Source organism: Drosophila tropicalis, unplaced genomic scaffold (assembly GCF_018151085.1).
Source record: "Drosophila tropicalis isolate 14030-0801.00 unplaced genomic scaffold, ASM1815108v1 contig_443, whole genome shotgun sequence".
Taxonomy (NCBI): Eukaryota; Metazoa; Arthropoda; class Insecta; order Diptera; family Drosophilidae; genus Drosophila; species Drosophila tropicalis.
Window position 1 is genome coordinate 5,041,095 of NW_027172907.1, and position 256,142 is coordinate 5,297,236.

Here is a 256,142-nt window from a genome sequence, read left to right on the forward strand (position 1 = left end):
TAGCGCTTATAATTTCCAGTACACGATTTAAAAGGTGTTGCAGCAGCAGCAGCAGCAGCGGCAGCCATTTACGATTGCATCGACAAAAATGTCAAGAATTTTCCATTTTTTTTTCTCGTTTTGCTTATTCTACACCATTTTATCTATGTTCTAATATATGTGCATACATACATACATACATATCTACATACTCCTTGCCTAGTGCCTAGTCGAATGAATCCTAAGAAACAAGCTCGTCCTGTCAGTATGTTTGAACAAAGATTTCCTTTGAATCGTAATTTCTGGTTCAGAGAAAAGCCAAGTTAGAGAGATAGCATCGGGTGGAAATGCGCCCCTTGTAGAGTTTTTGAATTCCTGCTATTGCCAGAGATTTGGCCACAAAACTTTTTAATATGAAACAAAAGGTAACTCTCTAAGACGTGTCAAACATGTACAATGGAATTTCTAGTTATTAGTTAACTTTAGAATACTCTTACCTAAATCACAGCCGGGCTAAATGTAAATTTCGTATGTTAACTACATGACCAATTGGCTTCAGAGTGGCAACATGCCCGAAAGTATAAGGTAGAGCCTTGAAACTGAAAGCAAATGTTATGCGCACAAAATGCAAAGTCAGGCAAGCAAAATCCTATAATTAAACAATTATAGCAACTCCCACTTTTTGCTTGTGGTCATTGGTTGTTGGATGGACCCTGGCCTGGCCTGTGGACCCTTGCGCTATGTGTCTCTACTCCTCCTTTTTGCGATCAAGGCATAGCCGTAGCCAAGGCGTAGGACGCGACCCTGAGGGGCAAAAAGGGAGCGGTAGTAGCAGAGTAAGAAGCGGCGGCAGCAGCAGCAGCAAGTACTTCGGTCAGTAAAAGGAATTTGTGTAGCAACATTTTGGCAGCATCTCCATCAGCAGCTCCACCTCCGTCTGGAGGAGCGAGTGTGCCCCGCATAAAATTGGGATAACACAGTCGGAGTCACAGTCGTTTTTTGGTATGTGTCTGTCATTGACATTTGTATGCAGCATATACATACATACATACATATACATATACATATATGTATAAGTAAAGAATCATATTTCACCTACGCCGTGCAAGAAGAAGGACTCTCCTACATTTGTAATGTGCAATCCTTTACATTAGCGTTTCTCAAGCTCTGAAACATTTACTAATGAGAGAGTGCAATCAGTTCATACATACATACATACATATGTATATACGGGATTTATGGAAGAACAACATAAAACAAAAACAAAAAAAGTCGACGTGCACAATAAATTATTACGGACCAGGCGATCTCACCCCCGAATCTTAAAACTTCAGTGTACCATCTTATGAGGGACCTGCTCTTGCTCCTGTAGATCTGCATTGGAAAATATACAAATGTATGTATGTACATACATATATATGTGGCTTTACTCGTTTATCTTACCGACCGACCGACCGACCGCCAGCATGCCGCTACCCTTGCCACCTGCCCCTTGCCACAACTGCTCAGCCTGCCTCTGACTCTGCTTAGACACTCAACCAGGTTGATAATTAACACACAAGCGCGGGGCGTGATGAGGAACCAAACAAATTATTAAAAATGAATTAGTGGAAATATAAATATATGATTTCAAAATTTCATATACATAAATGCGCAACAGCAACATCACAACGCACGTGCTTCTAGGCAGTTACCTTTATAACCATAACCATACCTACATACATACAGAGAGAGAGAGAGAGAGACAGGGAGAGATAGAGACCCATAGCCATAACTGGCGGACTCTGATGATGCCCATGGCGCAACCTCTTTTTGGCCTTTGGGTCCCTATGCAAAGGGTCGCGGCAATGGGCAACTGCAATTGCAGCATACAACCAACAACGAAACGAAACAAAGCGAACCAAAGATTCGTATAAATATATAGAAAAGTCATTAAATACTAATCTTTTCTCAATTTCTCTCCTTCATCTGAGATGGCCCTTTTGCTAATGACGCTGCCCACTTGTTGTTGTTGTTGTTGTTTTTGTTGGACAAATTGGACCTTACATTTTGAACCCAAGTTAGATCATTTATAATCTCTTTGCATGTGCATACTTTCATAAATTGTTATTTAAGGTTGTTTCAGAAACCCCCACAAAAAAACCAAAAATCAAAAAGAAGATTTAAAACGCATTCACATATAGACAAAGTTTAGATGGTTCAACATTCTTGTATATTTAATTGCATTTAAAACATACAAACAAACTTTGTAGTTAAAGAGAAAGACATTAAGCTAGACTTTATGATGTTTATTTAAAATGTCTTCAATTGACAAAAAAATCGAATTCCTTTGAATGACATTTGCTTCTGTTGAATGATCTTGGTCTTAAAACTTTTCTTAGACAGTCCCCATTCCTTTCTAAAGTTTGTTTAAAATACTCAATGTTTAGTAATACGTCTTAAATATAAAGCTTACAAAGAGTATCTACTTTTTGTTAAACTTTATTTCAGGACCAAGCCTTTAATAATGAATCCTTAACCTTTATCTATTCTTTGTTGAATTGGGGAAAAAAACCTTTATCTAAATAGATTATTGAAAAACTCTGTCTTATATTTAAAAAAAACAATTGTTTTAGTAGAGATCAGACAACTTAGACCCAATTAAACAGACCCATTAAATATAATCTTGCAATAAAACATATAGGTACTTATGTTTATAGAGAAAAGCCTTTCCGATTGCATAAAAGACAAATATATATATATATTGACTGCCATTTGTTAAATAAAACAAGCTTACGCAAACGTATTAAACTGAAACTGTCAATCCTTTTGGCAAGCTTCTTTCCAGTCGAAATGTATTTTTTTTTCCAATCTTGAATTTGTTCAAAACAAATTAAAATTATTATTATTATACTACGATTGAATCGCAATTACAAATTACGCTCAGCTACAGGCCCTAAACTAAAAAATAAATTAAAATTTTAACGATTGTAAAGAAAACCCTGCAGTCCTACTATAAAATTGTGATATCACCTTTGAAATAACTTAATGACTGATTCTTTTGGTTGACTTTATAACTCTTTTTCCTTTCAATTAAAATTGGATATACAGTAGAATCCGGTTATAACGTCCATATGGTTATATCGACTAAAGTTCGATGAGTGATTGGTTGTTCCCAATACTAGCTTATATGAAAGGGCCTCCGGTTAGTACGTCTTCCGGATATCACGACAAAAATCGGCGGTCCCTTGTACTGTAATATCAAGAAACAAATCCTTAATGGACTTTGCATTTACAGCTTTTATAGAGGAACGAGCATGAGAAACTTATGATCAGATACTTTGCTTATTTTCCATTCGATTTACATTAGATTTAGTAATTGTTTCAATATTTAATGAGTTTCGATAGTAAAGTTCACTCCAAACAAAAGGAGAGTAAGATTTTCTTCCTCAAAGACCTTTAACTTTTAGGGATTTTACAAACTAAAGATATAATGTTATTTGACAATATATGATAATTTTCTTCTTTTGGGATTTGTATCAGTTTTCGTCCTTTTCCTTTTTTTTTTGTTTTTATCAATGTTTTCCGTTTGCCTCCCTATCGTACCTTCAAACCCTTTGGCTTATCTGTTCTGATTCTAAAAAGAACCAAGCAATTCTTTTGCAAATAAACATTAATTTTGATATATTTATTTTTAAGTTTTTAAGTTCAAAACTAAGAAAGAGTTCTTAAAAACTAAAACCAAGATGGAAAAAGATAAAGATGACTTAAAAATCTTCACGTTTTTTTTTTTTTTTATTTTTTGGCAAAATATTCTTTTGTTTGTTTTTCATGTGTTTATTTATTTTGTTTTGGTGATTTTCTCCAATTGTTTAGATAAATATTCAATACTTAAGATTGACTTTTCGTGAAAACAATTACATATTGTTATATTTTTGATTCGGGCAATAAATGGAAATTTTTGAACATGTTGGCAGCAGGTAAAATTCAAAAATTTTAGAGTTTCTTCACTTTTCAATGGTTTTTAACAAATTCGACACATACTTTCACATTAATTTGTTTATAGTTTGTTTTAGGATTTTGTAGATATTTTTAATTTTTTAAAAAATACATTTCAAAACTATTTTGAAGATCGTTTTACTCCTTTAAACGATTGAGTTTTGTTTTCGTTTGCTATTTAATTGCGTACTTGAATTCATTCCATAATCCTTGTCATCCTGCTGAGGAATGGAGTTGTGTGAATAAATGTATGTCTTGTTACACCTCACAATTTGTATTATATCGTAATGGCAGACACACTCACAGAGCGACAGAGAGAGAGACAGAGATGTCTTTAATCGGGAACAATGAATGAATTGCCTATTTGCGGGCCATATTACCGTGGACCATTTGCTGGAAACTTTGGAAGGGTAACAAAACTGTTTAACGTGTCATCTGTGAACAGAGTACACTTTGGCGGCAATCCACACAACAAAAACGAAAAAGGAACGGAAAAAGTAAAAATGAAAAAAGAAAATCCTCTATATACAAATGGTTAGAAAAGAGAAATCTTTCGTTTCGAAGAGAATCGAGTGAGTGAGATAGAGGTATGTAGAGGAGAGAGAGAGAGAAACAGACAGCGAGAGAGAAACTCTGGGATGAATTGAGGGTAAGAGCTCACCGATAGGGGTGAGTACAAATACATATGTATATCCATCATATATATCCTTGCACACATACATATCCTTGTATGTATATAGTATATATCCTGCTGCTGCTGCTGCTGCTTCTGTCGCTGCGTTGCTCGACAGAAAATCTGTCAGCATCCCCAAAAGCGATATGTATTCGGGCGGCGGCGTCGGCGAGCCTTGGCGACAAGTTACAGCATTTAAGTGGGAGGGCGGGGAAGGGAGCTCTCTCTCGCTGTGTGTGTGTCATTGCGTGAAATGCTAAAGCTGTGTTTTCTTTATCCGCAACTCCCCCAATTTGAGGCCTGCACATATGCAGTATCTATAATATATAAGCGCATAATGGCCCTAAGGCCATAAGTAACCGAATATGAGGAATGAGTGTTACAAATATTGAATCAAGGTGTACGTACATTCATTCGGTTCATGTGTGCGTATCTCTATACATATATGTACATACATACATATGTATGTATGTATGTATGTAGAGAGTTATGTATGTATGTATGTGTTTGCTTGCTTGTGTCCAGGCTGCAGCGTCGAGGCTTTGGCTGGGACAAGAGCAAAGTTTTATTTCCTCAGGAGATATTACCATATAGATTGTATCCTCTATATACGAAAGCGAAACGTACGCATGTACATGCGTTCAGCGATTGCCCCCAACCTCCTCCTCCCGCCCTTCTACATACACAGAGAGAGAGAGAGAGAGAAAGAGAGAAAGAGATAGAGACGTACATTGGCATATATACAAACATACATAAGTTCAAATACATGAAGAAGCATATGTATGTATGTATGTACGTATGTATAAATGTGTATATGAGCTGCATGTTTGAAAAGCTCCGCGCGCTATCTTGGGTGAAATTGGAGGTACCGGATGGAATATGACCAACAGAAGCTGCATACACCCCCGGGTAGTACATAGCCTTTGGCTGGGTCTTGGTAGTAGTAGTCGAATAGCATCAAGCTGGCAAAAATCCTTTGGCCGAAAACCACAAAGGAGATACGGAAGTTGTTTCAGACATTGAGGACGACGACGCTGCCATCGAACCGCTTAGGATCAACATCAACACACAGTCACAGTCACCAGCAGCAGTTGTAGTCATAGTCATAGTAGTCCAGTAGTTGGTCAAGTTATCCCTCTTGATAAAAGTGTAGGAAATCGGTACGGAAATTTACTTGAGCGCGTCGGAAGTCAAGTCCAAGTTCATAGTTCACTTTTCTTAATAAACTAAACGAAAACATACGGCCGGGCCACAACAACAAAATCAACCAACACCTTCGGGTTGTCAAAGAAGTAACGCAAAAAAGCAAAAGTTCCGCCGGCAAATACGTTTTATCATCATTATCAACCACCTCCACTTTTCTTTCTCTCTCTCCCTCTCTCTCTCGCTCTCTGTTTCCCTCTCGTTATCGCTATCTCTATCCATCTTACACGCTGTGTGTGTTTTTTGTGTGTGTGTGTGTGTGCCTGTGTGTGTGTATGTGTTTGTGTGTGTGTGTATTTGACTGGCTGGCTGGTTGACCAATTTACATAATTTTACATTTTGTGGCACAAATAAGAATAACTCGACATACTGGATTTCACAAGCAACTTCCGTCGGAAGGTGAACAAAAATAAACTCCCCTCTTCCCTCATATACAAAATACTGAAAATTTAGTCAAAAGTAGTAAATTATTTTATAACAATTCATTTTCCTTATTTATTTATTTCCGTAGGAGCTGGACATGTCATTTTTGGCCACCTTGGATGCTAATGCCTGGCAGGTAATTTGATTGTTAACACAATTCTTTATATTACATTTAGGTTATCAACCAATTATAGGAATCATTTTAGAGTGTGTTGAATATAATTACATAATACACGAAAGGAATTCAAACCTTGAATCAAAACTATATGTCAAATCCAGTGTTAAGCTATAAGAAAAGTGAACGAATTTCAAGCAATTGAATGTTGGAAGTAAATATTATAATTTTCTCACTAACAACAAGTCTATATTTGAAATTTAATTCCTATCTAACAATAAGTAATGCAAAGATGAATTAATTTTCGTCTAGAACGAGCCAATATTCTCCATATTATGTTCAATCAATACAACTCATTATATTCCATACATATTTATTGAAAACGAAACAGATCCTTGAAAGTTAATTATACCTTTTGTCAATTTCATCCCAATTAAACCAATTTCATATTTTGGAATTGTATTTAGGATCTTTCAGACAAGTTAAAAGGAGTTTAATTTGTTTACCCCCTGGAAAGATAACACTATAATGCGTTTCTAAACTGAATTATTTCATTTCATTTAATTATTAAAGTATACCACAATAAATTGCAATACTTCTGATGGTCGTATGCTATCTATTTTAAGGTAAAATCCAAATGTTCCAAAAGTAATCGACTACTGTCTTTACTAAGTACATTCTTGATCAACAGCATCCACAAGTTATGTTCTAATGTAATTGATGTCCCAATAGTAATTGAACTGACACTTGTCTTAACTGAGTACATTCTTGATCAACAGCATCCACAAATTCTGTCTATTTCTATATAAAATAATATATGTATAAGTTGTTAAACTGTTTTGCTTATTAATGTGGTTTCTCTTAATTGTAGTCTTCTCGTCTTTAGTTGCAAAATAAAGAGATCCCATTGGGAAGAGCTTTATGAGTGAAGATTAAGATACTTATCCTTGTATCCTAATTATTGGTACTTGGGATTAAAGTGTTCAATTTCAGTTCAAGTCAAAATGATACGTTAGATAAGAAAGTAGTTTCGATCCCAATTATAAAAACTATGAAATTCGCTTTTCCGTATGGAATGAAAGTCACATATATACGACCTAAATGGCACTCCTTTGATTTTGCGTTAAATAAACATCATTTTATTCAGAATCGGTGGTTATATTTAGGTCCACGTATTCACATTAGCTTAGATCTTTTACATTTATTCATTTGTGAGCTTTCTTTAGAGGAAAGACTTTCATATGAAACACTTTTAACTACCTATACTTTTATGGCTTACTAGAGTATTTAACTTTTGTTTAACTGAACATTTTCCATCGTTTAATTTTAAAAGTATTGAAAACCTTTACCTAAGCTTTAAAAAGTTCATTCTACAGTTAAAATTCCATCGATTGTGAGCAGGTTTCAGTTGATCTTATCGAATCTTGAAGAAGCATTCGATGTCATATTTTGCACTCCCTTTTTTGTCCAGGAATTCTCATTTCTAGACAACATTTGTACATTTTAGGCAAATATTTTTGGTTTGAGCTGCTGCAAACTCATTATTTTCGTCGACCTTTCCAGCACGTAAAAACGTTAAGTACATTGCGTATTTATGTGTGTTTGCTTTAAAAAAAAAACCTCTGGAAAAGGTGGTTCTTTTGCTTACTTTGAGGGATGAAATATATTCATTTTCCTAACTAGTAAACCGAAATGATATAATTATTTGAAAATTGAAGTTTATAATGTAGACAGCGAGACAATTGAATTTTGAATGGTTAATTAGAGTAGAAGATCATTCAAGTCCTAACTCAATATCATCTGTATCCCTTTCTCTTTCTCTCTCTCTCTGTGTGTTGCATTTTACGCATGACATTTCTTTCAAGTTCTTTCACATTTCACACATTTAGTCAATTGACAACTTTTTGTGGCTATTTGATAGGAAAAGAAAATGCGTTTTGGGGGTTATACGGGGTACACACACATACATATGTAGAGGTAAGTTTATATGGTTAACCGGACAACGGTCCTTTCTTTTAGCATTTTTTCCATGTTCTATGTTTATATTTACACTTCGACTTAGTCTCTTGTCACCGGCAGAGTTGTGCCAGTTGTTGTTGGTTGGTCGTTTGGTCGGTTGGTTGGTTGATATTCCTTCTGACGGCAGCGTCTGCGGTGGTTTGAACGGCGGCGCTTTGTTTGCACAGACCTGTCTACCAAATGAACCGAATAATACATCAAACGTTCTTTATTGGGGGTGACAAATCCTCGGCAGTTGGCGAAACTGATTACTTTGAGGACTAAGAACGACTACAACGGCAGACAAAAAAATTTGCCGTACGTTAAGATAACTTATTTCTTAATCAGTGCGTCGCTTTTGCGAAAAATTAATTAATACCGACCACAAAGAGCAATAAACAATGTTTTTGTTTTCTTTAAAGTTTAGTCAAAATATGAATACACTGAAACTTTTCAACTCATTTGCTATAGTCAAGTGATTTGCCAAATGGTGATAATAATGACCTCTACCTACCACTGAGGTGTATTTGTGTGCAATTATGCATAATTTGGCTCCTGCGCAATGCCATTCACATTTTTTTTTTAAATAATTAGTTGACGTATATTGAAACGTGACAATTCAGACCATGTATCCCGTGGTCACGCGTGCTCTGAGCAACATTTATGTAGATGTTGTGGTCGTAAACGTATCCAGGACTTCCATATACTACAGCACTCTCTAGTAGAGAGTCTTTATCTTGTGGAGTTTTCATATAAGTCATTGTCTTACAATTAGAGAGAGATTTTGCTGGGGGAGTTCAACTCGCTTTTTTATTCCACTGGCGCGTAATCGAGTATTTTGAGTTGAGTAAATTGATAACTTTAATGGTGATAAAAAGAATATATTTCAAATTACTTATAGCATAATGTCATTTTTATCAAATCTAAGAGAAATTTCATTTAGGCAAACCCAAAAATCTGACGACATATTTGAAAAAAATGCACATATCACAAGTGTTAATGAACAGACGCAAGTAATAGCAATCGATCCAGAACTTAGAAGACTATCCCTCTGCCTCTTACTGTTAGCTCTATGGTCATACAGACTTCACTCTTTATTTTGATCGAAATATATGTCTATATTCTTTTAACTGTTCGATCGTTTCGGTGTCTAAGTGCAGACCACCTCAGACCCCGAAGTAGCTGTCGTTTCCTCTCCAACGAAGGATATAAAAAGGCTAGAGTAAACTCCTGGACTTATCTACAGTAAAGTTCTTTGATCAGAAGCTTTTACACACAATTGCTTAACATTTTATTGAATTGTCCTTTAAACAACTAAATCGACTTTAAATGTATCCCTTTCTTAAATTTTGGTGTAGAATATGAAATATTTTTCTAGAAGATATTTAATATACCATTTAAGAAGTTTCTTTAGCTGCTTTGCTTAGAATTGTTTAACCAACATTTCTTGCCACATTGAAAATTGATTTTCTCAATGAAAATCAAAATAGGGACGATCTACCGCACTTTGTGTGATGTCTGTCGGCTCTTTTCTATGATCGGTCTTCTTATTTTTTGATGAAAATAAAACCACCTGATTCATAATTATATGATTGCAGTAAGCTTGAAAATGTTCGTTCACATCGAATAGATATAAAGAGAGTATTGGTATTAATTGTTATTAATGATCGAGAGATCTCTATAATACACAACCCATGTATGTGTGATTAGTGTGATCATTTTGAAAGCAGTTAATCTTCGATTAAGAGAATCAGAGCGCTGGGCATTCTGAGCTGATGTTGCAACATCCCTAAAATAAATAATGTATACCTATACATACATACATACATATGCATACGAGGCACACAATCTCATCTCATATTTGCTATTTTACATGAGAAAAGGAAGACGAGAGGCACACAAAAAATATGTATAATGTAGCGTAAGTAATTGCATTACCAGGCGAAAGGCAAAGGCGAAGGCGATGGTGAAGATATAATTACCCATAGTGACGCTCTTTTATATTTAAATGCCAATTACATACATAAAGGGATTTGAAAGATAATTATGAAATAGCATACTTCTGCGGCCACGACATCCTTATCCTCGCGTTATCCTCTGTTCTGGGTAGGCTAATAATTCGATATGTTAATATTGAACGCGCTAGTGGATAGAATCATTGGCATCATGTTGCATGTTGCCCGTTGCCCGTTGCCAGTTGCCCAGTGCAGGCGAAAAAAAAAAAAAAAACAGAAAGCAATAGGTAGTAGGGGGAGTGACAAGAGCAAGCTTATGCCCATGCTCAAGACCAAGTACAAACGCGTGGCACGTGGCCTTATTTATATCATTTAAGACAGGCGAAACGCCACAATAGCAACAACAACAACAACAACAAGAACAACAGCATAACCATTCGCATTGTGTGTTTTATCCAGTTTACTAACAATATTTTATTTCACCCACCCCAACCCCCATCCGTCCCGCCCCACCCACTTCCGGTTTTGGAAATTTTCACTGGTATTTTGGTTTTTGGTCTACTCTTCAACCCACCTAAGTGAGACATTGAGTAGAGTAAAATTGGTCTGAAGAGATTAGTGAGCACTTCATGCTAAAAAGTGAAAAGCCAAGTAGTGCGGATGGCAGCGGACGACGCTGCGGCGGCATGCATATGTTTTTTTTTCCAAGTCCGTGTGATCCTGTTCCTGTTCGGGCGGTATGTCGTTTGTTGCTTTTGCGGCTATTGAGAGCGTACACCTGAGTGGTTTTAATGAAAATCCATTCAGACCATAGTCACCCATTACCCAAGCCGTCATACAAGGATACTCAAGTACTCCATCGCTCTCGCTCTCTCTCCCTATCCCTCTCACTTAGTCTTACTTACATACAACGGATACATTACGAAAAGGCGGTCACGTGACTCGAATGCCTTCGTTTTAATTAAATTCATAAAAAAACAGTACTGCAAATATTTGCGGGGGCTTACTGTGAGTGTCTTTTGTCAGCAATTGCAAATTAGAACATATATCGAATTCACGTACCTATAAAATTGACAAATATATGCTTATTGTAGGTATTATTGACATTTGAAAGTCGGGCAAATCAAGAGACTGTGGCCCTTAAATTAAAGAATTCAAGTACTAGGTAAAAGAACAACGAAAAAGGGTGAAGCAGATCCAAGTACCTACCTATTACAGAATCGAACGAAATTTTGTTTTAAATTAATAAATTCAATTATAAATCAAAAAATACCTCTATTTAGAGTACTTTTAACGAATACATCTAAACGTTTTTGAATTCAAACGAATGAATATCAAAGAAATAAAGATTCCTTTGTGTCCATCAGTTGAAGGCCTCTTTATTCGAAAACAAAGTTTTTCCACAAAAATAAGGTCTAAATGAAGATAAATTAACAAATTAAGAATCTGATTTTGTTTTAATACAGGAATAGTGCAATATTCTAGGGGCAGTGTAAATGAATTTCACTGATTATTATTCAAAGGCTCTTTAAGAGGCCCAATGAGAGTTTAACAACAGCTACAAGAATTGTTGGCCAATTAAAGCTTAAATTGATTATCTAAATTGTTAAATTCAAGGATATACAGTCAGATAGTGTGATCTTTGTCTGAGGCAGTAGTGATGCCCAGTCCTGATGTACATACATCAAATGTTGTTAAGAATTTAAAATACTTTCATTGCAAGTTCAAACGTTTATCGTTTCACTCATGAATACACAGTATGAGTATCCATATGTATGTTTGTTTGTATGTATTTAGCTGCGTGAATATGCATTCATACATGACAGTGGCGGCGCCTTGCCGTGGTTTCGCTGCACTTATCATATGATTTATATTAATGGCGGCATATCATGTTTCACGCGTAGTCAATGCTGGCCTTTGACTGCAAAACAAATTTGTCAGTGGGGGTCGGCACGCGCTTCACTTTTAAATAAAGTCATCGTCAACGGTTGGTCAGCGGGCGCACAATGTCAGGAATCGTAAGCACGGGGACAGCCTTGGCACCTATTGAGAGTTGAGCCTTTAACCATATATTAAACCAAAACCAAAAGGGCCCATTCAATTTCGATTTTAACGAACTTGTTATACCCTTTAAACAGTCTTCTTACCACAAAGCCCAAATTCATTGTTACATCTATTTAATTCGATGTATTGCGATGGCAATAATTCATATGTAATATGATCAAAAAAGAAATACAGATTTGGGCCAAACTCATTCATTTCTGTCGACAATTGCGAAGCATACTCCGAAAAAATTTCAAGAGACTTTGCCGTGGGTTGATTCCGAACCAACAAAAAAAGGGACCAAAATGGACAAACGGACAGATGGAAATATGAACTCAGCTCATCGTGCTGAGAATTATCCATCGTTTTGGTGTCCAATGCAAAAGCAGTCGATACAGTATTTTGCATGAGTCTAAACAGCATGTCGAATGAGTGTATTTAGATCGCCGATCGTTGTCAAATACGATAAAAAAAAAAGGAAAGTTGCACGGTGCCAAATTAGGACAACTAATACGAAACCATGGTTGACCATTACAAAGCATCTTTCTTAAAATGCGATCACCAGTGTATAGATATAATATATACATATGTATCTATAGAGAACTCATTATCCTATACCTAAAACCACTTAATAGAATCATCCCGAAAATATATTTGGAACCCATCAAAGTTTTAAGTTAAAACAAATCAGCAATATATATGAATTGGCTAAAGAAAACACATGAAATTGGCAATTTAGTTTTTTTTTCTTCCTTCCTTACCTTCTTCATGCAGTAAATCAAATATAAACTTTTGACTGTCAGTTCTTCGTTTTTGATATACATTTACTGGATATTTTACTGATGTCAATAGATTTTTGCGTAATTACAGATATCTTCGGCCATTATAAATATTCCCATGGTCGTTGTTTACTCACTAATGAACTCAAAAGAGACAAATTCAATTAAAACCTCATGGAATATACAAAAATATGCTCTCAGTTTCCAGATCAAATCATAGAAAAGGAGCTTACGAGTTTTAGGAAAAGTTTATCCTTTGAAAACTTTAAAAACTATTGACTACCTATAAAATGGAACTGTTTAGACATATTTTTCAAAGGACCTTATCTTTGGCAATTTAATTTGGAATGGTTTTAAACCAAGAAACCAAAATACTGATATTAAGTTGTTTGTGTATCAGAGAGTTCAAAGAATCAACTAAATTCCTCAGCTAAGATTTCTTTCTTTCTATCTTGGCATTTATTTTGTCATTCAAGTGTTTTTGAATAAAAAAAGTGTCTATATGTATTTCTTTGAATGTATATATTGATGTATGAATGTTTGAAAGATTTATTCAAGTGTGATTTGATTTGCTGAGCGATCTTTGCTTATTGCCCTTTTTTTCTTTTGGTTTTCAGGTTTCTTTCTGCAAATAAAACAAGCCTTGGTCGAGCATTAACAAAATTATGTTAATTTGTGTAGAATTCCGCTACTGTTGCCGAAAAAGGCACACACACACACACACAGTAAAGCAAAGAAAAAACAACAAAAAAGAAACCACAATCCAATGGCCAAACCATTAGTTAACATGTTTAATTAATGGTTTGTATTGATTTTTAAATATTCTTTCATATCAACACCTGTTTATAACTTAAGCAATTTGCGGTTTATGTATATTTTGTGGAATGCGTTTTATGTTTTTTTTTTTTTTATTATCTTTTTTTTTTTTTTGCGTTGTTGGCAAATGCCATAATAATATGTAGTACCGTTGTAGACCGACCTATCTATATACAAATACATGTGCTAGATTTGTACAAATTATAATATTGCATTTTGTTTAAGTAAGAAACTTTCCTTGGCTGGATAAGATATGGACGAATATTTTTTTGCTTCACTCCGTCTTAACGTTTTTTCGCATGCGTTTTTTAAACGCTTGTTTTAGGCGTTGCAAATCATTAGCCACGCAATTTATTTTTCATATGCGGGGAAACAAAAAAGAAGTCATTTGGCGCCCAATTAGGACTTAAGAGCGACTAAAGACCCATCAAGACGATTTTTTTTGGTTTTGGATCTTTTGTTTTCGATGGGCCATGTTTAATGCTAGATTTGAATTGTATTTTATAAAATTTATTTACTTTAACATGAGGACCTGTGCTGTTTTACATTCCCTACATTGCTTTTAAGTATACTTAATACAGTGCGTTCCATTTAAATATGTGCATCCTTCTTTGTTTTGGCTTTCCTCTTTGATTTTAGCAAAGTGCATTTAATTTTTCGTACTTATGAGTGAAATTAAGAAATATTACAGAAATTACACAAGCCTAATTCAATTCATTTGTTCTATATACGATATTTTGAGTGAAAAGACTATAGAAAACACAATAATAGGTACACTTTAATCAATTAGTGAAGTGAGTGCCTTTTTTATTATTATTATTAAATTAAATTAACATTCCATGACTTTCCCCATAAGTTTTAAAGACTATTTTACTTCGTTTTGATTATAACATTAACAGATTTTCGTACAATTTTCTATAGTTTTGACTTAAATCGTTTATTACTTGAAATATCATTATCTTGGTTTGTTGGTTTAACTATTACTCGAAATATTCAAATATTTTGGATCAAATAATAGGAGTGCATCTATTTATATGGAAAAAACTGAACAATAATGTAATTTTTTGAGTAAGAAATCAGCTCCCAGATTAAAATTTGGTCATAACTAAAGCGATTTTACATTCAGCAGGATTCACATTGGACCTTAAAAATGTTAAGCTAACTAGCTTAGTTGTTGTTGATGGTTTTCTTTTTTGTTTAGATGAGATTGTACGTGTTTGGAGTACCACCTACATACAACGAAACGAAATTAGATTACACCTGTTGACAAAAGCCAGAAATATAAGTGGCAGCCCTCGTAGTTAGGTCCGAACGTTCTTTAGTTAACATTGTGTGACATTCAGCCCTAGGGGAGTCTCTCTCTCACACTCTCTTTCTCTCTCTCTCTGTGTGTGTCTGTCTGTCTCTATTTCGCTTATTTCGCGCGGTCCCTAACAAACAGCCGCTTTACACTCCACGAAACATTTACACACATTTCGCTATGGGCGGATCTGCCGTGAAATAAGTGCAAAATGCGAATTTCTAATTATAGCTTTGAGGCGAATGGCAAACGGCAAACTAGACTATTCTCACACACGCACATCGCACGAATACATATGTACATACATATATACCGTGTCAGCCTTCAAACAAATGTTAAGTAATTGTTGGCGTTCCGCGCCATTTCAGCCTCTACGCACTTTTTGCGTTTTTTTTTTTTTTGTGTCTTTTGAGTCCATCTTGATGCAGAAACGCTACCTCGAGCAATCCTCCACAACGAACACTTCCCTTGTTGCTGTTGCATACTGCGCAATGGAAGACGAACTTGCAAAAAACAAAAACTAAATTTTCAAACTTTCGAAAAAATTCCAACAAAGATTTCTACATACTATAGGTTGGTGTGGGTGATCTCTAGGCAAACAAAAGCAATAAGGAGAACAACATACATACATATGTATATAGAATAATCACACTCCAAAAGAAAAACCAAAGAGCATGAGATGAATTTAAGTATCTTATCGAGAGAGAATGCAAAAGAAAAATATGAAAAATATATGAACAAAATATCTTGTGGTCCGATATCAGCGCAATCAGGGCAAAACCTGTTATTATATGCTGTAAAACTTCACCATAAATTTCTAATGACGATATTGATCCGAGCATAAATCATTCACCAAAATGAAGCTAGGGTCGATTGAATGCATTTTAACCCAAAAACCAAAGACCAACCAAATTTGAATTTGATCGACTTTGAGCGACTTGGACAGAACAGAACAGGCCACCGAATACCAGGTCATTTATATTCCGATTTCAAAAAACTCCAATTATAATAATGACGAAATTGTTATACACAATTCACTATACATATGTATGTATGTATGAACGAGCACCGTGTATGATTTATATGCATATATTTTTTGACGAGCTAATACAAAAAGCCAATATGCCAATACGAAATTGTATTGGACACTATATCGATTATTAGCTAGTTAAATATATCAAAAATACATATGCCTTATATGTATGCATATAAGAGTTTTGTATGTGTGTGTGTATAGGCCATAACTCTGATTTTCGTATTTAAGCGTCGTATATTGGGATGAGCAAATACAAGGCAAAGAATTAAAACACACTAACAGTTATTAAGCTTTTTAATGATTTTATTGTCCAATTTATATTCCTTAACAACCTCTCATGGCATCACAGCTTTAAAGCCTCGCTCGCGCACTTGCGTTACGAATTTGCCCATCATTTTCGGCATGTCAGCAGGCATCTGCAAAAAAAAAAACCGTCCAAAAGTCATTCATTGTGAGCGTGGGGTGGAGGAGGGGGCAACTTAAAACGAGTCCGAGGAAAAGAATCGTTCCCCTCCCCATCCCCATATCCATCCCGTGACCAGTATGTGTCTGTGTCTGCAACAACACCATCGTTGCAGCAGTTACGATTCGCTTGATTTAATAGTGGCAATTTCGGTCCAACTCCAACGCATTGATAATTTTCTCACATAGAAATTGTTTCTTCTTCTTAAAAGTTAAAAAGGGCGCCTCACGCAATACAGTATTCATGTTTTATAACCTAATGAACACAGACTTCTTCTTCTCCGACCCTCAAAGTCGTCGTCGGAGTCGTGCGCGGCTTTATTTTTTTTTTCTTTCGTTTATTTTTTCTCTCCTTATTTTTATACCATGCATTCATTTAATGAAATGGTATATAAAAATTGCCCAAATGTATAGAATAGGCAGTTGGAAACAATTCATATCTCATAAAGTATGGCATACTCTGGATTGGCATCAACAGGACGAGTCAATCTAGACATTTCCATCTTTATGAACACCTCGATTAGAAGAGAAACGTCAAAAGTTCAGTTTCTCTATGCTTTGGTACATTAATATTGGCTATTTATATCTATAGTCTAAGCCATTTTCTTAACAAATAGAAATAAAAACAGCCTAAATATGTGGTATTAACCATAAGGAGAAGTGTCAAAGTGCCTATCTGTATGATTTAAAAAAGAACGGAGATGGCATGCGTTTGCTATACCTAATAATTTGGTCTTCTATGTATTGAATAGTTAGCTTTTTTAGTGCTTGGTATATCAAAGTCGATGCCAGGAATCGATTTGTCAATAAAAGATACGATTCGAGACAGTTAGTAGTAGTCTCTAGTTCGTTTGGTGTAGTTTAATATCTAGATAAGTATATCTGATGATTAGCAAGATTTCTGCAAGATAATCTATATAACCATTCATAGAGTGACTGACTGTCAGGACTGTGACTGTTTCTGCAAATGGCTATTAATTAGAGGGTGGTGTTAATGCGCGTTACATGTTTTTGTTAAATGACCATTTATTATTTGAACTCTGCTCTGAACTGGTCTGGGTCTTGGTTTGGCTTAAAGCATTGTTTAGCAAGCAACTACCATTCGAATGGCGTACAACCCAAGGGCAAATAGACCAATTCTTTACAAGTAAGTGACATCCTTGTAAGTGCAAAAATAAAAAACTGTGTCATCGTAAAGAAAAACAAAAAATAAAAAGAAGAGCAATCAACTCGTGGGCCAAATCGCCAATGGAGACAACAGCAAGCAATACACACACACACACAGACACACATCGGGACATTAAGTGAGACAAAAGGTATGCGCGAATGCTGATGATGATGATGATGACGAAGAAATGGTATAGCGACGGCAAAAAGGTTTCACGATCCGATGCGATACCGAGATGCATCATTAGGTAAAACCAAAAAGGAATATTTCACTGGAAAGTTTAGTTGAATGTATGTATGTATATATGTATAGGCATACATGTGTACAAAACACAAACGATGACCTTTAATTACAACCTGCTTTAGTCACGAACTCCAACGCATCGCGAACACTGCAATTTCAATCATATTGGCTTATCATTCGCAAATGCTTTTGTGAGAAACTTAACAACATATACGCACTGCATGGTACAAACATCCTTCAGGGCACCAATGCATATGAACAATATGTGTGTGTGTGTGTGTGTGTGTGTGTTTGTATTGTGAAAGCGCTACCCGATCTTGGCTAATAAGCATATTGTATACATACCTTACATATACATACATATGTATGTATGCATGCATTCCTCTAGGCATTTTACGTATTGCTCTTGAAAATCGTTTGTGGCCGATGGCCAGTGGCTGCACTGGAGTGCAATCGTAATGGCGGCCTATGCGCCCGCAAGGTGCATCAACATCAATACAGACAAATTATTTACGAATATTTACCTGAGGCAACAACTGGATTACCATGCTTCTGAGATGATCACGACGACTGAAAAATTACGGCAACGAGCCAACTGCAGTCGAGTTCCAAGTAAATGCATAATGTGATTGGCCCATACCCTATTGCGCGAAAGAGATAAGTTTTGTACACGACGATGAGTATGTACATATCTCGGACATACGATGTACGTAAGTATATACATATGTATGTAAGTATGTATGTACATACATACATGCAATTGGCGCGCGGTTAAGTCTTACTCACTCACTCACTCCATGACGGTTTGGGGCACATACATTCGCCCATGTTTGAATGTATGGACTGTAGAGGTATAGCCTGTTTACAATTAACCGTGTTTGTGTATGCTTCTTCAAATACTTCAACAGAATCATCGTGTCCTTTTGGAAAAAAACTGTTCTTAAATATCCCTTTCAACACATGAGTCCTGACTTTATCAACTTTTTCAAAGTGTTTTTAACAACAATTTAAATATTTTGACAAATTAGCAGCAGGGGATTTCACATTGAGAGAGGGGTTTCGTTTATGTGTCATCATATTTGACTAATCTTATAGAAGTTTACTATTCAAGGCAGTTAGTAAATTCATTTCTCTTCTCTATTTTATAAAGAAAAGCAAAAACATTCGTTACTAAATGCATATCTGTTTTTTGTTCTTAATTTTTTTAATGTTCTTGGGAGTTGTGAGACACCATGTGAAAGCAATGAAAATATATAAATTTGTGAATAAATTTCGTTTTTTAGATGAAAATTCACAGAAGTGGAATAAATATTTATGAAATTTAAGTGCAATGAATCCAATTTAAAAGTTAAGTATAGAGCTTGTAAATTAATATACTTAACTGATGCAGATTAGTCAAAACTATAGCATAATTTGCGGGATGGTTTTAGTTGTAAGGACGTTTAAAAAACAAACAATGCTTTGTTCCGTTGTTCAAAATTTTAATTTATTTTATGGTCATATAATATAACATAAAAGTAAACAGAAAATCAAGACCTCATTTGGAATACATTATAATAAGACCTTTTAGCTGACTCTAATTACCTCATTCACTTTAAATACCTAATTCTAAGGCAACCTGAATGAAATTTTGTATTGTGTTCTTTACGCCCCTTAACCAACTAAATATTTGGTTTTTTAGTGTCTCTTTCACAGATTTTCGTGGGCTGAAGAAAAGCAATTATCATTATTGTCATATTATCATAAGTAGGTGGATTAGTTTACAGTTTTTAATTAGTATCAGTATCTCAACAATAATCTGGTCGAGAAAGATATTAGAGTTAGAGCAATATAATGTATAGGACATCATAACTTTTATGAAAAATCAAATTCATATTTAATTTTTCAAATATCCCAAGTGTTTGTTTGATTGTTAGAAGTCAGTTGGAAATTGGACGAGTTACAGGGTGAGACAAATAGGCAGATTAACCAAGAATATGTGTTTACAAGATTTAAAATAATAATAACATGGCTAGTTCACGAGTTTCCTAATACTTCAGCCAAAGGACCCACTGATAGAACTTTATTTGGGTAGTCTTACAATTAGTTTTCATCTATCAGTATACATATGTACATATATATCGACTATCGGCACTATTTGCTCTCTTTACTTACAGGTCCTTTTTTGTGTAGCTGTTTACAAAAAAGAAACTTAAAATACATTTAAAATGTCAACATTTTTTTTGTTTATTTTTCAAAATTTATTTATTGCTTGCATCATTTATAAATGCAAAAGTGCAAACTCACCATAAAATTCAAATATTTATGCCCACTTTATTCAAATCAGGATAAAAAGTAGACAGAAATTTCAAATTTCTGCATGGTTTTATTTTGAAGAATTGAATTACAAATTTTTTATCTAACTAACTCTTTGATATTAATAATAAAAATTAGTAAACAAAAACCACCTACAAGTCATAAATGTTTGAAGCAACCCTCGTATCTATTAAATCCATTTGATTACAATAGAATGCATTGACACTGCATTATTGACTAATGTGTGATGTTCATTTAGATATGAGCTTTTCATTCCATTGTTTGTGTGTTTGTCTGTGTGTGTGTGTGTGTGGGGGTGGGGGAGGAACAAGTGAACATGCAAAAGGGTTAATAGGCTACTCTTAGCCCATACGCATTTAATTTTGTTAAGCTAAATTCACTGCAGTTTATGCAAATGGAACCCCGTGTGATTGAGTGTTTGTATCTGTAACTACTTCACCATAATTTTCTGGATTCACCCGTTGCGTTCATATCATCGTACCTATACCCAAGGCAAGGAGAGATGCGGAGAGAGAAAGAGAGAGAGAGAGAGGGAGAGAGTGCTGGGTATGCAGCCATACTTGGATGTAGTAATATTTTGAAGCGGCCGCAGGCCATTTTGTTCATATTCGTTAAGTCTTCAGATGCAGACAGATTCAAATTTTTGGTAGAAGCAGCGCGCGGCGGCGGTCGCTTCTCAGTGGCAGCCGCCGCAGTTGCAGTCAAATGTTGCTGCCGCTGCTGCTGCTGCTACTCGACTCTGGTTTGAATCTTGCTGACGTCTCTACGGCGACGACTACGACGACGACTACCACGATGATGGTACACGAAAAACCAAAAACGAAAATCATCAGCGACATGGCCCAGCTTGGTATATGGTTTGGTTTGGTTTGGTTTGGCTGTGGTATGGAATGGCATGGCATGGCCTGGCCTGGCCATGGCTCATGCCCAGGCAGCAGGAAAAAGGCTGCTTTTGCTGCAATGTTGCACGACGTCAATAGCCGCGGGGAAGATGAGCGCGCTGGTTGCTGGTTGCTTGTTGTTGTTGTCGTTGCCGTGCCGTAGCCCCTTCTTGCGCAGGGAGTTTGCGCTGGAGTTTTGCCGATGCTCTGGTTGTCTATGTGTGTGTCTGTATTTTCAGTTGCAGTTGCAGCAGGCGGATGTTTGCAGCATATTTCCTACGGCAGTGCTCGTGTGCACCTTTAATCCGCTCTTTTTTTTTTACTTTATTTTTTTTTTTTTTGCAACTCAGTCCAGCGGTCCATTTAAATTCGAGGTCGAAAGAGACAGAGAGAGAGAGCGAAAAATAAGAAGAAAAAAACATCTGCAGCTGTATTTACCTACAGTAGATTGCTATTACAATTGCCTACGCGACTTTCATTGTCTTATACAATACAATCGAGTGTAGGCAATGGCTTTCCATTATCCCTATATATTTCCGATAGGTACATCATCTATTATTTGAAATTCTAACGAAATCGAATAGTTCCCAAACATCATCTAACATTTCTCTATACATGTACATATGTGTGTATATACTTCTATTACCACTAAAAATATCACGAGAATGTCAAAACAATTACATTTTAGTGGCGGATCTAGCTCATTTGTGGGAAATCGGGATCTTTGGGGGGAAAATATACCTATAAATTTGATCTGTTACTTCTTAGCCCAATCGCTCTTATTTCCCCTACCGAAGATCCGCCAATATCTGTATATTTAAAGAAACAGTTACAATGATATTCGGAATCTATTGCGTGATGCTAGATGAATCTATGAACGCCAAACTTTCCACTTATCACGTTCTTTTGGGGTCCCAAGTGGGAGTCCTATGTCCTATGTACTGACAAGTTCACAAGGTTGAGAACTCTCAATCGTGTAAATGATGGCACTTGTTCATGAGTATATATCTTTACATAATATTTATTGCTTCCCTTTGCTGAAAACTTAATAACTCAGTGTCCATATCTTATTAATGTTTCTACATTATTCCAATAAGTCGATTCATTTTCAAACAACAAAGTTAATATTAGTTATTAAAGACTAAAGATGAAGAGACATGAGCAAATTCAATCGAATCGAATTGTTAAATTGTTATATGTATGTAGGAAAACAACCTCCTCTCGATATATGTAGTTGTTCTTCTTGTTTTTTGAAAATCTGTACGAAATTTTGGAAAGTTCAATTAATACAAGTATAATGAAATCCGAGACTACTGTAATGACACCATTTTCATCTGAAATTTAGATGAAAAGACTAAAAGAACAAGATTATTAAATAAATTGTATTTTCCGAAATTTCTATTAAGTTCAAAGTCCTTTAATACCCTTTAAAAGCACATCTTAAAGTAAGTCTTTATTTTGGGGTAGTTAAATTTGCAATTTCGGGGAAAAAAATTAGTCTTGAATCTGAAAATGTCGAATTTCAACATTTCTATTTATGATTTTGTTCAACATTCTTTCTTCCTTTTTAACTTTTTCTTCTTTGTAGTTAAAAACAGCTATAATCAAAGACAATACTTTCTAGGATGATAATGAATAATCATATTTTAATATGATACTATATTTTTTTAACAACCCTAATGAAACTTGAATAGTTTTTCAACAACTTTAATACACAAGAGAACTATAAAATCATAGCTTAAAGTTCAAAATGTTGCTTCAATACCAAAATCCCAAAAATCTTTTACGTACTTTCTTAATAGCTTAAGATTTGTATGACAACTCAGAAGAAGTCAGAATTACTGTTATTTTTGGGCTTTATGTAGTGTTCATTAGTAAATAGATTAGATATTATGTCAGCGACTTGTACTTGATTAGATATCAATTGTTGTAAACTATTTCTGTAACCTAATCGTCAAACGAACTGGAAAAAAGAGATAAAATATTTATAATGAAATGGAAAATTTGACTATCTCTTTTGCGTGTTGTTTACTAACAATAAATGGTTAAGACTAAGGAGTTAACTATTTCGCAGATCAACGAACCATCAACAGCTAGCATTACAGTAATTTGCTCACAAATAAAGTTTCAACGAAACGTCGTGAACTCTTGACTAATGATGTGATTTCACTTTATGACAACACGCTTCACACTCCACACACTCCACACACACCACACACACACACACATACACATACATGAGAGTTAACTCAAGAAACACTTAAGAACTACACTGGGAGATCCTTTCACATTCTCCCTGCAGTCATAACATCCATTTCCATTATTTAGGTTATTTAAAAGGGCGCTACACCAGCAGCATCAGCAGCAGCAGGACACAAGTTAATGGAGCCGAGAAATATGTGCGAATGTGACTTTAATTTGGGCCTTTTAAGCAAATCATTATGACAAACGAAACAAGAGTGAATAACTATTATTTTAAGAGGAGTTGCTAACTCCACTTAAAATACTTGCTGTCTCTAACAGTTTACCTTCTTCTAGCTAATTCATATAACATTAGAGTTTTAAACATTAAGTTCAATTCAGAATTCTAAGGCTTAACTATATTTTTGATGCAGTACTTAATTTATGTATTTGATCCTTGTTTGATATGTATTCAAGTATACCTGACTTGATTTCTAAATAATTGAATATTTTCAATGTATTAAGTAATCCAATTAATCAATTAGACTAAAACAAAAAGGATTAGTGCTTAAATAATGCTAAACTAAGGACTGAAGTAGGATTTTTTTTTTTTTAATTTTGATCTAAAAGTGTTATGCTTAGTGATGATTTATTATTTGAATCACTTGACTCTAATGAGTCATTTGACTAGTGATTGTTTTGAGGATTTCCAGTAGAGTTTTAATAGCCAATGACTGTGAAAGAATAACGAATGCAAAGTGACGTTTTTGGGTGCATGAGTTTTTATGTCTTAAATGCTAACATATAAATAGTCATTTACAATCATTAGGTACCAACAGACACAACAGTCACAGCGCGCAGTAGTCATGCACATCCTGCGGCATTCACGAGTTTCACCTGCGGCTATTGCATTTTAGACGCATCTTAAATGAGGTGCTCAGGCTCCAACATCAGCTCCAACAGAGCCACAATGGCAGAGGCTCACTCACTCACTCACTTTACTTAACTTTACGTTACTTTACTTTACTTTACTTACTGGTGCTGGAGAATGGAGCAGCGGCTATTTGATCCAACTCTGCTGATGTCTGTCCCAGGGTCTCGGAAAGCGCTGCCATTTTCGATATTGCGGCTTTCCACACACACACACACACAAATACAAACACATTCAAACACACACACATGCACATGCATTTCTGAGATCTCTTCTGTCTGTGTATAAGTATTATCCATGTGTATAAGTATCACGATTGCATTACCTTGTGGGGAGGAGGAATTGAAATTAATATTGTTTGGTAATGCGAGCAGTGAATCTGTATCGCGTATCCGAATTGCAACTAAAAAATGGCGGCTCGATCATCGATCGATCGGCTAGCCTTCCGTCGTCGTCTTCGTCGTTGCCGTTGCCGTTGCCATTGCCATTGCCTTCGTTGTCCCTTTACTTTTGGCCCCGCCGTCCATCGATGCGGCCTACTAATAAAATAAGCAACTGCAGGCACAAATCGTGCTGCTGCAATGAAACTGCTGCAACGGAGGGGACGGTCAAACACGGCATAACAGCATCGCAATTGGATAATACACCTGAGCACCCGTTTAAAATTCTCGTAATTTTCTTTTGTTGCCATTCTTCTCTGTCCCTCTCTCGCTCTCTCACTCTGTCTTTTTCTTTTCATCGGTTCGTGTGGTGTATTGAAGAGCTCCCATGGCGATTAGTGGAAATCTTACTGGCATATTGTGCTACTCACGATAATTCGATACCTTTTATTAACTTATATCTCTCTTGCACTCCCGCTTTCTTCTCTCTCTCTCGCTCTGTCTCTTAACAGAAAGTTATCATCCGTGGATCCGTGTTGTTTTTTTTTCTGGCTCTCTTTCTCTAGTCCCTACCGTTATTAAACGAATTTATTCGCCCTTTTTTGCATAACAAATGTAACAAAATGTGTTGTGTAGGTAGAAAAACCGTCTAAAAGATAACTTGACTTTCCTCACCTTGTGTCTTGTCTTGTTTTTTGTGTTGTTTTTTGACAAACAAATGGCATAACTTAATTTCAAGGATAAAATAAACGCTCAAAGCAGCGACTTAGAGAAAAGCAACTGATTAGATTTGTGCTAGTTGTTGATAAGGTTACTGTTTTATCCTTCCGTCCAACCGTCCGTCCATCCATCCATTCGCCTTGTCAGCCAATTAAAATGGAAAGCAGAAAAAACAAATGCATAAGCCGAGCTAAGGAATAGCGAACAACAACTAAATATCCCTGGAGACCCTTAAGTCTTAGTAGGGCACAAACACAATTCTTCGCAATTGTGTCTGCAAATGAACCTTTTCCAAAAAGAGATTATCTTTTTAATGTAAAAATCCTTGCTTCTTAACTGTGCAAACACTTTCCTTTGCCATTGAAATTCTCAAAAGGCGATTCATATTTTAGTGTGTAAATTCGCTTTCAGCCGATTTATTCTCTCTGTGAATAACACAGATGAATTCAATAAGAAAACATGAGAATATTATTTGTAAGCATTTTATATTGACCCAAGATAATTATGTAAAGGTGTTTCGTTAGTTCACTTATTGTTTTTAAATTTGTATGATATTATATATGTATCTATATTTGGGTGAATAATCACTTTATGATCATATTTAATTTGGTATTTTTATTGACAATTCGAGAATTAGAATCCTTTAAAATTTAGAAATTTGAAAAGCCAACGGAATGACATTAACCAATAGTTGATGTACATAGATAATTATCTTAAAGTCTTTAAAATGACTGATTGGGATAAGCTCACAACCATTAAACATACCGTTGCCTACTTTCAGGGGTACAGTTCAACCACAAGAAATGTTAAATTCTAGATTAGGCAAAAGGAATTATCGACATTCTTTTTGGCAAAAATTAATCACATATATATTTGAAGTGAAGCAATTATATGGTGAGAATTCTTAGGACTCAAAAATATTAAAATTTTCATACGATTTCTAACCATTTCAAAGAGAATACTTAAAGGTTTGTTTTCCGATTAAGCTCAGTGCTTAAATGGTCTTAAATATTGGAAGGAAACCAACAAAAAGAGGAAAATCATTTAAGTTTAATAAATGTGGACTTCGCAATACATATATTGGTAATTAAGAATATTTTAATTTAGATGAAGGAAGTGTTTCATAATACGGATTTACGTAGTCTGGGAGGGTGAAAAGGGCCATCTCTTCTAGCCACGATTGGCGACATTAAAAAGTTTGTGACTTTAAAAAAAATGCAAATTATGGCAAATCGCTTTTGAATTGTATTTATCTCTTTTTATATCATCTCAATCTTTCACTCGTTGCAGAGGACGGACGTGTTTTTTTTGCGCTTATCAATTTTTATTTTTTACTCGCGATTAATTACTTTTACAAATTTAAATTAAATTAAATTCATTATCGGTTTAATTAATAAAAATTTCAACATCCGAATTTTATTTTCATTTCGCGAATTCTTGCTGTCGCTTTTGTTTAAATTTAAATAAAATCAAAACTTACAACAATACTTGCATTAGCGGTGTTGTTGTTTTGCTTATTTCTTTTGCCTTTTGTCTTTACCGTTTTAACTAACTCTCGCGCTCTTGCGTACAAATTGTTGTTGCATGTGTTCAATTTGACGCGCTCTCCCGCTCTTTCCTATTCTTGATTGATTTGCGCTCTCGTCTTTTGCCTACCCGCGACTCTGTGATACGTGTTTTTGTTTTTGTGCTTTCATCTCTTTTTATTCTTTAGTTGTGAAGGCTTACTCTGCACATTAACCCTTGTGTCAGAACTGGTCAGTATATTCTTTACACAGAATTTTTACCTTTAGAATTTTTATTTTTTGTATTTCCTTTTTTAATTAAATTAAACTTTTTGATAAAATGGTTGTCTGTTCAAAAAATAATTGCATAGTTGCCACTAATGCGGTTGACTCCCATGATTATATTCTGTGTTGGTTGTGTGACAATGCGGTTCACGTTAAGTGTGCAGGTTACACAGGCAGAATCAAGGAGTCTATTGCTAAAGGTGGTGGCTTAAAATATGGATGTGATGCTTGCCGAGAGGTCGAGAATGAGATGCGCTCTTTCATGAGGCGGACTAGAGATAGTTTTGACACTTTAAGGGCAGGTTTTAATAAACTCCAAGCGGAGTTTACTGCGGTGGAGACTCAGTTCAGAAGTTTATCGCTTATGAATGAGTCTCCGAAACGTAAAAAGGACCAGTCCTTGGGGTGTTTCTGCATCTGTAGACCCGCCAGCGTCTCTTATCGTCCCCGACCGGTCTCATGCACCGTCCACTCCTAATGTACAGCAATTGATTTCGTTTAAGAGCCCGGTTGTGAATGCTATTAGTAAGGAATTACCGGTATCACCTGGGAATGATCTCTTAAAAACGATGCCTATTGTAGTGTCCGATGTGTCCGGGCAATTACCCATTCCAATGGAAATTGCCGATAGTTCTAAAAGTATCGAGGGCCCCGTAAACAAGTCGACTGCTGCAGTGGGTAACTTGTCCAACGTTACTGCTGCGGCTGACGCTTCGGGACCGCGGCCTCTCGTTGGCATACCACCAAAGAAACATATATTTGTTTCTAGGCTAGACCCTGTTGTCACATCTGATGATGTAATAGCCTATATTCGGAAGAAAGTTAACGTCTCGAATATTGCGGTGGAGAAGTTTAAATTTTCTTATTCTCGGGACATTTCGTCTTTTAAAATTAGTGTTTCTGCCAATATCTTCGACACTATATGTCGAGAAGATTTTTGGCCAAAGCATATAATAGTTAAGGAATATACTGTGAAAAAGAAAAATCGGAAACCGATTCGCTTGCCAACAACAACAACTAATACTAATCCTGTCACATCAGCATCTGCTGGTGTGTCAAAAAACTAGCTTCGTCCCTTAACCTGGGTTACCAGAATGTTAGAGGGCTGAGATCTAAACTTTCTAATCTCTTTGTAGATAGTCTTTCTTTTGAACATAACATTCTAGCTTTTACAGAGACGTGGCTAAAACCTGATATTGCTGATGCATCGGTTTTTTCCACAAACTTTTCTATATTCAGACGTGACCGGATTTCTCGTATAGGTGGTGGCGTTCTGATAGCTGTTGATGCTGCTTTATCATCTGAAATGATTCAATTTTCTAGTACCCAGGAGATTGAGTTTGTCGGTGTTAAAGTAAATTTTAAATCTTTTAATGCTTTCATTACTTGTTCCTATATTCCACCATTGTCAGACATGGCGGTATATTTAAATCATTTAGAGGCAATTCAGTTTGTCTCCTCTTTAGTTTCCAGTCAAGACTTGCTCATAGTTGTAGGTGATTTTAATTTACCCGCTTTAGCATGGTCACTAACAGATGAATCTACCACGTTGCTGCCCTCTTTGTCACATGACTTTATTGATGGCCTTCTAGGCTTATCTTTATCCCAAGTCAATCCCGTCTTAAATTCTAATAGAAAATCGTTAGATCTTATTTTTGTATTGGATTCTTCTTATTGTGAGGTTTCTAGGATCGAACCTTTTGTTCTTCCAGAAGACAAATTTCATCCTACATTAAATTTAAAAATTGATTTGCCCTTGCTTTCACCATTACTTGGTTCAAATGAGTTACCTCTAACTAGGTGCTTTCGTAAGACTGACTTTGCCAGCCTTAATGAAAACATTGCTACTACTGATTGGTCTTATCTGTACAATTGTAGAGATATGAACTCAGCTGTTCGTTTTTTCTATGATACTCTGAATTCACTCTTTGATATTTGTGTGCCTCTTGGTAGGCTGGAGCGGCTTAACAAACCTCCCTGGTTCTCTCGTGAGTTATCCAATTTGAAAAATGTGAAGACACGATATTATAAGAAGTTTCAAAAAACACGTCGTTCATCAGATTATGCTCTGTATACAGTCGCTCGTTCAAAATTCATGATGCTTAATACACAATGCTATAAGAATTATCTTCAGCGGTGTAAGCTTCAGTTTTCTTCCGACCCTAAACAATTTTATAACTTTGTTAATTCTAAACGTAAGACCTCTGTGCACCCATCTTTTTTGTCTTTTCAAAATAAAAAAGCAAGCACTGATCAGGCAATTGCCGATATGTTTGCGAGTTTTTTTCAAAACAACTTATTCCTCAACGGAATATCGAGCAAGTCCGTATCCTTATCATTTAAAAAAGGCTAATTGCATTTTCAATCCAGTCATTGATGAAAGTTCTATTCTTAGCGAACTTAAATTAGTTAAACCTGTTTATTCTCCGGGGCCAGATGGTCTTCCTGGATGCGTACTCAGGTTCTGTGCAAACGCATTATGTAAACCCATTTTAAAATTGTTTCTATTGTCTGTCGAATCTTCCTCTTTTCCATCTATTTGGAAGGAGTCGTATATCATTCCTCTGCATAAAAATGGCAAAAAGTCCGAAGCCTCTAACTATAGGGGTATCTCAAAATTGTCCGCTATTCCGAAAGCTTTTGAGAAAATTATAACTTCTCAATTGCAACATTTTTGCAGTTCTATTATTTCACCATCCCAACATGGGTTTGTGAAACGTAGATCTACAACCACTAACCTTTTAGAATTTACATCAGTAATTATCAAGGGGTTTAAAAATGGTAAACAAACTGATGTAATATATACTGACTTTAGCAAAGCCTTTGATTCCGTTAATCATACCCTATTACTTTCTAAGCTGAGCGACATTGGGTTTCCACCCCTTTTCCTTTCTTGGGTTCGTGAATATTTAACAAATAGAAAACAGAAGGTACTTTTTAAGTCTTCTTTTTCCGCTTCCATTCCTGTGACTTCTGGTGTACCTCAAGGTAGTCATCTTGGCCCTCTGCTCTTCACACTATTCATTAACGATCTTCCATCAGTCATTGTTCATTCGCGTGTGCTTATGTATGCTGACGATGTCAAGCTTTGTCTTACTCATAAAGATACAGATTCATTTAGTCGGCTACAAGCTGATCTTAAAAACTTTCAATCCTGGTGCCAGTTTAATCTACTAAATCTTAACACTACCAAATGTAAGGTAATGACTTTTTTCCGTAACTCTCCTCAACTGGTCACTTATTTTCTAAACAATAGCCCTCTGGAACGTCTAAATAATATGAATGATTTGGGCGTACTTATGGACCATAAGTTAAATTTTAACACCCATATTTCCACCACGGTCGCAAAGGCCATGAGTGTCCTGGGTTTCATTAAAAGATGGTCAAAAGAATTTGATGACCCCTATACAACTAAAGTTCTTTTCACTTCGCTTGTCCGTCCTATTTTAGAGTATGGATCTTGCATTTGGTCACCTCAATATGAGTCGCACCAGATTAGACTTGAATCCGTTCAAAAGCAGTTCTTGTTATTTGCTCTTCGTGGCTTAAGCTGGGATCGCAATGTCAATTTGCCTTCGTATTCTAGTAGACTTCTCTTGATTAACCTTCCATCCCTAACTAACCGTAGAATTATGCTTGGTGTCATTTTTATGCACAAGCTCCTAATTGGTGATATCGACTCGCCTGAGTTATTAGCTCAGGTGAATCTGTCGGTACCATGTAGACGGAGTAGACATCCTTTGATACCTTTATCCCTTAGTCGTTGTTCTTCTAACTATGCTATGCATGAACCTTTTAGGGTCCTCTGCTCTGATTACAACCTTCTATTCCCTGTAATCGGCTCAGAGTTTTCTATTAATATGCTTAAAACATCTATCCTATCCCATTTAGTTAATAGATAGCTGTAGTATTATTTGTTTGTCTGTTTTTTCTATTGTGTACTTGTCCACGCGATTCGTGCCGTGCGTTATACGGCTGCACCCCTCGGTCGGTCGGGTGGGAGGTGGTGCTTGGGCTCGCGCGTAACAGGCTATGTCCTGGTGTCGTAGGGGCCACTTGAACGTACTGCGCATAGTATCGTCAACGTCCGCTATATATTAACAGTTGATAAATGAATATGAATAAACAGAGGCTAAGCAGGTTGTCTATTCAAAATCTATAAATTTCTCGAGTTACCTAGCCTATGATCAGCAGATTAGGACTCTAGGATTTAAAGGCTTTATTACTGCATTTAGGCTAAAACTGCTTCTAGATAAACACAACTTCAATTGGATTAAGAAATATATGATTTGTTTATATAGCTGCAGTATTTATTCATCATTCATTCATTTATTTCATTCATTCATTCATGTATTTACCATATTTTTTTACTTCCTTTTAAAATTGATAAATAAAATTGCTAATAAAAACGAATAACAAGATTCCTAATCATATAATAATATGAATTAAGCTATCCATTCGTTACACTATATACGTACATATATACATATTTGAAAATTGCCGACCCAAATTACAATTGGGGTGTCTATTGTTATGTTAAAATGATTAACTCTTAGGTTTGAGTTCAACATCTTTATGACCACCTGGCAAATGCTTAAACTACTTTGAAAATCTGGCACGCGATCGAATTACACGAAAACCAAAAGATTTTTGTGTTCTGATTTAAAAGTTTCGTGTTAAATTTAACAATCATAGATTGCTTCATTTATTTCTATGTACACTTATTTGAAAGAATAGTCAAAATCTGTGATATTTTTGTAAAAATTTTGCAATTAATGAAGCTAAAAAGAAACGCAAAAGTGATTGCCGATATTGACAACTTTAGAAACCTAAGACATCTTAAAATTTAGGTTGCCTATTTACCTTAGTTTTGGCTATAGTTCTTTTAATTAAAAACACAGATTCAATTCAATTATTAGGGGTAAGTTTTTAATCCAGTTTAGGCTTTATTTAGAAGGTCCTTTTAGGTTTATTTGTAGAGCTTAAACTTCTTACTGTTTATATTTCCAATATATCGATGGTGATGACAATGTGTCCTAGTGCTCGTTTCATTGGTCTCTAAGGGCTGTTTGAAATAATAGTTTCTGATAGCTCGGCAAACTTTTTTTTTTCTGGTTTTCTGTGCAATCAGAAAACTTTTAAATACAACTCGTCCTAAAGTGTCTTTGCTTTAAGAAAACATTTTGGCCTGCTTAGCTGTATTACATTTCTTTTTACCCCTTTATATGTACATATATGTATATATGTAGGTACATATAGCTAGTGGCTATGTGATTGAGTCTTGTGGGGGCAGCTGCCAATTTGGCTAAATGTATATATTCATTGAAACTGAAAATTTCTGCTTTAATGAAAGGTTAAATGATTTGAGGGCTTTTTTTCTATATGTATAACAAAAAAGTATATTATTATTATTATTAGTATTTACCATACACAGAAACTGTGTAAAAATTAGTTATTGTTATTGGCTCTTGAGTTGGCTTAAAGCGTCATTTGGATTACTTAAATTGTGGTAAATCATCAAAACTTTAGTTAAATTATGTATATTAACTAACTACTTACACTTATATGTACATATATGTTTATAATAAACCTTTATACATAAAGATACATTCATACATACATATAAGTATAAATGTACATAAAAAGCGTGTATGTACCTAGTAAATATGTATTGGGGTAAGATTATATTGTACTTATGTATGTGTATGTATGAGTGTGTGTGTGTGTGTGTATATACGAATATTTCGAATAGAACCCGAAGCGCAAGCGGTAGGCACGTACCACTGGCAATATTTTTGTGGCCAACCGTCCAATGCCTGAATTTTCCCAGTAGCACACGTAACAACCCCGAGGGCAGCAGCGAGTAGCAGCAGCATGAGGAGCAGAGCAGCAGCATGGTTACGACGCTGCCAACCCTCAGTTTTCCGAAATAATAATACCAACCCCTGTTTTTCGGTTGTATTCAGTCAGAGTCAGCCTCAGCTTCAGCTTCGTTTTTGGCTATCTATGTATTTGTGTCTATCTCCCTGTGTATGTACACACGCCTACATACATACACATCTACACATAGGTTCGCATGTGTGTGTTCGTGTGCGTGTGTGTGCCTTTACATCTATACACACGGAGGCTGTGCTGCCGACGCGATGCCGCAGCCTCTGGGTTCGGTTCGGCCCATTGTCTAGTAGCCAGCTTATGGGGCGTGGTTTCCGAAAATATAAATGGCTGTAGTTGTTGCTGCTCCATGCGCCTCGTTTCCAACTACCAACTCAGGTTCAGATACACACACACACAAACACACATACGCTGCAGTGGTATTGGTAGCTGCTGCTGCTAAAGATACAGATACAAAGCTACAGATATAACTGCTGCTGCTGCTGCTGTTACTCTCTTTTGGTCAACTCTGGTTCTCTTTGACTGTTTAACTGGGCTCTCTTTGGAATCTGCCAACTGTGCGGTAACTGTTTACCTGGTTCTCTCTCTCTTCAGCATCCATGAAACTTTGCTCTTCCTTTGGCTTTAAGAGATGGGGGGGCGCCCCAAAACATGCCTTTTGGGAGTGACGGTAAAGCAAGCCAAATCTCTTGTGGTGCTGCTTGCATGTAGTTGTAATCCCTCACACACACACACACACACACACACACATACATATGAATGCATATACATGGAAGGCACATACAAGCGCTATGTATGTATGTATGCTTGTATGAATGGTTATGGTTTGCATGTATAGAAACGGGGGGGCGTCTGTGTATGTTGGTCTGTGTGTGTGCCTATCTGTGTGTGTGTGTGTGTTTGTGTGAAAAACAGCAGCATCGACAGCAGCAGCAACAGCAGCAGGCAGCATCGCGTACATCCCCCGAAGGTTTTTACGTCCAACCAGAAAATTTCGTTTCAGTCGAGAACTACCGTCGTCTGTGGCTGCAAAGGCAGAATTTTGTTTGCGGGTCTTTCGTTTTAATTGACAGAATTCTTTGCTGTATTGTTCGATATTTAAAACGACCGATTACGATCGCGCGCAACTACAAATACGTTTGTATATTGCAACTACATATATTGGGTTTTTTTTTTTCGTTTGCTTTAAATAATTAAATCAAGAATTAATTACAACAACAACAGGAACAACAAAACCAACCAACCAACCAATCAACCAACAATAAAAACCAATCAACCAATCAAATCTATTACTACAACAACAACAACAACATCTATTACTACTATTAATACTTACTACTACTCGTACTACCTAATCACCCACCAGTTCTACTCTAAAACACTTGCTACACGCACTTGCTGAAGTTGCCTGTCAAAATATTTCGAATATATATACATTCAATACTCAATATATATTCAATATTCAATCAAATGTAAAACAACAACAAATACAACAAAACACAAATTTGAACATCAAGAAAACAACACTCAAAGTTGCCTTACCAAGTGCCAATCAAATCAAAACAAAAAAAAGGAAAACAAAAATTATACAAAACAAAAATAAAAGAAAGGAAAATCAATTCTAATTCAATATCTATTTAGTGTGTTTGTTGTGTACCTGTTTTTGCCTGTCTTACACTTATCCAGCCCGGTCAGAGTGTGTGTGCGTGTGTGTGTGTCTAGGTGTGTGTGTGTGTGCACGCATTTCACCTTTATATTAACTAACTAAATCTAAACCTAAACTAAATACGAAACGCAGCGCGCCCAATGACTAAGCCCCTATGAATTCTACATAATTCTAATTAACCTTTTGGACTAAGAACTAAAAACATACAGCAACAACATCAACAACAACAACAACAAAAGCAACAATGCATATTTTACATCGCACCAACGATCATCAGTTTGAGGATCAGAAATTTATGATGGTAAGATTAAGACCGCCAAAAAAAAAAAAATAAAAAGTCAACGCAAAATCTTAAAACAAATAATCAACTATGTATATACATATATTATCTCGGATATCGTTTGTTTTGCTGCTTATTTTATATCCTTTTTTTTACTTTTTTTTGAATTTAATTTTTTTCTGGTCTTTGTGTTAAACAATTGTGAACTGTGCGTGTGTGCGAAATGGCATATTCCATGCCAATTACCTGTCAGCCAAAAAAATTAACGTATCCAACGCTGCACAAAAAAAAAAAAAAAGGAGGAACTTCTAAAAAATCAGATATTGAACCATCCCGCACCATCGACCAAGTGATCGACCAACCGATCGACCGATCAAATGCAACTCTGTGATTTCTGATTGACACAAAAATATCTTGAAGCGGTCTTCTGGCACGCAAGCACTTAGGGAAATTGCCTGTCCTTAACTAAGTGAACATTACCTGCGTTCATCACAGATTGATTACCATACCCAATACCAATACCAATACCAATACGAGTCAGTCCATCCATCCATCCAACCAGCCATTCAGCCAGTCTCTTCTACTGCCCGAGTTAATGATCAATTTAAATAAAATACACATAAGACATAGCAACAAACACCAAAATGGGTTACTTAAAGACAAGACCTCCTTCAATCAGTTGAAATTTGGGCGTCTATCAAATTGTATATCAGTTTAAAGCCAGGCTTATAACTTTAGTTCCTTCTTCTTCTGTTGTTTTTTTTTGTGAAGGGACCAATTTCAAAAACAATCTTCTTTCTCCTAATGTCAATTTCAACTTGAGATGGAACATATTTTTAGTCAATAAGAGAAATCTAACGATCGGATTGTGAAATTTAGTTAGTTTTGCATTGGAATTCAAGGATATCTTTAAACCTCACTACTAGTAACATTCGATAAAGTCCTACATAAGGGGGCTTTACCTTTTTCTAATGGTTTTTGGTCTTAGCAAAACCTTTAAGGCTCCTCCCCTTCTATTATAGGCTTAAAACTTTGAAGAAAAGCTCGCTAGCTTAAGGATTAAACCAGACATAAAACTATTCATTAGACTAATTAAATGTATTAATGTTTTCTTACGGAATATAAGACTTAGTATTTGGTCCTGATCAAAAGATTGCTTGATATTAAGAGGATTACAATGATAACCAGGAGAGAACTCTGTTGATCACTTCCATCTGGAATAGATAGAATAGACCTGGTCAGGAGAATCAATATACTCATGATATAAACTAACGATCGACTCCATTACTTGTCTAGTAGCTCAAACAGGGATCTTCCTCAATTGTGAAATGCTTTTTGGGATTTATTTCGTATGTGACACATTTATTGGCCCAGTTAGTTAAAATCATGTCCGATTAACACTTGCCCATCAAAAACAAATGTATCTACGATAGTTATAGACGGCATTGAACTTTTTGATTTTCATGTGAACCCTTTAAAAACAAAAAAGGATCTTTATTGATCGTCCCTCTATCCTCTATCCCTAAATATTCCATTAGTAGTGGGGGGAATGCTGACAATGCGTGGGTATGCGAGCTCCCCCATTCAATTAGCAAAATTATATGGTGTTTCAAGTCTTCCAAGAACTTTGTTTGATCCCCGATCAAAAAATAGGGCAATTTACGGGGCAAGGGCCAAAGATCAAAACAAAAACACAACTAAGAGGCAGAGCAGAAGTCATCGCCCACAAAAATCATCATCATGCATGGTCGTTCACCATTGAAATGGGTATGTCCAGTTTTCACTGTCCAGTGTGTTGCTATTGTTGTTGTTATTTTGGTGGTGGCGGTGGTGCTGGTGGTGGCATTAGCTTTGGAACTTGAATACCTGGTCTAAATCAGGTAAAAGCCACTAAGACATTTGCGTGATGCGTTGCCAAAATAATTTATGAGATTGAAGCGCAACGCAGCGCCAATTTGCGTGCGAAGCTGGCATTTTCGACCAACAAAAAGAGAAAAAAAAAGCCGAGAAAAAAAAAGAATTCCATACTGTCTTGCCAGAAAAATTCCCACCGCACAGTTTGCATTGGCAGTTGGCAAAAACCACTAAACATACAATACATGTGTATATGCATTTCTAGAGACACAGAGAAAGAGACAGAGAGAGAGAGGGCGAACGCCTTATGAATTTGTCTTAATTATATAGTCTGGCTGCGGCTGCCCCGTAATGCCTGTGACGACAGAGAGACAACAGCAAGGATATATATAATACGATCTAGTTTCATGGTGTCTATCAATCAGATTGTTTGCATACATGTGAGATGCAATGTGCATAGTTGTCATCAATCATCCGAAAAAAAAACAGACAATGATCCTTTAGATGAATCATCGGTGAAATGCAAAACGGTTTTACCTCTTAGTGTGGGCACTAAACTTTGGTTTATAGCCTCTTGGAGAGTAAATTAAATTCTGTGTGTTACTTTCGAGTTAACTAAAGCAGAAAAAGATTCATCGGCCTTTTCTTTAATAATCGCGTCCTCTTTGATAGTTATTTAAATGTGGTATTCATATAAGGAAATGGAAATGAAATGATTTCGTGTTCTTCACTTATTACAACGTATGCAAAAATCTTAATAATATCCAAAGGATACGATGGATGCATTCATTTAGATTTGTGCCCGGTACACACAAACAAAAACAAAAAAAGGAGAAAAAGTGCAGCATGGCATTCAAATTGATTTCATTTGCAAAGAGGAAATTAAAAAGTCCAAACAAAAACTAAATTGAAATGCAAGATAAATGTAAATGCTCATAACACGGCCACAATCTGGCCAGGCGACGGCAAGTGTCGGCCGCTCGGTCGGTCGGTGTTGGAGCCCAAAAACTCCCCAGACGATCTTTTGAACGGCGTGTGTTAGGCTCGTGGCAAAGCGCAGCACAAGGTACAAGGCAATCGGAAGAACCAAGCACCCAAGCACCCAGCACCCAAGCACTGAGATGGCAACCGGACTTTCAGACTGCAATTCGTTCGTGGTTAAGTGTGGGGCACGGGCATGAATTTGGTGGATGGGGCATGGGCTTGGGCTTGGGCTTTAGCTTGGATGGCTGTGGAATGGGGCTGGTGCTCTTTTGGCTTGATATCGATGGTTGAGTTCCCTGCCGCCTCGACCGTACAGTTGACTGAGTCGTTTGGGATTCTTCTATTCGTCATAAGTACATACAACACATATGTATGTTGGCTAGTTCAACCTAAACTTGGGCGCATTCCCTTCTACAGACGAGAGACAGAAAGAGATACAGAGATCGAGACAGAGACAGAGAGAAAGAGAGCTGGGCATGGACAAACCAGGCTCATGTTGATTACATTTATGAATGAGTTTTACTACTTCATTAAAGGGCGGTTGTATGGCTGTGTGTGTGTTTGCTCCATCGTCATCGTAAGCTCCGTCATGATGATTGTGTGGGTTCAAGAGGCGAAAAAGGGAAGCCTTGCTTCTTTTTTTTTTTGTATGAAAAGAGAAGCGCGAGCGCGTGCGTAGCCATAGCCAGTATATCCAGTATCTCTTGAGTATAGCAGGATCGTAATAAACAAAAATCGATTATCGTTCTCCGAGCATTTCCATTGTTGTTATGTATATTATATTTGGAGTTTGGACGCTTCATCTTGAATTCGTTTAATTTATAGCCCATCCGGCATATCCAGCTGCAGCACCGGACGTCCAGCAAATAAGAAATGCAGATTCTGAATCAGATTCACACCGACACCGACCGGCAATGGCACCGGCTACGGCATCGGCTCTGGTTGATGAAGATGGTCATGATGTGATGCCTCCCAGCCGACCTCCTTGTCTTTCCTACTTCATCCTTTTAACTTTTTTTTTTGTTTTCACTTCCTCACCGGTGTTTCACTTTATTTATTTGAATTAAATTTTAATTTACATTTTTTTTTTAAGTTTAATTTCCCCTCAAACACACACACACACATACACACACACAGATACATATCTCAACACCATATTAATTTCGAATCCTCTTGCATAATCGGCCACAGTTGTCTTCATTTGTAATGCAATTAAAAGCATCCTGAGACGACGATCAAATAAAATATTATAAAATGCCTGACCGCCTGCCTGCCCCTGCCCTTCTGTGGCAGGGCTTGTTCTCTCCTCCCAAGTATTATATTTATTTATATGTATATTTGTGTGTGTGCGTATATGTTGGCTAATTGGAGACCCTCAGCCTTCAATTTTGGCGCTGCTCTCTCCCCTCCAAAATGTGCAGTGAGAGAGAAAGAAAGAAAAAAGGTAAAAACATTTTCAGTTAAGTGGAATGATTTGAAGCAGTAATTTTGAAAATAATGGCAGTAGCGACGATCGGTGGTGATTTTTGCCCAAACACACAGCTACTGTTTAACCATTCAAAATTTCTTACGTCATTGGCAAGGAATGTGGACGTGAGATGTTAGTAGCAAGCCCCCTCCCTCTACCTCTCCCTCTCCCTCTGCGCTCTTGCATTTAGTTAGTTAGTTACTTACTTACTCACTGACTTAGGTTCTTCACCCAATGAGGTCTCTGTAAAATTTATGAATATTTTAACACTTTTATTCTATTCGATTTGTAATGTAATTTACTTTCAAAAAATTCATTTATGCCAGAGAATCGAACTTTCCAATTTCTTAACTTAAGTAAAACTCAACTCATAACCAATAGCTCTGACCTAAATCAAATGGCAAATCCTTATACATATGTAGCCATTCTCTCATTCATCATTCCATCTCAACTTTGAAGACCAAAAAGTGCATTGCTAAATGGCAGCCAGGAAAAGGGTGTAGAGTGTTGATGACTTATGATTTATTTACGACTTATCACCAAGTTAAGAGAACAAATATATTTTTCTTTTATATATTCGCTGATGCCAAACGAAATTTATAGTTTAGTTAGTCTTCAGCATCCTTAAACCGATTAAAATGTTGTGATTTTTTAACAAAGCCATAATGCAATGATGAACTCCTCCTACTTAGCAAAAAGCCAGCTATATCGTCCTTTCCTTTCGTTTGCTCCTTAGTGTTAGTGTTGAAACTGCAGCTTAATGTTTTCGTGGGACCCATAGATATTTATAGTGTTGCCTAGTTCCTCACCTAAGTACGCGACGACTTAAATGTGAACATGAAGTAGTCCGTCGGTTCTGTGCACTTATTCTATAGTTTATTTATGTGAATCATAGAAAAGGAGTCATCGCTGACATTATGTATATATATTTGCCATATAGAAAAGTCTTTTCCAAACAAAATTTTAACAAATCTAATCGATTGAGAGTAGAGTTTTAGCTTTTATCAAGCGACTCTATTAGTTTTGCTTAAAATTCCGTTTACATTCTCATCTTGTACAGTCAAAATCAAAACTAAGATCAGAGTTCAATAATTCTTAAAGGTCCTACTCAAATTTTTGCAACAGATCTAATCAATTAAGTTTAGTTTGATTGCTTTAAGGGATTTCAACAATTTTGCTAACAATTTTGAACTTCAACTTATCCTCAAAATAAATATTAATAGTTTAACCATTGAGCCAAAAATTCTATAATGTGAACTATAAAATTTTATTCACAACTCTCAGCAAGATAAAACTGATTGGCACAGGTGCTTGGAACTTTCAAAGCAGTCAGCGACGAGGAAAACTGGGCCAGTTCAATTACCTCCTGCACTTACACCCTATAACCAAATGATAGAGGTCTAGTCAAGTTATTTTTATGTAGAGGGGGGAGGGATCGACAGACATACAATTTCTCCTTTTGACCAATCAGAAACCAAATACTCTGAAATCCAAAGCATACGCCCACTCTCAGTCTTAGTACTTTGACCACCAAGTTTTTGCTTTCACCAAATTAAAATTAATATTGATAAACAAAGTTCAATCAATGCAGATTGAAAAAAATGAAAATGTAAAAAAAGTGACAAGATTTAGAAAGATTATTCTGAGAAAACTGTCCTTTTTAGAAACTTTTTCATTTCATTTTTATAATGCTTGATCGGTAGATTTCAGGGGTTATAGCAAATATTAGGGAGTTAGGTCTTGAAACTTTGACTAAAGCTAAACATCCATCAACAATCATTTATTGCCCAAAAGAACCATTAAAACATTATCACAAAACTCCAATAACAATAATGTATTTTGCAATTTCCTTCAAAAATTCAAGTAATTAAAGAATTAGATAAGCTGCTTTTATTTGAATTTAGCGCCTTAAGACTTGCGCAGTTTAATAAGTGAAACCTTTTGAAAGTTCTCTAAAAAAATAAAAATCAAAGTAAAAACTTTTGTAAATTCTCCTCTCTTTATAAATACCTGAAAACAAACTTTAAAGTTAATTCCTTTGTGTAAAATGGAAATAGTAATTTTAAACTCATTTTGACCCTTGAGTGCGCTATTGTATTCAATGCTAAGTTAATAGACTGAATAAACAGCTTAAATTTCTGAAATTAAATGTTTTTTCCTTAAAATTTATACAACTACGCTTACAACATAATTTAGTTCCTTTTATTTTATTTTAATGAAATAAGTGTATTTGTTTGCTGATAGATGGCGCTTTCGCTTAATGGAAAACGCCATCTGCCTTTGTTCAACTTTACGGGCCCTGTTAATGTAACATCAATCATATTTGAACTCTGTTAATTTAACAGCATCGTTTGCGAGCAAGATTTAAAATACAAAAAAAAAAAAAAATTTTATTCTGAAGAAATTCTTGCCCGCTTAAGCGAAACAGACCTTGGTAGATCCTCACCAAATTTGTAGCCCAAGTAAATCGAAAAAATATATATGCTTCTATAGCTTGTTTCAAACTTATAACAGTTTAGATTGTGAATAATAATAATAATAATAATATTCTATTTCAAATCCACTATGTAAGAATTGGCGGGAACATTAGTTTTGTAATATATGTAGTATCGGAAGTATCCTGAATTCTCAGTTAAGACTTTCAAGCAATCAAGAGCAATACTCAAGATACTTATCTTTACGAAAAAGGTTTTTGGGACATTTCAAGCTTTCTCTTCAAAATTATCTTAAAGTAGTCTATCCGTAGTCTGAGTATTGCCAATGTAGTGTAATAAATATTATATTTTTACATCCGGTGTAAAAAACCTGGATATCTCTTTAGTTATGCTTTTATAATTAACAAAAAAAAACTTTATGGAATCATTATATGTATGTCTACGAATTTTTGTTAATATATTCAAGATATTCTTGACACCAATCAAGAATTTCTATAATATAGATAAATGGCTTATTTACATAGAGATGATGTGGGTTTTATGTGGTAGTCTTGAAGCCAATCTAGCCAATTCTATATATAGAATATGTAGTTAGTTGGCAATGAGTTTATTGAGAATTTGGGTATTTTGTTTGGTCGATTCATAAAAAGTGTCCAATATGGAAAACCCTCATAGTACATAAAGGCATTTCCGTCAATGTTTTTAATTGAAATGCGGATGCAATCTAAATCCAATGCCAGTAATCAGTGACTAATTGTTTAGTTTACACAGTAATATCTTCAATCTATTACCTCATTACATTTTTTTGTTGGACAAATAAAACTTGCTTGCGAAATTATTGTAAAAAATTATTCGTATTAGTTATTTATTTGTAAAATTCTGCCAATTTAACTTTTCATTTAAATTAGAAGCAATTTTAATAGACAACAAATATATGATTAAACATATATTTTTCTATTTGTTTAGCATAAATATGACGTGACGTTACTTACAAACTATCTTAAAGCTGCTTTACAAGTGGATTTACATACATACATACATATACACACACATAACTTTGTTGGCTTAAAGATAACTAAGATCGTTAGCCTACTAATAATAGCCAATAGAATTAGTCAATAAATGAGTCAATAAAGGTTTATGTATTTCACATTCTAAATTGTCTGCAAATTAATCTATTTGGGACAATTCATACTAAGTGTAATCTAAACTAATTTGAGAACACCTTAAGATCATAACAACGAACTAAGTAATAAAAAAGTAATATACATATATGTATATGTATAAAGAAAAGTTTATTCTTTATGATTTTATGAAGTTCCATGTAAGATTAATTTCAATTAAATCTTTTCTAGGCATTACGTATGTACATATGTGTAGTTATATAGGGCTAAATGAGTGGACGATTAGAGGGTCCCACTTGGCAATTGAAATTTTGTGGGGCAAATCATTATGCAAATCCAACAAGTTCGCACCGTGGTCTGGTGTCTAATTGTAAAAGGTTGGCTTGGAAATGAGAACCCTGATTTTGGAGTCAAAGATCTTTTAATGACAATTGATCATTCGCAAGTGGATAACATTTCATTAGAATACCGAGTGAAGTACGCATACAATGTACATATAAAACATATATACAAAAACCTATGTATATACATATGTATGTATGTAGTTTTATGTATGAGTGTCGTTGTGCACACACTTGAGGTGAAACTATTTCGACCTGCTCAACAGCTTCCAACTGTACTGTCTGTCTATCTACCTGTGCCTGTGTGCCTTCAAAACCAAGCCGAGAAGAAAAAAAAAAACCAGATAGTCAACCTAAGCTAAGAAACCATTCGAACCTTTATAATTTATTTATCTTTATTCTGAATTACGCCACGGGAGTATTGACCACCAGTGTAAATTCAACATTTCAGCATATTCACGACGGACAATAATAATAAACAAAAGCGTACAATTCAGAATCTCATGTGATTGAAAACTTGAAATACTAATAATAAAAAAAAAAAAAAATCGAAAAAAAAAAAAAAGGCGAAATAAATAAATAATAACAGCATAAAGCAAATGTAGAAACATGGCACCAATAAACGCACGCTGCCAAAGGGTCAAAAGCTTTGACCAACCAAGAACCAACTCGACTTCACTGAATGACTGACTGAGTGACTGAGGGATTGAATGTCTGATCTATGATCTATACAAGTACTAGATAGATAAATGGATGGCAAATGAATATCTTGTCGGATGTATTAGCAAATTTAATTCTTCCTATTGACTATAGCAAATCGATTGTTTAGTAGAAATGTTGTCATAATATTGAAATAACAAAATGTAATTTAACAACAAAAAAAAAAAAAAGAAAAGAAAAAGCACCAAACTTTATTATATTCTTCCTATAGTTTGATATGACTGTCTGTCTCGCTGCCTGTCTTATGCTGATGTGACATTTTATCGATTTGTCGTTGCCGATGGTAACGAGATGAGGCCAGTAAATCCGCTTCAAATCGACGAATCATATTTACATGTTCTGCTGCTTGCTATTGCCTGACTCTTTGCTTTGGCTAAAACAAAAAAAAAAAAATATGTCGAACAGTTAAAGTCCGTGTTAGTGTGTGAGGCGCGCTTTGGCGTTGATCAAAGTCAAAAACGCGAATTTTTCAGTGAGGTTGCACGAAATCTTCTGGGAAGAAAAAAGAAAACCACCAAATACCCAAAAAAAAAAAAAAAACTGAAGAAAAAACAGAAAAAAAAATAAAATAAAACACAACACAGAAGGCCAAAGCCGAAAAACTCAGACAAAACAACAAGAGAGTAGAACCGGTTTATCTGTATCGTTAAATATTCTATTTGATGCTGGCAAATGACAAGATAATCCAAAGTAATCAATCAAAATTATTTTAATTTATTAAGCCACAATAAAGTCGTGCCCAATTCGTAATTTCCACGTTCTGTGTTCGCGAGGGCCAACCAACTAACCATATGTATGTATGTATTCTATACAATGTTGACTCCAGATCTCTTAGAATTTTTAGACATTCAGGTTGATCCAACGATACCTTACCTTAGCTTACCTTACGGGAATATTTTGACACACGTACGGACGGACGGACGGACGGACGGACGGACAGACAGACAGACAGACAGACAGACAGACAAACAGAGTTAGTTGCTTAATTCTTGAAAAGCTTCTCCAACTTCTTCTTTTTCCACTAAGCACTTTTAGCAAAAACAAACTCAAATACAATTTTGAATAAAGACAATTGAAACTTATTGGAGTAATTGTTAGTGTGTGCAACATTCATAATGTGTGTGTGTGTGTGTGTGTGTCTACCCCCACAACGACGACCCTCTTTCTTTCTCTCTATCTCCGTTTCTCGTTCTATTAATGGGAATTCCTAATAACTCTAAATAAACTAAACTAAAAAACGCAGATAGTACCACAAGCCGTCATCCAGTGTCTCCCTTATTTGGATCACAATGCAATGCCATTGAAAAAAACAGCAAAACACAAACAACAACAACAAAAAATGGAAAGAGAGTGCAAAAAAAAACCATAAGGAATTTAAATAAACTTGTTGAAATTGTGAAACCTTCAACCTCAACGTTTTGTGTCAAATTACTGTCATTCCATTTTTCGCATTTCGCCAGGCCAAATGAAGGAGGAATTAAACCAGGTAAAAAGGAATGACCGACCGACCGCCTATCGTTATTGCCCAAATACATACATATGTATATGAGTATGACTTAATAGTCTTAATGCCTTTTATATATTGTAACTTACCTTCGCATTTGTAAGTAAATGTATATCATGTTGTATGTGATATGTGTGTGTGTGGAGAGAGAGAGCATTTGTCCTATTGTTAAATTTGGCAATCATGTATAATGGATATCCAAAAACCATACAATATCACATTATTATCATTTAAATCTTACATTGACTATACATCCTGGCTTTTCTAAGCACATGCCACTGAAAAAGGATGTTAGAATGGCTTAAGATATCGATACCTATTCACAGCCAGTGTCGCTTAACGGTTCTTGTTGCCCATGCCCATGCCCACACACACAGGCACACACACACACTCAACCATAACGTGTGTCGCGAACTGAATGCCATTTAGCGATCAACCCTTTCAGCCTTGCCCACTGACGGACGACTTACTGTAGCAATTTGTATATTTATTTGGCCACACACACACACAAAATTACGCATACAAGTTGGCAGAGTTTCTTTTTTGCCACTGTTAACAAAAACTCCCATTAAGAGCCCTTTGGCTTCTTACACACAGCATCAGCAGCAACCTATTGAGCTTTACCTTGTCGATATTTTGTATACCATGCACCTAAAGAGTGGAGTGTGATATTAAAATCGCCAAAATGTACATAAGTAACAAGCAGAGCGTTCTAGACTTTATTAAGGATATTCATGAACAACAGTCGAGTCAAAGTAGCCATGTCCTTCGGTTCTAGAAGGACATATGTACATACATATATGTATATCGTATTTTTTTGAAGCTATCAAGTTGTATATATTTTGTTGTTCATATTCGCCACGCCTGTATAATTTAAAAAGTGCTGATATCCTTCCGAAGTATTAAAAGTAACTTATTCAAATTTAAGACACTTAAATCTGTTATTAAATTGTAAAGACTTACAAAATTTCATAAGAAACGCATTAAAAATAGCCAAGTTATACTTAAAAACGTGACCGCTAGGTGCGTCAGAGTGCTGTGTGACCTAATTTGAAATACTTCGTTTCTCTTACCTTTCGCATGGTATAGCAAAGTCGGTGAAACGAACTACTTACTTTACTTTTTTCTCGTTGGCTTCCTGCCTAAATATGTCCTCACACACACACACGTATTCAAATATGCATATGTATTATTGATGACAGGCGAAACGGGGGTCCTGGTCCTAGGCCTGGTCCACTGATGGGCAGGTCAGTGTCTTTTTTTTTTAAATGCAACTAACTATAACAAATAACAATACAATATCAAAAATACTCACCCATACACAAGCATATCCTTGTCGGCGCGAAAAGAAGTTCAAAAAATATAAAAAAAAAAAAACCAACAAAGAACCCCCCAACGAATGTTTAACGGTGGCGAATTTCTCTGCCGACGACGATGCGAAGCCAGCTGCGCGCCACAGCTTCTTCTTTGGACCGTTGTACGTCGTCGTCGTCGTCGTTGTTGCCGGCGCTGCGGCAATGGCCATGGCCATGGTGCTGCTGCTGCTGCTGATGATGGCTGCTGCCTATTTGGCATACTGCTGGGACTAGTTTTCATTTCGTAGTCGTCTTTCACAGACTGATGTCGTTGCCGACGGGTCGGGCCAAAAGTTCTGTAATTTATTTTTGTGATTCTCTTTTCTTTTTTTTTTGTATTTTTGGCAATTTTTTGCGGTAGAAATGCTCGCTGATTGAGTTGAGCAAAGCCTCCCCCCTCCTACACAGTAACTAACTGCCAACTTGGATTTCGAAAATCAAATACCGCCACAAACTGTGTAACATTTACGAAAACAAAGTGTTTTTTAAAAGCAATTCCATTTCGGTTTGTGTTTGTGTGTGTGTGTGTGTTGAATTGAGATATATATAGACATATATAGCAGACCACACCCGCGTACTCCAATTAAAAAGTGCATTCAAGTATGATAACATGACTTTAGCTTATGTGGATATGCCAGCTGTAATCCAGGTTCAGGTAAAAACCAAATAAATCTAGACTAAATCCTTTTTACTATATCTCATATAATTCGAAAGTATTGAAACATTCTTTGGAACGACTGAGTTTGTGTGTGTTTTCGGAACAAGTTCAATTTCAAAAGCTTAAATACTATATCAGACAATTAAGCTTAGAATCCAATCATTTTAGATCAAAGTGCAGATCCGATATCAACGGATTGTCTACAACTAGAACTTAATATGAAAGAGAACACCGCGCAAAGCCGTCGCCAGTTATTTTGGCGCCCAAGGCGAACAATCAAAACGAACCCCTTCCCGCAAATTTTTATTTAAAGTTTTCTTTGCTTCTCGCTCAAAATGAAATTTTGATTTCAGATACTTTTTTTTTTTTGCTGTTTTTTGGCGCCCAAAGCTGCCTTAGTTCAAGTAAGCGAATTAGGCACAGAAACTATAAATAAGTCTCGGCTTAGTTATGGCAAACGACTTTGGAAACATCAACTTTCAATTTTCACAGAAATTATAACAAAAAGCAACGATAGAATTAAAAATTATTTAAGTTAAAAGATTACTTTATAGAAATATATTTACTTTCCTTTATTTTTTAGTTTGCGCATTTGTTCTTGATTAGTAAGTTAATCAGTTTTCACACAAATTCATTCGAGATATCAGTAAATAATTATTTTAGGGGAATGGATCAGTCCATTGACTAGAACAGATTTTTTGGCGGTAAGATCGCTTCAAATGCCATTTCATCTACTAAAAAAAATCATCACAGGTCGATAATGAACTATCGGTCATGACCTTTACACATACATCAATGCCTAAAATTTATTATTTATATAAAGATAATTTGAGAAAGTTAACCTCTTCCGGCACACACGACATAAGTACCACTCCAACAGAAAGCTAAAGATTGTTATGCGTCGTATTTTAGCCAGTTACACGAACAGTTATGGCCAATTCAATGCAGCGTATTAACTTTTCGTTAAAAGTAGCCGGCGGCAGCTTATCTCCCCAAGCTTATATTATTCTATTCTAAAAATGTGTGTAAATTTTATCCAAAATGTTTTGTTCTATTAATATAGACAGGTCGAATGTATAGTGAATGAATTTGGAATTTCGAGAGATACTTTTTTATGTCAGGGGTTAAGATGCTTTTTTTGAATGTTTTCAAATTATTATTTTCACGTTTTGGCCAAGGTACAGGACAAAAGCTGTGCTTAGCTGTTCCAAATCCGTCCCTGTCTGAAATGTTTGCAGGAATTAACGAATCGTTGCATTTTACTTGATTACAGGGCTAGCAATGGGCATAAATTGAGTCATACTAAATTATACGGTTAAACAGAGTGACTAGACTTGTTTGAACAAGACTCTTAAGAATGTATTACTTAATATAAAACTTCCGAAATGCCGTGATTTGTTTTGTTGTCTTGAAAAACAAGCCAAACTGAAACAAAATTTTTATGCAAATCAGTTAAATTAGATAAACGATATGTTAAATGTCTTATTACTGAATTAATTTAAATTAATATAAATACTTACAAATTTGCTTATCAATATCAATCGAAGCTTCTTGAACGCTCATAATTATATAAACTATATAGTTTCTATTGCAAATTGCCAAAATTAATATTACATTATGCTTATGTATTGATTTACAGGAACGCCTTAGTGGTCATGGGAGTCTAGGATTGTCTAGCAGTAGTCCGGCTTACACAACCCACTCCAGCGGGCACGTGGGTAGAGGCGGTCCGGCATCCGGCCATAGTAATACCCATGGATCGGCGGCAACGATGCATCATCAATCACTTCAGTCCGATTTTCAGCCTCCTTACTTTCCGCCACCCTTCCATCATTCAACTCAAAGTCCTCCTCAGCAACAGGTAAGTCAATTGAGGCGTGAAACACTTTATCTACATAGATATACCTTTTTTTTGTTTTGTTGGTTTTTCGCAATTTCCAATATTATTTAGATGTCTGGATATTTACAGAATCATGGTGCACTTGAATATCTGGGCACGGATCCCTATGGCCAGCCCTTGTCATCGTTGCATCATGCGCCACTGCATCATTACAATCAATTGGCTGGCCTAAGGTCGACACAAGATCAACTGGGAATCCACAGGACTCACAGAGAGGCTGAGCTACAAGGACATGTTGTGAGTAGAACTTCCACCCAATTGAAGACCATATTAGTCGTAGAGAGTCCAAGAAAATATTCTGCTTAACCCCTCACCCACTCCATTTTCTGGTTTACTCTGCTCTGCTCATCATCTTGCATCCCATCTTTCCATACTTTAAATTGAACAATTTTGTCTACCACATTACTCTTGCATATTTTGCAACATACTTCATTTCCGAAAGAAGCAACGAAACAAAACGGGGACAGCAACAGCAGAAGGAGCATCAGTAGTAGTAGACGTAGAAAACCTCCCTCCCCCACTCTTGAAAAGTTGTCGAAGTTATTTCTTAACAAATTCCATTCAAGTGAATTATAAAAAATGAAAACATCCTATGGAAAATGTTAAAAATGTTTTTGGGATTTCGGGAAAACGTCTTGCAAGCAGCAGAAGCAGCAGCAACGATGAAAATTCTTGGCTCTGCTTTAGCTAAGAGGTAAAGAGTTTCATTTGAAAAACAAAAAAAGAGGAAACCAACCAAAAAACAAAAAGGAACCCGAAAGAAAAAGAACAGATATGCCGTCCCTTGTTTATGAAAGAGCCAAGAAGCCGGCAAAGACCAACGATTGTGTGGCATTTGCAACGTTTTTCGGTTTGGAAAGGCGTATCCTTGTCTGTGGCAATGCCAGTGCCAAAGCCAACGCCAAAGCCAAAGCCAGTGGTTGTGCTGCGCATCTGTAAACTAAAGAGGGCTCACGCACACACAGACACACACACACACACAGGGAGTATGTGTGTGGGGTGGGGGAAGGGCAGCAGCATAGTCGGGGGGTAATGGTATGGATATGGCTACAAGTCGCTCGGTCGCTTGGTCCTCGGTCCTCGGCCTCTGTGCACACACATAATTGCCATAAAGCTCTCGGATTGGCTCAATACCACTCGACCCTGTTTCTTCTTCTCAATTGTGCTGCCCTTAACCAACCCCCTTTTGTTTATTAACGCAATAATGTAGCCATAATTTGACAGATTTGTCGACACACACACACACAGACTCACACATGGAAACATACAGAAATATGTTTAAAAATCGAGAGTTAAACTTCCCCTTTCCATTCATATTTTTCTTTTTTTTTGCAACAGATTTTTTAATTTCACATTAAATAAGTCAAGCGAATTCAACCCAAAAGTTCAAGGATATTTCTATGATTAAACATATGCAATCATTTGGCTTAAAATTTAGATATAATGATTAGAACTAAAAACTTTATTGAATAGACTACAAAGTAGATACAACTCTTAGGAGAATTGGGTATAAATTTGTTATATAAAAGTGTGAATATTCCTAAATTTGGTTAATTTTCTAACAATTTCTGTTAGTTCTGTGACTTTAAATAGAAGTAATTAGACAAATTTAGACATTGAACGTCCATTTGATGTAATTAGTTCAATTTAAATCGAAATTTTGATATGCAATGCTAGAAATAGGCATTTTTAAGGACTCCATAACGATAATACTAGGCAAGGACAGTTTTTTAAGCCATCGACTTGAGGTTTCCCTTCAATTACTCTAAGTAAACAATTGATAAATCCACTCATATGAGAAATATAATTAATATTGCGAAATATGTTTCTATTTTGTTTTGTTTACAGACTCAACTGTCTCATGGATTTCCATACACAGATAGAAGAAGCGATTATGGAACGGCTCTATCTGCTGGAGCTGCGCATGGGACCAGGCTAGGACATGAACATGAGTCGCTGGCGTTACACCAAGCCCTACAGAATGCCGTTGATGATGTTCAAGCACCCGCTCTTGATGATAACGTGGCGTTTATGTCAGATCTTCCCTTAATAAAGAGTAAGTTAAAAAGCAATTTAAAATCTAAAGTACAAGCAGCTCCATCATAATAACGTATCTATACATATGCGAATTAAAACTTACCTAATTCAATTGGGTTAAAGTAATTCATCAAAAGGTTTTGATATTGCCCAAAACTGGTTTTTGTTGTGCTTCAAATCTTTGAGCAAAAAAATGAGTGAAACAAGTTTAGTTACGATATTCAAACGATATCTCAGTATTAGGATCATTTTATTGTATCATCTCTTGTGTTTAAATTGAAATTTACACTTCATTATGAATCAAACATTTCTAAACTAGATAATATTGAAATACCCTTTCTACGTTAAAATTCAAAGTTATTGCTTAAGGATCAAGAATCTATACACCAGCGGAACATAAAGATTTTCAAGTTTGCTTCATACTTGAAGTAAGGCTACTAAGTTATTTAGAATCAAAATCATAATCGGAAAACCAGTTACAAATAAGATATTATTGGCGCCATTTGTTGGCCTCATTTAGAGAAGTGAGGCCTCGGGGCAACAATTGGCTGTTTTTCAAATTCGTTTTCCTTTTGAGAGACCCTTCTTATTGTTAGATCCGGACCTGCAATCACTTATGCCGCAAACATATAAATCCATTTACTATTGAAGTTATTGAGAGAGCTTGGGCAAAAGCGTTTGTTATGACCACATAGGGTCTGAGGAAGAAGGATACATACAAACTATATATATATTTATGGATGGATGTAGCAATAGCGAAAAGAATCTTATTAAAGGAGTAACTGTATATATGTATATGTATGTGTGTGTGAATAATTGTAAGTTGTATGTTACTGGGTCTTGATGAACTGCACAAACTGCGTTTGTATTTGAGGCGGAACCATAAAAACGCCCAAAGAGCAATGCATAATCAACCCCTCGGGAACAAATGAAGTGTATGTGTATGTGATTGTGTGTGTGTGTGTATTGTGACGTTGAAGCTGACACCTCTAATTGGCAGGATTAGGGTAAAATGATCCCGATGCAGTGTACTATGCTCACACTTTGTCGTTCCGCAACAATGAGGAGCCAAAAACAGAATAGAAAATGAAAATAAATATATAATAATAATAAATAATATATTTCCTTTACATTGAGCTGCTGCTGCTTCTGTGTATTTTGAGTTTTCTTATGGGCAAAAATTTAATGATTCACCTTCGTTTCGTTCACAGGCATGAAAAGTGGGAAGGATGCCGCCAACATTGGCTCGGGTTCGCCTAGCGAAGTATTCTGTGCAGTTCCTGGTCGCCTTAGTCTTTTATCCAGCACATCGAAATACAAAGTCACCATTGCGGAAGTACAGCGCCGATTGTCACCGCCCGAATGCTTGAATGCCTCCTTACTGGGAGGAGTCCTCAGGAGGTAAGTGTAGTGTTCTTGGCACTAAACCGAATTATTATCTTAAGACTCAAGCATTGCATTGCATTACATCGATTTATTGCCTGTTGTTCTATAGGGCAAAGAGCAAGAACGGTGGACGACTCTTGAGGGAAAAGTTGGAAAAAATTGGCCTAAATTTACCAGCTGGCAGACGAAAAGCAGCAAATGTAACTTTACTCACCTCTTTGGTGGAAGGAGAAGCAACCCATTTAGCCAAGGACTTTCATTTTGTATGCGAAACCGAATTCCCGGCGAGACAGCTGGCCGAGTACATTGTACGCCATCAAACTGAGCCCCAGGATTCCTACAGAAGGAAGGAACTCATTCTTCATTCGCAACAGGTAAGTGACTCGATACAAGGCATTTCATTCCATTTTTCTACTAATCGAAAATTTCTAATCCAAACTGATAGATAACAAAAGAGTTAATGCAGATCCTAAGCCAAGACAGAACCACACATTTCGGAACACGGTCACAGCATCTGTTAGAGCCATCAATGCAACGACACTTGACACATTTTTCCCTAATAACTCATGGCTTTGGTTCTCCAGCAATCATTGCAGTACTCCACGCTTTTCAGGTAAGACCTTGTCATTAGCTTTTAAAGGATAAATAAAGACCTCGTATTAAATAAACTAAACATCAAAATTATAAATTTCTCCTATCGATTGCAGGCATTTTTGAACGAATCGTTAAATTATTTGGAGAAACTGTATCCATCGAATGGAGGTGGAATGGTATCATCGTCCTTGGATAAAAGTAAAATTGACAACGATAAAAAATGATAGACTATTTATATATTGTATATTGCCCCAGAAAAGAAAACAAAAACAAATCGTATTTTAAGGAACACTTATCATACACTAGGTACAATATCTAAGAAATATTAAATTATTGTAAATTAATTTATTTAGTTAAGTGTAAATTATTGCATTTTTTTTTCTAAATAATAGTATCTGTAATTCGATTATACATTCAAATAACTACTACGTACATTTAACTTATTTAAATTAGACGAATTCAACGACTTTTTGGCATAAAGTCGATGCTATGACACACAAAATGCTCACAATTTTTTTTTTCGAAGTAACTTACACATTTAAGATTTTAAAATTACACAAAATGAATAAAAAATGTGTTTTTAAAATTAAGCCCGGCATTGTGGGGCAGTTGTTTTTTCAAAGTAAAGCTTCTCTAATTCTCTAGTTTCAAAAATAACGGTAAATTTCAATTAATTAGATTTGAGTGTGACCAGGTCTTAGCTCTAAAAATTGTCCCTGTTAAAATAGTGGGAAATATTTACACTCACAAATGAACTGGAAATACAAATACTGGTATTCATAATAACTTAGTGTTGCATAGTGCAAGTGCAGTGTTGAACATGGCGCGAACTGATATGTTTACAGAACCGAACTGACAAAGCTTTATATATGCCGGCTTGCGATCATTCCGTATATTTAAAGTGCTAAGCGAAGTGCTAAATAAAATTCAAGTGCCTTAGAAATTAAGTGAAACTCCGAGATTGAAGAACAAGGTAATACTAACTCCACCATCAATTATTTTAAAATATTTTTTTTTACAATGTGAAAAACTTTTGAGCCTTTTTGGGGAACTAAAAATAATTTTTATTAGAAAGTGAGAATTAACGGGGAATTAACAAACATTCAAAGCCGAAATTTAATTAAAGTAAAGTCAAAAGTGAATTTTTCGCTAGCAACAGGAAAAACAGGTGTTAAGCAAGGAAAATTTATCTAATCGACTTCTTCGATGGTCGGACCTCCTGCTGCTCCACCAGAGGAGGGTTCCTCGTTAGTTGATGACTGCTGCGGTGGCGCTCCAGAGTTTTGATAGAATCGCGTTATAATCGGATTACAGATGCGTTCCAGTTCCTGTTGCTTGTGTTCATACTCCTGTTTATCGGCCAATTGATTGGCATCTAGCCAGCTAATTGTCTCAGTGCAATTCTGTAAAATGGTCTGACGATCTGATTCATTAATCCGCGAGCTAAGCTGCTGATCATCCAATGTGGAACGAAGCTGAAAGCAATATGATTCTAGCTGGTTCTTGGCATTGATGCGATCACGCTGCTGCTCATCTGCCTGGCGATAGGACTCTGCATCATTGACCATTCTTTCGATATCCTCTTTGGAGAGACGTCCCTTGTCATTGGTTATGGTTATTTTGTTCTCCTTGCCTGTGGACTTATCTGCAGCTGTCACATTGAGAATACCGTTTGCGTCAATGTCAAAGGTCACCTCAATCTGTGGCACACCTCGAGGAGCCGGCGGTATAGCCGATAGCTCAAATTTGCCCAGAATGTTGTTATCCTTGGTCATGGCGCGTTCGCCTTCATATACCTGAATCAAAACTCCAGGCTGATTATCGGCATATGTGGTAAAGATTTGCGTCTGTTTGGTTGGAATTGTGGTATTCCGTTTGATTAGCGTCGTCATTACTCCACCAGCAGTTTCGATGCCCAGCGAAAGGGGTGTGACATCCAGCAGAAGCAGATCCTGCACTGCTTCCGACTTATCACCATGCAAAATGGCCGCTTGAACCGCCGCCCCATAGGCCACAGCCTCGTCTGGATTAATCGACTTGTTCAGCTCTTTGCCATTAAAGAAATCCTGTAAGAGTCGTTGCACTTTCGGTATCCTTGTCGAACCACCGACCAACACAATATCATGTATCTGTCCTTTGTCCATTTTGCCATCACGCAAAGCTTTGGCCACCGGTTCCATGGTACCACGAAATAGATCCCCGTTCAGTTCCTCGAATCGGGCTCGAGTCACCGATGTATAGAAATCGATTCCCTCGAATAGCGAATCGATCTCAATGCTGGCCTGAGTGGATGAGGAAAGTGTACGCTTGGCACGCTCGCAGGCGGTACGTAGACGCCGTAGAGCACGTTTATTTTGACCAAGATCACGTTTATGTTTGCGCTGAAATTCCTGGACAAAATGATTGACCAAACGATTGTCAAAGTCCTCACCACCCAAATGAGTGTCCCCAGCGGTGGCCTTCACCTCGAATATGCCATCCTCGATGGTGAGTACAGAAACATCAAACGTTCCACCACCCAAATCAAAGATGAGTACATTCCGTTCACTGGTGCCTTGTTTATCCAGGCCATAAGCAATTGCCGCTGCCGTCGGTTCATTAATGATACGCAAAACATTGAGACCAGCAATGGCACCAGCATCCTTGGTTGCCTGCCGCTGGGAGTCATTAAAATAGGCTGGCACTGTGACCACTGCATCGGTAACCGAACCACCCAGATAAGCTTCCGCAGTCTCTCTCATTTTGGTCAGGACCATAGATGACACCTCCTCCGGAAAGAAACTCTTCTTCTCGCCCTTGTACTCAACCCGTATACGTGGCTTGCCATTCTCAGAGATCACCTCGAAGGGCCAATGCTTCATGTCGCTTTGCACCGTGGCATCATCGAATCGGCGACCGATTAGACGTTTAGCATCTGCAAATCATAGAAATACTATACATACATATATACTTTAAACATTCAAAAACCCAAACCACATTGGGCTTGAATAAGGGATTCTCTTTATTAATCTAATTGGATAGTGTGGACAACGAGGGCATTACAGATAAATTATTATAGAGTACTGGTTGTGGTATTTGGTATGTGTATATATATATATATATATATATATATTTTAGGGGACATTTAATGGGTCAGATATATATACATATATATATATATTATATTTTGAGGCGCAGGTCTTGGGCAAGGCTAGGCGGACAGTTCTTAAGCAGACTCTGAGACTGAAATGAAAGTACAAGAAAAATAAAAAAGAAGTCTTGAATTAGACCTACAGCAACAATAATGCAATCCAAGAAGAGAAATAATGCCAAAAGTCATGAGTGAACAAAACATAGTGCATAATATTATATATATTTCTAAATTATTGTTTCATGCACCAGTGTTTAAAGGCCCTAGAAAAGTCGAAAGGAAGCCACCAAGCTATTTCTATCAATTAACGAAATATCGAGATTTTTGTATCCTTTGAAATAGGAGGATTTTGAAGCACATTAATCCCTAGAATAGTTGTAAATATTCAGTGAATATTCATAAAACTAATGTGCCAAAGGAGAAAACCTATTTTAAATATATATATATGTATAGGTATATATTTGCTTGATTTTTGTTCTTGTTTCTGACACAAATTATGCCAATAAACATGGCAAATTTTTGTTGGCAATGCTGCCAAAATCAACGACTGCGAATGCCATCGGCGGAGAGCTTGCCCCGGGCGGTGGCAGAAAAAGAAATTGAAAAAAAAAGCCAAAAGCCCCCAACACAACAAGTGGACGTGTTACTAAACCAATAGTATATGGTGATAGATATGGGAGAAGATTGGATTGGGTTTGAGGGGGCGGCAAGTAATGAGTTATGGTCGAGTGGGGTGTGCGAATGGATGGGCGCGATGGGGCACGGGGTATCCCGGGTAAGTGGCGGCAAGTGCATAAATACTTTCTATCTGTCAGGCTCACATAGAGACATATGTATATATATTGCAATATGGCGCCAGCGGGTGAAACCTTCTTAAAATAAATATTTAAATCGAATTATAAACAACAATATTATATGTCTTTTTTGGGGGAAATATTTGCATTATTATTTCATTCCGTTCATCAAAATATTTGTAAAGTAAACAGTAATGCACCTCAACAATAAATAAACAACAGAAAAAGAGACAGAGTAAAAGCGACAAAAGATAAAGAATCGTAGACGCAAAGAGTCTGTGTGTGTGTGTGAGAGAGAGAGAGAGAGAGGTGGTGGGGATATCAAATTTTGATTAGACTTACCAAAAATTGTATTATTCGGATTCATGGCCACTTGATTTTTAGCCGCATCTCCTATTAGACGCTCCGACTCCGTAAACGCCACATAACTGGGCGTGGTTCGATTGCCTTGATCATTGGCAATGATCTCAACTTTCCCATGCTGAAAGACACCCACACATGAGTATGTGGTACCAAGATCAATGCCAACTGCTGGTAACTTGGGCATTCTTGCTGTTGTGGGCTTTAATTAGAACAGATCCCGCACGACGATCATCAACGAGCGAGAGCATATGCACATATGTCGAGGTCGTTGCCGCATCCCATGTAAATGAACAAAAAATTTTAAATCCGAAAACGAGAATGAAATTTTCTTTTAAATGTGATTACACAATCAAAGTGAAAACAAAACAACAAAAAAAAAAACCTACCCGAATCCCCTTGCCGTATTCGACCTCACAATTAGAATGCAAAACGATAGAGATACAGGGATATGATCAAAAAGAGAAGCACAAATGTCAAAACTCTTAGGAATTCGAACGTTTTCTCTCTTTGCAGCTCCACAGCGTCAGCTGTTTGTGTGACCTATGATCACGAAAGAACGAAACTGATCGAAATCGCCACACAACTATCTCGAATACTCTCTCCAATCGAAGCTGATGGTCTCCAAGATCAATTTAAATCTCAAGCTGAACGCGCCACGACTGCCACAAGACAACTGGCAGCCAAAATTGTTGTCACACATATCTCAAATGCCACAAGAAAATCCACCAAATTAGACTGTACATTAACAGTGTTTGTTGCATTCATGTGTGCATCTCTATATGTACATATATATGTATATACATAGATACATTTTGGCAGCGTTCTAACAGACCCTGCAATTAGTTTGCCTCTCGAATCTCTCGCTCAACATAATTAGCCGATAGAAATTTTGACTCACAAACGGTCAAGAATTCTAGTACATTCTCGTTTTCTCGCCTTTTCATATAATACAAGCAAGAGAAAGAGAAAGAGAGAGAGAGACAGAGAGAGAGTATCTCAAAGAGAAACCACTATAAATGAAAAGAGTCCTAAGGCCTTGACCTCAAGAAATTAATATTAATTAGAGCTATCAAAATTAAATACTATTCCCCCTTATAAAGGACCTTTGAAAAGATGAGGGAAATAACACGTATACGCACAGGCTACCAGATAAATACTATAATGGATGCTACATATTTAAATGGTTATAATATTTCTGCCTACTATTATATTTTCCTACTTTATTACTTACATAAGATATATGTATAGACCCAGTGGAATGGAGAGGGATTCTTAACCCTAAACTACCATGCCACCAACCCATGATGACGAATTCCCAATTTTTCCCGCTCCCAAATGTTTGCATTTAATTTGCCATTTCAAAAACAGGTGTAAAGCTTTTTTTTGTTTTGTTTTGTTGTTCGGTTTTAGATATTCAACAATGGTTGTTTGTGTATCTTGTTTTGGATATGATTTCTACTTTTCATATGTCTGTATTGGATAGATACTTATAGAGTATATTTTACATAACATACATAGACAAGTATGTATGTATGTATGTATGCATACATATGTATATACATATATGTATATATTTATATTTGTAACGACTGTCATAAACAATAGACTTTTACGTTATAAATTTAAAATCAACTACTTAAAACAACCTTGGTATCAAATACTTAATATAGTAAATATATATGTATATTATATTATATTATTTTATATATATATATTTATTATTTTTATCATATTATTAATTCTTACATACAAACATACATATCTCAATTATTGTATTCGCTTGAAACTCCTCTGTAAGGGAAAATTGTAAACTAAAATTGACTGGGCAAACCAAATCGATTGGAGAGTATCATAGGTTCAACATATATGTACATACATCTATATCTATGTACATATGTATGTGTGCATATCTTAATACATATCGTAAGTACATATGTATGTATTTAGATCAGTTCTTAGTCACAGAACTTTTTTGTTTTCGGTTTCGCTATAGAATCACTGATGCAGCATATATTTACTTATATCTGTCATGTCGTCTCTCATAACTTATAAGTCGCATATTCCAACACATGCAAATGCAAAGCGGGTTGTTCGAAAATCCATAATTTTAAAATTAAAACTAACAAAAAAATTACAAAAATTCACATAAAAAGTGTCAAGTTGAAATCGGTTCCCTTTTTGCCTCTTCTATTTTTGAGTTTATGTAAACTAGTAAAATTTTTTAATAAAACTTTTCAATTAACAGGATTTTCTATATATATATATATAAGTACTGTACACTCGCCGGACTCAGATCAGACCACTATATCATATAGAGCTCTTAGGTATTGAACTTTAAGATAAGATCGCTAAATGGCATCTTTAATAATGATTAGATGTTTTTGAACCTTTTATCTCTTGACTTAAATAAATAATTTATTAGTATTAAGGTTTACCGATTTTTAAATGAAAATATTCAATTAATTGATTACTTAAACTGATAGCTGAATCGCTACAACTCTCTCTCTCTCTTTTGGTTCCGAAAAAATGTATCCCTAAATCGATTGAAAGAAACAAATTTCGACAAAGTTTAAAAATAATTCTAGCATTTAAGTTGATCCTCAATTGAACGAGTATTTCACAGAATATAAACTGATTGCATTTTGATTTCTAGATACTCTGACAAGGCAATTCTTTCATTATCCAATCCAAATGTGAATTATTTAAAATTTTTACACATACATATTTCTGGTAGTTTGATAAATTTAGAAAAGAAAATTACACCTTTTCATAATCAATAAAAGACTTACTATCCTTTCAGTTGTTTTGTCATAGATAAATTATTTCGAAAAAAATGGAAAGTTGAACAACCCTAACAATCATTTGTATGTATTATGTATTTATTATGTTTATACTTCTTTCTGTATGAAAAACATATTGAACTTTTTACATTTTGATTTTCTTAAACATTCTTTGATCAATATTCGTTTAATACCTATAAATTTTTGCTACATTTTCTGCTTGAACTTAAATATACATATGTATGTATATGTATATACCTATGACTAGACTATAGTATGTATATATACTATATATATTTTTGTATGTATGTATATACGTCTGTATGTTTTTGTAGGTTTAAACCGATTTTATAAATTCACTTTTTGCATTTATATTAATCAGTACTAACAATTTAGGGCAAATCAACCTAGCTAATCTCACATTAACAACATTTAAACTTATTTTGTGCTACATCTAAATTTAATGTTTTCTTTTTCTTTTCCTTTTTTTTACATTTTACTTTATTGTGATTTTTGTTTTAAACTTTTTAATTTCCACTAAATGGATCAATTCTTTGATACATACATATATTTACTTCAATTTTATGTGAATTCGATTCGGTTAGGTGAAAACGCATTGCAAAACAACTAAGTAGTTCAATTACCTGCTTAAGTGTTGTTTGTATACTTATGTATACCTCTTAATTATCTAAGGCATTCCATTGAGTTGTTTAATTCTACATATATTTATGTTGTAATGTACTAGCACTAGTCAAGTCCTCATAAATCAATCCACTCACTGAATATACATATAATCATTTGACAAAGTCTCACAGAAAAACAGAAGTTCAAGTGATAAGTTGAAAAATTAGGCTGAATTCGTCTAGTGCGTTCCTTTTTTTATTGTATTTCTTTCGAATTGTCATGAGTGAAAATTTAGCAGGAGCAACTAAACATTGTTCATCTACATATACATACATATATATAAATAACATCTACAAAACTGTATTCAATACACATATAAAATATTATAATTACTATATTAGATTCATCTGATTAGCCGCTGCTGAAAAGAGAACTTGAATGTACATAATTTAGCTAACGCTTTTCTCTTATTGTTAGCTTAGCTTAGCTCCTTCTCTGACTAGAGATCTTACTATGTTACACATAATCTAACTGACTAAAACCTAGACACGTTTGACGTTTAATTCAAATATAAATAGCAATAAGCTTTCAACTCAACTTCTATAATGACTGATTTTCTTTGTTTAGAGGGGGACTACACCTAAAATTACAACACTTAATTGGTAAGGATACAATATTAGATAGCCTCAGTCGATGAGCTGCATGGTCCATTAAAGCCATTAGCTTCCGGATACGAGGAGGAGGTGGCTGCTGAAATGGATCTTGCTCCTGCTCCTCCAGATCGTGTTGCGGCTGCTGCTCCGACGGATGCTGCTCCGGATGTCGATGTGGATGCCATGACGCTCTGCGGCTGAATAAGCTGCTTATATGTGGTCTCTAATCGTGGTGGATACTGGCCATACACTAAATTAGCATCATCATCATCCTTAATAATTGATTCAAACTTACCTCCTGATTCTCATCCAACGATGGCAGCAGCTCATCAAGCGAATTGGGCGTGAGGGGACTGGGCGTGGGCATGCTTACACGACTGAGGGCTCCATGCTGCAATAGCGCCTCGCCGATAACTATTTGTGGCTTATTCTGGGTTAGATGCTGCTGCTGTTGCAATCGCGCCAACCGCAACTTCATCTCCTGTCTAATCTCCTTCTGCTGGACTTCCTTTTCGAAACGCATCATGCTGTAGCTGCGTACCGAGGAGCTAGTACTATGCACCGATGCTAGACTTGGTCTTCGAGAACCTGTAAAACGGTTTTTGGTCAATTGCAATTTTAGTTAGCCTCGACTCAAAGAAAAGTTTACACTTAATCGACAAAACAGAGATTCAAGATATTAGTTGGTTTTTTTTTTTTGCTATTAGTAGGTTTTGTATGAATTATTGAAGCATTTGCTTTTTATCATAAAAGACTACAAGAAAGAGCCAGAGCATATTTCAGAGAGAAACATAGAGAGAGAGAGAGAGAGAGAAAGGGTGTGTCTGTGTGTGAGTGTGTGTGTAAGGGAGGCAGATAGAGAGAGTGAGAGAGAAAAATGTACATAAATTGCATTAACCAAGCAGCTATTAAGCAAGGCATTCGTGCAAGAATTCGTCTGGCAAAAAGTAAAACTGGCCAACAGAGCAAATGGGAATCCCATTAATCCACTGAGATAGTGCTCTCTCTGAAAAGGACAATTGTTTTATGGAGAGCCTTCAAATTGTTCCAAAACTGGCAAATAAAAACAAAATTTGTCTTCAGTCAAATTTTTCATCCTAAAAGTTTGTTGTTTAAACAGTCTAGGCCTGATTTCAGAAGAGTTCAAAGCACTTTAATTTTATCATTTATTTTGATATGGAAGATTTGCAGATCAAATCTCAATTGACTATAAACCGTCTATGGGAACCAATGTTTGCCTTCAATTTGTATCTTCTGTCCGATTCAAAAAGAATTAAGTCTATCTATATTGCCAGGAATTGCTTTTTTGCACAAATATTGTGTGTTTGTCTGTGTATTTGGTCAAAAGGAAGTGTGATTAAAAGGCGCAAGTTTCGCAAATAAACAATGAAGCCTTTGAAAGTTATTTGAATTAATTGAAAATAAAATAAAAAAAAAAAACATTCAATTGCATTCAACTGCATTCGATTGCAAGGCAATTACAGATTGAAGTAAGAAGACATATTTAGCTCATAGAAATAGATGCAGAGAGAGAGAGAGAAACAGAGAGAGAGAGAGACAGAGAAAAAGAGCGAGTTAGCGAGTGAAAAATTGAATTGAGTTCAAAAGATTGAACATAGAATAATTTGTGTGGCTTTTTTTTTTTTTTTTTTTTGTTCAAAAATAATAAGGACTCAATGACGCTTTTTGTTAGTGGGAAGAGTGTCCTGTGAGAAGTGAATTCCTCTTCTTACAGGATGCATGCAGGTTTTTTTTCTCTTTGGAATTATTCTTTGTGTTTGTATGTATTACTTTATGTGTGTGGTAATTGATTTGCAATTATTTCTTATTAGTGGTTAGTAATTAGTTTTGTATACATACATATGTATGTTGATTTCAGTGTTTTTGTATGTGTGTGTGTGTGTGTGTGTGTTAGTTAGTTAAGCTTAATTATTATGGGGGAAATTTCTATGAACATAGTCACCGCCATATTGCTTCAATATCATCTTGTCAGAACATTGTTTTACTTGTTTCATCAATTTGCTGCTGCGTTTACATCATACAGAAAAAATATTCATCCGACAAACAAAACTCTCATTAAATCAAATTATATGGGATTCGTTATATATATATATATTACACATCCTAAGGCGATGAAATCTCTCTTTATAGCTTATTGGATCTGTAAAATTGTTTGTGTATATCGCGTTTTATGCCCTACTGATTCTATAGTGCGTGTGTGTGTATGTGTAGTATCTCTGTGTGGGTGTTTGTGTATATGTGTGAATGTAAATATGTTCATCATTTTGTTAACGGAAGAAAAGGAATACATAGAACAGATTGTTGTTGTTTGAAACATAGGCTCGAAAGCACATTTAACATCGATCAGTAAGAACACAAAACTTTCAATTTTTGTTTTTTTGGTTTTTGGTTACTGGGGCAAACGATAGATGTTACTCTAGATATGCAAGCGATAAATGGAAGCTCCAATGGAATGATGATAACGATTGTGATGAAAGTGAATATGATTAAACAATGAACTGAGTTAGCATACTCTATTATTATCATTCAATACATTTGTCATGAAATCTAATTTAAACTCATTTCTGTTTACTAAAAATATTCGTAACTAATCGCCAAATCAATTCTTGTAATCCGTTGTCTTTGATTTCCGAAATTCGCTATAGGTAGCCGTAATATAGCCAAAACTACGATTCAAAACAAAAAACCATTCTTTCAAAGAACTTATTTTGGAATACTATGAATTTTATGTATCTAAAATTTTGTCTAAAAATAGAATTTTACAAGATTTGCAAATCTCTTTTTAGCTACTGAACATACCAAAGTTTAACTTTTATGCAAATTGCATACTTTAGGGGGCCATATTCAAACTTTCTCATTTCAAAAGGGTTTTTACTTTCCTTGATAGAAAATTACTTTTCAAAGTTTTAAAAAACGAACTGGCTTTATGTTAAAGATAGAAATCCTTAAGATGGTTTTCAACCCGACATCAGTCTTTAGCTTTACATCAGTTTACATTAAGTTTTTACATCAAATATTAATGATTTCTGCAACTAATTCTCTTTCTACTTTTTAGATTTCAAGATGATGTTTGATAATGATATTCCATTGATATTTGATAATGATATTCCATTGATGTGAGGTAAGTACCTTTCTTTTAAATGTCTGTACAATACACTGATGTACGAATATGAATGTATATATGTATATGTATGTATCTATGCGAGAATCTATGCTACAAAAGTTAAGTTAAGAAGCATCGAATTGAACTGAAACAATTCCGTATATAAGTAACAGATAAATGTAACGATGAGAATGTTTCATTCCGCGAAGAAACAAAAACAAACAAACATATACGGGGAGAGAGACAGACAGATAGAAAGACAGAGAGAGAGATAGAGACAGAGTTCAATTTAGATAGAGGTAAGGCAACGACATATCACAACAATGGAGAAAGTATCTGTCGAATGTCCTTTTTGTGTGTGTGAGTATTGTGTGAGTGTTGGTGTCGGCCTATGAGCATGAAAATGAGATCGAGTTCTGAGACTGAAATTGAGAATGGATGGATGCTGGATGATTGGTTTGATTTACCGCAAATCTGGGCGTTTCACTCGCCGGCGTGGGCAGCGCACCAATTTGTAACAAATGATGCAGCTCAGCTCCAGCGCCAGCGCCATCGCCATAACCACCTGCACCACCTGCATAACTTGCACCACAAGCACCACCACCACCACCACCGAGACCACCATCACCGTCACCATCACCATCACTGCCTTGCAGTGGGACAGTGGCGGGATCTATGCTATGGCACCCATAATCATCGTCATCATCATCATTGGATCTATAATTATCAATTCCATTCATGCCCAAGAGGGTCCTAAATCTATCCTGATTTTTTGTTTTTGCCGGCGATAGCTCGAAGCTGAGCAGATGCCGCTGATGATTCAATTGCTTCTGCAGATGGCGGGTCATGGAGAGGGAACTCTCACAGCTGCGACAACCGCTGCCGCTGCCACCACAGCCGCCAGAGCCGAGGCCGTTGCTCTCGTCGAGATCGTCGCGCGAATGCTGACTGCAGCCGGCTCCGGAGGTGTGACGCGATGAGGCGCGCGAATTTTGTTTCGATACGGCCGTAATGTGACACGATATGAGCAATATGGCAGCCGATCTAGCCGCACCTGTACGAGACGTCGACACTAAAATGCCTTTGGACGCGCCGCCGCCTCCGCCGCTGCCACTGCCACCACCGCTGGCAGAAGCTCCGGCGATTCCGCCAGCCGAGGCCCGACGATTGCCATAGGAACCAATCGATCCCGTCGATCGTATGCTGGACCGTGAAGATGGTCGCGCCGAATGCACGGTCAGCGGTATGCCTACAAAAACAAGTATTCATTGATCAGCAAATAAAATTCTTCACTCATTTCCCAACTCACCTGTATCGCTAGAATAAAGAATGGGCGGTGGAATATTGGCATCTCCATAGTTGCGATGCCTTGGATATTTGGTCTTGCTAAACAAATGCAAGACCATACAGATAAGACCAGCCAGCACAGCAATACCCGTGGACACCCCCCAACAGGGTAGGCAGATCTGAGCTCAACTCGCTGAGATCTAAAACCAAATGTATGTATGTACTTGTACACATGTAGTTCAACTCGAGGCAAAAGAAATTCTTACCTGGCGTGCAGAAAACGCGTCTCGTTGGCTTTGTATAACTCACCGAGTGAAAACCATTGGCACACTGACACATTGCATTATGTCGCACCTGAACACAGAGGGAGTTCTCGTCATTGTAAATACACGTCTCATCGTAGAAACATTGATCGCCTAATTTTTTAGCTGTGAATCAAGCAAATCGAGGAAATTAAGTCTAAATAGCCTAAATGTCAAAGAGGACCTAATCACTTTAAAGATTAATACGGAAACTTGTTGATAAGTTGACAAATTGTTTGAAAATCTATTCAACTGTCGGTTTAGGCAGGTTTTTGCTCTACAACAGAACAGAATTGGCCGCTAGGTGCGCTGCCAAACTGACGACAAATATTGAATTGTGATTTGAAACAAATTAAACTTACGTTTGGCGCAACCCTTTATCAGTCCCAACTGCACTGGATAGTTTCTTTCACAGCTGCAGATTTGCGTATCCTTGTCGCAGGAGACGTGCAGCAATTTAGCATCGCATTTAAGTTCGTTGCATGGAGCTCCAATGTACTTTCCTTTTGCTAAACAATAAAAAATAAAAGTATAGAAATTTGCTTGTTTTAGTATTTTCTGGCTATGGTCACGACATTTTCTCAAGACTACTTTTATGACAATGTTTTTAGGGCACTCATTTTGTGTGGAGTGCATAATCCTTATATATGTACACAGTAAAACAATAATAGCTTCTAAAATATACAAGAATCTTACACTTAGAACGTGGTTTTCAAAGCACACAAAAGGTATTATGTAAGGACATCAAAGGACACTTTGCAAGAGGAAAATGCAGCAAAGTCAAAGTGCTTTTAATTGCATCACATTTGTATAATAAACGTGACTGGAATGGAAATCCTGTTGCATATTTTGTAATGCATTTTGTTAGCATTCGCTGATTTGCTGACTCTGTTTGATCTCTTGGCTCTTGGCTCATCTCTCCATATGGCCTTTAAAAACGGCGACGTATACGTAATTCCCCATAGATCAAGTTGGTCATAAATAACGCAACTGACCAACAGCCTTGTAGGGATAGTTTTTTTTTTTGCTTTTTGTTTCTTCAAAAGTCCACCTGGCAATGCAGTTTGCCGCATCGCAGCAAATTTGAGAGGCTGGTGACGACGGATATGTATGTGTGTGTGTGTGTGTGTGTTTGTGTGTAATTTCATTATTTTGGCAATGTTACGAAATTGCAGTTATAGTTGGGCCCCACACATACATACACATGTATGTGTTCATACATATATGTATGCACCTATATATTATGCAATTTTACAAACAGGAAAAGCATCAATGACCTTGAGAGAGTCCGCATAATGCCAACTACCAGTACATATTAGGCCGATTGCAATGATGGTTTTTAATTTTAGCTATTTGCTTTTTTTTATGTAATGACAAGTAATGCAGGAATTGTACAATGGGAAAATATAACCTTTGTCCAAGACATTTATCCTTGATCTCGATGAAACCAAGAAGCCATTTCGCCTTTATCATATAATTCCGTCAGGTCTACCGAACTATGCTGCCTCTTCAACTAAATGGGTTAAATATTTAAGACATATATATCTAAGACATTGGAGGCTTAAATGCAAATGACAATTGCAATTAATTGCAGATTTGCAAAGTTAGAGGTTTTGAGATAAAGGATTTTAAATTGAGAGCTTCAAGATTGGCTGTCTATATAAATTTCGTTCATATGTGATATCTGGAAATGACCTTTTTAAAGGCAAAACTTCATCTCTCATTTACTTTTGTACTTAACTTGGAAATTAGTGGGTATTTTTTGTTGAACTCACCAGACTTATTATTAATCAAGGCCTCAAGATCGTCTATATCATCCGGATAACTGGCATCGTAGTCATCGTCAGGCACATGGGCAACATCGCGTTTTTGGGCGCGTTGTTGTTGTTGATCGCTAAAATCTAATGCTGATGTTGTGAAATTATCCATTATTATCATCGATGCTGGGGTGTGAAGGACTAGAGCCAAATCAGATGCTGATGCTAATGCTGTTGAACCTGACAGAGAGTCTGAGCTTGTTTTTGCAGCTGCTGTTGCTGCGGCTGGAACTGAGGCTGTAGCCGAAGCTGAAGTTGTTGTTGTTGGAGGAGCTGGTGCTGGACCTGAGGGGCTAGATGCTGTGGCAGCAGATGCAGAGGCATGTAGAAGCATCAGGCAGCCAAAGAGAAGAATACCCTGCCACAGAGCCATCGCCATGTGGCACTGATGCTGTTGCTGAAATTGTTGTTGCTGTTGCTTGCTAAACGTGGCCAGCTGCAGTGTCATCAGCTGCAGAAGACGGGACATCGTTAACTTAGCCATGTTGGCATTTTATGGCCGCGCTGGCTCTGAGTCGTTCACTCTTTCTCTCTTTGCGTGTGTGTGTGTGTGTTTCCCCTCAACACATTTGCAAGTGTTTGAAAACTTTTTCCATTTGAAAGAAAAGTTCAGTTGGCTTCTTGTTTCTAGCTGTTCCCGTTGCTCTTGTTTTTTGTTTTTTAAGTTCACTTTTCGTTTACTTTGTTCTTGTCGCTTGCCTATTACTCTTTGGCAAATTGGCCAAACCAGGCGTAAGTGAAAAATGCATACACATACACATACACACACACCCATATATGTGGGATACAACAAAGAAACAACAAGCAAAAAAACAAAGTACGAGCTCAAGTTTCGATTTGTCGCCCCCTGCCGCCGGGTAGTGGCAAACTATTCCATTGCTTGCTCTGCATGATAATTTCATATAATTTGTCCTCAGTGGAAAATTGTTCGTGTTGCGGTCATCATCAACGTCGTCATCGTCCACTAGGACCAGCACCGCAGCCACCACCACCACCACCACCGCAATTGACCCACAACTGCATGTGCATGTGCTGCTCCACCCGCCTTGTTGTGTTATATGGGCATTAATTCCATGCGAGATGAGAATTTATGGCACGAACTTCTTTTGAAACTAGGTTGGTCTTCGCTCGCTTCTCCTTATCCACTAGCTTCACTTTCCCTTGCTGTAAATGCGAAGAAATGAAAGAAAAATAGTTGCACTTTAAGTAGTTTGATTTACGTAGACGCAACCAAAAAGGCTTTCCCACTAAGCAAAAGCAAATTTAAATAAAAATGATTTAGTGAATTTATGCAAAACAGAATTCTATTAATAACGCAAATCAAAATTCACACAGAATTTGCTCATTTCAAATTATTTCAGTTTAAATTTTATTGTAAAAAACTGAGCTTTGACTTTAAAATGAATTTACCACTAAAATTAGTCTTCGCTTTGACTATTTTTGTTGACAGATTTCCAAAGGGATTTAGTATGAAACTGCCAAAGGAAACCTCAAGAACCTTTTCTCCTTAAAAAAGAACACGCCCATTAAAATATTTAATCAAGACTTCAAAAATCAAAAACTTTTCTCGGGAATTCCCAAGACAACTAAGAACTTTGAAAACTCCTCAAGGATGCGCATATTCATATTCAGAATCCCAAAAAGTATGCTACAAAAAACTAATTGCTTAGTCTTTGGTTGTAGAAGATTACATATTTTTCTCTCTACTTTATTATTTTTATCACATGTATCAAAATTTAAATTAAGAAACGCAATTAGTATATATTATTTATTTAAAACTTTAACACCTGGCACTCATGAAATTTACAATAAATGTAATTTTACCTATGCCAACAAATAAAAAAAAATGTTTAAAAATTTGAAAAATATTTAATTGTCAAATTATATGTACCATTAAAGGTAGACTCAGGTGTTTCATAACATATTAAGCAAACATTATTTGAAAGACCTTCCAAAAGCAAACAAACTTACTTTTTATTTGAGAGAACTGCGTAGTCATTTTTTTATTGTTTTTTTTGTTTTGTTATGTAAATAAACCAGCCAAATGCTATAAAAGCTAACATAGATCTAAAATTTTACCCATTTCAAAATGAGATACTTTTTGCTTCTGACACTGGCAATACTAATTGCTCAAGTAGCAGCCGCTGAAGATGTGGAAGATGTGGAAGATTATGAAAATGACGATGATGCTGACGCGGACGCTGACGCTGACTATGGCGTAAGCGACGAAGCGGCAAACTCCGATGCAGGCGACTCTGATGATCCAGATTATTCAGAAACCTCGGATGAGGACTCAACAACTTTAGCTCCGGCGTCTACTTCGAAACCAGCAACGTCCAAAAAAAATAAAAAAGCGGTAAAGAATAAAAATAATAAGAAAAGAGCCCAAAAACAAAAGGCAGCAAAAGCAGCTAGACAAAAAAAGAGGAAAGCAGCAGCGACCAAAAATCGTAAAACTGCTGCTGCAGCAAAACGTAGACGCGGTTGAAGAGGACAGTGTGGAATAAATAAAACGTGAAATAAGCAATAAATGAAAAAGTATCATATTAAATTCGAAAATGTTTATTTGGACAAGTTATGTTTATGTTTAAAACATAAAATCAAGTGAAAAGGGTGATTAAAGGTCACTCTATTGGGATTGTAGTTAGCATTCTATTTATGAAGTTGATTAGCTTATATTTCGTCAATTTAATCAATTGTCAAAAATCAATTGATTAAATTATGAAATTTATATGTGTTGCATACTTTGAGGCACTAGATTGATCCCATTTCGATTCTTTAGCACATGTATGGTAATAATGATTACGATTTGGTCGTAGACTGGCAAAACCATCTGCATCAGGCGACAATTGTTTAATAAGAACAATAACCACACACAGGGAGAGGGAGCTTCATCCGATGCCACAGCGGGGGTGTGTGGAAGGGTAGGGCTTTTGTTTTCAAATTGAAAACCAACACCCTGACAGTGGCATTACCAAGAGAAGATCTAGTGCAGTGCGGCAACATAAAAGCCACTTCGTATCCAAGTGTTTTCTATGCCCACACATGAACCTATGTACATACATACATACATATATCCGTCTTGGTGTCTGTGTGTGTGTGTGTGTGTGTATATGCGGTGTTGCAAGAGCAAACAAAAGGCTCCACTGACATACCTCCCGCTGACTCAGCTTAGCGCTCAAAGTGTGGCAACAATCTGAATCATCGTTTTAGTTTCCACGCCCCCTTCGTTTCCTCCCTATACAGCGAGAGACCCCCTCGGGGTAGGGGTCTAGGTCTGCCAATGTTAATATCTGTAGCTGATGCCTTAAGAGGAAAATGTGATAATGTACACTAAACAATGAAGAATGCACAAATGGCATAAAAATAGCCAGAAGTGGGATATGAAGTGGGCCTGATGTGGATGATGTGCGCCTGGGTATAGAAATTATAATGGAATATGTGTTAGATGACGACGATGATGACGATGATGATGACAATGTTGATGATGGTATCTCGGTGGCTCTTGTTGTATCTGTTCATGACTTTTATGATGATGAGTGCCTGATACATTGTCCAATATATGTACATACATAGATTTGAATTTCAAACACACAAGCTTACATGTGTTTGAGCAATATTTAAACACATAACGTTGCTTTAGATTTGATGCTTGTCACCATGATTACTATTTATATATTCATTGAATATCACCGTTCTTTTTTGGTTTTTTTTGCTTGGCTCAACTCAAAAGAAAAAGTCTACTCATTCTGTACACACTAAAACGTTTTAGCTAAACGTTCATGCAAACAATTGCCAATTTTTTTAAATAACCAAATCATATTTCCATTTCATAAGGATACACATTTACTCTAAGTACTCATATTCGAGTATTTTAATAATATTTGAATGAGTACTTATTCGAAATGAGTCTATGTAATCGAAAAATTGAGGATTCCCATAGTATTCTGAACATTCTCAATATGATCGAAAGAGTAAATCAATCAGCAATACTTCTGCAATCCATCAGTCTGTTTTACCAGTTAGAGAGGGAAACATAATTAAATTTCCATCAATATCTTTCCCAGAGATTCGAAATATAATAATTATATAACTAACTGCATATAAATAAAAATTACAAAGTATTTTCCATACACAAGGCACAAGATAGAATACTTCTCTCGTCAAGACAAGTAAGAATACTTCTCTCGTCATCTGTCTTAAATTATGAAAGAAAAACAGCAAAAAAAATAAACACACTTTTTAAAATGATTAATTTGATATCTTGTTATTTTATTTTACTCCTTCGATTCCGTACAATTTATATCCATTATGGGATTTAATTTGCTGTCTTGCGACGCACAACACGAATGCGATGACTGTCTGTGGAATTTTTAGCACTAGCGGTGGCAACGAGGACAGCCAACAGGACCATAGTGAACAATGTGAAATATTTCATCTTGAATGGGTGAAGAACACTTGGAATAACTTGAAATTGCTTGTCGAATATGTATTCGTTTCTGATTTCAACAACCCATTTACATGGTTCTTTTATACGGTTATGTTGTGACACTGAATCAATAACAATAATAATTGTTGTAACATATGTTTAACAATTTTCTTATGTTTGTTATTATATTGCTATCTGTTATTGATTAACCAGTTTCCAGTACTTCCTTTACCAAAGAATCTATAAAAACGAAAACTGTTCAATGTCGACTTGGATATTTACTTTACAGTTTGTCTCTCAATTGTAAATAGGTTAAGTACCAAATAGTTTGGTATTAAATTGTTATTTTTGGGTCTTTATTTTTCTTAATTTTTTGTTAGATTAAATGCGGATAATCTGAAAAATTTTGAGATGGTTCTGCATCGTTTTTTAAAACATTTGATACATTGCCCATATTACAGTGTGAAATTATATTCTTTACTTTGGTTACCCTTGGAGTGTAGAATTAAGAATACTACAATCATAAAAGCTACTGCTTTACTTTTGAACAAATTAAACTTCAGTTTCTGGCCTAAAAGTATGCAACGAATGTTTTATTATAATGGATATTTACATCTACATATAAAAATATGCCCATTTATAATTTTGTTTTTTTTTCGAATGTGAAAAAAAAAGATTCGATTTTAAATTTGAAGATAGCAAATGATTATCCAAATGATTATGTTAATTCATATGTAAAACTAAAGTAAGTTTAAAATTTTGTCAATCCATTCATCAACATTGTAAACTCTTATCAAAAAGATTAATGTAAATATTTCATACGCCACGTTGGCCGATAGGAAAACTCAACTTGTTGTTAAGGTCAACTGCAATTTGGAAAAGCAAAGGAAGAACACAAAAAAAAAAAACTAATGCAAACTTTTATAGTGTTACAGTTTACAAAAGTAATAGCTTAAATGAATACACAAGTATTTAGGAAATGTTTATGTAATTGCGAATTCATTTGATATGTATAAAACGCATTTCACAAAATGCGAAACAGTTATTTATGCTAATGCAGGATCTGGTTATATCTCAGTGAGCCATTAAAAAAGAGAAAAAAAAGAACGTAATATAATTTTTCACTTTGCATATACTTAAATACAAATTTGAAAGCAAAAACGGAAATGCAAGTCCAATAACACGCATAGGACTCAGGAGGGGGAGAGAGAGGGAGAGAGAGAGAGCGGGCGAGCGAGCGAGCGAGAGAACGAGAGGAGGAAGGAATGCGATGCGACCGCACAAACACAAGTATAAAGTGAATGAACGCACACAGACCACTGCAGTTGTATGCATGTTTGTGTTCGTGTTTCGTGTGGGTGAGAAGGACGAGTGGAAACAGTAACGGTAACGGAAGCAACGAACCAAAACACGAGCCGAACGACTGACTACTCGTGCTAGTTCATTTTAGGAGAGCGTCGCACAGTGGTGCATTTTAATGGGAACTTGTTGCAAAAACAATAACTTTTGATCTTATCAACAACATTCACTTAAAGCGGGCCACGCCCCTTGAAAGATAATGCAACAAACAGAAACTGTTCAGTTTATGGCCTTGATTTATTTTTTTCATTTTTAAAGATATATTTATGTAATGTTTTGTTTGTTTATTTGAACTCCTTTGCCTATTTATGAAATTCGTTGGCGGACTTTAAGCAGGAAATCTTTTGAAGGAATTCTATTCTAAAAGTAGTTTAACTTTGAATTTTTATTCAAATTTCGTTTAACACAATTTGGGGATAATGATTATTAAGACAAGGGCGACACTGTGCGACGCATGATAACCCCGAGAGAGCGGTGTCTTCTCTTGATTTCTACATACACACATATATATATAATATAAAAGATTTCTTTGTGTTGTGTGAGTATGTATTTTTAGGCACTGATAAAGGCGAAATTCACATGCATAAATAGGAACAGTGTTTGTATCTGTATGTGTGTGTTGTGTGTGTATAAGGTCCTTACCAAAAACTAACTAACAAGAGACATCCAACCTCTAAAACTACGACTTCGGCCACTGCTTTTGGCTTCTTACCTACCTACCTATATATACAAATATACACACATATGTAAAATGTGCCGCCACCGCCGCCGCTTAAAATGTAGGTTACACACAGTGAAAGCGAAGTGGCTTACTTTTGTACATTTGTATCTTATGTACATATGTATGTATGTATGTATGTATGTAGGTGTATATAAATGTTTTTATTTTACATATTTTCAAATGCAATGGAAAATCACAACACATCAATCTTCCAAGTAAATGACAGTGTTTAAGTGATATTCGAATAAATGACACTCTCCAACGCAATGGACCCCAAAAAGTATGCTATATTTATACAAAGTCACATCTGTACGTATGTATGTATGTATGTAGAGAGAGGCGAAGCACTTATGTGCAAAATGTGTTTAACTAATGCAGGTTTAGACATTGAAATTCCCATAAATCTAATAAGTTTAATGAGATGCCCACAAAGCATTGCCTTGGGCTTACACCTGAATTTTCTATTTAAGCCAAATTAGCTATGACAAATTTGTTTTTATAGGCCATCACTGTGTCCTTGTCCTTGTCTTGATTTCAGTATTATGCTGTTTGTCAGAACATTCTGTTTGATAAAGTTAGGAGAAGAAAAATAGTTAAAACTGTTCCAAACTTTCGAATATATCGAACTTTATTATAAATGATTATAAAATTGGTTCTATCTATGACATGCCACGATACCTTGCTTAGGTTGATCGATAAGCGATCAGATGTATAAAATATTGTCAATAAGAAGATTTTTTTTTTCATTTCTTAATAGTAAGCTATAAATTCTATTATTGTGACATTTGCCTAAATTGGCAATTAAAATGCTGTTGGTTTCTGTCCGTTTAAAGTTGCGTAACTTAATTACCTATTGAATGATATAAAAACCATATCAATTGTGTCCACGAAATGACCCCTTGCGGTCAAATGCCGCGGACCAAAAGGTTCCGTTGGCGTAACTTGTCTCTCTCTATAAATACACACACACAAACACACCGAAATGTACATAAAGATCTTTTGTATTTTTGAATTATTTCAAACTTCGGTTTTTGTTTAGCCAATTTTAGAAATTGTGTACTACATAACTGTATATACATATGTATACATAACTTTGTGTTGTGTTTGTTGACTCTAAAAAAACCAAAAGAAGCATCAACAATAGGCAAGGATACGCGACCTGCAAAAGAATGCGCAGGAAAAAGGGTAAAAAAAGAAAACTAGAGGATTTTTATTTACATATTATGTACAGATGTATGTATGTATGTATGTACGAGTATGTATCAATATAGAACAATGTTCGTATGTATGTAATATTCAACAACAACAACATCAACAAGAATGAAGAATATTTTTCTTCTCCCACTCACCGCCAATCGCTGGAAAATTCAAGTTTCGATTCGATTTTCAGCTACGTTTTTGGTTGTCCGTTATTTTGTCCCGTTTGCTCTCTTGATTAGATTGCAAACTTTTAAATTATTTTTGCAAACTTTTGTGCTGTAATCATTTCAACTTTTCCTATTTTCGCCAGAAAACTTTTACACACATCGGTGCACAAAATTTAATTAAACTTTAATGCAATTTTAATTGCAGTTATATGGGTACACATACATATACACACAAAGACACAGAAACACACAACACACATTTACATTAACAAAAAGAAAAAACACACACACAGATGGCATCATACATCGACATCGACATCGACATAAACATGGACATGGACATCTTACGCATTGAGTATTCACACTGAAGCATTTTTAGCACACACAATTTTCGACTATTCTTTTAGTTATCTATGTATGGGTATGTACATCCATACAGACACACGCACACATACACACACAGAAACATACATATTTATGTATGTATCGCGATGAATTAGCTTGGAAAACCGATGGAGGAGCTCGTTTAGCAGCGACTAACGATGGCGACTACTTCAACGATGCTGCTCCCTCGGTGGTTGCTTGGCGTCTGATTGCACGACGGCCAAATCCAACCCCAATGCAGAGACGCTTGCTCTAGGCTTGCTCTTGCTTTGACGAATCCACTGAAAATTTAGAGACAAAAACCCGAGAGTAAAAGCAGAGAGATACCGCTTTTTATTACTTTAAGTCAGCTGTTTTCTCGACCTGTTTTCAAATGCGTAGAACATACAAACACACCTACATAGATTTAATATAAAATAACAATAGCACACAGGACATGCTGCTCACTCTCTCTCTCATCAGTCGGTCTCTCTGGTTGTGCGAAAATCATTGGCAATCAAAACGACAACTGACCATAAGAGCCGGTGGCTGACTAACTTTGACTTTTGTTCTTTTAAAATATTAAAATATTCTTTTAAAATACGAAACGATCGTTTAAAAATACAGTTGCAAAACGGATGGTTGATTCATATAGTTTTGTAATAAAGGTAAAATTATTTTTTAAGACAAAATATTAGAAAAAATATTCAGTTCACATCCATTTTACCGACCTGAGAGAGTAAAGATTTTTAAAGTATTTTGATCAATTTAGAATTAAGTAATAAAAGCAAAAAAAAAAAAACAACAACAAGGCAATATTGAATCAAAAATAATCGAGGAAAATGCCTAAGCAGGTTTCCATGTGTTTAATCCTCAAAAAATACTTTTTAATTTTAGAAATAAACTTTGACAGAGGTTTTAAACAATCTTTACTGAAAACTCAAATTGTGTCATGCCATTTCATACTATTTTCGACGTAATAAAGACACATCTTAGCCTCATGCCAAGATTTAATGAGAATTTTAAAATAGAAATCCGAACACCTTTTCTGACTCGTTTTTGCTGTTGGATATCTGTGGCATTATTTAGATATCTTTATTTATAAATCGGGCTTATATCTATTTTGTTTATGCTTTGCTTGTATGTATACGTAATTTGTTTATAATTTCTTTTTCAAGCCGGTCATAATAACGGCTGTGATACTTAACAGGAACTTAAAGCTGAATTAACAGTGAAAGCTTTCTGCTTGCATAGATCTGTTAACAAGCTTTAAGTCCGATGCTAAAGATGGTAAGATCGACGATAACATAAAATACTGGGAGTCGTCTGTTTAGTGGCCAGAGCTGGCGATTCGGCGTTGGTGTCTCCAACACTGAATTTCCCAACACTGTACTCAGCTGTATTTATTTAAAGATAGAAAATTGTGTAGTTTTTTTTAGTTGCGGATTTGGTTTTGAAGAAAGAAAGTCATTTGAAGTGGAAAGAAAGTAAAAAATCAAATTGTTGCATTAACTGAAATATGCAAGTATTTTTAATTGCTGCGCTGATTGTGGGCCTGGCTGTAACAAGTGAGTTAAATTTTTTTTTTTAGAAATTAGAACAAAGAATAAATTTGCCGTTTGTTAGTCAGAATGAACGAGGCACCTGTCGTTATTCTGACAAACAACTGTATGCACTTGAGTAAGGTTATATATGTACATATGTATGTACATATGTATATAATATACAATCAGATTAATATGGCTCCACTTTACCGTTGCTTGATCTAATCCTACCTCCATTTTGTCTGATCTCATCTGCAACAACAACATAAATAACAATCAGGCCAGGCCACAAATCCGCCACGTTGGGATGCAAATTATATAGTGAAAGGAACTCTGTACATTCCATATGCCGAAATTGCCGAACCCTTCTATGCTTGGTATGATAAAAACACACGAAGATCCCGCATAGATTACTATGGCGGCATGGTCAAGACCTATCAACTAGCTGGCGAGGGGGACTTTGGAACCATGTTAAAGCTGGCCCCCATCACCACCACCGACGATTTAAACAAACTGACTTGCCTGCAAGTGAATGGCACCACCGATCAAAAGGTTGAAATTCAAAGCATATTGCCTGACGCGAAACCCTTTACATTGATCGGGACAGAAGCATTCTTGGGCTATACATGTGACAAGTTCCGCTTGGAGCAGTCGATTGGACAAAAGAAAAATGTGTACACCCTGTGGGTACGTTACAAGAAGTCACCACATTATCCATCCAGCCGCATGCCCATTCCGGTGCGTTACGAAATGCGTGGCTATAACACCCTACTAGGATCTCACTATGATCATTACTATCTGGACTATGACAGTTACGAGCACGATGATATACCCAACGAGGTTTTTGAAATTGATACCGATCTGACATGTGTGGGATTCCCGGGACCCGGCACTGGACACTATGCCACATTTAATCCCATGCAGGAATTCGTCTCGGGCGTTGATGCTCATGTGGACAAGGCATTCCATCACTTTAAGCGCAAGCACGGTGTAGCCTATCGAAGTGACAAGGAACACGAACACAGGAAAAATATCTTCCGCCAGAACTTGCGCTATATTCACTCTAAAAATCGTGCCAAATTGACCTACACCTTGGCTGTCAATCATCTAGCAGACAAGACTGAGGAAGAATTGAAAGCAAGACGCGGTTATAAATCGTCCGGAGTGTACAATACTGGCAAACCCTTTCCCTACGATGTGAACAAATATACTGATGATATTCCATCACAGTACGATTGGCGTTTGTATGGAGCTGTTACGCCAGTAAAAGGTAAGGACAACAACACACACACACTAACATTAGTCAACTGGATGTGACTATCATGGATTACCCTTATTTTAGATCAATCTGTGTGCGGTTCTTGCTGGTCCTTTGGAACCATTGGACATTTGGAGGGTGCTTTCTTCCTTAAAAACGGTGGCAATCTGGTGCGACTCTCTCAGCAAGCTTTGATTGACTGCTCCTGGGGCTTTGGTAACAATGGTTGTGATGGCGGTGAAGATTTCCGCGTATATCAATGGATGCTGAAATCTGGGGGTGTGCCCACCGAAGAAGAGTACGGCCCATATCTAGGACAAGATGGTTACTGTCACGTTAGCAATGCCACTCTGGTGGCACCCATTACGGGCTTTGTGAACGTTACTTCCAATGATCCGAACGCATTTAAGCTAGCCCTGCTTAAGCATGGGCCTCTATCGGTGGCCATTGATGCCTCACCAAAGACCTTTAGTTTCTACTCACATGGTGTTTACTATGAGCCCGAATGTAAGAATGATGTCGATGGTCTCGATCATGCTGTTCTAGCTGTCGGTTATGGTACCATAAATGGCGAGGACTATTGGCTGGTGAAGAACTCCTGGTCCACATACTGGGGCAACGATGGTTACATTCTTATGTCGGCTCGCAAGAATAACTGCGGTGTCATGACAATGCCCACATATGTGGAAATGTGAACAAATATTCCCTTCTCATTCCTTCATAATTACTACTGATATATCATTTATTTTTCATGTGAACGCCCCAAGGGCTTTAAAAAGCAATAAACTATATGCTGATATATACATTTTTAATTCCAATTAATATATGTGTATAAGAATTTCTCAATTGATGGATTCAAAGGTCTAGAACTCTTGCAATTTATTGTGAAAACTATTATTGCTTGTTGATGGAATGGGGATTACAAAATTATTATTGTTTTAACAACCTGAATAAAAAAGAAAAGCATATACATTGCAACAATAGGTAAATGTACTAAGATTTGATAGTAATATACATATGTATATGTATATGTAGATAAGTGTATATTTATATTGGAGTTACTGAACAAAGAGCTGTTTTTCTATAAGCGATAAGCTTAGATGACAATGGCCGAAAGTGACCTGCACTTTGTTCCTATTGCTGAACTTTTATCTCAATCATGTCCAGTTTTCTTATCTAGTGAAATGTTTTGAAGACTAAACTTTCTCACGTACATCGTACGAAATCAAAAGTCATGTTGAAAAAATAAATACACTTGCCATTGTCTTAATTTAAACCGTGATTTAAGAATTGTGGTAATTGGAAAACGTCGATCAAGGAGTACGGTTTAAGGGTTTTCCAACTGAATTATCTAAGTCTTAACTCGCGAAGTTCAGCCGGATAAGACCAGGTAATAGACGGCAACCTCGGCACTGTCAACAATAGATTACATACAGAATGGGAACATTCAGTTCTCTAGTCCTTTAAAAACAAGTTCTTATGTATGTATTGTATTTATGCCAATATGCCAAAAACTCTATTGAAAGCCCTAAACATAAGTAATTGATTACGTTTTTAGCTAACATGGCCAAAGATTTAATGGCTTATATAATATTCAAAGAACTGGAATTAACTACCAGTGTTTAAATTCGCAATAATCGATACTTTCCGCCAAATGTTGTAAACCATCGGTTAATCGACATTATCGGAGCAAGCCTATCGGTAATCGACACTATCGGAGCAAGCCTATCGGTAATCGACATTATCGGAGCAGAACCTATCGAATCCGATACTAATCGGAATTTTTGAGTAATGTAAGCGGAATGTATCGATATTGTTACTATCTGGCAGCACTGCTACAAACATAGTGTCCGTGTCCATAAAACGCGTGGAAGTTTTACTTAAATCAGCAAATAAATTGTTTAAAATTGCTTAACTGCATAGTGAGCAGATGCGGCCGTCGCATTGCTATAAAATTGAACTATAAAATGTGTTAGTAATGACAAAAAAGCGGTTTAAAATTTGGATTTCTTATTAGCGTGTTGAGGGAAAAGGAAAACATATAAAAAATACAATGCGAGAAGCAAGATATATACGTGTAGAGTAAGTGCGAGCGAGATGTCACTAACAGCGACAAACGTATATATAAATATATATGTATATTTATATATATAGAGATATGTATGTACATACATGTCTAATGTAAAAGAGTGTGCGAGAGGTAAAAAGAATTGTACCAAAATTATAGTTTTGCTTTATAGTCAAAAGATATAAGTACAACTTCAACGGCAAGCGGTGTTCTTCACAAGGTTTTGGTGTGTGGGTGTTTATGTGTATATTTTGGGGTAATCAATTTTTTTTTGCTGTGCATTTAAAAAAATGTAATATTTTTTGTCTTTTTTTGTGTTGTGTGCGTGTGTGTATAAAAATATATATATATATATATGTATATCTATGTGTGTATGCCTTAACATCCGTGGATGTGTATCGACGAACAGGGGGAAAGACGACAACGAAGAAAATACATACATACAAACATATATACAATTCATACGGAAAAGCGAATACAACAAAGAAGAGGAAGCAGAAAATAGTGTTGTGTCGGGCAGGAACTAGTTCCTAGAACTAAAACAAAATAGTAACTAAAGTAAACAAACAGTTGTTATGGCTATTTATAGGGTACTTCAGTTCTTAGGATAACTGGTCATTCTTTTAACAAACAAAAACCTCTTAAAATGTTGTCAAAACCAATAAGTAGGGGGGGGAAAAAGCGAAACGAACAAAATAAAATAACCGATAATATGATAGTTGGTCTGAAAACGGTCACACAGAAATACCAGAAAGACACAGAAATAGGCGGACGTGCTATCTGTACATCTCGCTCCCACACAAAAACCTCTATGTATGTGTTTTGCTGGTGCGCTTTGTGTTTCTATTTCGTTTTTCTTTTGCCATACGGTGTATTAATAATAATAAAATTGATTAATCGAAGAACAATTTTTTACGTTTCCTCCATATTTTTTTATGTGATCAGATAGTAGTAAACACTGTCTGATGGTTTGAATTTTAATACCGAATTAAAAAATGTGCAAAAAACAAAACAAACCTCAAGTGCGTGTGTGTGTATGCTAAACATATTTGTAATCATTCTAAGAGAAGCAAAGAAGTTAAAAAAGGAAATCAGAACTTCTTGTGCGCCAAATGCAAAACCCACAAAACCCCTCGAACCATAACCATGTTGTGCAAAATGAAGTGAAACACATATATAAAATAACTAAATAAGCGGTGAGTAAAATAAAAAAGATGTAAAAAAAAAAAATACACAATGTGCGCGCGCAAATCGAGGTAAAAAAATAGGAGTAAAATATATTTTGCCGACGTCAATAAAAAAGAAAACCAAAAGCTAAAATAAATCAAAATGTAAATCGCTAGTGTAATATATGCCTGTCATTGGACTGGCCAATTGTTCAATTAAATATTTTTCAAATAATTTCTGGGATTTTTTCCGTATTTTTTTTTTTTTTTTTTTTGTCGCCATATTTGATTTTAGGCGTATGCTATATCTTGCTCGCTTACTCTAACGCTTGGGAGGTATAGCTTGCGCGTTCATTTGTTTTGCTTTCGATTCTCTTTTGTGCAATGCCTCAGAGTTGCCAGATTTTTAATGAAACATTACATGTAAATGCGTTGTATGTGTGTGTGTGTGTGTGTGAATTTTAACCAATTGAATTAAGCTATATTGCCTGTGAACTAAAGTGAAAATAGGACTATTTGGCAAAAATTTCCAATTGACTTCAACTTGATTTGCCATCGCATTATCATGTTGTGTTTTCGTCAAACATTTATTGTCCATTCTGGATGTTTCCACGCTTGTACGCTCCGAAGTTGGCCTCAGCTGGATTGCATATGTATTTGTTGGAATATTTTGTGGCTCTCTGTGATGTTGATGTTAGTGTGTGCGTGTGTATGCCAGACTGTTTATCTCGCTTCTGCGTATTGGATTTACGCATACGTGATTTCTGCAATTATTATTTATACCATGCGCGCGATTTTCGCCACAAAATGAAAGCAAAAGTTGATAGACAAGCTTTTTTTCTGCTGCGCTCATTCTTCTCTGCGCAGACAAAGCTGACAGGAAAAAAAGGAGCCACCAACACCGAACACCAAATGCAATAGGGAAAAGGCAAAAACATTCAATAGTTCCAAGGGTTGTCGCACAAAAAAAAAAAAAACGAAACGAAAAAAACGACGTTCTCTCATGCTCCAAAACCTACGACCTAACTACCTATCCCATTCCATCACACGCCCGCCAAAAAAATACATACAGCTTTGGATGCAGTGCATTGATTTCTGTATCAGGGGGCGTGCGACTTACAAATGAACATATGCATATGTATGTAAATTTGTATAGGAGTAACTTGTATATGTATATTTTCTATGTGTACAACAACACGGAGAATTTAAACAGATTCTCTAAACCCCAGCGAACAGCGGTAGGCAGCAAGCAAACTACTACAATAAAATAAGACGCAATTAAGCGGCACTTGGCAACTCTATCTGGCGAGAACAACAATAAAGCGCGTTAGTCGCTAGTAGTGTGCGTGTTAGTGTGGGTGTGGGCTGGGCTGGGGTATGAGAGAGTGTACTATAAAGGTACAGCTAAAACACAAACCAATGCCAATATTTGCATTGCTTTGGACGTACTCTGTCAACCACACTGCATTCGCGTCACGTAGTCTAACAGTAAGCAGCAGACCCCCACGACATAGAGAGAGAGAGAGCATCATGAATTCATGCATTTTCTCCTTTCTTACCATTTGTTTTTCAAGAGAAAACACAGCAACTAACTATGTATGTGTATATTAGGTTAGCTTTTTCAATATATGGATGTAATTCCAATTAATGAAACCTCAAATAATTGTTCATTTAAAAAACACCATTTACTATAGTCGTTTATTCATTCATATATGTGTGTATGTACTTACATATATTGAAATGAATAATGAATTAAACGTCAACAATATATTCATTCATGTATGTACATATGTACGGATGTATGTATATTTTAAACTTAAATGAACAGCTAGGGATAAAAAAACCAAAATTGAAACAATTTTCTCAAAAATATATATATGTATGTAATTGTTTGCATTTGGGAATAAAATAGTGTTTTGTAACCACTGTTTAGTCTTATGTACTTATGTATTTACTTGACACGAACATTCGCACACATCCACACGCACGAAAAAATTTGTTTATGCCGCATACTTTGGGGTTTGAGGTAGGGCTGCGACTCGCCAAGATATTGTGGTATATGTATATTTATATAGATATGTATGTATGTTTGTATGTATGTACGTATATGTAGGTCCACATTAAATACATTTTGTCGTACATTTTATCAACTAGAAGTTGTTGTGTTTTCTAATTCTTTTATGTGTGCGTATTTTTAAATGACAACACAGTTTATTTTTTTGTAAAACACAGACATTCCATGAGAGATAAATTCAGTAGTATTTACCCAACAAATGTTTATTACGATATACATTGTTGGTATATTTTTAAAATTATATAATGTAAATTTTAAAGCTTATACATATGCTTTTGTCGATGGGAGTATTGAACCACTGACCCCCTATAGGATTTTACATAATCAGATGTACTTGCACATGCAAAAAGAAAACAAACAGAGAGAGAAAAAAAAGTGAAGTCACCTACAAAAAAGGGGTTACATAAGCACATTGACAGCAGAAGAACCTATCCGTGGCGTTTGCAATGCAAATTCATTACCGCCGCTGCAGTAAAAGCAGCAAAAGTCGATGTAATTGAGCAACAATGAATGTACACTGCCCTGCCGCGACGTTCCTCTATGTCAATTAGAAATTACATATGTACATATATATGTACCTATGTATATTGCTGGTGCTGCAACAATAACAGGCTCACTAAAATACATTTACACACACACATAGACATTCATTTGTATGCATGTATGTATGTAGGTAAAGCCAAGTGCATGGGATGTCTAGAGAAACAACACTATAACGATGAATGCGGCCGGATGCCAAGGCAAAATTAGTGCATTCACTTTTTTGCTTTGCCTGTGCCTTTGCGCGCCGCCGACCCAACCAATCACAACAACCTAACCTAACCAAGCTAAACGGCAAATATCAGGGCCGGACTATGTTAGGAACTAGGGCTATACAAAATTACATGGGTGTAGTTAGTTTCTTTCCCTTTTCTTTATCTTACCCCCTATCCTAACTACATACATATACACCTCCTAGAGTAAGTTCATAGGGTTTCATAGAAGATTTCTCAACTCAAATCGTAATAGCGCTAGAGGAGTCCCGCCTCGTCACGTGGTTGGTATGGACCTGGTAAATACGAATGACGAGTCGAAAACGAAATGTTGAAAAGCCAAAGCAAAGCAAACAAAAAACATGAAATTAGAAAAATATAACGAAAAACATGGCAAATTGTTGGGATGCTAGTAAAAAAGAAAAATGGGTGGTAAAGTTGCTTATTTTGTCGTCCGTCGTTTTTGATGACTACTCCGAAAGCTTTTTGTCGCGATATTACAACTATGGACATGCATGTACATATGCATTTTGGTTGCAAGTATTTCCCATTGGCGACGGGGCGACAGTCAATGAGGATTCGTGATGGCCATAGGCAAACAAGAAAACTGGTTTAAGCCAAATGCACAAGTGCTAGAAACAGCCTCTGACTCTGTCTCTGCCAGGGAAGAGCTTCATCGTCGAGATGGCACAGTGAGTGCGGTGATGCAGGGAGGAGAGTAGAGAAGTTTGAAATTCGCGGCAATGCTCAGCACTAATACAAATGTAAACAATGTCCCAGCCTTCTAGTTTAGCTAGCGTTATGACCGACTCTCACATCACCTACCACGCCCCTACCTCCTCTGCCTTCCACCGCCAGTATTATTTGCCAGTATTTCATTTTACGGCAAGTGCAGAGACCGGACCAAAATTCCAATTGCACACACACATTTGAACAAACAACGCACCGCACGCATATGTGTGTATGTGTTGTGACATGCGCATAGATATTTAACTATCGTATTTGACCAGCGATAGAAAAATTACAAACAATCGAATAGTGGCCGGCAAAATAATTTTTATTCAAAACATTTGGCGCAATGTTTTGTATACAAACCTTAGCCTTTCCCTTAACAAACTCAGTTCTTAAAAGCGGTCCAATCTGATCTGTATATAAGCAAAGTTTATGGAAACTTAAGAGTTTGGCTTAGAAGGCAGTGGTTGATCTATGTACATTTTGTATACAGAAAGTGTTATCCATATTTCCCTTTCGAGGATGCGCCACTGTTTGATGAAGATCATCAAACGTTGTGGCTTTAATTTAGTACATATATTTATTTTTATATTAAACGCAATAGACTATAATTTAATATCGTCCCCCCATCTCTTTTATTTTCATTACAGCAGCAATTGTGCCAACTCACAACGAAATATCGTTTGATAAATTAAACTTAACTTTGCGTTGTGAAGAATCTGAAGAAGAAGTAGAACACGTCGAAACGAGGGGGAAGAGATAGCTAGCTAAAAACAAACAACGACGCACAACGACGACGGACGAGAGATATTAACTAAAAGCAAGAAGGAAGGGGAGCATCATCATTGGAACGACGAAATACAGCATCCCCTCTGCCGCCCGATCGTGTTGATGAGAACGCAGTTGTATTAATCACACACACACAACAAAAAAAAAACTACAGAAAAAAAAAAAGAAAACAGAAGAAACAGGAATACTGAGAGAATACCCACAGTTATGTTTGTAATGGCCAATGACAATGTAATGTGGCAAAGTGTTGAATATTGTCTATGCAATTCAAGTGCGTACCGCCTACATTTACCAGGAGCAGCCATTGTCCGCAGTCCGCAGCAGCAGCAGGCAGGTGACAAAGCGAGCATCTCTGGTTATGCATTAGGCCCCCAATTGTTTGGGGGCACGAACCACGAGCAGCACCACCACAAGCAGCAACAGCGGCAGCACAATAATGATCATATTGCAATGGGTGTAGTAGTTATGTGAAATGTCAAATCTGTTGAATCCAAAATTGAGCAACGCACCAGCAGCAGCAGAGCAGCATCAGCAGCAGCACCACCTCCACCCAATAAACGCAGCAGAATTAACTTGAAAGCGAAATCAGTGCAGCAGCAGCGCATACCTCTCTCTTTAAGCTAATTACTTATTCAAAAATAAAACATTTTCCAAATATCTGGTTAAAAACATTTGCAAAAAACAAACAAAACAAAAAACAACAAAATACCGACAAGAAAAGCAATCACCACCACCATCCCCATGCCCATGTCCACGCACGACACTGTCTTCGTGGAGCCCCCCTCTGTCAGCAGCAGCAGCACGAGCGGCAGCAGCAACAGCAGCGGGGGCAACGGCAGGGCAGGCGGCGGCGGTGGCGTTGGCCCACAACCGCCGCCACCGCCTCCGCCACACATTGTCATCGATGGCAGCAGTCTGACCACGCAGGCGCAATTGCAACGGATTATGCAAAGGCGTATGTCCATTAGCACGCGACAAATACTTAGCGCCAGTCAGTCATCATCGGGTCAACAGTCGTCGCAGCCATCGTCGGCCAGCCAGAAATATGCCGTGCGTACAACAAGCACGGCTGGCGGAAATCATCATCAGCAGCAACAGGGACAGCAGCAGTTGTCGTCCTCGTCGACACAGGAGTTAATCAATCCGCAAATCTATAAGATTGTGACCACAGATGGCAGTACAAGTAATGTGATTATCGATGCGTCGGCAGCTGCTCCGCCCCAAAACTCTAAATTGCTGTTGAGTAATCTCACAGTACTGTCAAAGCAGTCACCGTCTTCATCAGCTGCCAGCACACAACAGCAACAGCAGCAGCAGCAACAAATGAACTATCTCAGCGCCAAAAATTTGCCCTATGTAACTGCAACGCCCTCAAAACAGCAGCAAAAATTTGGCAGTATTAGTGCATACAAAACACAACAGCAGCAACAACAACAGCAGCAGCAAGCCACCGTGCAAAAGGTTGCCCTAGGATCCCGAGTAGCAACAAGGCTTCAATCGTATGTGCCAGCCGTCACATCACAACCGCCGCCACCTCAAATAATTGTGCAGTCGGCTCAACCAAAATATGTCAATGCGCCAGTTTTGAAAAAGTCCAATCAGAAAATAACCGTCAAAAGTGTTGGTCTCCAACTCCAACAACAGCAGCAGCAGCACCATCAACAACAGCAGCAACAGTTACAGGCACAGCAGTTGAAGACTTTCATATCCCAACAACAGCAGCAGCAACAGCAACAGGCGTCGTATAAGCCGATAACGAAAACAAAGTTTATCAAGCAGACGACGACTCCAGCATTGTCCATTGCGGCGCTGCCACAGCAACAGCAGGGAAGTTTCGCCACAAAAGTTACCAAGCTGGGTAACAAATATGTGCAACAACAACAAATTAATTTGCCCCAAGGCACACAACTCCAGCACAAATCACAAATACAACAAAACACGGCGGCAGGAGGAGGAGTTACCACAAATAGTGTCGGCGGCGGTGGCTATGTGCTGCAGCAGTCGCAGACCCAATCGCCGGGGACGGCAACTCCAACGCCTGGAACGATTAAATTTGTCAATTCACATGGCACTGTTATCCAGCAGCATCCCCAAGCACAGCAACAGCAGGTATCTTCTCATCCTCCACCACCAGGGCTATCGAAACGCACCCATTACAACAGTAGCGGGAGCAGTGACAATGAGCAACAGCAACACTCCTCATCTTCGCTCATCACTGACGATGTCATGAATGTTCATGGCACCCAGATGACCGATGAAATCTCGGCCCGTATTCTACAAAGTATGGCCCAAAAATCGTTTAGCCAGCAGCAGCAACGATACCAACAGACGACGACAACCAACAATAGTAGCAGCATGCCGCCACCCACACAGATTATTTACAACAGCGGCGGTGGCGGCAATGGAGTAACATCGGGTCCCGGAGCAGCAGCAACGGGCTCAGCCGGAGGCAGCGGATCACCAGCTAATCTCTTGTTGACGCATTATCAATCTGCCGTTACCGGCAACTCAAAAGTGGTATCTCCATCATATTTAACAGCAGTAAGTGCTGCTCCATCGTCTCCACTTACCTCCAGCTCATCCTCGGTGACGGTGGCGAGTACACCCTCGGTGAGCATTTCGTCGCATGGCTTTGCCAGCGGCACTGCAGCTATGTCATCCTATATGTCCTCGGCGACGGCAGCGCGTCGTCTGTCGGTGAGCGCGCCAAGCAGTCGAGCTTCATCGTTGGAACGAAAACAGCAGCAACAGCATGATTTAATGGCTGCCGCTGCCGCGGCAGCTGCTGCAAATGCACGGAAACCATCGTCCACTGTTATCGAATATTACAGCAAGCACAGGTAAGCTATTTTAATTTTGTTTCATTCTGTCAAATGGGACACAAGTCAATAGATATGAAGATAATTTTGACGCCTCCGATACGAGGCGTTATTGAAAAATAGTTTTTATCGAAATATTGGGGCACGATACAGATTTTTAAAAAAGAGGTCTAGTCACTTGTGCTATTTGTTTGTTGTAGTTATTGTCGAGTTAAGTGTCAACCTTATTAGATGTAACCTGTAATAAGTTTATTCAAATATTTCTATTTCCAGTATGAACAACATAAGCAACAACTTGAATAGCGGTAGCAGTAATAACGTTTCAGCTTCAGCACTTGGTAATAATAATCTGAGCAATTTTAGTGGTCTACGCGGCAGCAATAGTCTGGCAAATTTGCAACATACATCATCATCGACGCCGCCACCACATTTGACGCCAATTAATATTCTGCCACATGTGGATGTGCAGCAACAGCAGCAGCAGCAAGGAATAATGAAGGCTAGCAAACAGCAACAACAACAACAGCCTCCGCCGCCGTTAGTACAGCAGCAGCAAACATTACCACAACACCAACAACAGCAGCAGCAGCAGCATCTAAATACCCACGATGAGGAGTTGTATATTGAGGAAGTGCGTCCAGTGCCTGTACATACACAGGATTTGCGTTTACAGCAATTGCATGCTGTTATGCAGGATCATACATATGCTTCTCAGCAACAACAACAACAACAGCAGCATCAACAACAGCAGCAGCAACAACAACAAACGACCTCAACTGTTGTGGCAACAACGATAACTGGAGCGGGACTCGCACAGCAGCAACAGCAATGGTCATTGGGCGGTATTGGAGTAACAGTGGCAGCAGGTGGTGCACCTTCATCAGCAGCAGTGGCAGCAACAGCAGGTTATAGTGGCTATTATGGCCAACAAGGTAAGTTTATTTTAAACGATTGGGATTTTAATCAATCTTTACCTAATTTACATACTTTCTGTTATTCAGTGTCTCGAGCTGCGGCCGATGATGATACTCATTCGGCAATTAGCAGCAGTTCGCGCTTAGGACTGATTAACAATGATATAGATCCTGGAGAGGAGACAGAAACGGCACCAGAGGCCGAAGCAGAAGATGATTCTGTGACGCGTTGTATTTGTGAATTGACCCACGATGATGGTTACATGATTTGCTGTGACAAGTGCTCGTAAGTATCAGCTTTTAACTCACTCCATCTTCCTTCCTCAAAATGTATGCATTACTCAAAATGTTTGTAATATCTTTGCAGAGCCTGGCAGCATGTAGATTGCATGTGTATCGACTGGCAAAATATTCCCGATGAATATCTTTGTGAAATATGCCAACCACGACCCGTTGACAAGGCCAGAGCCCGGACATTGCAGCGTCAGAAGCGTAAGGAGCACATGATGCTTGTGGCTACGCAGGCGGCAAACGGAGCAGCTGCCATTGCAACAGGCTCAGCCTTAGTTGGTGGTGATTCATTAAGCGGCGGAGCCATGGGTTTCGTCGGTGGAACACTATCGGAGGAAGCTCAACAACGCTTGGCCTCTGGTGTAAATGGTGGCTACAGTGCAAGCTCCAGCAGCAGTATGTCCAAAAAATCAAAGAAAACCAAAGATTCTACGGGAGCAGGGACGATGAAGAAGAGCAAAAAGAGCGGGGGTACCAGTGGAGGAGACAAGTCCGGCAATGCAACGCCCGGTAGCAGCAAATCTGGTAAGAAGAGCAGTAAACGGAAGAGTAAATCCAATGGTGATAATGGAGGCGGCAGTAGTCCAGCACTAACTGCAGCCGAGAAGCACGCTGCCAACTTGCGTCAATGGATCGAGCACTATGAATACGCAGTGACCAATCATTACTCGCCAGAGTTGCGGGCTCGCCTCCATGCGATACAGAAACAACCGAGCCTCTTGCAGAGCATTCAGAATACAGAGAATAAGGCTCTGCGGCAAATCCAGATAGCGAGTGCTGCCACCGAATTGGAGCAACGTGCTCAGCTTATACCGTATGCGGGGGCTAAGGTGTTAATTAGTAGCGTGGATCTCGCACCACATGCTCCGATCCATGAACTAAGGGGCAAGTATATGCTCACCACTCAGTTCAAAACACAGAATCCCACCGTGAACATGAATTCGCCACCGCCCAGCAATTACCTAAACAGTTTTAAGGCCCACAAAACTCCGGGACAATTTGTCTTTTTTTATCAGCTGCCGGGAGTGGAGGCCCCCATGCAAACATTACGTCCAGATGGCAGTGCACCGACAGTGACGCCCCAACCGCCAGCCTATCTCAAGGGTCCAGAGGTGTGTGTGGACACACGAACCTATGGCAACGATGCAAGATTTGTGCGAAGATCCTGCCGGCCCAATGCGGAACTGCAGCATTATTTCGAGAAGGGAACGTTGCATCTGTATATTGTGGCCCTGACCTACATAAGAGCGCAGACGGAGATAACAGTACGGCATGAACCTCATGACTTGGCCGCTGTGGAACAAAAAGAAGTCGCACGCAGCTGTCGTCCAGCCAACAAGCACAAGGTGCGCCTGCGATTTAGGCAGCGATTGTCTATTTGCCCTTCCCATTGCAGTGCAACAACAGCTGCAGGCTCCCTCCACTCAGCCGCGAAGTAGCCATCGAAATAAGGCGGCGGCATCGACGGCCTCGGCTGCAAATAGTGCAGCTGCCATACAGTTAACCATGGGACTGGGGGCAGTTGGCGGAATAACAGCGGCAGCCTCGTCGGGAGCAGCTGCTCCACCCAATGCCAGGAATCGTTCTACCTCCTCAAGCGGCGAAAGCACCCAAATGGGCCTTAATAGTCCGCAATTAAATCAGCTAAATATTGGATTCAAACCATCACCAGTTGCCTCATTATCGGCGCCAAGCGCCGCAGTGCTTTGCAGCAATAGTAGCAGCAATAATTCTTGTTCCGTATCAATGTCCAGTGTGCTGCATGATTCGGGTATATGTACATCCTCGTCATCGCCTTCGGTATCGATACCATCGCCAACGCCCACTCAATTGCAGTCGCCTACACAACAACAGGCGATATTACAGCCAACAATAGGCCAGCAACAGCAACAACAACAGTTATCACTGCTTCAACGGAGTCCTACACAACAACAACAACAGATATTGGCAGCTTTACCCACACCAATGCTTTTGTCACCCCAACTGCAGGCAGTGCCACCGACGCCAACGCCGCCACCCAAGAACGAGCAGCACCAACACCACCACCATCAGCAACCACTTTTATTGGCTTCACCTCAACTGCAAACGGCAGCAGCTGCATCATCATTGTTGCAGTCACAAATGCAGGAGCCATTGACAGTAATTCCGACGGCAGCGGCCACCACGACATCGTCACAAGGTAAGCAGCAGCAGCGTACTGCAGCGACTACATTCTATGTGCAACAGCAAACACAGCAGCAGTTGCAGCAGCATCAACAGCAACAACAACAGCAACAACAACATCAGTTGCAGCAACATGTTGCTAGTCATCAGCAAACTCATGCCACTCCACAACAACTGCAACAACAACAAAACCAAAAGCAGCAAGTGCTACATCAACAGCAGCATCTAGCCGATGAGGCGCGAATAGCAGTTAGTGCATTGCAAACATTGCATGCCACGCCGACAACGCATCTGACATCACCTGTTGCTGTCGCAGCAGCATCACCAAAACAGCAACAGCCACATCTGTCACAGCAGCAGCAGCCGCCACCACCGCAGTTGATATATTCAAATAGTGGGATTCCAGTTGCTCAAGTAGCAAACAGCAGCAGCAACAACAACAACAACATCCAATACACCTATTAAGAATGGTAGCAAAAATAGTGGACATCATCCTGCCACCACCATTAACAATAACAACAATAATAATAATACCAGCAATAATAATAACAACAACAATAATAATAACAATGCAACTTTGGCTAGCCAAAAGAAGACTCCAATTAAACAAACAGCAGGAACAACAACAACAATTACTCCATCAACAACAACAGCAGCGGGAACAGCAGCATCAGCGGCGGTCCCAGCAGCAACAGCAGCCACAACAACAACCGATATCAATAAAAATGAAGACGCCAGCGTCGGTGGTGCAGCAGCACCAGCAGCAACTACATCGACTCGCAGCTCCGCCAAGGATAAGCCAAAGCAATCGCGTGAGGATCGTAAATTAGAGGCCATCATACGTGCCTTTGAGAAAATGGAAAAGCAAGAGGCACGCGGAAAGAAAGATAATCGTCAAGGTGGCGGCGGGAGTAGTAAACGTCAGGCAAGCAATTCCCCAGCATCGCCCAACAAGCGTGGCAGTTCGAACTCTATCAGCGAGGATGCCGAAACTCCAACGAGCACCACAACATCTGCTGCCCAGCGACGCAACAAGAAGAAGCGAAAGGTGAGCCGCAGTTATAATAATACCAATAATTCAGTGGGCGGAATGAATAATAAGCGACGGAAGAGTATGTTTGTGGAATCCGATGGAGAATCTCATGCACTAACAAACTCGGAATCGGAGGATCAAATCAATCATCATTCTCATCATCAGACAGTGGATCAAGCTGCTGGTTTACTTATGGCCTTAGCTCACAATTCCTCTAATACATCTGGAAACAACGACTCCTTTAAATCCCCCACAACACCACAGACAACCGCATTGTCCGGAGCTCCGCAATCTTCAGTCAGCAGCGCATGTCGCCTAATTGAAGCTGCGATGGGTCCATTGGAACAGAAACAACAACCATCACATGTGATGCCGTCGTCCTCGCTGTCATCGTCCCCCGCAACACCGGGTAGTGAATTCAAGTATCCTCCTAGCGGCCAAGCCAAAACCAAAAAGACCCTAATGTCCAGTTGGTTTCAACAGGCAGAACAATCTGAAGGACAACCATCTGGTTTGGATAGCCTGGTGCAAGCTGCAATGAGCGAAATAAATGGAGAGCGTGAACAACTGCAGCAAAAGCAACAATTGCAGCAGCAACAACACCACGAACATCAGCAGCAGCCACCTCCGGCTTTGTTGAAGGTTGAACAGTTTATCCATCAAGAGGAAGCCACAACGGCAACGTCGACGCCGTCTTCAGCAGCAGCAACAGCAGCAATTCAGACTCCGCGAGAGCAATTGCATTTGCCATTGCAAAACAATTCGTCCGTAAAGAAACGTTGGTTACGGCAGGCCATTAGCGAAGAAACCACACCCGACGAAGGAGGCGCGAACCAGTTGCAACAGCAACACAACCAACAGCAACAACAACAACAGCAGCAGCAACAACTGTTATCCAGTTTGCCAACACCCACAGCAGTGCCCAGCATTTCACCGCTCTCGAATGGCTTTAGCACGCCATTGAAAAAGCGTCGTCTGGTGGTAATCACCAATGGTGGCAATCTGGAGGCTGCCGATGAACCGCAAATCGATGTTATTGGCGAGATTAAAGAGGAGGAGGGAACAGAACTGGGAGCTCTTAAGATTGAAACCGATATGGATGCTGTGCACCACCATCACAACCAGGAACAAGACGATGATGTGGATATATTGCGCTCACCCAGTCCTGGAGCTCAGCAAATTGTTGCCGAAGATAATCTAGTGAAAATTGAGCCAGAGGATACTAGTGCGGCAGCAGATGATGTCAAGATCGATGTGGAGCGTGAAGAGAGTCAGGCATGTGATAAGTTCGAAGAGATGCTGCAGGTTAAGAGAGAAGCCATTGAGATGAAGGACAAGCCCCCCAAGATAAAGGAAGAGCAGCAGCAGCAGCCTAAAGATGAGGAACAGCAGAAGCCAGTGCCTCCGGTGAAGCATCTAGCACCAAAAGTGGAAAATGTCCAATTGGTGGCGGAACTCAAACCATCTACTGCCGAGCCAAAGCCGGGTGAATCTTTGCTTCTACGCACCACAACAGCATCACACCAAATGGATTCTGTCAAAATGGCCGCCAAGAAAGCACGCACTCCGCCGCCACCGAAAGTTGAGGAGGAGCCCTTGAAAAAAGAAACCCAAAATAGAAGTGCCTTCAACAGTAGCTCCAACGACAACAGCAGCCACCATTGTCTCCTCAGTGGCGACAACAACAACGATAACAGCAGCTGCAACATCTACAATTGTTCCCTCAAAAGGAGCAGCAGCAGCTGGAACAGTAACAACGACCAGCAGCAAGAATCTTCTTACCGAGCATGATATTCAAGAGCGTTTGCTATCCTTCCATGCAGCGAACATTTCGTATTTGCAATCTCAGAATAAAAAGGCAAGTTCCTCCACAGCTACTTCTGGCAGCAAAAGCAGCGGCGGTGGAGAAACAACAACGACAACTGCAACTCCGACTCCAGCATCAGCACCAACGACAACAACAACCACAACAACAACAAAGAAATCCAAAGAAAAGAGTGAGAAACGTGAGAGAGAGAAGCAACTTAAGAAAGCCAAGAAAGAGAAAAAGAAGTCCAAAGATAAGGATAAACAAAAGGCAACTTCTGCTGCCACTTCTGCTGCAACTTCAGCTGCCCCTGCTGTTGCCGCCGTTGCCGAAGTTGTGGTTAGTAAGAAGGGCAAGTCGTCCAAAGAGGCCAAGTTATCAGCGGCAGTTCCAATTCTTGTTGCACCCCCGCCACCACCTCCGTCTCACGCCAGCACCGCCACCAATGGCAAAACCAAACACATTGCAACATCATCGTCCCATGCCCATTCCGTCGATCAGCAGCAGCAGCAACACCATACACCACAGCAGCAGCAGCAACCACACCAACAGATGCGAAGACGCACCATGTCCATGTGTGTTACTCCTGCCTCCATGGCCGTCCAAACGCCACAGCCACCAACAAAGAAACGGCAGACGAATTTCGAACAGGAGCTAACCAAACCCAATAGCCAGATCTTGAGCAGCAGCATCCTACTGAATAGCAGCAAGGCTCATCAGGGTGGCAGCTCATTGCTGTCGTCACAGCCGCCGCCAACCGGGTCAACTGCTGCTAATGTGCAGCAACAACAGCATCGCAAGGAGAACAATCATGTGACCGAACCGGCACCCAATCATCCGCCCGAGGGTGGCATGAGTTTGGCAGCTGCCATAGCCAGTGGAAAGTTAACGGCCATTAGCCGTCGCAGGGAATCCATGTGCGGATCTCGGCAACAGGCGGCATTGCTAGCTGCAGCCATTAAGAAGGAGAAAAAGGACAAGAAGGAGCGAAAGGAGAAAAAGAAGAGCAAAAAGAAGGATCGCGAGAAGCAAAAGTTGGAGAAACAAAAGGAAAAGGAGCGTGAACGCGAAAAGGAGAAGGAGAAAGAAAAGGAAAAGGACAGGGAGAAAGACAAAGGAGATGCAATTTCAAAACAAAAGAGCAACCATGTACAGAAAATATCATCGCAAACAGCAGCTGGCATATCCTCCAATCCAGTCCAATCCAATAATCCCCATTTACACGGGCATGGTGGGCATCAGCAGCATGGTCATTCACATGGAGGCGGACATGCACATGCTCACTCACATGGAGGACATCCAACACACTCTCATGCCCATGGACATTCTCATGTTCATGTCTCCCATCCCCATTCCACCACATCTACGCCGATGGCGGCTCCAAGTGCTACACCCAAAGCAACGCCCATTCCGGTATTGATTACGCAACCGGTAACTGTGGCAGCCAAACCACCAACAGCTTCCACCGCTCCGCCGACACCGTCTGCAGCGGCCGCAGCAGCCACAACCAAATCTGCGTTACCCTATTACAACACCATATACGGCAAGCTCCAAGAACCATCTGCCGTTAAGTTTAATGCCTCAAGCAGCAGCAGCAACAATATGCCCAGCCTGGCCGAATATCTGGAGGCAACCAAATCAAAGACGGCACTGACAGCCGCAGCAACACCCACAATGCCTCCAGCCATGTCTGGTGTGGCCAAACCGATGAGCGTGACACCCGGGACCGCTTCTCTGAACATGCCGCCGCCAGCTACGACGCCTTTGAAGCTATTCACCCGTACGGCCAGCCATGATCCACGTCTAAATCCCATGCTGACTGTGCCCGAACCGGCACCGATGCCAAAACGCAAGCTATCTATCAGCGAGTATCGTATGCGCCACCGACCATCGGTGGATGTGGCACCGCCAACAACTCCAACTACGCCGGTTACTCCGCCCAACACAATGGCCGCCGCCAGTCCAGATCGTTGCTTTGCCAAGCCGCAAACCATTAACAAGTGCTCTCTGCAATCGCCAGAACGATATCATGCCGCCATGCGGGAGCGACGCAATTCGATCAGTGTGCATCATCAAAATAATATCAACAACAACAACAATGGCAACAGCGCCAGCGGTGATGCAGTCGGCTCGTCCAATGTCCAACACAAGAGCTCGTCGCCCAGTTCCACACTGTCCAGTGTGAACAGCATTCTGAAGGCTGCCCATAAGATGCATATGTTTGATGACAAGCCCAAGGGTAAGTACTGCTAGACGAGGCAGCCAGCCATATTAATTCCAGATTCCTAATCCGTCCAATCCTTTCACAGGTGGACACTTTAATGCGGCACCGACCCTGCTGGAGCAACAGCAGGAGAAAATAAGCGAAAGATCGCGCTGCTTGCAACGAACAATCTCATGTGATTCACGCATGATCGACAGGTTGAGCGGCGGCGCAGGCGCAGGCGTTGGAGGTGGAGGTGGACCCGGAGGCAATATGCCTCCTGGTGGTGGTTCCATGGCCGAGAAGTCAAATATTAAAGGAATTAGGCGTGATGGCGCATAAAAATCTACGCCGCAATAATTGGTAAGTAAATCTAACAAAAGCTCACTCTACATTAAACGCACTAACAAACTACTAAGTGAAGTCCTCATTTGTGAATCAAACTACATACATATATACAATTTAATTTAATTTTTAATTTATTTTTTAGCAAATGTCTTAAAAAAAAAAAAAACATAAAGAAACAAAACAAATCAAATCAAAAACCAAACGTAGCCCAGTTATTCCCGTTCGCGCAGTGATGGGTCAGATTAATCTCGGATTTGTCTAATATTCCGACGATGTATAAGTATAGAATATCTACGGTCATCATCATCAACATCGCCGTCATTATCGTCGTCGGATGTATCGAGTGGACGGGGACAAATTGTACTCGCTTTCCTTATACCAAACAAACGAATAAACAACTCTGCAATTAATTATTTCCGTTTAAAAGCTATTTTATAGATAATGTAAACCCTTTTTTTTTTTATTATCCCCCCCACACACACACACACACAAACAAACTCATAGACACGTATATATACACGTATAGACACGTATAGATACATACATATACGTGAACTTGATTTGCCTAGCAACAACGCCACAAAACCAAAAGAAGAAAAAGAAAAAACCAAACAGCTCTGTTTTAAAACTGCTTAACTACTCAATAGTCCTTGTTATTGTCATATAAATGCCACAGCAGCAATCCGCTCTCAAAAGAAATCTTTTATATGTATATATATATATGTGTGTATATATAGAATACTACTATTACAACGTATATAATAGTATACACATAAATATTTACATAGAGAGATCTCTTAACTAGAAATTTATATAGTAGAAGATAGGCAATACCAACACCCCCTCCCACACACACACACACACACACACACACACACTTGAAGAAGAAGAATACAATGCCTTTCAGTTCACAACAAGTTAATATATATATACACACAACTAAATGTGTATATATGTATAAACTTATATATATATATAAACACAAAATGAAAATTTTTGGTATTTTTTCCTTGTTAAGTTAAAATGAATATAAAAAAAGAGAGAAAATGTAAAATGTACATAAGCATATTAGAGATGCATAGGATTTCTTTTACCTTTTTCGAATTACCTGTAATCGTAGAGATAAACAAGAGATACCTATATTTATAATATATATGTAACTATTAAAACTAAAGTAATTAAAAACCACAACTAACAACATAGTCAGGCTAAAAGTAATACCGTAAAAAAAAATTGGGAAAACGAATCTTAGAAAGCAATTAATACTTTTTTTTATACCTTTTTTTTTTTTTTTTTGTTTCGTTGAAGTAACTTCAAATAGAGCGAGATAAGATGAAAGAAAAATGATTAAAATAGAAAGAGACAACACAATTAAAATAACAAAAAAGTGAAACGAATACTGATGTAAATTACACCTAAAACAAAATACCTATGTATTTATGATTATAGTCTACACACACACACACCCACACACACACACACAAACACCGAAACCCATATGTGTATATGCGTAAATGATTCGTTTGGTAATTGCAAGCGAAAGGCAATTTAAAAATAGTACAAAACGGCAAATTAATTGATTAACGTAATTAAATCAAACAAAATAACAAAACAAGTAAAATAATACAAATTTGTACATAAATTTATAGCAACTTTCCGATATCCTTGCGTATATAGCCTTTAGATTGCGAAACAAAAAGAAACAAGATTCCCCTTATTAGCTTCGGCCACGCCAAAGTTCAAAATACACTTGCCACAGTTTTTAAATGGATTTGAAATTAATTTTGAATCCGATGTTCGCATTCTTTTCTAACTCCTTATAGACAAACCAAAATTCTAATAAAATATATATACATTTTCATTCAGAATGCTCTGGGCAAGGGTATACAACAAGATTCAATTCAGTTTCTCAAAAAAAAAAAAAAAAAAAAAACAAAAAAATCCTAAAAATTTAACCGCACCTAAAATATGAATAGAGTTTTATTAACCTAACCAATAGAATAGAATAGAATATAGAACAACAACAAACCCCTGTACAAATCAGAATCGGTCGATTATACTGAATTATTATATATTCCTTAGTGGTAGTTTGTCGAGCCTTTCGTTCATTTCAAATGTGTTCCATCCACACAGTGCTTACCAAAGGAATGAAACCCTCTATGGAAAATTGCAGTCTAATGCAAAAACTATCTGAATTTAATAATCTTTAGCTGTTTTTTTTTTTTTTTTTTTTTCTTCCTTAACCCTTTGCATTAATATCTAATTACTGAATAAATTTAAAAAACGTATTGCATAATTTCTCGACCCTGTGAATAAATTTATTTGTCATATGTGCTCTTTTTATTTTTACAAATTTTTTATATCCAAGCTAAAAAAGAAAGGAGTGAAAATAACATTTTATGGCGTTGTAGTAAGCGGTTTTAAATACTATATATTATTGTACATACACACACCCAAAACAAACACACACACACTCACATACAACGTTTCAATTCGATAACGATAAATTTAAATAACCATACAAAAATTTTCCCGGTTTTTATTTGATGTAAATACAAAAATTATAAAAATAGAAGTATTGAATGGCAAAAGAAAATTTATGCAGATTTTATAAGCGAATATTGTTAATTTTTCAAGCACACTGTACATTGCATATATTTCCCTATATATATGAATATATATATATATATATATATATATATATATATATATATATAAATATGAATACAAAATATTACCATGGTTATGTATGTAAATATATATATATATATATAGATATATATATAAATTATAGTTATAAGTGTACGTAATAAAATTTAATAGTTATCCTATGAACCATAAAAAAAATATTTATAACTTATTTCAGAAGCAAATGTAAACTTAATATATATAAAAATATATATATATATTTTTTTTTTTTACATTAAAATATATTAATTTAGATATATACATATATATATATATATACATACAAAATACATATTAGTATAAGTAATTTGTAATTGTGAATTTAAATTGTAGGTGTAGCATTAGCCTAAGTTAGGTCGTAAGTTTATTTTTTGGTTTTACTGGTGTAAATTGATTATGTTATTGTTTAACTAAGAGCAAACAAAAGAAGGCCACCAACCTCGTCTGTAAAATACATTAAAAAAAACTTGATTCGTAAGTTTCTTTAACAAATAAACAAAAACCGAAAAACACAAATAAAAACAAAATGAAATTAAATATTGTAGAGTTGTTTTTATTTACGCGGGGTCAGTGGGAAATGAATTTAGGTAATTATTTCTAGGATGGCCTTTATGATCTCCATAGATTGGCATCAACCACAGTGTTGGTCATTTAGATTGCAGGACATGCCGTTTTCCAAAAAGGTCCTTTATCTCATTCGAAGGACATTCCAGGACAATCGACACACATGGACAAGGACTTCAAGCTGGATAGAGGACACCCACATCATTCTTCAAATGACCAAGTTTTGAGAACATTTCTGTTTTTTGGACTTGTAATTTTTTCCAAGTCCCAAATTGAAGCAAAGGACAAAAAAATCTGAGGAAAACTACAAAATCCTTAATGTCTCCGCTCTCCGCAGGACTATAGCCATGTTCTTTGCACCAACTATTGTCCTTGACGATTCGAATCTTTTGACATCAGATTCGTCGTGATCCTTCAAAGGACTAGCGAGATATTTGCGTTTTTTCTTTTAGCAAAAAAGTCCTTTTATCTCAGCTCCCAAAAGGACATTCCAGGATCTGATAGTGTCACTCGATGAGGATCAACAAGGACTATCATCTGACCAAAAGACATCCTGATCGTCCTTGAAATGACCTAGTTATAAGGACTTTTTGGAAAAATTTTAAACTATCCACCTACTGAGTAATTCTGTTGGCCTGGTATTTCATATTTTCCCCAGTGCGATTTTCGTCGTTAAAACTTCTAATTTCGTCGCCCGCCAAATTCAAAAATCCCGCCTGGCGGTTAAATTTAAAAATTCAAATGCCTAAAAGTCCGTTACACATTTCATAAAAGTTTTAAAGCAGTTGCCTACTAAGTAATTCTGTTGGCCTGGTATTTCATATTTTCCCCAGTGCGAATTTCGTCGTTAAAACTTCTAATTTCGTCGCCCGCCAAATTCAAAAATCCCGCCTGGCGGTTAAATTTAAAAATTCAAATGCCTAAAAGTCCGTTACACATTTCATAAAAGTTTTAAAGCAGTTGCCTACTAAGTAATTCTGTTGGCCTGGTATTTCATATTTTCCCCAGTGCGAATTTCGTCGTTAAAACTTCTAATTTCGTCGCCCGCCAAATTCAAAAATCCCGCCTGGCGGTTAAATTTAAAAATTCAAATGCCTAAAAGTCCGTTACACATTTCATAAAAATTTTAAAGCAGTTGCCTACTAAGTAATTCTGTTGGCCTGGTATTTCATATTTTCCCCAGTGTAATTTTCGTCGTTAAAACTTCTAATTTCGTCGCCCGCCAAATTCAAAAATCCCTCCTGGCGGATAAATTTAAAAATTTAAATGCCGAAAACTCCGTTACACATTTCATAAAAATTTTAAAGCAGTCACCTACTAGGTAATTCTGTTGGCCTGGTATTTCATATTTTCCCCAGTGCGATTTTCGTCGTTAAAACTTCTAATTTCGTCGCCCGCCAAATTTAAAAATCCCGACTGGCGGATAAATTTAAAAATTCAAATGCCGAAAAGTCCGTTACATATTTCATAAAAATTTTAAAGCAGTCACCTACTAGGTAATTCTGTTGGCCTGGTATTTCATATTTTCCCCAGTGCAAATTTGATCGTTATAACTTCAAATTTCGCTGCCCGCCAAATTCAAAAATTCAATTGCCCAAAAGTCTGTTACACATTAAAAAAAATGTTAAACTAAAAAAACTGAACAAAAACCATAAAATACTTGATATCTCAGCTCTATGTGGTGTCCTTTGCACCGACTTTGGGCATTGATAATTGGAATTTTTTGACAACACTTTCATCCTGATCCTTTAAATGAATCGCTAGGTATTTGAATCTTTTTTTTAGACGAAAAAGTTTTTTCTCAGCTTCCTGAAGCACGTTCCAGGATCAGTTAATGTCAGTATAAGGGGATCATCAAGGACTACCACTTGACAAAAGGAAATCTGATCGTCTTTGAAATGGCCGAGTTATAAGGACATTTGTGGTATTTCTGCGACTTTTTGTCCATTTTTCTGACTCCTTGATCCTTTAAAGGACTCGCTAGATATTTGCCTTTTTTCTTTAAACAAAAAAGTCCTTTTATCCCATCTACGAAGTTATAAGCTCGAGTAAATAATCCTTTTTTCGTTTTTTAGCTCTGAAATCCACAAATCCTGCCGCAGGACGAAAGGACATGGCTCCTTAAGATGTCCTTGATGATCTTTACGTATTGGCATGAAAAAAACTGGGGGTCATCTAAGGATGAAGGACATGAAATATTCTGAAAAGGTCCTTGTTCTCAGCTATCCGTAGGACATCCCAGGACCTGAGGATGTAAATCGATGCACATGGTAAAGAAGCTTCCTCACGCCAAAAGACATTCCTCTCGTCCTTGAAATGACGGAGTTATGAGCAGTTTTCTGATTTTTGGACTTGTAATTTTTTCCAAGTCCCAAATTGAAGCAAAGGACAACAAAATCTGAGGAAAACTACAAAATCCTTAATATCTCCGCTCTCCGAAGGACTATAGCCATGTCCTTTGCACCAACTATTGTCCTTGACGATTCGAATCTTTTGACATCAGATTCGTCGTGATCCTTCAAAGGACTAGCGAGATATTTGCGTTTTTTCTTTTAGCAAAAAAGTCCTTTTATCTCAGCTCCCAAAAGGACATTCCAGGATCTGATAGTGTCACTCGATGAGGATCAACAAGGACTATCATCTGAAAAAAAGACATCCTGATCGTCCTTGAAATGGCTGAGTAATAAGGATATTTCTTGTATTTTTGCGATTTTTGGCCATTTTTCTGACTCTCCCCCTTACAACAATTCAAGCAATATTTTTGTAAGGATATTGAAAATCCTTGAATGCAGTTCGATAGTCCTGATCCTGGAGAACCAGAAAAGATATGTCCTGTCGAATTCGGTCAATGTCCTGCGAAGTTATAAGCTCTAGAAAATAATCCTTTTTTCGTTTTTTAGCTCTAAAATCCACAAATCCTGCCGCAGGACGAAAGGACATGGCTCCTTAAGATGTCCTTGATCATCTCCACATATTGGCATGAAAAAAACTGGGGGTCATCTAAGGATGAAGGACATGAAATATTCTGAAAAGGTCCTTGTTCTCAGCTATCCGAAGGACATCACAGGACCTGAGGATGTAAATCGATGCACATGGTAAAGGAGCTTCCTCACGCCAAAAGACATTCCTCTCGTCCTTGAAATGGCCGAGTTATGAGCAGTTTTCTGATTTTTGGACTTGTCATTTTTTCCAAGTCCCAAATTGAAGCGAAGGACAAAAAAATCTGAGGAAAACTACAAAATCCTTAATATCTCCGCTCTCCGAAGGACTATAGCCATGTTCTTTGCACCAACTATTGTCCTTGACGATTCGAATCTTTTGACATCAGATTCGTCGTGATCCTTCAAAGGACTAGCGAGATATTTGCGTTTTTTCTTTTAGCAAAAAAGTCCTTTTATCTCAGCTCCCAAAAGGACATTCCAGGATCTGATAGTGTCACTCGATGAGGATCAACAAGGACTATCATCTGACCAAAAGACATCCTGATCGTCCTTGAAATGACCTAGTTATAAGGACTTTTTGGAAAAATTTTAAACTATCCACCTACTGAGTAATTCTGTTGGCCTGGTATTTCATATTTTCCCCAGTGCGATTTTCGTCGTTAAAACTTCTAATTTCGTCGCCCGCCAAATTCAAAAATCCCTCCTGGCGGATAAATTTAAAAATTTAAATGCCGAAAAGTCCGTTACACATTTCATAAAAATTTTAAAGCAGTCACCTACTAGGTAATTCTGTTGGCCTGGTATTTCATATTTTCCCCAGTGCGAATTTCGTCGCTAAAGCTTCTAATTTCGTCGCCCGCCAAATTCAAAATTCCCGCCTGGCGGATAAATTTAAAAATTTAAATGCCGAAAAGTCCGTTACACATTTCATAAAAATTTTAAAGCAGTCACCTACTAGGTAATTATGTTGGCCTGGTATTTCATATTTTCCCCAGTGCGATTTTCGTCGTTAAAACTTATAATTTCGTCGCCCGCCAAATTTAAAAATCCCGACTGGCGGATAAATTTAAAAATTCAAATGCCGAAAAGTCCGTTACATATTTCATAAAAATTTTAAAGCAGTCACCTACTAGGTAATTCTGTTGGCCTGGTATTTCATATTTTCCCCAGTGCAAATTTGATCGTTATAACTTCAAATTTCGCTGCCCGCCAAATTCAAAAATTCAATTGCCCAAAAGTCTGTTACACATTAAAAAAAAATGTTAAACTAAAAAACTGAACAAAAACCATAAAATACTTGATATCTCAGCTCTATGTGGTGTCCTTTGCACCGACTTTGGGCATTGATAATTGGAATTTTTTGACAACACTTTCATCCTGATCCTTTAAATGAATCGCTAGGTATTTGAATCTTTTTTTTAGACGAAAAAGTTTTTTTCTCAGCTTCCTGAAGCACGTTCCAGGATCAGTTAATGTCAGTATAAGGGGATCATCAAGGACTACCACTTGACAAAAGGAAATCTGATCGTCTTTGAAATGGCCGAGTTATAAGGACATTTGTGGTATTTCTGCGACTTTTTGTCCATTTTTCTGACTCCTTGATCCTTTAAAGGACTCGCTAGATATTTGCCTTTTTTCTTTAAACAAAAAAGTCCTTTTATCCCATCTACGAAGTTATAAGCTCGAGTAAATAATCCTTTTTTCGTTTTTTAGCTCTGAAATCCACAAATCCTGCCGCAGGACGAAAGGACATGGCTCCTTAAGATGTCCTTGATGATCTTTACGTATTGGCATGAAAAAACTGGGGGTCATCTAAGGATGAAGGACATGAAATATTCTGAAAAGGTCCTTGTTCTCAGCTATCCGTAGGACATCCCAGGACCTGAGGATGTAAATCGATGCACATGGTAAAGAAGCTTCCTCACGCCAAAAGACATTCCTCTCGTCCTTGAAATGACGGAGTTATGAGCAGTTTTCTGATTTTTGGACTTGTAATTTTTTCCAAGTCCCAAATTGAAGCAAAGGACAACAAAATCTGAGGAAAACTACAAAATCCTTAATATCTCCGCTCTCCGAAGGACTATAGCCATGTCCTTTGCACCAACTATTGTCCTTGATGATTCGAATCTTTTGACATCAGATTCGTCCTGATCCTTCAAAGGACTCTCGAGATATTTGCCTTTTTTCTTTCAGCAAAAAAGTCCTTTTATCTCAGCTCCCAAAAGGACATTCCAGGATCTGATAGTGTCAGTCGATGCGGGTCACCAAGGACTACAATCTGACCAAAGAACATCCTGATCGTCCTTGAAATGGCTGAGTAATAAGGATATTTCTTGTATTTTTGCGATTTTTGGCCATTTTTCTGACTCTCCCCCTTACAACAATTCAAGCAATATTTTTGTAAGGATATTGAAAATCCTTGAATGCAGTTCGATAGTCCTGATCCTGGAGAACCAGAAAAGATATGTCCTGTCGAATTCGGTCAATGTCCTGCGAAGTTATAAGCTCTAGAAAATAGTCCTTTTTTCGTTTTTTAGCTCTAAAATCCACAAATCCTGCCGCAGGACGAAAAGACATGCCTTCCTATGATGTCCTTGATGATCTTTACGTATTGGCATGAAAAAAACTGGGGGTCATCTAAGGATGAAGGACATGAAATATTCTGAAAAGGTCCTTGTTCTCAGCTATCCGTAGGACATCCCAGGACCTGAGGATGTAAATCGATGCACATGGTAAAGAAGCTTCCTCACGCCAAAAGACATTCCTCTCGTCCTTGAAATGACGGAGTTATGAGCAGTTTTCTGATTTTTGGACTTGTCATTTTTTCCAAGTCCCAAATTGAAGCGAAGGACAAAAAAATCTGAGGAAAACTACAAAATCCTCAATATCTCCGCTCTCCGAAGGACTATAGCCATGTCCTTTGCACCAACTATTGTCCTTGACGATTCGAATCTTTTGACATCAGATTCGTCGTGATCCTTCAAAGGACTAGCGAGATATTTGCGTTTTTTCTTTTAGCAAAAAGTCCTTTTATCTCAGCTCCCAAAAGGACATTCCAGGATCTGATAGTGTCACTCGATGAGGATCAACAAGGACTATCATCTGAAAAAAAGACATCCTGATCGTCCTTGAAATGGCTGAGTAATAAGGATATTTCTTGTATTTTTGCGATTTTTGGCCATTTTTCTGACTCTCCCCCTTACAACAATTCAAGCAATATTTTTGTAAGGATATTGAAAATCCTTGAATGCAGTTCGATAGTCCTGATCCTGGAGAACCAGAAAAGATATGTCCTGTCGAATTCGGTCAATGTCCTGCGAAGTTATAAGCTCTAGAAAATAATCCTTTTTTCGTTTTTTAGCTCTAAAATCCACAAATCCTGCCGCAGGACGAAAGGACATGGCTCCTTAAGATGTCCTTGATCATCTCCACATATTGGCATGAAAAAAAACTGGGGGTCATCTAAGGATGAAGGACATGAAATATTCTGAAAAGGTCCTTGTTCTCAGCTATCCGAAGGACATCACAGGACCTGAGGATGTAAATCGATGCACATGGTAAAGGAGCTTCCTCACGCCAAAAGACATTCCTCTCGTCCTTGAAATGGCCGAGTTATGAGCAGTTTTCTGATTTTTGGACTTGTCATTTTTTCCAAGTCCCAAATTGAAGCGAAGGACAAAAAAATCTGAGGAAAACTACAAAATCCTTAATATCTCCGCTCTCCGAAGGACTATAGCCATGTTCTTTGCACCAACTATTGTCCTTGACGATTCGAATCTTTTGACATCAGATTCGTCGTGATCCTTCAAAGGACTAGCGAGATATTTGCGTTTTTTTCTTTTAGCAAAAAAGTCCTTTTATCTCAGCTCCCAAAAGGACATTCCAGGATCTGATAGTGTCACTCGATGAGGATCAACAAGGACTATCATCTGACCAAAAGACATCCTGATCGTCCTTGAAATGACCTAGTTATAAGGACTTTTTGGAAAAATTTTAAACTATCCACCTACTGAGTAATTCTGTTGGCCTGGTATTTCATATTTTCCCCAGTGCGATTTTCGTCGTTAAAACTTCTAATTTCGTCGCCCGCCAAATTCAAAAATCCCGCCTGGCGGTTAAATTTAAAAATTCAAATGCCCAAAAGTCCATTACACATTTCATAAAAATTTTAAAGCAGTTGCCTACTAAGTAATTCTGTTGGCCTGGTATTTCATATTTTCCCCAGTGCGATTTTCGTCGTTAAAACTTCTAATTTCGTCGCCCGCCAAATTCAAAAATCCCTCCTGGCGGATAAATTTAAAAATTTAAATGCCGAAAAGTCCGTTACACATTTCATAAAAATTTTAAAGCAGTCACCTACTAGGTAATTCTGTTGGCCTGGTATTTCATATTTTCCCCAGTGCGAATTTCGTCGCTAAAGCTTCTAATTTCGTCGCCCGCCAAATTCAAAATTCCCGCCTGGCGGATAAATTTAAAAATTTAAATGCCGAAAAGTCCGTTACACATTTCATAAAAATTTTAAAGCAGTCACCTACTAGGTAATTATGTTGGCCTGGTATTTCATATTTTCCCCAGTGCGATTTTCGTCGTTAAAACTTATAATTTCGTCGCCCGCCAAATTTAAAAATCCCGACTGGCGGATAAATTTAAAAATTCAAATGCCGAAAAGTCCGTTACATATTTCATAAAAATTTTAAAGCAGTCACCTACTAGGTAATTCTGTTGGCCTGGTATTTCATATTTTCCCCAGTGCAAATTTGATCGTTATAACTTCAAATTTCGCTGCCCGCCAAATTCAAAAATTCAATTGCCCAAAAGTCTGTTACACATTAAAAAAAAATGTTAAACTAAAAAACTGAACAAAAACCATAAAATACTTGATATCTCAGCTCTATGTGGTGTCCTTTGCACCGACTTTGGGCATTGATAATTGGAATTTTTTGACAACACTTTCATCCTGATCCTTTAAATGAATCGCTAGGTATTTGAATCTTTTTTTTAGACGAAAAAGTTTTTTCTCAGCTTCCTGAAGCACGTTCCAGGATCAGTTAATGTCAGTATAAGGGGATCATCAAGGACTACCACTTGACAAAAGGAAATCTGATCGTCTTTGAAATGGCCGAGTTATAAGGACATTTGTGGTATTTCTGCGACTTTTTGTCCATTTTTCTGACTCCTTGATCCTTTAAAGGACTCGCTAGATATTTGCCTTTTTTTCTTTAAACAAAAAAGTCCTTTTATCCCATCTACGAAGTTATAAGCTCGAGTAAATAATCCTTTTTTCGTTTTTTAGCTCTGAAATCCACAAATCCTGCCGCAGGACGAAAGGACATGGCTCCTTAAGATGTCCTTGATGATCTTTACGTATTGGCATGAAAAAAACTGGGGGTCATCTAAGGATGAAGGACATGAAATATTCTGAAAAGGTCCTTGTTCTCAGCTATCCGTAGGACATCCCAGGACCTGAGGATGTAAATCGATGCACATGGTAAAGAAGCTTCCTCACGCCAAAAGACATTCCTCTCGTCCTTGAAATGACGGAGTTATGAGCAGTTTTCTGATTTTTGGACTTGTAATTTTTTCCAAGTCCCAAATTGAAGCAAAGGACAACAAAATCTGAGGAAAACTACAAAATCCTTAATATCTCCGCTCTCCGAAGGACTATAGCCATGTCCTTTGCACCAACTATTGTCCTTGATGATTCGAATCTTTTGACATCAGATTCGTCCTGATCCTTCAAAGGACTCTCGAGATATTTGCCTTTTTTCTTTCAGCAAAAAAGTCCTTTTATCTCAGCTCCCAAAAGGACATTCCAGGATCTGATAGTGTCAGTCGATGCGGGTCACCAAGGACTACAATCTGACCAAAGAACATCCTGATCGTCCTTGAAATGGCTGAGTAATAAGGATATTTCTTGTATTTTTGCGATTTTTGGCCATTTTTCTGACTCTCCCCCTTACAACAATTCAAGCAATATTTTTGTAAGGATATTGAAAATCCTTGAATGCAGTTCGATAGTCCTGATCCTGGAGAACCAGAAAAGATATGTCCTGTCGAATTCGGTCAATGTCCTGCGAAGTTATAAGCTCTAGAAAATAGTCCTTTTTTTCGTTTTTTAGCTCTAAAATCCACAAATCCTGCCGCAGGACGAAAAGACATGCCTTCCTATGATGTCCTTGATGATCTTTACGTATTGGCATGAAAAAAACTGGGGGTCATCTAAGGATGAAGGACATGAAATATTCTGAAAAGGTCCTTGTTCTCAGCTATCCGTAGGACATCCCAGGACCTGAGGATGTAAATCGATGCACATGGTAAAGAAGCTTCCTCACGCCAAAAGACATTCCTCTCGTCCTTGAAATGACGGAGTTATGAGCAGTTTTCTGATTTTTGGACTTGTCATTTTTTCCAAGTCCCAAATTGAAGCGAAGGACAAAAAAATCTGAGGAAAACTACAAAATCCTCAATATCTCCGCTCTCCGAAGGACTATAGCCATGTCCTTTGCACCAACTATTGTCCTTGACGATTCGAATCTTTTGACATCAGATTCGTCGTGATCCTTCAAAGGACTAGCGAGATATTTGCGTTTTTTCTTTTAGCAAAAAAGTCCTTTTATCTCAGCTCCCAAAAGGACATTCCAGGATCTGATAGTGTCACTCGATGAGGATCAACAAGGACTACAATCTGACCAAAGGATATCCTGATCGTCCTTGAAATGACCTAGTTATAAGGACTTTTTGCAAAAATTTTAAACTATCCACCTACTAAGTAATTCTGTTGGCCTGGTATTTCATATTTTCCCCAGTGCGATTTTCGTCGTTAAAACTTCTAATTTCGTCGCCCGCCAAATTCAAAAATCCCGCCTGGCGGATAAATTTAAAAATTCAAATGCCCAAAAGTCCGTTACATATTTCATAAAAATTTTAAGGCAGTCACCTACTAGGTAATTCTGTTGGCCTGGTATTTCATATTTTCCCCAGTGCAAATTTGATCGTTATAACTTCAAATTTCGCTGCCCGCCAAATTCAAAAATTCAATTGCCCAAAAGTCTGTTACACATTAAAAAAAAATGTTAAACTAAAAAACTGAACAAAAACCATAAAATACTTGATATCTCAGCTCTATGTGGTGTCCTTTGCACCGACTTTGGGCATTGATAATTGGAATTTTTTGACAACACTTTCATCCTGATCCTTTAAATCAATCGATAGGTATTTGAAATTTTTTTTAGACGAACAAGTTTTATCTCAGCTTCCTAAAGCACGTTCCAGGATCAGTTAATGTCAGTATAAGAGGATCATCAAGGACTACCACTTGACAAGAGGACTTTTTGTCCATTTTTCTGACTCGCCCCCTTACAAAAATTCGAGCAGTATTTCTCGGAGGATATAGTGTTTCCTTGAATACAGACTGATCGACCTAAGACTCCAAAAAAGCTTGTCCCGTCGAAGTCAATGAACGTCCTGCGGAACTAAAGCCTGCGACAGGCTTCAGTTAGTAATATGTTAAGTTACAAACAACTAAAACAAAGTATGTACTATTTTATGTGTTTTATTTTTTACAGTTCGTATAAGCCCTAACTAAATCTTATTCTAAATTCAATTGTACAATTTTTATTGTTTTTTGTTAAATATATAAAATCGGGTTTACCTACTTATGTATTAAGGTTTTTAACTCTAGTAGCCAGCAATTGTAAATTTCTGTGAAACATTTCGTATACTCTAAAAAAAATTATGAATATATATAGCTACATATATAACTTTCCCAAACATGCATATATATATATTTATTTGTATATGATGGTTTTCGACCTACAAAAATATATAGAGAATGATTGTTTAATTTTGTTGAATTGTTGCACAAACCTTACAGCTACAACATTTCTTGATAGATCGATCCTTTTACACTCTATTCTTAGATATATATATATATATGTATATATATATATGCATATATTGTTAGTCGGTAATGCCTACATTAATATTTAACAAACGTAAATTATAAATTGTAATGAATTGCAAATTTTCTCAATGTACAAATAAATGTATAACTATATTTTAAATCTTGTTAAGCGCTTCTCATGGCAAATTAAAATGATCTTATGCCCGATATTGTGTGGACTAGCTAGTTGATGACTTGCTGATTATTTGATCTATATACTAGCTTACAGCAATAAATAAATATATATATATTATCGAATTTATTGCTGATCTAAGAGCAAAATTATAAATCTATATTATTGATTCGTTAATAAGAACTAATAAAGAAAACTAAATGATCTAGTGTGGAGTACAAATGTTGGAAAAAGTTAACTTATACATTCAAATTTTACACAAAGACATACACAAACTAACACACACACAGACACACACACCTTAATTAGCCACAAAACTGAGTTAAGTATAAATAAAGAACTGCAGTCGTGTCTATCCCATAGGAATGCCCTGAGAGTTTTGAATTTAGAATACGATATGTAAGGAGGATCTTCTAGATGTGTAAAAGTAATCATGCAAGGTATTGCAAAAATATCATAGAGATAGAGAGAGAGAGAGAGAAAGATAACTTGGAAACTTAATGATTGCACTATTAAGAATGGTGATGGGATAAGCACAAAGATTGCCCTTGGATCCACTACATGGTAATCAGTCTAAGTCAACAGTCCTTATGCAGGCAGTGAGTGGCATGTACTTATTTTTAACGGGCGCGCATAGAAATGGACAATTTGCTAAAGCCGAAAATATTACTACTTATCTATGTATATGTATGTATGTATGTGTGTGTAATGAATAAAGACAGGCCACGTCATATCGTGCATACAAGAAAACTGATGAATTCAGCAGACTAGATTCATGTTGAAGCAACTTATTACAAAAAAAAAAAAAAACTAATCCTTCTACAATCTAGAGGACCTTATCTGAGTGATAGTAGCTGGATTATAGGTTCAGAACAGACGACGAAGGTGTCGTCGCTAGGATTTGTTGTTGTTGCAGCTATTGGCAATATTATTGTTATACAAATAAGGTATTAAATTGGGTTCAATTTCTAGCTGCTGCCGTAGTATTGAGCTCATCACAAATTCGGTTGACACAATGTGACACTTCGGATTACCATGCCGCGTCAAATCGGCACAAAGATGCATATCCGTGGGGCATGTAACTATAATATATGAATCGGGGGCCTGCACATGTGCCTCTGCCACAGCTGCACCACTCCGTCTCTTGAGCTCCACTTTGCCACCAGAGGACTCTATCATTCGAATGATATCATCACGCGCCGGAAAGACATCGGGTGTCACATAGAAATGTTTGCCCGCAAACAATGTGGAACGTGTCGGAGAGCATAGCACCGTGTCCAAATCAAATTGTAGATTCTCATCGACTGGAATTTGTTGTATGCGATACGGTTCGGTTGGCACAAATTTGCCGGCCTTGGCGCTCTCCACCAGCCAGCTGGATTTTAGCACATAATCAACATGGCAGCAAGCCTGAATTAATTTACAGGTGCGACTCTCGCGTGTCATCACCAAATGGGTGGCCTCCTCCGGACTATCCACAACAATGCCGCCCAAGAGTCTGCAAAACGCAAAATGGAAAGAAGGTTAAATTCTGGTTTTCATCTTCTCTCTTCTCTTGCACACTTACAGCACAGCCTTCTTAAGAGCCTCAGCATCAGCCACTTGTGAGAAAATCACCTTGGGAGGTTTTGTCGTCTGTGGATATTCAATGCATACTATTTGCTCTGGCAGTTGTTCCTGTTGGAAAATGTTTAGTTTCTGTCGCTTCAATTTCTGCTCGTTATTAAATGGATCAGACAAATGACGTTTGACACGTTCGTGTGCCTCTTGTGTGAGATTGATGGGAGCTTTCCAGGCAGCTGCAGTGCGAAAATAAACAAAACAAATACATATTAAATTATAAGTTATCAAGTAAAAAGAATCTGGGGGAAAATTACCAAGTAAATGGGGCACCAAATTGCATTCAATGCGGAATGGAGCCACTAGATTGTATTGCTGGTATTTGGGCGTCTCGTATTGGGTAAGACCGCTGAGATTGCCAATGCATACATCGCTCAGCCAGAGGGCATTCACCATGGGTATATTCCATTCTTTGGCCGCATTAAATTTATTGCCTTCCAGCTGTTTGCAGACAACCAATGTATTCACTTTGGACAAATATGATGTGTATATGGCACCGCATTCCTCGGCCATTTGTTGTAGCCGTACAACTTCTTCGCCCTCGAAACCCTCCGATGTGATAATGTAACGTTCTAGGGGCTTACGATAACCGAATTGACTTGGAAACGGCAGATGCAATGGCTGCCATGGTGGCATCAGTTGCCGCTTTAGACAAATATCACTTAACCAATAGGCGGTCACACAACGTTTGGCATCGCGCAGAGCCTGCATCACAACTCCGTGTCTCTGGGTGCGACAGATGACATGGGTGACACGTGGACAATAGACCCGCTCGATATCACCGCCAAATTGTCGTATGGTATCCAACCAAATGGGCAACTCATCACTGTCGGTTTCATCATATTCCACAATGTAGAATGTGCAACCAACGAGGAATAGATCGGCGGGCAGCTTAAGATTCGGATTGTGACCATAGAATTGAGGACGCGGTGGCATCGGTATCGGCGGTTGTCCAGGACGCACCTGCATGTAACCATGTGGTGGTCCTTGCACTGGCACACCGACACCAACCTGAAGTTGTTGTTGCTGTGGCGATTGTGTGGGTGCAACTACGATTTGTTGCTGCACCAAATGTTGCTGGGGTTGCTGTTGCTGCTGCTGCTGCTGTTGTTGTTGTTGTTGTTGCTGCTGCTGCTGTGGCACGGCGACAACTCGTCGCATTTGTTGCTGTTGCAACATCTGCTGTTGTTGTTGCTGCTGTAGCATAAGCAACTCCTGTTGAGTTCTTGGTGGTCCAGTTATACCCACTGCTGCATTGTGTTGTTGTCCCATCATGCGTAGAGCACCAGCTGCCGATGCTGGTTCTACATGTTGTTGCTGTTGTTGCGGTCCACCAATCTGTTGCTGAACAACCATCTGTTGTTGTTGTTGTTGCTGCTGCTGTTGTTGTTGCTGTTGTTGGATTAACAATTGCTGCTGCTGCTGAGATCCTGTTACAACAACTTGTTGAACAATTTGTTGCGATTGCTGCGGCTGTTGTTGTTGCTGGGCATCGGCCATTGTTATAATTTGTTGCTGAGGCTGTTGTGTTCCATTATTGCCTAACCGATTGCTAAGCATATTGGCCAGAGCAGTTTTTGTCTTCAAATTCATCTGCTGCGGTGTTTGCTGTGAATGTCCATCAGGACCTGAAAAACAAAAGAGTCTATTGAGTATTTCGTTCTCGCTCTATTTCGCTTTCATCTATTCATATTCCAACTCGTTCGTTAAAGTTTGCAATTGATTAAACGTGGATGCCATATGATAACTAAGCTGATATATGATTTTGTTTCCTACCAGTTGAACTCATGACCAAAGTTTGTGTCATTATATTGCCAGTGCCTGGAGTTCCTGCCACTTGAATGGGGCCACCGCTTACGACGCCTGGTGTTGTCGGTGTACCTGGAGTCGATGAGGGCTGCTGTTGTTGCTGTACAATCGTTTGCTGTTCAATTAGTTGACCATTTGGACCAGTTATTAACTGAACTGTCTGCTTGCTTAACTGTGGTGGTGCTTGCTGTTGCATAGGAATCTGTTGTACACGCAATTGTTGCCGCTGTAAGAGGATCTGCTGATTGGGATCGTTGGGATTGAAGGGCTGACTTTGTTGTGGTTGTTGTGGCTGCTGCTGCTGTTGTGGGGGCACAGCTCCAGGCTGTTGTTGTTGTTGGATGGGACTTAAACCAGGTGCCCCGCCGGCACGTACAACAACTTGGCGTGTACCCTGATGTTGGAGCCACAGGACTTGCTGCTGGGCTGTTAGGCCAGCGGGCATCTGACTCTGAACAATAATGTGACCAGCAGGCACGGGGCCAGCGGGTCGTGTAGCTACCACATTACCTGGCGCTCCTGGGCGAGACTGATAAACTTGTTGGCGGAGCATAACCCTTGGCTTATTTTGATTTAATTTCGTGATGTATTCGGCTCGTTTGTGGGCATCTAGTGAGAGAAAATGGGCGTGCATTTTCTCATCTAAAACGATTCGTTGTTGTTGTTGGGGCTGTTGCAACACAATAGGTTGTTGTTGTTGTTGTTGAGGATGTGGCTGCTGCTGCTGTGGCTGCTGTTGTGGTTGTTGTTGTGCCGGCCACGGGGTTTGCGAACGCACACGAGGCGTGAATTGTTGTTGTGCCTGCTGCTGTTGTTGTTGTTGTTGCTGACTCTGTGGTGTGGTTGGACCGCCTGGTAAAGGAGACGGCGCACTGCTTGTAGGTGTGCCTGGTGTTGTTGGCGGCATTTGGCCCGAGGCCGGGCTACGTGGTGACCAATGCGGTTGTTGCATTTGTGGATGATGTTGAGGCGATTGTTGTTGTTTAATTAGAACTTGCTGCATGATTTGTTGCTGTTGTTGTTGCTGCTGCTGTTGTTGCACATCAATCGGCAGTTTTTGTTGTAGAATTTGTTGCTGCTGCTGTTGCGGTGTCAGCTGCTGTTGTTGTTGTATAAGTATTTGTTGCTGCTGTTGCTGCGGTGGCCCAACCAGTTGCTGCTGCTGAGTTTGTTGTTGTTGTTGTTGTTTTTGTTGCAACATTTGTTGTTGCTGTATATACTGTAAACGCTGCTGTTCATTTAAAATTTGTTGATTTACAACAATTTGTTGTTGCGGCTGTGGTTGTTGCATTTGCATGCGTTGTTGCTGCTGCTGCTGTGGCAATACAGGTTGCTGTTGTTGCAACATTTGTTGTTGTTGCTGCTGCTGTTGTGCAAGTTGTTGCTGCTGCTGCTGGGCAAGTTGCTGTTGCTGTTGTTGTTGCTGCTGCTGCTGCTGTTGTGATATGTTTGTTTGATTTACAATAAATACATTTTGATTTTGTTGATTCTGGGCCAAAATTTGTTGCTGCTGTTGCATACTGAGCTGATTAAATTGCTGTTGACTAATTAAAAATTTCTTGCCCTGCGGTTGTTGCATCACTTGTGTTTGTTGTGATTGTTGCTGTTGTTGTTGTGGCGTTTGTCCCAAAACTTGTTGCGTTTGTTGTTGTTGTATCTGCTGGGAAATTGTTTGCTGAAAACAAAAAAATTAAATTCAATTAAATTGAATTGTAATCGAGAGCAAAAGAGAGTAATTCTTGCGTACCTGTTGCGGCTGTTGCTGTTGGAATTGTCCCAACTGCAATTGTTGTTGCTGAGCTTGCTGTTGTTGTTGTTGCTGCGGCTGTTGTTGTGGCGGCGGTTGAATGGTCTGCTGAATGATGCGAACTTGTCCACTGGTTCCGAGTGCAATTTGTTGCTGTGATGTAAACTGCACTTGCTGTTGTAAGGGTTGTTGCTGCTGCTGTTGTTGTTGTTGTAACGGCTGCTGTTGTTGTAATTGGGGCTGCTGTTGCTGTGGAATCTGTTGCTGCTGCGGTTGTTGTTGCAAATGTAACACTTGTTGTTGCTGCTGCTGCTTTTGTTGAAGATTCATCATATGACTTTGTATGATTTGTTGTCCTTGTGCCGTGGATGTATTAATAACATGTCGCTGCGGCATAACCTGTTGTTGTTGTCCAGTTGCCAACTGTTGTTGTTGTTGTTGTGGTGTCAAAGCCTGTTGCTGCTGCTGTTGTTGTTGTGGATGTTGTTGTTGCAATTGTGGCTGAGGTTGCTGCTGTAACGATGTTGATTGAGGTTGCGATTGTGGTTGTTGTTGTGGCTGTTGGGGCTGCTGCTGTTGCATTGTTGGTGTTTGAGGTTGTTGCTGCTGCTGTGGAGCTATTTGTGATTGTTGCAATTGTTGTTGCTGCTGTTGCTTCAATTGTTGTTGTCGCATAATTAACGAATCCTGATTACTGCTAAGTGTTGAGCGACTAAGCACTTGGGCAACCTGTACAGGATCAGTCGGATCTATTGGTTTCTGTAACGTTTGTTGTCCCGCCACAGTCTGATGTTGATGTTTGCTTTGCATTGGCGGTGTTTGCGAAATTTGTGGTGATTGTGGCGCTGATATATGTTGCGGACTTTGTTGCTGTTGTTGGGCCATTTGTTGTTGCAATTGCATTCGTTGTTGTTGATGCACAGGCTGCTGGAAGGGTTGCATTTGTTGTTGTTGTTGCAAGGGCTGCGTTAAAAGAAGAAAAAATTAATGTAAATCGGTTGCCACATTGAAGAAATTATTACTTCTTCTTACCTGTATTTGTTGCTGTTGCTGTGGTGACATCATTGGCGGCTGCTGCGGTGAACCTATCATATGCTGTCGATTTTGTTGCAATTGCTGCTGCTGTTGTTGTTGTTGCTGCTGCTGTTGCCGCAAATGCTGTGCACTTTGTGGTGAAGGCGGTGGCGGCGGCGTCATTTGTGGAGCCGGTGATTGTAGCTGCCGCGGCGATTGTGGTGGCGGCAACATATTGCTGCTGGCATGATGTTGCTGCTGTTGCTGCAACGACGGCGAAGGCGTACTTGGTGGCATGCCAGGCGAATGATTTTGCACCATACGCGGAGATTGCTGTTGTTGCAAACCTTGCGATTGTTGCTGTTGCACTTGCATCTGTAGTTGTTGCTGCTGTTGCTGTTGTGCAATCTGACGCTGATGTTGTAATTGTTGTGGCGACAGCGTTTGGCCGCTTTGTATTAGTTGTTGATAATGCATCTGTTGTTGGTTCAATTGTTGTTGTTGTCTAATTAAATGTACCATTTGTGGAGATATCGATTGCTGTTGTTGTTGCTGGACCACTTGTTGTTGCTGGACTACTTGTTGTTGCTGGACCACTTGTTGTTGCTGCTGTATCACTTGCTGTTGCTGAACCACTTGTTGTTGCACTACTTGTTGCTGTTGCTGAACAACTTGTTGCTGCTGTTGTGGAGGTGTTACACCCGTTGTTGGCTGTGGTGTTCGAGGTGTTAAACGTCCAGTTGGTGTGGCAAGTAGTCTTGGTGATTGTTGTTGCGGCTGTTGTTGCTGAGGCTCGGGCTGCATTGAGATGTTTAAAAAAAACAGTCAGAATTTTTAAAAATAATTCATTAATAGACAAAACTTACATGTTGTTGCTGTTGTTGTTGTTGTTGTAACACTTGTATTTGGTGTTGAATCTGTTGTTGTTGTTGCTGCTGCTGCTGTTGTTGTTGTTGTTGTTGTTGCTGCTGTTGTTGTTGGTGGTGCATTTGCTGCTGATGCTGTTGCTGTTGTTGTTGCTGCTGCTGTTGAGAGTTTTTCATTTGCCTTTGTTGTTGCAAAATATTTTTAATTTGTTGTTGTTGATTTGGTTGCTGTTGTTGTTGCTGCTGCTGCAGATTTCCTGGCAAAATCTTTTGCTGCTGTATGATTATCTGTTGCTGTTGTGGATGACTTTGTGTCACCTGTTGAACTTGCTGAGCTTGTTGTTGTTGTTGCTGCTGTTGTTGTTGTTGTTGTTGTTGCTGCTGCTGCGGCTGTGCTTGGGGCCGCACAAAGACTACTTGTTGCTGTGTGGCAGGCATCTGTTGCTGCTGCATTTGTTCTGCAGATGCCTGAAGTTGTGATTTAATATTGGCAATACTTTTAGCAGCTGCGCTATCCTCGCCAAAACTTAATATTTCCGATAATGTTGAGGTCGCTGCTGCTGGTTGTGATTGCTGCTGCTGTTGCTGAACTTGTTGAAGCTGCTGCTGCTGCTTCTGTTGCTGCTGCTGCTGTTGTTGTTGTTGTTGCTGCTGCTGCTGTTGTTGTAACTGTTGCTGATGTTGTTGTTGTTGCTGCTGCTGGTGGTGTTGCTGCTGCTGGTGCTTCTGCGATCGTATTTTCTCCGTGGGTTTCAGCAGTCTCGGATGATAAGACTCGACAGGAAGACACATTTTGCATTTCAGACAATCCGTTACCCAATCGGGCGTAACAATGCTAATGGCATTTTTTGGCAACGCCAATCCCTTGTTGTAGATTCCACCATTGGCAGCTCCACACACTAGATGCGTATTCGTGGCCCCAAAACTATGCGTGACGACAGCGCCGTGGTAGGTGAGCATGGCATAAAGACGACGACGATCGCTAGCCACCACATTCGTGACCGCGGCGCGTATGCCCCGCATAAGACGCACCTGACTGGGATCGAAGGCTCGTGTGGATGCCATTCGACCCAATTTCGCACTGTGTAGAATCCATTGCTCTGTCACTGGAATGGCGCTGTAGAGATCCAAATTCATGGACAACTCCTCCTCGGAATAATTGGTGGCACATATTAAATGGGTTATCTTATCCGACAAATACAATTTATATTGGGCTCCACCGCTTTTTAAAAAACGCTCAATCTACAAGATAAATAACATTAAATTAGTTTAGTAACCACATACACACATTACACAAAAAATTTAGCCGGCAATATTATTGGCGCGCATTTTCACGAGTCACCCTACCCTGGCCCCCCGACCAACAGCCGTAAAACACTTTGGTTAAAACATTATGCACATTTGTTTCTCTCGATCACAATAAAAACATGCACAAAGTGCAGCCAGGGTGCATTACCTCTTCATCCAAATTGCCGAGTACAAAATATATCACATTTTCGAATAGCTTTTCACTGACTTTCAGGTTCTCCATTGTGTGTGGTGTTAGCCGTATGCGCCTTTTCTTTGTGTTTGTTGTTCTTCCCGTTTCTTCGTTTACATTTCACCTTTTTTTCACGCCACTGCGAGCTTTAGATAAGGGTTGGGAGTTGAATTATTGAATGTGGCCAGGCAACACACAGTGAACCGCGACCTTTTTTTAAGCTTTAACTTTATTAAATTGCACCAATTTTAATTTTTTTTTCTTTTTCTTTTCGGAGGCACTTTCAATACCAACCCCTGTATTTTTGATGCTTGTTGGGCTGCCAACTTGGTTCAATTAAAAGACGCATTGCATTGGACGCCATTAGAACTAGTTCCACGTTAGTTCCGCAACCACATTTTATAAATGATTTTCACCTATAAACACAAACAATTGCAGACGTACAAAGGTTTTTTAGATGGATAAAATTCCGGACCTCTTACTCTGTTATCCTTTTCCATGTCTATACCTTTTCTTTTAGTTAAATCCTACAACTGCTGTGCCTAATAAAATATCAATTGTCTAACAATAGTAGGACAAAATAAGAACTTGGCATGCATTTAAGAGTTCTATGATCTAAAGATTTCTAGTATCTAGAAAATGTATATAGCATGACATATAAATATAGTTAAATAAGTTTTTTTTTTGCCTTTTTAATATTTACCACTGTGATTTATAATTTTTTTAAAAGCAACACTGTGTCAAAACAAACTCGACAACTCTATCAGCTGTTTGTCTGTAGACACAAAAAAAAAATTTTTAACTAGACTTGAATTTAATGTTTTTAAGTTTGCTACTTAAAAAAACATGGCTAGAATAGTAAAAGCGGTGAGTCCAAAAACTACGAAACTTTAAAAAGAACTTTGGCCTGCGGCTTAAATGTGCCATGTCCATCCATTCGGTCGTACTAATCGTTTCTAATGATATTATGTCATCGCCTCCTGTCCCAATAGTCCACAGGTCTGACCGGCCTGGCTGTGTCCAGCAATCCCCATCACACATTGAGTGCCCTGTATGGCAAAATTTTGCGAGCCGTGGCCAAAATGCCTCAGGATGCCGCCTATCGCAAGAACACGGAAATTTTGGTAAAACAGCGTGCCGATGCAGTAGCCAAGGTAAGTTTCAACATGCAACATAAGTCCATCTAGCTTTCGAATTTCATGTGGATCTTTTTTTTTTTGTTTTGTTAGAACAAGGACATTGTTGCATTGGAGAAGGCTGTTGGTTGTGGCCAAGTGGAGGAGCTTATTGTTCAGGCTGAAAACGAATTGATTTTGGCACGCAAAATGCTCGGTTGGAAGCCTTGGGAGAAACTTGTCCAGCCAGCACCAGCCAAGCAATGGGACTGGCCACCAGCTCAAATTCTCGAGCCCAAAGTCTAGGCTTTTAGTTCATCATCCTTGATCCGATTAATAAATATATAAAACAAGATGCTAGTTTGTTGTTGAATATTCTAAAACAATTCGCAATAAAATTTAAAAGAATATAAAAAAAATATACAAAAATAATAAAAAGGAATAAAAATGAATGCCCTCAACTGATAACACCAAAATGGTGTAAATGAGACAAAGCTGGTACATAATCTCTCCGCTCAAAAAATTTAAATCGCCACACTCAATAATATGCATATGTACATATGTCTACGTAAAGTCATTTGGCTTATCTCAGCAGTTGATTCCCAACATGCGTAAGCTACAGTCAATAATGTCGGTGATGGCGATGGCGCTGATGCTGATCTTAGCTATAGGCTTTGTGTCATCCGCTCCTGTGGCTTCCAGTTCGCTAGAACACCAGCTTCAACGTGAACGACGTCAAATCGATTTAACTGTCTCCGCAGAACACGATGATAAGGATGATGAAACGGAATTGGCCTTGGAGGCCATAGCTGGACTGTGGAGTAGTGCTGACAGTCGTACCAAAATTGATGGATCCGCTCGTGTTGTTCATCGCACAAATGCCATGCAAACTGGTACGGGTAACACTAGCTATACGGCCCGGTTGCATTTGCATCATGATTATAAATCCAATGCGTAGGTTCTAACCAAGATTGGCGATTGGGAGTGCGTGTCACATTCGATTAACACAGACAGCACGAGACAGACACACAGGGAGAAAGGGAAAACAGAGGATATTTGTATAGGAATACCAGACGGACGTGGATGGGAATGGGTGCTCACAATCCTAATTTTGCGTGATGAAGTCGAGCAGTCGACCAACAACAAATGAACTGCTTCGTCCCGTAGCTGATAACATTTTTGACCTTCTTCGACCAACTGAAAAAAAAAAAAAACAAATATTTGTAAACCGAATGAAAATAAACCAACTGGCCGAACTTTCAATACTCTTTCCGATTCTGAACTTTGTATGCTTACAATAATGTATTCACAATATACATACATATATAATGTAAAAGAGATTTGACTATATTACAATTGATGAAAAGTTAAAAGCAACTTTAAAGTTTTTATTAGTTGCAACAGGTAGTTTGCTTTTGTTTCATAAATCCAAAATGGGTTTTCCCATAGTTCGTTAAGTTCTTGTTAAAGCGAAAAAAGCGCAGCATTTAGAGAAAGGGTATAAAGAACAACCCAAAAAGCTGTTTGTTTTATTGATTCCACATTTTCGGTTTTTGCAACAACATTAAGCTTAAAATTACAACAACAATAAATTTGCCTAACGAAAAGCTGTTGGGGTCGGGTGGTGTCGAAAATTGATTCGATTGAAGAGAGTAGATATAAATTATTGACGGACTAAGTATAAATGCCATTTAAATTATAAATTATATATAGTAGTGTAATATCATTGCAACCAAAACAATGTTAACCAATTTCGCTAATTGAGGCTAACACGCACACCCTCAGCCTCCTGTTGTTTTAGCTCTTGGACAACAAAATCGCGAAATTCCGTATAGGCCACATCAATATCCACATTGTTTATGATCTTGTGGAAGTTTCCTGGCGTTAGGCCATAGCTAATTTCCACTTGAGCCGCATCCAAGCGTTTGCGCAAAGTTTCCTCCGTCTCGGAGCCCCGTAGACGTAAGCGTCGTTCTAGCTCCTCGATGGTAGGTGGATTATTGAAGATCAATATGGGATTGAGATCGGTTTTGCGTATCTGTTCGACACCCTTTTGTTCAATGTCCAGTATGCAGACACGTCCCTGATTTTGAATTTCTCGCACAGCGGCCTTGCTGGTGCCGTACATATTACCCGAGAACTCGGCCGTTTCAATGAACTCATCATTGGCAATGGCCAATTCCATTTCTGGACGCTCCACGAAATAGTAGTGGACACCATGCTCCTCTCCTTCACGTGGCTTACGTGTCGTATGTGATATGCTGAAGCCAAATGTGGTCGGGAATTCGGCAAATAGACGTTTGAGCAGCGTGCTCTTACCGGAACCGGAGGGGCCGCATAAAACCAAAGGGCGGGGACCATGCGACATTATTCTACTGCTGGCGCTGCTACTGCTGGTGCTACTGCTGAATGCCCGATTTACAATGAACAGAAAGCTAATCATGTTGCCGCTTTTTATATTATTTATTGCAAATGCACCAATACCAATACACGACAACAACAATTGTTGGCCAAAAAACGTTAATTTATTTGGCTATAATTAAATAAACGAGCGTGAGTTGCGTGTGTATTTTTTTACGGTTGTGTGTGTGTTGCGTATGTGCGATGTTGTTATTGTTGTTGTTAGGGAGAGAGAAAGAGACAACCCAGCAGACATTTCTACTGCGTATAGCTTTCCGTTTCGCGTGTTGATATTATGACCCTAATAAGGTATTCTGAGTTTAAAATTTTGATAATTTGAAGAATGTTAATTTGGCACGGCATTCAAACTTCTGAGACTGGAGAAATTCTGCACAAGTTGAAAAATAAGACAATACGTAATTTCCCAGCATTATCACAAAATAAAAACGTTCAAAGTAAAATCCTCATCATGTAAACCCTGTAAAAGACTTACATATTTAAGTTAAGTTAAGTTACTCTTCCATCTTCAATCAAACTGTTCCTTAAATACCAGCAGTTAAACATTTTAAACCTGAAGTAATATGTATATTAATTCATACATTTCGAATAGTCTTGTTTAAGTTGTCAAAAAAATGTTTGTTGGTCCTTGTGTGCAAATTTTTGCGTCTGTGTGTGCATGTATAAATCGATTAATTATCGATTTCTGTAAGGCACCCAATTGCCAATCGAGCTCAAAATTTAAAAACGACAAGTTCATTGGTTTAAAAACTGTTTATAATATTCTTAGACTGTTTTACATTTAGCATAGAATTTAATTTCAAACACACATACACACTGAAACTGATGCTGCTCTTTTGTTATTACTGATGTTGTTATCGAATGAATTACAATTGTCTGCTTAAAATAATTTATGGATTTCTTTCATTTATGTTTATTTTTAGGTTTTTTGTTATTTTTTATTTTGATCACATTTTGATTTCGCATGCCCAAAGTGAATTTGGTTTGTTGTTTTCTTTCATCTTTTATTTATTAGTGCCAAATGGTTTGCCTGAATAATGGTTAGTTAATTTAACCCCTAACTATTGACCCAGTCCCAAAAAGTTGATGTCTTACATTTTCCTTTAAGTTCAAAATATAAATATATTGTATATATGGTTTGCGCCCATCTTCGTCAATTTCATATCGTCGTCGTAGTCATTTACATAACTGCACGATCTAGTTAATGTTTTTTTTTCCGTTTCCTACACATATATGTATATATAGATACTATTATTCAGTCAATATTATATATATATGTATTTCATTTCTACTCTTGGATCATCGGAAGAGCTGCTTTATTATGTAAAGAACTTTTGGGAACTTTTGGAGTCTTTTCTTGAGTTTAAATGGAAAATAGATAGGAAGTTAGGAGGAGGAGTATTGTTTTATGAATACGTTCAATATTTTTTTGTTTTTTTGTTGCTTTTAGTTTTTTTGGGTTAATCCTTTACATAATGTTATATTTGTACAGTACATAAACATTATCTAATTATGTTTTAGCTTTAAAGAGTGTTTTCGATGTATGTATGTATGACATGGGGATTTTGGATGATTTTCTTTGTATCTTTTTTTGTGATTTTATTTATTTATTTATTTTTTTTTGACATATTTTGGGAACTGAATTTTCTTTTGGATTACGTATGAACTATGTTTATAGGTATATTAATTGGTTTTAGATTTCAATTCCGATACCGGTTTCGTCTAATTTCGTTTCTGTTTCGGTGATTGCAAGAGGTTTCCATCAACTAAATAACAGTTAATTAACATGGTTGTCGATAAGGCAAATAATGATTATGTGTGGGTGAGTGTTGGGCAATGCAAAAAGTTGTGGTATTGTTTTTGTTTCTTTGTTTTGTTGTATCGTTTGTCTGCAATTTATTAAACCCTAAAAATTTGTTTACAACTAAAAAACTATGAAATAAGCTTAAAAATTGTTTAAAAATATGTTTAATATGTATATATATATAAATATATAAATATATATATATATACATGTATATAGTCATGATACTACAAATGAAATCAAGTTTGGGCAAAATTAATCAATCAATGGGCATCACTTTTGCAGTGTTATAAAATACTAAAAAGTTAACAATTACAAAAAACTGTTCTTTGTGAGGGAAAATTTGAGGGTGGAGGAAGGGAGAAATGGGTGCGCCCCTAAAAAAACGGGGCATTCCACTTATGGTCTAGAATGGTTATTACAATATATAGTTGTTTATATATATATATATATAAATCTTCAATTACTAGGAGCTTCAAAAATTCTTCTTCGCTTCATTGTATTATCATTTATTTATTCTTCATGTCCTTCTACCTTGTTTTCTTGATTTCGTGTGAAAAGTTTTAAAAGTTAAATAATTAATTAAGAAAAAAAACAAAAAAATTATGTGGGGAAAAACTACTAACAACTTTTGTTTGTTTTTAGTTTTGCAGGGAAGAGGGAGATTGATTCTTGTTCTGTTCATTTGTGGTTGTTGTTTGATTTTCTTCTTGTTTTTGTATAATTAGGTATAATTTATAATTAAATTGTATGTAATTATTGTTTACAATAAAGATAATTAATAATTACGTGTTTATTTAATGTTGGTTTTTTTTTTTTGCTGCTTGTTGTTGTTACTATTGTTTAAATTGTAAAATTACCTAATCAAGAAAAAAAAAGCCATAAAAATAAAGTTGCTGTTGTTGTTGCTGCTGCTTCTGTTGCTGCTGCTACTGCGGCTTTTGCTTTGTTTTTAGTTTGTCCGCCAGGATTTAATTAAACCTTAGGCCTTCCAATTGTTCTGGCGACTTCCACCCGATCCACTTGGCTGTTGTGGCGGTATCATTTCCAGCAGATATTGACGTTGCAGCTCAGCAGCCCGTTGTATATCTGCCAAATTGGTGGCATTAGTCGAGTTCTTCGATGATCCGGACGAAGAGCTGCTCTTTTTGTTGTTATTGTTGAATGCTGTAAACGAAATAAACAGGAAACCCCATTTAGAATTTTGAGATGATTTCTACAATGTAGTGTACTCACCTGCCACTTGTGCCGCCTGTGCCATGGCCACCTGATAGGAATACAATAGAGGTGCAAATTGCATCATATGCTGCGGACTGGCACCCAGACCCTGTCCAAGAACTAAACAGATGGAGAAGGAAGGTATAAGAATACATGTGATGGATTGTAGAAAAGGCGAGGGGATTATACCTCTAAAAAGCTGCTGTTGGAACGCTTGCATGGCAGCCGCTGTGGCTGCTGGTGACGTGTTGCCTAGAGCTGCTGCTGCTGAACTATTGGCTGTCGATGAAGAGGCACCAAAGTTACCCAATCCACCGAGTGCCGCCAAATTGCCCAGTTGACTGAGATTACCCAGACTGGCTAAACTGTTGATATTTAGGCCACCCATGCCACCCAATGCACTGAGATGAGCTGCCGCTGCCAGCGTGGCTGCTGAATAGTTTTGCGCCTGCTGTTGCTGTTGGTCACGTTGTTGTTGTTGCTGCTGCTGTTGTTGTTGCTGCTGTTGTTGCTGGTGCTGTTGGTGCTGGTCGTGACGGTCATTGCGCGATGAACGCGATGATGTGGGTGTCGCTGGCTCATGATGATGCGCTGCGGTTGGTCCTGGACTGAGTATACCAGCTTGTTGGGCAGCAATGGCTGCAGCGGCAGCTGTAGCAGCGGCTCGCGACGAACGCGACGACGCACTGGACGGCGGCGGTGTTGGCTGACTTTGTGGTGGCGGCGGTGTGGGACGTGGAGCTGGCGTTGGCGTCTGACATTTGGTTGGTATGACAGTGACTGAGGGCGGTAGATTGACCAAAGCAGCCGCTGCTGAAGCATGCGTCGCTTGCAATTGTTCACGTTCGCGCTGCAGAGCCTGCTGATGTTGTTGATGTTGCTGATGCTGCTGATGTTGCTGATGCTGCTGCTGATGTTGCTGTTGATGCTGCTGATGCTGTGAAGACGACGACGCAGAAGGGGCGGCATTCGAGATGCTCGTAGCAGACACCGTTACCGAATTATTGGACGAACTGTGCGTTTCCACTGGCGATGGTGTACTCTGGCTGGCCAAACGCTGCTCAATCTCCTGCTCTTGCTGCAGAGCCTTGACAAACGCCTGCTTCAGTCGATTAGTATGTTCCGCCTTCAAAGCCTTTTTCACATTCGAGGTGACACACTGCTCACAAATGACCTTGGGATCCTTGTTGGCTATAAGTACATACAAATAAGAAAAGGCCTCTTTTAGCTGATCATGTATCGAGGTACTTACTCTGCTTCTCCCATTTCCAGACGGGTGTAAAATCAATTTTGCACTGTGCACAACGGAATGGAGCGGCCACAGCATTCGCCTTCTTATTGACAGTCAGATAATCGACAACAGTCTCCAGACCCAATAGATACACAAAATCTGTATTACTGGGATTGGGTATAAAGTGCATCTCTGGTGGCGGTGGTTTTGGTGGAGGAATCTAAAGTAAAATATAAATCAAAAGAATGAAATTCTCTTTCTCTCTCTCTTTTTTTTCATTTTACTATCTGTCTCTGTCTTACCTGTAGCAAAGTCTTTTCCAGTTGCTTCCGCAAAGCCATTTTGGCAGCTGCCTGCCGTTGAGCTGGTGTCTGGGCATCATCGCGTGGTGTTGAACGATCATTCTATAGAAAAAAACAAAGATGCATGTGTAAATTAATGAATACAATCATCAAGAAGGAGTCGGTGGAGAGAAGCAGACATTTAGTTCTAATAAATAAGAATTTGGCTGTCATATATTTACCTTCAATTCGTTGAGCTGATGATTTTGATGCGTTTGATTCATGGGCGGAGCCGGTGTTATGGAAACAGAATTGCTTATGGTCCCAGGTACCTTCGAATTATCCGAAATATTAGGCTGCATGTTTTTTTTTTTTTTTTTGGTTTTTTTTTTTTTTTTTTGGTTTTAAAATGTTTTTTTTTTTTTAAATAGGATAGCGATAAATACAAGTGCAGCAAGGAGGTAGAATAATATACAAAAAAAAATGTTGCGTTTAGTAGTTTCAATTAGTTTTTGTTACATATGAATTACGACAGAAGACGGAAGAAAATTTATGAGACGACAACCTCGTGTGTGACACAATACAGAAAGAAAACTAACTTTTCCTGTGACTACTATTTTCTTATTTCAGACTGACATTCCAATACTGTGTTTCCTATGTTGTTAAAAGTGACAGGAAATTGTAGTAAGTAGGATTTATCGATATCAAAATCAGCTAAATTACAGAGGAGCTTTAGATTTTTTATTTGGCAAGTTAATTTCTATTGGAATTTAAACTATTTAAATAAAGGTATTTATATAAGAAAGTTTGAGGCTGAGATCATGATGGGTCTCTAAATCTAGCATAGTAAAAAGTGAATTTGTTAAGGATGGTCTTTCAGTTTAATTAAATAATTTAGAAATTCATCCTGTTGTTTAGTGTTGTAAGAGTGCAAAAAATATTTAGAAATTCATTTTGTTGTTTAGTGTTGTAAGACTGCAAAATATATTTTTTATCGATTTATAAAACTGTTTTTATTGAAATGCCTATTCATCTGTCACACAATGTCGTCGTCTAGCCTAGTAGCCAGGCTAGTAGTCAATTAGTTGATTAGTGTTTGGTGTTAGTGTTAAAAGTGTTTATTTTGTTGGTGGTAAGCGTGAGTTTTTTTTTGTGTGTTGTTGGTGCTTGGATCAGAAACCGTGAACGTGAATATATATATATACGTACATGTGTAAGTATATATAATAATAATAATAGATGTATGTATGTATATATAAAAGGGGGGAAAGGGAAAAAAACTCGGCGCTTACGGCAACGATTACATTACAATAACTCACATTGCGTGCTTTCAGACTGGAAGGCGGCGCCGATGTTGGTGTTATGGTCACCGACGGCGTTATGGTGAGATTCGGCAGATTGGTGCGTGGCGGCAACGCGCTCGATCGATGCGACGATGATGTGGCGGGCGTTATTGTGGTACCGGCAGCTAGTGTTGCCCCCGCTGGCAGCGAGGATCTTGGTGGCGGGAGTATCGAATTGCTATTAATGCTATTGCGCTGATTAGATCCAATGCCAATGCCAACGCCAACACCAGTGCCGCTTAGAGCAGCTGCTGCTGCAGCAATTGCCGAGGCAGTGGCCGCCGACGCTGAACTAGAACTGCCAGTCCGACTATTTGTGGCACTGAAACAAACAAAAGAATATTGGGGTAAGTCGAATAATTTGTTAAGGATAGAAGGACTTTACCTAATGCTAACGGCTGCTGCACTGCTACCCAAACTATTACGTCCTTTACCATGGGCTGGCAGCGGCAATGCCGATGTTGGGGTCACACTCAATGATCCCTTTGATGTGAGGGCAGCGGGTATGGCAGCCAATGGATTATTTGGTGACACACTGGTCGGTGTGACCACTAGATTCTCCTTCATTACCTGCTGTGACTGTTTAAGCTTTTTGAGTAGCATCAGTTTCGTTTCCTCGTTACGTAAATCCTGACGCAATTTCCGTAAACTTTTCTCACGCTCTTTGAGCTCTGCATGGGATAACTCTTTGATGGGTACATAGGGCGGCATCTCTTCATCATCTGTTTCTGAATCAATATTGCCATTTTGTTGACGTCCGTTTGTTCGAGCTGGTAATAGAACAATATCTGGAGCCTCTGCATAGGATTTGGGTTCAGTGCGTGGCCGTAAAACACGACGCTGAACTTTATTCTCATCGGGTGCGCTAACTGGCGCTGCTGCGGTGGCAGAAGCATTTGGGCCATCTGCCACTGACGCAGGGACAATATGAATATTGCTATTTGTGTTAGTGTTGTTGCTACTACTACTTGTAGTTGTGGTGGTGGTGGTGTTAGTGTTGGTAGTGGAGCTACCATTGCCCGTGGTGCTTGTTGTTGAAGAGCTGGAGGTGGAAGAGGACACTAAGCTGACTGCTGCTGGTGGTGCAGGCGTTATGGTCAATCCCGCATTGTTAGCTGTCAATGCACGTAAATCTCGATTACTTAACGTTGCACTTGTGGTTGAAGACGTTGTCGCCGCTGCCGCCGTCGTCACAGACGCTGCCGCTGCTGCAGTAGCTGATCCTCCTGTTGTTGCCCCCGCCGTCGACGTTGTTGTAGTTGACGGTGGTGGAGCCGGCGTTATGGTTAACGCCGGATCACGGCCAGAACCCAAACTCAAGTCGACCACATCGTCGACCTCCATTTTGGCCATTTTCGCTCGTCGCGTCGTCGTGATTTCGTATCTTGGGCAACTGCAAGAAACAGAGATGAAACAAATAAACGAAAAATTAGAAAAGGACCAAAAAACCAACACAACAAAAGCAGAAATGTGAATGGGTTTAATATGGGGGAGCACAGCAGTTCATAGTTCAGTTCAGTTGAGTTCAGTTAAGGGTTGAAGGGTCCTTTTTATTCCTTGCTGTTTTTCGTTTTGCAGAAACCGGAAGTCAGACAAGAACTGTCTGCTGACTGGTAACATGGTAACCCCCAACTAAACAGCAGTTTGCTTTTACACATTTTAAGCAAGTTTTTTTTTTCTTTTTATTTTCGCACTGGTCTGGTCTCTAGCTCCCTTTTTTTTATTTCCGTGTAAGCATATAATAAAGATATCCTGATTTCCAAATTTATTTAGACAACGACCTTGTCTGAGTAAAATGATAGCCTCAATCATTTTAAGTTGAATCTGGTGCAGGAACCCGACCCACGACCCAACAGATCAGAAAACGGTGGGAAAAATAGAGCTGTATGTACATACATACATATGTACATATTTATTGTCTATTTGTTATCTATTTAGTTCCTATTTCATTTCCATTTAAGGTGTTATCAATGGCTTAAAACATGAATATCTTCTTATTTGGTTCACACTGTAAATGTAAGTTATACTAAATCGAATATCATTGCTACTCTTTGATACCAGTTGTTCATATCTGTATCTATCCATCCATCTACATACATATGTACACATACATAAGTATGTACATATGTATGTGTGTATGTATATAGCATTTGCATGTTTGTATGTACATATGTATGTATGTATGTATATGTTTGTGTTGTCTAAGACTGTGACTTCTTTCCACATGCAAGTCACGTTTTTTCATTTTAGCAAATTTTCGAAAGAAGAAAAATTTACATGAAAACAACAAAGTGAACAACAACAGCAACGCAAAGAAAGGTTGTTTAGCGGGGGAGGTAACGAGAGAAAGAGCGAGAGAGATAGATACAAACATTTACATAGGAGAAAGAGTGAATGAAGTAAAGTAGGAGGAGGATTGGGAGGTGGACAGGGGTCATGCAAAACAGAAGTAAATGTTTTTAGTACAAGGAGCGCAGAACTAACACACAGCAGCCCACAGAACGCACACACACACACAGAGACAGCGAGAGAGAGCCAGTCAGCCAGCCAGCCACCACACAAGACACGTGAGAGTGAGAGGTGAATAAACTTTTCAGAGGCAACTTAACTGCAACAACAACAACAATAATGCACCTGTTCAGCCGCCTATCAAATAAGAGCCAAAGGGGAAGGGAACAACTGCGACAGGGAAATTGTAGTCAATAAAAAGCATTTAACAAGCCCAGAGCGCGGTAACAACAACAATAGCAACAAGAAGGCACAAACAATAACTGTCCAATTAAAATGATATAAATGTAAACGGGCGGCCATTTCCTTCAAACGGGTGGCAACGCTGCAAAACCCAGTGAAAAAAAACGAGTCAAAGAAAATGTACATAAATATATGTATGTATGTATATATGTACATATACGTATATGTGTGTGTGGCACATTTTGTGTGGACGACAAAAGAAAAGCGCATCAAATAGCATTTATAATTGTTAAGCAGCAACAATAACAACAACAGCAAAACGAAGAAAAATGCGAACAAGTTCATATTGTTATTGGTGTTGTTGCTGTGTCCCCAATGTGCTGTAAATTAACTCGCTTTGAAAGTTGGCACAAACACAGACACACATGGAGCAAAGCTTACTCGTTTGTTTTTTTTTTCTTCATTTATTTAGTTTTTTTCTTCATTCTCCCCTTTAAGAGGCTGTCGCCGAAGTCTCGTTACTTTCGACACTTGTGTCGTCATCAGATTGCGCGCTACTTTAACAGAACACAGCAAGCAAACTGCTGCCCCTGCCATCGCAGCCGCTGCCGTCGTCGCTGTCAATGCTTTGGCTCTTTTACTATCGCTTGCGCTTGCACAGTGGGAAGATAACCAGACTCAAATTGGTGAAAAATTTATATGTGTATGTGTATGTGTGTGTTTGTGTTTTCGTTTTTTCTTTCTGTGCTGTTGACTCAAAATATTAGAGCATTTATGCTAAACGTTCATTAACAGTTAAACAATTACAAAGATGGTTAAAAATAGCGTAGCAAATATTTGAAACGATAAAAATGAAACTGAAATATTTTATATTTGATATTTAATTGGAGTGTAATACACACCACACACGCACAAACACACAAACAAAGGTGATTGTGGTAAAAACAAATACATACATAGAATCTTGTATTAAAATTATTTGTATGTATTGATTATTGAGAAAAAGGAGATTTACATCAATTTTAGGTTTTATTGTTTTTATTACAATAAGCATTAATTTTGTTCCACTATGCTTAGATTTGCTGTTGTTTATTCGAGGGATATCTTTGATGGCGTATGTATGTACATATGTATGTATGTGTGTGTGCTTTCATGATTGTCAATTTTTTGTTCTGGTTAAAATGATACAAAACATTTAAAACATTTAATATACATAAATGCTTTTTAATGCATAAATATAGGGAATCATGAACCACACAATATAACGACAAAAAAGCCGGTCGTTAGGTCGGTTAGGTCTCCCTTTAGTCCCCCTTTTTTATGCCTTGAACCAAACACACTCACACACGCACACACGTTGTCATCGTCGTTGGCCGTGAAATAAAAGTTTTATCGATTAATTGTGCTGAATGACGACGACAACGACTGCAGCAGCAGAGGCAGCGACGTTGACGTTCGATGGCTTTTTATATGAGCTGGAGCTGGGACTAGGACTAGGGGCGGGAGCGAGGGGACTTAAAGGGAAGCAATAATTGTGTTTAATAGTGCGCTAAATGTATTTCAATTAGCATTCAAAGCTTTTAGGGTTTAGTGTTTGTTGTTGTTGTTGATATTGTGTGTCAAATGAGGTTACAAGTGATATCAGTGGCGTGTGATGAGCAGATTGCTAGTTGGGGTTGGGGCTGGGGGTAAGGGATGCAGCATAAAGTCAAAGGTCAGGCCTACTCCTTTTGCGCGCTTACTAGAAAAATACTAAAGAAGTCACATCTCTCAAGCGGAATATAACAGATGACGACAACGCAAAAAAAAAATGGGAAAAAAATGCAAAGAAATAAGGTTAAATCAAAAGTACAGTTGTGTACATAGCGCGGCGAGCAGCAGCAGCAGCAGGAACAACAACAACAACACAAACAAAAGCAAAGAGTCGCCGCAGCAGCAACAACAACAACAGCAAAGCAAAAATGTGTTTGAGTGCGGCGACGGCGACGACGACGTTGGTGAGAGCAAAAGAGAGCACAGAAAGACAGACCGACAGAGAGAGTAAGACAGATACAGGGAGAGAGCGAGCAAGAGAGAACACGTCGCACATACGCGACGACAACAAAAACTGAGACTATAGAGAGATGACTAAAAGGAGAGGACGGACAGAAGAGTGAAGAGTTGAGCGCACGGCAGCTGCGGCTGCGACAGTTAACAGACCCCAAAATGGGTTTGGGGGGTGGTGGGCGTTAATAGGGGTTAGCCGGGCCACCCATACAACCAACCACCCTTCCACCCACACACAACAACAACAATAACAGATCCTAACCTAATACTCCCCCTTCAACCATAACATCCTGTTTCTAACCTTTACCCCACCCCAACCATCTTTCATCATCGATTTGCATATTAGTTGGAGACCATCGAGATTCATCTCCCTCCCTTTCCCAGACAACGCAGATTCCTCCACCCACTCGCAATTGATTTTGTTTGTTTCTTTAATACCAACGAAAATAAAAGAAGAAGAAATTAATTTCAATAAAATGCAAGGCAGAAACAAAAACCACAAAAATAACAGAAAAAAAAATTTAAGAATTATCAAAACAAATCGCAGCTCAGCAAACAAACATACAACTTCGACATTATAAGAAATGCGCATATCTTATGGCTATGCCCATTGTACATAAGTCAGCCAGTCAGCCAGCCAGCCACCACGCGGGGAGAGAGAGAGAGAGTAGAGGTGGTCTGCCATCTCCTCCCCTGCCACAGACATGCGGCTGTCCATGCTGCCCGTGGCCTGGCAGCCCGACTGACTGGTGTGTGTGTGTGAGTGTGAGTAGAGAGACAGAGAAAGAGAGTAAGAATGTGTGACTGAGTAAGAGAGCGCACGACTTGTTATACATATGTATGTATGTATATAGGTAGCTTGTATATAGAAAAGTATATGCATATATATATATATATATGTATCACCCAAACCCCAAAAACCCATTTGAAATGCCATCTACCCCCCTACACACAAAAACACATAGGACCACCCCCCACCCCCTAACCAAACACTACTCCATTTGGGATTGTTGTGGGAGGTTCTGCGGTGCAGCCGCAGTGAGAGTTGAGGGCGGTCGGGTCTCTATGCAGGATGATACAGGCCAGGAGGTGCTGAGAGGGCAAGATGTGGGGTTACGTTGGAAATAGGGAAGAAGATGATGATGATGATAAGGGCGGGTAGTAGGTTGTGGCTTTTCGCAATGCATTTCTAAGCCTTGTGACAACACAAAACATACAAAGTTTTGCATCATTTGAAACTAAATATGAAAAATACGTTTCAATGACATCATATTTAATGCATAACTATTTGTATGTATGTACATACATATGTTCATATACATATGAATATGTAAATTTTTTCTATTGATAAGCAACACAGAACCGCGTGGCAGGAAAGGCACTGAATGTAGATTGCCGCCCCTTAGAGATCTTGCTTGCCCTTCTGCAGTCTCAAGAAACCATTTTTGATATCACTTTCATAGGATTCATAGTTCCTTTATCAAAGGTCAACATCTCTCTGATGCCCAAGTGTCTTAGAGACTGACTACAATATCAATAAGCCCTTACATACTATGTGTATGTGTGCCTGTATGTACATATACACAGTTGAAAATGTGATGTCATTTCGCATTTTTGTATTTTCCAAAACTTTTTCATTTTATGGCATTCCAATTTAAATGGGAATCCACCTAGTAAAATGCTTTCACTCAAGTCCTTGTCCTTGACAGAGTACTTTATAGACAGACATCTATTAATTTATTGCCACAAGAGAATATATAAATTCATGAGTATTCATTTAGTGAGTCTTGAGAAACGAATTTAAATCGATGTTGACATTTGTTGAAAATTTATTTGCGAGCTTCCTTGCCCCACACATTTTGTTTAGTTTGGATACATATGTAGATATATTTATTTATCTTTAATTGACAAAAAGAAAGGCAACTAAGTAAGTGTCATTCTACATTCTACAGCTGTTTTTTCGTTCGGTTTTGCAGTTTTGTTTCTGCTTCTTGGCTCGCGTTTTTCTTTTGTTTTTCATTTTGTGTTGACCAGCCAACAGTCAGCCAGTTAGCCAAGTCCAAGCAGTGTTGCCAACTAAATAAATACATAAGAGAGATGAGATGAGATGAGTATATATGTATATATATATATATATATATGTGTGTGTGTATGTTTATATGTATGTACTACCTCCTAACCTAAGCATAGCAACAACAAAACAATGCAAAGACCAGCTAAAAATTAATGACTTTCAAAAACAGGTTTCCCCCTGTTGTTGTTGTTGATGGCTGGTACTGCTGCTGCTGCTGCTTCTCTTACTCTCTACAGCAGAGTGAAAAGAAAAACAACAAATAAAATGAAATGATGTTTAACATAATATTAATGTATGCATAAAATGTAAATACATACATTTTCATATACACTGATAATGTCCTTAAAAATCTTAATTATGAGTCAAACCAAAACAAAACTGAAAGTTTAAATATTTTTAAAATTTTTTTTTATATTAAATAGCAAGTTCAAAAGTTCATAAAGAATAATTCGCAAAAGTCATAAATTTAAGATTTCATTCAAATTTCTTAATTTTCATAAATGTTTGCAAAACAATTGCGATGCATTTAGAGAGAGCATTTTCCCCATTTTTGGTATGTAAGTTGGATTCCTAATCTATACATACATACATACATACATACATAAATACTAAGCAGTTTAAAAGGTAAAATATAATTCTTGCCGGAGAAAACTAATCTCGAGTCCTTTACCCTGCACTTGACTAATTATTTTCTGTTTTATGTATGTACAAATATTTGTGGCTTGTATTCGTGGAGAAAGTTTCGTTTCAAACAAAATGATTTACTTAGAAAAGTTAAACTTGTATTATGTTTTCAAGTTTCAATAAAAAACAATTGAAATACATATTAGGTTTAATTAGGTTTATTGTTCATTCGTTCTAATTTATAACTTCGGTATTAACTTTTCACTGTGAAAAGTTTTATGACATGAATTTAAACTACCCAAACTGTAGAACGGTGACGAAGAGGAGGATGAAAGGTTTTATTCATTATTTTGAATCGAAACTGAAATATTTGTAAACTGCATTAACTTTTCCAGTAACTGTTGTATTGATTTTGGACAGGTTTAAAGGGAAAACATATTATACATACAAGAAGTTGAAGAAACTTTTATTTTCATTAATTAAAACGATTTCTGTATATGTATATTTATTTATCGAATAGTTGATGGACAGGGGGTAATCCTTTTGACCTTTTTTGTTATGGCCTTGGGTCGGGTATTTAGGCACATTATTCATGCAAATTTTCCAAGTTAGCTGAGAAAAGTATCTTTACATAGGAAACCCTGATTTGTTCTACATTTGTGAAGTGTGTGTATGTGTGTGTTGAGATTGATAATAGATTTTGCAATATTTACAAGAAAAATAATATGAATTACACACACATTCATAAATATACATATGCATGTATGTACATAAATGTATCTATGTATATACATACATAATTAATGGCATAGTTATTGCTGTTGTTGTTGTTGTTGTTATCGTTGTTCCAAATTGCAGTTCTCAGTTGGCTTGCAGAGCTGTCGCCGACTTTGCGCTTCTGCTCTTGCCCTCCCCCTTGGTGCAACTTACATACAAATGCACATACTCTCCCCTCTCCATCACCCTGTGTTGATCCAGCACCGGTATGGCCTGGTATGGCCCCTGCCCTCTTCCTCTTTTCTCCTGGCTCTTTTCTCTTCTCTTTTTGTTACTCATTCATTCAACATCGTCTTTTGCCATTTGTTGTTGTATATAACCATCCATGTCTATCTGTATATACGTACATACATACATATATATGGTACATACATATCTTTCTGTGTGTTTTCACTCGCACACCCAACAACAACAACAACAACAAACACACACATACATAGGCAGGCAATGGGTTCAACTTGTATATATGTATGTAAAAGCAAACCGACTCCGTGTTGCTGCGCGCCGCTTCGGACGCCTCTGCTTTTGTCTATCCAACCGTGGGTCTCCCTCACTCTCTCTCTTTTTCCGTACATATGTATGTACATATATGTATATGGTATATAAACATACATATGTATGTTTATTTGTGTGTGTGTATCAGAAAGGCCAGAAATCTATTTATTGCAATATCAGCAAATACATTCATATGTACATGTGTATGTACATATTTGGCATATTTAAAAACTTAAAAAAAGACGTAAAAAATTCTTAACTGTTTTATTATAGCCAACAAGAAGAAGAACAGCAACAACAACAACAGTAACAACAATCCTTTTGGCTGCATTTGTTCAATTTGCTTTTTGGAAAAATTCCACTTAATCAAGCAAATTACCAACGCGTCGCAGTCGCTGTCGACGTTGACGTCGGCAGCATGTTGCCATTTGTTGGTTTGGGGCTTTTTTCTTCTCATTTTCGGCTATTTTTAGTCGCTTTGCGCTTTACCTTTTTTCCTTTTATTGTGTGTTGTTGGCAAAACATCAAAAACAACAGCAAAAACAGAAAAAAAGGAAGACGAAGAAAAAAAAAAAACACAAAATTTAATGCTATATGAAAATGAGAAGCTCGCACGCGTTAAGAATAACCCTAAACAAAAAAAAAAAACACAAAAAATAACACGTAAAAAAGGTAAGGCATAAAAAATAAAACCAGTTAGTCGATACTCACTCACTCTCTCTCTTTCACACACACACACACGCTGAGCAACGCTAATACTCTGGCCACAAACGAAAAAAATTTCATTCAGTGGAAGAGAAGAAAGAAAGCACAAAATATCCTCTCACGCTCTCCCACCACAACCCCACCATCCGCTGCAGCACCACCGTTAATGTAATTGCAAACGCAACACCAAAAACACAAAAAAAAAACTATCGATCGCGTATATCGATATGCAGTACCGCTTATCAAAAGTACTTAGTCAATTGCCTCTCAAACATGGTCAACATGACAACTCATACACACATAAAATAAACTTCAGCCTTGAACTAAACACACACATAAAAGGTTACTCTTATATACAAATATACTAATTAAACATGAAAATATATTCGTGATATTTACATACATACATGGTGCTTCTATGTACACTAATTGCATCTTGGCACGCATACACATACATACTTCCATACACACACATATGTATGTACAAATGTATATGTACTAAGGAGAGAGGAAGGGAATGCGGGAGAGAGGTAGGAGCAAGCAAAGGGTCGCACGGGACGCTATATTATTATTTTATCCCCAAGAAGAAAGTTAAGAAGAAAATACATACAAACATATGTACATATGTAAAAATATTTATGCATACATATGTACATATTAGTATGTATATGGTGATTAGTTTAACAGGCAGACAACGGGGTGGTGCATTATTACCTAAACATAGTTGTACCTTTACTTTAAACTAAAGTAACTACTTTGTTAGTTTAATTTCAAATCGCCCTTTCGCTGGCTCAGGGGACTTTTCCTCGCATTATGTAAAACATTTAATTTCTTGCTTTTTTATGGGTTATTTATTTGATTTGTAATACTTAAAATTCCAATTGCATGAGACTCAGCGACTTGGAAATAGATATAGAAATAAACTCTACCTATTCTTGTTTATGGGATACACATAGGTTTATATATTATAAATTATAAATAAAATGAATTGTTCTTGCTTTAAATATGTAATTGTCATTTACGGAATATCCATCGAAACTAAATAATAATAGACCAAAAATGGGGGAAATCACCAATAATTATAATTATTCTTGCATCAAAATGAAAACCGGGGAAATTTGGCAAATTAACCAATAAATATTTTACCCCTAAAATCTTTTTATTGATTTATGTTTTTGGAACTCGTTTTTTGTGCATTAATACATGTGTGTGCAAATACATACATGCATATACATACATATAAATACAACATATGTACATACATACAAACATACAATAACAATTCAAATTTAATAAAATAACAGAATTTCAAATGAAATATTCATTTATACATATGTATATGCATACTCATATACATACATATATATATACATATACACATTTATATAAACAATGTCTAATCGCAGAAAAAAATTTCATAGACGAACATTTTAGTCAGAAGTTTGAGTATTTGTATTTTTGTTTTGCGATTATTCTTAATTAAGAAATTTAATTCTAAAGAAAACTATTGTTGCCGGTACAAAGATATTCTATTTATGTATATATGTATGTATGTATACACATACATATATGTATATTTTTTATTCACTTGCAGTTGTGAATTTAGATTACAAATGTTGCTTAGTCATTTGGGGCCGACTGCTGTGTTCATACATATAGATGGGGGGAGAGAGAGTATAAAAAAAGCTTGACATTTTTTTGATAAGGTTTTTTGGATAATACAAATTTCAAGAAGAATGTGGTGGGCAAAGAACGTAGAGAACCATAGAGATGAGAAAACAACACAGTTGTTGTGTTGCCTGTGTGTGAGTGTTGTGCCTTGGGGTGTTTAAATTGTCGAACCCTTGAATTTGGTCCATTCAATTTTTGATGTAAAGTATGTATGTACATATATACAAAGGTATAAGCACATACAAATATATGTATGTATACTAGTATGTTATACATACATATGTACACGTATGTAAATGTTCTGATGTGTGTGTGTGTGTAAAAAGTACGTATAAAAATAAATGCCAGCAAAAAAAAAAAACAAGCGGAAAAATATATAAAGTAAAAGAGAAAACATTCTGTTTTCTAGCTCACTAGCTGCTGATAACGAAAGCGACACTTACAAAACGCACCTACATACATACATACATACATCTCTATATACATACATACATGTATATGTATTTGTATATATGTACATATACACATACTTATGCATATACACTTGGAGAAAACTCTATTGTAAATATATGCACAAACACGACAAATCTCTCGCTCATTCACAAATTCACAACTTTTATCTTTAACTATAAACTTTTATCGATACTAAAACAATTTCTAATTGAGCAAGCAGCCTTATCAGAGCTTTTTTTTTTTTTTTATATTAAGTTACTTCCATGTAATTTATGGAAGGATTATTTGGCCTTCCCGTATCGAACGGGTTAACGCCACAGCGAAACTTATCAGAGCTTTAATTATTGATTAAATGTATATGTATATACATACATACAAACATATAGAATAGATTTTAAGCTTCCCATTGTTCACGATATTTTGAATGCCAAAATTGCATAGAAATTTGAAATTTGTCGTCGACAACATACAATCTTATTACATAGGGCAATGAGTCGAATGAATCCATTCGAATTGAATCCAAACGAAATAAATGACTGTGAATGTTTGTACTTGTCAAATCTCAAAAATAAAACAAATACCAACTATTATAATCAGAATTAGCATTCGAATTTCAACATAGCAACACTCATTGTCTTATATTATTATTCATTCAATTCATTCTTTTCGAACATTGTTAACTTAATTTTACATTGCTCGCTTGTAGAAACATTCAGAAATCGAGTTTTAAGTTGAAATAGTTTCGTCGTCCACTCTGACCAAAAAACGGAGGGTTGATACGAATTCCTCATTGTCTTTTTCCCACGGTGTATTTCGTTTTTTTCACGCTTGTTGTTGTCCGCATTGTTAGGGCTACACAAATCGGTATACCATATGAATCATAATAATAATAATAATTTTTAATGATGATTTACAACATTTGATTACTTTATTACGATATCTGGACAGGGGGCTGGAGGGGGGAATGGGAGAAAGTGGCGGTGACCGTATGGTAAAATAAATAAATAGAGAGAGAGGGAGCATTAGCAAGAATAACAGTTAAAACAAAGGGGCGATGCTGCTGCTGGTGCAACAACAGCAAAAAAAAAAACAATAAAAATACAAACTATTTCAATTTTTTCATTTTTTTATGCGCTTGTTCTTATTTTGCACTTAATGACGTGTAACGAACAAAAAAAAAAAAAACGGGCGCGTGTTTGCTGTTACCTCTCCTCTCTTTTCTCTTACTAGTTTGTTCTCTCTATTTGTCTCTCACTTGAGTTGTGTATGTGTGAGGAGGAACATTTATGCCCACATAAGTATGTACTTAAAGCATATGCGTGTGAGCGAGATGGCATAGTCTTTGAAAAGAAAAAAAAAACAGGTAAAAATAAAGGTAAACCAAAAAAAAAAGCAACAAAAAGCAGCTTTGCCACTTTTTTTCGTTATGGCTTTTGTTTTTGCGTGAAATGGCTTAAATTGGCTTTATTATAATGATTATTATAATATGCACACACACACACATACATATGTGCATACATACAAACACACTTGCTATACATGTGAATGTCTCTATACATAAGTAATTAGTCAGCAGCAAGAAAACAAAAAGAGTTTTGCATGAGGTTTTGACCATGAAAAATAAGCACAGAGAGAGTGAGAGAGAGATAGAAACAGAGCACCATCGAAAAGGGGGAAACGAGAGGAAAGAAATAAATGCACAAATTATTGCTTAGTCCAATATTTTTTCTCTTTTAAACTTTAAAGTAAATATATACATACATGTAAATACTTGGTGCTTATGTTGGGAGCATATAAAATTTTTTCCTCGCCTTCTTCTTCTTCTTCCTCTGACGCACATTGGTCACATTTGTTTGTATCAAACTAAATTTGACAGTCATTTCATGGTTAATACAAAATAAAAGGATCAAGATTTAACAGTTCAACTTTTCATTATTTCGAATAAGTCGGTAATAGAAATGTAGACAAACAATAGTTCTATTACTATTCCCTTTCAATAAACCGATCTTTATATACATACATATACTTTGACTAAATTTTTCCTGTTGTTTTAATGAAAATAAAAGTGTCGGAAAAGAGGAAGGGTGGAGTGGGGGAATATAAGGGCACAATCATAAGACATATCACACAACATAAGCATTAATCTGGTACTTATTAGAATACTTTTCAAATAAAGCTTAATGTGCATACATTACTTAGATCTGCATAGATCTTAGAAAAAAACTGTCAAAAATTATTTGGGAGCTATGTTTAATACATGTTAAAGTTAATTAGAATACTTATAAGGATAACTTTACCTCAAAAAAAGAGTTTTTGTTTTGGGTTGTCCTAGGTCGTGAACCAGTTTGAAACAGTTTTGGGCTATTTTCTGATAAACAGTGTCAATCTTGTCTAGTCTAAGAATGTTAACAATTTGAAGCACTGTGCAACGGCGACGACAACGAAAAATGACAATGCAGTCGACAACGTCAGACATTGCAGTCGGAGTCGCAGTCGCAGTAACAGAAACAGCCAGCGAATAAACTGCGACGCAAGGCAGTTAGATAAACGATGACACGAGAGACAGACAGACAGCTCTAGTAGCCAGCCAGTGGAGAAACAGTAAAAGCAACTGCAATAACAACAAGCTAGGGTAACAACAAGGAAGTGGCTGCAACACACACACACACAGAGAGAGAGAGAGACCATACATATGTATATAACAACTGTGTATCTGTATCTATGCCAGTTGAAACATCTTCCTGTCTTCAACTTGTGAAGCACATTATTTGTATGTTAATTCTAGGGTATATAATATTCGGTTATACCTCGCGCTTTCCTGACTGCATCTGGCCAAAGAAAAGTTTTTAAAAGCCAGCCGACTCATTTAAACGGTCAATTGCCTCGCGCTACCAAAGAGTGTATGAGAGGAGTAAAGAGAGAGAGAGAGAGAGAGAGTGAAGGCAAAAGAGATGAAACACAAAAAACAAAAACAATTCTCACCTAAACAAAACTTGGTATGCGAAATTAAGTTTTTTTCTTTTTGGGGCAACGTTTGTGTAATACCCTACTCACAAGATTATCAAGTTGTTCAGTTAACTTTTTATACGGAATACCATCTTTCCTTTTTCTGTGTATGATATTCACAAATTGCCCAATTTATGCATGTACTAAACAAAATGAACAAAACAAAAATAAGAATTAGAATTTAAGAGATCTATAGAAAACCAAAAAAACGAGACAGTGGAGCAGTGCCAGCGAAATAAACAAAACGAAAATAACCAAACAATTATCAATAAATCAATAAAGACAGCTATATATGTATACATATACATACATACATGTACATACGTATGTATATTAAAGTTTTCTAAGAGTGGGCGTGGCACGTTCTCAAAAGCAATGCTCCCCCAAAAGACCTGTTATCAAAAGGAAAGTTAGCGAGATAGTGAGTTTCAATATGTGACAAATTATTTTTATTTATCTGAAATGAACTTTAAAGATATTTTTTTCCATTTGGACATCCCCCCAGAATCAAACTTTATTTTGATTTGACTCATTGTTTGCCCGCTTTTCATATATAATATTAAATTTCAAATGTTTTTAATTAGGAATTTCGTGTGGGTGAGTGAATGTGAGTGAAATGTAATACGAAAATCATGTTCATTTGGCGGGAATATTCAAATTTTGTGTATAAACTCTTGTTCCATTCCATTGTAATGCAACCTCTTAAACCAACCTCTTGGATTCAAATTCACGAGTCTGAGTACATCTAGCTCTTATAGTCTTCGAGATCTAGGACATAGAGCTCGATCGACTTGGCTCGCCTAACATTTTGGCGACTGTAAAATACCTTTTAAAATCTAAACGCAGAGTGAAAATCTGAATTGGCCTGGACCTTTTGGAAATAAACAAATATTGCGACCCCCATCTCACCACTTGCTACTATCGCGATTGTTTAAAGTTAATCTTAAGTTCTAAATGGAATGGGCATAGAAATTATTTAGTCAATTGTGGATTATGCCCTAAAGGACCACAGATTTCCAATAAATTGGAATAATTGTCATTTGTCCGGGGTTTTTTATTTTTTATTAGCCTGTTAAAAAAACTGATAAAATATATGCAAAGTAGTAGATGGGCCAACTGTAGGGTACTACTGAGCCAGCAGCAGCAAGTTAGTTAGTTGGAGTAGAACGCAAACAAAAGTATAAAAGGTCAATGAACTTAGTTTTCAGTTTGTCTTATTTGTGTGTGTGTGTGTGTGTGTGTATCCAATTTGTTTGTATAATAGAAGAAAAAAGAAAATTTATTTTTCATTTAGTACAAGAAGATTTAACTAAAAATTTACCTGTACTAATATAATAGACTAGAGAAAGTGGCCAATTGATTTTTCTTTTCTTGCTGCTTGGGCTTGTTCTTATTCTTGACGTAACACGTCCTCGAATGAATAAAATGCTGAATGGACTGAGTGCCTGCAGGCACGCAATGCTTGAAGTAAATAAAATGAATCTATATAGAAAATAAAACAAATATAAAGATTGAACAAGTTATTTTACTTAATGCGTAAAAGCAGCGAGTTTTGTTTTCTGGGCGGGTCTCAAAAGAAAAACAAAAAAAAAAACCTTTAAACTTGTCTCAGACGTAAGAGAAACGGAAGGAAGTAAGGAATGAAGGGTGAAAGGTGGAGCAAAACCTTATTTTTCTTCTTCGCCGTCCGTGACAGCCTTTTTGGGGTTTCAACCAACTCCCACCCCCACCACCCCTCGCACTACACTCCACACCCTTAGGGTAACTGGTGCTTTTTTTCGAGTGTTTTGTGTGTGTATCTAGAAATATTTTATGCAGGCGGCAACAACTGGAGTTGGATCACCGCCGGGTCGGAATGTGGGAGGCATTTTAAGGTGGTGGGGAGGGGTACAGTTTACCTGCATATAAGACACATGCTTTCCATAATTGTCAAACGCGCAAAATCAAAGTGCACCACCAGCCGCACCCCACCTCCCGTCCATTGCCCACTCTGTCTCTCTTTCACTTCTCCTTCTTCATCATCACTCTCTCTCTCTCCCCTCCGACTCTCACGCATGCAAAATGTGGCAGGCAGCCGCCTCTAGGTACAGTTATGCTGGTAAATTGATAGTTTGGTTTGGGTACAGTTGAACCTAAGCTGGGCTAGGCTAGGCTACCCACCATTCATCTATCTATCCATCCATATGTATACATATGTTTGTCTCTTTGTGTGTGTGTGTGTGTGTGCGTAGAGCCGCTAATTGCTTTCGCCCCTGGTCAATGGGCAAATTTTGTGCATTAAAACATTTTGCGTAATATTTGTGTGTGTGTGTGTGTGTGTTGTCGCTAAAACTAATTTCCTACCTCTTTTTCACTCTCATAATATGCAATATGTTATACACATACATGTGGACATATACATACATATATTACGCAACTATTGATAGGTAAAATGGATTGTTTTTAGTGTGTAGGTGTGTATGTGTGGTGGCTGGTAGGATCCATCTGCTAACGTAACAACAGATTTGTGCCACTCCAAAAAGCAAAAGGTGGTGCTTGCTGCACACACCCACCAACCCAACCAAAATACAGTATGAAAATCCACTCAAGCATACTGAAAACGGACGACCACACTAACAGCAGCAACAACAACAACAACCCCTATAAACCCGCCACGTCCCCATCCTCTTCCACCCACCAATATAGAATGGAAGAGAAAGAGAGGGAGAGAAAGAGAGTCGTGTGAGATATTTACTAGAGAACTGCACGAATATATTCAAAATATCTATAACCAAATAAAATTAGATAGGGCAAACAAACGAAATTAAATGTATAAATGAACGAATCATTTGATAATTCATTCATTTTTGTAGAAGCTTGGTGAATAGAGATCCTAAGCCTTCTGAGCGCCAAAAGATGACGGTTCGGCGGAAACTTAGCTCGAAATTATGGTTAAACCCCAAACAGACCTGGAATGGTTGAAGAAGACTATTCATTGGTCTCTGTCATTTCAATCGGTTCATCATTTGTCCAATTCATCCGTTCGATACATTATGGGAGACTAATTATCTCAATGTACTCCGGCATACAAAAATATATATCGCGAAATATAATTGGCATTGGCACTTATGATTATTGAGAATTCCAGTACAGTATCACATTATACTTTCATTATTAATTACTTTGTTCTTTTTTTTGTTGCGACCTTTTGTTATCCCAGCGCTTTTTGATTTCCTTTTGTTTCCAGTTCTAAATATAAAACAAGGTGGATAAATCACAATATTTTACGCTCATCTCTAACCTCTATTATCTCGGTCTCTCTCTCTCTCTCTGTCTGTACTATCTCAAAAACAACTTGCAACCAAACGTAACCCATTCAACTGTTGTTGCTGCTATGGCGGCAGTTTTCGGCATCGACGAGAGCCTCCTGCCGCCCGGATATTATATGCATACTTGAACTATGCGGAGAAGGAAGGAAATACAAGCGATCGAAGCTGGTGGGTAGGGGTGAAGCATTGCAGGACCGTGGGCAGCGGGGGCCCTGGCTCCTGTGCTCTGCTCTGTTCTGTTCTTCTTCTTCGTTGTCGTCGTCGTAGTCCTGTCCTGTGCTGTGCCTGGCATTGCCTGTTTTGTATATGTATCTGTTTTTGCATGGCTCCTCTTCTCTTCTGGGGTTTTATGTATGTACATACAAACACATGCACACACACATTCTTCTATAAATATATATACATATACATATACACATACAGCTGCTGCTGCTACTGCTTCTGTGCCGTTCATCGTTTCGGGCATTTTACAGAGAGAGAGCCACAGAGTTGCGACCAGACCAGAAAACCTTAAACCTCCCACCTCCGACCATCCATTCATCCATTTTGTGCGCCACCCACAACAACAATGCAAAACGTCTGCATTTCAACTAACGCCACCCGAAAATACACACACACAAACAAACGTTGTCCCGGCACCAACGCAATGCCATTTTCCCTCTCTCTCCCCAAAAGCTACTTCTTTGCCATTCCATTCTTTAACCTCAACCCCGCCCGCTATTGCAGCAGCCGCCTTTCTCATATTGCCATAGTTGTTGTTGTTGTTCTTGTTGTTCGTTGCCGAAAAAGTTTTATACATAAGCGGAAGCCAACTTCTACTCCTCTAGCCAACCAACCAACCCACCCACCCACCAAACCACCCATCCAACCAGGCAAACGCAACCCACGCGCAACCCATCGCCATCCTTCCCCCACTTCTTCCACTTTCACGTCCACAATTTCAGTTTTCCATCTCCTCTTTTTGTGTTTTTGTGTCCTGTTTAATCGTGTTGTGTGTGTGTGTGTTCTGACACTGACAAGCCGCCGCCGCCTTACCCACGGCTCAAAAAGGAACTCTGAGAAGGAAGAGAGAGAGCGAGAGAAAGAGAAAGCAAGCTCATTACAAAATCAATAAGTCAATTTTCATTTTCTTTTTGTCCGACATCCCTCGACGTGCCTTCCCTTACCACCCCTACACCTTTTCTACTTCTGTCCCACCTTTACACCTCATTAGCATACATATGTATATAATCAATATTTTACAATAAAAAAAATGAGGTCTTCATTTTAACCAAAATGTTTTTATCGATCGAAAACAAATGAAATAAAAATGCTCCCAAAAAAATTAACTATAATTCCGGAAAGGACCAAAAGAGAGACCCAAACACAGGCGGCCGATGAGAAGAAAAAGAAGAAGGCGCAAGAGAAACAAACGAACAAAAAACAACAACAACTGCAACTGGGGAAATTGCATTTTAAGAAAATGGAAAATTACAAACTCAATTTCTAAAGTTACCTGTATTCCAACAACAGAAAAAAAGGTCACCCCGTGTCATTGTATAATACATTGATATATCGTACTTTAGATACCTACATTTTTATGTCTAGGAGACCTACTTGAATTTCAAAGGCTCTGGCTCTTCTATTTCCTATTACTTATCGTCAATGTATGTACCTATGTGTAACTATAAGGGAAATCGATATTAGCTTTAGGAGATTTCTCAATTTACATTAATTAAAAATTCAAGCAAAATTAGCAATAGAACTGCGATTGTATTAGATAAATAGTTAAATTTGTGGTAGTAGTTAGGTTTCCCTTTAAAAGAAAGTTAACTTAAGATTTAATAACTTTCTCTTACAGGTGTAGCGGCATGCATCATCGAGTGGAGCCACATAAGTGAGTGTAGATGAAATTCAAATGAATTTCCATTGTTGGTCAATGAATAGGTTAAAGGATAACCAACAAATTGTTCGTAATAACTTACATAAATGTGAAACCCAAAAATAAATGCAGATTTCATTTTGTATAAATAGGTTAGAGATAGTTTTATATAATAGTTATATGATATGAGAAGGATATACGGGCGAGGGTAAAGAAAGAAATTCGTTTTTAGGATAACATTTCAAAATGTAATTATTGCATGGGAGGGGGGGTAAAGGAGAATTTGATAAATCATTTAATAGATTGGCCATCAACTAATGGATAGTGTGTGTTTGTGATCATTGTTGTTGTCTTTTGTTTTGGCTTAGGCTTAGGCTTCACGTTGACAGTAGTTGCTCAATATAACTACCTTTCTCTCTCTCTCTCTGTCTGTCTCACTTAAAGTGTCTATCTCTCCTCTTTGGCCTTTCCTTCTCATACTCTTTCTCCGTCTCTTTGGTGCAGCAGACGGACGCCGCATGCAACTATTGAAGCATGAACATGCAATTTATGTACACACAAATATATATCCATTTATATATAAATATATATCTATGGAGGTGTGTGTGTATAGATGGATAGGTGTACCTTCTCCTCCTGCTCCCCACACTACTCCATCACCGAAAACTATGAAATACAACAAGCAACTGGAAGGCAGCAGGCAGCAGCAGACTGTACTTTTGATATAAAATCCACTCCAGCCGTATATAGAAATGCAAACACACACACACATATATGTATATACATAGAGAGCAATACTAACATATATAGAAATGGCCCCCTAAAACACCCCACACACCTACCACCCCTCATGCCCCCCTTCTTGCACCCACTAGGAGCCAATGTTTAGTTTTAGTTGCGCTTTAAACTGCATTTCGGCTTGGTTTTCTGTTGCTGTTTCTGTTATTGTTGTTGTTGTTGTAAAACTGTATATACCAGAGAATTGCATGAGAGACGACCAACTGCATGCGAGTATATGTATGTATGTATGCATGCGTGTTTGTGCACAGTGTGTGTGTGTGTGTGTGTGTTATTTCAACAATTCACATTCGAAATAGAAATCCACTAACTGCCAACCCAGACCCCACCATCCATCCCCTTCCACTGTCATCTCTTTATGCTACAAGAGGACTTAAATGGGGGGTAGGGGGCCTTCTCCTACCAAAAAAAAAAAAAAAAAAAAAAACACTATTCCTTTCTTCTTTTATATTTGTCGTTTTGACCCTGATGAAAGTTTTTTGCCTACATAATAAACTAATCCCACCTTAAAGTGGTCAAAATTAAGCAAACTTGTCCAAAATCTGAAAGAAATTCTCAACTCGTAAAAATCGAATATTCATAAGTGACATCGCTTTGTCCCCCCCCACCCCTTCCATGGTTTTCCAATTCATTGGAATTGGAATAGTATGTTTATAAAAGGATTTTCGAGCGTTTTCTATCTTACTTTGGATCTGTGGAGGATTAGCAAAGATTCGATAAGTCAGTTTCAATCAAACAAACGATTTTATAATATCTTCTTCAATTTTTCCAGTAATTTACCTTAAAATTGCCAACTTCAATGAAATTCAGAAATTTATACAGATTGGAGAGAGGGAGAACGAGAGGCGGAATGGAGGCACATCTGTTTTATCGAAAATGCGGGTCTGGGTCGTCCATTGAGATTTTGAGAATGCATAAAAAGGCAGCGCGGTGCGGCGCTGTGGGGCACATAAAGAATGCCAAAATAAGTTTAAAACTAACGACCGTTAAATGCGTGCGGGAGCGTGTGTGTGTGCTGGCATAACAAGTGCGAGAAAGAGCGCAAGAGAGCGTAGGTAAGTTGGGTTATGTATACATACATATGTACATATGTATGTATGTATTTTGGGAGCTTGCAACTTTTCATGCGTTCGTTAACCGGCCTCCAGTTTCAGGCTGCGTAAGTTCCGAAATCATAAGCTTTAGCAAAAGGGGTGTAAGAAAAAGAGAGACAGAGCGAGAGAGCTAAAAGGTAAATTAAAAGATACAGTACACATATGTACAAACATTTAAAAGATTTTTTGATTCAATTAATAAGCGAATGGTCCCAACACCTCCCTCATCATCATCTCTTGCTTCCATTTAATTTGCATAAGCATTATGTCCGAAGACTTGAACTCAAACTCATTCATACTAAATACACACACACACAACAAAAAAAGTGAATAAAAAACACATATGGCATAGATAGCGGGGCATTGGCCACCCCTTCTTCCCATACCCTACTCGAATTATGGGGAAGAAGAAGAAACGTAGCAACCAGCCAAGCAACAAACCGATAAAATGTAAAAAAAAAAGAAGTAGCAGCTGATAAAAAAAAAAAACTGCCTAAGCATGGCGTCACTGAGACAACGCTGCGGCAGCGGCAGCAGCACTAGTAAAAGCTGTAAAAAATTGTCAATATAGGTAAAAAAAGTCAACGTTAACAAACATGGCTTGCAAAAAAGAAGAAAAAAGAAAAGAAAAAAAATGCGCGAGTAATGAAGAAGAAGAAGCCGCCTACGTCAACGTCAGCGTCGACGGCGCTGGCGACCGCAGCAGAGACCAGACCGGTTGAGGTTAAATTGGAATAGTGACAGAGAAAGAGAGCAAGAGACAGCGCGAGCAAGTGAGATGGTAGAGTTAGAGAGGGTTTCAAGAGCATGGAAAAAGTTAGTGGTGTGGGGCAGGAGGAAGTTGGTACTCTCGCTTCAACGTAATGAAAATTTCAGCACAGTTTCGTGACGTGATGTGGGAAATGTGGAGATGATGATATTGATGAAAAGGGAGGGTGGCGCTGGCGCTGATGCTGGTAATGGTATTGGTAAGAGGTGAGTCGGAGGGAGTGAAACTTACCCGCGCGGAGAAAAAGAAAAAAAAAAAAAAGATAGAAAATCCGTTAATCGCCTAGTTGTTGTTGTTGTGGGTGCTGCTGCTGTTGCGGCTGGTTGTTCTGCCTTATTGTTGGAATTAATACTAATTTCTCACTCTCTTTTGCACAAACACACACATACGTACGCACACCACACACACACACACGCACACACTTTTCGCTCGGTCGCTCTCTCTCTTTATTTTGCTCTTTCTCTAATTCACATATGAAGTGCACACAAAAGTTTGTTTTGTTGATTAAGAAATTTCACTTTGCTATTTTTTTTTCCTTTTTTTATTTACTTAAGTATATGCTATGCATCACATGTACTTATTTATCTCCTATATATACATATATTATATATATATACCCGTCGTTAGTGTGTGTGTGCGCCTTCAACACCAATACACTTGCACACCAATGCTGGCGTCGCTGCTACTTCGGCTTCTTCTTCTAGTTGCCTTCTACGGCTTTCCAAAATTTTATATTTTTCACACGCACTTTCTTTTCAGATTCACTTTAAAAAAAAAAAAGAACAAACAATGCAATTAATGCATTTGGAATCGAATTCTAGAATTTTATGATTCTGTGTCGCGTCGAACCGATTGAAGCTTTTAAAAACAGTTTCAAAAATATTCGAGAGCGTTGTTAATTCTACCGCAGCAGCGAAAACAAATATGATGCCAGGCGCTAGAGCTGGGAAAAACATCGATCTGACAACGATACATCGATTTATTCATAGGCATCGAAAATATCGATGTTGCAAACTTCGATACTCGATATATCGCCATCACTAGAACGGAGCAAAACCTATCGGTTAATCGACATTCCGGAGCAAAACCTATCGATTAATCGACATTCCGGAGCAAAACCTATCGAAAATCGACATTTCATTTCATTTATCGTTGCAACTTGCGCGCTCATATGAAATTCGAATCCAACATCAAGCGAAATCGGCGAACATCGAACATTCGCTTGAAATCACACGATGAATTCGCCAGCCATCCAAATTGAATATTTTCGCTTCGTCAAATGGAATTTCGCCAATTCGTAGTCGTTACCATTCAAAACTAGTTTTCGGTATATTTAATTGCACTTGGATTTATCTTCCTTTTTTAAGAATTGTATAAAAACGTGTATTTGGATGTAGCATCAACGTTTAGGCCGTATTCAAATGCACAAAACTTTCGGACAAATGCTGCAAATAGGTTTTACGGCAATCCATATTATCTGCTGGTCGATTATGTGGGGCCCACACCGGTTCTCCAATGAAATAGCGCCGAGTTTGGATAAAGTTCTGCAAATGTCAAGTAAATTAAATATTTGATAAAATCAATGGCACACAAACTATTCTATTTACATTAATGTCCAGAGTGAATCGATGATATATCCCAGCCGGTATTATAATAAGATCTCCTTTAACCACCTTTATGCGCAGCCAGTTGTCTTCACCACTTGTAAATGAAAGAGTAAATGTAGTCAACGCTTTTCAGATTCCCGACCATGCTGAACACTTACTCGCGCACATCAAAGAACCCAGATCCATCCAGAATCAGACGAATTTCCTCATCCGTATGCAAATGTTCAGTGAAGAATGCTTTCAGTTTGTTGGCATAGTCCGGCAGGCACTCTTCCGAGCAGGTGATCTTGCAAAATAGTAAAAAGGAAAACGTATAAGAGAGCATAATTGAAGGATATCTATCATTTGGAATACACACCTGATCTTCATAGGTATAGCCACGCTTGGCACGCAGTTCATTAAGCAGAGGATCATTCTGGTAGTCATCGGCATTAATCTAGATGGAGATAAGCCAAGGTCAAAAAGTCAGAGTCAACATAAAACAAAACAACGCAATTCGAAATTTCACACTTGCCTTGTAGTATTCTACGCCAGTTTTCTTGTGCAGTTCGGATATTTCCAAGAAAGCAGGAGGGCTGCGATGATGGTCCAAGCGCTGATCCGTTTCAGAATCGTCCATAAACCACACCTGCACCATTGTTGTTGGTTAGTTAGTTACTTCGTTCGTTAACTTAGTTAGTTGCTGCAAAAAATACCAAAACGCCAAAGTGAAAGTGACTGATATCGGGTAATCGCACACTAGCGCCATCTTGATATCGATAGCTTGATATCGATACATTCGTGGCCGTCTCTAAAAACAACAAGTATAAAAACCAAAACAAACGTGCAACAGGAGTTAAAAAAAAGATAAACAAGAAACACTGGCAAATAAAACATTTGATGGCTAACGATTTAAATTTAATATTGGAGCTCAGGTATTTTAGAGTTAATCGATTCGAAAGGAGAGTAATTAACAAGTTTATTCAAATGTGCACAGCGCTGGCGCGGAACTTCTGTTTGGCAATATCAAACGCCGACAACTCTCATTGGATGGGGCACAGAAATGCAAGTGAAATCAATATCAATAGAGTTTAATTGACTAATTGTCCAGTTGCATTTTTTTAGGGACCATTGGTAGTTTACTGAAATGGATGCATGCCAATATATTGACCAGAAGCCCCGAACTTTTCATACAAGGCGACACAGTGTAAGTAAATGGTTTGTTTGCAAAAGAATTTTGTGAATTTTTTGTCATTTAACTCAGGCGACCCGGCATTTTGGTGCTAGTCAACGATACCGATTGGGAGCTTCTTGTAAGTCCATTTCATATTCCTTTTCCCAGTCAGACTTTCTCCCCTTAACCAAACTTATAATTTTAGGGCGGTCTAGACTATGAGTTGCAACAAAATGATAATATTTTATTTATATCCACGCTACATGGCGGCTAAAATCAATATTGTAATTAAGCTACAGAGTCGTTTATATTTTTATATAAAATAAAAAAAAAAATCTAAAATTGTTATATACTGAATCAGAATTACGTCCCTTCGCCAAAAATGACAAAGAGCCCACACGATTATTCGGGTCGTAAATTTGTCTTCATTTCAAGCCGCAAACTATGTTAATTTTTTCTTATTTGTAGTCCGTTTGCCATGAATAAGCAGTTGAGAATTACAGTGGCGGCAGGCAACAAACATGTATAATTCTGTTGCCTGACACAAGGGGTAATCGGTTTTACTTTTTTTATTTGATTTATAATATATGTACATACAATACATAGAATATAAATTTCAAAATGGAATTACATAAGTAGCAGCTGCTTAAATGATTCAATTATAGTTTGGTTCAACTGTTTGCTCTCGTCTCCACCCTCATGGGCCAACTCCTGAACTGAATTCAAAATATATTTTAAAAAACCGATTAAATTGTTTCTCGTATTCTAGATAATCAAAATCTTGACTTCCATAACGACCTTTTAAATACTCCAGACATGTCCTCGCCAGATTGAAGACATTTCGTACAAAATCATAACCAGATGGAATGCAAAGTTCCATGCATTGGTCCAAAGTGTCCTTGAATGCAGAGATCACTTGGTCAATGGTAACAGCTGCAAGCACTGAATCAATAAATTCCCTCCAACGTGACTCAATGGTCGTGGACATATTTTGCATTAGACCCTGAATGCCCTTCAGCATACGTTTAGAAATGGGATCGAGAGAGCTAAGTTTTTTCAACTGATATTGCACGTAACGTAAAAGGAGAAGAATTCGTTGCAATACTTGGATCTGCCCCAACCGATCAGAGTTCAAAACCAGACTTAGTGGCCATTTGACTTCATAATCCAAGCATATTATATCGTAGCCACAGAGTTGATCATAGTCAATGGGATCGGCTAGAAGATTGCAATCCTTTAACTGAATACGCATAAGATCTTTTAATGAATCACCACATTTGTGCATGACTTCAATCAGTTGACCTTGCAACTCCTCCAGTTTCAAATTCGACACTCTGCATTCCAAATGAACATTTAGTTTCTGCATTAGGTTTTTGGCAAACCATTTGTCCTGAAGCATACCATACAAACGGAGATTATTCAGATGGTAAAGCAAATCTTGATCGTTAATCAGAAAGTCCTTAAGACTCTTTGCTGATAGGTTATAGCTGCGTTCTATAATTTTAGTGTGGGACAAGTCGTTGCGTTGATAGGTGAGTGGAACATCCATTAACGTTATGGTCACATTGCACTGCTGTAATATATTCAGATACTTTCCAGATAGAAATATAATATTGGCCTCATTCTTTAGGAAATTTGGTAAACGATCTACATGAAGCCGATAACGGTGAGTCCAATATAAATCGGAACATTGCTCCGGATAGCTTTGCTCATCCAACTCCAGTTCCATATCCATAGCCATATCCTCAATGAAAAATTCATTCCCTCCATCAATAGCAATGCCCTTTTGGGTCCAGCTTTGGATCGAATCCATATAGAAGACGGAAACTTGCTTTATCATTTCACATATACGTTTTTTAAACTCCAAGTTCGAGCTGAAGTCATGCATGTCATAGATTTCGTCCAACCGGTTAATCATCTGAACACTATTCAAATTCAGGTATTGGGTATATCCAGCAATTCCACAATAGACATTCATGATGGGCAACCAGATATTCAACTGCTCAAGGAGTTTCTGTGAACTTAGTTTCCTCTCATGGGATTGCTTCTCGAGTTTCCTTAGCATTGCTAAGAAGCTATTTATCTCTTTATTCAGCAGATTGGCCAATGCCCGTTGAGAGCGTCCACTGCACTGTTTAAATCGGATCACATTTATATATCTATGGACAACGGCTTGATATACAATCATTGGCAATAAATCGTTAACGATAGCGCGTTGTTCCTGACTGAATTGCAAATTGTCAATTTCAAAATGCACTTGCCATAGCTCATCGGGATGCACGATCCGCTCAATATCGAAATTAGTCCTTATATACATTGGTACATCACCTGTCAAAGCAGTGATTAAATCCCGAATAAGCAATTTTCGTTGTGTTGCTTCAAAAAGCTTCTCAGAATTCGTCTTTATCTTTTTTATCGATTTCATATTGACGGTACGTTTTGCTCCTTGTTCTTAAACGCTTGTCTTTGCTTCTAAATTTGTTTTCTATCTTTTCTATATACTTGTTTAAGAACGTTTTTTATTATTCAAAAAAATATATAACAAAAACTAAATATACACACAGCATTCAGAGAAGACGCACGACTGAATAAAAGTTATATTCGAAATCCTTAAGTATGTAGGTACATATATCGTATGAATGAATTAGCTTGGGTAAATCGACTATAAAATATGCCTACCGATCCGATTTTGTCAAATATTTCGCCTACCTTAGAAAGAAAAATTTTCGAATCATTAACTGAGTTAAGCCGACTAGTTTATATAGAAAGAGTGGACTAACAAATTGATTAGAATTTCTATATTTTGGGGATTGTTAATGTATTGGAAACATAAGTACATAAAGCCAAATAGAAGGATTGGCAAATGCTACGGTCTCTATCAGAGCACTGTAAAAGATTTTGGATCATTGAAAAGTTATTTCAATGTTTCGAAAACAATAACTTGTTTTAAAGCTTGACAGACTCAATGGAATGCTATTATTTACTCTAAAGATGCAAATTTATTTGTTTCATTGATCGAAACTCTTCAAGAAATAAATTAAATAGAAGTGAATTCGATATTTTCAAGCAACATTTATTCGATTAATGTTTTTCTCGACTTATGCCTAAAATAATTCAATAATTCGACAATACATTTATATATATGTATATTGTATGTATGTATTTGTGGTATCTATGTATAATATATATGTATATATATAATTTTATTTTGCTTTTAAAGATATTTTGTAAATGTAGGCACTTAGTTTACATATGTATGTATTTATATATATTAATTAGCTTTAAGTGGTGAACTTTGATTTTACTATCTATACCTCGGCTCCACTATCTGCGTTTGTGTGTGTATGTATGTGTAAGTGTGTGTGTGTGTTTCTGTGTGTATTTCCTTTACGATTTTGTGAGTGATTTAAGGACTACGAAATATATTTCGACATTGACACATTGAATTCAATAATTGGAAGCAAAAAAAAAAAAAAAAAAACAAACATTTTTTGAATATTAGGAAATTGGGTAAATAATAATACACAAAAAATATAATTAGAATAATAATATTAATAATTATAATTAAAATAATAGTAATAATTAAAAAAAAAAAAAATCGAGAATTATGACAAATTAACACAACTTAATTCCAATAGATAATAAATAAAAAAAAAAAAAAAAATAATAATAATATGTATGTATATATAAAGAGGGATAGAGAGAGATATAGAAGATAAAGTATAATTTGAATAATGGATAATGAATCTGATGAAACCGTTTTCTTAATTTGCTAAAGCTATAAAATTTGTATTTAACCAGAAATTCAAATTCGATTTCGAATTATAATTCATTTACTGCTGCTGCTGCTGCTACTGCAATCCGTCGGATGGGCCGATTCAGCGGCATGGGCATATGATTTATAGCGTCGCAGGATAACCGTTGAGGCAGCGCTCAGTGTGGATGCCGATGTGGTGGATGTGGACCAGCTACCCTTGCTGCCCGTTAAGTGATCCGTGATGGCGGCATGCTCCTGGTCCGGTGTCACGGATATATCGGCAACAATGCCGCTCTCTGCATTTGTAAGACAGGGGAGACAGTAGGTGGATCATTGAGACATCATCATTCAGTCAGACAGAGAGAGAGATAGTGAGTGTGTGAGTGAGTGAGAAACAAAAAGAACATGCAGCAGGACTCAACAGACAATTACAAGTGGGAAGGGTGTGTGTGTGTGTGTGTGAAGAAGGTTTAAAATTATATACAATCCAACTACTAAACGCAATACTGTTTGTTCATTTTTGTTTTTTTTTTTTTTTGGGGGCGGGGTTTTTATATACAGAGTAAAGTGGTGGTGTATGTTGGTGGCTGGGTGGGTGGTTGGCATTCAATTCTACAACAACATAAGCAACAATTTGACCACACAACAAAAAACAATTATATTTGTGTGTATGTATCTAGAAAAAGTAGCACAATTCAAGCTCAATACCCATGGACAGTTGGCTGACAATTGTTGTCGATCGCTTGTGATGATGATGACGCTTGCTGCTCGAAGAACCCGACGTTGTGGAGGTGGAGTTGGTGGTGTTGGTGGTGGTGCTCTCCGCTGCAACTGCAGCGGCAGCAGCAGCAGCCGCAACTTCATGATTGCTCAACTTAAGGGCCTGCGTCTCATTGATCAGCTCCAAAGTGGTTGAAGCACTACTCAGTCCGGTCAGAGTGTTATGGCAATTGTGACTCGAACCGGGCAATTTGCCAAAGTGCAATGTATGACGGCTACTTGAGTTACTCTCATGGCCACCACCAAGACCGCCGCCGTGACCACCACCATGACCAGATGAGGAGCCACCGCTAATGGACGAGCTGCTGGTGGTGCTGGTGCCACTCGATAGTGAACTTTCCGATATTAATGAATTGGGTCGTCGCATGCTGCCTTTGCCCCCAGGCTCCGAATAGCGTAGTTTGGGAGCTGCGAAAAAGCCACATAAAAACATCATTCATCACAAAATGCCAAACGCCATAGAATGAAATGAAATGGACTTACTTTTATTAAGCTGGGCAAGTGGTATAGAACGATCACTGATCTGATTATGACTGGGTCGTATATCTAGGCAGGGTTTGCTGCCAATACCCATGGATGACATCTCCGCTAGGCGAACCTCTGTGAAATTGGGTATTGATTTTGTAAAAAAATAATATGAGTAAACGTTTTCTCTTTCTTTGAGTATCTAAGATTTGGTTCCTTTTAAAGAAACTTAATTTCTTCAGCTTCTTTAAGTGCAGCCCGATCGGACTACTAGAAGATTAAGAAATCGTCTGAGAGAGATGGCAACATAACAGATGTTGATTCAGTGGGTTTAAGTGGTTTGTGAACTAAGATATACCTCGATTTCGTTTCGCCTGCTTCCAGAGCAATTTGGAGATCTCCTCCGTCCAGGCATTTTTAATATCCTCCGACATGCATTGAAGCATCCATGTGTCATCCGGTTTACGTTTTCTGAACCAAATCTCAAATTTTGTTGCCGCATCTCCTGTATGCGCTGTCAAACCAATATCCGAGGTCTTGATGCTGTTCTTGTATATATAGATGTCCAGATTCTGCAAAGTTAGCTGTGATTAGTTGAAACTGAGGAGAATTTGTTTCATTACGGGCGTACCTTGTGATCGGGAAAGCGTCTTGCCTTGCTGAATAGGACCAACTCCTCGAAGAGGAACACCTGACGCAAAGTCTTTTTGCCACCGCGTCCCTGCCACACAAGGAACTCATTCTGCCTCAGCAGACGTCCCTGCTCCTTGACATTGACATCGCAATCGCGCAGCGAATCCATGGCCAAAAGATCATTGCCATGACGCAATTGGAATTTAACCATCTCCTCGGCCCGTTGCAGCTCCTCCACATCGGCGGCAATCTCCTGCAAGGCTGCCCCCTCCACACTGCGACAGGCTTTGACCAGTTGCTGGAGCAGCAGAGCATATTTACCCATACGCTGGACAGGCTTCAGCAGATACGAGGCCAAATCTAATTTATCCTGCAATTGCATTTGCTTCGGCTTAAAGAACGAACTGCCATATTCACTTAGCAGTGTATCGCTCTTCGGTTTATTCTTATTGTACAGGGCGTACAAATAGAATTTGGATTCCATTTCGAGGAAGGCGGCGCCCACCTTGAGCGGATTGTGCTCATAGCGTTCCAATTCGCCAAGAAAATGGGAGTTATGAAATTCGAATATTTTCTCAATATTACCGAAAATCACATTACGTTGTCCTCGCAATGGCTGCGGTATATCGTCACGTAGTAGCTCATCAATATAGTTCTCGATCACGTAGTACAAGGAGCGGACATAGTCGCGTTCGGTACCAATCATCTCGCGCATGATCAATAGAAGCGTTCTGGTGGACAAGAGAATGTGCATTATCACCAAATAGTTGGACACTCGCCTCATCAGATGGACTTACTTTTGTATTTTTGGTTCCAAACAGCTTAGTTCCTCCAACTTGGGTAACTCCAGACTGGAGCCATGGCACTGCAGATGGGCATTTGCCTCCATGGGTGAATGCATTTCCATATAACGTTTTGTCGGCCGATCATAGCACTCATCCTCAAGCAGCTCATCGTGACTATATAGTGAGATGGTTTCATTGAATAAACAACAATTGATTTATATATTCGCACTTACCTCTTCTCGTTGAGACTCTGACAGGAGCAGATGCGTGCCAACTTCGGATTCCTTTCACAATTATCGCACACACCGACACCAGAATCGGCAATTTTCGATTGTTGTTCCTCGCCATCGCCATCGGCATCACAATCCTCAACATCAACATCCTCGGGCTCCTCCTCCGGCTCATCCATGTCCTCCAGATTGCGACTCTCACGCCAGCAACTGCAATTGCTGCTGCCGCCTCCGTTGCTGCCATTGCCAGAGCTACAGCGATAGCTGCCCCTCTTATTAATCATGGGGTTTGGCGTGCTACTCGCCACAGGCAGGGTGCTAACCGATATATTTTTTCTCAACACAGTCGTCGGCTTCTCCAGATGCTTCTCAAGCAATGCTGTGGCCCCAACTTGTTCGGCCAGACGTTGCAACTCATCCTGGGCACCTGCCTCACGTTGATGTTGAATAAGCAAATGCAATAAACGAGCTGAGCCCCTCAATACGCTCACGTGTCTGTTCCAATTTTTGGGCAAATTGATCTAAAGCCAATTTCAAATTGTTTGAACTTTCGCTAAGTACGGAAATTTTAATTGCTGCCGCATGCAAATCTCGACCCTTGGCCAAATGTTTCTAAAGTGAGGGAGAGAGATTGAGAATTATGTTTTATTTTATTTCATTTTATCCACTCACCATAGCTATGAAATAGTATTTCTCAAACTCTTGCTCCTGTGCCTTAAATTGCTCTTCATTTTCCCATTGGATTTGGGTGAATTTCTGCAAACTTTCTGCACCATCATGTCCCAGCCAAGAGGTGACCTACAAAAAACAAATAAACAAACAAAACAGATACAAATCAGTGGGAAACCTTCAACAAAAACCAAGGAAAAGCAAAAACAACTAAAACGCGCCCACGCCAGGCCAAGGTAACCCACAGATCCCTCGGACTCGATCCCAGTTAGTCGCAATTTCAATTTCAAATTTGGTTCCAATCCCAACAAAAAAACAACAACAACAGAAAACCAATGTAGAAAAGTGAAACTCATAGAAATGATCGACGCTCTAATTAGCCTCCACTTTACAAATTAAAATCCAATCGAACACAGATCAAATGAAATGATTCAACTATGGCTTATCGACAGGTCCGGACTAAGACGTTGCAAGGGCCCATTGTCAACAAAATTTAGAAATTTAGATTTCTTATCAAACAGAATAGAAATGGAGATAATTCTTGACTTGATAAGTACATATTCTATTCTTGCCTGGAAAACTTTAGTTCTGACAAAAGTCTTAAAAAGATTATTGACTTAAAAAACTTTATAATTGTCTCTTAAACAATTGAGCTTCATTATATTCGGAATATAACTAAAAATAAATACATGTATTGTGGTCAAATATATTCTGCCTCAAAAGGTAAATAATTAGATACAGAAGTCCGGCCCTGAATGACATTAGTGGCTCCTCCTAGCTGATTCCCCAAAGGTATTGGAAAACTACAATAATAGTAGCAACACCAAAAACAACAATAACAACAACAAGAGCAACATCCACATCCACGAGCCAATCAAGCATCTCACATTGATAATTTTTGTTGCTCTAACCAATTTTTAATCACCTGCTGCGTCCAATTGAATTGATAAAATCATTGATGCGGCCGCATTATGGGCAAGTTGGTGTTTGGAGAGAGAGATACAGCGGGCCGTGAGGGAGAGACAGAGGAAGATAGTATGGGTCTGGGTCTGGGTCTGGGTTTTGGGGCAACTAACTAGCTTCCATCCATCTACCATCTCTGGGTCGTACTCAGGCACGCGTGCTTTGGTGCGCATTCACTTTCCGTTTTTGGTTTTTGGTTTTTTTTTTTTGTTTTTTGTCTTTGTCGTCGATCAACGGCAACGAGATAATGTGCCCCAAGCCAATTTTGGGGGCATGTCCACCAGCCAGTCAGCTAGTCAGCCTGCACATGCACCAGCACCAGCACCACCATCTGTATATGTATCTGTTGGCTATGTCTGTGTGTGTGTCTCTGTCTCCACTCCCAATGAATGAAAATATTGTCTGGGGGAATTGCTCCAGTTTCACAGTTTCGATGCAGCAGCACAATCAGCAGTTAGCTAGACTCAGCCGGCTAATAGTGAGACTCTTGGCTGCTCTGCTCTGAGCTCTTCATGCTCATCAGATATGGCACTAGATCGACATAGATGCGTATACAGGGTGATGCAAGCAGACGATCGATTTTCATTCAATTTGTTTTGGGATTTAATAGCCAACCACAAGCACTCATCTTCCCCCCCAACCTCCTTTTAATCACTCTCTCTCTCTCTTGCTGTCTGTTGCTCTCAAAATGACACTTAATTGATTCTGTTCGGTCAATTAATCTCATTGGGAAATTAAGACATTATTTTCCATTAACATTTGCACATCAAAATCGATAAGAGAACTACAAAAAAATGTTCAAAGTGGAAGAGAATTACGATTACAAGCCTAGTTTCACTAGGCGGGGAAGGTCATTCCAGTGTCTGTTCCATTAATGAAACTAAAATTTCATAACATTCAACGATTTCATAGATCTGCCTTTTGAGTTAGTTTGTACAACAAACAAAGTAACAGAAATCCATTTATAAAATTATTCAAAAGTAGTTTAAAGTGTTTAAATAATCAAACTTATTTATTTTGCAAAAATTGAAAAATATTCAAATTCAAAGATTTGCATTTAAAAACATGTCTTCAAAAATCTCATAATCACATAAAGTTCAATTATAGCCAATAAAAAATGTGATAAAATCATATTGTGATGTAATCACAAAAGATTTCCACCTACAAAAAAATTGTCGTTTGGATATGGCTATATAGCTATTATTAATTATATTTAGATTCGATTTTTTTACTACTTCATAAAAGTGTATGGAATGTAATGAAACTGAGCTAGAGATTAGGTTACAAGTCAATGTCTAGGCAATGAAAATGTGCCAAAAATGTTTAAAACTCACGGATTTCTTTAATGTTTTTATACCCTTGCAGAGGGTATTATAGAATTAGTCAGATGTTTGTTTTTGTTTGCAAATAATTTTGATTGACCATTAATTTTAACATTTGCTCTGGTTAGAGTCGAGGCGTTTGCATATAACTAGTTAGATGAGAATCTATGCGAAATTGTCAGCCATTTCGAGAAAGGATAATCAGAATTTCATTTCATTATCAGCTTTCTAGCTAAATGGCAAACGGGGGACACTTTTGATTGTAGATATTTTACATTTATTTAAACCTTGACTTCCTTTGGTAAGACCTAAGTTTTTGTTAGATCAGCAAGGACATTTTTTAAGTGCATCAAAGATTCGCGCTTAAGTAGGGATTAAAAAGTCAAAAAAGGTTTCGTATTCTTTAAAAGAATGTTTTTAAAAGTATTTCTAGTGGCTCAATGTATTGACTTAAGATATGTGCATAATTTGATAATAACATTATACAGTATGACTACATGGCGTATGCGTAATGCAAGAAAGTCATAGAACATTCGCTACTGAGCTAAGGCCGCTGTCTTTTGTCCAAAAGTGATAATTCCTGATAATAGTGTTTTCATGGAGCAGTTTAAGTTTAAAGAGCAAAATGGTATTGGTAGGAGAAAGAGAAAAGAACAGCATCAAAAGCCGTAATTCTAGCAAATTTTCAGCTCAGTTTTGGTATGGCTAGAAACGGAAATGACAACACTTCTGTTGGTTAATGCTAAACGCTTTTCACAATAGTCAAAACATTGAATACAAAAAAAAAAGAACAAAATGAAAATGTTTTCTATGACAAATTGTTAAACGATGATTTAATACGGAACAGTGTTGGTTAAATCTTTAACAACTCAATCGCTGTGTTGGATAACACATGTAAATTCATAGAGAACACACACACACACACACACACTATGATATGTGGCAAACTGATTTTGAAACACCCTGTATTTGTATGTAGATGTGAAGCCGGCTTACTCAAATTGTTTACGTTTAACATGATCTCGAGCTCGATTGCCTATTTAGTTTTAAAGGCGCTCTGGTTGCCATTTAAAAAGATTGTTTCTCGACGATTGCCACACACATGTGCACACACATACACACACACATACACACAGAGAGAGAAAGACTTCAAACAAAGTAAATAAATTAATTGATTTAGTTAACGTTTTTTGTTTTTGTTTCGTTTTAATGAAATTTTCAAAGCTGTTGTTGTGTCTGATAAGAAGGCACCAAAAGACCCGAAACACATCATCATCATCATCATCATCAACAACAACATTCATTCACCGATCGCGTTGTTCCCTTTTTATCATCATAATGACAATGACTCACTCACATAATTGGCAATATCGGTTGCCAAATTTCTGACATTGATGTCACAATCACTTGGCGCCGGCGATGCATGATCTGTTCTTGATTCAGATATTGTTGGATTTGGATGGCGATTTGGGTTTTCAGTGTCTGGGGCAGAGGCAGAGGCGGAGACAGAGATAAATGATGGTAACATTGCCCGAAACGGATAATATTTAATCGATTTTGCCAAGCTTAACAAGTTGGAAAACAACATGCCCGAGGCAGCACAGAATTGCGACTGGCGCTGAGCCGAGCCGATGCGAAATCACAGACACTCATTAGGCGGCTTTTAATGATACATAAGCGTACATACAAACTGTATATATATATGTACATACATATGTATTTTTTTTTTCATTTTCAATTTGTCGTCGTCCAAGTCAGCGGTAGGCGGCGGTACTCAATGAAATTCAATAAGAATCAAAACAATTGCCCAGTGTAAACAATAAAAGTCGAGAGAACCAGAGTGAAGAGAAATGTGTGTGTGAGAGAGAGACAGAGGGAACAATAGATAGAGCCGGCACACGGTTAAATGACAATAATGACAACGATATCGCCCACATCGTTCCATAACTTTTGTGAATTTGCTTAGCTAAGTAAATAGGCAAATGACAGCCAACTCCATTCACAGTGACGGATTTCTTGAGGGGTGCAAAAAATATCCCAACAAAAGATGGAGACAAATGTAACACTACACTCCGACTTCGACTCGGACTCGGACTCGGACTCGGAAAAAGCGAAACGTTCATATCCTAAAAGCAACAAAATGCGGAATCATCGAATAATCTTCTTGCTTATGGTGATCAAATTTATCTATACTTATTCATAATGCCTGGCCTTCATATTTATAAGATGTGCTTCTTATACACTACACTACACTATAAATAATGTAAAAGCTTCTAGCTAAAAGTCTAAGCATATGTTAATGACGAAGTTTTCCAGCCTGATATCATCAGATCATTTCGTTTATAGACCTTAACTTTGGAAAGCATTTGGAAACCCCTTTTTCCATTGATTGAATGGCTAAGGTCACTGCCACACAGGAATTCCAATCTCTAGTTCTACAGTCACTTCACTTATGTATGTACATATATAACTCCCAAGATCTGAGTTACATTTCCATCTATTTTGACTTTGTGTTCGGCTTGTCGGCTTCTTGTTCTTGCTCTGCTTCTGCTGTTTCGTTTTCCTTTTCGTTTTCTTTTCATTTTTGATAAGCTCCAGTTGGACTATTTCTAGTGCGGATGTTGTCTTTTGTCTTTGACACTGATAAGCCTGGGTTGATTGCACTCTGGCTCCTTGGTTCTGTAACTTGATGATGATGATGATGATCGGCACATCTTAGGCATTGCCTGAACTGGGGTTCAGTTGATGTTGACTTTGGGGGCCTGACATAAAACGCAAATTTAACGTGACAGTTTTACAAGTTGCATCGCATGTGCCATAAAACACATGCAACACCTACAACAACAACAACAACAAGCAATAGAGTGCTGCAAGCTAGCTTGTTGAGCATGCGTGGCTTCCAGTGGTGGCCAAAGCGGCATCCGTTACTCCTTATGCTGCTGCTGCTCCCGCTCCTGTTGCCGCTGCTGCTGCTGCTGTCGTGTAATTTACACAAATGTCGCGCATTTATCTCACGGCCATAAACATTTTTTAAGCCACAATATCGAATTTATTTTGACACTTTACAAAGTTGTCGCCGTTGTTGTAGCCGTTGTAAGTTTGCTATCATAGACCACAGCAGCAACAACAACAACAACAACAGCAAACCACAACAGCAACAACATTGCCATTGGTAATTTTTTCCCTCTTTATATACCCTTTATAGAAATTGGAATTTTCTGCTTTGTCATAGAACTCAAATCGATTGGATTTTGTGGAATAAAGAAATCAACCAAATTTAAAAGATAAACTTAGTAATTGATTGTCGATTATTTTAGATGAACATAAATTGATCAAATTGTTTAAACTCAGTATTAATTAGTTTTTTGATTTCCCTAAGTTTTGCATTATGATTTCCTATGCAAATGTTCTTTTTGTCTATATTTGAAGTGCTTCCATCCTGCATTTGAAATTGATCAGCCTTAGGCTAATAAAAGGGTTTAAGGATGTTAAAATGCTTATGAAAATGTATCTTTCGATAAAGCTTAAAACTTCAATTAGCCATCTATTTGTGGTCATTATAAAAGTGAGAGTATAATAACTTCGTGGTTGCATTTCATAGTTTGAGTTGCTTTGTTTTATCTGTTTGGCCAAAATGAATTTGTCTGTTGCTGCTGCTGCTGCTCTTGGTATTGAGGGGGAGGGGAAGCAGATATGGGATTCTGTTTGTATAATTTATTTGAATAATGTCTTAAATGATATGTTGTCTCATTTCTTGTTGGCTAATTTGTTCTCGATCTTGCTGTCCCATTCTGTCTTGTTTAATGTGTTGTGTTGTGAGTTGTGTGTTTGCCGCCGCATATCAAATGCTGCTTATCTCTTTGCTTTTAAGTAACTATTTCCCTGCTTAGCTTCACCTTTCCCCACCGACTGGTTGGATGGCTGGTAAGCCATATTAACTTCCACCTCCTTCTCTCACACTTCTTTTCAATTTTAACGGCCATGTCATGTATGTAGTTTGCATTTGAATTTATGGCAGCAACTAAGAAATTATAGCAATATCAACGAAAAGAACTGGATGAGAAAAGAAAAAGAGATATAGAGGCAGAGGGAAAATGAGACATTAAAAAACAGGAATGCTGGACTAAAGATCTGCTGGACCTGAATCTGTTTTGGACGAAAGCCATAAATTGGCAAATGGACTTAGTCATAGGCAATAAAACCCCAAATGATATGATTAGCTATATATACATAAATAGTTATATACTTTAGACTGATCCTCTAAAGAATACACATACATACATAAGTATCTTTAAGATATTTGTATTCTTAAGTCATATGTTAATCGAATATAACGATTTATTATGACTTTTATTACTCGAACATGGCCTATAAGTCGGACATTTTGCCATGATAAGGCATTTGATGTATTTCTTTCACACACAAAGAAAGAGAGGGACAGAGAGAGAGAGAGAGAGAGAGACAGAGAGGAGAAGCCAGCCACACAACACGCATGCGCGGTACAGTTGTAATAAAGCAATTTTCATTTAACTATTTTATGGCAAAAAGGCGATTACAATTTTACTTATTTTTCTTATTTTTGTTATTTTTGTTATTTTTTCACTTTCCAAAAGACAAGCTTAGCGGAGGGAGAGTGTGTGTGTGTGTATGTGTGTGCGAGCTCACACCCATTCCCAATCCCAATAACCAAAAACCCAAAGCCAATCTTGTATCCCAACCACATGAGCTACACGCACACACAGAGGAGTCATAAATTGTGGCCACAAAAGGCCAAGACGTTAATGTGGTGACAATATTGCATGCAACCGACTTTGAGTTGTTGTTGTAGTTGTTGGTTGTGGCCGAAAAGCCGATTTACCACTGGCTAGCAAGTGCATCATCATCAGCAGCAGCAGCAGCAGCAGGGACAGTGGCAGTGGCAATGGCACTGTATGATGATGATAATGATGATGATGATGGCTGGTGGTGAATGCAGCTTATCGCCGATCACTTGGCGACGACTGTCCAATTCCAATTCCAACTCCAACTCCAATTGAAACGGGGAACGGACGTGACGACGCTCGAAAAATGATGACAGCTGTTGATGAAGTTGACGATTTCTAAAAATGCGTGTAAAATTAGTGTTAAAAAACATGTCAAACCCAATGTGACAGTTACATTTTGACATGACAAGGCAAACGATGGCAATGGCGACAACAATTACGTTTACATTTATATTTATGTTCGGGACGCTGCCAATCCCATTCCAATCCCAATCCCAATCCAAGTCTACCCAAGCCAAGCCAAGACCAACATACTAAACCAGAGACTCAGTTGTTCGAATCGAGTTGCAAGTTGCCAGGACCCTGACCATGGGGCATGGGCCATGGCCTGTGTTAATTCAATAAATACTTGCCACATGGACATTCTAAGCGATGATTGCCATCGGCGATGGCTGCCATGCTAAGCGTATGATTAACGTCCGTTTTGATGACATACACAGACACACACACACACACACACCGACCAGGAGAAGACCTGTGGAGCTAAATATGAAGAGCTTGGAGGTTGGAGCTTGTATAGAAAAGAAGGTGTATTGTTTGTTTGCATGCCAGCTATCGCAACCGGTTGAGATTGTCGGCACTTGCGGCTCCTAGCAAATGAACATACATATGTATATACAATGTACAGACATATTCAAACTCGATATCTTCTAGTCAGTCCAGCCACCACACCACCACACACCAACACACACACACACACATAACCAGAAAGATGGCATAAGAAAAACACGCACGTGTTGATTTCAGATATGAAAAATATCAAGAGTTAGTCTTAATGGCTTTCGAAATGGAAAGATAAGTAGTCACAAAAGAAATTTCTTGAATTGGATTCAATATTCAAACAGTTCTTCCATAGATCCAAATTATTAAATTGGGGGGAAGTAAATTTATCTGTCCTGTGGCTTAGTTTTTAAAAGTCTATCTTAATTAATATTACTCATACCACTTGTTGACCCCTTGGTAATGATTCGCTGCGAATGCGTAATATTTTAAAATTTGGCAAATATATTTGTAGTCTCTAAGATTGTTAAACCAATAAAGTTAATATACAATAGGCAATATTATGACTTGACTTGATTCTCAAACTTTTATTAATGGTCTTTCTCTTCAAAAAATGTTAATAAAATTATTTTTACATCTCTAATGAGGAAAATACTATGCCTGCTAGTTGGAGGATGAGGATAAGCTCTCTCTCCCCCTCTCTTTTTCTAGCATCTCCTGCATACTTTATGTCTTTAGGCATGTCGCCACTAAATAAGCCTTCATATTTTGTGGCTTTTGGCTGACCGAATTCTATGCAGCCTGTTCTTCTAATGCAGCTGGCCAATTTGGCCAAAGCTAAAAACAGAAAAAAAAAATGTATGAAGTTGCCACCGCATTCCTGGCCAAAGTCGGGGAGAGGTTCAAATGTCAGAGGCCATAAATATAAGTCCGCCAACAGGCAGAGTTAGCTGCTGGGAGCATCAGCAGCTGCTGTGGTCAACTGGAACCATAGACCGAATTGATGATGTTGCTGTTGCTGCATCTTAAGCTAAAAGTTAAAGCTGAAGCTGGATCGCTCCTTATTGCAATTGCAATTCAAGGCGCGAAACAATTAAACATAGTTTTCATTGCACAAAGCGCGCCGACAGTGCGCAAATTAATTTGAAAAAAAAAAAATTACACCAGCAGAAAAGAAGATGGTGGAGGAGGAGGAGGAGGCGAAGTAGGAAAACTAAAGTCAAGACTCATGAGCTACAAAGAAAGCGCACTAAACAAATCCAATTTCACCGTCAGCAATGTTTATTTATATGTTTATTTAATAGGTGGGGGAAGCCACGCATTCAACATCAGCTCTTTCACCAGCAGCAACAGCAGCAGACACCCAAGGCTACCTATGGCTGATGGCCATATTTGTGGAGCAATCCCAACACCACCAACACGAACACCAAGAGCAATATGCCACCTCCAAACCACCGAGCACCACCAACTGCCTCTGCGCTGCTGGCGACCAAGTAATGCAAGCGATCAACAATTTAGATATAATATCGCATATCGCATCATAATGTCGTCGTCGCGTCGCAGCAGCAGCAGCAACAACATCACCAGCAGCTACAAAATGGCGATGGCGGCATCTTTTTCGCACCTTGTTTGAATGCGCGCGCCTAATGGATGACAGCGGCGACATTAGTTTGTTTTTTTTTTTTTCATTCGCTGCCAACGAAGTCATTGGAGTTGGTCTTTTGCGAAGCGGGAGCTGCGGTTCCAAGGGGGGTTTGGTCTAGTTTTTTGGTTTGTGTCTTGTTTGCTGTTGGTGGCAGCGATTAAATATTTAATTAAAAGTAACATGATGAAAATTTAGTTTTTTTTTCATTTTCAATTTTAACTCTCAAAAAGAATTACGAATTTTTGATACCCTATATTTCAGTTGAGGCAAATTTTATCTTCAAATCGTTTTCAAATGTAAATTGAAACATTTTCTAACGTTTCGTTCTTGCTTTGAAGTGAAATAGTTATAGTTTTAATATTCAAAGTTAAGTTTGAAAAATTTGTGTCAAGTAGTTAAATATTACCAATGTTGCAATGGGAATATAGCAATTAGGTATAAAGGAAAGAAAGCAGAGGCTTAAAGCATTTCTTCTTCTGTTTTCCATCATAGATCAAGATCATTCTCCCATTTGAATCATATTTTATTATTAGTACCGAGTAAAGTCATTGAAGGATCTGAAGCAATGCTAGAACCTAAATATAAGTTTTCGGGGTTACATTGCTAGAAAATGAAATGAAAATCTGACAAAAACGATTAGAAAAGATAATATTTTTATTTCGATTTTACTTCAGTCTGTATTTTTGCTTAGTTTTAGTCGAAATTTCAAAAAAGTTCATCTCAATTTTATTGCAATTTAACATAGATAAAAATGGCATTCAATATTTGGTTGAAACAAAACAAGTTCTCTCTTCTCTTCTCTTCACTTCTTCTCGACATTTTAATGCAGATAATGAAGGACATTCAAAAATTGTCTTTTAAAATTGAAACTTTATGAAACTTAGGCTTATTCGAATACTTTGCTTCTATTGTCTTTTGCTCGAAAGGATAACTTAATTATATTCAAAATTAAAGTTTAAAAGCATTCAAATGAGTTATCACTTTCAAAATTCTGTTAAAGTTTGTCAGTTTACTCTCTTTATAAAGAATCCCCTAAAAATTTTCTCAAAATTTATGCAATCTATTCAGATACCATTTAAGTGAAAAAGATGGTCGTTAGATGTAATCTATCCACCTGTTCCTAAAAATGAATTGTTATCCTTGGGAACTTGTTTGCTTACTATAAAAGTTTAAATTATTGAAGAACTTTCCCCGAAACCCTTACAAAAGAGGAAAGGTCTTTAGACCAGGAAATGAATGGCAAGGAAAACGCCTTCTTTGGTCCACAACTGATTGAAAGAGTATATAAAGTAAAACTAATCTGGGAAAAAATATTGTTAAGTAGCTGTCAACGCCTTGTTTTTAAAATTTTTTTTTATATTTATTTTTAATTGAAAACTTGTGGGCTAAACGCACGACGAGTGTATGAGAAACGAGTATCGCCTGATATGATGATTTGTTGCACCGATCAGACTCTCAGTGACCAGGCCAATTCGCCACTCGATGGTGATGACAGTCGTCATCAGTTGTGTCTGTGTGTGTGTATGTGTGTATGTGTGGTTTGTGGCTTATCGGTGAACTACATTTTAAAAATGGAAATGCAAATGAATGAATGCTGATTGCGTATACACATATCAATTGCAGATCGAACAACTGAATGGAGCCAATGGGCAGCAAATCGTAAATGCCGACAAATCGATTGAAAAATCGCACAAAAGAAAAAAAACATACATATGTATGTACATATACATATATGTATGTATGTACATTTATGTATACCAAAAAAATTAATTTCTTTAACCTTGCTTTCACTTTTCTCATTAACTTTTCGTTTGGCAATTAAAATTCAATTTTGCACCACTAAAAAAATAATAAATAAAATAAGAGAGAGAGAGAGAGAGGGAGAGAAAAAAAGAAGCCAAATACAAGCAGCAGTAGATAAATGGCCGAGCATTTCTCAGCCCCGGTTATGATGCCAATGTGCGCGGGAGCGTGTGAAAAAGGCCAAAAAGGCAGACACAGAGGCTGAGAGAGTCTCACAATCAGTCTGTAAAACGTTAACAAGGCACTGCAAAATTTTAAATGCCAATTTCCGCAAATTATTAAATGAAATTGAGGATTTTTTTTCTGCTTTTCTTGAGTAGACCCCGTCTATCTAACTGCAAACATCTGCCCAAATGGGTAGAGAGAGGGTGAGGTAGGTGATCCATACCCATATGTGGTAGCTGCCGCTTGTTGGTTGTAGTATCTATCTGCGTGTCGTGTATTTGCAATTTGACATACTTTTGTTGGCCACAGCAGAGATGAGAAGAAAACAACAACAATAAATAAAAATAGCAACAAATGCAGCGAATTCAAGAAAACAACAATCATAATAATAATGGCACAAACTTAATAGTAGCGCGAAAGTATGACGAATATGTAAACGCATTGCGCGAAGAGTTAACTTGACTTGGCTAACTAATCCCCCACAACAAATTATTGTGATTAATCAGCGAAATTGCATTAGCCAAAGAGTCGACAGGCAACTCGGAGGCAAGTTAGAGGTATGGGGCGTTGCAGCAACTGTCACTGGCAGCTGATTAAGCGACTTTGAGCGAGATTGGCCAAAGTAGATAATGTGGAAGCAGGCACACAAGATGACGACGACGACGACGATGATGATGTGGATGTGGATGTGAATGTGGATATGCTTGATGCGGTAAAAAGAGTCAGTCAGAAAAATAATAATAATAATAATAAGTTGTGGGTGCGTGCGTGCTCAATTATACACCCGGCAGCAGTTGCCTTGTTTAATGTTGTTAAGGTATGTTGGGATCATCTCCCATCTACCATCTCTCATCTCTGGTTGGCCCTCGACTGCAATCCATTAACAAATCAATTAAAATGTCAGGAAATGGCGACGAAACTCATTTGTGGCAGATGTTGCAAATGCTGTGGAATCCTTTTTTTTTCTCTTTCGTTTTGCTTTTGTGGCTTTTGGCTTATCTAACGGCCATATTTGCCATACGAACTAACTAATCCAACTCTACTTACCAACTAACGATCAACTACTACGCAAGGTAAAGCATTAAGCGGATGCGCGTAATAAATTAATAAAGCCAGCATTAAATGCAATGCATATTCAATTAACAATGTCAGCTAGAGTGGCTAGCGAGTGCTTTGCGTATCTGACAGATACATTTGGCATTGCATTCGTTGTGCAGATGGCGCATTTCCTGTCAGCAGCAGCCTCAACGCAGCAGACAAAGACCAAAATGAAAACGAAGTTGCAGATGAAGACGAAAATCATATGCTCATTAAGAAACAAGCCACATACAAGCATATGTACGTGTCTCTAAGATACATTGTTGCAGCTCCTGCGGCCATCTACACATTGTTAGACAACAAATTTTATGAATATGATTATTTATGGTTGAACGCAAGATCGTCCAAGTGAAACAAATTGAAGACACTCAAGGATTCTATATCGAATACAGAATACCTCATCTTTTCCTTTGATCTCTCTCTCTCTCTCTCTCTCTCTGAAGACATCCATTAGTACAAATGAAAATTATAATTCTCTCTTTCAGAAGATTTGAAGATCAATTAGCATTTCATTTCTCATAGCCTTATAACGCTTAATAAAAGAGGATGACTTTCGTCTTCCTGGTAAAATGTGACTTTAAAAAACTATTTGCGAGTTTGTTTTCAACTGTTTTTCTGCTACTCTCAGCTTTGTTACTATATATAGACATATGTTGGCATTAAAAAACTATTGATATCGATAAAGCATTTTGGAAATATTCAAAATATTTGAAAGCTTAGACCCAAAGGCTGCTTTTAGGTTTCTCTTTTGCTTTCTGATATCCATCCCTATAGTGTGGGTAATATGGTTAGTTCCGCCTTTTACTTTCTTTATTGATCTCGTAAATTTTTTGATGAATTTAATCGAATCTTCGGTCATAAAATGTGTCCTTGAAACTAAGCGATTAATGATTTATTTAGCAGTTATTTATAATTTTTAAAAGTTTTCGTCCTTTAGTTAACTTGCTCATTGAAATATTGAAGTTTTCAGAAACACAACTAGATAAATACCCAAATAGATTTGGAATTGGTTAACAAACTTTATGACAATCATTAAGAGACCTTTAAAAATTATAAATCGTTAAGTAAATGCAATTGCTTTTGGGTTATGGGTAAATAAAACACAGGAAAAAACATTACTCTAAGCCTGGCACTTACCTCAGTGATTTCATCCTCAAGGGCCCGCTGACGCGTCAATTGTCTAAGACGTTCGCGTCTTTGTTCGGTTAACTGTTCCAGACGCTGGGCAGCCCGATCGACTTCATTGAAGAGGAGGGTAACCTTACGCAATTTGCACGCCACATTCGAATCGCCCATCGATAGTGATGAGGATGAGGATGACGATGATGGTGACGTCATCTGCATCAATGGAACGGAATTGATGGCTCTGGCCAACTCCTGCAGTTGTTTGAGTTGTGCGGCGCCACGCTTGCGCAGATTATTGAGCTGTGAGTCCATAAGGGCGCGACTTAGGGCACGATGTTGGCCATAAAGTTGACGACGTGTTGGCAGACCCTGTAAATCGGCAGCGCGTATATCGCTCAATGCCCCAACCAGACGACCGCCGGCCTCAGAGCATTGACGTTGAAACGCCTCCAACTGGGCGAAGAATTCGCGCCACTTGCCCGCATCGTGATGATGCTGGCCGGGCATAGATGCTAGCAGACCGCTTGGTAGCTGTGATGGCGCAACACTTGTCGTGACTTGGTCGACGCTAATGAATTTAACCAAATGCGATGACTGCGAGGTCTGCAATGGATTGGACTGTTGCTCCTGTGGTGTGTGTGTGTGTGTGGTGGGGTCAGAAGGCAGATGGCAAATAGGCGGGAGAGAAAGAGATATTGTCATTAGTGGCCAAGTTCTTTTGGGGTTGGGTTTGGGTCTGGGCCCGGTTTGGGTTTTGCCTTGCTTTGGGGCCAGGTAAAGCGGGTTAATTGGGTGTTGCCGCAGCCCTGCAGACAGCAAACCAACAAAAACCAAACACAAACAAACAAAATAAACCCAAACTCTTAATGATTTCATTTTTGTGCAATCGCAAAGGTTAGGTCAAAGACTAAACTTACCGGTTGATCGTTGTTGTTGTTGATGTTATTGTTGCTATATTTGCTGTTGTTGGAGTTCTGCTGATCATTACACAATTGCAGCAAATTCAAATCAGGACAAACCACCAAAATTTCACAATTACCAATCTGTTTGGCCAACAATTTAAGACTTTGGCAAATTAAGTCGATTACGCATAAATGTTGAGATTTCTCGATGGCAATTAAAATGGTAAATGTTTGCTGGGCGGGTTGCTGCTGCAGTTGCTCTGTACTTTTATGGCCAGTAGTTGCTGATGTTGGTTGGATTGCTGCTGTTGGTGTTGGGCTGCTGCTGCAAATAAAAAGCAATGTGTATGAGTTGTAGTCTGGCAATACCCTAGAAGTGCACGGTCAGGCCAAATAAATAATATCAAATTGTATTTTGTTGCTGCTAGAGTTGGCTTTGTCGAGGAACTAGTTCATTAGATGCCCCAATGGGAGTCAGCCTTATGCCTAAACTAGTTCTCATAGAATTTTTCGCAAGTTCAGTGAACTAGTTTAATTGGCAAATCCATTTTGGCATCTCTACTTGCGAAAATATATATAACTCTGTCAGGTGTTTGGCTGCTTTCCAAGCAGAACGTAACCAGGCAACGCCCAAAACAAGTTCAACTTAATTGGCAATAAGCGGCCTCTGCACTTGGCTCACTACTCACACATAGTCAGAGTCACAGTCAGAGTCGGAGTCAGAGTCAAAGTCGAAGTCGAAGTCAGCCCACAACTAGAGATAGATGGCGGCTCTTTACCTTTTCGTATATGTTTGTTAGTTTGTATGTAACTATGACAAGTTGGTAGCCACTTTTAATCAGCGTAAATAAAAATTGAAAATTGCTGCTAATGGCAGCTGCTAAGCATTAATAAAAAAAAAACAACAACAACAACAGCAATAAAAAGATGAGAGTAGGGGTACAAAGAACAAGAAACAGAGCCCCCCACCAAGTCATGTCTTAACACTTTTAAGCCAAAGTTTGTCTATGGCAAAGTTCTTTTGCCTTCTAGACTTGAGAGACACCCAACTCCCCGATACTCTGTAGGCTAACTGTAAACACATGCCAGGCCAGACCAGACCAGGCCAGGCCAGGCCAGGCTAGGCCAAGCCAACGTTAGGCCAACTTTAGCTAGGCAGCCAGTTATGTTCTCACATATTTGCCAGTTTCTGGCCACCCCCGCCGCAAAATGCAGTTGCAGTTGCAAATTGCACGCAATGCTCATAAGGCTGTTGTGTGGTAGTTAGCTAAAGAAGATTCAACCAAAAACCAACATGGGGCCTGTTCTACAACCAACATCATCTACGTATGTATGTATGTATAGAATCAGTGGTATCATGTCTTGAGTTTAAATTTAATGATGCCGCACAGAGCGACTATAAAAAGCATTTGGCATTTCAATTAGAAACGTGTAGAGCAGATTATGATTCTGGTGTTAAAAAAACACACACATTGAAACGAATTGCCATTGCTCTCTAAAAGAAATAAAAAGAATATTTCATCTAACTATGTTGATTCAGTTTATTATTTTATTTATGCTCACACCGAAAGTTAAGTAAAAGTTTATATTCAAAAATCCGATTAAGTGCTGCATTTTCTGATGGGTCTCACAGTTATGTAGAAAGTTTGTGGAAAGAATTTACAAAAAAAAAAACACACAAATTACAAAAAGGTCAAGATCGTAAAACTAAAACATCTAATACTTAGATTAACTTGGTAACTTAATGGCTTCAAATCAAATTTAACAGTTACACAAAATACTTGGAATTCGATGGAAAAATGTATTTTTGGGTTGACATTAAATGTTGTCTTTGTGTTTACTTTTGCGTGGTTCCATTATGGGAATTATCATATTTTTGGTATCACCTTTAAACACCTTCTTTTTTGTTTAAATTAACAACTGAAATAATACTATATTTTGATAGTCAAGGCGTCTACATTATTATATTAAAACTTCTTTTTCGAGAATTTTGTCTTCAAATTTAACAACATTCGAACTGATACATGACATATTCCAAGTTCTCTTTGGAGCTAGACAAAGAGCACATCCTTTGGGTAGGAACTACTCACTTAATGATTTTAGTGCCAAGGCATCTTATATCCTATCAAAGGTCAAGAACTATTCTACTTTTAGGTATAGCAAGACAATTTCTTTTTAAGTTTTGAATCAGTAAAGTTAGAAATTCAAACTTGTAGACTGGAATTCAAAGAGTAAAGAGCAGGAATTTTGAACATAATGATTAAATTTAAATGACTAATGTTATTTAATTTATGTAAGACAAAAAAGGACTATAAGATTTAAAAATGTTTTCTTGTTTCTTTGCTTTTTATTTTCATTTATCCCTCTTAGTTATTAAATCTGACAGAAATTGAGAATACTTTGGCTATTCAAGTGGGGCAGTGTACACGGATGCGGGGGCGGTGAAGGAAAAAGATGAAGAGGGCATTCAAAATGAGCATTCGAGTGCATGTGCATGTGTGTGTGTGAGCTCGAACCTGGGCCAGGTCGGGGCGTGTGTAACCCGAGCTTTTCTTTTATATTCGCATTATGCGCGGGCATGCATATTTATATACCATTTCATATGCAAGTCTGTTGGTGTGTGTGTGTGTGTGTGTGTAGATTCCAAGAAGTGCATCGGCGGTGTACACTCTTCTTCTTCTTCGTTCATAAAAACAAATTTAATTGCAAGCTGTCACACTCACATACACACACACACGCCACATAGAGATAGATTGAGTGAGGTAGAGAGTCAGAGAGAGAGAGAGAGAGAAAATGATCGTGGGTTTACTTGGAGTTGGTCGGGGTCAGGCCCATGATGTAAGGTTTTGAGATAAGCTCAAGCCAAGTGGCCATCTTCTCCCCGTCTCTCTATCCCTCTCTGCCTCTCTGTCGCTCTTTGTGTGTTGACACACTGCGCCCAGCCTGCATGGTGTTTTTTTTTTTTTTGGTGAAAACTTTACAAAGCTCAAATATTTAATATTTGCGTGCGTCGTCGTCGTCGTCGCCGTCTCTATCCGTTTATCCGTCCTTCTGTCTGTCTGCCAAGTCTGTCCATTGGTTTCGTCTGTGTGTCAGACATTTGAATTTGGACAGGCAGGCAGCTAATGAATACCTTACACATGTCGGCAAACAAACGCAAATAATGTCAATGGTTGGGGCTACAACTGACTGGATGTCTGTCTGTCCGTCCGTCCGTCTCTCTCTCTGTCTGTCCGTCCCAGCTTCAGAGCTACGACTTCAGCTCGTCATGCGTCAGACTTGGATGATGCTGATGTGCCAGTTTTTCAATTTTTTTCTTAGTCTGTTGTTGCTTTTTGTATGTATGATGTGTTTTTTATATTTTTTTTTTTCTGTTTTCATCTCTTCAAATTGCTTGTGCAGTTGCGCCGGAGTAATACAAATCTCTGCAAATGTTTGTCAAAGAGTTTTCTACACGATTTGGCCGCGTTTTAACCAATTGGCATTGAAGCAATTAACATTTAACATGCAGCTGGAACCATAGAAACTGGAACGGGAATGGCAGGCAAGCAGACAGCCTGGCAACTCTACACTACTCAATGTACTCTAATGTAAGTAAAGTAACTGGCAAGTCGCCGCAATACGATGCCGGAGTGTGTTCACTTATGTCGATTTAGATTTCACAGATTTTAGTTTTTTTTTTTTTTGCTTTCCAGGAATCGTGTAGATTTGTAGATCTCTCTGGATCTGTGAATGTCTTCTGGGTTGTATACAAAAAAACACAAAAAAGTAAAAACAAAATAGAAAAAAGTTCACATCATAAATTTTAAAGTGTCACGAATCTGTCTGAACAAAAATATAAGAAAAAAAAAAAAAAAATCATTTATGTATGTTTGTGCCTGCAGCAGCAGCAGTCGCCATCGCTCCATCTCAATGCCGTTATCTCCCTCTCCCGCATTCTCTTTCTCTCTCTCTCTCTGTCTCTCTCTTTCTAAGTCTGTATCCATCTCTGTTTAACTGGTACACCCCCATTCTGTAAGTTCTTTACAAAGAGAAGCCGCATCAGAGTTCCTCCGCCTCCTCTATCCCCTTCTTAAATAGACTCCTGCCTAAAGACAACGTGTCAGATCGCGCAACTACATGTATTGCTTGAATAGAATTCTAATTCACACTAAACAGCTAAGGAAATATTACACTGAGGAAAAGAAACCAACTAACCCATAACTATCATTAGCATTAACAATGGAAATAAAATTAGAAATAAATTCAAGAACTTAAAAAAAAAACGCCTATCTCTCTCTAACTTATAGTTCTTTTGATATGCAAGACGCTAGTTGTCCCTTTCTCTCACATAAGTGTACCATTGAAGATCCTTTGCTAAATAATTTCTATACTTTATATTAAATACTGATCAATTTCATTATATCCTTTTGTTTAAGGTGTATATAAATGTTTACCTAGAAAATTGGCATACCAAAAAAAACATTAAATTCGTCAAAGAATTCATGAATTTGATTCTGTTTTGTCTAAGTGTATTTCTTTGAATTAGAATTGGCCGACATTCACTTGTTAGTGGAGATGTTTAAGCGATCTTTAGATGAAGAACAAAATAAAGTTAAGGCTTAACTTTGAGCTGAGTATAAAGTTGGCTAATTACAATGCAAAACATTTCTATATCAACCGACAATGATCCATAACATCTACATATGTATATGTACATATGTATGTATGTGTGTGTGTTTGTGTGTGTGTGTGTGTGTGTGAGAACGTGTTGAATAGTGTTATTGACTTTCAAGTCTTTGGCTTTTGTTCTATTTTCCATGCCTGGAATTGTTTTTGTTGGAGTTGCATGTTTCCTTTTAGCCAAAGTGGCAAATTGACTGACATGCATTCTGTTGGCCAGACAGCCAGACGACCATGGTGAAGGAAGAGTAGGAGGAGAAGGCATAAGATGGGAGAGACAGTCGACGTCTTAAAGGCTTAAGTGCAGCGACGTTTCTTTCCCAGCGCCTTGGTCGTGGCATTAACAACTCTCTGTACGTGTGTGTGTGTGTGTGTGTGCACATTTGCATATCGACTCGTAAATATGGATGGGTCTATATGGTGAGAGAGTCTATGAACCTTTCCTTCCAGAACCCATGGCCAGACAAATTGAAATGCTTGGAGATTCTGGTTATTCTAAACATTGCGCCATTTTTTTTTTTGTGCCATTTGCGATGCGCCTATTCCCATGATCGTTTGTACGTTCATTCGTTCGTCGTTAGTTACTGCATTTTGACATTAAACCGATGAAGCTGATTTCCCCCACACCAGCCCCACCAGCACCACCAACCCACCCGCAACTCACCTGCTTTCTGGAATTGTGCTGTAGTAGAGCAACAGTGTGGCCAGTTCGTAACAGTTGAGGCCAGCGGACGCCACACAGGCAGCGTTCACACTCACAAGTGGGTCGCCTCGTAGGGTGCGTGTGCCTGCAAAGAAAAAGAAAGAAAAAAAAAAACAAAATAAATTTATACACAGATTGTAAATTGAATATGCTTGGATCGAACTCAATCTCCAATCTCAATCAGTCTCAATTGGTTCGCTCTGGGTGGCCCAAAACCAGCAACCACTTTGATAATGTGTGAAAAAGTTTGTGTGAATTAATTGAAAAGATGAGGAAAAAAAACTGCACATTTCACCAAAATGGCAAATTGGCACAACGGCGGCGCCATCTAGGCAAATTGCCTAACGGGGCGTTAACCAAAAAAAGCGATTTCAATTTATATATATTCAATCGATATAGTATATGCATATATCTAAATTCGACCAGTGAAAGTCTAGAATTATGCAGGAAAATGGAAAGTTTGTCACCTAGCATGATGATGAGAAAGATGATGATGATGCTGTCCTACTACACTCACCTGGTAGATAAACGCCACTGGTCAGCAATTTCTCGGGCAGCTCAGCAATCGAACTGGGCGGTAGCAATTCCACAGCTACTTCACTGGTCTCTGCAAAAATAAAAAGAGAGAGAGAGGGAGAGAGAGAGGAAAAGGGGGAGAAAGAAAGAAAATTAAAAATCGAAATACACGCAAAATAGGTTAATTGCATTTTAAACGCTCTCGATGAGAGCAACAACAAAAAAGAGGAAAAAAAAACCTTGAAAACTGGTTCAGGATCTCGGCACCGTTTGCATAATAATATCATTTGATTAATTTGGCGACAGCAGCAGCAGCAGCAGCGACTCCTAGATGAAAACTAGGTGGATAAGTTAGGTAGATAGGTGGGCAGGTGGGCAGGTTGGTAGGTAGGGGCGTGATGGCTAGCTAGCTACTTGGCAACCGGTTGAATATATCTACATAAATTTCGGCTTGGAACTTTCGCATGTGACAATTTCTATGATAAATGCGACACATTGCAGCGTCTGCCAGAAATTCTGCAACTGTCACAAGACGAATATAACTACCACTACTACTACAAATCGGCCACCTGTTGCTATAAATATTTGAAACGAAAACGAATTGCATCGGTGTTTGGTGGTAGTGATGATGGTGGTGGTGGTGCTGCTGCTGCTAGGTGGAGTTAGTTACTCCACTAAGGCCATAGAGTGAAGCATGTAATTCAATATGCAGACCAGACCACAATTGCCCCCGCATTTGTCAGCTGATTTATGCTCGCTTGCAAATTTCTGCACCCACACCCGAACATTGCGGTTTGGGGTCGGGTCGATTGAACAAATGAATCGCATTCCATTCGACTGGACAGTGGGTTAAGATTTTGAAAAGATTACAGATCAGCAAAAAAAAAAAAACACACACACACAACAAAAGAAAAAACGTTAATAAAATCCACAAAAGTTAAGAAACCTTTCCAAAAATAAAAAAAAATTTAAATTTATACCTATTCACATACGTATACTTGATACGTATACTTAATATTTGCATTGGTACATATATAGGAAATCACATGCAGACAGCGACTTAATCTGCCGAAACATTACCTATATATCAGATTGTTTTACTGAGTTATCAATTTCTAAAATATGGCTTTACATTTTGTATAGTTTCATATTGATCCTATAGCTGAGAATTGATCTTCTAATCGATACAATTTTATAGGTCAACATTAGGAAATTTTGTTTTTGATGTGTTTGGAAACTTAAAACCAAACCATTTCCTTTTCACTTCATATAAATTATAACTAGCTAAGGACAAAAGTTTTTTAGAGTTCTTATAACTCGGAAAGAGTAAAAAACAAAAGTAATTCAACTATGTGTTCCACTATGCCATTGGCTTGCTTTTGGTTTCTCATTTAATTTTCATATTTTAGGCTTTGACAAATTAAAAGGCATTTGCACCGTTGTTGCCGCAATGGTGGAGACAACGACAACGGCAACGGCAACAATATTTTGTGGTTAACCATGTCTTGGCGGATGCAGTGGGTTGCTGCTGCTGCTGCTGTTGTTAATGGCTAATGGGTTTTTTGGTTTTTGTGGTCCACCTGTGGGCAGAGGCGGAGACAAGCGTCACACTCAATACCATAGCCATAGAGCTCAAATAGAACGCACAAGTTGCAGCAGATCTTTCACATGAAGCCAGAAAATTAGCTCTCTCAATCAATAACCATTATACAGGGTGTTCAAACAGATAAAAATATATATGTATCTAAAGGGTCTGTAGTCAAAACATGCATTGTCATTTACAGCTTTAACTAGCTGTTAAAAAATACATAAAAAAAATAGTTTAGAATGATGATCATTTTGTATATTGTATGGCCATTTCAATATGTGGAGTGGGCCAACTTTTATTAACTTTTTAATGACTAGTAAACAGTTTATAACTAATCATTAAAATAAACTTGCCAAATAGTTAATCTCATTAACGTAATGCAATAGACATGTGGGACAGACAATCAAAAGAGTTTGGATCAACATTTGCATTTATTTATTTTTGTTTTGGAGTGAAAGTGTTGTTAAATTCAAATAAACATAATTCTTAACAAAATATCAGTATGAATCTAACATAACTAAGTAAACTGTATATTGAAAGTGATTTCACTTTCAACTTATCTCCCTAGTATTTCTCACTTTCGCTAGAATTCAGGGCATCTCCTATCCAGTTTTAGTTCGCAGTTTGACCATTGGGTGACTGGCCACTACTATCATGGTCAATTATCTTTTGCCATTAATTGAATTAAATGTTGGCAAATTTATGAACGTAAAATATATCAAATTAGCGCTAAATTTGTACACTATCAAATACTGTAGACAACTTCAAAGTGAGCGCTCGCTTGTCCGCTCTATATATACGATTATATACATGTATATTTCTTTTAGCTGCGGGGCCTTTAATTGAATATTTTTTAGCTCAAACTGAGATTTGCATAAAGCGGAGAAAAAAGCAAATACTAAAAGCAAAATTCACGCCCAGAAAATTTTGCGATAAGCGAACAACAACAAAAAGGGGAAAAAAAAACCACCGCCCAATGCAATTTTGGGGATGGGAATTGAAAAAGCGCAGTTTGAAAATGGCAGGATATATTTTTTGGATATTTTTTCCGATGACAGGCGTATGCGTAATGGAATATTACGTATACGTATTATGTATGTATGTATGTATGTGTGTGTGTGTGCTTTAATGGAAAGAAAAATAGTATCTTACCCAGTGTTGTTTGATGTTTCTTATTGCCGTTGCCGTTGCTGTTGCCATTGCTGACACTGCCGTCACTTGGCTCCTCATCACTGTCGATGTGCGGAAATGAATTGCCCAGGCAGAAGAGAGGCAACGCTGGCGATATGGATGCCTCTATTGGTTTTGTGGTGGTATCGTTGCTGTTGTTGTTGTTGTTGCTTGTAGTAAGTAGCTCTTCACCAGCACTACTCGAGCTGGAGCTAGAGCTACTGCTGCTACTTCTATCGCTGATATTACTATTGCCAGATGAGGTGGAATTCATGCTATCCTGACGATTGGTCAAACGCCGGAGCATGTAACGGTTGTTAAACAGTTTGTTTTTGGTTATCAAATCGCTGCGTCTTAATGCACACTTGGGTGAACCAACTAAATTGCTGTTGCCATTATTGTTGTTGTTGTTGTTGTTGGTCTCATCGAGATGTTGTTGTTGTTGCTGGTGGTGCTGGTGCTGGTGCTGGTGCTGATGCTGCTCATCGGTCTTGGTAGTAATGGCAGCAGTTGCTGCTGGCATCTGTAGCTCATTTAGCGACACACGCTCAATGCTACGTTCCACACTGACCAATAGATTCTGCAATAGCTGCGGCAATTCACCGCCATCGGATATCATTGCTGCCGCCATGGACATCTCCAGATGCACTACGCTCAGCGGCAATTGTTGTGGATTTTTATAATCAATGCAATAGCTTTGAATATTATTGCTCTCTTTCAGACGGGACGAGCGCCAAACAGCATATAGCTGTGGTGTGGCCTCTGCGCCAAAGTCTGCAAAATCCAAAGCAAAAACAATGTTTATTAACTTATTACAAAAAAACTTCTCCTACCATAATATTGTCTTTGTAGACTTTTTTCTTTCTCTTTTACACTCAAGGATTTAGTAATTGTAAGAACCGCTACAAATTTCGCCAGGCATTAAATGGCAACACTGTCGCACTTACACACACATATTCGAAAAGTGTTTTTACTCTCCATTTTTTACTACTAACACTCTCCCACCCACTCACTCTCTCTTTCATTTAAAATTAACCGCTCGAAGTGTTTATTTGTTGCTGCCAAGTAAATTCTTATTTCTTTTTGTTTTCTTTTAGCTATAAAAGTTTCAATTAGGAATAAAAATTTGGATCTGCATAAATAAGTTTGGTTTATTCATTTGTGTTTCCTTTGTTAAAAAAATTTTAAAAATTGCTAAGAAAAAAGAATAAAAAACTTTGCACAAGCTGCATGGAGAGAAAGAGAGGGACAGAGAACATTTCACGTGTGCGTTTATGTTTGTGTGTGCGATAGAGTTGCGGTGTTGTTATTGTGTGTGTCAAACAACAGAACAAAATGGAAACAAAAGGAATTAAGAGAGCACAATTGAGAGTAATTAATAAGGTAAGTGCCTTTTTGTGTGTTATTAAATTCTTTCCAGCTAAAGAAAAAAATTAAGAAATATTAACAAAAAACTTAGTTCTCCTTTTTGTTGAAAGTTGATAATAACTTTCTAGCAATAATATTGAATATAAAAATACAGGTTTTTTCACACCGAATAATAGGGATTTTTCATTTATCGAAAGGATTTCGTATCGAAACGTTTTTCAATCAATTTAGAGTTATAAAGATATTTAATAATTTCTGATAGATTCAGGTTCTGTGTGAAAAAAGAGTTCAGCATATTTAGTAAATGAAACTAAGTTTGATAACACGAATCTTTTTTGTTTATAATTGTTCTACAACACTTTCAATTTATTGCGTTAGTTTCACACTTGTAATTTAGCTACCCACTAATATATTATTAAGAGTCCACATTGATAAATTAAATTAATTTTTTTTTTTTTTTACGTTTCGGGCATAATACTTATTGAAAGTGCCTAAACGACCCACTTACCCAATTTGATGCACAAAGACAATTCGTTTGGTTGCAGTGCGTGAGCAATTTCAGCGTCACTCAACTGCAGCACCAACTCTCCATTGGGTGTAGCCAGGGGCCAGCCGGCATGCCATAACCAGGACTGCAACGAAACGATAAATGGAAGATTTGCCCAGATTGAGTAACGAAATCATTTGCAAAATTTTTATTATTACAACGATTACATGTTTGTGGTCAGTCGTCGTCGGCTCTGCCGACACAAAAAAAAACAAAAAACAAAAACACAAAAATTATGTAGACAACAACACCCGCAAGTGCTAAGCTGCAAAAAAAAAAAGAGGAAAAATAATACAAAAATGCACTTGGAATGGGAAAGCGCACATGGAAATTATTTATATTGAAGTTTCTATGCTCTCTCTTATTTGTTATAGAGATTCTTTCATTTTAATCTTAAATATATCACGTCAGTCTCAGTTATCGGTTCTACATAACTTTTATAGAAAGTTCTTTAGGATAGAATTTCAAAAAATTAAATATTTATAAATTGTTTCTATTCATAAAATAAAAACCCAAATCTATTCCTGTTTCCATTCTGTACTGGGTAAGTAGGGAAAATAGTATCCTTTTTTAGTTTTCCATAATTCAACTAAGATTCAAATCTATCATTTTCGATAAACTTAATTCTTACCTTTTGTCTTTTCCACTATACCCTTTTGCTTTTTGGTAAGTGTATGAGAGGGAAGAAAAAACCATGGCCCAGACACTTTCCAGAGCATTAAGAGTTTAGAGTTGCAAATTTTTTGCAAGTTTGGAAGTTAGCTGGACCTCTGTCTCATGCCCTCCTACTGCACCACCTTAGCCACCTTCGTGCCCGCCTCCCCCTATGTTTGTCTGTTTTGGGCCTATCAGAGATGGGGGGCAAAAAAAAAAAAAAAAAAAAACCGAAAACAAAAACGGTTTTAAGCTGCTCAAGTAACCAACCAACAGGCCAACAGGCACCGCCTGGCGATGTAAAATTATAGATAAATCATGCAAGTCAAACTTTAGCAATTTTTGCTAATTTTTGGTTATTACCCACAGCGTTTGGACAGTCAAAAAAAAAAAAAAAAAAAAAAACGCGAAAACCCAACGCAAAAGATTTCACCCCTACGGGAATGTGAAATCGAATTTCCACTCTCAGTGTACATTTTGAAAGATTGTTCAACTTGGTGACGGGAGGGGAAGAGTTGCTGGTGTTGTTGTTGTCAGTTAGTTTTGGTGTAGTTTCAGTTCAATCCTTTTGGCTTACTACTATTAATTGTTATGACGCGAAAATGTGTTTTTTTTTTTTTTTTATTTTCCTTTAAAATTGTTGATAATTTGCTAGCAATATTTCGTGCATTTGCTGTAAAAAATTAATCAACTGACAACATGAATACCCTCTTTAAAGCAAGTGCAAGAAAAATATAAAATATGAGAATAATCTGGAATGGGATCTATGAAAAATATAGCTTTCATGATTTGAATAATTTTATCACCATCAAACATTGATGAGATTAACGAGAGAAATGGGTTTAAAGTCGCCTGATTTGTCGACGATTAGTGATGGATACTTGGGGGAAAGAAGTCTAGGAAAATAACCTCATCTAAGAACTCATCTTGAACTATTAAACTTGAAGAAATTGAAATTGGACTTTTATTCTTTGGAAGCTTGAAAATGCTCTTAAATGATTTTAAACTATATATTTCTGATCAAATTGCACCTACCTCGATTTTGCAGAGGTATATATACTTATATGAAGTAAAGACAAAAAAAAAAGGTGCGCACTGACTTGATTTATAGCGCCTTTTGAACCAAATAAAAAACAAAAAAAAAAATACTTGGATATTTTATTGGTACACACACACACACACACACACACACAGACCCCACACAGCAGAGACAACAACAACAACAACAGAAAACCAAAGACAAAAAAACAAACAGTTGAGCAGCATAAATCAATTGTTGTCGCTGGACGTTGACGCAGAGCAAGGGTTACGGATCGATGTGCGGGTGCGGATGAAGGTAAGAGGGTATGAGAGGTTCTCTCGTTCGAACGAAATCCATTCAAACAGAAAATGATCAATTTTGTCATTTGATCAAAGCCGCAGCAACGATCGCAACGCATCGTTTACAATCGATTGAACAAAATGATCATCGCCGAACCGAACCACACACAATGACAGCGACAACTTCCTTTGCTTTGCCCCGGTCTGCCCCTTTAAAGTCTCTCTCTCACTCTTTTAACCTCAACCCCTACATCCCATCTCCATTGCCATCCCCCCCCATTTAACAAACCCATTACCCCTTTCCCCCTCTCAACTATTCAGCTTACTTTGCTTGGGGTATCGTTGTATAAGCCGCAGAGTCGTCAGAGTCACCACATGCTAAAATAATGATTTTTCGTAACATTTTCTGCTTGATTGCCTCTGCCATTCGACTATGGCCGGTGCCGGTGCCATAGTCTCCCACCATCTGCTCCTCCTACTCCTCCTCCTGCACCTCATCGACCTTCTCAATCGATCCTCATCGCTCTTGGGGTTCTAAATCATTGGCATCGCTGGTTGCTTGTCGCTTCAGTTTCGTTCGAGTTTCGTTTCATTTCGTTTTTGGTTTCGTCGTCATTGACCCAAATGCGCGCGTCGTTCGGACGCCGCTTGTCATTGTCATCTGATGGCGTCGCCTATACCGCCATTTCAGCCCCCAGCTCCCAGACTCTGTCCCAGGTCTCAGATCCCAGATCGTAGAGGTCCCGCCCTTCCTCTCTTTATCCTGACTCTAACAGTTTCAACTTGAGTCTCGATGTTGTCTGAACTTTTTCAAAGTCAAGGGTTTTCCTTCAAATGGGTTTAGGGTATTCTAGACATTAAATATAGCGAATTTCTAAGGATTGTGCTTTCAATAAGTCCAACACTTTTTTCTCTTCCATATGTGGTCTTAAGTGTATTTTACTTTTCTTTACATGTCCATCTTTCATTTCTTTCTAAAAAAATTAGTTATTAACTAGGACACCCTCTTTATTTACATATGCAAAGTTCCTGGTTTTAATCTCATGTCGTTTGTGTTTTTGAGTCTGCCTTATTTCTTTGAATTCCATCTTCTTATTAGATTCTTCAATCTTTCCAAGAACTGCCCGTAAGAGTATCAAAATATCAACATGAAATTCTCATTTTTCGAATTTTGTTAAATTTTTTTGTGAAACATTCTCGTTTAGTTAAGTTTTTTGTATTTGTTCTTTTGTCCAATTTGTTTTGCAGCGACAAATTTCCGTTCCTATGGGATTCATACGTTTTTTTTTGTTTGTTTTTCGAGCTACCTTTGGCTGAGGCCATAAATCTTTTTGGGCCTTCAATTGAGGATTTGTCGGTTCGTCCTGGCTAACTGAGAAACATGTATCATCCAGTTTTTAAGTTTTTTGCCCCATTCCCACGCCTTTGATGTTGAAATCTAAATTACCGACTGACAAAAGGCTAAAAAATAAAAAACACAAAAACGAAAACGAAAATGAAAAATAAAGGAACCTAAAAACCAAAAATCATTCAGTTTTCGGCAAGCTCTGTGAGTAATCAAACCGACATGAAGTGGCATTAGCATATATGCAGATATTCGCACAGACCTATGTAAAACATATATGTATATATATATATATATAGGATTTGTACAAAAAATATCGCAGCGTGTGGCGCCCAGCCTATGGCAATTATTCAATGCGGGTGCAGTGCCAGGGTGCAGTGCCAGGGTGCAGGTCGTTAGGAAGGCAGGGAAAACGCATTGGCGAGGCAAAGTCGAAGGAGGACCGACTGACTGACTGACTGGGAGACCACCATCAGAGTCGGCCAACGAAAAAAAAAAAAAAAACAACAAAATTACGCATGCAAAGGCGCACAAAGGCGTTGCACAAAAAAGGAAAACAAAACGCAACGAAAAGACACTGACAGACGGACACGGAGAAACAGAGAGAGACACTCAGACTTAGGGACAGATAGACAGACAGACAGACAGTCAGACACACTCATCGACACATACATTTCTGCACTTGGCTTGTTTTCTTAATAATTTATTAAACAAAAAAATAAAAATAAAATACAAAACACAAAAAAAAAAAAAAAAACGAAGACAACTTGTTGGCCGTTGGCCGGCAACTTGTGTGGTGCTGCCGATGGTGGTGCGGTGCTTGTTGCCTGTTGGTTACACTTGGGGTACAAAGTTCGTCAACGCCCAACGCAAATTTTATGCTGTTGTTTTTCTATTTTCTGTACATTTTCTGCCCCCACCCAATTCCTCTTCTTCTCTTCTTTAAGGTCTAACAATAATTAATTTGTTAGCAGAAAGGGCCACACCTGGTCAAAAGTGCCGCTGGCTTTAAAAAAAATATTAATAATTTAACACAAAAATAAAAAAAGTCTTTACTTGGCATTTTATTTTTGCAATCCCCCTAATTTACCATGAGAAATGTTTGCTTCGTTAACTCCATTTCAATTTCGATTAATTAATAAAGCCAAAACCAAATGACTTAATTCAAAATTTATTGAATATTTGCACGATGTTTTCGTAAATTGGATAACGTTGAAAACTTTGTTTTAGTTGGAAATTTTGACCTTACAACTAGTTAAATCGTTTTTACCACAACTTACTAGTTACTCTTTACTTTTCATTAAGCTTTTACATATAGAATTATATATTATTTTGACTTATCTATTAAATATTTTTTGTTTTTTTACTGAAGTTAAATTAAGCTAGTTAAAAAAAAGAATATTAAAATTGGCTCACATAATATTGGCTATTGGAATGTTCCTTTTGTTGGTCAGGTTTGAATTGGAGTTTTGGGTTTCTTTTGAAATTTTAGTTAACAATTCCAAGGAAGTGTTGGGCAAAACTATTTCATAATGAAAATACCTAAAATTGTGATAAATATTTGTTCCCTATTTGTGCTGTGGAAAAAAAAAGACTTTGAACTTTTCGCATAAACAAAGCGGATTCACTTAATATTTATTGCAGTCAACGTCACATTTCCGCTTCATCTACCAGAACGGCCATCAAGAATAGAGGCAGAGGTAGAGGCAGAGGAAGAGATGGGAAGAAGAGAACCATCGGGCACCATCAGTGCCGCCGATTCAGATCAGTTCAGGCCAAAACCGCATGCCACACCTACAAATTGTTTGTTTTGACTTGTGGCGGGCGGCAGTTGGCTGATGGGGGATTGGCGGAGAGAGGGGCAAGTATGTGTGTGTGTACACTATGCTCCATATGTGTGTAGAATTGTGTACATATTTTGCATGTGGTTGCAACAACCAATGCTGCGAAAGTGAAGCCCATGGAGAGTGACAGAGTATGAGAGAAAAAGAGAGAGAGAGAGAGTGTGTGTGTGTTGATGGTGGCACATGAGAGATGGTGATCGGGGAAAGGTAGCGGGGTGAAGCATTGAGAGACCAAAATAGATCAGGTCTAGGCTGTCATGCTTGTTGCACGGTCGGAATGTGGCGGCTTGCGTTCTTGGAAGCTTCTCTTTGCTCCTCCCCGCCCTACGTCTCCCCCAACAAACACACACCACTTCCTCCACCTTCGATGCCTTCTTTTTGCCGGCCCTTGATTGCAGATGCTTGCAGATGACGATGCCAAATTGTTGTTCTGTGCTTTTGCTTCATTTGGTGTTTTGTTTTTCCCTCCTTTTTTTTGAATTTTGTTTTTCTTTATTTTTCTGCGCAAAGCATCTTCAAAGCGAATCGTTTGTCCGGGCGCAGGCAGCTAAAATGATTTCATTTTTGCAAAGCAGGAAGTTGCTGCTTACATTGGCCCCTCGATTGGGTGTTGAAATATTATAGGGCAAATGGAGCCAAACACTGAAAAAACCAACATCAACACCACAACCAGCAACAATAATAACAACAACAACAGCAACAACATGCAACAAAAATTCAAGCAGAGAGCTGTCACATTTGGCTTTGGCGGTGAAGCTTAAGATAACAAAGCTCATTCGATTTTGTGGCAACTTCAAAAAAAAATAAGAGAAAAAAGACGAAATGCTGAGGCAGGCACAAAAATTGTTGCAGAGAAAAATAAAGTTGCTGCTGGTTGGTTCGTTTTGCTGGTTGCTTGCCTGGTTACATCAGTTCACGTAATCTCGTAATGAAACTGTAGAAGCCGATCATGACCATCACATCATGGTGATAGAGTAGAAGACGACGAAGCAGAAGAAGATGTTGCAGGATGCTCAATTACGACAAGTAGTGCTGCAATTCGCTTGGCCACGAGTAACAGCAAAAACCGGTACAACCAAGGCTAACTCTCTTCGCTAACTCGCACACAGAGACTCTCAAAACTGTGAGACTCTCTAGAGGACCATTCGTTCGAGGTTCTGCCGCACTCCAATCAACCACTTTCAGTTCACAGCTGATCATGAACTTGGGGGGGACGGGGAGGACTAAAGAAAATATCAGCTGAAAACGAGTTTTTATGGCATAATAACAGAAATCTCTAAGAAGCGGACAAACCGACAAAGTGAGTGCGACAGAAAGAGAGAGAGCACAGAAGGCAAGAGAGAGAGAGAGAGAAAGCGAGACACTTATCCAATCGATCCTCAAACAATAATGATGATCAAAGTGTTTCTGTTTCTAATTCTACACCGCTTAACATCAGATCGGAGGAGAAAAAGGAAGAGCAGGGTAATTGAAAAACTTGTTACCTACATCAATTTCAAAAGCGGCCGTTAACTTGTTAATGTGCTGCAACTCTCTATAGGCCAAAAAACTTAACGAAAAAGCAAAAGAATCTTCAATAATCAGAAAAACGTCTATGATGAAAGGGTCGTCTTCCCTTTCTTTCTAATGGCCTCTCCTCTCTCGCTCTCAATCTCTCTTCAATTTTCAATAAGGAAGTGCAATATTTGTTCAGCAAAAACAAGTAGCAGAAAAAGGAAAAGAAAATCAACTATAGCCAAATGCATAAGGAAAATTCTAAGAAAATTTTTACTTCAAGTTGTAACCACGAAATAACATTTGGAAAAATGGGAATGGGCACTGGGCATTGCACATGAACATGGTTATAGGGTTGGAATGGAGGACACAATAACGACAACGAGGGCGAAAAAAGAAGAAAAAGGAGAAAAAAAAAACATCAGCGACAATGCCAGGTAAATCGAAATAAACTTTATGCACGTAAAATTTTAATGAGCACAGCACGAAGTCAATTTCAATGCTAATCCGGCGGCCAAAAAAGACCCAGGACCGAACACACAGAGCGTCCAAAGACCGACTCAGTCTTAGAGAGTTTTTGACCAGGAGTCGGCAGCGGGAGTTATTTGTGTTTTTTTTTTTTTTTTTTTTTTTTTTGGGGAGGGGACCACCGGGTTTGGGGCAGAAACTGGAATTGTCGGCGGGGTGGATGGAAGGGGAAGTGAGGAAGGGGGGTTAGTCAGGGAGAAGGGGGCGCGGGACTCAGTATCTGCGATTGTTGCACATGTGCCCTAAGGCCACAAATCACGAAGGTGGCGCGATCTGACATCCTACTCACAACAGTTATCCTAAGGCAAGGTGTCGGTTGGTCGGCCGGCGTCCAAAACACTGCCCAACAAACAAATTTATTTTATTAATTAACCTTGTACAGTGTTGTCAAATGCCTTTGCTATAAAAATCAGTGTTGCCCAAGCAACTAAAAGTGTAATTGAACTGTTTTAGTTACTTAAATTTCAAAAAAACATATTCTCAAGTGTTTTAAGATTTATATGATACAGAATAAACCTTGTCTTGGACAAACTATCGATTCACTTTGTCTTGGTTGTGTGGTGTAATCAAAAGAGTTACGCTTGAACTTGACAAATGCACAAATAACGTGATGCCGAAACAAATCCTAGCCCAGAGTTCGTCCATCCGTCTGTCTGTTTGTCCGTTAGCTGGTAGGTACACGTAATTTATTATTGAACCATTTATTAGAGCGTGTCGTGGTCTGGGGTTTCTTTTTTTCTCCCCTTCTTTTCTTTTTTTTTTGATGGTCGTCGTCGTGGTAAAGTCCACAATTCCACAAACAATTGTCGCAAGGGCTTGTCAGTCACTCAGTCATTCATGGGTCTGATGATGATAATGATCATCATAGTGATGATCATCATCATCATAGTGATGATCATCATCATCATGATGGGAATTGACGGCTTCGTTTGTGGGTAAACTATTTGGTTTGCTGGAAGCGTTTTGCAGGCATTTGAAGCAGCCGTTTCCCACACTAAGGAATAGCAGCAACAGTGTCCACGTCCACGTCTACATCCACATCCATATCCACGTCTGGGTTTGAGTCCGAACTTTGTCTTTGTCTACCTGTTGTGTTGGCATTGCAGGAAGCATTCACCTTCTCCACAAATACACAGAGAAGGAGAGTGAGAGAGAGAGAGAGAGTGAGTGATCCGGGGAGAGGTGGAATTGGGTGGGGGGTAAACCGAAAGCAAAGACAATGCTGATGATGACACAAAAAAAAAAAAAAAGAAAAAAAAAAACTAAACAAATAAAAACGCCAGACAACAACAGGCAGCCAGTCAGCCAGTCAGTCAGTCAGGAACATACAGAATGTATCTGCCAGGTTGCCATATGTTTATATGTGTTGTATCTGTCTGCCACTTGCCACTCCTCCCATTCCTTCGTACGGCCAGCCAAACTGCGACTCATCCCCAGCTAGCCTGCGGCTTTTGTCTTGGCTTAATTACTAAGCAAGTCACACGCGCTTGAATTATTCAAGGCTATCTTCTGGATACCAAATGACGCCGCGCTCCTACTTGTATCTATTGCGTTTGCCACCACCAAAGCTAAGCATCCCATAAGTTGCAGTATCGCATTGCACCACACACACACACATGACACACACACACACACACCTATACATAATCAGATAGTAAATCTAAACATCATCTATCTCAGACCTCTCTCTGATGCATGCGTCTAGCCAGTCAGCAACATGGAAACTTAATCTTAATAGAGTTGATATAGAGATAGTAATGATTAGTGGAGTGGGAGAGGGGATGAAGCAGAAGACAGGAGGTGGGGCATGCAATTTGAGGCGACAGCATTTACTTATGACTAAGTATTTTATAATGAAGTGGCAAATGTGTATCTATAATGCTGTTCCACAGTCGGATAATTGTTGGACATTATGTGGCAAATACTCTGAATACAATGAATGGCAGTTTTTTTTCTTCTTCTTTCGTTTTTTGCCTTCATCTTCGTTTCATACATTCCCAAGAAAATGACAACAACAACAAAATCAGCTAACACAATGGCCAACAGCAATTCCCAAAAGCAAAAGATTGTAATCAATATTATTGATAGTCGATTGATTACTGAAAAAAAGAAACGAACTAATGGTCAGTAAAATGAAATTCGCTGAATATAAATGGATTTAACAGAGCTTAATTGAAATACTCAAAAAACAATATATTTCTAGACAAATAGAAAACATTTGAATACTTATACAGATTTCATTCAGGAATTCTGGGAAATTGACTAAAATTACTACATCTTCTTGGGGATTGAAATGCATTATTAATATTTGTTAATATTTAGTACATTAATTTATAAAAGCAATTAAAATTTGCTACGAAATCGTAAAGACCATTATACTAAAGGAATTAAGTCAGTTAACAGATTATTTTGAAAAAGTGTACAAATTCTATTGTGTGGAAATATAAATGAATTTGGTGAAAACCTCGAAATTTCTCTTAACATTACACACGTTTCAGCCAAGTTAAGACAGTTCATATTCTTTGTTGGCATATTTGAAACCAGAATCCCCTTCAGATGGTATTGTTATTCTTTGAATTAGAGAATTGTGAAATTGAAGGTATTGAGAATGTAGAGAATTTGCCATGCAAAACGATATAAACGTTTGGTATCTCTATTATTTATTTAAAGTTGAAATCGAATTGGAAATGTTTATAGAAGTATTTAATCTTTTCATTATGCAAAAGATGTTTTCACTTGCATTGCCAAAACTAGTCACATATCATCGATATCCTTGACGATGACGACGACAACGACAACAACTTCCTCCAATTTGAAATACCAAACTGCAGAGCATAACTATGATCATGTAGATACCTATATACATAAGTATGTACGATTTGTGATTGCCATAACTTTATGCTTAATTCAAACAACACGTGTTCGCATGGCCAATGCATATAGACACACACACACATACACGTACATAGGATAGTCCAAGGAGTAGAGTGAGTGCATTTTACAAGTTATTTTATGCAAGCCATAAATATGCACTTTACACTTTGCACATTTCTTTCTTTCTTTCTATGTATGTCTGTACAGAAACTCAGAAACACACTAGACCAGATGCTCTTAGTTAGACCAATACAAATACAAATACAAAAAAAAAAGAGAGAGAAAAAAACAAATACAAATACAAATATATAGTCACAGTTGTAGTTGGGTTGAGCTTAGCCAGGAGAAGGCCTCTGGAGCCGGAGCTGGAGCTGGAGCTGGAGCCTGCATACAAATTATGTACAAACATGTTTTCAGAAATGTTCAATTCATTATCGCTAACAAATGCCGATCATGTTGTGTGTTCAACAGGCACACACCGCACACTCTAAACACACACACACACACAGATCAGTTCAAAGCACTTTTCTGCAAATTATTGCCAACTTCAATTGCAAACAACCTATACATACATATCTCCATCTCTCTCTATCTATATATATGTATATATATATATACATACCTCTATTCCCATTCCGATTGATGGGCGTCTGGTCAGTCTTAACTCAGAAGCTGTTTCTCTCGTCCATCGTCTGTCTGTCTGTCTGTCTGTCTTTTCTCCTCTCTCTAATTGTAATTGCTGTTGGGTTAAGTGATATGCCATGTCCATGTGCCTGAATCACTATTTAGTTCTAATAAGTTTAACCAGACTGTACATAACCCCTTCTACTCCCCCAACCATAGCCACCTTCATTCAAGCACTTAATACACAATTTCCGCTTACAATTTAAGGCACTCAACAAAAGCCCTAACACAAAATAATAATAATAAAACTAAAAAAGAAAAAAATTAACAGAGAGGGAAAAACCTGAGTACTTGTTACCCTTTTACCGGGGTTGCGTCTGCGCAGAAAGAATTAAATTACAAAACACAACAGAACCAGAACCAGACCGAACCCAAGCGAACAAAACATATACAGAACGTGCCCTCTTCTTTCTTTCTGTTCGAAATATACATATGTACATATATGTATATGTTTGTGTGTATATATAGAGGTACCTATGTATAAAGGAAAAAAAAAAACACAATTTAATGATAAACAGCATATAAAAAATGAAAGATTCTGTAAATTTGACATCGTAGAGAAAGACTGGACAGATACCCTGCCTCTTTGACAATCAGCAGAAACAAGGACAAAAATCATGAGAAATATTTTCAAGCTATTTTCGATTTTAAAATAAAGCGGAATTGATGCCTCCTTTGTCCTTTTTAAATGATAAACAGATCAAAATTTCATTTCAGATCTTCTTACTCTTAAGTTAGATGATACAACTTCAACTTCATTTAACTTTAACTTCATTTTAACATATAAAATATTTATTAAAACACCTTTTTTGACTATAAAAATAAACATTCGAAGGCAATTTCGATAGATCTCTTTATTTGTATTAAAATTAAGTAGATAGACTGTAAGTAGCCATAAATGTGTTTGTGGTCATAAGGCTTATGTACTCAATAAACAAATGATAAATACATTTGTTAAGGCTTTCAAATGTTTTTGTTAATACCACTAAGACACACTTTATACATATATGTGTTTAAGAATATATTTTCGGTACATCTGTTTGATGTAAAAATATTGAAAAAATATTAATATGCCCCTATCTAAAGGGTATGAACAAAAAGGAACGGGAACAATCTCAACAAACTTTCATTGAGTTTTTTTGATTAAGTGTAGACAGCAACAGCCAGAGCAGCAGCAGCAGCAGCAGCAGCAACAGAAATTAAAAGGCAATTAACATGCAGCTGGCAGTTGCAAACTTGGCGCCCTCTGCTGTTGCAGGTCAGAGAATGACTATATATTCTATATATGTACATATGTATGTAAGTATTGCCCACAGTTTACGACTTCAAATCAGCAGCAAATGTGTGTAGTAATTTTGCTGATTGATTCAAATAAGTTGCAGAGTTTGTATAGTTGCTGATGTACATAGTTGCTGTTGCTGCTGCTGGTGGTGCTGCTGATGGGTTGTAAGTAGGTCATCTAGTGTACACTTTACAGCCTCCCACAGTCTCAATGCTTACAAATGTGCGCCACATGCTAGCCAGCAGCAGTGCGTATGGTTGAAAATTATTATAAATTATATTTTAGACACGGCTCACATTCGTTCTGTCTGGTCCGTCTAGCTGTCCGTCTGTCCCTCCCTCCATCATGATAAGCTTAGAAAATATTGTCAAGAACATATGTCCGTATATAAACTAAGTACTGTCGATTTTTCCATGGTTAAATATTTGTTGTTTCTCTTTTTGTTTTTTATTTTTACATATTTTTTGTAGTTTTTCGTTTTTTTGAAAGGGCAGCCCACACTTGTCTTGTCTTTTGTCATTGATTTAAAAACAAACCAAACACAAAGCTCTCTATATTTTATCTCCTTCTGCATTTGCCTCGACTTTGGTTTAGTTGAGTGGAAATATTCTAACAAGTTGCGTGGGTTTTCCACGAAGGACGTCAGAGGCTTCCGTGGTCTGTCTGTCTTTCAAATGCAAATTTTATAAAAACAATTGATTTTTATTTATGTTTTGTTTCATTTTGCCTGCCTCTGAGGTCAGGGTTGTGCAATTCAATTGAATAGACAATTAATTATAATAATTATGTTTTGTTCATAATTGTTAATGAACTTTATCGACAATACCAAAAAGGAAAACAAAAAGCATATTTGAAAATCTTAATAAATAATTAAATTCAATACATTAATAAAAAGCACAGAAATTACCTCGATCACACACGGTGAGAGAGATGAAAGACAATTTATTTGACAAGAAAACTTCGATAGATTTTTTTCTTTTATGGCGGTAATTAAAGTGTTTAAGTTTAACAAGGCACTTTTTTTTATGATTATTACAATTCTCTTTTATTCCGATAGAAATATGTTAGCCACAAACAATACCAAAAAAAAAAAAAGACAGCACAATAAAAAAAAAAAATTATTTTCGCATGAAAAGATCACACAATATTAAGGCACTTTTTTATATTTCTGCTTTTTTTTTACTTTCGTGTTTTTTTTTTTTTTTTGTTTTTTTCTTTTTCTTTCTAACACTTTTGAATGAGACACATTCGTTTCTTGTTGTTGTTATTGTGATTGCAGTTGTTTAATATATATTTCTTTTGTACTTTTTATCAATTTATTAGCATGTTTTAGATCTGATTTCATTTGGGTAAAACTTTGCACATTTCTTTATCGGCTTAATGGTCACAAAACTACGAACGCGAATCCAAAAAAAATTAACAATATTAAAACGTTGCAAACGCTTTTCGCTGATGTTGCACGTTCTAGTTAAATATTTGATTCGATCTCGTCTTTGTTGCCAAGTGTCCTCGTCGTCGTCGTCGATTTTAGTTGCTTCCGCCTACAAGACTGCGCGCCGCGAGTTTAAATCTCTAACTGAACTGCCAGACAGACCTGTTTACATGCATGCAACACGCTTCATGCTATCGCTCTGTTAGTTTCGACCAATATTAACAGAGCCTGTTAACAGCAGAGGCTTGGGACAGCACACGCTAACATCAAATTGATTGCTCATAACAGTATAATTGGCATAATTTTACGTTTTTCAAATCGCATTAATAATCAAAGATTAATTGAAGAATATCCGGTCAACCTTTTTTTTGTTTTGTAATTCGCAACTTGTTTTAGCATTGGAAATATATTGTGTGGTCTTTGCAACTTTGGAGTTGTTTAGCAAAGCCTACTGAAGTTTTCCGGAAAATACCTAAACAGACAATCGGTTTACCTTTTTGTGCAGGCTATGAAATTTTCTTCTTCAAGGACTTTACCCATAACTGGAATGTTATTTTGTTTAGGTTTTAATACAGACAGATATCTTATTCAATTAGATATATGTATCTATTATGACTGGATAGTATCTACAGCATATGTATGTCCTGTCTGCTTCTGTTTCGTATTAACAAAGGGAACTTCAGGTATGCAAATCACCGATTTGGATAAATTTTATAAGTGAAAAGATTTCAAAGCATATTGGCCATAAAAAGACATCTCAAATATTAGGTATACACACATATGTATGTAATAACATTCTACCAGTATGATCAATTTAAAATTAACTACCATAAATGCCTCTTCTAGAATTTCAAATACTGTTTCAATATTTAAAAGTAAACGTCTTGGACTTTATAAGGATATTAAATCTGTTTAAATAATTCTAAATAATAAAGTATAAATCACATACCTTTTCATTCTAAATTTTAGTAGCTAAATGAAAAGCTTTGTATGCCTCTACATCTACTACTACATCTATTCTGATGCTTTTTTTTTTTTCTTTTGCATTTCATTGTCGTTGATGATTGTTATGGAGTTGGGAAGAATGTGGGGTTCTTTGTGCCTATGCTGCCGCCAGTCAGTGAGAATAATAGCCGGCAATTCTTTAAAATAACTTAGCCAAACTACTTACAATAAATACTTTATTGCGATTTCAACTCCTTAAATTGCTCAACCTAAGATTACTTTACATTGGAGTCGCCACTAAATGATACATATGTACATATATCGTTTTCGTATCGTATGCCTGTCTCTCTCCCTCCCTTGGTACGGATTGTTCTATGCTGTATTCTGCTGGAGATGGAGATGAAAAATACCACTTACCTCGCCAATTTGATGAGTGGAGCGCAGTGTTGCGGCAATTTGTGCAAATTTGCATAGAAATCGCTGCTCGAAGCTAGGAAGGCTGCCCTCGAAACGGCATGCGAGTAGATCACGTGCCTGTTGGATTAATATCGCACGCGTGCGTGCCCAGTAGACGGGATAAATGTGCGACAGATGGCTGTCAATCAGTTGGGCCAGCATGGTGTCCACCTCAGAGGGTATCGAACAGTAACTCAAGCAAGTTGAGGGATCAGCTGAAGGAGGTGTAGGACTTCGAGTCGTGGTTGACTCAACCAAAGGCATTGCTGTTGTTGTCGACTGTTTAAAGGCGCCCCATAAAAAGGGCTAAGAAAGTTAGTGGGATTTTGCAGGCGAACTTTAACTTAAAATTTAAGTTAACTTACTTTGGCGTTGGCGTTTGTGTTGGATTTGCAGATGGAGTTAGTTGCATCCTCATCCGCAAGATGTGGCTCCAGCTCGGCGACCGCCTGCAGTGTTGGCAATGGTGTTGCTTGTGTTGTTGCTGCCGTTGCTGGTGGTGTTGTTGCTGGTGTTGATGCTGGACCTAGACCAAAGTCAATGGGCAAGAAGTCGGTATAGGCATCATCTCCGCTACCAGAGTCTTCCTCTTCTCCATCCACTACAATGGCATATCCACCATCCTCGTCGTCAACGTCTTCCTTCTCTTTTGTGGTCGTCGTCGTCGTCGTCGTGGGTGCTGTCCTGTTTACTGCCTCATTCTTGATCAATGTTATTGTCGTCGTAGTGGTTGTTGTTGTTTTTGGCTGTTGCTGACCCGTTAAGCGTTGCTTGCATTTCTTTAGATAGTTGCGCACTCGCGACTTGCTGCGGTTCAAAGTTGTTGTTGCTGTTGCAGTTGCTGTTGTTGTTGTTGTTGCCGGGTATTGACAGCACACATAATTAGCATTTGCAGACAACTCCTCCCTCTCATCCTCATCTTCCAGTTGTTGCTGCCGACCCGCCTCTTCCAAGTTATCCTCATCCTCTTCATCCTCCTCATCACTGCGAGCTAGGGGCGCAGGCTTTTTGGCCTTTTCCATGTCCCTGTCCATGTTGTCGTTGGCCACTGCTGCCGGCGCTAGTTTTGGCTCCACCTTGGCCCCGTCTTCGCCTTTGTGCTGGTCTTCATGGACATCGACATCGACATCAACATCGACATCGATTTGCGTGTCATTCAGCACCAAGATCTCGCTTAAATGGCCAACCTCCGCTAATTCCGAGCTTTCAATGGTCTGGCCTGCTGCTGCTGCTCCTGTCTCAACGTTCGTGTTTGTGTCCGCCTGGAAAAAGAAATGCAAGACAGTAGACACGTGTGAAGTTCAACTTTGTGTAAGGGCTTGGTTGTAGGCGTAACAAACGCCCCCCAAACCCACTTCACCTTTCCCGACCCAACCGTTCCAAATGGGCCAAAGTTCTTTAACTTTAATTCCGCACAAGGCAGCAAATGCGCTGCATGAAAAATTTATTCGTTGCCCAGGGTTACGGCCAGTACATTGGAAAAAAACTAAATTCGAATGAAATGCCTCAAATTCATTTCCTAGCAATTAAATTCTTTAATCTCCTACCTCCCTGCTTCTAAACAAAAAAAAAAAACAAAATACGGTTAGTCATCTTACCATGACCACAAAGTTTTAGCCCAGCAAATTTATTTATTTGCAAGGCGGTTTTTCTTATCTGCCGCGATTCAGGTTAGTTATTTCAAAAATATGTCTATAGTCGTTATGATTTAGTTTATAGTTTTTTATATTACTTAAGTTCAGTGTGCGCAGAGAGAGAGAGAGAGAGAGAGTGCGAAGAGGGATAGAGAGACCAGGGCAGGCAGGGTTGGGGTTACCTCTTGTTGTTGCATGTTAAAAGTTAAACAAAAATCAATTGGGGACACAGCATTGATCCAAAAGACAACGGAAACTAAGGCAAGAGGACCAAAGAGACATGGTGTGATGGGTAGAAAGGGGCGAAAGGTAGGGTAAAGGGGGCTAACATTGCTGCATTGTATGGCATGACAATCAAATGAAACGTCAAACGTTAGTTTTGTTCGTTCATTTGTTTGGTTTTGTTGTTGCCTTTTGCTGGTTGATGTTGCCTCGGTTGTCGTTGTCATAGGTCAAGTGTAGCACAGTAGAATTCACTTTCTTTTACACACACACACACACACACACACACACTGAAACAAAATGCAGAAAGAAAAAAAAAAATAAAATAAAATTTGAGCTCCGCACAAATTTTCAGTGAAAGTGGATGGTGGACGCCTCCTTTTTGGCGGCCTAAACAAAACATTTGACCATATTACACATAAGAAATACCAAGACACACACACACACACATGCTTCTATACAATGCCCATGGAGCATGTTACCGAAAATACAATGTGACATTTTGGCATTGCTATTTTCTGTATTTCCCTCTCATTTGATTTTCCATACCATTCCAATAGTTATTTCGTTTTTCTTTTTAGTAATTTTCCTTACGTTTCGTCTTCTTCTTCTTCTCTACATCCACACCCACAATAACAGAAAAAACATTTCGCCAAAGACAACGAAAAGAAACGCCGACGACGACAATGAAATGCGACCAACCCGGCTTGTATTGTATATCATACTAAAAACACAAAAACGAACAAACATTGTGGCTAGAGTTAGCGCTGCAAGTCCTTTAGTCCTTTTAGCCAGATCTAATTCACTAAGTGACGATGCAAGCAATTGGCCGCCAGATGTCGCCATTGGGCATATGCGCATGCGCAAAATTCAAAATAAATTTCCACAATTTGTTCAAAGCTGAAGGCACTTTGAAGTGCGGCCGACTCGATGCCCAATAAATACCAATAAATATATCATCAATATACCTTCATACATACATTTTTCCTTCTTTTTCTGTGCCACATTCCCGCAAGATTTGGGTGCTGCCTGCTGCTGCTGGCCCGTCCAGTAGTGGCCAGAGGAGGTAAATGCAATTTACTGTCATGCCAACTCTCATATGACCAAGTGCCGGACACTGCTCATCAATTAATTGCCCTGGTCTGGGATATGATGCTTCGGATGGGGGGATTGTGGTTGGGGGTATCTGGTTTTGGGTCTGGCCCGCCTGGGGGCGTCATGCGTAGCACATTGCATCTACATACACGTACACATGTACAAAGCCGGCTGCGTCTTGGGCAGTGGGTCGAGTCAAGTTAACCCGCTGTTCAAATTATGGCCGCGCGTCAAAAGGAAATCGAAAATGTTGCACTAGTTGCTGCTTGCTGCTTGAACAAGCCATTAAAGGAAGGTCGCTTCACTGCACCGACAACAGAGCACAGCATAGCAACCTTGGGGCTATCAAACCGATTCCGAACCATTGGACCACTGACCACCATTGCCATAGGCATTGGCCAAGCTTTGGCTGGCTAGCTCTCTTCTCACGCGTCTACAGTTTCAACTAACGCCATCGTGACCCAAATTGAAATCACTTCAGACCTCAGAGTCGCTTTTTTTTTCTTTTTGTTTTTGGCTAGAGATAGTAAATCAAAGAGAAGGCGACCAAAAGAAGGAAAGAAAAAGCTAAAACAAGATTGGAAATTAATTTTTATGCATCTCTTGTCACATTTGTGTTAATCAAAACATTATGACTGCGTTTTCTTTTATTAATTGAACAACCTCAGCAGCAGCAGCAGCAGCACCAGCAGCGGCAGCGCCAAACACCTGTGCCCCATGCCACACTACTGCCCACAAAATATAAAAATAGAGATTGAGAGAGCAAGAGGTAGAGGGAGCGAAGAAAAAAACCAAATTAAATTTATTGCGTGTGATTTTGATAGGGGAAAAAGATATACCAGAAAATATATTGCGTCAGTAACTAATTTGTTAGCCAAGTTGTCTGCTTGCCTGCCTGCCTGACTGCCTGGCCTAGACATTTACAACGGGGCGCCGTTTTCGGTCATTTCGGCAATTTCGGGGACATTGAAAAACGCTTCAAGCAGCAGCAGCACCACCACCACCAACAGGGCTAGTCCGTCTCTTGTGTAGGTGGTGCAAATTGCAATTGCGCCCTCCACCATAAAAGTCACTTGCCACTTTACTTGACTAAGTGTAGGTGGTGGACAGATGGGACAGATGGATGGATGGTTGGATGGATGGATCGTCGTTGCTTGCTCCCAAATTAAGTGACAGCATGAAAAGAAAATTGAAAAACTAAAAAAATACATAAACTTGACGCTACCAAAATGCGGGAATGCGTGTCGTTAATGGACTTGGGTCTAACCTCTGGACCGTGGCCATCGAAAGAGAAATGGACACAACAAAGTCAACGAAAGAAAGAAGGAAAGAGACAAGACAGGGACAACAAGGAGAAGGCCAGAAGGCCGCAAGAGAAATTCATTTATAGTCGTCATTAAATTGCATTGGATAAACGAAAAAAAAAAAAACGAAAAACAACAACAACCAAATGCCATTTGAACATAGTTTTTACTTTTCCAAAAGCAAAAAAATTAATAAATAATAGCGAAATATTTTATGGTGTAAATAAATCCTGAATTTCCAACAATTTGGCGCCACCAGGTCTAAGTGGGTCCTCTAAGTGGAAGTCTACCTGTTTAACCCAGACTAAATCTTGAACCTAGAACTAGCTCACTGCATTCCTAATATTAACTATCAACTAAAGTTGTTTGTTATATTTAATTCAAAAAATTAATCAAATCCTGAAAACGATTGCTAAGATAGGTGTAAAAAATTGGTATAAAAAATTTATATTTCTTCACCAAAAATGATCGTAATGAAGACTTTTCCATATAGTTTTGGTTTTTAATTGATGCAAGGATATTACATAAAGAGGGAATTTCAAATAAACAAATTTTTAAGTCCACTAAGTAAGGTAATACAAATTATCATGTATAGAAATTTCAATTAAATTTCCATTATCTAGTTAATTATTTTTTTGTCCATACGATTCAGATGGAAATTTGTTGGGGAACATTATTTTACATGTTAAAGTGAAACTGTGCATTTGAAATTTTGTGATGTTCACAGTTTATGGGGCCATCAACCACACTACTTTCTGAATCTTATTGAAGGTATCATAAAAAAAGTCGACGGGATTAGATGATAAATGTATGGATTTTCAAATGGCTTCAATTTTAAGGTGTTAGATGCCAAAACTTGTAAGTTAATAGTCGATGGGATGGCACGACCAAGTTAACATCGTCATGTGTAGCAAAAGGCACACATTTTGTATGTGATTTAAATTTCTATTAACTCTCTTCCACAGCACATCACTCTGTCTCTGTCTGGCAGAGTGTTATGTGGTTTTTCATTCACTATAAAAAAATTTGGCATGCAAAAGTTTTGATGTATCCCCAAATCAAAGTCAAAGGCAATGTAAACGAAGACTGAGAAATGATGATGTTAAGAGAAGATGGGAGGATAGGATGGTCGGTCGGTCGGTCCGTAGTCATCATCATCATCATCCTCATCCTCATCCTCATCATCATCATTATGATCGTCAAATGAAATTCCCACGTCGTGCGTGTGCGCGCGGGAAAATATTAAACAGATTTCCCCCTTCTCTGGAAAAATTGCATGGGAGCAGAGCGCTTCAACTGCATTTAACAGCTACGAATTCGAATTGAAAGCCGTTCGTCGTCGCGGCTTTTGTATGTACATGTTGCATGTCTTGGCGTTTTTGCATGATTTCTAGTTAAAATGCAAAATTTAGTTACGATAAATAAATATGCATCATGAGGAGGGAGTGAGGCAATGGAGAGGATTGAGTTGGTTGGTTCGTTTGCTCGCTTGCCTTGCCTTGCGACTTGCCAATGAACAATGTGAAGAGAAATAAATAAAAACAGCAACCGAAAAATTGACGAGCGGATGCACAAGGCAGTGTCGAACAGGCCGCCACCGACCGCCAACCACCTTAACCACCCAACCGCTAAAACATCCAACAAGTAACGCAATTAGCCTGACTGCAACAAAATTTTATTTGCTTTTTTTGGTTTATTGGCCATTTGTGGCCATACTCCAGCTACTACTCCTGCTGCTGCTGCTGCTATTCCTCTTGTCTTGCCCCGTTTGCAACAAATGAGCCACTGATAAATATTATTAGCGCATTGCAGTCGCGACTATCAAGAGAGCGTTCGGTTCACTGGCTGCCACATTTGCGCCATAATCGCAATTTATTTAAATGCTAGAGTCAAGACTCGATTTGGACTTGATGCCGGCCGGCTGGCTGGCTTGCTGGCTACTGCCTGGCTGGCTGACTAGCTGGCTGCCACTCTACAATTAATATCGACATTTTAACACTTTACATTGAATTATTGCATCTCTTACTTTTTCCGATTGTTATTATCAATGGAGCAAAGCTCGGCCAGGAGCAACAGCAGTACATTTAGCTAGTTGGTGGTCCCGGAGCTCAGGTTCAGACACTGCAACTGGCACTGGCACTGGCACTTGCTTTTGCCAACAGGTAGGAAAGATACAAACATACACAATCTCAAATAGACAAAACTGAAAACGTTTGGTCAACCAAATCATATCATATCAATTGCGAACAACTTTTCAACTTTCCACCAAATCTTTGGCGATTTCCTTTTTCCACCAGCATTTTTTTTTGGGGGATGGGGAACTCTTGCGCCGCATTATCGCATTTAGTTAATGGGCGGGAAATGTGCTGTCAACACAGTTGAATGTCAACAACAAAAAATGGTTAGCAAAAGCAGGCAGCCAACACAGGACATTGTACATACATAATCCCAGTCCCCTCTCTCGTTCATGCCACAAACACGTAACAACTTCATGGGAACATTGATTGATGGCAGCAGATAAAATGACACCAAGAAAATCTCATTTAAATATGAAAACATTGAGTTGGGAGGGCTAAATAAGTCAGTGACTTATTCATTTCAAAGGGTTCTCATATATATAAGTTGATTCTTGCTGTTGCATGTTAAAAAGAAAATAAAGAATAGATCTTTATGGCAACTACAAATAATAGAAAAGTGCAAATTGAGATTTGTTAGCCAGTCAACAAAGCCATCTTAATACATTGCTCGAACGACAATTTGGGTAAGAAAATAGATAAAAAGAATATTTCAGCCAAAAGACCAGAAGGTCAGGATTACTTTTAATGATTTTTGAGGTCTGTATTGAATTTTGCTTCCTATGCACAAGAACGATTGATCAGAGTGCTATATACTATATAATGTAAATGATTTTTTCTAAGGTATTACATATACAAAATCAATGTCTTCCAAAGGTGATTTAGTGGTTGTAAAGTAATAGAAATAAAGCTCTTTATTAGCAGTTAAACATTTAACTTTTATGGCACATTAAATTAAATACAATGGTACGAAACTAAGTCTTTAAACATATTGTATAATATAAATTATGTTTATTTTTTTCAAAAATCAAAGGTTGTGTGCTTCGAGAGATTCAAATAAAAGTAAATTGTTAAGATTTACATTGCATTTTTGTCGAAATATGCCAAAAAGAGGCTATACCCTCTGATGATGTTAGAAAATGCATTGAGAAAGGTCTACAATAAAATATTTCAATGGCAAATGGTTTGTGCAAGTAAATTATATTTAAACAGGTGGCAAATAGCACTTAAGATTTGTAGAAAGAACTAAAAGCAGTTAACGATTTTGTTTATGAACATGGCCAATGATTCTTGAGTGCAGACAGAGATGCTTTTAACTCTTTTAACTCATTAAGTAAGATCCATAAAATGCAACAATGTAATAAGAGGCCTGACTTTCATTCGGACTGGTGCCTTAGACCACCAAAGTTGATATCTTCATTACCTGCTACATAACATTTGGCTTGAATGTCTAATATTTTTACGATTTAATTATTCATTAGAGCCGTTAGTGGGGGAATTTTAGTTGAACTTTCCTTACGCTACTGGGGCTTAAATGTTGTAAAGAGAGGTCTTTAATATTCAAGGTTTTATATTGTTATTATGAAAGGTTTTTCCAAAACAGTTTTCATCGCTGACTGCAACTTTCACGCCCTCAAAAATGCAATAATCCCCATTGGTTTCTGTTCATTTATTGACTTGCAAATCAGTATTGGTCTTAAATATGATCTCACGGCTCCAAGGGTTTTATTTATTTTGTTGTTTCTTGCATTTAGTTTTCTTTTTTTGCAGTATTCAAACTACAATTACTTTGCCAATGGCCATAACCGAAATAAATGGCTCAATTTAAATCAATAAAAGGGCGCGCACAGCAGTAAGGACTAACAAGTAGGTGCATACATACATACGAATACAAAGAGTCTATATGTATGTGTATGTGTAAGTAAAACTCTATGGATTGACCCCCATTTCCAGAGAGACAGACCTACCGTCTGAATGGCTGCATACGAATGCCAGATCAATGTCGGCCTTAAAGGCGGCTGCGTATTGTAACGGAGGCGAGCATATTGCTTTATGAATATTTTCCAAATTACATAAGCCATCTTAAAGGTTGTTGTTGTTGTAGTTGTTGCTGTTGGATCGTTGGTTGTTTTTGAGTTTTCAGTTCCTCGACGAGTCATAAAGATCAATGCGGGCAGCGAACAGATATCCACATGCAAATTATATGCGTGCCAGGAAACCGTCGGCGATATGGACACAGCAAACTTTTTTTGCGGATTCGTTCGTATTCGATATTTTTTGGTACTGAGTTTTGGTTAGTTCACTTCACTTCACTTCGTTTCGAACTGAGGGGCTTAATGCGTAGTTTGTGTTGCGTTTATTGTTTTCATAAATAAACACAAAAAAAAAAAACAAAACCGAAAAAATATGGAAAAATCTTGAAAGAGTCAGCCTGGCCACTCCGAAAATTTGTCGGTTTACATTATTGTTATTATTATTATTATTATTATTCCTTATTATTATAAGGCAATGCTCAGATTCACTTTACAGAAACAGACAGATTCACTTCATTTTTCACAATAGCAAACAACAGTGAAAAAAAACACAAAAAAAAAAATATATGTATATGGAAAGAAAAGCAAAGGCAATGCCAAAAAGCAGGCAGGCCTTTTGTATGTCCGTCCAGGGCAGACATACATATATACAAAAGGAAGGCAGTGTGGCAGCCCCCTTTTCGGCGCCTGCCGCCCCCTTTTACTATCCTACTTCTTCCACTTCGCCTTTTGTCAGGCTTAATGATTTTTGTGTATTATTTTAATATTTATTTACATTTGAGCATTTTGCATAACGCGCGGGTCACGACGGAAATCGTCGGCTAGCAATTTATCAATACATAGTTTTTTGTTTGCAGCCTAGGGTAAGGTAAGGTTCAGACCTGGCTAAGACACACACATACACATACACACAGAGAAAGACAGGACTGGGGTTAGGAGCCAGGGAACAAAATCCAAATGAAAAACGCGCCAAAAAATCAAAACGCGCACAATATATTTTTTTAGCCTTTTTTTTTGCGGGGGGCGTACGCGAATCGAGCGACGAGATCAATAGGAACGGTACCAAAAGCCTTGAGTTTTGGGTTTGGGCTCTGGGATTTTTGGCGATTTTTTTGGTCTGTCCGAGAGGGGAAAAACAAGTTCAAAGCGTTTGCGGCGGCCGCTTTGCCTCAACTAAATTGAAATGAGTTGGGCGCCAAATGGAAAAGCCCCTCAACACACACACACACACACACACACACACACAAACTTACACCAAGCTAGAAAGAGATAGACATAAATTGAGGGTGTAACCTCCATATAGATATTTAGTATATAGTATCTATATAGCAACACATTCGCCCATTGCCAGGCTTCAATGATTTTCCATGCGTGCGAACACAAACCGAACAAAACAAACAAACCAAACAAACGTTTTGAATGAATCGAACCGCTGCATGGAATGAAATACAAAAATAAAGTCTATGGATCTTTTAGTTTTTGTGGCTGACTGACTAACTAAGAGGAATATAAGGTAGTTACACCAAGTGAAAAAAAACATCATCAATGGCAAACAATAAACACACAACACACCCACAAAATGCCACAGTAACTGGGGACACTAGTCCAAATGAGGCTTAAGAGGGAGGGCGGGGACGATAAGAGGGTGGCTTTCAATACAAATATACTCTATTGCAATGATGGGTCTACGTACAGTTCGAAAATCCAACGTCTTGAAACGAAACCCAAAATGTAGTTTTAAATATGAAAAGAAGTGTGTTTAGAATTGAATTAATATTCAAATTAGATAAACTAATCTTTCCTTTCTCCCTTTTTAACTCACTTTTGGCCAAACCAATATAAAAATTTGTTTCAATTTTAGGTAACTATATAACCTATTACATTTTGGTAAAAGAAAACGTAAATTTCTATATAAGAAATGTTCTTTCGAATCTAAGATGATCTCTAGAAAGTTTAGTAGCTAGCACTTTAAGGTTTATTTTTGTTGCTGGATTCTCATACTCTCAAAATTTATAGATCATTTATAGAGTGTACTTAGTTTTCGGTGATAATTTGTTAAACAAATTTCGCATTTGATTTCTTCCACCTCGATGTGTGTCTTTGGGGTTTGTTTTAATACTAGTATGTATAAGCAATCCACTTGTTTACATTCATTCTATTCGTCAATCCGCCCTTGTCGACATTGTTGAATCTCATAAAGACATCTGGCTGACTATCCTCTGCCCCTCTGCCTTGAACTTGTCCAGTTGTTATACATATAGACATATACATATACATATGTACAATAAGTAGATAGGTAGTCGAGTGACTAATGCTTCGATACTTTGACTTTGTTGTAGACATCCAAAGAAATTGAAGTCGGTCGTCTTTAACAGGAGGAGTCAAGTCATTAATTGCTATGCGATTCCTAGAATCATGAATGATTATGTTTACTTTTCTTCAGTTTTAAATGATGGGAATAAACATTTGCTCGATCTGAGATTGTTTTGTTGTCGTTATGATATTCGAATATAAAGCTCATTAGAGGATAAAAAGTTCTTGGCAAAAATGGAACTCCACTTCGTGATACTCTTTGCCAAATAGAATGTAATAAACATTAAATTATTGAATATATTTTTATGTTTTTATAAAAAGGAATGAAACTGTTTAGATTTCCTCTATGTTAAAACTTAGCCAAAATTAAACATTTTCTGATATTAACTCTTACCTAGATTGGGTAGAAGAGTTCATTTGTTCTTTGTTTCTCTATGAAAATTAGTCTAACAATAAGTTTTAAAAGTAAACTTAACTTTGTTAATGTCTAAATGTCGATCAATTAGAGTTAATTGATTGTCTAAGCGAAATTTATTTGTCTCTTTGGCAGGGTGTGACAATTTAGATAAAGATTATAAATACATTTGTTTACAGAGTGGTAAATGAGAACATTTCTAAATGTTATCTTATTCAAAGTTAAGCTTTGTCTGCAAAATAACCTGATCCTAGTATTGGTTCGATGGAACCAAGTAGATGTATAATTATGTACGTCATAATATTAAGAAAATTTATGATTTCCATCAAGAGGATGTCAATACAATTGTAATATCAATAAAACTAAAGACATAATTATGGAAACGGAAGTGAAGGAAATGTAACTTCATTCAACTAATGGATTGCAGTGACAACAAAAAACACTTTATTGCTATCTATTGGCCACATTAGAAAACTCTTTGATATGCTATTGGCATATGTGTTTGTATCTTGCCCTACGTGGGGCAAATGCCTAAAATCCGCATTATTAAACACACACACGCCCGATTTCGAAATTGCAAAAATGGCAAAATTAACACAAACAAAAAAAAAAAAAAGAAGCAACTTTCATAAAGTCGAAATTTCGTTTAACATTTTTTAGTGTTTGAATAGATAAAGAGGGTGGAGGGGGTCTAGGCAGGGAGAGAGCAACTGTTTACCAAGCTGACAGCTGTAATCGCTCAACGCCAACCTCGTCCCTTTTTGGATGGCCAACCAAGCCTAAGCCCCAATGCCTTGACAGGGGAATCGGCCCAGGGACTGGGACAGGACACACCCACACCACACCACCCATCTTCTTCTTCTTCGTCTTCTCCTTTCTGGTGGAGTAGGAGTATTTAGCAAAACGGAAACGGAACCAAAAAGGCGCAGACAGTTGACTTGGGCGACCATATCCACGTCATGGTTACCAAAACACGAGCCTTTTGCACTTCTAACTAGTCTAGCCGAGTGGAGAAATTGAACCAAGTCACGCAATGGCAAAAGTTTCATTCATTCTAACCCTTTTTAGATGAGAGTCAACTGACTAGCCGAGGTAGCGCCCTCAATTCACGGGAAATACAAAATTACTGGACAAAAATTGCGCCAAAACAAAAAAAAAAAAAAAAACCAAAAATTATTGACTTTAATTGAATTTGCAGATTGTCGGGTTAAGCAAAAAAGAGTCCATGTATACTCTTTAAAAATTGTTGGTTATAAAAAAAAAGAAACTTTTTTATAAATCAAATTTAATAAAATGAGTAGCTTAAATTTTGTTTGGTGGGTTCTTGAAGTTAGTACCCTTACTAAATAGAAGGATACATAGTTAGAGAACAGTTTTAAGTACCTTTGTATACACTATATCAAAACCTAAAACTGATGAGTAAGTAAATACTAGTTATAGTATCTCTTTTATAGCAATTACCGGAAGATATATGTATGAATATATGCCGATTTGTTAGAGTATACTCCAAAGGCAGGCAAAATTAGTTTGTTTCTTTAGTTTTTAATTGAATTCCAGTTAAATTTGCCCATAGATAATGACTTGAGTCAAACAACTCTTGGGGTGTGTCGACGGTGGTGCGTGTGTGTGTGTGTGTTGAAGTGGGCAAATGCTTGACCCACTTAAATGGTTGAAGATGATCTGATTAGGTTACCATGGTGTTTGTATGCATTTGTAGATACCTACCCGCCAAGGAGGCCGCGCCAAACGCTTTCTTATCCACTTGAGCGTCTCGTGGCGACTGCGGGCTAAGGACATGATGCAATAATGCCAAATGTGCAGGATCACAATAAGTAGGCGATGCAGCCAGACTTCAACCTGCTGACGATTTGGCAGGCACCACCACATTAAAGATGAAAACGAATCTCCAATTAGCAATTCATTCAATTTTGGCTTCTTTTTCTATATTTGCTTTAGAAATTTCACTTTTATTGGAGCACTCCCCGCGTTAGGGACCAAAAGAATTGGGCGTATAATTTGCTTGAAACCGGGTTACTACTCTACGGATAACGACATGTACGCGAGTTGCGAGCTGTTACTTCAGTTGCGTTTGTTGTTTGACTGAGAATGTGGCGGCCGGGCGACAAACAACGATGACAACAGCAACAGAAACAGCAGCAGCAGCAGCAGCAACAACACCAACACCAACGGCAACGACAACAGCAACATCGAGAGCGATATTGCTTGGTTGAGACACTACTGAGACTGAGAGTGTTGCAGTTGGCCGATTGTCACCAATGCTTTTATTTGCCGTTGTTTTGTTTATAACTTTTTTTTCTTCTATTTTTTTTTTTCCATATGCGTGTGGCTTACTAACAACAAAAAATGGGTGGGCAAGCAGGCCGAATGGGAGGGGAGGGAATGGAACTACTACATAAATAATGCAATACGCTATAAACAAGACACAAACAAAAAATAAAAAAAAAAGACAGAAACAGATACAACACTACGAAACTGAAAACGGAACTTTTTTGCAGTCAAAGCACATCGGCGCACAAAATTTAAAGCCGGCCCTGGCCCTGCTCATATTCTATCTCCCTCACTCCAGCCATCTCTGTCTCTCTCCCACTCTATCGCTCTCTTTGTAGTATGTCCCTCTAGGCCGAAGTTGTCGCTAGTCGACAAAAACAAAAAAAAAAGAAAAATTGAAAACTGAGCTTTGCACTCAATTTGATTGTCGGCCAAAGAGAGGTAGGCGAAGAGCTTGCATTAGGCCAGCGACAAAGAGACACACACACACACACAAATGCTAAAGAAGCTATCGGGTGGGGGGTGGTATGGGGTAGGCGGAGATGCAAGGTGTTTGTTTATTATAATTGAAATTACTTGGCCTAAGCACAGTGGTTTAAGAATCACTCGAATGTCACTGAAAATCCTGTAAAGCCCCCGGGTAAAGTAAAGAATCACAGGATATTGGCATATTCTCCTAATTTCTTTGGTGCTCATAATAAAGTTGTCGAAAATATGCTCTTGAGCCGATTTATTGCCTATTTCATTTGTGGTTATTTGTTGCAATTTAGTATCCCTCTCAATGTTTTATTTGCACACCATCATTAACCACTGTACCTGCGCTGCCAATGTGTGGGCGATTGGAAACAACTCCCTTGCACCCCGAGCTAGCAACAGTAATGAGAGAGAGAGAGAGAGAGAGAAGGATGGGGAGCTATAGAGAGACAGTGGGTGAGTAAAAGCACGCGCCGCTAGGCGAACAAGTGCATTTTGTCTTAAGAGAAAGACAAGTAAAAGGAAAATTGAAAAATATATTAAATAAAAAGTGGAAGCAGCTAAAGAAATAGAGAAGAAGCAGCCCATCCAAAAAGAAAAAAAAAAAAAAAAAACAACAACAATAACAAAAACTGAAAGCTCGTAAGATTAATGTTGTTGTTGTTGCTTTTATTGTTACTTGCTCACGTTGCCAATGCGATTTGTTGTTGATGTTGTTGCTGTTGCCATTACGGTTATTTATTTATTTATGCTAATGTTGTTGTCGACGGCGCAGTCGTCGCTGACGTTGCATTTGCATTGTTTAGAATGAGAACAACGAGACCACGATAGCAACAGCAACAGCAGCAACAGCAACAACAATAACAGCAGCAACAGCAACAGTAGCGATGGGGCAGCGACAAGTGGCACTCACGCGACAAAACCCATAAATAAAGTGTTCTCATGGTTATCTTTCTCTCTCTGTCTCTCTCTCTCTCTCTCTCTTTCTATCTATAAGGTACAACTACGATATGCCCATACATCATGGGGGCATGAAGAAAGTAGAAATTGGGAATCTTTCCCATCGTCTAACAAATGATGGAAAATATTCTCAGCACGTTCAGCAGTTTCCCTATTATACGTATTATCACGAAGAGGCCCAATACTCACTCACATGACTAATTCATGGATATATGTATATGTATTCCTATCTACATATACTTATACACCTGAAGCTGAAGATGTCGCTGTGAGGTACAAGCGAGAAAGAGGGAAAGTGCAAGAGCGAGACAGTAAGTAGATCTTTAATTTTAGTTAATGAATTTCGATGCTTTTTCTTATTTGGAGCCAGACACACAGTTGGCTATCAGTGGGAAATTGAAAAACCAAAACCAAATTGGTATGGAAATGTAATTAAAACTTAGAATAACACACACTTTGAAAATAATCTGTATAAGTGTTTACTTAACTATTTAAATCTGGTGCAAGAATCGTCTTAGAATCTCTGTAAGTTTTTTACCCAACCTGCTTTTATTTATGATCTATTTATTACAAAGAAAAGGGATAGCAAGTATTAAGAAGAATAAGATAATGACAACACAACATTGTGGGTTCTGTTTTTCAACTGTAACAATTCAATACATTGGTATACATATATTTACAGGAAATTCTAAACGAAAGTACTAAATAAACAGTAACCAAAGTCTATTTGAGGTATTTTCTAGGAATTCCACAAAGGAAGATACAAATATATTGACAGATAGCGATTCCACATTATTTAAAATGTCAACAATTGGTAATAAACACAGATCTGTGGCTCCCATCTGGACGAAATACCTCAAGACTACTTTATTTCAGTTTAGGCTTTTCCGTTGAGGTGTGGCGAAGAAAATCCATCTGCCTCAATCCCTAGAAAAGTTTCAGCTGTTTTAAAACGTTTCTAAAGTCTCTGCTAACAGGAATCTCCAAATAAATATCTGCTGGTCTGTCTTCTATTCTATTGTTTATTCTATTACCATATCTCTGTTTGTTTATTTCTCAGAATAAGGGAAAATAATTAATACGTGAGCTTAGGTTTTGTCTGGGATCACACAGATTATTTTAAATGACGATAAGCTGAGTCCATTTATTTTTTGGATGCGAGATGACGTTTTGGCAATTTGAATTCAAAGGCCAATTGTTATGTAAATGCGGGGAAAAAATGCACTTGCATCGGTCGGCACGCAATGCTCTGCAGAAATTTGTATTAATAAATAAAGAGACAAGACAGGCACTCGAGGGAGGGAGAAGATAACAGACGGACAAAACAAAAATCCCAACTCAGCCACAGCCTGTCCAGAAATCACTTAATACTTATCGCTTTAAGGACAACAGGTGGTCCGTGGTCCATGGACCATGGTCCGAATGCTGTCGATGACGACGACGATGATGATGATGATGATGCAACAAAATGGGCAACCCGCCGGCCAATCCCGAATTTAACTTCAACTGCAACTCGAACTCGTATTCATGCTCTCTTTACAGTGCTAGACTGGCCCCCAATAATAATAGTCTTAAAATTATGGTAAAGTTCAGATACATTGCTTCCGAAATGTATATCATTAAGTGCTTGCGAAAATGATGGACTGCCGTTGTCCAATTGCATTTACCGGGCCAATATGAAATGCAACGAACGATCGATCGACAGGCCAATCGATCGATATTTATATGTACAAATGTGTGCATGTATATGGATTATGATGGGCAGCAGCCAAGTTGAGTGCCGTGGGAAATTAAAGACCACAAGGATGCCTCGTTGCTTGCTGGAGACTGTGGCGGGAGTTAGTAACTACACAAAATACATCTGCCATATATATGTACCCATTTGGTCGCGGTAGGTTCATTAAACCCATGGCATGTCTGGGCCACAAGGGATGCCATGAGATGACTTCATTTGTTTAAGCGAGCGTGCGCTTAGAAATGTCATAAACTTGAACTGGACAGCCAACCAGCTGTTTGCAAAAGGGTCGGAAGTGACGCTAGAATTCAAGGTTCACTGGGTTCATGATGGAACTACGGATTTAGAATTTGGAAGGGGGTTTTACTTTTTGGCAACAACTGTGTGAAAGGCAATCAAGCATTTACTAAGGTGGGCCATCATCATACACACCTTCGTTCCGTAAGACAAAGAAATTAAAAAGTATTGAAAATGTTTACTCAATTTGGCATTTAATATTTTACACAGTTTTAATTAATCAGCCTCCTCCTCTTCTCCATCTACCGATTCGAACATTAAAGTATCTGTTTTTCGATTTGTTGAAGATGATTGGCCATCGTTCTCGGTTTGCTCACTTGGACCCGAATAGAGAAAATCATAACCGAAATTACATTCATCCAATTGCATATTCTTGACCTTTTCCTGATACCAGAGTATACGATCTGTATTACCACCAAGCGATTGATCCAGCAATTGTCGTCGTTGTCGTCCACGCTCCAGAAACTCTATATAGTCGATAGTCTTGAATTCGTTAAACATATTCAACATTTCGAATGACTCCTTGGCCACGTCCTCATAGGAATCGGCTAGAAGTAGTTCACATTTAACCCTCTCCTCAATCATTTCACTGCGTTGCATATCTGGCACTTCAGCCGGCAGGATACGTGAACGTATGGTGGCGACTTCGTTGTCAATGGTCTGGAGGAGTTTCAAATGCGACTCCTTTTTGGCCGCCTCATAACTAAGTCGCTCTTTTTCCAGAGCCGTTTCGCGAGCCAATTTCTCGGGGTCCATGCGTTTGCGTGACATTAGAATGGTCATCATGCGATTCAGATTTAGTTCATCCCACAAGCGAGCCATGCGCTCGTTGTAAGGCAGACTGGTGATTGGTTTATTGTTGGCTCTACAAAGACATTAATGGGAAAATTTAGAACTTTGGCGAGGGGAATCCCATGGACTTACGATTTCTCCTCTTCCTCATCTGCCTGTCGTTTGCGGGCATTTAGCTGCTCTTCACGTTCAATACGTTCTATTTCCTTTTGAGTCTCCTGTTCGGCCTCACGCTTAGCCTCAATAATATCCTTGTTAAGCTCGTAGTATTTTTGCTCCCATGCCAGTATTCCAATTTTACGACGTTCTTCTTTCAGCACATAGTCCATTAGTTTTTGCAGTTCATTGTCCAATGGCACATCGAAGGTATGTGGCAATTTCACCATCCGTATGCTGCTATTGTAATCGCCAATGCCAAGAATTTTATAAGGCAATGAAGGCCGATGTTCGGTTATGGCTGTTATAACTCCACCGCCAAGTATCTCATTCAAGCAGGCATCATCATCGCGAGCTGGAAAAAACGATCCGTTTGAATTAGCTAGCAACCACTTCTCACTCACTCACCCAATATGTCCCATGCCTCTAGAATGCCATCACTACGTGTCAGATATAGGACTGCAGGACGCGTTTCACTCCATGCCACCGCAGTCAGATCACATGGTCTTTTGCGCCAGAATATGGGTGAATAACTGAAGTCCTCTTTCCACACGGCAAACACATTGCGTCCTATGGAGGCAAATAATTCCGGATAGAATGGATTTTTACGCATCGATATCACGGGTCCATCGTGCACCTGGGCGAATTGCACTGCACTGTTCACCTGCTCCTTGGCATCGCCATCTGTATAGATGCCCAGCCAATCGACACGATGAATGTGCCCATAGAATGTGGACAATATCATGCTCTGGCGCAGACTAGGCGGATCCTTTGGAAGCAGACTGATCGGATAGTTTGCGGGAAACGCATTGATCACCTTGGGCGATGGTGTCTGAATGGAGAAAACCGATGTGTCGGCAATGATACTTGTTAGCGGCTCATTAAAACTGAGATTATAGGTAGGCGTGATTGTCTTGTTCTTGAAAGCCGATTCACTTTGTGTCAACTCTTTGGGTAACATGCGAGCACGCATTTTATCCCTCTGTTTTTTAGAGCCACTGCCGTCCAGGTCCCAAAAGCTGACAGTGCCATCGAAGGCACAAGTGATGAAGAACTTGTACTCATTACGTTCATCAGCATCATTGTAGACTTTGCCATGATTGTTAATATAGAAATGTTTGCCCAGCCAATAAAATCCCGTAATGGCTCCATTCGGAGAGGTTTCCATTGTTGACAGAGTTGCCGGTGGTACCACAACATTCTCTTTCAGCTCTATGGTCCATTTAAGAAACTCTCCAATGAGTGTCCGATATTTGGCTTGAGCAGCTGTCAAGTATTCCTCATCGTCGAGATGCTCGCAGCGACCCTGAAGATCCCAGACAACGACCACGCCATTTGTGCTGCCACCCAATAGAAGATCGCCATTGTGGGGACAAAATGTCAACGAGGTTGTCTCGAACGGTGCCTCAAATTCCAGCTTATAGTTAAGATTATCGGCAAAGCTCCAAAGCAGCACCGGATTGGGCTGCAATACTGCACGTTGTACCCAGTCAACTCGACTGGAGGCCAAATTGGTAGTTGCCAGAGTACTAAAGGCATATGAAACGGCAATCAATCCCGACATATTGGGATACCAATCATAGCCGGCTACAAAGCGTTTGTTGCTCTTCGAGATGTTGGCAAAGCAAATGAATTCCTGTAGATAAGGATTCGTATATTGAACCACCTGTTTGCTAGATATTAACTGATAATCATTGCTGTAATGGAAAGTAAAGAATATGAAGGGAGAAGGTGAGAGGATTGCAAATCTATTTACCGATAACTATCAATCTGATTAAACTCCAGTGTATTGAGTAGCAAATTAATTTGATCTGACATTTCCGGTGGCGGCTTGTCAACAACCTCCTCCGGCAGTGGAGTAGGATTACGACTTGTTGACTTTACTTTGCCATCATCCTCTTCGACGTCTGACTCATCGAGCTCCAGATCTATGCAGTTACTTATTATTAAGATGAATAGGAAAAGTGTTATGTGGTGCTAACCTGCATCATCGATTTCATATAGATACTGTGACCAGGCGTTTGAGGGAAACGTTGGATTTGTTTGCTGCTCCCGATCGACACGAGCCGGAGCTGATTGCACAGCGACTGTAATGCGCTTCTTGATGATATTGTCAAATTTAATGTTCTCATTGGGCAATAGCTCGATAACACCATCACGCACATCACGTGCCATTCGATAGTCGAAGGCCACATGCTTTGGTTTCTGAATGGGATAGACACTCTGGATCTCCACGTCCACAGGCTCATCGCGAAAACGTTCAACAAGTATTTCCATTTCATCTTCAGTGCCCTGGCTTACCCAACGTCTTGGCTTTTTGCGTAGACGACGACGCATGCGCCAACGTTCGAAGGCTTCCATATTCTGGATAATGCCCATGGCTAGTTTGGCCTCTTTGCCGCTAATGAAGAATATGAAGGGATCTCCCTCGGGTGGATCATCGTCGGATTCGGTTAAAATGGGGCAGTACCCAATTAAGATATAGTGCTCTGGATTGAAACCACGAAACATTTTCGTTAGCTCCGCCACATTTTCCAGCTCCTCGAACAGGATATCTCTCAGATCTTTGAATTGAACTTGCTTCCAGGGAAACTCTTGTGTAACATTTATGCCCACCTCAATTTTGAGGGCCTTTTGTGCAGCTTCCCTACGAAGAAGAAACGAAAACACTAAATAATTGCTCTCATTAAGAGGCGTGGGATTAAAAGAACCTACGGGACCATGACCTTTTGACACGTGGACATCGATAGTAGAGTGCGCCAAGATTCGTGGACATTATATAGATTACGGGGATCTCCAACGAATTCCTCATCCGAATCGGGTTGTACGAATTTCTTAAGATAGGGCTTCGCACGTTTCTGTGTAATGGGTGCCAGATTCTCAGATCCGCTGCCAGCACCGCTAATACTAGCACCACCAACACTAGCACCACCAGCACTTGCCGTACCAAAACCGCCAAGACCATCGTATTCCGTTGGCGATGGTGTCTCCAATGCCACTTTGGAACCTTCCATAATCGGAGTGTGTGCTTGTGATTGCTTATTTTTTGTTTTGGTTTTTTTTCTTCAATTTTTTGTTTATATTTATTTATGTCTTTTGTATTTTTTTTTTTTTTTGTTTTTGTTGAAGTTTTGTTTATGGGGTAATCTACGAAAATCTATTTGTTTGCTTTCCCCTGACACAAACATCAACTCGAAACCGAAATTCTGTCATGGCAATGCTTGGGCATGCGCATGTTGGAGTTGGAGTTGGAGCTGGAGTTGGAGTTGGCGACTCCTATTTTTCATATGAAGTTTTCTCCTCGCCATAGCAATCTCAGCTTTAGGACTACAAAAAAATGCAGGGCGGGATGGGGTAAGGTAAGGTAAGCCAACTTCTGGCCACACGTGAACGCACATAAACAAAATTAAGTTAAAACATTTTCACTCATTTACATGCATAGCCCAAGAGCAAGACTGAAACTGAGACTCAGACTGGCAAGAGGTCTGGCAATTTTTCTTCAACAATTTTGAGTGGGTGATTGCGTTGTCGTCTCCACCAAGTCGATGGCTGTTGTTGTTGTTATTGTTGTTGCTGTTGCTGTCGTTGTCTTTGTCGATGTTGGTTGCCGGTCGATCTTGTTGTTGCTGTTGCTGCATTTCACATCATTATCTTTGACCAAATACGGAACTATGCGCAAAAAACGCAATTGTGTGTCACTCAAAGAGAGGCTTCAAACCAACAAAATACAAATAAAACACGAAAAAAAAGCAAAACCAAAACTAAAACTAAAAGAAACAACAAAAAATTGAACAAAATATATGTGTTTCTTGTGATCTGTGGCAGTGCAACACAGTTGCAAACAAACGCCACAATGGAAAGTGGCAAAGGCAACAGCAAACGGCGACGGCGAAGGCGACGGCAATGGAGGCGCTCCTTGCTACGCAATCGCAACAGAAATCGAAAGTTCTCTGATGGACAGCTGTGGCCAAGTCAAGTTAGAGTCAATGCCCCATAAGATGTGATGTGGATGCCGCCGACATGTCCAGGACGACCAACAAACCAACAAAACGCAATGGCCAACGACGACAACAACAACTACAACAACTGACACACATTTAATGGATGCACGTCGCTCACTTTCATTCTGGGCGGCTGGGCGCAACTTTCGATTTTAAGCGAAATTTATGCACCTGTCAGCTGATAACTGCCGCTGCACCACCACCACCACCACCAGCACCACCACCTCCATCACCAGCAAACAGCAACAGAGCCATTACTACCGATTAGCCACACACTTCACCCAGAGCCACAGTTGCAGTTGCAGTTAAAGTCAAAGTCAAAGTCGAAGACACAAGAGCCGCATATAAATCACTGGACAAATTGTTGACAAAACATTTCGTAATTTAAATAAAAAGAAACACACAGAAATCCAACAAAAACAAAACCAAAGATAGTTGGCTGCATGCAACGAACGACTAAACGACCGTCCGACCGACAGACCGAACGAACAAACAACTTCCTCATCCAAGGCACAATGTATGCCCCAACTCCAGCTCCAGCTCCAATCCCAATCTCAACCCCAACCCACCAGTAACATAACAACAATAACTACAATGACAACAGAGGCAGGCTGATAATTTTTGATTGTGGCTCCTGCATATATGCTAAGTGAGTCCCAGATGAATCCGGGGACACGGTCCCGGTCTCGTCTATAGCCCCATACAATAGCAAAAGGCAACGGCAACAACAGCAGCAGCAGCACCTCTCTATCTCCCTCTCTCTCTCTCTCTCCCCTCCACCTTCCCCCTTTGACCTTATTGACACAGTGCCGATTCATGGGCAGGAGGCAAACGACAGTAACAAAGAGAAATGGTTAAGCCATCAAGGCGAAGATTTCATACACTTGGCCATACATTCATGTTTCTCCTTTACAAAAATTGAATCATCTTTATTATGAAATATTTAACATGGAAATTTATGAGAAAATCATAAACTGAACACAAAACTCAATGACAATATGATTTTTTAAATCCTGACATTTTATTTTAGTAATTAATTTCAAATTTAGTTTAGTTGAATTAATTACCGAGAACTCAGGGACCTCTTAAAGTCAAGAATATATATGAAAATGTGAAATGGATAGGTCAATTGATGACTATTTAAAAGGCAATGACAATAAATTTTATTTAATTTCCAAATTACATTTAAAATTCGAATTCAAGGTATCTATATATTGGGCCTTTGTATTAAGGAGCGTACAAAAAAAGTAGCGTAAAGTTAGGGAGCGTATAAAAAAGTAGCGTAAAGTTAGGGAGCGTGCAAAAAAAGTAGCGTAAAGTTAAGGAGCGTACAAAAAAGTAGCGTAAAGTTAGGGAGCGTGCAAAAAAGTAGCGTAAAGTTAAGGGGCGTTCAAAAAAGTTGTTATTTTATCCACTTATTGAAGTGAAAACTGATTGTTGGCGAATCCCATTTAGCAATATTTTGTTGATTAGAAAAACTAAATAATAGTTGGTAAATTTTAATAGAAATATATGATAAAGTCCTACTTAAAAGAAAACCTACACATACAAATTTGGTGAATGAATTTTTCATTTTAATGAACCTTGACAATTTGTTGAGTGTATTTATTTGATAGTGTATGTAAATAGATAGCTACGCCTCGTTGCTTACTGGGGCCGGGCTGCAATCATAATCGTTAAACGATAGCTAGTGATTTTGGGCAGAAAAAAAAAAAGTATATTCAGCGGTTTGTACAACTGGCGACAAAATGTTGTATGTTTTGTTTTTGTGACTGTCACCAGAGCCTGCTGCCTGCTGCCTGCCAACTAACAGATGGCAGCTCCTACTCCTGCCTCTATGTCTGCCTCCTTTGCAATGCAAAAAGGTGCTAAAAAGATCAGAGTCAGCGATTTATCTTCATTTGCATTTGACGTCGCTGGCTGTGTGTCAAAAAGGTGTTAAGTGCCAGCAGCAGCAGGCAAAGCTTAGCAGCGGCGCCGCTTTTGATGACAACCGACAACAACAACAACGATGCAAATAGCCGTACAATGAACGGTAGCCGATGCACATAATTTTCTATATTTTATAACTTTTGGTGGTAGCCCCGAAAAAAAAAAAAAAATACAAAAACTTAAAAAAAGTATTCACCAGGAGGCACATCAATCCATTGGCCCGACCGCCCAATATGGCAAAGGCATCAGTCTCTTAGTCTCTCAGCATGTACCGTTATTATGGGTAGCCAAATTTGCCAAACAGAAATAACAGCAACAACAACAACAGCAAAAGCAACAAAACCACAGTGGTAACAACAACAATGGCCACTTCTAGCCAGGTCGCTGGCTAAGCGTTAGATAGTCACACCGATAAAAGGGACATGAAATTCAAATTTGAGTGCTGCAAATTTACTTTGAGAGCAACTTATCAGTGAACCGAAATTTGCAAAATTGGCTTCCGTATTACGACGTTTTGTGAATTATGTGAGAAATTTGTTTGTGGGGCTAAACACAACTGATTTGATGGAGTTTCGTTTCGTTTCGTTTCTTTGTGTATAGAATGGATGGACGGCATGGATGGAGAGGCGGAGGACTTATTTACGATGGTGCAATAAAGGAAGTCCCGAAAACCAGTCGGCAACAAATTGGGTCAACTAAAGAGTTTACAAACATTGTTGGGCTAAAAACCTAATGAAAGTTTTAACCCAAAAGATAAAAGCGGAAAAGAAGTCACCATTTTCTATCGATTATCTATAATAGATCCAATCTTAATCGTATGTGAATCAAACCATTTTTCGAGTTAATCGCCATAATTTTTCAACTAGTTAGTTCTAGATCTGTAGCCATATGTCCTGGGTTTGAGAAAAGTATTTGAAAAATGTTTATACCTCAGGAGTCAGGTTACTTTAACAACCGTTTGAACTCTCTGATCTTTGCATAGCTTTCTCTCATTTATCTCATTGAGATTATAAGCGACTAATTTAAGTAGGTATTGCTTTAATTTGAGATCGTATGGAGTAATGTTTGATTATCTTAGTTGAAATAATATTTGAATTTTTCATTCCATTGTTTTCACTTGCTCAAATGTTGCCAAATTGATTTGAACAATTGCCGCTGGGGAAACGAAACGTTGAAAATTGTCAAATTAGATAGAATAATTGGATCAGCTGTAGCCGGATCGAATTGTAGTCGACGAAGAGAGAAAAAGAAATAAATGGATGTGGCAGTGTACTGTGGCAACTGTCTGTCGAGTGTGACATTGTGTTAATCCCACCAAAAATATGCGCACAAATTAAGTATCTAAATGTGTGTGTGTGTGTGTGTGTGTATATATATCCGATCCTATGGTTAGTGGCTTTGGCCATTGTTGGCATATTTAAAGTTGTAAAATAGCAACAAAACACGTTTGACCGACATTCGTGACCAAAAGTGCGGCGCTGCCGTTGTCACTGAGGCCGAAGCAGTTGAAGCTGGAGCTGGAGCTGAAGCTGGGGCAGAGACTTAGACTCGGCGGCAGGATTTCAATTTCGATTTCGATTTCGCTTTGGCCGGCGACAAATGTGAGCACCACCCCCACAACCCACCTCATTCCTTCTGGTTTTCTTGTGTGTATTTATTTTGTTTTTTTTTTCTTTTTTTCTTTTGACCGTGTGACTACTTTAGCAAATGAAAATTGTTAGAAAAAAAGGTTATTGTTGTTGTTTCGTTTTTAGGCAAAATACCAAAGCCGAAATAATTTATGATGCACTTTTGGTTTTTTCTTTTGTGGGGTATGGCACTCTTGTGAGTCATAGTGGAGCGGAGGCTCGCAGCCAGGTGTCGCTCGACGTTCAAACAAAAGTGAAAATGGCGCCGCCATGCGATTTTCCTGCACCCATCGCCCCCTCTTTCTCTTTATGTGCGACAACGGGAACAACAACAACGACGACGACGACGACTACGACAGAGACCCTAAAATATGGCGCATTTGATATTTATGATTGTCTACAGTTTAGCTTTTAATCACATACCAAGAGCCCAAGGGGCCACTGACCTTAGTGAACCTCTACCTACCAAAGTACAAGCAAAAGATTTGGCTACTGTTCAGAGGTCTGTCTGGCTGACTGCCCAGCGAAATCAGGCTCAGGCTCAGGCGCAGGCGCAGGCGCATGACTCCCAACGTCGACGACGACGGCATCAAGATAAAGCTCATGACATACGGCGACAAGAAGCTACCAGAGCGTGCGCCAGCAACAGGAGGAGGTCGCTCTCTGTGCCATCCAGCCATCCAGTCAGCCAACAGGCAGGCAACCAGGCAGGCAGTCATCGTCATAGTCATAGTCACAGCGTCCGCATTTGAACTAAAACGTTAAGCTAAAGCTGGAGCTGGAGCTCTGTGACCAAATTTGGTCAAACGTGCAAAATTTCAGCCACACGCTGTCAAACTTTCTGGCCATAGAAAGCGAAATTCACTCCCAAGACTCTTAGACTTAAGCACTCTGACTTTAAGTTACACACACACACACACACAAACTCAGCTAAGCTCGAGACCAAGATCGGGTAATCGCACCGTAAAATATCATCCACTGAAAGGCCACTGAAAGTGAACGCTTTTCTTCTCTCTCTTATCATTAGTTTTCACTCTCAAAGATGACATCATGTACGGACCATTTATTATGAAGGAAAAAAATCTTTCTATTGGTAATTTGTTCATTTTGGCAACGTGGCAACATCAGCATTAGCATTAACATCAATGTGAACATTACCATTAACAGCGGCCCACACGGCGTATATGTAATCAATCAAAATGACCACCATTGCACCACGGAGGCCATAGAGGCAGAAGCCACCACAGCGTGCCGCATCGTCTTCCATTGACTTTACCTCGAACCCCAAGCCTGGGCGTTGTTAATAGCTGCCCCACAGAGGGCAGGGGGGGATAAAAAAAACGTGGGGCCTTTTGCAGTTGCTGCCCCAGCTGCCTCAACTGCCCCTGCTGCTGCTGCTGCTGTGGTGCATTGCCCGCGTGTCATTAGAGGGCGTAATTGCATTTTTATTGAGTCTTTTGTATGTAAGACAAGAGACTGAAAGGAGAGACAGAGAGAGGAAGAGAGAGACTCTTGCAGGTGCCTGTTACCAGTTGCAGTTTCAGATTAAAGTTCCAAGTTTACCTTTTGCTTTGCCGTTATCGTTGTTGTTGTCGTCGTCTCCCATGAAAATTAAAGCTTGTTTCCGGCGAAATCGGCAGAAATCGGTAAAAAAAAAAAAAAAACAAAACAAAACAACAAAATTTGCATTGGTAACTAAACGCCCCCAATGGCAATTTTAATGATAAATTTTCTCAGGCCCATATAAATGAAAATCTATTGACAATCATAATAAATGATAATCAAGGAACTTGAAAATAAATAAAAGTCAATAGTAAACTAAGGAATATTGTATGCTCTTATATATTTATATATCCAACTGACTTTAGCTTACTGAGCTACTATTTTTACGTCTAAGTTATATATCTTTTGAAATTGTTTCCGCAAGTTAATACACTAACTTACTGTTAATTAATCGATTCTTTGCCAAGTGCAGAATATAATTTGTTCACAGTTAGAGTAACACGAATTTTGTGCCATGGAATGAAGAGTTTCTTTTACGAAATACGCTTGAAATCGAAATAAATCTAAAATTGTAATTTTATTTGGCAAGCATTTGCACCAAAATATCTATGTGTGTGTGTAGAGATATATTGTATGCATGTACCGATGTCTGTCTGAATGAATGCGACTACCGATGCGATAAACATCAACGTTCACGACTCACTACTACGATCTTGGCCAGCCCCAGTCCCAGCCCAAGCTTCAAGAATCTGACATTTTGCTGGGTGTGTGCTAACCGAAACAAAAATTAAAAAAAAAAAAAAAAAAACAAACGAAGAAAAACAGCAATAACAATAAAGAAAAGTAGAAAAAAAAGGTCAACAGGCAGCAATCAAAATAACTGAAAATAACTCAATTTTCTGGAGCAATTAACATGCTGTGACTGCTGTGGCCAGAGATCTGACTGCAACGATAACCAGCCCACACATATTATTCGCCTTTTCATTTTGTTGGCGTCGGCAACTTGAGCATTTTGTCTTTGACAACATCAACAGAAAAGATATATACACACACACATACATACAAGCACATAAAAAATGGGGGAAAAATTGCATGTAATTAACAGTTAATAATCAAAAATTACGTATACGCATGCCTGCCGTTTGGTCGAAGGCAATTAATTTGGCCATCGATCGTTGTGGCAAGGCGGTGGCGGTGGCTTTGTGACTTTCTGTCCGCTCCTTGACCGCTGACGTCTTCTTCCCCGCCCCACCGCCAAATTCCCCTGTCCATCTCCCACTAACCATCATCCACCATACTCTGCCAGACACTCACACAATTTGGCCTTTTTGACATTGAGTAAAGTGGCAGCCGTAACTGGCAAGATCAAGCAAAGAGAGAAAGAGAGAGAGAGAGATGGATAGAGAGGGGGTGGAGTGTATTTGTGTGTGGCAAGGAGATGAAGAAGCAATCGCTTCGCATCACCCGCAACGAAAGTTGCGAATTCTTTTGCTTGTTTGAGTGAAATGAAAAGTGAAATTACTTATTATTAATGAAATTAATATATATATATATATGTATATATAAATACCTACAAATATTGCTGTATGTGTGGATATAAGTGCGTGTGACAGCAACACGTACATATGTTAAATCATAAAAAAGCGACGATAAATAACCAAGCAAACAAAATGCTCCACAGGCCAGGCCAAGTCCCCAGCACTTGGAACACGTTTCGCAGCATCAAAGATAACCAACAAAATACCGTAAATTAAATTGCGGCATCGTCTATACATTTACCCTGTAGTACAATTAGCCACCATGAATATTGAAGCTATTGTGATAGGTAGGAACTAAAAAATATAAGAATCATAATCCAAATTCAGAGCTTGAACTCTAGAAAACTCATGGCTAACGAAACAGCAATCTATCAGTTAGTTATTCATATTTAAAAGATACCTGAAACTATTTTGTGATCTTATCGAAAACTTACTGATGTGATATTAAAAGAGAAGGAAGAAGAAAAACAGCTTAACGAAAGGTTATTGAAACTTTATTGTAGGCTCCCCATAAAGTTGCAACACTGCAACCTAATTTAAACAAATTTGTCTCACAACTCAACATAATTGCCAGAAGGTGAGGTAATGACTCTCGAGCATGACATATCCTTTATTTGAAGAGTTCTGTACTCAAGCCACCCAGAATCTTTGGAAATTGATGACATTTACAAAACCATATGAGGGAATCTGCATAATCAACATGGTCAAAATGTATCCTGAACTTGAGTTTAAGAACCTTTGATTTAAATATGGCTATTAGGTTTTCCTGTTTCTACCTATGAACTAATAAAAGAAGAAGGATAATTAAGCTTGAAATTAGTCTTCACTACAGGGATATACATACACACATATGTACATATAATATACCCATTTTTCTCAACTGACTAATAGGTATTAAAACAAAACTTTGCTTTGGCCTGGCATTAAAAAGTTCACTTTCGTTTGTGTCCAAAAACTACATTGTAGATGGGGAGATGGCATATGGATGGGATGGAATCAGATGTGGAACCCCTTTCCACCTTTACACACTACAGTTCTCTTTTGCTGTGTGTGTGTGTGTATCTGTGTGTGCTCTTTATGATAATGAACACGTAAAATGTAAAAATTTAAAACCAGTTGCAGGCACCAAAAATCATTGCAAATTATGGCGGATGCACCATCAGTAAGAGCAACAGTAACAGCAACAGCAACAGCCAAAGAAAAGATGAATGAGGCAGGGATATAAACATGCCACTCCACTTTTAGTGACAAACTGACTGCCCCAAAATAAAAAATGAAGGTCATTGCTTGTTAACGTTGTCACAAATTGCCACAAAAAAAAAAAAAAAACACAAAAAAACAGAAAAACCAGGAAAGGATGTAACTGTAGATATATGTATGTATGGATTGGCCTGAAATATGATATTTGGGATGAACATCGAGTACCGATGAGCCAATTAACTGGGCCAGAAACTTTCAAATTCTGTTTCATTTTAAGTTTCCTTCTCAGACCGAACAGGACATCCGCAATTTGCAATCTGCCACATCAAATTGCCATATAACATTGAAATATAGATAAGTTTATATTGTATATACATATGTACATATGTATCTACAACTTAATTTGCCTTAATGGCGTTAATAAATTACACCCTATAAAAATGAAATAAAAAATTTCTCATGACATGCCTATAATTTCCTTAACTGTGTTTGGGAAAAAGGCAAAAAGCACAAACAAAAAACTAGCCAAGGCATTGAAAATGCGTTACAAATTAAATACAAAATTTATGCAATTTCAATTTCCTTGTGGCCTTTTTAATTAAAACATAAATATTTATATGGAATATTTCACATTTCAGTTTTGGGGTCTGCCCCAACCAATGCAACCATGCAACATGCACCTCATGCCATCGAAATTAATTCAGCAAATAAATAATAAAATCATTTACAATATAATTGCAACAGGCTGCAGCAGCACCACCACCACCAAAAAAATATAAAGAAACAAAAATAACTAAAAAAGGCTAAAAAAAAAAAAAAACACTTTCACCTTCGCCACGTATCTCCTGTTAAAGAGTGGGAGATGTGGCAAGGAGCAGCGTGGTGCAGGGGGCGGAGAAGGCTAGGAAGGTGGTGTCAGGTAGTATCGGCAAGGGGATGGCAGTTCAAGCCATTGCTGTCGTTATTTATGCTTTGTGGGTGTTCAACATGCAGCATTTGACTTTTTACCACTGTTTGTTGCCTGCGTCTTGCAGATGCAGATGCTGCCACCGCCCCAACTCCAGTTGCAGGCCCAGTTTCAGCTGTTGTTGCTGTTGTTTGTCGACTAAACTGTTAAAACTTTATGCCCCATTCAACTTGCTGCAATTAGCAGGCTTAGAAAATACATTCAACTACAGAGAAACATTTTTTGTTGTTCATTTTTTATCATCAATACATCAATTGTTATGTGACCAAATAGTTAAATCACAGTAAATTACAATCACAGACCAGTCAAATCAATAGAATCCAATTCCATCTGACTACCAAATGTTCAATTAACAGAATAATAACTACACATAAAAACATCAATAATAAGTATGTATAAAATGAAGAAACAGGTTAATGCTGATGATTATGTTTATGATTATGATTATGAGTATGAGTATGGATAATGCAAGTGATGACAATGTAAAGGAAGGTCAAATATGTCATTGCTGCTGCAGCTGTTGATTTTTCTATTGGTTTTACCAATCTGTGTGGTTAATCAGAAATTAATCAATTATAATTTTCAAATTCAAAAGATTTTAAAGAAAATTGATATTAACATCTATTTAGGATTTATACAATCGATCGGAATATTTAAAACTTGTTATTTTCTTATTGTTTTCAAATTCTCAGTACACTTGAATGATAAGTATATAAATTGAATATCATGTTTCATCAATTGAATATCAGCATCATCTTGAAAATTCATAATGAACTTTTAGTGGCTAACATAATATGTAGGGTATTAAAAACTGGAAAACTAACACTTACATGATGTAAAGGATTTGTCGCTAGTGTAGTGAAAAAGATTTACACAGGGGAATGTACAAATGTATGTACTTTGAATTGATCTTATCATATCTTAGTATTGCTTACAATACCTTAGGGTTAAATGAAAAGTATTCTCTAGTGTTACTTGATCTATATTTGTTGATGATCTTTCTCCTCTTAAGTATAGGTCCTGTTCCTTGCTTTATTTTGTAAAATTAGCCTTGAGTCGCTCTTGAAAGAAAAAGTGAGCTCCATGAATGAGCAAAGTCTTTAAACCACACATGGAGTTGTATGTTGTGTGTAGCAGATTGGTTTTGAGGAGGTTGGCGATTTTTACAACTCACTCAAACACAGTGGAAGCAATTAAGCCATTCAATTGATGAAATATAGCAACTTTCATTTTCAAAAAAAGAAATATACATATTTTTTGCTGCCGCCAGCATAATTGAAACATAATTTTTGGTAGTATAAAATCACATCCAAGCAGCACTCAAACACGACAGACTTGAAGTCATTTGCCACGGATTTCACCCATTTCGCACGTTCCTCCAATCTCAAGCAGACTTCGATGCCGATGCCGATGCCGATGCCAATTCAGACTTAAACTCAGATTCAGACTTGAGACTCTTTGATCCGTTAGTTAATCATTTGATTGCATTGCTAAGACTTTTTGTCAAGTCAGCACGCGATATATGTATAGAGATAGCGACAAAAGTCAGGAGGCAATGATAATTATCAGGCAAAGCCATCAAGTGGCGATAGCAGCCAGCCAGGCAGTAGTCACTCAGTCAGTCAGTCAGTCAACAACTCAGTCAACTTCTCATTCTCCTCCTTCTCTTCTGGTGCTTTAGCTCCTTTTACCATTTTGAGACGCCCATGATTTTTGGTAAATTGTGACATTTAGACACAACAAATCATATCCAGGTGAGGGTGGTGGAGGGGTGGGGCAAGAAGCAGCATCATTAGGCGGCAGACTGGTGCCAGTTAACCAGTTGCCTCTCTTTGCCTCCTAGTCTTTTTTTTTTTTGTATGTCAATGGGTGTATAGAAATCGAAAGTTTCACACTTGTCAATTAAGTGTACCAAGATATCGTTGCAATTGCTGCTGTTGTTGTTGTTGTTGTTATTATGGATGTTGTTGTTGTTTTTTCAACCAACAACTCTGCAAGAGACAAGACACAAAACTCAAGCATTTGTGGATGGATGGAGTATGGAGGAGATGCAGTTGAAATGCGGCTGTCAATGAAAATGAAATTTTATTGAGATTTTTTTATTTCAAAATTAATTAGAAAAGTGCCTATATCGCACCTCTATCTCTTTCACTCTCACTATCACTCTTACTCTTACTATCTAGCGAACTGTTTGTCTCCACATGTCTGTCTGTCTGTCTGTCTGTTTGCTTGTCTCTCCCTCTATCTGTGTTTTGGTAGCTTAATTGCTTTGGACATGTGCATCTTTCTCTCTCGGTTGATGTGTGTGTGTGTGTGTGTGTGTGTGTTGGTGTGTTTATGCGTATGTGTATATGGTTATATAAGTCGTAAAATATTTAAGCCATAATAATCTGAAATTGAAAACGACTATCACTTTTACTATCAACCATCCCCACCTCTCCACCTCTTTATGGATCCTCCAACTCCTACCATTCATTCGATTTCACATAAAAATTACCAAGCAAAAAGCGTTTGTTGCACTTCTAAACGATTCTCGTGTCATATAGAGACGGTAGTGAAAGTAATCGAGGCTACCGTGGCGACAATCGCCCCATTGACAATCGATGGATGACGGGTGACGGTGACAATGTTGCTGCAGCAGCAGCAACCTTAACCAGACTTATGCAATCAATCTCATCCATCAGTTAAATTTTGGTGTTCACTCAAGCCGGCATGACCAACAACTTTGCTCATTAAACGCACATAATTGTTATAACACCCCCCACGCCATTCCCCTCCCCTCCCCTCCCCACACTCTCTTTGCTTGTCTTTGTGACCCGCAAGTATAAGTATGTTTTGGCTTCTTTCTGATGCTGTGTGTCGATGTGTGTTGGATCGACCGGTTGCATTTCAATAGCCAAACTTGGTTAAATAATGCGCCACGGCACTTTTACTTGCATTCAAGTAAACAAACTTAAAAACCGAAAAAACCAAAACGAAAGCGAAAGTTCTTTTGTGTTGCGTTTCCCGCGTTTCGATTCTTATCATTGGCCATTGCGCTCTGTGGACTGTAGAGCTCACTACTACCAACAGCAGCATCAGCAGCTGGCTACAACTACAAGTGCAATATCAACTGCAACTACTTACTATGGATGCCGGCAGCAGATTTATGCACTTTTCATTTCACTTAAAGCCAAAAAAAAACAACAACAAAAATCGAAAAGAAAAGAAACACATGAAACGATGCCGAGGAGCAACCAGCCAGCAAGCCAGCGGCCGCCTAAAAACTTTCTTCCACCAACCACCACCAACAAACATGAAGACCAAGAGCAAGACCAAGACCAAGACCAAAACCAAGACCAACAGCAAAACCGACTAAAAAGGCAATCGATCGAAATTATGCGCAACATATGGGGGCGCCAACATTGGGACACTCGATTCGTTTTATTCACCCGATTCTTTAAATTGCCACTTGCACTTGACCGAGCAAGAGCAACAGCAGCAGGATCAGGCAGGCGGAAACAATCCAGAAGAGAAACTATGCACAGTGGTCAAAATGTCAACGAATATTGCATCTTAAAAGGGATAAATCAGTTATGAAAGTCGCCAAAGGAAATTCTACTTACTACAAAGTTACACTTGGCACTATCATTAAATCTGTTTATATAATCTAATAACTTTAATTCAGATTATAAAATAAGCACAGCGATTCTTAGAGTGTTTTATTAGGTAACAAGTAGAGGCAGTGTGCTTCGGTTGGTGGCCACCCAGAATGTGCGACAACTTGGGAAGGGGCCCAATTAAACTTGCAGCATTTTAATCAGAGTCAATGATTTTCCTTTTTCCTTTAGTTCGCAGCTTGAGTTAATTTGTGAAAGTTTTGTGTAAACAATTGGCAGGCAAAAAGCGCCCAAGGGCTGGGCCAATGGATATGGATGTGCAGCCATAAATTCAATCAGGCGTGGCCATTTCTCGAGAGACAGGGAGAGAGAGATGCAGAGGGAAAGAGAAGAAATGAAGGATGAATCGCTCCTTGTCAATATATTGAGCAATATATTTAGGGTTACCTCGGTTCGGTACCTGTTCGTTGACATTGCAATAAAATATTTGGAGTAAAACTGATTTAATTGGCATTGGCGTTGCATAATACCCACGGGCAGGACGATAAAGAGGTGACTGCCAAATAATGTGGCATAATTGGCCAACGCAAATAATTCCTGTGGAGTGGGAGTGCGGTCTATAGGAGTGGTGGATAACGGAAGCGAGGGGTAAAAATGCTGCCGGTGGTTATGGATGTGGATGTGGATATCGAGGACTTAAGTGGGTTAGTGGCGCCGGCGCCAAAGTCACAGAAAAACAACAAAATAACCAAACCAAAACGAACAACAACAAAAACAAACCCGAAGCCAGATCGCCAACCAGTTCGTGTCAGGCGATTTTTATCGTTAATAGGAAACAACTGCAGCAACAACAACAATAATAACAACAACAGCAACAGAGACAAGTACAAAGCCAGAGCACCGCCAATGGGAATTGCTGGTGTGTTTGTTGTTGTTGTTGTTGCAATTCGAACTGCGAATGCGGCAGACAAACAAATGTTGCATTAACATGAAAAGGGTTTTTATTCAATTGCAGGCAACATGCACCACCAGCTAGCAAAACCACCAGCCAGAAGAGTATCTATCTCTCTCTCTCTCTCTCTCCTTCCATCACACACACACACACAATTGGCAATTGGATAGCCAATGTGAGTCACTGTCTAGGAAAAGTTGTTTTTGCCACTGCAGCTATCTTTCAACTTTCATAATAAGCAAAATCAACAAACGCAATCAAATTACTTGCAATGTATAAAAAAGCAAATCAAATTATGCAAAATGTTTTGGCACGAAGCATCGCCCAGCCGTTTAAGGCTCGCATTGCGACCGTCTATCAGTCCAACCATCCATCCATCCAGCCATCCGTCTGTCCATACGTCCAGCAGTCAGAGTCATAATCGGAATCGGACCCGGGCCACTTTTATACATTCACCAACAACAACTCACTGACTGGCTGACTGACGGACAAGGTCTTCGCCATTTTCATTTCCATTTCCATGTCTAAGCTGCGCCTTTGCTTTTATTTTTATTTTATTTATTTTTGTGTGTTTCTTTTTTTGCTTTTCACTTAAAATTGAAAGTTCTGCTAGGTAAAAATCTCTTTAATTTTCAAATATTTCTTTCGGACATGGTCGAATTGTTATCAATAACCCAATTTATTCTTGGTGTCTTTCAATTCTATCTTAAATTAATTTAGATTCTTCTGCTATGTACAGAAATCTAACTGAAATTTGTAGGCACAAATTAAATTGCAATATTCTCCTTTTTGGATTTCATTTTTCTATTACAGCAAAAGAAAGTAATGTGCGGCATTCGATTGACTTATCCTTGTCTGATTAGTAAAGTATCTACCTAAGGTTCAGACTAAGTTTTTCAAAGGATACTAGTTTTATTTCAATTTTCTAGTATGTACTTACTTAATTACTTTGGCAATTCCTTCAAGTAATGTCATGTAGATTGCTTCAAGTCCCAAGGAATTGAAAACCTTCAGTGGAAATAGATTTACCCTAACATTTTCTACTCCTGCTTCTCTCCTGTGAGTTGCAATCTTTGGCAATAATAACCCAAATGTGACACTCAATGGCTAATCGTAGCAAAATCGCCAGCATGTCTGCCATTCGGTCACTTAGTCATTGTCAGTCAGTCAGTTAGTGTGCCAATTGGCTTTCATTCGTGCTGCACCCATCCCGTTTCATTTTGGCCAGACAGACAAACCATCCTCTCTCATCTCCATATCGACAATGTTGACAAAATCAAAATGCGGCAAATTCTGTGATGCCAACACCAGACAGAGCCTGGTGAGAGCCAACGATGAAGACGATGGAGACGACGACGATCTCGATGTCGACGATGGAGCACGGTAATTAATTATAATTGGCCTCGGTAAATATGCACAGCAGATGCGAAATGTAAATGAAAAACTTGTTGGCAATCAGCAAAATCAATCATCGGGTGAGCAATTGACGAGCGCCAGCAGCCAAATGGGCAATAGAGTTATCATTTTTAGTGCCAGCGTGTCACATTGCCGTTTCATTGCAGTTGCTGCGGCTGAGCCAGAGGAAGAGAAATTCCAGTAGCAACAAGTGGAGGAACAGCCTTACCTGGCTTCCACTTTGAATACACTTTTTCATCCATTCGCTCAGTCCCAGTCACAGTGTCTCCCTATGTTTGTCTGTGTTAAATATATTTGTTTTAAGTAAATGCCATTGCGGAGTGCATAAAATTTCATTTTATAGCGCAAGTCATTAAAAGTCGTCATACAAAATAAAGTTGTAGTATGGAAAGCATGTAAAAAAAAAAAAAAAAAAATGTAAATAACAATTGCAACAACAAGTGCAACATCAACCGACACAACCGACACCTTGCTTGCAATGCGTTCAAGGTGAAGTGTCGGTGTCGTCTCTCTTGAGCTGCGCCTACAGGCCGCCAGGTAACTCGTTGCTGTCGGCTGTTGATTGTTGATGTGGCTGGTGTCATTTTAATGGCCAACATCTCCGCCCTCCTTCCCCTTTCCCTTCCCCTTCACCAGCAATTTCTCCAAACGACTTACCTAGCCATTCCCATTCCCATTCCCCACGAAACCACAACTTCAACCTCCAACCCCAAAGACCTGACCAAGCTGCACTTTTCAACAATTTTTTGTTTGTTGTTTTTCATTTATTAACTGTAAATTAGTATGACCAAAGTCAGGGGAATGAAAATTTTTATAAATATAATTAAATTGCTTACCCTAAAAGGTTTGATGTATAACAACAACAGAGACAAGACAAGGATAAATGATGTTTTAAGAGTATCTTGAAAATTGGTTGTAATAGATTAACTATATCTACAATGTAGATCCAATCAAGAATTTAAGATGAAATTAAGTTTAAGTGTGGTTTTTATCATCAAGTTTATCTCTTTTGCAAATGTTTTCACTGTGCATTTACAGTGAGACTTTTGGTTGTGAAGGCATTTTTTATGTACTTATGTTGTTTGGGTGGAATGACTCTTGGAAATTCCAAACTGTTTGTTTCTCGAAGTAATTGGAATGGATTTTTGGAAAATTTTGAAACTGCGGTCACACTGTTGGCACTTGCAATTAACACTAACAAATATGCATTTACATTTTGATTGCTGTTGTTGTCGTTGTCGATGTTGCAACCACAGGCACTTATTGCCACTTACAATTTTGCTTACCTTTACCTCAGACAGAGACCCAGTGCAACAAGCGTCTCAAGTTCGTTGTCAGTGGAGTGGATAGTGTAGTGAGTTTAGGAATTGAGGAGTGATGGAAATGGCGAGAGACGGAGCGAGGAAGGGAAGAGTGTAGATGCTATCGTCTCTCCTGCTCAAGTGCAACACAGCAAGCGACAAGGCAACGCACCGCGGCGGCAGCGGCGGCGGCGACTTATTCAAATCTTCCGCATGTCAAGGTCAATTAGCATTTTGTTGGGGTTGTGCGTGATAAAAATGTCAAAAGGTTTTCATTGGCATTTTGATGCCGTTGATGCTGTTGTGTTGATGTTGGCCATTTAGTGGACTCCACTCGCTTGCTCTTGGCCGGCTTAACTTGGCTTGGCCATCGATAAGTGTTGGCATAAGCTCGAGTCCACTTCAGAGCGCTCTAAGTCCATAAGTACATTCAAACTGGAGATGGAGGTGCTGATGGAGGCGGATGTTAAGGTGAGGTGGTGCTGCTTACTTTAAAGGTGGGGGTGGTGGTGGTTGTGGTGGTTTCTGCGGTGTTATTGCTGTGTCATTGAACTGCTTGAATCTTGGTAAAAACTGGGTAGAAAGTGACCGCTGCCTGCTATCCTTGGTGATCTATCTTTGTGGCCAAAAAGAAATATACACACACACACACACCAACACACATGTACAAACGGACCTACTGCCACCACGAAACAAAAAAAAAAAAACAACAGAAACAAAAACGTTTTCACTCCTTTCGCTTTCATTGCAATTACCAAATACGATTCTTATTTTCAATTTCAATATGATGACGACGACGACAACAGCGACAACGACGACAGGCACGACTCCGACAGGCTGCGGTGCACAGTGGTTAGCAATCAAAACAAACAGTTCACAAATTGTTCCTCGAAAATGCTTAAATATGTTAATAATAGTTTATTTTAGTTCTTGGCCAAGTTCTAGGTGTGATAAAATTGTATATAGCAAGGCTTGCAAGTATTTTCTCTTCTTTCTCTTCTCTTCTACTATGTCCTGATGGAATGTAGCATATACTTATTGTCCTTTTGGCTTAAAGTTAGGATCTAAATAGTTTAATATCCTCTTTGAAAATCCTCTTTTTTTAACCCTCTGCTCTACTGTGCGATGTCCATGCCGAGAAAGAAAGAGAAAAAAAAGGCAAAGAGAAAAAAGTGCAGCGCCCGCGACAACGCAGTTTCGCACCAAATTTGGAGCCAGGAGCCTGGCAATGGCAATAACAATAACGGTCTATAGGAGCCTCCATTGGCCTCAGTTTTGAGACTGATGCTGCTGTTGCTGTTGCTGCCGTTGATGTTGTTGTTGCTGGGGCCTATTACCATTTGGCTTAGTCAAATCGTTTGTTATGTTTTTATCTTGATGTCCAGTCACCTTGATTTGTTGTAGAAAATGCAATTTTTGGCATGGCCGCACCGTTGTCTGATCAAAATCGGAGAGGCTACCTACCAGCAGCCGCACATACTGCGACTCATCGTCCACTCCTCTGCCATGCGTATGCCGCTGCACGTAGGGAGGCGATGCATCAATGTTGCTTTCCACAGATTGTGATGACGTTGTGGGTGATGACGGGTGACGAACTGCCTGCCGAGCACTGAACGAAAGTGAAATTTGTGCCTAGTTAGAATTGAAAATTGAGCAACCGCATCGCCATAAATCACTGATCATGCTTTCAATGATGATCAGCCAGTGGTGATCAATTTATGAAGTTCAATGCTCGGTTGACTGCCTGTCGAATGGAAACCTGCAGCAAATGAAATCTTGCCAGTACCAAGATTTCGTTGTGCAGTGTTGCGGCACCAGCTCTAGCACTATCCAAGCACCCGTTTGGGCGATGTCAGAGTTCAGCTCATGTTTGTTTTTCTTTTTTTGTTTTTTTTGGTGGGTGGTTGGCAAATCTAGAAAAATGCCACGTTAAAAAACAAAGGCAAGAAAATCCAACACAAACAATGGGCAGACGTCGACATCGGCGTCTGTTGCTTGTTAACTTAAGTACAACAACTTGAGTCAAACTATACTAAAATGCCGCAGTTCCAAAAAATAAAAACACAAAGCAAAACAAACTAACTAAAACGGATAACAGCCAGCAGCAACAACAACAACAACAACAACAAACACAACAATAAACAAACTTTATAAATAAGAAAATTGATCACCCAATCAACAGAAGTTTCAGTTACCCTTACATTAATTTTTAAGATCAAACTTAATACATAATAAAATTTATACATAATTCAGATGTAAAGCCTTTTTTTTTTTTGCATAGTCCGAATATTAAAAGCTTCTTTTGATGATTAACATTAAAAAATACGTTTGTTTTTACTTTTAAGTTCAATTATTTTTCAGAATATTCCATAAGATAAAAATTGTATTTCATTGGAAGACCATTACCATCTCATTTTGGGAATATTTAATAACAAATTCTTGGTAAGCTTTGTATGAAAAGACCATTAAGACTGTTTTAGTTTCATTTGTTGCAAAATTTTCAATTGTTAGTCATTCCATTTGAACCAAATTGATGATTCTATAATAATTAGAATAACCATCTTTCAGATATTCTTTTACTTACCTTAGTTCTTTATACTAGTTATGGGTAATAGAAAAGGGTATATGGATATATTGAGCAGAAAAATAAAATGCAGATAATGTACATAGAGACTGAGATACAGAGAGGGACGACAATTGTGATCATTTGTTGTTGCCGTTTTTGGTTTCTGTGGCACTCTTGCTCTTGTTTTTGTTTTTGTTTTTCTGGCTGTTGTTGTTGTCATTATTTATTTATAACCAAAACGTTTCATTTTCATTTGGCTTTGGCTAAGGGAGCCGCCAAAAGTTGTTGTTGTTGTTGTTGTTGCTGGCTCTTGGCTGAAACCTGAAAACTGGGTTACTGGCGCCTGTTTCGGGCTACAAGATCGTGTCATACGATTTCTATCTTTGTGTGACTACGAAAGCGACTACATTGTCGAATGCTGAAGAAGAAAACTCCTGAAACCAAAGCAAACAAAAAAAAAAAAAAAAAAAAAAAACAAAAACACAAACGAAAAAACAAATCGGCAACAGGGAATAAAAGTTGCATGTATGACTGCAACTGGGACTGGGACTGGGACAGGAGACTGTTGACTGTTGGAACTGGCGACTCTTTTGAAAACAAAAGTAAAGTGCCAGAGCCTGCGGCGTGGGATGGGGTTAGGGTTGGTTTGCCAGCTATTTGCTCCACTATGAATATATGTGCCACATATAGACAAACGATCCGGCCATACTTGACTTGCACATGACTCACACAAGACAGACTCAGACCCAGAGTCAGAGCCATAGCCAGAGCCAGAGCCAGAGCCAAGCGCCAGTAGCAAACTATGTATAGTTGGTCATGGGTTTGGTTTGTTGTTTTTTTTTTTATGCCTTCGGCTCTAGCTTGGCTCTGGCAGGGCATCAAACTCTCTCAATGTTGGAATTGTCGTCATTTGTACTCAACCATAAAGAGAGTCAATTTGCTAATTCAATTCAGACAATAGCAAAAATAACAATTATTTCAAGGCAATTAGTTTTGGTTAGTCTTAAAAAGACCTTCACATATTCTAGCCTGAAATAAATACATAATCAACTTTTGATATCTAAACTCATCAATCATGGTTTGAAATTTAAGAAGAATAAGAACAGATATATAGAAAAATGCTTCATCAACTCTTGGAAATTCGATATTAATTTCAATTTGGAATTATTCTTGATATATTTTAAACAATAAAAGGTAAATAAAAGGTCTTTTGGTAGCAGCAACTAAAATAGAATGCAATTTGTTGCATTTGTTAGGGTAATTTAAGTTCGTTCTATAGATTGATATTTGATTTGCTTTTGTTAACATTTTCAGGGCCCTTCTCTGGTCTCTGGCAGTCAGTTGCAGTCACAAAAAAATAGTCACGAATTAGCGCACTTCACATGGGACTTTGTTGCAATGAGGCTGGGGTGAAGAGAGGGGGGGGCTTTAAGTGGTGGAGAGGGAGACCCTAGACTGACACATATGGTTAAGAATATGCAAACTGGGCGATCCAGCTGTTGACACAATAAAAACGCATTCTGTTGCAACAGAGTTAAAAGACCGAAAAAAAACACACTGTAGCTATCGTCGCGTTTGTTGCTTAAGTCTTTTGTTTGGCTGACGCATGAGCGAATGCTTGAATGCTCGAATGCAGGGAACTGAACTGTTGTCTGAACTGATTTATGCGCTTGACCGAACGCTTTACACTCACAACACCTACACAGCACTGAAATTTCCATTTCCCTATTAATATTTGTGTGTGTGTGTGTGTGTGTGTGTGAGAGAGTGAAGTTTCTTTTCTAGTTATCAACTGATAAGTAGCTTATGTAATAGTCAAAAAAACACACCGAAAAAAAATGGGTTAAAAGTCGCTCTGACAGTTTAATTTGACACTTTTCTCACTCACTCACTCTCGCTCTCTCTCACTCCTGCTGTCTCTGTCTGTCTGCCTGTCGTCTTCTTCCTCTTTTACTCTGCTTTCCGCTTTCTTGCCCACTAAAGTCGAGTGCTGCTGCTGGCAGGGGGGATGACAGAGTGGTTTTTTGTTTTGGGTATTTTCTTTCAATTTTGCTTAACAAGATTTTGTGTATTGAATTGTCATTTCTTTTGACAATTTAATTTGGATTATGCGGAGGCTACTGAATACCCAAAAAAATACGAAACGAAACGAAGACCAATACAGAAATGAAAACGAAAAACGATAACTTGCAAATTGAAAATCATCGGTAAAAAGGCAAAAAAAAACAAGACAACAGCATAAAAATTATGACTCTGGCTCTGACTCTGACTCTGGATTATTATTGTGGTGATTGTGCTACACGAAACTGGACGAATGGGCCATTAAAGACAAAAGAAACGGCTTTTAAAAACGCATTGAAGAAGCGTCGCTGCCATAAAAGCTGCCAAAAACAAAATGCTGGCAGCAGGAGCACTCTCAGCGGCAGTTGCAAGCCAGGCGACAGCATCCATCCAGCATGCAGCGGGCTAAAAACCAAACAAGCCAAAAACTAAGAAAAAAAATGTATGTATGTAGGTATATACAAAATTATTAATGGTTGGCCTCGTCTGAGCGTTTCCGTCTTGACCCAGGTTATGCAAAATGTTAACAAAAGGCCAAACGAAAGCAGTCGAAAAAGTAGAAATGTTTGCCTAACAAATGATTGCCATTTTGTGAGGAGTCCCGGACAGCAATTCCCGCAGTCCGATCAACAGCAGCAGCAGCAGCAGCCATCCAGACAGCCAGCCAGCCAGCCAGCCAGCCAGCCGGCCGCTGCAAGTGCGTCTTAGAGTGAGCAAAATAATATTAATTGAAAATTCGCATGTTTAGCATAAAAAACCAAAAAATTGGCAAATATTTGGGGTTTTTCCTTTTTGAATTTGCATGCTTAGATGTGTAAATGGCTCTGTTAACGGTTCTGTTAAATTTGGTCGAAAACTGTTAGCCAACTGCAGTTGGATTTGTGTTAATATTAACAGGTCATGTAAATGAATGGTGAGGGGAATTGTAAATGTAAATTGTAACAAATGTTATGGCGGAAGCTCTGTTAAATCAAAAAACTCAAAAGAAAAACAACAACAGCAACAGCAACAAATGAAGGAAAAACTACAAAAATGGTAACAGGCAGCCAGGCATTGTCTTCTCCTTGGTCTTGCCTTGTTTTTGATTTTATCGCATCTACAATCAAAGTTGTTGCATAAACTTATTGATTTGCCATGCTTGATGTAGTTGTTGTTGCTGCTGCGGCTGTTGCTGCCTCTGAACATATAAACAAATCAGCTGGTGTTTGCCGTTAACAACAATTGCATAAATCAATTTTACACAGAAAATGCAATGTAGTTGTTGTTGCAGCTGCTGCTCCTGCCCACAGTGCGTACATGTAAATTTGATTAAAAGCACGTTTTACCACAAACAGTCAAAGAGACAGACATACATACATACAACCAGCAAGCAGCAAGCAGCATACAGCATACAGCCAACAACAATAACCAGCAATAGCAACAAGAAAATGAAGTGCTAAAATGCATTTTTACCTATTGCTAATTTCATTTTGGTCTTGGCCTCAAATGACGCCTCCATTTATGATAAATGAAAGTAAAAGTACAAACACACTTACATTTCATAGATCATTAGCGGTTAGCCTGTAGTTGTAGTTGCCTCTTTTTTTTCTTATTTTTTGTTGTGCCTGTTGCTATTGCTGTAGCTGTGCGTGGCCTAAGCCATGCGTTCAATGAACCAAACTTAATAACAACAACAACAGCCGACAGATGTAAAAGTCATTAAAAAACAAATGGAAAAAAAAAGAAACAAAAATAGAAATGCCAAACGAACTTCAAACTCAAGCTCAAACTTGTTCTTTCACTTTCAATGTCACGCCAAGGCAAATATAATAGAAGACCTTCAACTTTACCCTGCCCTCCTACCCCCTGTTTTGCGGTTGGTTAACAATCAGTAAGAGATGCCATGTTGGTCATGGGGGGGGGGTCTGGCTGGGAGGTGGGGAGAGTCGACTAGAGGTTTAGGGGGGTCCTTGGCGTAGCTGCTGCTGCTTCTTCCGCTTGGAAATTAATTGCGGCATAAACCAAACATTTTTGCGAGTCAATGTACGTAATTTGAAAATCGTGCCAAAATAGTTGCAAAGCCAAAGCCAATTGTAGAGCTGCAGGTGCTGCAAGAGTGAGACGGGTGGGGAAGGGAGACCGTGGGAGGAGGGAGAGCACCTACTACTAACACCCCCGCAAATATGTCTGAGGTTGGCTTGCTTGTTGCTCTCTGCTCGAGTCATTTGTCTGCATGTCGCTTTGTTGAATTGTCTATTTGTTTGCCAAAAAGTGCCATGAAGACAAGTTGTTATTGCTGTTGTTGCTGTTGTTGTTGCTGCTGTTGCTGTTGCTCTTGTTGTTGCTATTGCTGACTGCCTGCTTGCCTGCCTGCCTGCCTGCCTGCCTAAAAGCAATTTCATTTACCGCTGCTGAGACTTGAGACTGAGTCTACAACAAATTACTATCATTGCTGTTAATAGTTCATTAAGTCTCGGCTGAGAGAGGGATATAGACAGCAAGAGAGGGTGAGCGAGGGACATAGAGTGAAAGAGAGAGAGAGGGAGAGTGAGGTAAGGTGAGCTGTAGCGTCATGGCAGCCATGGCAGCCACGGCAGTCGTCATATGGAATCATGGAAACGTAAAACCAACTTAAAAACTACCTTACCAACAGTAAAGCAAAAACAAAACAAAACCAAAAACAAAAAAAAAAAAACGAAAATTTTCAAGTGGCAGAATAATTGAGTGAACGGCAAGATAAACATTTCAATTTTGTTATTAAGTCATCAATTAGACAAACAGAAATCATATTCAGAGGCTTTTTAAGTACACACCGATACACACACACACACACATACAGCTGATTGAGATTTACAACTTGGAATTGGCTTTATTCCAATATAGATTGGCATTTGTTATTCGGTTTAGATTGAATTCAAAATTGAGTAATTAGGATCAGTTTATATATACAATGCAAAATGAGAAATTTAATTGATCATAATGATTTACGATTAGTCAATTGTACAACAACTATAAAGATCTCTTTTATTATGGCAACTATTAAAAATCGTTGGGCAAACATACAAACAAACATATTTATTATACTTACAACAACAGCAAAAAACAAAAAAAAAAAAAAAATTTATAGTTAGATTTTAACGACCGGAACCTCAGATAGGCGAGTCGTTGACTTTTGGCCAGTAAACTCAACTCCACATGGGATTGAAATCGTTTCTAGTTAATCAGATCTAAATCGTTGAATCGAATGCCTGAGGTTAACCGTGTAAGTGAACACAAATATATACTATACGATATTTATTTAACCAGGTCAAATAATTTTAACCATTCTCTTGCCCTCTTCTATTCGCCTTTCGAGATGAGTTCTATTGCATCACAAATTCATTACAACAAATATCACAACGTTCGAGGATTTTATGTGTGCTCCCAATGGTCTTCATTCCAGATCCCGTCAGTCCATTTGGTTTTGTACTAATTGTTGATGCTGCAGTTGCTGCCACTTTCACATTCGCAGTGTAATCCTTGCGCATTATCCAGGGTGAGGTGCGTCGAGAACTCAACAGGGATGAGGTGTTCGACATATGCCGCCTGGGATCGCTGCAGGATTGCTGCGAGTTCAGGGAATGCAGCGTGGCATTGGATCCCCTTAATAGCTCCAATTTGGCCAAGGCAACTTCCAAATCGGTATTGTCGTACTCGGTCATTATAACTTGATCCGGTGACAGGGATTTGGTGCTGGGTGTATTTAAATTGCTTAGGGGCTGTATGATCACATCTACACTAGAATCGGATGAGATTCTGGATGGTGTGGGTGATGGCAATCTAGAGGTGGTTGATGTGGCTAAAGATTCGTTACGTTCGTGGCGTTCGCTTCTTTGTTTTGGGCTTTGAGGTAGTATGGTTTTTGGTTTACCATGACTTATGGCAGTGGGCGTGTCATGGTTGGAAGTTGATTGATTGTCGTCGGTTGGTCGCAAAACCATTTGTGATTCTTCAATGGCTGATGGTCGAACGGGGCGATGTTTGTGCTCGAGCTTTGCTTCGACCCTAATCGGAGTTCTTGGAGATTTCGCTCGACTCTGCTCCACGTCAACTCTAATGGATTCCATTTCCACTTTGGCAATGGGCTCAATTGTTGGACGTGGATTCTTTCTCGCTTCTGTATTTTGGCCCATTGCCGAGTTTGGAGGTTTCTCTCTTTTACTGGGTGTAATAGATTCATTTATGCCTCGATTAGGGACCTTTGGAAGCAGGGAATGTTGTATTAATCCGGCACTAAAACGTCTGCCATATTCTGGCTCCTCGGCCACAGCAGCCACAGGCTTGCCCCTGCCCCAGGGCGTTATCCTCTCAGCGGGAGCTCGCTGTATACCCGAGCCAATGCGATTACGATTCCCAATTGGTAGACTAATGCGTTCACGCTGAGGATTAAAATCAAAGGTTCTGGCATTGCTGGCATTGGACAGCCTCGAACTGGCACGTGATACACTTGCCGGCTGCTCGGATCCCACAAATTTGGCAAATTCTCGCTGGCCACGCCGTACGGGCGCCGGTGTCAAGTGGCCACTAGAGAGATCCGACTGTGAGGCACTGGACAATGAATTGCCATCGCTAAAGTGCCCATCATAATGATGCGGCTTATCCCGCATGCTCGTGTAGTCTTGATAGACGGAAAACTGATTCTGACTATGGCCAAAACTCTCGTACGGTTTGAACTTGCGACTTTTGGCCAATTGATCGGCAAACTTCTCCCATTCGGTTGTGCTCGGACGGCGTTGTTCATCCTGATTTGCCTCATTCCGGCGACGGCGTTGCCGACGAGGTCTACAGGTGATGTTGGGGTTGTATTTGTTTGGTTTTGGATTGGTTAAGTTATGTTTTAGTTTGAGTATATCGAATTATCATGTGTCGAGTATTTTCTGTGTGTCTATGTGTGAGTGTGAATATGTGTGTGTTTTCAATGTGTTTTGTGGCGGAAAACTATTGCACAAAGTTACGAAATCATCAGAAATCGAACAGAAGAATCTATTTTTGTTTGGCTTGTTAATCATTTCGCTTGCCTCTTTCGAATGAGAAAGTAAGAACATGAATGAAAATCGTTTAAGATCGATATTTTTCAAATTGTCGGAAAATTGTCTAAATTAGAAGTTCTTTTGGAATATTTTGCTCTTCATTGGCATTTATTGTCTCTTGCTCGAAAGGTTACCTTAATTATTAGTAATTTACATTGCAAATTCAAAATTGAAAAGCATTAAAATGGGATATTACCTACAAAAAAATTGATTTAAATCGCAAAGTCAAGAGTTTTTAAGAATTTTCAGAAATGCATTTTTTGCTAGACCTGTTTTACGATCATCAATCTTTATTTCAGATTGTTTACTAGACATTTGCAAGTTGAAAAGAAAGAGGAAAAGTTTCCTAACTATGGCAAGAGTTTTCTTTTGCAACTTCGATGAACCGAAGGATTGCCTGTGGATCATATTTCCTCCATGAGAGAAAGTTCTGAGAGAAAACATTTGTTCTCTCACCAGATATCCCAAGCATTATTATATTTGTGGGTGTCGTGTTGATTGTTGAGTTATATATGTAAGTAAATAAGTATATTACCACTACTACGTACAAGATTGGTTGTTGCTGTTCTTGTTAGTTTAAGATGTTTTGCTCGCAGGTAAATAAATGCAGAGTATATGATATGTACAATAGAAATAGAAATTAATTTATTTACAATTTACACATACAAAAACATGTTGTTAGATAGAGGAAAGAGAGAGGGCGAGAGAGAGAGGGAAAGAGTAAAAGAGAGCAGTAAAGTTCAAGATAAGTATCGGGGCTTTTCGAGGCATCAACTACTTATTGTTAGATGTAACTAGATGATAATTACTACGCAAGCTACGACTACAAACTAGGCGAAAACTCAGAGTGCAGCTTGTTAACCGAGTGGATTCAAGGGTGCCGCTACGTAGGATTAGGCTATGATGCAGCATTTTGGTGATCTCTAGGCTTACTTACTCCACGGTGGTGGTTTTAGCTGTGGTGGTGGCGCTTGCATCGACTGTAGGTGGATCTGTAGCTGGAGCTGAAATAATTTCACTTGCTGTGGATGCATCGACAGGTGCTTCCACTTGGGTACTTAATTGTGCCAACTCTTCTAGCGAAGGTTTTGGAGTCGGTGGACTTTCCTCCTGATTGGCCAAGGCACGTTCTATTTCTGGCTCGGGTGTGGAAGTCTTCAAACTGTCGGCATCAGCCTGAACTAGCTGGGGTGTGGGAGCACGTGACGAACTCATCTCTGGCATGCCATCATCGCCTGTGGCTTGAGCACCACCCTCTGCTGAATCCAGATGTAAGCCATCTAAAACTTTCTGTTTTGCCTCATCCAAGGCCTGAGTGCCATCCTTAAATGCATTGCCCAGCTCATTGGTTATGCCTGCCACAGCCGTGCTGACTGTTTCCTTGGCTGTATCCATGGTGGTAGTAAGAGCCTCTGTGGCATCTAACCGAATTCGAAGAAAAGAAAGAATGTATTAAAAGGTCTTAAAGGGGGTCACGTATTTCTTTGTATTTCATTTAAATGAAATTTTTCATAGTTGATTTTATTTCCTGTACTGTTGGAATTACAGTATACATACATACATATATATACAGTATATAGATTTTTTAACTGAATGCTTGGCTCTTATTTAATTCGCTGACGGCCCAGTCACGCAACTAAGTCGTTTTTCTTCATATGCTTTTAATAAAATAAATGAGCATGTAAGGTTGGTAATATACGAGTAACTCCACTTTCACTTGCGACCCACAAAACTAAAATAAATAATAAAAAAAATGCGGGAAAGGCCATGGCAAACGAAGGCGCAAGCACGCATTGCCCATTGCCCATTGTCCTTGTTATTATAATAAGTAATAAGGAGTGTGTATGTTGTTACAATAAATATTGGATTTTTCCTCCTTTATTTGCCTCATTGCCAACGTATTAATAATGTTGATGTGATGCATTAAGTGTAGAACCCTAATATGATTATTATTATTATTATTGGAAGCCAAATTGATCAATGATGGCGATGACCTTTGTTCGGAGGAATGGTAATGCTGGTGTATCCTTGGAGGTTAATGCTATTTTTAAACGATTACACATGCGCTTTTAAAATGTCATCCACTCAACAAAATGCACACACATCGCACATCACACACCACACACACACACACCTTCCATAACCGCCTCGCCTTGCTGCTTAACATCGCCAGCCACATGGGTGGCAGCTTTCAACATTTCACTTCCCGCAGTTGCCACCATGGGAGTGCTGCTGGCGCAGCCCATGACTTTTAGTTCACTGATTTCCTTGGCTATCAATGTTTGAACTAAAGGTCTAATCATTCCAAATTCATCTATCAATCTATCTAAGGCACGTTGATTTAAAACTGAAACGGGTTGTGTTATTGTTTCTCTCTTTTTGATTATTAAATATTAATATGGATGGAAAAAAACGCGCCCGCCTTTGGTCACGAATGTAACGCAACTGAACTGACCCAAAACTAAGCTTAGTTTGGACAACTAGAGTAAAGTAGAAGGGTCAGTTCTCCGCACTGTTAGCACTCAGCAACTGCCTCATTTGGCCATTTAGCAATTCAACAGCAAGTACTCGCTCACTCACATACTTACATATACATATACAAACAAACAAACGTGCCAGTTGGCCAAGTCAGACCTGGGGCACGCAACAGGACGCGAACCCGGGCCCAGTCCCCGAACCCCGGACCTCAGTTCGAGTGGCAGTTCGAATGTTGATGTGCGTTTGCACTTTAAGTGAACCAAATTGCTGAGGTCATGCGCGTTGGGCGCACACTTCGTCATAGGCAAAAAGGGTTTTGAGGTTCTACAATGGACAAACAAAAAAAAAAATCACAAAACTTAACAATAACAAAACACAAATGAATATAATGCAATGAGGCCATCTTTGATCACACCGAACTAGCTATACACTTAACTTCAAATTGATTGTACCATAATCATACAAAAGGATAAAGAGACAAAATGACCCAATCTTATAACAATTTTAGAAGACTATTCCATTTAGATTCTCAACTTTGTTTCTTTGAACCTCTTTCCCTAGCTTACTAGCTCCATTTTGTTGTAAGGGTATAAAAAATTGGCTAGAACTATGTACATATACATATATGACTTGTATGGCGTGTCCAGATGGCGTGGCCGACTACGCTTTGTTCAACCGATAGGTGGCGTGGCTTCCAAATGTTATAGTTAGGATTGAATTACTTCACATGTGGATGTCCATACATGGCCCTATATACTTATACTTACCTATGTGTCCAATTGTAATTGCACACTCAATTCTCTGGGGGTAGAAAGCTTTCCCTCTCAACATGACAACTCCTTGGTGTTAGTCTGAAAAATGGGAACTAGAAATTCGCAGCGCAACTAGAGGTAACTTAATTAAGGTATATTACTGCTGCTTCTACATTGCTCCAGAGGGGCAATAGTTTTAACTGAGGAAATCGTTGGGGGGATTTAGCAACTGTTGCTGCCCTCTCCTACACTTGATTGCTGCTGTTTCTCAGCTTCAAACTATTATAGGATCTTTAGTGCACAAGGTTAATTAAGGTTACGCTTACCACTAAAAGCCAGAAACTACATCAATAGTCCTAAAAGAAGACATCGTTCTAGGGAAGTTTTGTTTTTCAAACTTTCAAACTGGAAAGAAATGAAAATTATTGTTGCATACTTCAAAGGGCAGATGCCAAAATTAAAATTATGGCTAGTAAAATGAAATTATGGCCATAAGAATGAATTTAATAATAGATTTAGATATAACAGAAGTGAAAAATTCATTTTTTTAATTTAGTATCAGGATTGTTGAAGCCAAACCCCGAAAACCTGTAATTTGAAATTATTTACCAACATTTTATATCTCAAGAGATGCTCTAAGAGTTAAGCTCATCGATGGTTTCTCTTAAGAATTGATGTTGATCGTTAAAATTCAATAGATTGATTCTTTGCTATGATATTTATTTTTGTAAGAAATATAATCATATGCAAATGAGCAGCGAAAATTTATTTTAGGGTCTCTCTGCACACTCATGCACATGGATAGTTCCCTTCTCTTTTGTGGCTTTTGAATATAAATGAATGCTAGTTAGAGAAACTAAGCCAAAAGTCCCACACCATGACACATTGAGATGATGTTCGCATTGAGTGACAGCTAACATTGGCCATTGTCGCGTTGTTCTGGCAAAATTTACGAAAATTGATTTTTGATTTATTTTAAAGTTGGGGTTTTCTTTCGTTTTTGGTTTACCCTGAGATCTGCAAGCGATTGGCTATTGACTGTTTGGTTGATGCCTGTTAGCTGTTGGCTAAGCTGAATGCTTTTTGCGCGTGATTTATGTCAGTCAAGCGCAGTGACAGCGCTTTTCATGAGCCAATAAAGTTGTCTATGTCGCTTTGTCATATTCATATATCATGGCAATATATGTATGTATGTAGTGTGTATGTACCGGCAACTTATGTCATATGGTGCTGCTAGAGGGGGAGCCCCCACGAAGCCTGGGCATAAACGTATAGTCTAAGTGCCTGCCTGCCTGCCATCGAATTGTGGACATCAGCATCAACAAACAAAACGGCGAAAAACGGTGACAAAACGCAATTTGGTTCACTCAAACTAGAAACAAAAACGAAAACAAGAAAACTCGCATATAAATCAGCACAGGCACAATATACGCAGCTGTGTCCGCGGTTCATTAGACTCTTGACTTTTGGGGCTGCCTTTCAGTCTCGTCGACTCTGACTCTGACTCTGACATTAATTACATAAGCTAAACGGTGCTTAATTATGTGCTCAACAATAGACCAAAAGTGTTTGTATACTCACATGATGTAATGGGCCCCCCGCGTAAGAGTATATAGGAGACACAGCATGCGAAAGTTTTGCCACATTGATATACAAAATATTATGATTATGGGAAAATAAGGGTACATTAGCTACCAATCTTATCGATTTGAGTTTAGCCATTATGAATTTAACTAATAGTTATCTGGGAGAGATGGATAACTAACAAATATGGCTAGATATTTATATGGCAATCTGCGAAAACACAGCTAAACTATTTAGAACTTTTCTGTCATCACAACGCTGTCAATTCCAGGTCCGTCCAGGATGAGATTATATTCTTATAGTTTGCGAAATTGCGAACAAGTTGTAAGGGTATCAGGTACTTCGACCTATAATGATGCCAATGTTGGTTGTGTTTGTTGGGTGTTCGTTCACTTTCAATACCCATATATTGTATAGGGCCTAAGAATAATGGCAATTGTGAGACGACAGGTAAATGTAAGAAAAATGAACTGGCAAAGAGACGGACAGCTTCCTCAGCAATTTGTATGGGGTATTGTCTTTGGCGACAGCTTCCT

General features: G+C 38.3%; 15 protein-coding genes and 1 long non-coding RNA gene across 20 annotated transcripts; 7 read left to right on the forward strand and 9 right to left on the reverse strand.

The window, feature by feature from the left end:
- Window positions 1-6,193: 6,193 nt before the first annotated feature.
- Window positions 6,194-53,870, forward strand: TfAP-2 (transcription factor AP-2). 3 transcript variants are annotated; one of them, XM_068286346.1, is made up of 9 exons: window positions 6,194-6,232; window positions 6,345-6,392; window positions 49,291-49,512; window positions 49,603-49,788; window positions 51,400-51,607; window positions 52,800-52,989; window positions 53,084-53,348; window positions 53,420-53,587; window positions 53,682-53,870. In XM_068286346.1, the coding sequence occupies exons 2-9, from the start codon at window positions 6,354-6,356 to the stop codon at window positions 53,790-53,792; spliced, it is 1,389 nt and encodes a 462-aa protein (XP_068142447.1). In that variant the 5' UTR covers window positions 6,194-6,232; window positions 6,345-6,353; the 3' UTR covers window positions 53,793-53,870. The 3 variants fall into 3 exon arrangements, with proteins under 3 accessions (XP_068142447.1, XP_068142445.1, XP_068142446.1); XM_068286344.1 differs by lacking the exons at window positions 6,194-6,232; window positions 6,345-6,392 and adding an exon at window positions 34,280-35,229; XM_068286345.1 differs by lacking the exons at window positions 6,194-6,232; window positions 6,345-6,392 and adding an exon at window positions 34,281-35,229 and having other exon boundaries at window positions 49,621-49,788.
- Window positions 53,871-54,389: 519 nt separating this feature from the next.
- Window positions 54,390-72,838, forward strand: LOC137574205 (uncharacterized). Its single transcript, XR_011031955.1, has 3 exons — window positions 54,390-54,541; window positions 64,989-65,054; window positions 72,820-72,838. It is a non-coding gene; the product is annotated as an uncharacterized lncRNA (long non-coding RNA).
- Hsc70-1 (Heat shock protein 70 cognate 1) lies at window positions 54,609-58,530 on the reverse strand. The gene is made up of 3 exons (XM_068286332.1): window positions 58,242-58,530; window positions 57,835-58,054; window positions 54,609-56,482 (listed from the first exon to the last, which is right to left on the reverse strand). Exons 2-3 carry the CDS (start codon window positions 58,037-58,039, stop codon window positions 54,759-54,761), a joined length of 1,929 nt encoding a protein of 642 aa, XP_068142433.1. The 5' UTR covers window positions 58,040-58,054; window positions 58,242-58,530; the 3' UTR covers window positions 54,609-54,758.
- LOC137574176 (uncharacterized) lies at window positions 61,483-76,865 on the reverse strand. Its single transcript, XM_068286334.1, is given in 10 exon segments — window positions 61,483-62,151; window positions 62,208-62,500; window positions 66,091-66,285; window positions 66,346-66,484; window positions 66,486-66,523; window positions 66,590-66,751; window positions 66,988-67,134; window positions 68,401-69,606; window positions 76,301-76,465; window positions 76,667-76,865. Coding segments are annotated over 8 exon segments (1,716 nt in total). The 5' UTR covers window positions 68,927-69,606; window positions 76,301-76,465; window positions 76,667-76,865; the 3' UTR covers window positions 61,483-61,935.
- Window positions 76,866-78,088: 1,223 nt separating this feature from the next.
- Window positions 78,089-80,301, forward strand: CtsK1 (C1 family peptidase 26-29-p). Its single transcript, XM_068286337.1, has 3 exons — window positions 78,089-78,249; window positions 78,506-79,495; window positions 79,568-80,301. The coding sequence occupies exons 1-3, from the start codon at window positions 78,201-78,203 to the stop codon at window positions 80,176-80,178; spliced, it is 1,650 nt and encodes a 549-aa protein (XP_068142438.1). The 5' UTR covers window positions 78,089-78,200; the 3' UTR covers window positions 80,179-80,301.
- Window positions 80,302-81,314: 1,013 nt separating this feature from the next.
- On the forward strand, window positions 81,315-100,837 carry upSET. The gene is given in 12 exon segments (XM_068286369.1): window positions 81,315-81,454; window positions 82,497-82,747; window positions 86,926-89,904; window positions 90,157-90,815; window positions 90,885-91,083; window positions 91,165-92,392; window positions 92,394-93,628; window positions 93,667-93,908; window positions 93,911-95,883; window positions 95,885-98,330; window positions 98,401-98,657; window positions 98,785-100,837. Coding segments are annotated over 9 exon segments (10,317 nt in total). The 5' UTR covers window positions 81,315-81,454; window positions 82,497-82,747; window positions 86,926-87,805; the 3' UTR covers window positions 98,637-98,657; window positions 98,785-100,837.
- Window positions 100,838-112,372: 11,535 nt separating this feature from the next.
- On the reverse strand, window positions 112,373-121,758 carry Ptip (PAX transcription activation domain interacting protein). Its single transcript, XM_068286305.1, has 8 exons — window positions 121,424-121,758; window positions 119,968-121,209; window positions 119,120-119,899; window positions 118,088-119,050; window positions 116,308-118,015; window positions 114,789-116,159; window positions 114,479-114,710; window positions 112,373-114,409 (listed from the first exon to the last, which is right to left on the reverse strand). The coding sequence occupies exons 1-8, from the start codon at window positions 121,496-121,498 to the stop codon at window positions 113,806-113,808; spliced, it is 6,975 nt and encodes a 2,324-aa protein (XP_068142406.1). The 5' UTR covers window positions 121,499-121,758; the 3' UTR covers window positions 112,373-113,805.
- Window positions 121,759-122,182: 424 nt separating this feature from the next.
- Window positions 122,183-122,915, forward strand: ND-13B (NADH dehydrogenase (ubiquinone) subunit ND-13B). The gene is made up of 3 exons (XM_068286365.1): window positions 122,183-122,314; window positions 122,440-122,601; window positions 122,677-122,915. The coding sequence occupies exons 1-3, from the start codon at window positions 122,294-122,296 to the stop codon at window positions 122,866-122,868; spliced, it is 375 nt and encodes a 124-aa protein (XP_068142466.1). The 5' UTR covers window positions 122,183-122,293; the 3' UTR covers window positions 122,869-122,915.
- A 253-nt stretch (window positions 122,916-123,168) lies between these two features.
- LOC137574200 (uncharacterized) lies at window positions 123,169-123,827 on the forward strand. The gene is made up of 2 exons (XM_068286366.1): window positions 123,169-123,455; window positions 123,521-123,827. The coding sequence occupies exons 1-2, from the start codon at window positions 123,170-123,172 to the stop codon at window positions 123,565-123,567; spliced, it is 333 nt and encodes a 110-aa protein (XP_068142467.1). The 5' UTR covers window position 123,169; the 3' UTR covers window positions 123,568-123,827.
- A 221-nt stretch (window positions 123,828-124,048) lies between these two features.
- Window positions 124,049-125,191, reverse strand: LOC137574193 (guanylate kinase). The gene has a single exon (XM_068286358.1). It carries the CDS (start codon window positions 125,003-125,005, stop codon window positions 124,319-124,321), a length of 687 nt encoding a protein of 228 aa, XP_068142459.1. The 5' UTR covers window positions 125,006-125,191; the 3' UTR covers window positions 124,049-124,318.
- Window positions 125,192-127,277: 2,086 nt separating this feature from the next.
- Window positions 127,278-154,146, reverse strand: simj (simjang). 2 transcript variants are annotated; one of them, XM_068286311.1, is made up of 9 exons: window positions 153,461-154,146; window positions 131,243-132,250; window positions 130,834-131,179; window positions 129,757-129,846; window positions 129,536-129,637; window positions 129,255-129,453; window positions 128,192-129,193; window positions 128,021-128,122; window positions 127,278-127,951 (listed from the first exon to the last, which is right to left on the reverse strand). In XM_068286311.1, exons 2-9 carry the CDS (start codon window positions 132,208-132,210, stop codon window positions 127,767-127,769), a joined length of 2,994 nt encoding a protein of 997 aa, XP_068142412.1. In that variant the 5' UTR covers window positions 132,211-132,250; window positions 153,461-154,146; the 3' UTR covers window positions 127,278-127,766. The 2 variants fall into 2 exon arrangements, with proteins under 2 accessions (XP_068142412.1, XP_068142411.1); XM_068286310.1 differs by having other exon boundaries at window positions 129,757-129,870.
- Window positions 154,147-154,523: 377 nt separating this feature from the next.
- Window positions 154,524-155,532, reverse strand: Adi1 (acireductone dioxygenase 1). The gene is made up of 5 exons (XM_068286361.1): window positions 155,351-155,532; window positions 155,195-155,272; window positions 154,995-155,122; window positions 154,837-154,930; window positions 154,524-154,773 (listed from the first exon to the last, which is right to left on the reverse strand). The coding sequence occupies exons 1-5, from the start codon at window positions 155,471-155,473 to the stop codon at window positions 154,636-154,638; spliced, it is 561 nt and encodes a 186-aa protein (XP_068142462.1). The 5' UTR covers window positions 155,474-155,532; the 3' UTR covers window positions 154,524-154,635.
- Urm1 (Ubiquitin-related modifier 1) lies at window positions 155,356-181,420 on the forward strand. 2 transcript variants are annotated; one of them, XM_068286367.1, is made up of 5 exons: window positions 155,356-155,750; window positions 155,813-155,880; window positions 155,941-156,022; window positions 156,080-156,128; window positions 181,277-181,420. In XM_068286367.1, the coding sequence occupies exons 1-5, from the start codon at window positions 155,716-155,718 to the stop codon at window positions 181,346-181,348; spliced, it is 306 nt and encodes a 101-aa protein (XP_068142468.1). In that variant the 5' UTR covers window positions 155,356-155,715; the 3' UTR covers window positions 181,349-181,420. The 2 variants fall into 2 exon arrangements, with proteins under 2 accessions (XP_068142468.1, XP_068142469.1); XM_068286368.1 differs by lacking the exon at window positions 181,277-181,420 and adding an exon at window positions 156,195-156,345 and having other exon boundaries at window positions 155,374-155,750.
- On the reverse strand, window positions 159,684-216,644 carry Pura (Puratrophin-1-like). Its single transcript, XM_068286306.1, is given in 18 exon segments — window positions 159,684-160,042; window positions 160,455-160,934; window positions 161,010-161,126; window positions 161,350-161,563; window positions 161,623-162,355; window positions 162,422-162,583; window positions 162,643-163,115; window positions 163,117-163,251; window positions 163,312-163,437; window positions 176,985-177,599; window positions 177,890-178,199; window positions 183,201-183,324; window positions 183,757-183,846; window positions 186,496-187,287; window positions 188,390-188,513; window positions 203,248-203,592; window positions 203,652-204,548; window positions 216,103-216,644. Coding segments are annotated over 18 exon segments (6,123 nt in total). The 5' UTR covers window positions 216,265-216,644; the 3' UTR covers window positions 159,684-159,818.
- Window positions 216,645-220,309: 3,665 nt separating this feature from the next.
- On the reverse strand, window positions 220,310-224,154 carry mmm (missing minor mitochondria). Its single transcript, XM_068286309.1, has 6 exons — window positions 223,796-224,154; window positions 223,063-223,727; window positions 222,837-223,008; window positions 221,489-222,777; window positions 221,057-221,435; window positions 220,310-220,997 (listed from the first exon to the last, which is right to left on the reverse strand). Exons 1-6 carry the CDS (start codon window positions 224,092-224,094, stop codon window positions 220,349-220,351), a joined length of 3,453 nt encoding a protein of 1,150 aa, XP_068142410.1. The 5' UTR covers window positions 224,095-224,154; the 3' UTR covers window positions 220,310-220,348.
- Window positions 224,155-249,020: 24,866 nt separating this feature from the next.
- LOC137574032 (uncharacterized) lies at window positions 249,021-253,154 on the reverse strand. The gene is made up of 3 exons (XM_068286136.1): window positions 252,927-253,154; window positions 251,730-252,213; window positions 249,021-250,544 (listed from the first exon to the last, which is right to left on the reverse strand). The coding sequence occupies exons 1-3, from the start codon at window positions 253,093-253,095 to the stop codon at window positions 249,086-249,088; spliced, it is 2,112 nt and encodes a 703-aa protein (XP_068142237.1). The 5' UTR covers window positions 253,096-253,154; the 3' UTR covers window positions 249,021-249,085.
- Window positions 253,155-256,142: the final 2,988 nt, after the last annotated feature.

What these genes read in the sequence shown, in the direction of transcription:
- ND-13B (XM_068286365.1), top strand. Translation starts at nt 122,294, where the DNA reads ATGGCTAGAATAGTAAAAGCG. An exon ending in TGGCTAGAATAGTAAAAGCG is followed by an intron (nt 122,315 to 122,439) that starts GTGAGTCCAAAA and finishes CTGTCCCAATAG; the next exon opens with TCCACAGGTCTGACCGGCCT. An exon ending in GTGCCGATGCAGTAGCCAAG is followed by an intron (nt 122,602 to 122,676) that starts GTAAGTTTCAAC and finishes TTGTTTTGTTAG; the next exon opens with AACAAGGACATTGTTGCATT.
- Urm1 (XM_068286367.1), top strand. Translation starts at nt 155,716, where the DNA reads ATGGCTAACGATTTAAATTTAATATTGGAGCTCAG. An exon ending in AATTTAATATTGGAGCTCAG is followed by an intron (nt 155,751 to 155,812) that starts GTATTTTAGAGT and finishes AAATGTGCACAG; the next exon opens with CGCTGGCGCGGAACTTCTGT. An exon ending in ATTGGATGGGGCACAGAAAT is followed by an intron (nt 155,881 to 155,940) that starts GCAAGTGAAATC and finishes GCATTTTTTTAG; the next exon opens with GGACCATTGGTAGTTTACTG.
- TfAP-2 (XM_068286344.1), top strand. Translation starts at nt 35,173, where the DNA reads ATGCATATTTTACATCGCACCAACGATCATCAGTTTGAGGATCAGAAA. An exon ending in AAAGTCCTCCTCAGCAACAG is followed by an intron (nt 49,513 to 49,602) that starts GTAAGTCAATTG and finishes AATATTATTTAG; the next exon opens with ATGTCTGGATATTTACAGAA. An exon ending in CTGAGCTACAAGGACATGTT is followed by an intron (nt 49,789 to 51,399) that starts GTGAGTAGAACT and finishes TTTTGTTTACAG; the next exon opens with ACTCAACTGTCTCATGGATT.
- Adi1 (XM_068286361.1), bottom strand. Translation starts at nt 155,473, where the DNA reads ATGGTGCAGGTGTGGTTTATGGACGATTCTGAAACGGATCAGCGCTTG. An exon ending in CTGGCGTAGAATACTACAAG is followed by an intron (nt 155,273 to 155,350) that starts GCAAGTGTGAAA and finishes ATCTCCATCTAG; the next exon opens with ATTAATGCCGATGACTACCA. An exon ending in GCTATACCTATGAAGATCAG is followed by an intron (nt 155,123 to 155,194) that starts GTGTGTATTCCA and finishes CTATTTTGCAAG; the next exon opens with ATCACCTGCTCGGAAGAGTG.
- LOC137574032 (XM_068286136.1), bottom strand. Translation starts at nt 253,095, where the DNA reads ATGATTAGACCTTTAGTTCAAACATTGATAGCCAAGGAAATCAGTGAA. An exon ending in AGGCGAGGCGGTTATGGAAG is followed by an intron (nt 252,214 to 252,926) that starts GTGTGTGTGTGT and finishes GAATTCGGTTAG; the next exon opens with ATGCCACAGAGGCTCTTACT. An exon ending in GCTAAAACCACCACCGTGGA is followed by an intron (nt 250,545 to 251,729) that starts GTAAGTAAGCCT and finishes CATCACCTGTAG; the next exon opens with ACCTCGTCGGCAACGCCGTC.
- simj (XM_068286310.1), bottom strand. Translation starts at nt 132,210, where the DNA reads ATGGCCAAAATGGAGGTCGACGATGTGGTCGACTTGAGTTTGGGTTCT. An exon ending in ATCAGCTCAACGAATTGAAG is followed by an intron (nt 129,638 to 129,756) that starts GTAAATATATGA and finishes TTTTTTCTATAG; the next exon opens with AATGATCGTTCAACACCACG. An exon ending in ACAGGCGGCACAAGTGGCAG is followed by an intron (nt 127,952 to 128,020) that starts GTGAGTACACTA and finishes TTTCGTTTACAG; the next exon opens with CATTCAACAATAACAACAAA.
- Hsc70-1 (XM_068286332.1), bottom strand. Translation starts at nt 58,039, where the DNA reads ATGCCCAAGTTACCAGCAGTTGGCATTGATCTTGGTACCACATACTCA. An exon ending in TCCGAATAATACAATTTTTG is followed by an intron (nt 56,483 to 57,834) that starts GTAAGTCTAATC and finishes TATGATTTGCAG; the next exon opens with ATGCTAAACGTCTAATCGGT.
- CtsK1 (XM_068286337.1), top strand. Translation starts at nt 78,201, where the DNA reads ATGCAAGTATTTTTAATTGCTGCGCTGATTGTGGGCCTGGCTGTAACA. An exon ending in TGTGGGCCTGGCTGTAACAA is followed by an intron (nt 78,250 to 78,505) that starts GTGAGTTAAATT and finishes AATAACAATCAG; the next exon opens with GCCAGGCCACAAATCCGCCA. An exon ending in AGCTGTTACGCCAGTAAAAG is followed by an intron (nt 79,496 to 79,567) that starts GTAAGGACAACA and finishes CCCTTATTTTAG; the next exon opens with ATCAATCTGTGTGCGGTTCT.
- LOC137574193 (XM_068286358.1), bottom strand. Translation starts at nt 125,005, where the DNA reads ATGATTAGCTTTCTGTTCATTGTAAATCGGGCATTCAGCAGTAGCACC.
- Ptip (XM_068286305.1), bottom strand. Translation starts at nt 121,498, where the DNA reads ATGGAGAACCTGAAAGTCAGTGAAAAGCTATTCGAAAATGTGATATAT. An exon ending in AACAGCAACAGCCGCAACAG is followed by an intron (nt 118,016 to 118,087) that starts GTACGCAAGAAT and finishes TTTTGTTTTCAG; the next exon opens with CAAACAATTTCCCAGCAGAT. An exon ending in GCTCTTAAGAAGGCTGTGCT is followed by an intron (nt 114,410 to 114,478) that starts GTAAGTGTGCAA and finishes TGCGTTTTGCAG; the next exon opens with ACTCTTGGGCGGCATTGTTG.
- LOC137574200 (XM_068286366.1), top strand. Translation starts at nt 123,170, where the DNA reads ATGCGTAAGCTACAGTCAATAATGTCGGTGATGGCGATGGCGCTGATG. An exon ending in CACAAATGCCATGCAAACTG is followed by an intron (nt 123,456 to 123,520) that starts GTACGGGTAACA and finishes TCCAATGCGTAG; the next exon opens with GTTCTAACCAAGATTGGCGA.
- mmm (XM_068286309.1), bottom strand. Translation starts at nt 224,094, where the DNA reads ATGGAAGGTTCCAAAGTGGCATTGGAGACACCATCGCCAACGGAATAC. An exon ending in ATATGAAATCGATGATGCAG is followed by an intron (nt 223,009 to 223,062) that starts GTTAGCACCACA and finishes GTAACTGCATAG; the next exon opens with ATCTGGAGCTCGATGAGTCA. An exon ending in AGAGGCATGGGACATATTGG is followed by an intron (nt 221,436 to 221,488) that starts GTGAGTGAGTGA and finishes CGTTTTTTCCAG; the next exon opens with CTCGCGATGATGATGCCTGC.